The sequence below is a fragment of the Asterias rubens genome, chromosome 7, assembly GCF_902459465.1.
Source record: "Asterias rubens chromosome 7, eAstRub1.3, whole genome shotgun sequence".
NCBI classification, from domain to species: Eukaryota; Metazoa; Echinodermata; class Asteroidea; order Forcipulatida; family Asteriidae; genus Asterias; species Asterias rubens.
This window is the reverse complement of record NC_047068.1, coordinates 2,064,079-2,283,645: the sequence shown is the minus strand read 5'-3', so window position 1 is coordinate 2,283,645 and position 219,567 is coordinate 2,064,079. Positions and strand designations below refer to the sequence as shown.

Sequence of the window (219,567 nt, the reverse complement as noted above, 5' to 3'; positions counted from 1 at the left end):
ATAATAATTTGAATGTTTATTTCTTGGCTTTCACCGTTTTAAATCATAATAAATTTACAGAAGTGTTTTATGTGGATTCACACCTGGTTCAATATACATATAACTAAATGACCATATTTGGTCACAATTTCTCGCAAATCATCTGATTGGTCAGTAGTTTTATCGACCGTGTGTGTACGTGTGTACTTTTACGTGTTCGAAGTATATATATAGTACACGTATGTATGTACGTCGTACGGACGTCGATCGATCACACACGTCTCCCACGGACTTTGGTGTGTGTGGTGGGGTGGTGAACGAACAAAATAACTGTCCATGTCAAAATAATGTGCAACACATTCGTGGATTGAGTTATTAATTATCCCTGCATCCGATCCATGTTGCGGTGGGCTAGGCCTACCCACTGATGCAACCAGGCAATCTAGGGGGTCTAGTTGGTAAGACACTGGTATAGAATGGCAAAGGTCATGGGTTCGAATCTCACCCGAGTAATGTGCACGAGCTGTGAGTGTGGTCCTTTTTTTCACAGAACTTAGGGGAAAGTAGGCTACTTTAAATCGGTGTAGTAAGGGTAACACGTGACACTATTTATCCCTGATGCAAATTTAAAAAAACATATTTTTAAAAGGACTGGAGAGCACCACAACATCACAGGGCCCAAATTCATAGAGCTGCTGAACACAAAAATTTGCTTAGCATGAAATTTTGGTCTCGATAAAAACGGAATTACCAACAAAATTTGTATTTGTTGCATATAAAAATTGCTTGTTTATAATAGTAATCAGCTGTTGTTTGCTTATCCTGAAAAATCACATGGAAATTTGGTTGGTAATCCTGCTGTTAGTGCTATCAAGGAAGAAATTTCATGCTAAGCAAATTTTCGTGCTTAGCAGCTCTATGAAATTGGGCCCTGGTAATTAAAGGGAATATTTTCAAATTATTTTTTTTGAATTTTAGGTCTGTGCATGGACTTGTCTTGTAATGTATTGGCATGCCTTTATTTATAAAAATATAAATGATGTTTTTTGACCGAAAAGGTATTTATGAATGGGAATCAAAGTGTGTTGAATCGGTTTCAATTATAAGTGGTTTAACCCCCCCCCCCCCCCAGGCCTGGTTCCTCGTTGGGATTAAACCACCAGTTGAAAACCTCTTCACCACACATTGATTCCCTTATTTGCTACTCAATTCTGTATGCACAAAAATTGTTCAGTCAAAATATTTTGCTATGCAAAAATGCTGGATGAAATAGTTCCCTGAACGCCCCCCCCCCCTTGCACCCCAAATTTTATTTTAATTTTTTAAATATATAGTAGCCAAGTAGTAATCAATAATAATAACAACAGTAATGATAACAAAAGCAGCAGCTCCTTTCAACAGAATAGTTTTATTGTAAGCGTTTAAACTGAACAGTACACACAATAATACACGCACCAATAGTCAAGTACAACTCATCCCAGTCCTATTTATTGGGTCTGCAAACTGGTATGGCGATTAAAGCTTTCTAATAGTAGTTTTATCAATGTTATTGCATTTTGTTACCATTTTAAATACAAACAAAAATAATCACGTTAAAGCCAGAGTTGCTTAATTTTTGACACATCATTCTTAGTAATATAGCTTTTATATCGTTGATTTCTGTATAATCTAATCTTTCAAATCTAGTCAGTTATATCATAGAGAAAGGACCACAATGGTTATATTCAGAAGAGAAAATTCACTTTTTCCCCCTTGCGTAGCATTTCATGCAACCTGGTCGTGAAAATGTCATTCCATTTTACAACAATGACAGGGATTTTATGTTATTTCATAAATCAGGCTTATTTTGAGTTAGGTTTGGCACCAGTGTTTTATTCAGCATCAGTCAGCTTTCAGAAGGAAACTTATCATTTTTCCTGTTTTCTTCTTCTGAGTTTATCACAAGTTTTTGTCTTTGGTGATGGATTCCTCTCTTTATGCTAATAAGATTGCTTTTGAGAGACGATAACTGGGAACATACTTGCTATGTTTTTGATGATAGTGCTTTGGCAGTGGACACCTTTGGTAATTGTCAAAGACCAGTCTTCTCACTTGGTGCATCTGTGAATATTTGAACTCAATTGGTTGTCCAAGCTGCTAGAGGATAATGAAAAGAAAAACGGCCTTGTTGCACAAGTTGTGTACTTTCAGATGCCTTAAATTCGAGACCTCAGCTGAAGCCTCAACTTCAATTCAAATATAGTAAGAAATTACTTCTTTCTCAAAAACCATGTTCCACTATGTTATACTTTCAACAGCTCTCCATTGCTCAGTACCAAGTAAGTTTTTATGCTAACAATTATTTTGAGTAATTGCCAATAGTGACCAGTGCCTTTAAAGGATCAATATCTCGGTTTGCACAAAGCCTATAGGAGTACTTGTTTGTGACTTCACAAGACTTTTAGGGAGATGGGTTGTGGGTTTGAGAGGTCACTTACTCTAATCTTCAATAGTTTATTAACATTAAATGATACTGAAAAGTCAACATAAAGTTTGTAGTTAATAGCCCCCACAGAAAGCAATCTGCCAGGTTAATATTAAACAATCATAAATACCCACCAGCGTTTATGCAGTCCCATCAAATGGTGGTCACTTGACCATCTTGATCTCTTACTAATTGTCTTATAAAGACATAGCCAGAGCCATTTAGAACCAGTGAGCTAGAGTGCATTCAGCATTTATATATGCATGTTGGGCAACAGGCTTTTGCAGGTGCTACAATGCATTTTTCAATCAATACGTACGATTCAAAATGTAAAATCTATTAATTTGGCTTATACGCACAATCATTGCGCATCTGAGGCAACTTAACCTTGGTGTAGTGCAACCTAACGAAAAGAATTGAAAAATTTAAGAAGAATACACATACAATTACATTTTGTTTATGCTTTTTAACAAAAAAGGGTATTTATAAGAGGGAATAAAATAGTATTGACTCAGTCTTAAATGGCTGCATATAACCTTGCAGGTTCGTATTCATGTGATAAAAGAGTCAATCACATGTCAGTTTTAAAAAGCCATTTAAGACATCGATGCCGTTCTTTTACTCCCTTATCACAACCATTATAGTGAAGTTTTGTAGCCCCTCACACTAAAAAATATATTAGTCAAAACAAAACTATAGTCATATGAGGCATGATTTTGACTAACTTACATCAAAATCATGTCTCATATGACTAATTAGTGTTTTTTTGACTTATATATTTTTAGAGTTATCTAAAGGCACTGGAAAAAGTAAACACTTTTTAAGATAGGTTTTGAAGTTTATAAATTATGAGTCCCACTTTTGAAGCACCTTATAAGAGTTAACAAGGTTCTGTGATGTACTCGCTCTCATTAAGTGGTTGGGCACATCTGGGAAACAAGTGTTGTCTCTTTCAAACAAGGGCTTATATGCATTATGATTCTTCCATGGTTAAGTTGTCAATATCTTCAGAGTGTCTCCAACAGTGTGTTTTGGTTTTGACCTGTAAAATGAAAAAACAAACATTTGATCAAATTAATTTAAGAACGGGCATGAACTTACAGAGTAGCCTTATTCTAGAGAGTGCCTACAGAAGTCCTTTCCGAAGAAGGCCGTGCACATTCTTTAATGCAGACTGAAACTTGAGTTTCAAGCCAAGAAAAGCATTTCAATGCCTCAAATATACTTATGTGTCATACACACAAAAGAAATTATGAACAACAAAAAATTATCAATTATCCATAGTTGACTCAAACTTGTGAGTTAAAATTGCATTATATTTGTGTTTTTTATTCACCTAATTGGAGCTTTTATATAATGCAGAATGACATTTTTCCCATGGTGAATTTCCAAAGAAAACAATATTTGACTTACCTCTTATTATTGCCTTGACAAATGATCTAGTATCCTCCGTTACAATTCTGTGAAAAGCTGGTCTAGCAACGGCCATGTGTAGATCTCCCCAATGAACAAATGGATGCACAGTGGCCACACCCTCAAGTGATACAGACTTAAAGAACTCAAATTGACCCACTCCAGACCATTTGAAGATGTCAATGGATCCAACGCTGCTCACACCCAGTAAGTAAGTAATCTCTGCCAATAAGAGTCAAAACATATAAAGATCGTTTGATGAAAGCATATTGACCCACTGGTATTTCTTAACGGCAGTGGACACTATTGGTAATTACTCAAAATAATTGTTAGCATAAAAACTTACTTGGTAAAGAGCAATGGAGAGTTGTTGACAGTATAAAACATTGCGAGAAACGGCTCCCTCTGAAGTAGCATAGATTTCGAGAACAAAGAATTTTGCACAAAAATATATGAATTTGATTTTGAGATCTCAAAATTTTATTTTGAGGTCTCGAAATCAAGCAACTGAAAGCACATGACTTCATGTGACTAGTCTTTTCCATTATTATCTCGCAACTCTGACAACCAATTAAGTTCAAATTTTCACAGGTTTGTTATCTTGTGCATATGTTGAGATACACCAGGTGAGAAGACTGGTCTTTGACAATTACCTAAGGTGTCCAATGTCTTTAACAAGTTGAAGATCAGAGTTTGCCTATGATTAGGCCCTCTCCTTAAACCAAACTCCTACTACTTAGTTTGTTTCTTTATTGCATTGGCTCCCAGTTAAGTTTCGAACAGTTTACAAAATTCTTCGGTTAACTTTCAAGGCTCAAACATGTCAATCTCCTGCTTATTTATCTGAACTTGTTCATCATTATTCCCCTACTCGGACTTTACGATCATCTCAACAGTCATTGCTTTCTGCTACTAGAGCTTCTTCCATTTTTTATGGCCACAGATCTTTTTCTTACGCAGCACCGCTTCTTTGGAATAGTCTTCCTGTGCATATTCGCCAAGCTAATACTTTACAATGTTTTAGGTCCTTGTTGAAAATTCATTTGTTTAAAGCTTCTTTTTTGTAATTTGCCTATTTGTATCTTGTATCTTTCTCTAATTGTTTATTTTATTGTTTCTTTAATGCGCTTGGAGGCTTTTGCATTAGGCGCTTTACAAATGTCTTATTATTATTATTATTATTATTATTTATCTCTATCACTTTAACTGCATCAAATCCTTCATACATTTCATATTTAAATACTTCATACTATAATGTTGTTAGTTTGTTTGCCATAAACTAACTGGTATCAAACAAGTCTTGTTCATTATCTTTCTAGGCTATCGAACACAAATAAAAAATTAATTCAAAGTGTTTATCCAGCTTCATTTTTTGATACTGCATTCTGTTTTTTCCTGTTTTTGTCCGAGTTTCTGTAAGTGTTCTCCATGACCGGGTTGCCATCTTCTGTTGTCCATGTCTTAGTTGTTGTCATTGCTGTCCAAATGTTGTCATACCCACATATTTTGGTTAAGATTTTTAATTGTCTATTTTTTGTCTGTTTTTAATACACATTTATATTTTTATTATGATGTCAAACTAAAACTCAGTTCAGCCTCCTTAAGGCTGTATTGGTTTTATTTCAGAAATAGAGCAATCAATAATATAACGCTTTAAAGTTATAAATGCCCATTTCTAAAACTTACCATCAATTAGAAATGCTTCCAACTGTATAATTCCAACTGCATCAATGTCTTGTTTTAATGTCCACTCCAATGTAGTGGAGTATTCATACACTGATATTGGTTGGTTTAAGTCTACTGTACCATGTCTGGTTGATACTTTCTCACTAGCAAAGATCATAAGAGGAGCTTCCTTGACTACGATTCCCAAAACATCAGAAGCTGTGTCTGTTAATATAGGTGCTTCCAAGACAAACTACACACACAAAATGTAAAGAAGAAAGAGGTGTGTTCATCAAAAACAAAAAAGGGAAAATAAAAGATATAATTTATACCATTTGAAGGAATGAGGGGTACGATTGTACTGGTGTCGTGAGCCAATTAATTAAACAAGTAGCGATTCCAATTCCGTTTACTGTTTTTTTTTCCAGGCAAAAAGCCATATTCACTATTCCTATTGGTGGAGAGCGCGTCATTTTGGTAATGACCAGCTGAAGCTGTTTATAACCAGTTGTTTTCGGATTGGTTTGTGCGGGTTAGCCCAAACCTCGTTCCCATGGGTGATCGATCTCGCCGTGCCATTTTGGCCCATGAGTACGAGGATGCATACTACTACTACTATTACGTACTTGAATGCATATCCTAAAACTGTCTCAGTCATAAAAATGCAACACACTTACAGAGCTCAAGGATGTCGAAAAACGGATAAATTGTACAGAGTTTGTTACTTTTTTATGCCTTTTAACCAAAAAGGCATTTATGAATGGAAATAAAAGAGTAGTCACTCTTTGCACGTTCATGGCCGTGCGATGAGCACGGCCAGGACCCTGCCGGTTTTAAACGACAGTTTCAGAACTCGTCGCTACCCTTTTATTGGCTTATTATGTACCTGATGAGTAGCAGCATTCCATTTGAGTATCAGTGAAGAGGTTGTTCCATGACTGCATGCAAATCCTAACCAGCTGTTGCCTCCAAGTTCCAGGTAAGTAACAGATGCAGCTCCAATGGTGGAGATCAATTGCAACTCACTAAAATTACCTGTCTCAGGATTGTATTCAAATACAGCTGACGAAATGTCCTTGTTTCCTGCATTTGAAAGTACCATAGAATTGTAAAAAGGGAGGGGAAAATGACCAAATCCAGAATTAGGTGACTTAAGCCCGGTTCATACTTCCTGTGAATGTGAATGCGAAGCGAATGTTGACAACACAAATTCGCAATAAATAATTCGCAACTCTGTTCAACTCACTTGCGAATATCACTGCGAGGGGAGAGTCTCGACATACAATTCACGTCAAATTGGCTTCACAGTCGCATGAAGTATGAACCGGGCCTGTAAAGTAATTTGGATAAATTAATTTGGATTATTAAGTAGTACCTGTCGTTGGATCATACAAGTTGGCTACAGCTACAAAGAAAGTTCCATTGATGACAAACATGGCTGTATCCACAGCATGCTGAGCTGGTAACCGCACTTCATAAGATTCACTGCTCATCTTCAAGATTTGAACTTTATTAGCCGTAGATGAAATGCCGGTACAGAATGTGCTCTGCCAAAATGTTAGAAATGAATTTGTAATTATACAAAGCTTCAAAATCAGTTTAACAAGGTCCACGACAAAAAATTAGCCAGTTTGTTTAAATAAGGGAATCAATGTGTGGTGAAGAGGTTTTCAACTAGTGGTTTAAACCCAACGAGGCCTGGTTTTTGATCTAAGGTTTAAACACCCCAGAATGACGCGCTCACCACCAATAGGATTAGCGAAACTGTCTGAGGTATTTATGAATCAATTTTTACCATATTGCCATTGAAATGATGCAAAAAGAACTTTAAAAAGCACCATTTTTAAATATGAAGATAAAAGAAAAGGGAAGAAATGTATAAAACATTCCAATTTGTTAACTAACTGGTCTAACATCTCCACATAATGGGTTGAATACCAAAGCGATGTTTAACCGACAGTTGAAGTCAATGACTGTATTACGCATACCAGGAACATGCATCATACAATAGCCAACAATTTTGAAAATATAATTGTATCATTAGTTGGTAGTAGAGATGAGATCCTCTGTTGTAACTTAAGTTTTTGTATATGATAAAATCATAATAATGATCAATATACACATTTATCTTCCAGTATGCACTAATCCACCAATCAGATGCTCGAACTGGAGGGTGGTATAAAAACATACTACTTCCAGTGTTTTTATTGCACAGTGCGTATTGTGAGTGTCAATGCGTCACACTCCATATACGGGCAGTGCAAAATTACATTCTAAACTTTGTGCGCGTGCATGATGTTCGTCGCGAAATAACGTTCTGGAATTTTAAACTTTGCGCATTGCAGGTGAGACTGGAAGATAAATTCGTTATAACACACGCTCTCTATGTGTGATAACTGTGATAACTTGTGTGATAACTTATAATAGCTTGGTGAGATTTTCCCTTTGTATATCAGTACTCTTGTTTGATACCCTGTAGTGTCATTTAAACAAGTATCAAGGCTGTATTATAAAGTAAATCACATGTGTATTGTGTAAGGCTTATCATTACCTGGTCGCTAACAGCCAACGCAATAAAGATATCACCGTTGAACTCGAACAGTTCAGCACTTGATGCTGCAGTGAGTGGTTCATCATAAACCGGGTAGCACTTATATTCATCATCTGGACATAAATACAATGTTGTGCCAATACAAAAGTCTACATCTGCCTCACTACTCTCTGTAAATGCTAGCAGTAGACCACCATCTGTGTGAATGCTGTCAAACTTGAAGGTTGCTAGAGAGTTTTTGTTCAGTTGTGTTTCCTCCTCAAAGAAGCTGAGACGCACTGCTTGCCCTGATGCAAATAAGTATGATATCAAAAGAAAAATGAATTAATATTAAAGGTAATAACAGTGTGATGAATGGGTTGGTGGTTGTTGTAAAAAAAAAAGTAAAATCATTTTAAAAATTCTTTTGCCGGTAATTTTAATTAAATGTTCTACTCGACCATTCAACTTTGAGGCAGCTAATACCTCACACATTATAAACTCTTTAGAAACTAGACTGTGAGTTCTGAAAATAACTTATATCAAATGGACATATTTAATAGGTGTCTGTGTTAATGCGCAATACTATGTTGGTTTCATGTGCAAACCAGCTACTTAAATAAGTTTTTTGTCGTGCACTAAAATCCTTGCCAAAATAAAATAAAAGTACGCACAAAGAAAAGGGTTCATTTGATAGTTTCCTGCACAACATGCATAAGTGAAAAAGAACTTCACAAACAATATACTTGTTTGAGGGCCAGTTATTTGCTAGTTCACAGAGATTGTCTTCACAGAGATTTCATTTCATTTCATTTCATTTTATTTGCCAGCCAAAATGAAAAGACACAAACATGTATTAAAAAATTGCAAATCAAAGATTTACAACTAATGTTTAAATGCCACAGCATGAAACCAGTGTTCAACCAATCAGAGTGCATATAAAATCTAAAGGGTATTAATGGCGAGTGAAAATATTGGCTAAATCTTGAACCAATTAAAAATTTGTCTCAGTTCAAGAGATGTCTATGGATACCTCAGCAGACATGATTAACATTGTAGGGAGATGTGGGAGAGTTGAGCCAATTTTACATTTTGCACCATTCTGCAGAGATGAAATGTAGGATCCCCTAACTAAAAGTTTTAAGTAAAACTTATGAGTGTTGACTTACTGAGTATAACATTATAATTGAACCAACTGCTATTTTTTTCCATCGGAGATGCTTGAAAAAAAGGTGCAAAGTGGCTAAACTCTCCCGGACTATGGGTGAGTTGAGCCACCAGTGTGGGTAACATAAAAAAGGATCTTATCTAGAGTTCCAAAATTCACTTTTTAGTGGAATTTTGATGTTCTTGTCACTCCCACTATGAGCACGTATCTCTCACATTCTCTGTTGTAGCCAAAAAGACAGTTTGGTTAGACACTAACAACATAGGGCATTTGGACTCAACCACTCTATGGGATAGTGGTGTTTTGGGGGGGGGGTAGGTCAAATCTCCTTATGGCTCAACTCTCCCGCATCTCCCCTACATGACAACCTTTGGATATGTATTCAACAAAACAACTTTGCAATTATTTGGTTAGAAATGAAATAAAGATGACAATGATGCGAGTGCTTACTCATGACAGCATACTGGAGACTGTTAATAGGTTGGCACATTTCTCGCAAAGTGTCATTAAGGTAAGATATTTGCCAGTACAGCTGGTATGCAATGGTTTGATGGTAATAGTACATCTGTTGAACATCTATGCCATCAACTAATCCTAATACAGTTGTATCATTGAGAACCATCACTTCACTAGAAAATATCTGCATTCAAACAAAGAAACATACATGAGATATGAAATGTAGCAAGGTTTACACAAGTAACAGAGTCTGAATGGAACTTGTGCCTAAACTTTAAGTACTCTAGTGAATTCGGCACATGTTGACAAAATTCCAAGCATTCTTCAACTGTGACACCAGCACCAGATTTTGGGTCCTATAATCTACAGTAATGCAATTAACATTGACAACATCTCATTGGTACATAGTTTTTCCTTGGTTTCTCTATTTATGTCTTATCATTTGTAAAACCAGACCTAAGTTCTGATGTATAAGTCCGCTCAGCGGCGGCCATTGCTTCATGCTCCCAACATCCAGGACCATGCACCAATAAGGTGCTTCAATCACAATTATTGCCCTTGGTTTGTTAGTTTATTACTTGATATTTTAGGTTAAAATGTTGTCAAACAGTAAGTAATTATTAAGTTACCTTAGCGGCAGTAATGGTATAATTCCCAAGCAAATGAACAATGTCCTGTTCAAAGAGAACAAGATTAACATGATTGACAGTTGCTACGAGTAGATCTCCTTCAATGTAGACATCATTAGTAAAGGTCTTGGGACTAGTGATCTCATGCGCTCCAGTCAACGTCACTACAGTTTCATTTATATCGATGCCATTCACAGTTCCTGGTAAGGTTATGTCACCTACATCAAGAAATACAAACACACAATAGTGGAGGCTATTTTCCATTAAATTTATCAAACTGGTCATCATTCTTCTGACACTCACAACAAGCTCTCTGAGACCAGACCCAGGCGCTCGTGGGGAGACCAATCGTTCTGCGTGGGGAGACCAATCGTTCTGCGTGGGGAGACCAATCGTTCTGCGTGGGGAGACCAATCGTTCTGCGTGGGGAGACCAATCGTTCTGCGTGGGGAGACCAATCGTTCTGCGTGGGGAGACCAATCGTTCTGCGTGGGGAGACCAATCGTTCTGCGTGGGGAGACCAATCGTTCTGCGTGGGGAGACCAATCGTTCTGCGTGGGGAGACCAATCGTTCTGCGTGGGGAGACCAATCGTTCTGCGTGGCTACCCCATGAGTTTGTCAGTGCTTCAAGTCCAGTTTAAAGACATATTTGTTCAAACATTCTTTCTAAATCTGTACCTGTAAATTTAAATCTGTATTATAATTCAGTCTTTGGGCTGTGACAAACAGATGCTTTTAATAACAAACCAGTAATAATAATACTAATATATTAGTTTAAAGTTCACTGTTAAATGTTCTATTATCTTTCTCTTTGTGCACCATGGGTGTCTTTTTGACAGATATGTGCGCGGTATAAGTATATATTTACTATTATTATTATAAAAGGGCTTAGAAATATTTTAATTATTTCATATGTTCTTAGATAATGTCAAAACATGCCATAACCATGCTTCTTCATCAGTTTTTCTTTGTGCATTAGTATTTCCTTCTCTCTGCATTTTTGGATATAAACTTCTTGTTATGCGCAGAGTATATTCATATAGGTTTTGTGCAACATGAATGTCTGTGCACCCATTCCTGGTTCAAACACACAAGAAGATAGATCTGATTGCTACTTTCAAAGTTGGAAATATTTTCTCACCATAGACAAGGATGTTGTTTTGGAATTGCCATGCTCCCTCAATGACTTGGTAAACATCAGTGAGAACCACACTTGCTGCCAGAACAGCCACGTTCACAGTGTCAATCAGCCCAGTTGCTGTTAAATTGCCCTCAACATGAAAGCCATTTGTAAATGTGTTCTCAGCAGTCAGGTCTTGATCGCTGTGTTTCAAAACAGCATCAGAAGATAAATCAATTCCATCTGTCGAGCCTAGTAGTAGATAAATAAATACACAGGGTAAATTAAAAGACCCTACCACCGTTCAACAAATTAAAAGAAAATATTTGAAATAGGAAAGTCTTCAATTAAATCAGTACGAAACTCATGTAATGATGACCCTAGCTATTCAATTCTGGTACAGAGCTAAGTCTGTCTGTGAACGAGATAAACATGCTACAAATAGACAAAATCTACATTTACACGTCCATCAAAAAGACGCACAACCACAACACATCTAGCACGTCCGAAGCACAAACTACGAACGACAATTACTAGTAATTCCTTCTTGTCTAAAATAATAATAAGACTTGTAATGCGCACATATCCACCCTGCTGGGTGTTCAAGGCGCAGAAAGTGTCTTAAGTATTGCCACTCCGCCCAATTGCAAAATGGTGCACGGCCACAAACTTCGAGCAGGTTTAAAGTTATGGAGCACCGTCCATGAAGATTGTAAACAGGCCATAAAAAGTTGCCACAACATCCACTCCAATTGCACACAGTCTCAGCCCATTCAACTACATTTTTAAGAACAGAGTGAAAACGAGTTCGGTGTAATGCAGGCTTTAAATCAATTGATTAGAAATTGTTGAGGATAGTTTCTTCAGCCTCTCCACACAATCAGCGTGTGGTAGAAACCTGGATCTTCAGAATGTTGTTATTATAGGTTTTCTCGGTCAATTTCGGAAAATTAGCAGCCAATTTAAACTCCAAGCGATTCTATTTCGCGCGAAATCGAATGCAACTGAAAAGGGTCATTCAATTTCGTTTTATGATTAGTCAAATGTACTGTTGTGTCATTCGACCTAACAAAATAGTCATTCAATTTAACAACTCATCAAAGCAGCATTCAAATTTGCAGATGCTTCTTGAGGTGTGTGTGTGTCGCGAAAAAGAATGACGATACGCTAAATTGAACAGAGTGCTTAAGGAATGTGACTTGACTCAAAACGAAATTGAATGGCCGAATTCTGAATTTGAAATGCAGTAACAACTTGAGAGGCAAAACGGCTTTAATTCGAACACACAAAAATGAAATTGACTGCTAATTTGCCGAATTTGACCGAGAAAACCTATCATAATTGTTTTTTGAGTTCAGATGTGTTACATTCGACAAACATGTTATAATGCCAACTCATCACATAATATTACAAACTTGCCTTCAACGATGACATGTTCCAGAAACACAACATCATCTGTGAAGCTGACATCTGTTACAACGTCTTGATCTGTGGATATCGTCACTGTGTTGACCAGAAGATGAGACAAAGTTTCTGAACCTCGGACAACATCTGATACCAATTCACACTCTACTTCAAGATGCTCAGCACTTTGGACACCAGTCAAATATTTTTCGCCAGAAATAGTCTGCAAATAATACACAAAATTTGGTATTATAATTGAGTTAAACATATATAACATTACTCAACTTCTAACAGAGGCCCAAGATTTATATGGAAAGGAATAAGAAAATAAGGGCAAATAAAGAAAGAGATTATTAAATTGTGCAAGAAAGGCATGGGCCACTTGGCAGGGAAATAAACCACATCTTATTCAATTAGCTAGCAATGTCTGTAGGCGCGAAGTTACTAGAGGCTTGTGCTATGATGACTGTGACATCACAAAGGGCGCCTGACGGGTATGTTAAACAACGAAGAGACCCCCTGACAACCTGAGGGAAGCCCCAACCCCAACGTTACTACACGCTCGCGCTTTGACTGTGACGTCACAAACCCCCAACCCAAGGGTACCCAGAAATTGACCCAGGGACGCATCAATTTGGCAGGGTGCGGGCACCACTTGACGTGAAAACAATTGCGGCGCAAAGAAAGCAATGGCGGCGCCCATGCGATTTGAGAGACATTATATTATAGATATGCATTTTATAACAAACGGTTACAAATGCTTTTCAAAGACCAACTCGACCAATCCAAGGCAACGTGTTCCTTTAATGTATCTTCATAGTGATGAAATCAATAATGAAGTACTGAAAATAGACCGTATTGAATTTGACGTCACCGTTTAAATATCTGCCCTACAACATGGCGTCCGTTGACGTGTGCGTGTCGGTTGTGCGTGCATGTGCCTAAGAAATCAAACCTGGAATGCTGCATGCTTCATTGATGTACGCGTTTAGATGTCCATATACAGTTTGCCCTACAAGATGGCCACTTTCATGCAAAAAAGGGGTTGTTTAAAACATTCTATACTCTTGTTCATCTTTGAGACCAGTTTTGTTGCATTGGTATTTACAATTCATTTTCTTCCACTACTTCATCATAGCAATAATACTTTGAAATGAAACTTTACACAATGAGTTGAGTAGTAACACATAAACACTTTCGTCGAAAAGACAATTTCACAAACAAAGTGTGCCCAGTAGTAACCCTTCTGAATATTGCATGTGAAATCTCTTTGATTATTTGATTAATAATACAGGAAGTCATTTGTAACTAGTGTAATTGAAAATAATGTTGTAGGCACCTTTATACAATGTTTGTCATTATAACACACCACTTGCTTGTTCTGTATTCTGGTTGGCTGAAACACGGTCACGTGGGGTGAACTATATAGTCTAGTGATCGCGCACGCTTGCTTTGTAGAAATTGTGCCCACCGGGCACTAGTCTTTGAAAATAGTGCCTGGTTTTCCAGATTTCTGTTCTTATTTCACATTTAGGAACGAGCTGTGTTATAAAACACATATTGACTGGCATTATTCGGTAACTAGTGTACGTCTATTCCCCCTCGGGCCTGTGAGTGACCAGAAGAGGGGCCTATATATTTCCCTCGGCCTTCGATCTCGGGATAGGTCCCTCTTCTGGTCACTCAAAGTCCTTGGGGGAATAGACTTACACTAGTTACCTCATTGCCAGTCAATATGTGTATAGTAATAAGAAAGCATTTGTGATTTTATCCTTACCTGTGCTGGATTTGATATGACAGCATCATCCAGTATAAACTGTAAGTCAACATCTCCAATAAGTCCAAGACAAACCACGCTACCATCAATCGTAACAGGACCCTTAAAAATAGTAGGGATTTCCACTGTCTGATTATGACCAGACTGCACTAATGTATCTGCCAACTCTGCAAACAAGAAACATAGATATGATATGAAATTTTACTGTAACTCCTACCATACTCTTGACCCTATCTCAGTGGTGCTATTTCCCTAATCAAGAACTTTTACTTGAACCGTCTTTAAAACATCTGTAGACATCAATTAAAACTTACACTTCAATTGTTAACACCAGTATATTCAGCTCATAGGTACTGAACAGTGTTCCTTCCATTGACCCTAGGCACAACTGCTCAATGGACACTAGCACCAGTGCTCAATAGGACCAATCCATACACCAGTGATTGCCCCCAAGGTACCCATGTTCAACAGGCCCTAAGCCTGAAATAAAGCTATTGCATTTTGGCAGATTATATTCTGCACCACCAGCAATGATACCATTGTGAAACTACCCTGACAAAATGCAAGAAGTAAAATCAAAATGAATAAAAGTCTAGTTTTAGCTGAACCAAAAAGAGCTGCCCTACTCTCATAATGCACAGCCCGCACTTAGGAACGGAAAATGCTCAACGGTGTCATTTGCGTTAAAAAAACGAGCTGTCGAAGTACGACCTGTGAAAGATGTGATCAGCCCCTCTGGTATACATTTACCCAAAACAAAGGATTGGATAATGGTGACCAAATGATTGATACTTAAAGGCAACTGAGGGTGTCAAAAGGCAGAGCCTACATCAACTAATCCATACTCTAAAATCTCAAATGCCATTCAAATACAATGCAAACCAAAAATTGTAAGTATCGGGGTGCATAAATAGGGAAAATGTATACTCATAGTAAGTTTTTGTGACAAGCGTCAAGCCCGATTCATACTTCATCTGAAACCGAATGTGACGCTAATTGAGTGATACAAGCAATCAGGTACGAGTTGTTTTCCAAATTATTTCTAAAAAGTATGGGCTTCATCCTTCACTTACCAGATATATCCACTCCATTGACTTCCATATATTCCTGCATTGTAATATTACCATCAACATGCATGCCGTTATAAAGTGTCCACTTGCCAGCAATGGTCTGCTCTGGACTTTGAAGCCAGACAACAGAGTTATACAACTAAAATATGAAAAGAAATAGAGTTGGGAAAACTGTTTACATGTTTGATAAAACCAACAAAAATGATCAACTGCTCCTCCATTTGAACATTGCTTTGTTATAATAACTGAGCATGAGTAAACCCAATTGGTCAAATCAAACTGTGCTTATAGCTGGTTGGATCACCACTTTGTATCAAGCTTATACACAGAGTTCACAAACAAGAACACTTACATTTTAAAGGCAGTGGACACTATTGGTAATTACTAAAAATTATTATTAGCATAAAACCTTACTTGGTAGCAAGTAATGGGGAGAGGTTGATAGTATAGAACACTGTGAGAAACGGCTCCCTCTGAAGGGACAGAGTTTTCGAGAAGGAAGTAATTTACCACAAATTTGATTTTGAGACCTCAGATTTAGAATTTGAGGTCTCGAAATCAAGCATCTGAAAGCACACAACTTCATGTGACAAGGTTGTTTTTTCTTTCATTATTATCTCGCAACTTCGATGACCCATTGAGCTCAAATTTTCACAGGTTTGTTATTTTCTGCCTATGTTGAGATACAGCAAGTCTTTGACAATTACCAATAGTGTCCATTGTCTTTAAGTGTATTGCAATATATGTTCAAATCAACTTTCATTACTTCTAAGCCCTTTTGACCACAAAAGGATTCTAAGTATTGTTTGAAGCTTTGCATGGTGTGGAGAAAGACGTGCAGAGTATACTGTTTGAAACGTCAAGACCAATAACTTGCTCTTCTCAGAGAGATTTACACATGGTTGTACCCGCAAGTTTACTACTTATTTTTAGTTTCTTCCTTCATTAGGATTCTATTAAACTGAGACTGTATCATGTGTTTAATGCAAGCCTTCACATAACACTATGATAACAATGACTTTGTGTGTATGTACCTGTAACAAATGGATTTCATTGACAGTTTTGGCAATATTGACGTCGCCTTTTATCTCCAAAGATGATTTGAACCATAACTGACTATCAATAACATCTCCTCCTGAATGAATCAATACCAGATCAGCAGATGGGATTATATCATTCACTTCTGCACCGGCTGCAAGATACACATTATCTGGGGGGGGGGGAAACAGAAACAAAATATCCTAAATATAGAACAGTACAAAACCAAGTTACAGGCACTGCAAACTATTGGTAAGTACTCAAAATAATTGTTAGCATTAAAACTTACTTGGTAACGAGCAAAGAAGAGCCGTTGGTAGTATAATATTATGAGAAACAGCTCCCTCTGAAGTAACAAAGTTTTTGAGAAAGAAGTAATTTCCTCAAAAAAATATGTGAATTAGATTTCAAGACCTCAGAATTAGATTTTGAGGTCCCGAAATCAGGCATCTGAAAGCACATAACTTCGTGTGACAAGGGTCTTCTTCCATTATTATCTCGCAACTTCGACGACCAATTGAGTTCAAAATTTCACAAGTTTGTTATTTTGTGCATATGTTGAGACCCACCAAGTGAGAAGACTGGTCTTTGACATTTACCAAAGGTGTCCAGTGTCTTTAAACTGTTAATTCTGCAAAAATAGTGTGAGGATCACAGACCTACTGTGTGGTTAGGGCTGGGATAGGGCTGGCTGCTTTGTATCCAGTAGAATGAATAATTAAACTTTAAACCAAATAGCCAGGGGGGCATTTTGTTTTTGGACTGGTGTAGAACTTTATGCCCACACTATGCACTTTTATCTTGTTAACCATCTACCACTATATGTTAAATTGTGTGCACATTCACTAATTCAATTCAAAAGAAGCACACAATCACAAATAACATAAAACAAAAATAAACACAAAGAAAATAGTTGATTAACTACAGTACCTGCAACTCAAGGCTTTAGTTTTGGCTGCTCAATTGTTCACCAGTAGCTTTAAGTGGGAGCCCTTCCCCCACCGCCAAAAAATGCCAATCATTAAAATCGTTTACAATCGTGTAATTATGCCAGTATTTATCGCATACAACCCATCTCACATGATTTGGCTTTGAATGACCAAAAGGCAGAAATTCTCAAAAGTCTCTGTGCTTTGGTAATAAGGCAAGCTACACAGTGCTCAATTGTTCTCCAGTAATTTTGAATGAAGCCCCCCCCCCCCAAAAAAAAAGCTATCCATTAAAATCTTTTACAATAATGTAATTAATGACCTTTTCAAACCTACGAACATTTATCTCATGCAAAATCCCTGCTTTTAAACTCAAAATGATTCCACTTTAAAAATGAGATTTATGACTTACCCACAGATATATTGCTTGAGAAAGTTTTCAGTCCGGATAACGTCTGATTCAAAGTGCGAGACAGATAGAGTTGGCTTAAACCTCCAAGATTGACACCATTAATGAACTTATCAACTGGTACATTTCCATCAACTGACATATTCCTGTTCAAAAATATAATAAAACAACAATCACTAAAACATTTCATTAGATCCCTATAACAGCCATTGAAATCAATATTAATAATTAGTGGCCTCTTATATCGCGCTCCAACATTATTATCCCTGGTCACTGGGCCTTAAATCATTCCTTAAACCATCTCAGCTCCCTGGGGAGTATACATACTTGTGTAACAAACATGCGCTTCTAAGCTAAATCAATCACAAGAACCATCTCTGCCCTCACAGGTACCCATTTACCCCTGGGTGGAGAGAAGCAATTATAGTGAAGTGTCTTGCTCAGGTTCGAACCCAAACATCAGAGCTTGAATTTGGTGCTTATCCGCTCGGCCACGACACCCCACAAGAGTGGATATGACAAAGCAACCTTGCAAGAGTTTGACACCAGTGTTAATTTGTTATTTTATATTGTATACCAATAGAAAGAGATCCCTGTTATTTGAGTGCTGGAACGAAACAATGCTCCATAATTTGAACATTTGGGATACTTTGCAGCAACATTCCCTACAAAAGTTTAGTCCCAGCTCGTTTGTCTCATTGAGGCAAATTGTACGTCATGGCAGACAAGGTTAGTGTCTACATAAGTTGTCCACGTTGTTTGGTTTGTTTTAACAGATTAAAGCCCGGTTCATACTTCCTGCGAAATGCAAATGCGAAGCCAATTTTGATGACGCAATAATCAGCACGCACCCCTCGTCCAATTGTGATGCAATGCTATTCGCTTCGCACAAAGCATTTGCAGGAAGTATGGACCGGGCTTGATAGTTTTAAGCTTCAGAGTGCGGGTGGACAGGTTTGGTGTCTATTTTAAATGGCAAAGATCTATGTGTGAACTGTGTAAAACAAATTCTGAACACAGAAGTATCGCGGCCGAGCGGTTAAGAGCACCTTATTCAAACTCTGGTGTTTCTGATCAGCAGAGTGTGGGTTCGAATCCCCAGCCGTGCCACTTGTGTCCTTAAGCAAGACACTTAACCATTGCTTCGTCCTTCCGATGGGACGTAAAGCCGTTGGTCCCATGTGTTGGTATTGCATGTAAAAGAACCCAGTGCACTTATCGAAAAAGAGAAGGGGTTCGCCTTGGTGTTCCTGGCTTTGGCTGTTAAATGCGCCGTAGCACCTTGTAAACCCTTATAAGGTGCTACGTAATTGGGTCTCAGAATTCATCACTGCAATAACCTATCTCTTTGAAAGTTTGTATATACTAAGTGCCTTGAGTACCTTGTTTGGTAGATACGTGGGCTATATAAGACTTTGATATTATTATTGTTTTGACTATTATTATTAAGTTTGTGCATTGTTGCAGAATATTATAACGAGGTGAATTCTGGCTTTTCACTTTCATTCATTCATTCATAATTGGTTTATTATTTTAAAAACAAATTCCCATGGCGACCGGAGGTTGAATTACAGGAAAATATACAGAGATTAAAAAATAAGAAAAAATCACACTATTTCACATTATTTAAGAAATAATTGATTAAGGAGAGACAAATATTTACAATGTACAAAATAAATTGTTCTGAAAGTTGCGGGAAAAAAAACCTGGATAAAAAATATTGCTGGCACAGTCAAAGGGCGCATAAAAAGCTGCATTCTATTGCAATTCAGTTGTTAAAAAGACGTGTGAGGTGAGGGAGAGGGCTCTTTCTATAGCGCTCGGTTCTGCATTTAAACTGACCCAGAAGTCCAGAGTTCCTAAGTTGGTACCCACTATCATACCTCTGTGGCAAGAGGCGCTTTAGGACTGATGAAGGGAGAGTTTTGGAAAAAGATTGGCACAAGTGGTTACGACGGCATACCAGTGTTTCAATATTGCACAATTGTAGAGCGTCTGAGAAGCGCACGTAGTCATTGCCAAGAATAATTCTGCATGCGCGCTTTTGCACCCTTTCCAGATCATTGCACTGCTTACTTGACAAAGCACCTGACCAGGCGGGTGCAGCGTACTCCAAAATTGGCCGCACAAAGGAGGTATATATAGCAACAAGATCAGATATGCTTAGGTAATGATACTTCAATTTACGAAGCATGAAAAGGCGGGAATTTGCACGCTTGATCATTGAGCCTACATGCATGTCCCACCTTAAGTCGGCTTGAATAAAAATACCTAAAAGCTTAATAACTGAACATTGTGTAATAGTTTTGTCATTTAGAGTCAATGCGAGGGGATCTGGTTGGTTCCGCGAGAAACAAATGTCCATGGTGAAACACTTTTTCACGTTGAGTTGCATTTTGTTGTCCGACGACCAAACATCCAGATCAGTTATTGCAGATGGGAGGTTGGATCCAACACTGGCATCACGGGTTTCAATGACAGTCATGTCATCAACATATTTGAAGTGTTTTATACTTGTATTGTTCTCTTTGAAACGGGCGTCATTGATAATTGCCAGGAAGATAATGGCACCAAGCTTAGTGCCTTGTGGGACACCTGCATTAGTATGGGTCCATTCCGAAAAGCAATCGATGGTATCTCACGCACTGTTCACGATTAGAGATGAAATCACCGATCCATGCAGCTAAATGTGGTGGAACTCCCAACTTGAGGAGCTTGGAAACTGCAATTATGTGTTAAATTTGCATCGGGATAAAGAATCCCACCCGAGTAAAATGCCTGTGATTTTTTTCACAGGACTCGGGGAAGTACTGAGTAATACAGTGCTACACACATCGAGGTATATGGGTAAAAACCAAAAATTAATAAAATTTAAAAAATTTAAAATTAATATGCAATTATGTGGTCGATGTGATCAAAAGACTTAGAAAAGTCAGTGAGAAGAATGGACGGTATAGATTTGGGTAGTCAGCATTGGCATGGAGTGTGTGAAGAACATCAATCAAACAGTGCGTAGTGGATACGTTCTTGATGTTTCCGAACTGGGCGGGGTCGAGGTTGGGTTTAATCGACGCCATTGTTTGTTGAGCAATGAAGTGTTCTGTCACTTTGGCAAAGTGATCTGTGAGGGCAATGGGTCGCAAACTGTCTATGTTGGCTGGTGAAGTTTTGGGCACAGGGACGACAATTGCCCTCTTCCATTGTGCTGGGACGATAAGCTGTGCAAACGAGGCGTTGATAATGTGAGTCAATGGCTTAGAAAGTTCATAAGAATACTGTCGTATAAATCTAGCCGAAATATTATCGGGGCCACTCGCCTTTGTGCTGCTTATTCTCTGAAGTTGTTTGAGCACCTCCCAAGGTTGGACAGGAGGGATTGGTTTGGCTGGAAGGTAGGCTGGCAGTAAGGATGTATCCAAGGGGTCAAGGTCGTTACCGACTGCAGCGAACTTTTCACAAATAGCAGACGCTATGTCCTTGTGAGCTGTGGGGTCAATATTCTGCACATGGATGTTGCGATTTGTGCTCGTGCCTGTTGTAATAAGTCGAACTTCACGAAACCATGAACTCGGATTAGATTTCTTGAGTCGCTCGACCTTGGTTGTGTAGTGTGTTTTCTTGGCCAGTTTGATTTCACGATTGATCTTGTTCCTGAAATACCTCCACAGCGATTGTTGGTTGCCATGGAAAGCACACTGACGCTTGACAACGAGTGATTTGATGTAGGGTGTCAGCCATGGTTTGTCAGTGGGGTGTTTTTTGACTGATTTCTTCGGAAAGTAAGTGTCTAGCACACAGTTGAGGGTTTCGTACTCCGTGCATTTTGCAGTGACGTCATGCATGCTGGTTACTTCCAACCAATCATGGTCACTCAACCATGAACCACATTCTCGCACGTCGCTGTCCTTCATGGGCCGTACCACTCGAGTCTTGCTGGTGTTGGTATTGCGGATGGGGCTTTTAGGTCTGACAATGACACAGCGGTGATCACTAAGACCAAGAGGGGAGCTGATTTCTACAGGATTGTAGAATGATGATAGGTTGGTGATGATCTTGTCTAAAATGGCATCTTCACGAGTTGGCTTGTCCACAATTTGAATAAAGTTATTTGACAAAAGAGGGTCCAGTTCTAGCCGGTTAAAATCACCCATGACAATAATGCCGGAATCAGGCTGCCGAGTGAGAATTTGATCAACAGTGGAACTGATGTGATCAAGCAGAGGTTGAGCAATAATGCTTTTGGGAGGGCAGTAAACAGTTCCAATCACAATGTTTGAAATTGAACGTGGTAAGCGTGGAGGCCGACCATTAACCCAGATTGCTTCGATGTCATCAGGAACCTCTATGTTATCAAGTAAGGTAGCATTCAAGCATTCTTTGGTGTAAAGAGCTACACCCCCTCCTCGACAGTCTTTTCTTGGACGCGAAAAAATGTTGTAGCCATGGATACTAATTTGATCCACAGGTTGGTCTGGTGAAAACCACGTCTCCGTGATAGCTCCAATGTCCACTTTGTTATTGTTCAAAATCAGGCTCAGTTCATCAACTTTGTTATTGAGGGAACGAGGATTACATAACAAGATAGTTGGTAGCTGATAATGGTACCTCGGTTGCTCAGTTGTTATGTTAATGAGGTTCCCAATTCCTCTCCTTTGTGTAGATTTCAAAATGGTGGACCTTTGCGACATTACTACTGGAATATGACGAAGTGTTGTAGATCCTCCTCTGCAACCTCGCTTATTAATTTTTGCTATGTTATTAGCTCTCAGAATATCCCACGTTCGTTGCGATAGGTTGGTTTTTTGCAATTTCCTTCCTATGTCAGTTAGACTCTTGGCAGAGTATTTCAGGACTGACGTCATCACTGCTTAGATTATATCACAACTGGTTAACGGTAGAGAGATGCCTGCAGTTCCACAAAATTACGAAAGCAGTTCAAAAATATAGTCACTTACTCGTGGGAGAGTTCATAGTTATTGAGAAGACTCACCAAGTTGTTAGGAAGGTCTATGTTAATCTTGCAGTCAGGATATCAATTATTATGGAGAATGGAGAGATTTGGCAAGAATACAATTTGACAGAGACAAAAAAGCCGTCCAGCTGCCTAGAGGGCGCTACTCGTACTCAAGCATAGACAAGATTTCAGCTTGTGATTATATATTCTGTCATAATGCTCCAAACTTATGTAATATTTCAATATTGAATAATAATACTGGGTCTGTAATGTTCAAAGATTGTTTTTAAAGATAAAAGCATTAGCAAGCATTCAGTTTCTTACCCAGAAAATGTTTTGAGTCCAAATATCAACCCATCTGTGTCTTTAAGAACCACTGATGTAATGAAGAAATCAAAGTCAATTCCAGAAACATTTCCATTCACAGTAAGATTCTGAGAGAACTCCACACCAGTTGAAAACTCCAAAGAACCTTCAAAATACAAACAAAGCAAATCAATGGCAGCTTTGTCAATTCAAAGTATCAAATCGTAATCAATATTACTTATATCTATTTGGTTTGCGATAACACTATGTGTGTGTCTACTTGCCAGGTAGAGTTTGTTCTTAGAGGACTGTCTTGCTTTATTCTACTACCGTGGAGTAGATTTATTGGATGTTCGGGTGACTTCTTTTACTATTTTTTTTTGCTTTTTTACTATTACCCGGGCAGAAGGTATAGAAAATAGGCTGGGACTACTACTTTAGCTAATAGGAGCGTAATTAACTGTACTACCGCGGAGTATAGTTCTAGAATTGGTCTGAACGTTTCGACTAGCTTGCTGAGTCATCGTCGAGAGACTGACGAGATAAGAGAGAATATTTTTGATGAACGTACACAATTAATCTACGCGAGGCTCAAACTCACATTTAACACTACAGAGGGTGTAACATTCGTGAATTACTTCAATCATTATTTAGTTTTAAAATGCCACACATGAATGGAAAGCGACTGTTGTTCGCTCACCATTTTGATTGGCAATGTTTACGTGTAAATGCCGCGTCGTCTAAAGATGCGCATTTCACTGATTAACACACAGTGACATTGCCCACCAGTATGGCGCATCCAAGATTATTCTATATGACTTTAGGTGAATTGGGTCAATTGTTATGATAGAATTGAAAAAACATCTTACCCAAAATGGTTTGGTCTCCGGACAAGGTCACAACATACTTCTCCAAGTGCTGAACATTGACCTGATCAATAAGGTCGCTCACCACAAGCTGGGCGTGCACTGAGAATGAGGAGTGATCATGAGATAAATAAATGTTATAATGTTGAAGTATGTGTGTAATTTCCAAACAAAGTCTACCTCTAAGGGACCTGCAGCCGGTTTAACCATGGAGGAAGGAAGAGAAGGAGCTCCAACGAAGGGACTTCAAAAGTTGAACCCGTGGTACCGCGGTCGTTTAACGACACCTCGTAATTACCCACATACCTTATACAAACAATGGGCGACCTGGCGTATGTGAGTTTGCGCGTGCGCTCTTGGTTCTTCACTCAACCATGGTGTCGTATGTTGTATGGATATAATACAGAAAAAAATACTTTTTTGAGACCTAGCTGATAAAAATTGTGTACACTTGTGCTCACCAAATCGAAAAACACAATTGAATACCAACCACCCTCGTGTGCTAATACCCAAATTTTGAACCAGCCCTAGTGAGCGGAAAGTCACAAAAAATGTAAAAATATGCCATGATGTGAAACACCACAAACGGTAAATGAAAACATGTATATTCACAATTCTTGTCTCCAATGATTCAACTTTACAAGCAGGCAAGAGCGCAGACTGGCGGTACCACACGTTCTGTACAAAGAGATTTAATCCCTCTTGTTAATCGACCGTTATTGCTGCAAGTGACAAATATGCAGAATCAAAATGGAATGTTCAACAAATTTAGAACACAAAATGTACTAACAAAACTTTAATTATACTTGTAACACACTTTGTTTGGAAAAGTCGATGGTTAAAAGCTCATGCAACTTGTGTAAACTATTTACCATTCAAAATAAGTTATGCTGATAATGCGTTTTGTTGATTTACGATTAAATAATGGAATCAATGTGTGGTGAAGAGGTTTTCAACTAGTGGTTTAATCCCAACGAGGCCTGGTTCTTGATAATTTTACCAACTTTACAAGCCTTTAAACAAAAGGGCATTTATAAAATGTGGTAAAAGAGTAGTGACTTGGTCTAAAACGTCCGTTTAAAACCTTGAAAGCACTGAGCCGTCGCATGACCACGACCTTGCAAGGTTTTAAACGGACGTTTAAGACCGAGTCACTACCCTTTTATTCCCTTATTTACCAATCAGCTGATCAAACGTTATAGATGATAGGATGGAGTTCACGCTTCCAACACTCATGACTGCTGAAGAATATAACTCATCAATGTTGACCGAGTTCATTTCATCTGACACATTCAAATTCACTGTTTGGATGTTACTTAATACCGTTAGCGACTCAAACTCTATTTCTGCTAAAAAAACAAAACACAAAGTTCAGTCATGGAACCATTAAGTAGAAGATAAAATTTTAGTGTATCTTAAAATACTTATAAATAAAAATATTTCAGATGATGTAAACTTCGCAACATGGCAGCCATTTGGATCATTATTGAGAGGGATGGGCGAGCCTCAACGTGATTCCGACCTCGTTCGACTAGAGAGAGAGAGAAAGGGTAGCCTTTTTTAGCTTGGCATCAAAAAGGTTTATATATGCATGGAAAAGGGAATCAAACTATAACAAACAAACTTTATTCATACCAATTTCCTGATGTTTTGGTTTGACCTTGATTGGTTACTTTCCGGGTACCTACTAAGAAAAATCCCAACAACTCAGAGAGGATTTTCACTTCACAAGACTCATAAAGTCAAGACTCATAAAGTCTTGTGTGGTCAAAATAAAATAAAAAGACTTTTTCCCTGAAGCAATTGTCTCCTCAATTAATTTTGGATTGAAACCCTTGTTCATGACAGTATTAACTCTAACAGTTCCATTACAATCCCTTTGGATGGGATGTAAAGCCGTTGGTCCCATGTGTTGTGTAACGCATGTAAAAGAACCCAGTGCAGAGAAGGGGTTCGCCCCGGTGTTCCTGGCTGTGGCTGCTGTATGCGCCGTAGCACTTTGTAAACCCTTATAGGGTGCTACAAAGTTGGGTCTCAGAATTCAGAACTTCAATAACCTATCTTTCTGAAAGTTTGTATATACTCAGCGCCTTACGAACCTTGTTAGGTACGTGCACTATATCAGACTCCGTTATTATTGTTATTATTATTATTAATCATATGTTTTCTAATTATTGACTTTCTCAGATAAAATTTTCCAAACATCAAAGAACTAAGGGAGGAAAATAAAAGTCAAATAATTGAGAGAAGCAAATTTCTTAAGGTACCTGTTATATTCTGGTTGCCAGTGAGGGTGACAACATCAACAGATATATCCAAACCATTCAGCAATTTGTCTATGTATAAGTTGTCTTTCATGGTCACATCATCTCTAATTGCGACACTGCCATCAATGGTCTGCACACCAAACAGCTTGATAACCTACATTCATATCACAAACAAAGTAAACATTGGATTTCTGTTGTTGAAATGAAATCATGCCTTTAAAAATTGATACCAAGAATAAATTACAATGCATAGAATTGTTTTAATGCATTCACCCCAACAACATTACTTAGAAGTAACAAGGTTGGTCAATACTTAATTGTGCTCCATTTATAGATGGATTGCAATACGCGTCATCGGCGCGCAATATTTGATGAATTGTGCACGCGTGAAGAGCTACCATTGGCTGAGAGTCACACGCAGCGCGTATATACACGCGTGCACTTTTCTATTGTTTACATCAAAGATGGTGCTCGATGATGCGTATTGCAACCCATCTATTTACAACAGAAATAAAGAACCTTTAAATTCAGGGAATAACACACAAGTTTGTGGGAGGATAAGATGACTTTACACAGGAGAATCAAACAGAGAGTACGTTTGATTAGCTTCCCTGGTCTGCACCCGGGACATTGGAATAGCTTTGACGTCATTCCAGGGGCTCACCCGGGTCGGCCCCAAGTGCCCTGCTTGTGGAATGGGTCACTTGGGGCTGACCCGAGGTGCATGACGTCACCATGAGAGGGCGAGTGTGATATTTCGATTAGCTCTTGTCAGGGGCACACCCTAATGAGCACAGCGGGGTCGATACAGGGAAGCTAATCGAACGCACCCATAGATTCAAACTTACTGTTCGGTTGAGCTCCAGCAAATCTACACCACTTATATTGACATCTACATCTAGCTCCAGATCACCATTGATTAAAACAAACTCCTCAAAGATCTTATTACCTGGTGTGACATTACATGTGCAATTGTTAAGGCAGAAGGCAAAATTCAGCATTTGTGATAATACAAAGAATAGGTGTTCACAGGCTTCAGAAACAATACAGAAATTATGTTTTATGGTTCATGAATTCAAATTTAAGATTCAAGATTAATAAATTCTTGTGTTTTTAAGACTCATTTTAATCTTATTCTGTTTTAAGACCTTTCTGTGATGTAAACATTGAAACAATTGTTTTGCCAAGTATTTTTTTTAATAAAAAATATAATGAACACTTGAAGTTGAAACCATAATCTTTTGATCTCAATTTGTACTTTACTTTGCCCAGTTGTTTGATTTATATATAGAGGTAAAATTGCATATGAACTTTGCTTGACAATAAATTGAGCATGAACCGGAAACAATCTCTACCCTTGAAAGAGAAGCAATTATAGTTAAGTGTCTAAGCTCATGGACACAATTAATTTCTTTACCGAGATTGAACCCACACTCTGATGACGAGTGTCATGCTTGAGACGCTTGGCAACAACATGCCAAGTAAAACATCAAAGTCTCTGTTGAACAAAATCTTTGTCCATTTGAGGTTCAGGAAGTTCATGATATAGAAGGAACTACATAATCAGTAATGGTTTAAATATACACATGTAGAGAGGACACATGATCCTCAACACATACCTTCAATGCTGGAAACATCATCAAGTTTGATCAAATCCTCTGATAACTGGTATCCATCTATGGTGTCATTTACAAGGTTCAAGTTGCCACTGATTACCAGTGTGCCTCTGATTTCTACTGGAAGGTCAATAACCTGAAGCAGTGCTAATGATAGAATCTGCTGCTGTACCTCCGTCAGGTTGACAGAGTTAATAAACTGACCAACAGTAACATCACCCTCCACTGCATAAATACAAGCAAACAAAAAACCAAACCTGCTTAATACATCAGGGCTCAATGTCATAGAGCTGCGAAGCACAACAATTTGCTTTGCATGAAATTTCTTCCTTGTAAAAATAGGATTACCAACCAATTTTACACGTGATTTTCAGGAAGCAAACAACGGCTGAATACCAGTAACAAGCAATTTGCAACAATTGGAAATTTGATTGGTAATCCTGTTTTTGCCAAGGAAGAAATTTCATGCTTTTCAAGCAAATGTTTGTGCTTATGCTCTATGAAATTGGGCCCTGAAGAGAAAGATGTCTGCACATGGCATAAGCCACTATAGGATTGCACTGTTTGGTTTGGGTATATACAGACAGACTTCCCCAAACCCAATAGTGTTATAGTAATGTGTCCAACATATATCAAAATGGCTTATTGCATCAAGAAGTAGTAGCTCTGGCCTACCCCTCTCCCACCCTGGCTTATCCTTACCCAAGACTTGTTCAGAGTTGGCTTTTTATTGTTTGCTTTGCTCTTGCTTTTACATCATTAAATTTGGTTGTATCTTAAAATGTTTTTATTTATGTCTTTTTGTTTTACAAACTGTTTTATGCAGTTTCACTAAATATTGTTTTCATTCTGTATTGGCCTTTTTTGCTGCTGGGGTGGAATTAAAATTATAAATAACAGGCAAAGTCATATAGATCATAGAGTTATATATAAGAACTAGAGGGCGCACTGGCCGAGTTATGCGGCCCGGCATGCATATATGCCGGCATTTTGTAAGTTGACAAAACAGCATCGCTAGCGTGTGTCAACACACACGACGTGTATTTCACATTCAATGCGCCTACGAAGTTCAACTTACACAATGGCAAGCGTGTCTCCTTGCGGCCGACCCGTCGCGTTTGTGCACACAGCACCACCAGTGCACCCTCTTGTTCTTATACATAACTCCATGAGACAGATACACAAAATAAGCCCACAGACTAAAAACTTGTCCCATTGACTGCCAAACATACCGTCCACAGATTGTGTAAACTCCTTGAGTCCAGTCATTATCTGAAGCACTTGAGAAGACGTACTGACAGTCTGTGATGGTAACTCACTGATATCTACTCCAGCTAAAGTAGCATTTTCTATCATGTCTATATCTCCCAGCACATGAATCTCTTGAGTAAAGCTGACACTACCTGTAGAGGGTTACCAGAATCATATATAGGTGAAAATACAAAGGCCTTTCTCAAAGTTTGCTAGGGCTCCAGCTCAGGCTCTGCGTGCTAATATCCGTGCAAAGCGCGCTGCTCGAAGGTTTAAAGGCAAGCTGCCTGCGCAGCGCGCGAAGCCTAAGCCGGAGCCCAAGCCGAGGTTTGAGAAAGGCCCCTGGACTCCTTCATATCCATTTTGGAAATGAACAGTAAGTCCTACAAACCTGTTTGTATAGCAGTGTGTACACACCGTTGAGCAATACGAGCACACAGGCTGAGCGGTGCAGGTAGTGGCAGAAACTTCACGGTCACATTCTCTTCAGGTTTTCTCACCTCACATCCAACTTGTGAAATTCCTTGGTTGCATTAAATGGATCATTACATCCATCGTAGTTATATGAACAAAAATTTAATTTTTTATATGATATACAAAACTTCAATGCTGTTTACACAATCTTCCAAGTTGTGAAGCAACAATAATTTTTTTTAGAATCACAGCAACTATTCTGAACAATATCATTGACTACTACAACCATATTAAGCCATTTGCGTGTTAGATTTTAATATTAACTTTTGCGAAGTTACATAGGAGACGGTGAACACCCATATAATTTTTTGAATGAAGGTGTTTGGAACAATGGTACCAGGGTCTGCTCATCTGGAGCTTGCTATGCATATAGCAACTGTCTCTATATTCTGGTGAGTTCAAATTTAAGTGGTAACTTGTGATCAAGCACGTCATTGTACCAGACAATATTCAAATCTAACACGCAAATGGTTTATTGGCTGGTGGTCACAAAGGGTGATGGTTCCAGTAAAATGATCTACAAATAGTGGGGATCTCAAGCCTTAAAAGATTATCTGAACATTTGTAAAAGCTTGAACACTTCAGCAAAATAAAAACTGAATGGGTTAGTCAGCAAACAAACACAAAATGTTGTTGTTTTGTTTAGGGTAAAACAAAATTGGAATTCCAGTTAATAACAGAGAAATCACATCCCTGCCATATACAAAGAGACTATATTGACTTACCTTTTATAACCTGAGATCCTGCAGTCAAAACAACATCCTGAGATATATTCATTCCATTCAGGAGATTTAGGATGACAATGTCCCCATTCACAAAGAGATGATTAGCAAAATGAATGGAAGTGTTGATGTTCTGACCAGGCTGGTTTATAAGAACAAACTCAGAGACAGGAGCTGAATTGAGACTGCCATTCACAATCAGATCACTCAATGACACAAAGTTACCTTCAAATACTTTCCCACCTAAAAGTCAAATAAGGGTTCAATCAAAGTTACTTGTATTCAAGATTTATGGCCAGCATACAATATTTATAAAGTTATCACACAAGCGCGAGTCGAATACAGAAAAATGTCTGTATTCCATGAGCGCAAGTGTGATAACGAATTTATCTTCCAGCCACATTAAGTCAATATTAGGTTAGGCTATAATTTTGTTTTTTGTTTTGCACGCGCAAAGTTTGGAATGTTACTTTTGCACTGACCGTATGCGGAGCATGAGGCATTGACTCACAATACGCAGAGTGCAATATAAAAACTGCTCCAGTCCGAGCATCTGATTGGAGTTAAGTACGTAGGTGGGTTAATGATCATATGCAGCCAAACTTCATTATGCAAAGATGGCAGGGACTTTTAACCTGTCTATCCCCTTCCCAAATATCTTTTTGATTATCAACATAAATGCATTTAGAGATGGTTTACCATAAATGGTTTGTGTGCTATATCTGAGTACTGCAGCAGCATCCATCTTGGTTACATTGCTTCCATCTACAAGATCAGTCAGCAACTGGCCCTCAATGTTGACCAAACCGTCAAATGTTGTGGCCCCTGTTATACTTCCATCTTGTGTCACATAAATCGCAAGTGATTTAAATGATGAGAGATCAACCTGTGGTATTAATAATGTAATTAATGATTAATTCATTTTTCAACTCAACATTTTATCATTGGTGGTGGTAGTCAATATCTAAATCAGTCTACTACATGAATGTGTCTAGACCGGATTTTCCTCTTTTAGGTCTTCGATCAATAGCTACACCCAGGCCTCATCAAACTGAATTACAACCCTGTTGAAGACACTGGACTCCTTTGGTAATTGTCAAAGACCCGTCATCTCACTTTGGTGTATCTCAACATATGCACAGAATAACAAACCTGTGAAAATTTGAGCTCAAATGGTTGTCGAAGTTGCAAGATAATATTGGAAGAAAAAACACGAAGTTGAAGAAATGTCACACAAAATTGAGTGCTTTCAAATTTTGGGAGCTCAAAATCTAATTCTGAGGTCTCAAAATCAAATTTGTTGAAAATTACTTCTTTCTAAAAAACTACGTTACTTCAGAGAGACAACAGCTACCAACAGCTCTCTCTCCATTGCTTGTTACCAAGTAAGTTAAGTTATGTTTCAAACTTTGAATATTTGTGTTGTATCGTTTCAGTGATATGGTGGGTTTTAAATCAAAACTTTGACACACATCTTTAAGAGAAAGTATTACAAAAACAACAGTATCTTGACAACACCCATTCGACTCAACAGCTTCAAAATAATTACACAGAGTGGCTACTCAATTACATTTACTGTGTCCATAGATCAATGCTCCACTGGGCATATCAAGAGCCTAAACTTATAAAATCAAAACTTACTGTATCTACCATCTTCTCCAGTTCAACAACTGCATCGTTTTTCAGCCTGAAATCTTGACTGATAGTTTTTTGGCCATTGATGCTATGATTGAGATGTGTAGTTACCACATCAGTAGATAGATCTATTCCATTGACCTGACCAGTTACTGTTAGATTCTCAGCAAATGATGTAGAATTGCTAAATGTCAGGGAACCCAATGCAGTTTGGTCCTCACCAAGGGTCATCACGTTTCCTGACATGGACAACAAATTAATATTCCTGACTTAGTTACAGTTCATCAGTGACAAATTGACAATCCAATATATCTTGTTTATATCAGATAGCAAAGACATTTATGTTGAAGCAATGAATTGATTACATACACAAATAATAACAAGCATTTCAATTTTAGCCAAAAGCACATACAGTCCAAACTATTTATCAACTGTAATCAATGAAAACTCTTCATATACCTTGCCACCTGCACTGTATACATCCACACCCGAGCATGGACACAACATATACCTTGCCCACCTGCACTGTATACATCCACACCCGAGCATGGACACAACATATACCTTACCCACCTGCACTGTATACATCCACACCCGAGCATGGACACAACATATACCTTGCCCACCTGGACTGTATACATCCACACCCGAGCATGGACACAACATATACCTTGCCCACCTGGACTGTATACATCCACACCCGAGCATGGACACAACATATACCTTACCCACCTGGACTGTATACATCCACACCCGAGCATGGACACAACATATACCTTGCCCACCTGGACTGTATACATCCACACCCGAGCATGGACACAACATATACCTTGCCCACCTGCACTGTATACATCCACACCCGAGCATGGACACAACATATACCTTACCCACCTGGACTGTATACATCCACACCCGAGCATGGACACAACATATACCTTGCCCACCTGGACTGTATACATCCACACCCGAGCATGGACACAACATATACCTTGCCCACCTGCACTGTATACATCCACACCCGAGCATGGACACAACATATACCTTGCCCACCTGCACTGTATACATCCACACCCGAGCATGGACACAACATATACCTTGCCCACCTGGACTGTATACATCCACACCCGAGCATGGACACAACATATACCTTACCCACCTGGACTGTATACATCCACACCCGAGCATGGACACAACATATACCTTACCCACCTGGACTGTATACATCCACACCCGAGCATGGACACAACATATACCTTGCCCACCTGGACTGTATACATCCACACCCGAGCATGGACACAACATATACCTTACCCACCTGGACTGTATACATCCACACCCGAGCATGGACACAACATATACCTTGCCCACCTGGACTGTATACATCCACACCCGAGCATGGACACAACATATACCTTGCCCACCTGGACTGTATACATCCACACCCGAGCATGGACACAACATATACCTTACCCACCTGGACTGTATACATCCACACCCGAGCATGGACACAACATATACCTTGCCCACCTGCACTGTATACATCCACACCCGAGCATGGACACAACATATACCTTGCCCATCACCTGCACTGAATACATCCACACCCGAGCATGGACACAACATATACCTTACCCACCTGCACTGTATACATCCACACCCGAGCATGGACACAACATATACCTTGCCCACCTGGACTGTATACATCCACACCCGAGCATGGACACAACAACCACAGTCTGTAATAGATGGGATGCGATTCGTGTCATTGACCACGATATATTTGATGTATTTTACACGTGAAAAGTGCACAAGAGTCACGTGCAGCGCATACGCGCAAGCACTTTTCAAATATGGCGGTCAATGACCCATATTGCAGCCCATCTATACACCAGATGATGGACTGTACACTTACGGAAGAAAAAGTGCAATTACTAACCTGGGATGGCTATTTGATTGACATCTCCTTGGACATTAAGGTGTGCATTCATGATACGTACATCATCTGTAAATGTTACATCAGTATCCAGTATCTGATCTCCTCCATTAAGCCAAACTAGTGATGCATTCAGAGTCTGTACATCAATGTCATTGAGTAAGCCATCTTGACTGTATGTAAGGTCTACATTGGTATCCACTGACGTCACAGGGTACTTGAACACCAGTGAGGCTTTTGAAGATAATAAAGAAATAAAATTTTTATTATTTTCAATTTAGTCAATATAAACAAGAGTAACTGCCAGTTTATCATGGTTTACAGAATATTTGATCAAAAAACAAAACAGCATTAATAATTAAAAGATGAGAACAAGAAAAGTGATGAGCTTCAATCTGAAAGCTCACTCATTATAAAGTTCATACCATTACCGATCCTCCAGTATCTGTTATAGTGTCAAAGTTGATACAACAGCATTTGAAAACACTCAAATGTTGAAGTCAAAATAAGTCCCGTATGAATCCTTGAAAATTCCATGTCAGTTATGAAATACGGAATACTTCATTGAATGATTATAAGGTGTGTTAAATAAAAGCTACAGAGAAATAATGATGTACTTTACCTTCACGTGTGCACTTATTTAAAAGCTTAATTAAAAATAATTATTATGTGAAACCACAGAAAATCTTAAAGGGGGATATCTTCCGAAACGTGGTAAATGGTAAGTTTGTGTTCCATTCCAGGCAAAGCCTCTAGTCTAATTACTACTTTAGCTTATAGGCCCGTAATAGACTGCACCACCGCGGAGTGAGTTCTTGAATTGGTTTCAACATTTCGACTAGCTTGCTCTAGTCATCGTCAGGAGACTGTGCGCCCCAAATAGAATAAGTCATAAGCTCTACTCACAATTAATAGCTTCCACTCCGTTGATAGTAACGACGTCATCCTTAAGAGAAAGAATCTCTGCTAATCTGTTGTCAATGCTTATACCTGTAGCAATGATGGCTTCATCTATAGTGAAGGAATACTCATCTTGAACGGTCAGATTTGAAACCTTCAATATCTCTTCTGTCACAACAGTGGCTGCAAGAATCAATCGATATCCATGGTGTTAATAACATGATTATTGATTAATTGAATTAACTGAATGAATGATAATTGATTGGTTGAATGTTTTATTGACTTGATACAAAATGTATGTTTCTTGTTTATATGTGTTTACACTTTAAACTGGCAAAACAACTATACATTATTAAAAGGTCACATTAAAATTTTATACAAATTAAAAAAATTAAAATCAGTGGTTCCGGCATAACTTGATTTTCTATAGTGGCATGGAGTGACCTTGCATGGTTGGATTTCTGGCAACGAAGGTGAATTCATTTTATCAAGTTTATGATAAAACGCTTTATACATGTACTTGGCATACTATAGGCTTATAACATTTCTCTTTTGTCTGTGTGTTTCATGCTTGGAGTGGCGATTGTCATGCATACATGATGGATTAGGCTTATGTGCATGCCTGTCATTGTCTTGGAGGTTAGATGGCTGGTTCATTCCGGCAATGTGTAAGCTATTGATACTGGTTTGGCGGTTCCACAGGAATTTCTGATGTGTTACCAGGATTGGGCTACTCTCTGTTTTTATCATTTATAATTCACAGGTATTTCTGATGTGTTACCAGGATTGGGCTACTCTCTGTTTTTATCATTTATAATTCACAGGAATTTCTGATGTGTTACCAGGATTGGGCTACTCTCTGTTTTTATCATTTATAATTCACAGGAATTTCTGATGTGTTACCAGGATTGGGCTACTCTCTGTTTTTGTCATTTATAATTCATGGTCCAGTTGAGGCCCAGCATTTCTGCCGGGCCATTCTTTTTCCCAAAACGTGTATTTTACATAGTGTTACAATTTGGCATTAAATAAATTCTAATGTCCAGCTGTAAAGTAACCTAGTTTTTGAGAAAGAAGTAATTTTCCACTAACAAATTGTGAATTTGATTTTGAGACCTCAGAATTAGATTTTGTGGTCCCGAATTCACATACAATGGCTAATAAGCTTATTGTATTGTTGTTGTTGTCTGAGTATAATTAGGCTATACCTTGAGAATGACGACTATACTGGCAGCAGAAAATAAGAATATTTCATAAATGAATTTGGCTGCAAGCTTAGGTCACCATTTGATTTCAGAAACTCATGATTTATCAATGTTGTATGTTTCAATTAAGCTACAGTAATAAAAAGAATATCTTTAAAAGTTTGGTAAATTAATGTTTTACATCTTAATCGACACTGGACACTATTGCTAGTCTTCTCACTTGGTGTGTCTCAACATATTCACAAAATAACAAACCTGTGAAAATTTGAACTCAATTGGTCGTTGAAGTTGCGAGATAATAATGAAAGAAAAAAACACCCTTGTGATCACATGAAGTTGCAAGTGCAGTCAGATGCTTGATTTCGGGACCTCAAAATCTAATTCTGAGGTCTCAAAATCAAATTACTTCTTTCTCAAAACTTATGTTATTTCAGAGGGAGCCGTTTCTCACAATGTTTTATACTATCAACAGCTCACCAAGCAAGTTTTTATGCTAACAATTATTTTGAGTAATTACCAATAGTGTCCCCTGCCTTAAAACTTACCAAATTAAGCACTTTGTAAAACATTGAACATTGCTTTTCAATTTGAAACATGTTTTCTGTAAACACTGATTACCTGTAAAGACAATTGGACCAAGAACCTCCTGGTCACCAGTCAGTTTTAGACTGTCATGCAGTTTTATGGTCAGTCCTTCAAGAGAAGCAGTCAATGTGCTGACCGATGATTCAACGTCTTGAATACACTTTGGAATAGCATCCACTGTAACATCTAAATAAAACAGCAAAGTCAAATGTCAGTACTTCTTGACTCAAACCAAACAAGGTACACTTTGCGCAAAACGTTACTTGCAGTCATTTCTGAGATCAGCATATACATAAATTGTACTTCAATGCCAAATTTTGTGTGACTGAAGTCACCAATTTGTTTTCATGTAAATCATGTAAATCAAAATGTGTACAAATATCACCGCTAAGCTGAATGCCACAATTCGTAATGATGATGCAGTTGCTATAATCATGGTGATCTATAGTCGCAGCCACAGTCACCAGATTTTACAGGATGTCATGGCGGATAATAGGACCAAACTCAAGCTTTGGTGCTTCTGTTCAGCAGAGTGCGGGTTCGAGTCCCGATCGTGACACTCATGAGTCCCTGAGCAAGACACTTAGCGCTAATTGCTTCTCTCTACCTAGGAGTAAATGGGTACCTGTGAGGAGAGAGTTGGTTCTTGTGATTGATTTAGCCGAGTAGCGCATATATTGCGCACAGGCTGTATACTCCCCACCAGGGAGCTGAGATGGTTTAAGGAGTGATTTAAGGCCCAGTGACCAGGGGTAATAATGTGACGCGCTCCGGGTGTGAAAAGCGCTATAAAAAAAAAAAAAATTATCATTATTATTATTAGATCAGAAATGGCCAAGGCTTGAACAGTTTCGTCAAAATGGGCTTTGTTTGTACCTTAAACAAAATGAGCATATCGCTATTACAGCAGGCTTTGAGCACATTATTAGGTGGATACATGCGCAAAATAAATTTTCCTTATTATTATTAATTGCGAAAATCTACTCCGCGGTAGTATAATTAAGGAAGACAGTTCTCTAAAAAACAAACTCTACCTGGGAAGTAGATACACACACGTTGTTACCGTAAACCAAATATATTGTGATACATCACAATGCAATGCCTCAAACTCCATATAGACCTTTTCACCCATTGCGCCAGCGGAAACTGTTGAAATGAGGTGCATTCTGGTATAATTATGGATCAAATTTGATCCCTAGCTATCCCAAAGTGCACCCGATTCCATGCCTAATGCGCACACCAGAGTATTTGTGAAGGTCTATGAGGTCATAGCAATACAGATAATAGTCCAAGGGTCAAATAAGGTCATACTTACCAGTCTGATTGACAGAGTTTAAAGATAGTTCAAAGACATTTGTGACTCCATTTTGATAATAGTTGGTTGCCATTTGCTTATCAGTGACAATCAGCAACAATTCATCCTGGGTGTCTACTGTCTGCAAGGTGGCCCCTTGAGTGAATAAGAGTCCTTCATTACCAGAGACACTGGTTAATTGTTCAATAGCAGGCACCCAATCACCATCTTCATTCAGCTCATAAATGATCACATCCTAGTCAAAGAAAAAACAACAATCATTATTAGTTTGTTTTCTACCCATACACCGATGTAATAAGGCCTACTCAGTACTTTACAGAGTAAAATATCACAGGCATATTACTCGGGTGGGATTTAAACCCACAACCCTTGCAATTCTAGAGCAGTGTCTTTCCAACTAGACTACCGAGGTTGCCTGGTAGCTAGAGGCAGTTTGAATCCTATGTTTTAGCAGAGGGTACCTCAACGATATAGTAGATGGAACTCTTTAACTATGGGTCCGTCACAGTTCAGCAGGCTTGCTATTAATATGTTAACAAGTAGGTCTTTTGATACAGATTATGAATGATTTCTTAACATGGACATCTATCCACTGCGCTTCAAATCTGAAAGCATGCTATTACCAGTATTTCCAAAGTTTCATATTGGCCTTTTAGAGACCAATAGCGGCTGCAAACAGCTTGTACCAAAATGCTATTATTGGCTGCAAACAGGCACAAGATTGTATCTACTTCCACTAAGGCAACAGGGTCAAAGCAAAGGTATAGGACCAGATCGATACTTTCAAATGTACAATTCTAAAGCAAAACATTTTATTTTGATTTCTAAATTATTTGTTCTGGTACTTTTTCTGTAATGATTGGGCACATAAATCAACAGGATTAACAGTGCCTGGGCGAATGGTGATGGTTATACAGAAATGAACAGCCCCTAAGGGGTTTAAAGATAAATTAGACACATGGCCTGATTTCATGGCACTGCTTATCTTGACCCCTTGCATACACGTCCCACGTCACACACGGCAACTGTGCCATGCTCACCATTTTGGTGGGCAATAGGTTAACCAGTAAACGCAGCAGTGCCTAAAATTCGCACTTTACTGAATAACACACAGTGACATTGCCCACCAAAGTGGCGCATCAAAGGTTATTCTGATGATATCAGGTGAACTAGGTCAATACCACAGAATCTGCGCTTACAGTGCGCTGTAAAGCATGTTATACATGTATCTATAGGCTGTAGGGGCTGCAGAGTTCTGCAGTGAGCTGTGCCAGCTCAGAATTGATAAATATAAATTGGCTGTTTTGAATTTGATTTGATACCTGTAAGCTGGACAGCACAAGCAGAATGTCCCCATTTGGAAGCTCAATATCTTGCCATTGAGAAGCACCTTGAGTTAGAATACGCTGATACTCAATGTACTGAAGACCTGCAAATATATAATATTAATAACAATAACAATAATAATAACAAGAAGAAGAATAATATACTAGTCCTATAGCGCATGTATCTACCAAACAAGGTACTCAAGGCGCTGAGTGTATACAAACTTTCAGAAAGATAGGTTATTGCAGTGATGGATTCTGAAACCCAATTATTTAGCACCTTATAAGGGTTAACAACAGGATAAAGGACTGGAAACGGGTTAGAAACGGGTTAAACAATAACCGTAGCAAAAGGCATATTACAAGGCATGTTTTTAAATACTTGGTATCCCTCCTTGTATGGATGAAGTGTATAACGGTACACGCTACACAATGGAATGTCCAGGTGCGTATTTCTGTCGGTTACCAGGCTGCCAGCAAACAGTTTAGTGTGCTCCAAAGTTGTTTGAGCCATAATAGCTGTCTACCTTAAGTCAGTCCAAATACATTTTGCGGATATACATGTACATGTCATTCGACATGAAGTTGTTAATAACTCTCAAATAGATCGATCCATTATGCTCCGCCCAATTGAGAATTGACCAATCACAACCCATCGCGCAACCAAAAGTCTGACACTATAAAGTCTGACATGCGTGGGTGTACGCTTGGCACGCACGACAGGATTGTGCAGAATGGCATTGGAGAGGCTCACGTGTTCTTGCCCCCACATGTGCCTTGGGCGGAGCCTAATGGATCGGTAAGCTCCGCCCCATTGCGTATTGACCAATCACAACCCATTGCGCAACCAAAAGTCTGACACTATACAGTCTGACATGCATGTGCCTATGCTTGGCACGCATGACAGGATGGTGCAGAATGGCATTGGAGAGGCTCACGTGTTCTTGCCCACACCTGTGCCGTGGGCGGAGCCTAATGGATTGGTCTACTGGGCAGAGATACAGGGTAGGGATATAGGGAAAATATAATGAGCCATTTTTGCCACTAAATATCAGAGAATGCACAAATACTAAATGTCAATCTGACAGAGCACTTTACCTGTCCACCAGTATATGATTGAGTCTGTGTTGGTATCTAGTACTCCATCTTCTCCTGCTTGTTGGTAGTTTGCTACAGCCAAGTAATGGTTATAATTCAAGTAGAAGCTCAGCAGGTCCTTTGGTGCGCTGCTTTCTAATCTTTGAACTTTGATAAGTGAATCCGTGTCTGTGCATAAAACCAATGTAAACAAAATGTTTGAGTTGCAAAAATTGATGCAAGTAGTCAAATACAGAGCAATTTATATTTATTATTTATGACCAGCTAAGCCCCTAATCTTTACAATTATACCACAGAGATTCAACTGCAGTTCCATCTGCCGTCGGTTTCACCAAACTCTTCCTAACTTAGGATTAATCTTAGGACTTGGGACAGGTTCAGTTCCGTATCCAAATACACAGGACGCATTGAACCCATCCTAAGTTAGAGTTTAAAGAAATTGCCTTTGTTTGTGATGACTGTACAAATATTATTCACTTTGGCCTGTAACGGCGAGCGGTCTAACTCACCGGACCCAAGCTCAGTTGTTGTCAGCAGCTGAGTGTGGGATCGAATCTCGGTCATGGACACCCGTTTTCCCCTAACCAAGTCACTTAAGCCATAATTGCTTTGAAACAGTTGGGAAGTGCATTTTGCTCTACAAGCCAGGTTCCAAGTTTATGATACCCATGGCTACATCCTTACAGACTGTGAAGGGGGTAACCCTGTTTCAGCCCCAGGAGTAGGTGGCTCCTAGTGGATGATACCCATGCCTACATCCCTATGGACTGTGAAGGGGGTAACCCTGTTTCAGCCCCAGGAGTAGGTGGCTCCTGGTGGATGATGCCCATGCCTACATCCCTATGGACCGTGAAGGGGGTAACCCTGTTTCAACCCCAGGAGTAGGTGGCTCCTAGTGGATGATACCTATGCCTACATCCTGACGGACTGTAGAGGGGGTAACTCTGTTTCAGCCCCAGGAGTAGGTGGCTCCTAGTGGATGATACCCATGCCTACATCCCTATGGACTGTGAAGGGGGTAGCCCTGTTTCAGCCCAAGGAGTAGGTGGCTCCTGGTGGATGATGCCCATGCCCACATCCCTATGGACTGTGAAGGGGGTAACCCTGTTTCAACCCCAGGAGTAGGTGGCTCCTAGTGGATGATACCTATGCCTACATCCCTATGGACTGTGAAGGGGGTAGCCCTGTTTCAGCCCTAGGAGTAGGTGGCTCCTGGTGGATGATACCCATGCCTACATCCCTATGGACTGTGAAGGGGGTAGCCCTGTTTCAGCCCAAGGAGTAGGTGGCTCCTAGTGGATGATACCTATGCCTACATCCCTATGGACTGTGAAGGGGGTAACCCTGTTTCAACCCCAGGAGTAGGTGGCTCCTGGTGGATGATACCCATGCCTACATCCCTATGGACTGTGAAGGGGGTAACCCTGTTTCAGCCCTAGGAGTAGGTGGCTCCTAGTGGATGATACCCATGCCTACATCCCTATGGACTAGGAAGGGGGTAACCCTGTTTCAGCACCAGGAGTAGGTGGCTCCTAGTGGATGATACCCATGCCTACATCCCTATGGACTGTGAAGGGGGTAGCCCTGTTTCAGCCCCAGGAGTAGGTGGCTCCTGGTGGATGATACCCATGCCTACATCCCTATCGACTGTGAAGGGGGTAACCCTGTTTCAGCCCCAGGAATAGGTGGCTCCTAGTGGATGAAACCTGTGCCTACATCCCTATGGACTGTGAAGGGGGTAACCCTGTTTCAGCCCTAGGAGTAGGTGGCTCCTAGTGGATGATACCCATGCCTACATCCCTGTGGACTGTGAAGGGGGTAGCCCTGTTTCAGCCCCAGGAGTAGGTGGCTCCTGGTGGATGATGCCCATGCCTACATCCCTATGGACTAGGAAGGGGGTAACCCTGTTTCAGCCCCAGGAGTAGGTGGCTCCTAGTGGATGATACCTGTGCCTACATCCCTATGGACTGTGAAGGGGGTAACCCTGTTTCAGCACCAGGAGTATGTTGCTCCTCATGGATGATACCCATGCCTACATCCCTATGGACTGTGAAGGGAGTAACCCTGTTTCAGCCCAAGGAGTAGGTGGCTCCTAGTGGATGATACCCGTGCCTACATCCCTATGGACTGTGAAGGGGGTAACCCTGTTTCAACCCCAGGAGTAGGTGGCTCCTAGTGGATGATACCCATGCCTACATCCCTATGGACTGTGAAGGGGGTAACCCTGTTTCAACCCCAGGAGTAGGTGGCTCCTAGTGGATGATGCCCATGCCTACATCTCTATGGACTGTGAAGGGGGTAACCCTGTTTCAGCTGCCCCAGGAGTAGGTGGCTCCTAGTGGATAATACCCATGCCTACATCCCTATGGACTGTGAAGGGGGTAACCCTGTTTCAGGCCAAGGAGTAGGTGGCTCCTAGTGGATGATACCCCTGCCTACATCCGTGTGGACAGTGAAGGGGTTAACCCTGTTTTAGCCCCAGGAGTAGGTGGCTCCTGGTGGATGATGCCCTTGCCTACATCCCTATGGACTGTGAAGGGGGTAGCCCTGTTTCAGCCCTAGGAGTAGGTGGCTCCTAGTGGATGATACCCATGCCTACATCCCTATCGACTGTGAAGGGGGTAGCCCTGTTTCAGCACCAGGAGTAGGTGGCTCCTAGTGGATGATACCCATGCCTACATCCCTATGGACTGTGAAGGGGGTAACCCTGTTTCAGCACCAGGAGTAGGTGGCTCCTAGTGGATGATACCCATGCCTACATCCCTGTGGACTGTGAAGGGGGTAACCCTGTTTCATCCCCAGGAGTAGGTGGCTCCTGGTGGATGATACCCATGCCTACATCCTTAGGGACTGTGAAGGGGGTAACCCTGTTTCAGCACCAGGAGTAGGTGGCTCCTAGTGGATGATACCTATGCCTACATCCCTATGGACTGTGAAGGGGGTAGCCCTGTTTCAGCCCTAGGAGTAGGTGGCTCCTAGTGGATGATACCCATGCCTACATCCTTACGGACTGTGAAGGAGGTAGCCCTGTTTCAGCCCCAGGAGTAGGTGGCTCCTAGTGGATGATACCTATGCCTACATCCCTATGGACTGTGAAGGGGGTAGCCCTGTTTCAGCCCTAGGAGTAGGTGGCTCCTAGTGGATGATACCTATGCCTACATCCTTACGGACTGTGGAAGGGGGTAACTCTGTTTCAGCCCTAGGAGTAGGTGGCTCCTAGTGGATGATACCTATGCCTACATCCTTACGGACTGTGGAAGGGGGTAACTCTGTTTCAGCCCCAGGAGTAGGTGGCTCCTAGTGGATGATACCCATGCCTACATCCCTATGGACTGTGAAGGGGGTAGCCCTGTTTCAGCCCTAGGAGTAGGTGGCTCCTGGTGGATGATACCCATGCCTACATCCCTATGGACTGTGAAGGGGGTAACCCTGTTTCAACCCCAGGAGTAGGTGGCTCCTGGTGGATGATACCCATGCCTACATCCCTGTGGACAGTGAAGTGGTTAACCCAGTTTCAACCCCAGAAGTAGGTGGCAACGTGCCCCTGGTGACAGTTATTTGTGACAATAGCTCAAATCGTTAGCCCTCCCCTTGAAGTGGCTTCCCATGGCCTTGTGATGTTAGGGGACCTCTCATAAAATTAAAAAAAATTAAAAACTTTCTTTAAACAAGTTTGCTTACGAGGATCAAAGTTGTAGACGATGGTGCCAATATCAAGGTTGCCTCCATTATCTGTTGACTGAGCCACAATGATGTAGGATTCCCATTCTATCTCTACGACTGCAATGGCTGATGCACCATAAGTCTCCACTGACGTCACTTGGTCAAAATGAGCACCACTAAATGCATAAACACTGGAACCACATTCAAATAAAGATAACTATCAATTCAAGTTTGCATTGACCTTTTTTACTACGAAGATATTTACCATTTACCATTTTACTATAAAACTACGGCTTTGGATAATAATAATAATATAGAAGTCTTATAGCGCATGTATCTACCAGGTACTCAAGTCCCGGATATTATACAAACTTTCAGAAAGATAGGTTATTGCAGTGATGGATTCTGAGACCCAAATATTTAGCACCTTATAAGGGTTTACAAGGTGCTACGGCGCATTAAGCAGCCATAGCCAGTAACTCAGTAGGATCCTTAAGTGAGGACGATAAGCCAAGAATGCTCGGTTGCAGATTGGACACAAAGTGCTATCATATCATTGTCTTAACTTAGTTTAGTTAGTTCTTTATCACAAATAAATTTTCTGCCAGTTCTGAATAATAAATCCCAAGGAATTATTGTGGGAAACCCCGGTGCTAAGTGGTTATCAAAATAAAAAGTTAATAACAACAGCCCAAAAACCTTAAAGGCCCTGTACACTATTGGTAATTGTCAATGACCAGTATTCTCACTTGGTGTATCCCAACATATGCATAAAATAACGAGCCTGTGAAAATTGGGGCTCAACTGGTTATTGAAGTTGCATGAAAATTATGAAGAAAAAAAACACCCTTGTTGTACAAAGTAGTGTGCTTTCAGATAGGAATAAAAGGCTTCTAGCCAGAAGTCTTTTATTGTTTTAGTGAGAAACTACCTCTTTCTCAAAAACTAGTTTACTTCAGAGGGAGTCGTTCCTTTTAATGTTTCATACTATCAACATACTTATCAACAGCTCTCCATTGCTTGTTACCAAGTAAGTTTTTTTGTTGATGTATATTCTGAGTAATTAACAAATGTGTACGGTGCCTTTAACATGTCACATGGCACTAAAAGAGTTTGTTACTAAATGGAAATCACTTACTACATCATTGAGCGGTACTGTGCATAACCATCTGCCTGCATGTTGGCCAACACGAGGTAACCATCTCCTTCAAATTCAAAGAATGTTAAATCAGCGGCTCCGTAAGTTAAAATCTGCTGCACCTCAGATATACTGTCCACTGCTGATGCATCAAACCGGTAAATGTAGGAGATACAATTATATGTACCAGTATCCGATACATGATTGGCTACAGCAATGTACGTGTGACCACCAACCTGAAAAGCTTCAATATCTGATACTCCATCTGTTGGAAATTCAATATCTGCAAATCAACAAATAACAATTTAATTAGAACACTTGTTGTAAATGTGTGTCTCAAAGTAAGATATTAATATCATTACATCCTTAATGTTGAATGCACATGTATACTGCATTACTGCATTGAATATTGTATATGGTTGTAAAATACAGTGGCAAGTTCCAGAGATTAACCGTAATTTCAATCTTTTAAAGAAACAGTTGAAAAGACATTTTAAAATGTTACTATTGGCGTATAACTTGGTTTGCAGTAACTAAATGTGTGTATCTACTTGGGAGGTAGATTATGTTCTTTTGAGAACTTGTCTTACTTTATGTTCTACTACATACTCAAGACCAATTAAAACCTCACTCTGTGATAGTCAAGTTAATAAAGAGAATAATAAAATGCTAACTTTATAATGTTTTTGAAATAGATATATGGCACTAAACAAATGTGGTGAGTCATCATCACCATCATAGATCAAGTCCCATTGATCCACTAAAGCAAAAGTAGTAGTACCAGCCGATGTTCTACCTTCTGCCCAGGTAGAAGCTACAAAGCAGGACAGATCTTTTCTGAACTGAGATTAGTCTGACTAATTCCAAAAATCTCCTCTGCTGTAGTACATTATAAAGCAAGACAAGTTCTCAAAAGAACATAATCTACCTACTGTATCAGGTAGATACATACATGGTGTTACCGCAAACCAAATTTACATTGATACCTCACCATGCAATGCCTCAAAACCCATTCATTTTCGTATAGCTATCAAGATACTAAAAGGGGTTGAAACCTTGAGACATTTTGGGTTGTGACAATATTTTCTGTTCAGTTTCAACTTTGCTTCATGGCAAAAAGTAAAGACTGCTTAAGCATCTCATACAACTTGACCTTTGGCCTTGTTGTGTATGGAGTGCAGATGAAGAGGCACTACCGTTACACTTGTCAGTACAGTCAACCCTCATTATATAGACAAGTCTTATAAAGACCGCATAAATAGTACATTCTGAAGTACCAAATGTTATTTCTACTTTGTGTTGATTTGTTTGCCCGGCCCCCCTATCAACGCTCCTGTTTTAAAGAGGTAATGTGGACAGTCTGGGAGAACTTGTTACGATGAAAGTCAATTGTATTCCACTCATGTTTGTAGAATAACTAATAATATAAACAAGAGCTTCCGACTATTACCAGTTTTATTGAAGATCTTCCTTCCCTGATCAAATAGATATATATTGGCAGTGCTTCGATGAGAGCCATCCGCTGACTGCTGTCTACCAACTATCATGTAGTTATTGTTGTTCACAAAAAAATACTCCAGCACAGTAATGTTGTTTGCAAGCAGTGGTGATATTCCCTCCAGATTTATAGACAAGTCTGGGGGAAAATTAACAATTGTTTTCATTTATTAAAGAGAGAAATAGAGAGTCAAATGCTTTATATAACATAGTTTAATTATAATATTAATAATAATAATAATATCAAAGTTTTATATAGCACACGTATCTACCAAACGAGGTACTCAAGGGGCTGAGTATATATACAAAATTTCATAAAGGAAGTTATTGCAGTAATGAATTCTGAGACCCAACTATTTAGCACCAAACAAGGGTTTACAAGGTGCTACGGCGCATACAGCAGCCACAGCCAGGAACACCAGGGCGAACCCCTTCTCTTTTCGATAAGTGCACTGGGTTCTTTTACATGCGTTACACAAGACATGGGACCAACGGCTTTACGCTCCATCCGAAGGACGAAGCAATGGTTAAGTGTCTTGCTTTTAAAGGACACAAGTGTCACCGCTGGTGATTCGAAGTGTCACGTATCTGTCAAAGTCATATGACCTAGTTGAAGCAACTTAGTAACCCTTCTAGATCCTAACTCAACCACACAAGGTTATTCAACAAACCCAAGACAAGCTTCTTCTTCTCTTTTTGTTTAAAAAATGTTTAATAAACAGTAACTGGCTTCACTTTTCCACAAAAAGCTATGGACAAACCAAACACTAAATACAACAACAGATTCCAGGGAATACCCATATTCCAAAATAGCTTATAATGTTAGTGATATGATTCAACTACATAAATTTACACTAACTGACTAAATATCTAAATTCGCAATTACACTGAGCCAACAAACACTTTTTGGATTGATAAAACCATCTCTGCAACATGTCAATGGATTTAAAGAAAAGCTAGAGATTTAGTGTTTGTAAAAACAAACACTTTGTGTTCGAGTATCATTGGGTCAGCATTTGAATTGATAAACAAATTGTTGTTAAGCTTGTCAAAATTCATAGAAATCAAGATGATGTATATAATTGCTAAAAGTACTTCTTCAGTTATGAATTTATGATTTATCAAACTTTGATTTACTGTATTTCAAAACTGCTGATGGAGTTTTTATTAAGGTCCTAACCTGGTGTAAATTTGAAGTTGATCTGATAAACAGAAGTTAAAGGAACACGTTGCCTTGGATCGGTCGATTTGGTCTTTGAAAAGCGTTCTGTAACCGTTTGTTATAAAATGCATATGGGTAGAAAGATGTTGTAAAAGTAGAATACAATGATCTACACAAATATGCCTCGAAATTGCGTGGTTTTCTTTTCACCTCGTCTACTAACACGGTCGGCTATTTATGGGAGTCAAAATTTTGACTCCCATAAATGGCCGACCGTGGTAGTTCGCGACGTAAAAGGAAAACCGTGCAATTTTGAGTGATACTTGTGTGGATCGTTATATTCTACTTTTAAAACATCTTTCTAACCATATGCATTTCATAACGAACGGTTTCAAACGCTTTTTATAGACCAACTCGTCCGATCCAAGGCAACGTGTTCCTTTAATGTTTTTGCCGGGATTAAAAAACAATATTACACAACGGCAAACTTTGACCTTGCGGTACGACCAGAAGAAAAGGTCATGTGAATTTTAAAATAATGTATGCGTCTTGATCTATCAAATAATGCCCAAATATGAACACTGTAGCTATTAACATGCAGAGACATACAGGCATCGGCATAAGGTCAGTTTTTGAACTTAACAGCCTAATTTGACACCTGATGACGTAATCAGGACATCTCAACTTACTCAGGTTCTGCTACTTATGTTCCAACTGCACACTCAACTCCAGAATTAACTGTATTTTAGTAGACCATTTTAATTTCATCAATCGCCAATGCCATTCACAAAATAGTGTTATTAAGGTATGGTAAAACTATTGTGATGAAATATATTTGTTTTGTTTCACAAAGATTTTGTTATCAAGATCCTGTTAACACAGACAACAGTCTTGTATGTTCATAACTAGTCATTTAGACAGAATCAAGGAAGACTTTTTCTTTTCTGTTTCCCCCTTTTTTGTTGTTATAAATCTGCTGTTGTAAATAAGACTGAGTCCACGATGGTTCGTCACTGAACAAGATTCCATTGCTTACCCGTTTCATCGTCTACTTCCCTGCGATTCCTACGATGTTGTTTCTGGAATGAGCGATGGATGTCCACCCGGAAGCTATCTAACCTTTTATCCAAGTAGCTCTTTAAATAATTCACGTCTTGACTTGCATCCGTGTTGTATGAGGTTGACTGACAGGAGTCGAAGCTTACAAGAATGAAGATCAGTAAAAGCATGGCTGACTCCATCCTGCAGTTACTTGCCATATCTGAGAATCGTTCACAAGAAAGTACAAGGAGTCAATCCAATCCAAGACCTCATCATTTTAACTGAAAATGCATAATTGTTATCAGTCAAAATGTTTGTATAAAGATAAAACAATTGAGCACATTTCTGTGCACAACTTTCCATGTAACAAACATTTACGTCATACAAAATGTGGATAAATTTCCGTATCCTGCCACCACTTTTTCACTAATTTTTATAAAAAGGGATATCTTGAGGTAAATTAGATACTATAATATTTCATATCAAATGAAAAGGCAGTGGCGTGATACAGAAACTTTTACCAAAACGTTTCCAAAAACGTTTCCAAATTGTAGTTTATATGCCTTTTATTATGTTCTCAACCTCAATGCTTCACTGTGTGGTTTTTAAGAGTGATCGACTGTCATGCATTTTGAAGTCCTGCCCTCCAGACTTGACGTCACAAATTTGCAACAAATAACTTACAGCGGTCGAGTTGTGCTCAACTCTCTTGCAAATATCGCAGCGAAAACAGAGTTGTGACATCAAATTCGTGGTGCATTTGCATTTGCAGGATGTATAATTATTAGTCTCGGACCTATGGGTTCTTGATGAATACAAGGTCTCAAAGTGACTTCAAATCACAATCCATCCAAGACGATTATGGACTTAGAATAATTAATCCATTTGCTGCCATTCTATTCTGAGACCCAATATCATAACATTCCAATTCATAAAACCTCTTTCATTTATTTTCCCTCCACAATAAATTTAAAAAAACACAAACAAAAAAACACAAGGCAAACAAAATTGTTTTTAAAAACCAAGCTTGAATACATACAGAGAAATGCACAACAGAAATGCCAGATTTAGGGGACCAAGATGCACTACATGTGTGTATGCATCAGATAGCAACCGCAATATTATTATCATGGGGGAACAAATGAGTACATGAGTGATAGGAGAATGTAAAGTATGAACAGTCAAAATACTGCTATATACTAGTATGTTGGCCATGGACAAGTAAGCTAAATTACTGTTGCCAGACATTTGTTCCTTCTACTAATTTACATGGGATAAAACATGCTATGCACAAACACAAGACTTGAGTTCCATACCTTGATAAGATCCCACGTACCACAGAGCAAGCTGTCAAGTAGACTGATGCTGCAGGATAACTGTGACAGTGTTGTTGCCTTGATGCATACATACAAGCAAACATATACTGCAGCCAGTCCTATTCTACCATCACTAACTATCTGCTATTCCAACCTTGTGTGATAGAATTCCTGCCATTGTGCTCTCATCTGCATCAAAACAAAGACAACTAAACATACAATTGAATGTGAATTGTTGACAAGAAAGAACAAGAATGCCAAAGCAGTTGAAGTCAGCCAAATGACTTGATTTCTCATCCACCATGGTCAATGGGTTTATTCATGAACCATTCTATTTGATTCAGAATCATGGCAAACACAACTTAAAGATTGTATGGGAGGAGCTTGGTAGAACAAGGTGGAGTGACACTCTGGCATGCAACCACAGGTTCACATTCCTCAGGTGGCCAGTATCAAAGACTAGTACCAAGGGTGCAAGATTGGCCTGAAATGTGCACTGGATGCCATTTTAGCAAGCAACTCTTTTGATGCACACAATGACCATTGCCTTACATGTATATGATTGTGACAATGGAGTTTGTAAAATGGAGTTTTGGGTGTTCTCAATTTGAATATAACGTTTTAGAGACCATAGCAGCCACAATCAGCCCATTGAAGATACAAGACTTGACCTAATCCACTCAAGGTCAAACTACATTTCCTGCTCAGAGTTCACCTTTCCCATTCTTACATAACATACTGTACGTTTCTTTAAAAAACTTGGTTCTTGATTCGTATTATTTTTCAGACATTTTCAACAGGAAAATTGAGTCAAAAAACTTAAATGTATGTCTAAAGGGTAAACAAGGAATAATTTATGCAAAACTATTCTACAACCGTTTCATTCATAAAAACATTAAAGTGAAATAGGCTGTGGATTTGTGTACACAACATAATGTAAAACTAAGCACCAAGTAACACTTCACCCCATTGATGACCAAACTTAAAGAGATGGTTGTTAGATTTGAAGGATGTCTGCTATCTGTTACAATTTCTTATTTGGTCACAAGTAGTATATGATTAGTTTAAAGTTCCAAGATTGGTGTTGATATGCCACATGGCAAGAAGCAAGCTCCAGTTAGGACTGGTATACTCCAGTTAGGACTAGTTTACTTGTGAAAGTGACAAAGCAGCACTGGATTAAGTCTGAGGAATTTAAATTGATCATTGGCTTCAGACAGAACAAGGGAGTGTACTAGACATCATTCATATCCAACCAACTGGTTGAGCAACCTTTAACCACAATCCCTTTAACATATTACACAACACAAAAACTTAACAAATGTACATTGATTGGTTGGACAGCTTTTATTAAGCATTCTTTTATCTTCTGTTTCTCACAAATAATCAATTTGTTCAAGTTTCTGTTGGTCTAGATAATAGCCAATAATGTCACATTATATTTTATAAAAAGAAAAATCATTCAAATTTATTTAAATAAACAAAAATGACCAATCCATAAATATATCCTGATTTTTGTTTTCTCACTACTTTGTTTGCAAAGTCAGGAAACTGATATTCTATATTAAAGACTTACATTTAAACAAGTTTCTTTCCACAATGTTTTAAAACATGGCATAATTTTCCTTTCACAAAGAAAATAACGCTTTTAACTGATTATTTAGTTTCTAATAGTATTTATGAAGATGTACCATGTACATTAACATTTGTTTGTGTACAGCAAGTGGTTGCATCATTTATTACGTCTTCACATTATGAAGCCATTTTCAAGGTACAGTTGCATAAGTAACTCTAAAATAAACAACAAAATTCAGGCTAAGGCAATGTCACAGCAAATGACTGTTCATCAACACAGCAAATGACTGTTCATCAACACATCAAATTGGATGTGCTTAGAGATAATTTAGATGTATCTCAGTGAAATGCTAATTCTCAGAAAATAACTTAATTTCTATCAGCAAGAAATTCAGCTCTAGAAGTTTTAAGACATTCATAACAATGTCCTGTTTTTTATTGTTGTTGATGTTTTGTACAAAAATTACAGAGAAAAGATAAAGCAAACTACATGTTGATAAATTAAAAACATCACGGTTTTGCTTTGCAAATGCTCTGTAAGAAAAGAATTACAACAAAAGTAGCACCAACATCAATAATCCAGATGAAAGTTGGACACTTAAAAATCAATTAAAAAATACTGTAATGAGATGGTTACTTCCCATGGCAGTGTAACTTTTACGCTTCTTGAAACACATTTCAAACCACAATGTTAGATTTGGATAACAGTATTAACGAGTGTAATTTTCAGGACAGATATGTCATATGAAAAGCCAAAACAGATTTTTTTAAGAGAACAAATGCCATCTCAAACATGTAACTGACAATTTTTTGATTCTTATAGGGGGATTGAAAAAACCTCTTCAGAAAATGCAATAGCAAAATGACAATAGTTTGTTACCGATTATAAAATCAATAATGAGTGCAAATCATCATTTTGTTTGGACCATCCTAATGTAGAAAAAGTTAAAACACAAGTTATTGAAAAAATCCCTTAACCAATGAGAATTTGAATAAATTAATTTTCTATATACCAGCGACAATTGTTGTTGTTATTGAAGTTGTAAGTATCAGTACACCCACCATGTACTAAGTGACACAAAGTATCGTAGCATCTACCAATACTTTAAGCATCTTGGTATTGCATCAACAAAGACTTCAATTCTTTCTTTTACCAATTGGCATAAATCTAAACAGGATTGTTCATCCACAGACTTATTGCCTCAACATCTTACGCAATGGTTTGCAAGGATGCATTCCATCATGTACAGAGTTCAGCCAACAATTTGGTATCAAGATGGTTAACTAAAAGGTGGATAAATTAAGGCCATTCAATCCCTGGTATTGTTGTGCTGCTTTACTTTAAAAAATAAAAACTATTGAAATCTACGTCCAAGACCAAACTTCTAAATATACATGCTATTAACAAAAGGAGAATCTGCTTTTTAACAGTTGAGAGCTGAATAGAGAGGGAGCTAGTTGACTGTAATACCAGGGAGTGTGTGACTGAAGATGATGTAACCATGGAGACATCTACAACTCATCCTTGACTTGATCCCCATCCTCCTCTTCCTCATCCTCCTCATCAAAATCTTCATCCTATAGGAGGCAAAATCACATATCACATGGTGGTTAATGTGCGCAACAAGTAGTAGCAAAGATTACACAACAGTGGTCAATGTGAACACCAGTAGTAGCAAAGATTACACAACAGTGGTCAATGTGAACACCAGTAGTAGCAGGGGTTACACAACAGTGCTAAGTGTGAACACCAAACACTAGCAAGGATTACACAACAGTGGTAAGTGTGAACAGCAAGTAGTATCAAAGCAAGGATAACAGATAATACGAATGTCGTGGCCGAGCGGTTAAGAGCACCGAATTCAAACTCTGGTGTCTCTGATCAGCAGAGTGTGGGTTCGAATCCCCAGCCGTGACACTTGTGTCCTTAAGCAAGACACATAACCATTGCTTCGTCCTTTGGATGGGACGTAAAGCCGTTGGTCCCATGTGTTGTGTAAACGCATGTAAAAGAACTCAGTGCACTTATTGAAAAGAGAAGGGGTTCGCCCGGGTGTTCCTGGCTGGATTGGCAGCATTTTGCGCCACAGCACCTTGTAAACCATTACATGGTGCTTAAGGATTATGTCTTAAATCTCAAAATTTGCCCCACTCCTTGCAGGTATAATACCTGGCGCTTTGTATCCTTTGGCAAAAGGCGCGTTATAAATACGATTATTATTATTATAACACAACATCAATATGAACAACAACTACTAGTAAGGATTACACAACATCAATATGAACAACAACTACTAGTAAGGATTACACAACATCAATATGAACAACAAATACTATCAAGGATTACACAGTGGTTAAGACAGCAAGTAGTACAAAGGATTATACCACAGTGGTCAATGTAGCAACAAATAGTAGCAAAGCAAGGATAAAACAACATCAATATTTACAACAAATATCAGCAACGATTTAACAAAAGTGGTTAGTGTTAACAGCAAGTAGTGGCAAAGCAAGGATCAACCAACATCAATGTTGAACAACAAATACTAGCAAGGATTATACAATTGTTCTTTACTCTTTGTTTAATACGATGCAATGCTGCAGCATTGTGTCTTGTGTACACTGAATCTCTATTTGTTTGCAAATCAAAACAAAAACTTCAATTCATGTTTGACCTGCAATTCAAGTTAATTTCCAAAGTATTGAAGACAAATTATTGAAGGACAATGAAGATGTATGTCTTACCTCATCTACACCAGCGCCCTCTACTCCTCCAGACTCCAAAAACTTGATTAGATCTTCCAATGTCCTTCCTCCGTTATAATCAACAACCTGTCAAACAAACAGTACAATGGCATCAGGTTTCAAATATTTAAATTAATTTTTGGAAGATGCTGAGCACAACTTGTATTTTAAGAAACGCACATTGAGCCAATTTTGTCCACAATGGGGGGTAATCATCTGCAATATGATGATTACTTTGGTAAATTTAAAATTACTAATTTAAGATTAGTGAAATTGGCAAAGGTTTAAAGTGTCTGACAACAATGTTTGAATAAGTTGGGTTTTTTTAAGGTGGAAAACAAAGAAATCCGAGACGATGTGCACAAAAATGAGGTTTAGGGTCAGCACCATATAATTTTATTTTGTATCTTTATTTTGGAAATAAAAAGATACAGGGTTGGCATGACATTTTAGGGAAGGTCGGGTAACCAAAAACGGTCGGGTAACCAAAAACACAAGTATTCTTTTGTTCGGCCTAAGCAAGTTTTTGTGCCAATACAGGCTTTATGCAATTTGGCCAGGCTCGTTAGGAGGATGTTGGGCCATCATCGCAATCCAACTACATTTGGCAATGCAAACATAGGCCTAGTTTACTAGCGGTATGTTGGGTTTATAAGTCATCTTCGGATCTTTAATGCTTGTTGTACTTGTTCTTAATTTTTCCCACCATATTTTGGGGTAGTTTCTTTTTTGGTTTGGTTTCTTTTACAGAACATCTAAACAAATTTTATCTACGATTCTATATCACTAAATTACAACAACGATTAGCCGGGGATTGTCCTCTTTATATAACATGAAAACTGCATCAAATGACTATAGTTTATTGACCCACTAACCTCATTTGTTTCCTTTCTAATGAGTTTTAACGTGGGAAACCCTCCGATTGATATTCCCTCCACCTCATTAGTAGTGGAATCCATTTTAGCAATAACAAGGTCCTCTCTATCTTCAAAATGCTTTCCCAAATCATCAAATATTGGAGCTAGTTTCTTGCAATGTCCACACCATGGAGCATCTGAAATAAATCAAAGATAAAGTCAGTATATCTTAACCTTTGCAGCAGTACAATGGGAGATAATAATAATTACTAGACATTTTGTGAACAAATGCTCAGCTTTTTCGACAAACATTTTTTCAAAAATATGAAAATCTTTTTGTGTTCCAAGCAGTTTTGTACTAGTCCTAAGTTCTTTGTAAAATCGACCTCAGGGACCATTGTTAAGACTGCATCCACGTCATTTTCATTATATTTCACTGTCAAAATTGTTGCATTGCACGATTATGAAATTATCCCTGAATTACTCATGTTGTTGTCTGAATGCTGTTTTTTTTTACAGAGGACAACAAACATGTAGGTTCATATCCAGCTGTTTTGAGGTAAAATGAAATTCAATATACATAATTGAAGGGTTAGACAAGATACTTAAAGGCAGTGGACAATATATCTCAACATATGCATAAAGTAACAAACCTGTGAAAATTTGAGCTCAATCGGTCATCGAACTTGCGAGATAATAATGAAAGAAAAAAACCACCCTTGTCACACAAAGTTGTGGCAGTTTAGATGGTTGATTTCGAGACCTCAAGTTCTAAGTCTGAGGTCTCACAATGTTTTACACCATCAACCTCTCCCCATTACTCGTAACCAAGAAAGGTTTTATGCTAATAATTAGTTTGATTAATTACCAATAGTGTCCACTGCCTTTAACAAGTTACTGTGACAAAAGGGAACTCAATTCACTTTTGCAGTTCTAAAGTAAACCTTTCTTCGTTTTGGCACGTTCATTTTTGATATTTAACTAGCTCAAGAAAAAACCTAGACAAGCAATTTTATAATTAAAGAGCTTTTTTATTTTAATACTTACAAAATTCTACCAAAACATCCTTGCTTTTATCGTACACGACTTCATCGAAGTTCTTGCCCACAAGAACCTTGACGGCCTCTTTGTCCCAGTCTTCAGGAACTTCTTCTGTCTTAAGATGTGCCTAAAAATAATTTTTTTAAATAAAAAAAATTACTAACTCTTGTCACAAATATCAGCATGGAACTCTCAAATATTCATTTAAAATAAATGTTTCAGGTTACTGATGACAGTTTAGTTAGTTTCGTATTAACAAACTCGTTCCAAAGCATGTTGGAGATTTTTTTTGCAAAACACAGGTCATTATCACAACTGTGTTTAAATGTACTCTAGTGATCTAAATGATGTAAACACATTAAAAATCGGGTGTTTTTACCCTCGTTTACTCTAATTAACCAGAGGGCATTTCATGGAGTCAACAAGTCAATTAAATGGAAGCTTTGTGTTGACAAGAGGCCAACGAAATAGTCAAATTAAAGGAAAATGAACTTCAACTTTGATTGCTTGTCATTGTTGGCCAAAAACCTTACCTTGAGTTTACCATCCTTAAAATCTTGAACAAATTGCTTTATCTTCTCGGCTGTCATTTCATTAGAGTCTGGTTTGTATTTCTTCATGTCATCAGCTAGAACGATGATTCTCATGGTTGGCATTTCATCAGCAGGAATTGCAAAGAATTCAGTGATGCGAGCATTGTTCTCAACTTGTGTGTTGATCAGGACAAATAGCATCTGTGGAGACACAAGTAAACATTTCATCATCTCAATCACTATTTCTTGGCAAAGTTCCAATATAAACTAAAATTTTCCCCTTTGGCCATCGAAAACTGTTCTTCGAACACATTTTCGTATCTCCAAGATCCTGACGGTTTATAAACCATAGCGTTTTGGATAAGTAATGCTAGACGACAAACGTCAATGAATCTCCCCACACATGTGTTGCACACACTTATGCATCCATTGTCTCGAAGTTTCTTTCCAGTCATAGTTCAATGCGGAACAATATCTCCAGCCATACACGTTCAACTTATCAAAGAAATGGCACTTAAGCCTATGAGGGTGCGTACTGACAACTAGTAAAAAAAAGTCTAACAATGCACGCACCAAAACACTGTGCGTTGTTGTCATAAGACATTTCAATGTCTCCACACATGTTCCTTTACGGCAACAGTAAATATGTAATACATATACTGCCAAACCGTTCCACATGAACGAAACGGGGAAAGACTGAAACAAGTCTATACACATCAATTGAACGCGCTGCATGGAAGAAACTAATCACACACCCATGCGCCGGCTGCTGCTGGGCGACAGTTTATTATGAACAGAAATGTATCCCCAACAATTCACCCCCAAATTTTATATCAAATTCACATTGAACTCAAAGACCATAACATTGAAAGGAAAAAAAAAACCAAGGAAATCAGGTTTAGAAACCGGAAGATTGTTGAGCCTGATATATGTGCTGGGTTCGTTGAGGTGCACAGAACCTTTCAAAAAGTAGCGTGAAACCAGCAAGTATCAATTCGCAACAAATGGGATAGCTATTGATACCACAAAACTAAGATCCAACTGGATGCTGACAAATCTTACTGCCAGGCCATTGATTGTCAGCCATTATGTTTCAACACATTGAACAAGCCACGTTAATGAGCTTATAGTACACTATGAACACTATAGTACACTATGCACAAGCACACACAGTGCACTATGCACAAGCACACACAGTGCACTATGCACAAGCACACACAGTGCACTATGCACAAGCACACACAGTGCACTATGCACAAGCACACACAGTGCACTATGCACAAGCACACACAGTGCACTATGCACAAGCACGCACAGTGCACTATGCACAAGCACGCACAGTGCACTATGCACAAGCACACACAGTGCACTATGCACAAGTACACACAGTGCACTATGCACAAGCACACACAGTGCACTATGCACAGTGCACTATGCACAAGCACACACAGTGCACTATGCACAAGCATAAGGTACATTACAGGTTTACAAAATGTTCAATTAGCAAAACAATTGTGCTAAATCGTCTTTGTTATTACCACTTATGATGAAGAACTTCACTTCCTCTGTGGTTATTTATTGCACACATCCACTCCAATCCCCCAAACAACTGATTGTTCCCTTAAAGGCAGTGGACACTATTGGTAATTTCTCAAAATAATTATTAGCATAAAACCTCACTTGGTAACGAGTAACGGACACAGGTTGATAGTATAGAACATTGTGAGAAACGGCTCCCTCTGAAGTGACGTAGTTTTCGAGAAAGAAATAATTTTCCACGAAATTGATTTTGAGACCTCAGATTTAGCATTTGAGGTCACGAAATCGAGCAACTGAAAGCACACAACTTCGTGTGACCAGGGTGTTTTTTCTTTCATTATTATCTCACAACTTCGACGACCAATTGAGCTCATGTTTTCACAGGTTTGTTATTTTATGCATATGTTGAGATACACCAAGTGAGAAGACTGGTCTTTGAGTTTACCAATAGTGTCTACTGTCTTTAACAGAAGCTTCAATAGTCACTTGTAAAGACAAGGTACTTACCTCTCCTTTAAAAGCTTTTGCAGCCTCACTGAAGGCAACATGGACGTTACTGAACTCAGCGTCATCTTTACTGATGAACAGCAGGTTGTGAACTTTCACTGGACCACCAAAGATTTTAGGTGCGGACTGATTGAGACAGAAAGACAACTTTAATTTCATGAAATCTTTATATCATTACAAGGTTTGCAATTAGAGGAAAATAAGGTTAGTTTGTAATCAACAGACCAATGGGGCAAACATCGGTGTATGGGTAAAAACAAAAATTAATCTTCTTTATCCCCGATGCAAATTGAATTATATATCATTGCGGTACCCGCTGCCAAAACATAGGATTAAAACTGCCTCTAGCTACCGGGCAATCTCGGTAGTCTAGTTGGTAAGACACTGCTCTAGAATTGCAAGGGTCGTGGGTTCGAATGCCACTCGAGTAATCAGCCTGTGATATTTTTTCACAGGACTCAGGGAAAGTACTGAGTATACAGTGCTAACACACTTCGGTGTATGGGTAAAAACCAACATTAATATCATGTTAGAGGTTTATAGGAATGAAACCGTGATGTCACTGCATGATCATTTCTACGGGCATTAAATCAGGGGTTTCTGAGAAAACATTCATTGGATGATCAAAAATTAAACAAAGCAAAGTTTCAATAGTCAATGAATTACAAGTGATAAGACATGAGCTACTTACTTCATCGGTGAATTCAATAACAAGTGGTAGACGGTTACTAACAACAAAAGCATTAAGAGCTTCTTCAGTGAATTCTCCCTCAAAATTATCACGCAGGTTGTCAAACTGAAAGCAAACAATAGTAACTGATTTAGTATTTTGTAAGTGTGTAGTCTACACCGTCATTGGCATTATGTATTGTTGCAGATTGTGTAGTTAAAGTGGTGTCAATATTCATGTTTTTATCTAGCAATGGTGATATATTCTCATTTAAACTGTTCTTGGATGCACACAGCATTTGCAACTCCCTAACTTTGAAGAAACTTTGATATTTTGTAGTTGCTCTGAGCAAAAGTATTGGAATATAGTTTTTAATTTTGTTTACACAGAAATTAAAAGTTGTGACAATATTTGACATCAAAACTACTTGGTTCTTGAAAAACTCTCAGTGAAGCCACAATACTATTATCAGTAGTGTTGTCTCCATATTTAGCACTGGGTGGTCTATTTGTACAAGAAGATCCATATCTGACCATGCACACCTGCACACTTAATGGTCCTTGCCTTTAACGTCTACTTCTTAAAAGAAGTAGAACTTCATTAAAAAAACCCTTGTTCTCTTCAGTTTGTAGAACAATGACTTGGTTTTCACTCAATATCCTTAGTAGACTTACCTTTTTGAGTAGGATAACACTGTCGTCGGTAATGTCATACTTTTTGAAGACGGCATCCTCAGTTGTAATGGCAAATGCGAGGTCATCCATTTCCGAGGCAACTGCTAAAAATGCCTTGGCCTTGTCTGAATCTAGACTTTTGAAAAATCCTACTACAGCTACTTCATTTGCTTCTTCCAGGGCATCTGCCTCTTGTGCAGATGTCACAGCTGCTGCTGGAGGACCAGTCTTCTTGGAAAGCCAGCTGACAATGTCTTTTTCGGTTCTTCCTCCTGTAAGAATGTGTTTTCCAGGTTAAATTATTAATGCCAGTGTGCAAGTTAGATGACTAATCATTTAAAGCTGCACGGCTGCTTTCTGGCAGATGATGCTGTTTCAAAAAGAAAAACATACAAAAACCAAGATCTGACGTCACAATTACATAATCACATGTCAAAGAACATTAAATCAAATAAAGTAAAACAAAATTGAAAAACCATATCTTTAAAACTACACCAGACAAATTCACTCTCTTTCCGGCAATATAGGGCTAGATACCTCAGTTGGTAGATCGGGAGCTGTTGGTTAAAATCACGCTCTAGCAAAATCATTAAGGAACTACAGTCATTCGCAATGCAAACTTGTCTGTCCTTGTTTCAAACTCCAGTCATGATATTAGGCACTTATAGAAGGGCTGGCCTACATTAATATCGGCCACATTTTATGGCTCTGCTTACCGCCGAATTCTGTGCTAACGATCACGATTCCCGCTTATGTGCAAGCGCCAAATTTCTGCACTAGCCTTGTAAGCATGGAATGCCTAGTACATAGAGTACGCACGCACAGAAGCCAAAATTCGCCGCTAATCCGTTCTGTACTTACGGTAAGCAGAGCCATTAAATTGGGCCATGGTATAGGCTTTAATAGACTGTTTAAAAAATTCCAGATTTTTGCAAGCAACAGAAAGCAGACCCATCAACGACACTGGACACCATTGGTAATTACTTAAAAAAACTTTCTTGATAACGAGAAATGGAGAGCTGTTGATAGTTTAAAACATTGCGAGAAACAGCTCCCTCAGAGGTGACCTAATTTTTGAGAAAGAGGTAATTTCTCACTTGAATAATATAAAACTTCTGCTGAAGCTATTTATTATACATCTTAAACCACACAAAGTAATGCAACAAGGGGATTTTTCTTTAATTTTTCTTTTGACCAATTTAGTCTAACCTTTCGGAGGTTTCTTATTTTGTTCATATGTTGAGATACACCAAGTGAGAATACTGGTCTTTGACAATTACCAACATGGTTCTCCACAGGGTAAAATTTTGTTCGGGAGCTAAACCAATCCTGCACTATTATCAAATCGCGCAAACCATTCCTGCACTGTTTTCAAATTGTGCAAGTTATTCTGTAATCTATTGGCGGATTCACAGACTTGGAACCAAGTCTAAATACCAACGCTGTTGTCAAATGGTAGTCAGGATGCCCTGCGACACAGAGAAAAATGCACGCGTAATGCTGTTACGAAATAGCCGAGATCTAGGTACCAGTCTTTGCACACTATTATTATATACAAAAAGGTAAGTGATACAGCGCATCGAATGGTGGTTTGAGTTTGTCGTGAAGTGTTTTTCAATTTTTTTTGTCCAGGCGCGACATTTTTTGTCCGGGCGCATTTGGTACTTTCAGATTTTTTGTCCGGGCGCAGCGCCCGGACAAAACCGCATGTGGAGAACCCTGACCAAACGTGTCCAGTCCGTTAAAGAGGATCTGCTTCAGTGTTATCATTAGCCAACTAACTGAATTGGATTGGTCTACTTACCACTGTATTCCATAGCACTTCCCATTTTGAAGAACTTAAGAGTTGGATAACCACGTACTTCATACTTCTTGGCAACCTCTGTATTCTCTGTTGCATCTACCTTGGCCAGCTTGATGTCTGATTTGGAGTCTTTCAGCACCTGTGCTGCCTTTGCATACTCTGGAGCCAATGATTTGCAATGGCCACACCAAGGGGCATCTGTATCAAATCAACACAATTCAGTCAGTTACAATACGTGTTATTGCACAATGGTAAGCATTACATTTATTACATACGAGCTTTGAATGACAAAGTATGTATGAATTTCAAAGCATTTTTCGTGGATATTATTCTTGAAATCAGAGGTGAAATTAAAAATACATTATGGTTTCCAGGGGTTTCCCTTAACTTTTTTTTTAATCGCCCGCCGGGTGAGTCAAACAAAATTCTTGATCGCCTGTAGGTTTTTTCACTAGCCTGCATGTATTTATGCACAAAACTTTCAAAACGAAAAGCCCCCACAAAAAAACACGAAAGTGAAGCCCTTAAAATTGCGTTTTTGGAGGAATTTATATCTTAATTTTTACCTTAAATTATCCCTTTTCAATCAACAACAACTTTAATGACTTCGTGGTAAGGGGGTCGGTTGATTTGAACATGTTTTGAACTCCGTTTGCAACAAAATCTTCATGAATCAACGATCAGTCAACAACGCACGTCGAGAAATGTTTCAATGAACTTTGCCCCGCAACGCCCTCTGTTGGCAAAAGTTGTCCATTAGAATTCCTCCAAGGCTGTACAGTGTGCACAGTTTGCAGGCATTATGCACAACCTGCGACAATTCTTTACTCTGTACTTGTACATGAACGTGTACTGCATTGAAGTCTAGTCAAGAAGATCATGACCATGGAATTATCAACAGCCATTAACCGCCAATCACAGCGTGCGGAGTGATGGTCAGAATGTACTTTGGAGGACTGTGTGTTGGGTATGTGCTGTGCAGACTGCATGGACCAGTGGGCGACCGTGTACTGTGAGGATACTCGGCACAATGTGGTTTGTGCATTGTGTTTTCAATTGATTGTACGTGTTTTCTGACACGAACGACAGCAATTCAGGTCCCGATCACTGCCAAATTAAATCTAGCAAGTATCTTGAGTTGTCAAATTTACTATTTTAAAAGCTAAGTAAAAGTTTTCTGTGGGATTTTGCCACTGAACCCTCATTTATTTGTGAAAAGGAATAATTATTTGACTCGCCCGGCGGGCTAGTGAGAAAGGGTTCTCACTCGCCCGTCGCTATTTTCACTTGCATTTGGCGACCGGGCGACTGCTAATTTCGAACCCTGAATGAGAATGGGTGATGTTGAAAACACTGGAAGTCCTTTGATTACGTAATGGCAAACCGTGCAGAGCACTCAATCATTGGGTCACTGGACAGGTTTATGAATAATTTAAGGGCAAGTTGAAATCCATTGCTGCGAGACGCATCAATGAGTTTATAGCCATAATAAACAAATTGCACAAATTTATATATTCCGACCGTCAATTCAAAATCCATACATCAGAATCGCTTTGCAAAAATAAATATAGTTGCATCCAATATTGATGAACTATTGGCTATCATGCTTGCAGCATACCACAAGCATTCCATGTTGCTTGGCTAAATTTTATTTCATTGTACATGTAGCCTAACCAACAGTCAGCGCTGGATTAAGCATCAATAACTAGTACAAACAGTCAAATTTGAAGTCCAAATCATTTCAGTTTTTCCTGTTTTGCATGAAATTTGTTCTCTCCAGCAGGGGAGCATAGTGTATGTTAATGTGCCTAATGCTGATCCACGATACAACCAATTCATAATACATGTACAGGGATGTGGTCAAGTTTGTTTACCACGCCAAAGGATTCTTATTGATGGTGAGAAATGACAAATCATACATTTTTGCAATTTCTTTTTTGCAGAGTGAATTTTATGGACTTGGCAGTGGCATAGTTACAATCTCACTGAGGATACTAAAAACTAACCCGTTTGTTTATTTTAAAACAAACCAAGGTGAGCGAACGCAACAGTCAAACAATTAAACAAACATGTACATGGTATCTCTTCTTGCACATGAACAATTATCAACATCGGAGGCAGAGTCTCGGAAATATCAATAAAAATAAAGAACAAGACTGATGCTCAAATTCAACCTCATGCTTGAGCTGAAAATCAATATCTTGTTTGAAATCATCTGTAAGTACCAATGTTTAGTAAGCATCTGTAGTTGTGTTTTTGTGAAGAATTATTTGGATTACATACATTTACGAGCATATTCTGAGTATTTTAGACTTATTGTTTCTAATTTCACAAGGAATCTGACTGGGTAAATTTTAAATGAATTGGGTATTGATACAAATAAAATTCCCACGATTTGAAGGTCAGTTTTCTTTGAACACCAGCAGGGTAGAATTATTGATCACATTATTATTATTATTAATATTATTATTATCAATGTAGAGATCTACATTTCATTAAAAAAAAATATTTCTGATGACACGATGATAGGAGGCGCACCCCCAAAATCACTCCACGCCCACTTTCTTCAGAGACTTTGTGAACTAATTTTATCAGACATCATCAAGCGTGCTAGACATTTCTTTCATATTCCTCTGTTGTTCATTGCATTTGGAAGATCTTTGAACCTACATCCAGAATCCTCCATCAATCGGTACGTCAATAAATAGGCCGACTTAGGGCGTCCTGGTGTTTGTCTACCATGAATGGGCCTCCAAAGTAGAACATCTCCAGTAAGTTCCTGTTTGCTAAGCCAGCAATGGCCAGCAAACCGTTTTTTTTTCTTCAAATGGAACAGTTGGTGATTTTCAGAATTTTCACACAAATTTTTTATCGTAGGCTGAAGTCGTTTGTGTGTAAGCTCCATCAATCTTCTTTTCAAGATTTGCTGTTCAGTGTCCCGAATATAGAGCCATATAAAACAATATTCCACTGCAGCGCTAAAGAAGTTTCTTTTAAAATTTTCAGGTAGATTGGAATTCCACATTTTGCCAGCTGGTACTTTATCATATGGTTAAGCCTGAGGTCCCCACCAGGAATTCCCAAGTCTGATGTCGATATCATGTTTGGTACTTGGAATCTTTAACTTTGCAATAATAATTCAACAAATAACACAGCACAGTACTTAGGTCTACTTATTATAACTTCGGATAACTTCCTTGTTATAATTATTAAATATTAATTAGGACTAATAGGTTGCTAAACATTTGTTGCCATCATAATAACCCCCATGGTAACCCATCCTATTCACATGGCTCTGTTTTCTTCGAACAAATTGGCAATTAGAGTTTATTTAAGTTAAAATTACGAAGCTATTGCTTTGAGTGACTGTTAGGAGGGGAGTCATGAACGGATAACCAAATGAACAGTATGTTACTTCACTTGTAATTGTATTGTAATTGTATAAATTGTAAATGTGAGTAGAATAAACATTAGAATAAAAGCCTGTTTGCAAAAGCTGAATTTGTGAATTTTGACAGAAAGACAGGTCACTTGGTTATTCAAACATATTGTACAACTACAAACTGTTTTACTACATCCATGGTAATTGTTTAATTTTATATTTTTATAGCCTCCATAAAAATAGGCCTAGGTGAATGGAGACGGCGGATAATTTTGTATTTAGTTTTTAGGTGAATCAGAATTCCTACTTACAAAACTCCACCAACACATGGTTGTTTTCCTCAACGAACGTGGCTAAGTTGGCATCGGTAAGCACAAAGACACCTTCCTCTTCTTGTACATCTACTGCGAATGCAAAGGCAAATAAAGCAGCAAAAATGGCCAAAGAAGTCTTCATTTTGGTGTTGGTTATTATGGCGACAACCTGCAGAAACCACACAGACGACAGTGCAATCCTGGACGATGCGAAGACTGTGCGTTAAAACGTGGCAAAGAAAGATTAGCCAGTGGAGCATGCGCAGATATACAACTTGAGTTATACCGTGGGGATGTCTGATTGGACGAGAGTAAACTATGACCTATCTAGTTTATTATTAATGAAGTCGACTGCAAAAGTGGTACACGTGTACTCTTGGGGGATCAAGGAGAGGAGTGACTTATTAATTACCATTGTAATGTAATTTATGTGATAATATATGCATAAAGGTACATTGTTTCCAGTCATAATTATACACGTCGCGTTAAATATACTAAGTGGGACGTATTTATTGAAACATGAAATACCAATTAATTATGACAATCGATCCAATGCGCTAGACGTCGCCTTGCATGATGACCAGGGGCCAATTTCTTAAGCAAAAAAATTGATTAAGCACGAAAATAGCTCGCTTATTTTACACAAGTTACTGGCCAAAATTTCATGCCATATACATTGCTTATGACTAGTATTTAGCTGTTGTTTACTTAGCATAACAATTGAGTGGAGTCTTGGCCGGTAATCTGATTTTACTAAGCAATGAATTTGTTGCTTAAGCAAAATGTTGTGCTTAAGCAGCTCTATGAAATTGGGCCCTGAGAGAGAGTGTGGTGAAGTCCTTGAAAAAGCGATCGATTGAAGCATGATTGAATTATCAATCAGGCCCTTCTCTTTTTAGCAAAAAGCAACCCCAAAAGGGATCATTCCTGTGGACGTTGAACGTTATTTAGAAAGATCTAGACACCTCAACCCACAATTTCATTTTGCAGTCAACACGGCCGTGCTATGACACGCACCCAATGAACAGGATGCGTGATTGTTTGGGGAATATCAGTGGAGGGCAGCAATTCAGTATAGTAGACATGCTCTATCACATCATCGTAAAGCAGTTTAATATTATACACGGTTAACTGACAATATTATAGGCCGGTATAGAGATAATACCGGTGTGGATATTTTGCCCCTCACCATTTAGCACAGACAACGGTAATTTTGGCACATTTGATTTGTGACTTTGCCTCATTGTTATTCGTGTAGCCAAGATCCAAGCAACATGTAATCATTGAAAATGTGGTATCATTTTAAAGAGGAATAGTTCAGCTTTGCATTGATATATACCATATACAAAGAGAGTAATAAATAGTAACAAATATACTGGATTAAAAAAAGTGTTCTTACTTTTTGTGAGCAGTTTATTATGCGCACATTTTGCGACATGTGACGTCTCCCCAGTGCCCTTTCAAACATGGGAATTCCTGTCCTAGTTCCAAAAATAATGTATAGCCTCCAATTAATCAGCGGAACAAATAACAATAATTATCAGTGAGCTTCTTTTTATGTTATTTTTTTCTCGAGTTATTTGAGAACTGCCTTCACAAGTCTAAAACCATTTCACTGACAAAAGAAAGTAATGTTTTGGCTAGAAATTAATATTTCGAAGCACAACAACAAATAAGCACAAGCAAATAACCTTATATCGGGACATACCATCACCATCGACTCCCTTCCGGTTCCACCAGGTATGCGGGTAGGTAAATCCTACACCATGATTCTAGTTTATTGCTCCATGGGCACACACGATCACTTATAAACGACACGTGAGAGTGACCATTGACCTATACTAGCAAAGTTACCTTCAAAAAGAAGGAAGTACAAGTATCAGTATATCAAGAACAATTTTAAAGGCAGTGGACACTATTGGTAATTGTCAAAGACTAGCCTTCACAGTTGGTGTATCTCAACATATGCATAAAATAATAAACCTGTGAAAATTAGAGCTCAATCAGTCATCAAAGTTGCGAGATAATAATGAAAGGAGAAAACACCCTTGTCACACAAAGTTGTGTGCGTTAGATGCTTGATTTCGAGACCTCAAGTTCTAAACTTGAGGTCTCGAAATCAAATTCGTGGAAAATTACTTATTTCTCCAAAACTATGGCACTTCAGAGGGAGCTGTCTCTCACCATTTCTTTTCACCAAGAAAAGTTTTATGCTAATAATTACTTTGAGTAATTACCAATGGTGTCCACTGCCTTTAAGTCACTTTTGTCGTATGTATTGGACTTTGTAAAATGTTCTCCTTTTTGTATTTGCTATATTATATTAACTTGTTTGTAATGCGTTTGATGTAATTTTGATATGTGTAGGCCTATACACTTTTGAATTTTTAGTAATAATCTATTAAAAAATCAGGCCCCATCCTCAACGTTTAGTAAAACTAAAAAAACTTCTGCCGTTGACGGCAAGCGTCAAAGTGACAACGCTTGACGTCATGTCTAGTTTGCTTTGTTACCACGCTGCATATCTGCTCCCAACTATGACGTGCCATGAGTGATTGCGTAACGGAGCTTTTCGTGAATCTTTCTGGAAGCGCTGGATAAGGGTGTTGGGTTTTTTACACAACTAAAATCTATTTATAGTTATATGATTCGATTTCCTTATTTATTGAAAACATTTTAAATTAAATTCAGCAAAGTTCACCACTTGACATTTTCGTTCAAGCATGTCTTTAAGATTACCGCCACGCATTGTACTCTATCAACTTCTAGAGTACTCATTTGTTGTAGTTTACTTTATAAATGGCGACAGTTGTTGAATGATAAGTTTGATTTAGACAACTTGTAGCCTAATGACGGCACTGCTCTGATTTGGGAGAGGGTTTTTCAGTGTGGGGGTGGGGGGGGGGGCATGCAGTTAATTTGTATGGGTCTGCATTGGGCCACCATCCTCTTATTGTGTTGTGGCCGTGGCCGTGGCCGTGGCAGAAATCCCGGTCGGATCGTTCCCTAAAATGTATTGGTTTCACAAAATACATGTTGTTTATAGCCCCATGAATTAGTGGTGGCATGCCCCCCCCCCCCCACATTAGTCTGCTTAGTTCAGAACCTAGCTCAGACCAATCTTGAAGAAGCTTGACACACATTGAAATAACAATACATTTTCAAAGTTCTGGATTACATTTATGGCATTATTGTCTTTAATTCGGCATATATTCGACATCAAAGGAAGACTGTATTTAACTAGCACTTGCACTTAACACTTAATGCATTATTATTCATGTCGGGCAAACTCCTAAAATTGTGTTACATTTATAGCACCATGCGTAATTTTAAACTACAAGACATAATGTGTACATCAAACAAACTTTGCTAGTTGGCTTTCATATAGTTAAATCCATTGTTTACATATCAAAATTTAAATTAATTATTTCAAATATTTGTTGACTTTGGAAACACAACACATCTTAATTTTCTGAATAAACATAAATTAATACCGATATCAAAACAAAGTGTAAAAGTACATCTGACACATAATTCAACCTGTTAGACATGGGGTCAGGTCTAAAAAATAACCAAATCTTTTTGGAAAGTGATTTATTCGCAATATAAAAAGAGTAAAAGCATTAATGTTTCTTTCTTTGTGGACAATGGCTTTGGTTAATTGCTTCTTTTGCATATTTGCATAAAATTTCGTTTTCCCCAACCGCCTGTAAACAGAACTCTTTAAAAAAAATAAAAACAATTGGACAGCCTCTGTATAGGCAGCTGGCAAGAAACTTCAGATAAAAGCACCTCAGATAAAAGATAAACATATCTTTCATTTTCCATCAATAAATGACTCACTAAATACACAATGTAGTCTATGATAGACTCTATAATTACTAGTTCAATTGTAAAATTGTCATCCATTGTGTTGGTCGTTTTTAATGACCAGTTTCTGAAATGCACATCATTATAGACAGGAGAATTTGGATTAATAATTAAACCTTTTGTTGTCATAATACACTTGTTGCCATTGCAATATTGTTCAAGGCAAGTGTTTATTATCAACTTTCATGCTGTGTGTGTTTCTGATTGAGATTTAACAGTCATACATGTGTTACCAATGCTGTACTGTATAAACGCAATTATTGCATTAAATGCTTTCATACAATACGGACATTAAAATAGCATCCAAATACAAAACAGATTATAAAGACAGTACAGATGTTAAGCTAATGTTAAATTTTAAAAGGAAGTAACCCACAAAAGCCCCCTCCCCTTCATCCTATAATGACCCTTTTGGTGACATTTAGAAATATCTGTTTCAGAATCAGAGCTTTTGTTAAGATAATGTTTTAGCATGGGAAAATAGCTGTAAAGAGAACAGATTTAACTAGAATGGCTTTTCGGTATAAAAAGATAAACAATTGAGAAATAATGACTTAAAGGGAAGTAAACCTTTGGCAATTACTCCATAAATTAAATACCATAAAAACTTAATTAGTAATAAGTACTGTAGCTGTTATTAATGTATAATATTTTGAGAAACACATTCTTTTCAAAGGAATATAGTTTTAGCGAAAGGAATTCAAAATATTTCAATTTGAGAAACGTTTATGCATGAAATGTTTCTCAGATGGTGTATTCCAATTGCAGATTATTCTACCATCTTTTGAAATAAAATTTTCGCAATCAAGTTTTATTTTATAAGTCTACCATTACATTGTATTGAAGCAATTGAACAGCTATAAAGAACTAAAGAACTAAGGTATACTTTGCCTTTACTGTTATTTCGCTTGTTGACTTAATTGAGTCGTCTCAGTCCAAATTGTTATGTAAAAATTATCCCGATTTTGGAAAAAATTGAGTTTATTTTTGCAATTGGAACTCAAAATGCTATATGACTTGACCCGCGGGAAAATGATCAGAATGATCATTAAAGTCAATGACGGACTAGATCCCTCTCATTCTAAGTTACGACCAGATGGCTCATAACTGAAATATTGAGTAAAGTATAAAGGACATGATACACATCTTATCTCATTATACTGGAGGTTACAATGTATTGATTGACACTCTGTCTTACAACAATAATACTGTGTGGTTATCCAATAACTTGGTTCATCATAATATTTATATAAATGTTAATATACCTGGCAAGATTTTTGCATAATCTATGATATTCAATATAATATAGCACACTGTTATGTAAAATTTTAACAAAGCAAACAGAATAAAGGCAATTAATGGCACTTTAAAAACACAATAAAAGAACTAATAGATTGAACAAAGTAACAAGTACACATGTTAATGTGAACCATTTCAAAAGTCCCAAAGAGACATTACTTGATCATTTGGATTCTCCAAAATGTTCATACAGCCAAATTAAACGTCACATAGTCTTTGAAAACTCAACATGAATGCAATAGCATTCTGCACTTACACGACTAATGCTAACTACTAGTTTGCTGCGTCCATCACGCATGATCATGTAGTGGCTTGTTTGTCTGACAGCCGGGTATTTTAAGCAAAAGTGACACCATTAGTGCTGGATGCCATTGATCAAAGAAACTATATTCAAAACAGAAACACTAACTTTTATAATGCTTTGGGTATGAGGTTTCACTCTATTGTTTAAGTACACTAAAGTTTATTATTCATGCTTATGTTGATTAATTGTTGTTAATTATTACGCAGGCACAACTTGACATTGACATACATTTACAAGTTGTTTGTTATACATGTATGCATATTTGGTTCGTGAATATTTGTTATTTCTAAGGCATCAATGCAATTTTACTCCTTATCAAATGTGTGTAATTTAGGTAGTAATAAATGACCAGCTTTTTATCCATTGTATGCAAACACATGTAATTCAAATACATGTACATGTCATTGAACATTTTGCAACCTATTAATGATCTTAACTGGCCTTTCTACTACATGGCAATTTCATTATTCTTGCTTAATTAATCCTAAGCTTATCAATTTACATTAAAGCGTACTGTTGATTAGTCAAGTATTTCATTTCATCTACTACTCTTCATCTTGTTCATGCTTTTGTCATAACTAGACTTGATTCCTGCAATTCATTTCTGTATGGACTCCCTGACAAAGATCTCGCTAAAATTCAACGAGAATTCTGCTCGCCTCTTTTCTTGCTTGCCTCGTTTTTATCATATCACACCAGTACTAATGCAACATTGGCTCCTAGTTAAGTTGCATACAATTTATAAAATTCTTTTGTAAATTTTCAAGGCTCAAACATGTCAATCTCCTGCTTATTTATCTGAACTTGTTCATCATTTCCCCTACTCGGACTTTGCGTTCATCACAGCAGTCATTGCTTTCTGCTGCTAGAGCTTCTTCCATTTGTTATGGCCACGGATCTTTTTCTTACGCCGCACCGTTTCTTTGGAACAGTCTTCCTGTGCATATTTGCCAAGCTAATTCTTTACAATGTTTTAAGTCCCTGTTGAAAACTCATTTGTTTGAAGCTGCTTATTTGTAATCTGCTTATTTGTAATTGTTTGTTTCACTCATTGTATATTTTATTGTTCTCTTTATGCGCTTAGAGCCTTTTTTTGCATTAGGCGCTTTACAAAAGTCTTTATTATTATCATTATCTTGAAAGATGCTTGGGCTCCATTTCACAAAGGGTTAAGATTCATACAGGATGAGTTGCCAATATTGCCATATGGTATGTACAGTAACATCACTTTGGACACCTTTGGTAATTGTCAAAGACCAGTATCCCAAACATAAAATAACAAATCTGTGAAACTTTTTACTCAATTGGTCATCGAAGTTGCAAGAAAATAATGAAAGTAAAAACAATTCTGTTGCACAAATTTGTGTTCTTTCAAATGCCTCAAAAGCTTCAGGCCTGAAGTCTTTTAATAATTGAGTGAGAAATTACCCCTTTCTCAAAAACTAGGTTATTCAAAGGGAGCCGTTTCTCACAATGTTTTATACTATCAGCAGCTCTCCATTGTTTGTTACCAAGTGAGGTTTTATGCTAACATATATTTTGAGTAACTACCAATAGTGTCCAGTACATTTAAAGGCAGTGGACACTATTGGTAATTACTCAAAATAATTATTAGCATAAAACCTTACTTGGTAACGAGTAATGGGGAGAGGGTGATAGAATAAAACATTGTGAGAAACGGCTCCCTCTGAAGCGACGTAGTTTTCGAGAAAGAAGTAATTTTCCACAAACTTTATTTTGAGACCTCGGATTTAGAATTTGAGGTCTCGAAATCAAGCACCTGAAAGCACACAACTTCTTGTGACAAAGGTGTTCATGGTTATCTCGCAACTTCGACAACCAATTGAGCTGAAACTTTCACAGGTTGGTTATTTTATGCATATGTTGAGATACACCAAGTGAAAAGACTGGTCTTTGACAATTACCAATAGTGTCCAGTGTCTTTAAGATCGACACGCATCTAAATATCAATCTTAGCTCTTTTTAAAAGCCCTGTAATATTAATTGAAAATGCGATGCTTCAAACTAAAGCATTCTTCGTGTTAAACACAGTTCACCCATTGTATTGTAGTTAAAGCATCTTTGTTTTGTACAATGTTCGATTACATAGTTGCAACAAAACCTCACATTTTTTAGATGCAAAGAAAGTAACACCATGTGAGCCTAGCTGGAGCCAGATAATAATAGCCATTGAGATGTTTGTTATGTTGTTAGACCCAAGCCCTTAAGTACACAGGCAGGCATACAGGTGCAATGATGCGATCTTTCTTTAGTCCCAATCAGACTTGATATCGAAGGCCCATTCCCAAGTAAGAAAGACACGATCATCGTCATCCATTAACTTACTCTGAACGGTATAATGGCCACGAACAAGCAACCCTTTAGAAAACTCCTCCACTTGTGTTTTATACTCTCTGATGTCTTTGGAAGGACCATAGCTACCCATCATGTGTACGGCAGAGTCACCTAAACAAACAAGACATTATACAAAATACTAAAGTTCAGCTGAAAATACCCCCTTCTTCTCCCTTACAGCAAACAAGCAAATAAAAACTTTACATACTCTGCACACCATCCACAAATGGAATTTGACTTATTTTCAAAGAAAGAAAAAAGGTAGGAGGAAAAAAAAACTACACTTCAGCGAATCCAAATATTGCACCTATTATGTATTGATGCAACCTCGTTCCCAGGGGTGATCGACTTTGCCATGCCATTTTTACCCAGCATGCCTTGCTCGATCATAACCCCTGGAAATTATTCATTAAAATGTGCTAGAATCTAGTAATCAATCCTTTCTACGTGCGCACGCATCTCTTTTGTCTTAAAGAATCTTTTTGGTTTTCTTTTCTTAAAAACGAGTTTGTGGCAAAAAAAAACGCGGGCGTAATCAACATGCAAATATCTTAAAACAATGCGCGCATGCACTTTACATCTAATGCATGACAAATTTCATGAGCCAATCAGCGTTGTTTCTCAGTACACCCCTGCCCATGGTAGCGAGGCTGGCATTAATGATGTAAGTACTGTCCCACGATGTCGCTTTCACAGCGGGAGGTTCATCAAACCAAAGTATACCAGAAGTACGTCAAGCCAATTGTGCTTTAACAACCTTATCGAAACTCTCTGTTCTTTGAGTTGTTACCAATTTTTCAGAATATATCAAATGAACAAGGACTGGTTGTTTCAAAGTAAAGAACAATGTTTGGTTGATAAGGTTGGTTTCATGAGTGGTTGAAAGCTTTGTCTTCATACAGTACAATCAGGTGGGATCAAAGTGACTAAAGTAGGCATCGTATTTGGTCTATGGAAACAAGTTAGAATATATCATCAAGTAAAAGGGCTGACCTACACGTACACATGGGCTGTATTTGGACATTTCAAGCTATTTAATCACAATTTTTCAGATTTTTCCAAGAGCAAACAAATCAGAAATCAGACTTAAGTAGGAATAATAGCATGCCTGTGCTAAAGTCTGCAGGAATTGGCACGAGTGTCTTTACAGCCCAGCTTATAGTGTATAAGCAGCTTCTACTTCAGCAGCTGCATCAATTTACCATCAACTATTGGAATAATAATAGTAAACATTCATTCATAAATACCTCAGACAGTTTCGCTTTCCTATTGGTGGAGAGCGCGTCACGTGGGTGTTTATAAACCTTTGTTTATGACCGGTAAATAGTGTTAATTCATGGGCGTGACACGCGACCTTGCACCTGTTCTTATAAGACAGTTTCTTCATTCCTATTGGACGAGAGCAACGGCTAAAACAGTTGTGCCACATCACCGAAAAGGTATGACCGAAAAGGTATTTATGAATGGGAATCAAAGTGTGTTGAATCGGTTTTCAACTAGTGGTTTAAACCCGCCGAGGCCTGGTTCATAATAATTTACCTCGACTTCGTCATGGTAAAATTATCAAGAACCAGGCCTCATTGGGATTAAACCACTAGTTGAAAACCTCTTCACCACACATTGATTCCCTTACTTAATTATGTATTTAAATATTATTATTTAGCTGCCGACTCCCAAAAAGTGTCATGGCCGAGTGGATAAGAGAATCAAATTCAAGTTCTGGTGGTTAAGTCACCGAGGTGTGGGTTCAAATCCCGGTCGTGACACTTCTACGTGTCCTTAAACAAGATACTTAACTATAATTGCTTCTCATCGACCAGGGGTATAAATGGGTACCTGCGAGGGTATAGGTTGATATTGTGTGTGAAATAGCCTTCTGAGCGCCCGGCAGCTCAACACTCCCCAGGGAGCTGAGAAAGATTAAAGGGATGTTATTGGCTCAACGACCAGGGCACTAATGTAAAGCGCATTAATACGGTTATTATATATGGGGGGTTGTATTTTTTAAGTTATGACTGTTTATAAAAGTCCAATTTTACGTGTTTTTGGCGGTCGCTAGCGACCGCCTAGTGCACCAAAGGGTTAACTATGCATAGAATGTCATGTTCTTGACTTCAGCTGACTACATTAAAGCAGACTTTGTATTAGTAATACTTATAGCAAACTTGTCAAACTTACACTCTATATGTACAGCAGACCGAGTTGTGTTTTGGAGATACTTCAAGCCAAACACAATGTCATTTTTCACCTGTAAAGAGAGAACAATAAGACAACATTAGTTGACACTGAAAAGCTATACAGGCAAGAGTGGACATGTTGAATGAATTAGCTGAATGTGCACATTGTTCAATGGCAGTTTATATACCTATGTATAAAAATATGACAACATGAATCCCCAAACAAACAAAAACAAAATAAACAAATACTGAATGAATGAGAGCATGTCGAGAACTACCATGCATTCACTCCATGTCACTACCCAGACAAAAATTTATGAATTTTGGTAACCATCTTTTTTTCATTTGACTGCAGCCACTCATGCAAATAAAGATATGATTTTCCCCCCAATTTTTAAAACTTTTATTTTATATAATTATTCAGGTATCCCGTAGGTGACCATACACAACCCGATTGTATGATTGCTATTGAGATGCAACTCTATTTGGATGTACATGGATCCCATTCAATACCAGTATCAAGGTTCACCCGACAGAACAGATCCCTGACAAAAAAATCTGATTCTACCCACTATGCAGGGATTATGGTTTCTGGTCCATTCACACTCCACAATAAATGTGCAAAGCGTCTGATTGTAATAGGTAGATTACGGGCAAGTTGTGGCCACTTAAAACCACATGGCCATGATTCCAACAAGGGAAACATGAATGGGCCATATTTTTGACCGCGTGAGGGCGCTCTCAATCACTTCCGGGGGTATATTCATTCATACCCAAAACAGTTTTTAAAGATTGGAACACATTATAACCACAGACATCTAATCCATCACAGACAATAAGACTTTTAAAGGAGCCGTTATGATCCACCTCTAAAGCAAATTGAAACTACGGCGCAACAAAAGTGACAGAACGCCTATTAATTTGTGCAGGGCGAATCGCGTGTACCCCCGGAAGTGATCAAAATACTGTTTATAGCGCCCTCGCGCGGTCAAAAATAAGGGGCATTAAGCCTGGTTCATATTTCCTCAGATGCCAAGCGAATTTTACGTAGATTTGACGTCACATCTCTGTTTTCACAGCGAATATTTGGCAAAAGTTGAGCACACTTCAACTGCTGCGAATTATTTGTTGCGAATATGTGACGTCAACATTCGTATCGCATTCACCTTCACAGGAAGTATGAACCGGGCTTTAGAGTCACAACCCTTCCACAACCTGCACAATCCTAGCAACGACGACATGCACTAACAAAAAAGTAACCAAGATGACTAGAGCAAGCTAGTCCAAAATTGAGACCAATTTAAGAACTGACTCCGCCGTAGTACAGTTAATTACGATCCTATAAGCTTAAGTAGTAGTCCCAGCCTATTTTATATACCATCCACCCAGGTAATAGTTAAAGGAACACGTTGCCTTGGATCGGTCGAGTTGGTCTTTGAAAAGCATTTGTTATAATATGCATATGGGTAGAAAGATGCTGTAAAAGTAGAATACAATGATCCACACAAACATGCCTTGAAATTGCACGGTTTTCCTTTTACCTCGTCGACTAACACGGTCGGCCATTTATGGGAGTCAAATTTTTGAGTCCCATAAATGGCCGACCGTGTTAGTTCGCACAGTAAAAGGAAAACCACGCAATTTCGAGGCAAACTTGTGTGGAACATTGTATTCTACTTTTAAATTATCTTTCCAACCATATGCATTTTATAACAAACGGTTACAAACGCTTTTTTATAGACCAACTCGTCCGATCCAAGGCAACGTGTTCCTTTAAAAAGCAGGACCGTTCTTTTCAGAACTGTGAAGTCTCCCGAACACCCGAACAATCTACTCCGCGGTAGTAGAATAAAGAAAGACAGTTCTCCAAGAACAAACTCTACCTGGCAAGTAGATACACACATACCGCAAACCAAATGTATATCGATACCTCACCATGCAATGCCTCAATTCCTATACAAGAAAATGTTCAGATCAGTTGTTGCTGCTGTCAAAACAAATCATGACTCTTCATGTAACTTTTACAAATATTGCATAACACTGTTTGTGTGGGAGCTGCTTTGTCAATGTTAAATACGGGGATACAAGGGAACATTTTTGACTTGTGGATCAAAAGTAAACAGTGACTGCAAAAAGAAATTTCAGCACTCGGCAGATAATCTAGTAGCTTGACTTATAACAAAATAGACAGCATGGCTATAATCTATCCTAAACTGGCACATACTTATAATAGATGTTACAATTTGCACCGGAGATAAAGAATACAATTTTTGTTTTTACCCATACACCTGTGTGTGTTAGCACTGTATACTCAGTACTTTCCCCTACGAGTCCTGTGAACAAATATCACAGGCATATTACTCGGGTGGGATTCAAACCCACGAACCTTGCAATTCTAGAGCAGTGTCTTACCAACTAGACGACCAAGACTGCCAGTTAGAATCCAGTTTTTTGGCAGCGGGTACCGCAACGATATAATAGATGTTAAATTTGCATCGGGGATAAAGAATATTAATTTTGGTTTTTACCCATACACCGATGTGTGTTAGCACGGTATACTCAGCACTTTCCCGAGTCCTGTGAACAAATATCACAGGCATGTTACTCGGATTCGAAACCCACGACCCTTGCAATTCTAGAGTAGTGTCTTAGCAACTGGACTTCCGAGATAGTATGGCACATACTTACTGTAAATGTGAGTTTAGCTTGAACCCCAACACCTTCTTTTATTGTGAATGTCTTCTTCTTCAGCTCAGCTAAATCACCTGGAGTATAGGGTGTACAAATACATTATTGGCTGAAATATCATAAAACAAATTTGAGGCAAAGAACTTACCCTTAGCCATCTGGATAAAACTAAACATAGAGTTCAAACTTTAAGTCACTGACTACCATGCAGCAGTTTCTGCACCAACAAGTACGCTCATCATTCATTTATTGGATACCAAGCACTTTGCAAACAATAAAACACTGCTCACCAGTGAAAAACAAAACCTGAAACTGTTTGCTTCTGCAACAGGCCCAGTTTGTTCACTTGCAGCCAGCAGTGAACAGGCATGGTTTGTTCACTTGCAGCCAGCAGTGAACAGGCCGGTTTGTTCACTTGCAGCCAGCAGTGAACAGGCCGGTTTGTTCACTTGCAGCCAGCAGTGAACGGCCCCAGTTTGTTCACTTGCAGCCAGCAGTGAACGGGCCCAGTTTGTTCACTTGCAGCCAGCAGTGAACAGGCATGGTTTGTTCACTTGCAGCCAGCAGTGAACGGGCATGGTTTGTTCACTTGCAGCCAGCAGTGAACAGGCCCAGTTTGTTCACTTGCAGCCAGCAGTGCCAAAGCCTTGGCACCAACAAACAACGCCTTGGCTCCAAAACGTGATTGCTGTTCAAACATGCTTGTAACTTTTGATTACATTGTACACTTATAATTGTACACTTATAATTATTATAACAAAGTCTTATATAGCGCACGTATCTACCAACAAGCTTAGTATATACATTTATACAGAAAGAGAGGTTATTAAAAGTTATGAATTCTGAGACCCAATTATGTAGCACCTTATAGGGGTTTACAAGGTGCTACGGTGCTTTCAGCAGCCACAGCCAGGAACACCTCTTTTCGGTAAGTGCACTGGGTTCTTTTACAACACATGGGACCAACGGCTTTACGTCCCATCCGAAGGACGAAGCAATGGTTAAGTGTCTTGCTTAAGGACACAAGTGTCATGGCTGGGGATTTGAACCCACACTCTGCTGATCAGAAACACCAGAGTTTGAATTTGGTGCTCTTAACCACTCAGCCACGACACTTCCACTTATTGGACGAGGTTGGTAGTCTCATAAAGACACCTGACAATAAAGCAGTACTTTGATTGAAGCACTTTTTGCTTCTTAAAACCCAAGCCCTAGTAGATTCTTCCTATTTATTGTACACTGATTCATAGTCTGAGTCAGATTGGTCATAAAACAGACAAGTCTTACCAGTTAAGTCAAGGATAATATCTTTATGATCATCAGCAATGATGACCAATTTGTCCAGTGTAACCTGCGTGCCTTCACCTGTAACTAAGAGGAAAATAACAAACAGGTAGGTAAAGGAAATGGTAATTCAACAACAAATACTTGATTCATCTTGATTCATACTTGATTCATCAGCTGATACAGCATTAATAAACAGGTCCCAAAGTTTGAGAAAATATTGCCCATCATATTGGATAAAAATCATTGGATCCAAGGTTTCTTGAATGGTAGGACCCAGCAAGTTGCAGTCAATGGCACCTTGTCTGCACCTGCAGATGTTATATCTGGAGTCCCTCAAGGCTCTGTACTTGGTCCAGCCCTTTTCCTTCTTTACATCAATGACATCTATGAAGGTATTATGTCAACAATGAGGCTTTTTGCCGATGACAGTTTAATCTACAGGTGCATCAAGTCCCGTAGAGATCTTGAGACTCTCCAAGCTGATCTCCAGGCAGTCTTTGAATGGGCTCAGAAATGGGACATGAGCTTCAACTTCACAAAATGTTGCCACCTCTGCATCACCCTGAAGAAGTTGGATCATACCTTCACAATCTCTGGTCAGGAAATCCAACACGAGAAAAAATGCAAATATCTTGGAGTAACCATCACTGACAAACTAAGCTGGAACACTCAGGCAGAAGCAGTAAGAGCCAAGGCTTCAAGATCGCTTGGGTTGATCAGACGCACCCTTGGAAAATGAAGCAAGGAAGTCAAGGAGACGGCGTACAACACTCTAGTAAGACCACAACTTGAATTTGCCACAAGTGCATGGAACCCGAACACAAACCGCAACATCAGAATTGTGGAGAGCGTCCAGCGCCAAGCAGCACGTTTTGTCATAATAATAATAACTTTCGATTTATATAGCGCCTAATAACTAACACTTAATTCTCTAAGCGCTTTACATTAGTGCCCTTGTCATAGGGCCAATAACATCCCTTTTTAATGTTTCTCAGCTCCCTTGGGAGTATACAACCTGGGCAACAGTTTATATCGCTCCAAAGGCTTTTTTATTCACAATATCAACCTCTACCCTCGCAGGTACCCATTTATTCCCCTGGGTGAAGAGAAGCAATTATAGCAAAGTATCTTGCTCAAGGAACCCACACTCCGGTGAAAACGCACCAGAACTTGAATTCTATGCTCTTAACCACTCGGCAATGACACTCTACAGGACTACCACCAAGAATCAAGTGTGTCTGACATGCTGACATTGCTGGGATGGGACATCCTGCATGACAGACGTCTCCTTCATCAGGTCGAAATCCTCTGCAAGATACTACATGGCCAAATAAATATAACTATTCCTGCAAACATCATCCTAGAGAACAGACGATCAAGCCAACACAACCAGACAAATCAACATAGCCACACCTACAGGCAACCATTCGCCAGAGTTGACTGCTATCTCTACAGCCCTTTCCCAAGAGCTGTTAGGATTTGGAACAGGCTACCAGTGGCTGCAGTCACTGCAACCAATCTGAACAGGTTCCAAAGAGAAGCACTGCCAGCTATAAGATGGATGGAGCTACCAATCCCTCTTAAGACAAATTGACATTATCACCACCTTATAAGCACTATCTTGAAAGCACAAGCACAGAGCACAAATGGAAATTGCAACCCACCCTCTCCAGGACAGCAGCAATGCTTATGGGAGAGTACAACAATGCAGGATGCAGGATGCAGGAGGTTCAGGCCAAAGTCCCTTATCAAAAAGAGTTTGATGCATTTAGGGCAATTCCACGGTAACGGAAGGACGTTTTGACTCATTAAACAACATTTAAATCGTGGGTATCATTAACAGTTTAATTAGTTTCATCACGCCAATGGTGTCCTTCCGTTACCGACCTTATTAATATTCATATTTTATAAACTAAAAGTTTTTCAGCCAAAAAGAAGACCATTTTGAAGGCAGTCATTATAAAGGAAACTGTGACATTTGCTTGATGAAACTAAATAAACTGTTAATGATATCCACAATTTAAATGTTGTTTAATGAGTCAAAACGTCCTTCCACTACCGTGGAATTGCCCGTTAGCATGTTTTGGTCAGGGCTTGAATTTGGATGAAAATATCACAAGGCCACAGATCATAATTTTGACTGGACCAGAATGTTGTTAACAACACCAGTGATCAAAATGAAAAAAGACCATTCAAAACTGCGTTACGGCTGCAAAGCTGGCAAAATTTGTTTGATTGATTATCAAACACATTCTGAAGTGATGGTATGCTAGGGACAAAAGTAGTTTCAAACTAATCGCACTTAAAAAGGCAGTGGACACTATTGGTAATTATTCAAAATAATTGTTATCAGGAAACATTTCTTGATTTACAAGTAATGGGGAGCTGTTAATAGTATAAAACATTGTGAGAAACGGCTCCCTCTGAAGTGACGTAGTTTCCGAGAAAGAAGTAATTGTCCACGAGTTTGATTTCGAGACCTCAGATTTAGAACTTGAGGTCTCGAAATCAACCATCTGAAAGCACTCAACTTCGTGTGACCATGGTGCAACAAGGGTGTTTTTTTCTTTCATTAATATCTCGCAACTTTTACGACCAATTGAGATCAAATTTTCACAGGTTTGTTATTTTATGCATATGTTGAGACACACCAAGTAAGAAGACTGGTCTTTGACAATGATCAATAGTATCCAGTGTCTTTAAAATACACATTTGATTTTATTCTTAGCACCAGGAGAAGCGGTCCATCAATCAGTAAAGGCCCATTCTCATGAGCACTTCGAACGAGGGTCCCGTGCGATTTCATAACATCGATGTTATGAAATCGCAAATCCACGTCGTGTGAATGCTATGTATGTTACGAAATTACCTGGGTCCCGTGTTGTTCATAACACAGTTCGAGACCTCCTCCAAAAAATCGCATCGATGTTATAATCACGGGGAGCCATCGTCTGAACCGAATGCCTGCGATCGTAACGCGGGACCGCTGCGTTGACACGTGAAGAACTATGGAGGAAGAAATGGGCGAACTATAGCATGCAAATACATGTACATGTATGCTCAACGCTGGACTACGATCCGTTTGGCTGGTGGGTTTTGTGGCCGGATGCTAGACCAGCCCAAACCTTGAAGCAAAAACATCGTTCAATCGCAAGCAGAATACGTCATTTAGCAAAGCTTTTCAATGTTTTAATTCACCATTTGTTGTGTCTCATCAATAATTCCATATCTAAAAAACATTTTCATTCAACAATGTAGCGTTGTTAACGTCCAAAAATCTATTTGAATCGTGGACATTTGTGTTTTTCTTCGACTCGAACATGACTCGACGTTGCTGGATCGCTGCATTTCAAGACAAGCTCAAACCTTGAAGCAAAAACATCGTTCAATCGCAAGCAGAATACGTCATTTGGCTAAGCTTTTCGATGTTTTAATTCACCATTTGTTGTGTCTCATCAATAATTCCATATCTAAAAAACATTTTCATTCAACAATGTAGCGTTGTTAACGTCCCAAAATCTATTTGAATCGTGGAATTTTGTGTTTTTCTTCGAACTCGAACATAACTCGACGTTGCTGGATCGCTGCATTTCAAAACAAGCTCAAACCTTGAAGCAAAAACATCGTTCAATCGCAAGCAGAATTCGTCATTTGGCTAAGCTTTTCGATGTTTTAATTCACCATTTGTTGTGTCTCATCAATAATTCCATATCTATGTGACGGTCATAGAAATTGTACCCCCCACTGTTATTTTTATTGCACTTACTTATTATGTAACATTTAATTATTCAAGAGAAGCGCCCTCTCTTGGACAGCATTCCAATTTCGCGCGCTTCCGCCACCCTCATAATGATTCCAGCGAAGACCTGACAACATGTATTTTGTCTTCGTCTGTTTCAGGAAATAAAATGGTGCACCGAGTGTAAAGAAAACAACTTGCCGTTAGCCTCTATCCTTATACGACTTTCTTAAGTATTAGAGAGGGTCACATCTAAAAAACATTTTCATTCAACAATGTAGCGTTGTTAACGTCCAAAAATCTATTTGAATCGTGGAATTTTGTGTTTTTCTTAGACTCGAACATGACTCGACGTTGCTGGATCGCTGCATTTCAAGACAAGCTCAAACCTTGAAGCAAAAAACATCGTTCAATCGCAAGCAGAATACGTCATTTGGCTAAGCTTTTCGATGTTTTAATCCATTATTTGGTATGTCTCATCAATAGTTTCATATCTGAAAAGCATTTGCATTCACAATGTAGCATTTTTAACGTCCAAAAAGCTATTTGAATCGTGGAATTTTGTGTTTTTCTTTTTTTAGCTTCGAAAACGTAACCCCCTTCCCGCCGGCCGCCGGGATGAGAGTTACGTTATCGCAAATGTTTTTAAAATATACTACATTTTATGTTAATTGATTTCAATGAAATTGAATTATTTTATTCCTTTTAACTGTAAAGTTTTTGTTTTAACTCAAGCCTCTTGCTTGTAGACTTTTGTCCATGCAGTAGGCCTACCCAAACGAGGGACGTATGTTTACACGTGTGTGTGCGCGTGTCGTGTGAATGCTCGCTAAAAAATCGCACGCGGTAAAGGTGACAGACGGCTGGCGCCCTCTTATGAGGGACCCGCGTTTGCAGCGCTCGTGTGAAAGGGGCTTAAGTGAAGCAGGAGTCACTTTCAGAAGGCCGACAGAGTTAGCAGACATAATGTTGACCCATCTGATGGCATCAAGAATTGAAGCAACCACAACTAAGTACTTGGATGCATTCAAGAGATGGAAGACATTTATACATGCAGAGTGGGGGGGGGGGGAAGCCATATACCGACAAAGCCCATACATTGAGCCGTATACATTTCTAGTTTAATTGATCAAGGGTCTTGTAGTTTAATCGGCAGTAGTTCAATCAAACAAGCTCACGTTTTGTGGTCAAGTGACCCAACCGACAAATTGTCGGTCGGCAGAAGAATTATAAAACCAGTTGTAAAGAAAGATGGTTACAGCCAAGCAAATTAATACTTTACATGATAATTGTGGAGAGTCAGATGACATTCTGCTATTATGAGACATAGCCATAATGGTTTGGGGTTGTCTGATTTACCTGCAGTGCTCACCTAGAAAAAATGTTGCACCCCTGAAAATTTACCTTAGTTACGTCGCTGCCCAACACAAAAAGAACTGGCCTCAGGCCTGTAGTCCAGTGTAACAAAACATTGAGCCCTTTTTGTACTTTTGCAAACTGGAGAAGATTTCACAAAGAGTTAAGATTGATCTTAACTACAAATCAATCTTAATTGCTGAGCAAAATATGATTTCACAATACGAATTGCTTTGGTAACTAAAGATGAGTCTCAGTGCTTTTTGAAATCGAGCCCTTTTAAAACTGGTAATACACATTTGTGTTTGATAAACAAACCTGCTGTTAGATCCACATCATCTCCCAACAAGGACCTCTTGTACTTGTTGAGGCTTTCATCATCTTTATCCAAATCTTGTAATTCTTTGAGTGATTTTGGAGGTGGTGGTTTGTAGGACGCGCTGTCTTTTCCATCACTTCCTGCAGAGCTCTTTTCTGTTTCAGCCATCATTCAAAGTCCAATCTTTCACCTGATGTCCTTTCTGTAAAAACAAACAAACAAACACAAAAGGAAAATAGACCTCAATGTGCTGAAGGTTGTACACATTGTTCTCTGAACAGATTTAAGCAGAACTACATTATGATGTACCAACAGTGCACTTGGTGTTGATGATATCAACGAAAGCGGACACATTCCTTCATCACATTTCTTACACAAATATTGTGGGAAAATGGGTTAATTCACAGCGCTTCAATTGCAGTATAACACTTTTACCATGAATCTATATAAACAATTCAATGAAAACCACCCAGAATTGACAAATTTATATGGCTACATCCATTTCAAACAACACGTTGTGTTATCAACTACACTGTCCTTACATTGAGCTGCATCCGCAGGAAGTTTCCCACACTTTACAATGTACATGCTGGTACAGAAATCAGTGAGCTGCATCCGCAGGAAGTTTCCCACACTTTACAATAGGGACTTTTCGTTTTCGACGACGGATGGTTCTGCGACGGGTAAGATGACATTTGGCGTCATCTGCGCATGCGTCGGCTTTGAGGACGGTCGTCCCTCAATTTCTACGACAGTACTTTGGATGAATCCGTCGTCGAAAACGAAAAGTCCCTAATGTACATGCTGGTACAGAAATCAGTGAGCTGCATCCGCAGGAAGTTTCCCACACTTTACAATGTACATGCTGGTACAGAAATCAGTGAGCTGCATCCGCAGGAAGTTTCCCACACTTTACATGCTGGTACAGAAATCACAGATGGTCAGATAAGATAAACCCCATGGAGACTCACTGTTTTAGACTTAGAACTCATTTTATGTTTGGCAAAGCAGGAACAAAAAACAAGCAAGGCAGGAGAGATTTTTAATCACAAATCCCCAGAAGTTAAAAAGGGAATGAAGTGGCCTTACAATTAGTTTACCAGTAGGCCCTACTGAGGAAACTCTACAAGACCACAATCTTCAACGTCAAACCAATACGATGGAATTGTCCTTATTATACTATACATGTTAATCAAGAGTAGCCAAAAATCCCCTCAGATGAGATTACACCACAGAGCATTATGTAGAATCAACAAATATTTCGGGGGCCTTATATGCACTGGACACTATTGGTAATGGGCCATATTTTTGACCGCGTGAGGGCGCTCTCAATCACTTCCGGGGGTATATTCATTCATACCCAAAACAATTTTTAAAGATTGGAACACATTATAACCACAGACATGTAATCCATCACAGACAATAAGACTTTTAAAGGAGCCGTTATAATCCACCTCTAAAGCAAATTGAAACTACGGCGCAACAAAAGTGACAGAACGCCTATTAATTTGTGCAGGGCGAATCGCGTGTACCCCCGGAAGTGATCAAAATACTATTTATAGCGCCCTCGCGCGGTCAAAAATAAGGGGCATTGTCAAAGACCAGTCTTCTCACTTTAGTGTACCTCAACATATGCATAAAATAACAAACCCGTGAAAATTTGAGCTCAATTGGTCATCGAAGTTGCGAGATAATAATGGAAGAAATAACATCCTTGTCACACGAAATTTTGTGCTTTCAGATGCTTGATTTCGGGACCTTAAAATCTAATTCTGAGGTCTCAAAATCAAATTCAAAAATTTTAGTGGAAATTTACTCTCGAAAACTATGTTACTTCAGAGGGAGTCGTTTCTCACAATGTTTTATACTATCAACAACCCTCCAGTGCTTGTTACCAAATAAGTTGTTATGCTAATAATTATTTTGAATAACTACCAATAGTGTCTGACTGCCTTTAAGTAGGAACCTGGACCCGCACCATAAGAGCTTTGCATATCAGGGTACATTTGTTGACAAATCCCTGCATCCAATTGCTTCTGAAAATAGACTGACCATAGCATTGACCAATAACTTCTAGCTCTATGTAAATTCATATGAACTTGTTTGCATTGCTTCTCAGTATACCCCATTAATAGATTAACAAATAATTAAAATGTAGAATACAAGTTGCATTATTGGGATATTTACGATGTCAACTTAGATACTATCCCTCACAGTTTGCACACCCCCCCCCCCCCTCCTCTGAAAAACACCCCTGTTAACAACTGCATAACTATGGTCAAGGTCACAGATCACTTTCGTGAAAAATAATAAAATAAGACATTGATTAAGGAAATCAATGTGTGATGAAGAGGTTTTCAACTAGTGGTTTAAACCCAACGAGGCCTGGTTCTTGATAATTTTACCGAGACGAAGTCAAGGTAAATTATAAAGAACCAGGCCTCGGCGGGTTTAAACCACTAGTTGAAAACCGATTCAACACACTTTGATTCCCATTCATAAATACCTTTTCGGCCCAAAACATCAACATTTTTTGGTAAAAAAGTAAAACACATGCAAAAATTATAATTGTTCAATGATTTCTTTCAACACAACACCCCTCCAGCTATGAAATGGTAAGGCCCTCGGGTAAACAACTCCTTATAATGGAATGCTGTGCGCGTCGCGCGTATCGCGTGATGTGGCACAACTGTTTCAGCCATTGCTCTCGACCAATAGGAATGAAGAAACTGTCTAATAAGCACAGGTGCAAGCTTGCGTGTCATGCCAATATTTCAACACTTTTTACTGGTCATAAACAAAGATTTATGCACACCCACGTGTATATGTATGACTGTACAACCATGTAGGAAGAAACCCATGGTACAATGTGTGACCAAAACCTATCCAGCAAAGGCCATAAAACTTCCTGTACACAGTATGGTACATGTCTGTATGTATTCACTATCTCCACTATATCACTTGAGATCAGGATAGCACTGGCTGACAGTATGGTACATGTCTGTATGTATTCACTATCTCCACTATATCACTTGAGATCAGGATAGCACTGGCTGACAGTATGGTACATGTCTGTATGTATTCACTATCTCCACGATATCACTTGAGATCAGGATAGCACTGAGTATAATGAGCTTAAAAGGTACTCGACAATATTGATAAATCTACTCAAAATAATTGTTGCATAAAAACTTACTTAATAACGAGTAATGATGAGCTGTTGATAGTACATGTTTTGTATAAAACATTGTGAGAAACAGGTCCCTGTGAAGTAATTAAGTTTTGTGGAAAGAGGTAATTTTCTCTTAAAAAATTAAAGACTTCAGCTGAAGCCTTTTCTTAAGCAACTGAAAGCACACAAAATAATGCAACAAGGGTGTTTTTTCTGTCACATTATTCTCTTTCAATGACGATGACCAATAGAGCCAAAATTTTCACTAGGTTTGTTATTAATGCATATGGGATACACCGAGTGAGAATACTGGTCTTTGAACGTGTTGAAATAACATATCTTGGCTGGTGTGGATATATAAATAAACAAAGGTACTCCCCACCATTGGGATAAGCTGGAGGCTATTATTATGCCCATGAGGCTTAAAGACAGTGGACACTGGTAATTGTCAAAGACCAGTCTTCTCACTTGGTGTATCTAAACAAATGCAAAAAAATAACAAACCTGTGAAAATTTGAGCTCAATTGGTCGTCGAAGTTGCGAGAATGAATGAAATAAAAAATACCCTTGTCACACAAGTTGTGTGCTTTCAGATGTTTGATTTCGAGACCTCAAATTCTAAACTTGAGGTTTCGAAATCAAATTCGTGGAAAATTACTTCTTTCTCAAAAACTACATCACTTCAGAGGGAGCCGTTCCTCACAATGTTTTATTCTATCAACCTCTCCCCATTACACGTTACCAAGTGAGGTTTTATGCTGAAAATTGTTTTGAGTAATTACCAATAGTGTCCACTGCCTTTAAAAATGATATCTTCGCTTGTGCTTAAAACACTTTTTTTGACAGCAGTCGTACTGTACACTGTAGTGCGACTAAAGATGTCCGTCAGTGAATTGTTTTAAAGGACCAGTAAGGGCTTTAGTTACTGGGTGTCTTACAGTCTAAAATACATCTCATATGAAATCTTAGACATTTCCTTTCAAACTTTTTTAGAGATGATTGCATTGTGTATCAAATAGTAACCGATCCAAAAAATGCAAGCATTAGGGGGCATAATCTGCTCTTTGCGACATGGCTGGATCATTCATCCAAATTCCCTGCAACACAAAATCTGCTGGAAATTCTTATTTATACCAGCAACCTTATTATTTGGAATGCCCTGCCACAACACGTCAAATGCATAGTAGACAGGGATTCCCTGAAGCCTATTGTTTGTTATCCCTACAGCATGGCAAGTATTGTGTGTTACCACAAATCAAATGAATCACGCCATAAACCTGCTGTATACATACAAAGACCCATAAACCATAGCTACACTTATTTATAAAGAAAAGGCAAAATAGTTTGCTGCTCCTCAAAAAATAAAATATGACTGGGGTGGGTTAGGAATAGCACACAAGTATTTAATACATCTAGAAACTTCATGTATAAAGGCTCCCTGGGAGCCTTAAAAATATTGTAGCGTCATACGTTATCGACCCTAATATGTTTTCGAACCCCAACTTTGATTCCCGTTTACCGCGAGATTGTGCAAGCTGCACCGTTGACAGAAGCTATGCAGTTTACTCACGGTTTGTATTTTCATCAGGCTTAATCATGCTGAGAATAAAGTTTCCTGTTGTTGGTTATGCTCAAACATTTAAAAAATGATTGATTTTTGGTACAAATCACTAGTGCATTATTATGCCAACATTCAAATGAGTCAAAGAATCATCATCCAACCTCAAAAGTTCAAAACAAAATTACTATCTGCTAGATTGAGTTTTACTGCTTTAGTCACTAGATGGATCACGTGAGGTGGTTACTATTTGGGATTCTATGGTGTGCCAATATGGGGAAAAAATTAAAATATTTTAAGTGAAAATGAATTTTTTTTAAATTTAATTATTAACTGCATACTGTAATAAATTCCGATAAGCGTAATAGATATTAAGTCTACATTAAAGAAAAAATACCATAGATTGGTTTCTTATCTCCTGAAACCAAACAGTACTGGTCTGAAATGGGGGAAAACGGATTGTTATGAAGTGTGTGTGCTTCAAGGGGGGTGGGGTGTTTTACTTTCATGCCTTATGATATCTCTGGATTCTAATATAGTAGCCATAGGCCTAATGCCTTAGGACAAAAATTCAATTAAATTTGTTAAGTAGTAATTGAATAATATTTTTGATTATTTTGCACGCCATACTAGCTTCTGAATATTCAATAAAATACCAACCAATGAAAGGTGTGAAAACATATGACTAACTCCAATGTCGTGCATGCATAAGCACTGTTAATTGCGGACTGTCTCTCGCAACGTAAAACCAAAACTTTCAACACACCATGAAGTGTAAGTGTTGTTGTAAAAAAATTGGATAGATGATTTGAAAAAAAAAAACATTTAGTTTTTGATTGTGAACAATTTTCCTGTTATCCTACTGAAAACACATTACACCAGGATATAAGTTACTAGAGTAGAAGTAGAACTAAGTTTTTAAAATCTCCTAACTAAACGTTACTAGGCTAGGACTAGTCCCAAGTGAGGATTGAAGTCCTATGAATTCTTTGTGAAGGCTGAAATCTGCACGAGGATTAATATTAAAGTTTGCATCCAATATTTTAATATGTATAATTATGTAGGATAACTTTCTGTATTGGGGCCACCACTTTTTCACTAATTTTTACAAAAAGGGATATCTCATTGAGGTAAATTAGATACTATATTATTTCATATCGAATGAAAAAGTGGTGGTGCCATTTGGAAACTTTTCTCATAAAAATGTATATTCAATTACAGTTTTACACTTTACAGTTAAATCATCATTCTGTCTCATGCTGAAATTGCCTAATTTTGGTCATTTGACTTTGAGGATTTGAGGTGCTCCATCGCCCTTGAATTGAGCTAATTTAATAATCAGCGATGCAAGACATTACTTCTCATTAGTCATGATGACTCCTGATGATCCATAGGCCTTACATTAAAAAAAAACTAAAACTTGCATAGAAAAATTAGCATACTGACACAGGAAGAATTCCTGCACCATTCATGGTCAGTGCATGGAGGAATGGTTAGTGGTTAGTGTCACTTCATCAGATTCAGAATCCATCAAATCGATGTCAACTTCGCGGACAGGAAATCGATATATTATTTTACCTTCATTAAGGGAGATACAGTGGCAGTCGCATACAAACAATTTGCCAAGATTACCCTACCTTTTTCTCTTGCTCGTAGACACTTATTCTGTCGTTCTCAACCGTAATTTAAAGACAAACTCTTACTCCGCCTTCCAGCAGCAGTACACATTACACAGCAATGCAGAAGCAGCGCGCATGATCAACATGCAGCAGACGTCTAGACTTTAGACGGATAACGTGCCGCGCCTTGTTAATTATAATAGTCAGTTCCCCTGAATTATCTTCCCAAATTTCTATACGAAACCTCGATATTATGTTTCCATCGCCAAACATATCCACCACCGTGTAGACGGTGTGTGCTCTTTTTGTGGTTTTTGGATAAATATATATTTTCAACACAAAGTTTGGGTTTTGAAAGGGATTCTCATTCCAGGATGAGGCTGTTCCATCTTAAAAAATAATTGTTGCGATAACTAAAAAAAGAAAAGCATATTAACCCTCATTGTGTTTATTTATTCTACTTTGCATCCGAAACCTTCCGGTTTTTCATAGAAAAGAAGGACCCAAAATTAGACTTTCCCCTGGAAGTGTCGGAACAAAAATCATGAATGCCATCGCAAAATATTGTGTACACAGCTGGCTGCTGGTTAGATGTACCTGGCTCACCTGATCATAACTTGTTCTTTTATCAAGAACAAACTTTACAATAAATTTTGCAAAAAATCAGTCAAAGTGTCTCTCTAAGATTAGTTAGATGAAATGGATTCAAACTTACTAAATTTTCTCAAGATTAATAAATTAAACTATTAAACTACTGAGATGAATATGCAGATAGTATCACCTTTATTCAACTTTCACAATAAATTCTAACAGAGCCACCAACTCATAAGCTGTGCTGCTTACATATCCACCTTTTCAAGGAGAAAAGGCACATAGATTTTAAGACACATGAGAATTACATAAAGACACTTTGGTTACATGCAAATAAGAACCCAATGTCAAAGTGGATATAAAATCATACATAGAACTATCTTATTATATAGTTCTGAGATGACCCATAGACCAAATAACTTTTCTCTGAGATGTAAAATGCAAACAGTGCAAAATCTATAAAATGCAATCCAACAATTCTTGCTACATTTACACAGTTTTAACAGTACTCTTTTTTATGAACGTTACTGCAGAGCAGTTAATTAACTTCACATTATTTGTAAATGATAAAATGTCCCTCACCATTCAATAACTTGTTGAATCATCCTTTAAGTTTCACTGTTTTCAATGTTTCCTATGAAGGCAAAGTACCAATAAATCAAAAACTATATTAAGATATTGTTTTAGAATACACAGAGGGGGAAAACCCCAACATGAATTCACTGATAGTACAAGAATTGATCTCTTTCACCATTGGTCAGAAAATCTGTTGTCCAATTCTATGGCCAGGAAAAAGATAATTGCATAAGAAAATTAGGCCAGCAAATATGAGTATAAAAAGCATAAACATACACCTACAAAAGACTTCCACACTAAAATGCATTGTACATGATCTGTTTTTACAAAATTGGAATGCTTGTAGTAGTCTATAAACACCTGAATAATACTAATTACAGCAATACATGATTGGTCTTTGGATTGGATCTCCACAAACTTCTGGTGGTATCCATTGGTTTGTTTTATTTATTTGCAACAATGGCCCAGACTCCAATTCAAAATTATTTAGAGGATTTCACTTCAAACAAAAAAAGTAAATCATTTATGATTCAAATCAAAATAGTCATGGAATGGAACACCTAAAGGTTTGAAACCTGGCTGAACATTGTCATAAACATGATGTTATCCTGTAGCCCTACAACCTACAGTAAGTGATGGACCATACATATATAAACAAAGATACCATGTTTTCTAAAGCACTAAAGTTATATCCACTGCATTGCATGCAATATGTATAGAGTCATCTCGCCATTAATATACTAACCTCAATGGTACTCAACCTTCAATTGGCATTTAGAAAGTTTTGTATCTAAGAACTCAACATTCGGTAAGGCTAGACAGCTCAGTTGGTAAAGTACCGGCATATTAATTCAAAGATATACTTTGAAATAAAAGGATTCTGAAGAAGTGTTGAAAATCGAAGAATAATAGAAATGAAAATTTACTCACATTAACATTATTCATTTTAAGTACACAGTCCAAGCACATGAATAAGCAGTATATTTAATGTTGCATAAAAATGTTGCATAACTAATCCAGCAAGGATCAATCATGTTAAGTTGAGCTTTCATCTAATGGCATTCTGTCACTTGAGTAACTTTAGCTATGACTGTTGATTGCAGCAGCAATGTTTAACGACTGAGCATTGACAGTGATTTAGTCATAAAAGATTACAAAGCCGTTCATTCTGATAAATAATCACAATAGACTGAACAATAATGAAGAAGACCTGGTAAACTGATCACCAACATGTTGCTGAAATATTGTTGATAATTGAGATGTGCACATGGTCTTTAAGTTGCATCAGATTATGATCTTGGTTTCACAAATATTTTGTTTCTATAAAAACATATCGGCCTAGTTTTTGGATAACTGCAAAATAAACATCTACTTATAAAATATAAACATTAACAAATTGCATGAAAAATATCAGTAACTGTGACAACTCTTATACACTCACCAGAAAGTAGTTATCATGCAATAGAATGTAAAACACACAGATATTACTGGCAATTTGGGTAGTAAACTGCTACAACTACTTTTCTACTGTTTTGTTATTGCTCTTTCAGTAAACTAAAGGCACAACTGAAAAATAAAAAAAATAAAAAACAGCAGAATATTTTTGTTTGATGCACAATGTTGAGATGTCAGAGTTTGTTACACATTTATAAAACATGTTGTGGATAAATGTTGCTTTAAAAGCCATGTCATGAAACCCACACCTTTATACAATTAAGTCTAATGTTATTGTGTAATTCATACAGATACTACTTAATAGGTACCCATGGTAACATTTGAGGAAATAAGACATTCTGTTGAGGTGGAAGACTTGGCCAACAGAATGATTTATACCAGACTTACTGCAAAAAATAAGGTTACGTATACCAGTTATATTGACTTTCAAAGAAAAGAGAAGCTCGGGTCTCAGTCACCCATTATTTCAAGCATTATTGGGAACATAGAATTATGTCCTCACGATCAAGATAACTTTTTATACACACCAAAGGGACGAATCTCAAACTATGCCCAATCTTTTTTCAATTGAAAACTCCATTCCCACTCCAAAATGGCATTGTTATCATCATCACTAAATTTGCTTTTGACCACGTAGGTACCTCGATGCATTAGGCCAGCTGGGGCTTCTTCGCCTGGTGTTTTGTAGACGTGTGCTTCAGTTTTGGGTCCATAGCTTCCAACCATCAACTTGGCTTTGTCCACTGAAAACAAACAAATAATCAGCATATTGTTTACTTCTAAGCAAATTAACTTTCTATGGCCAAAACAACCCTGGATTTAAAACTCCTTGTTAAATACAGTTGACTCTCATTATTATGAGAGCGACAGGCCCATTTTCCTTGTATATCTGAACAGTTGTGCACTAATAACGATCATGTTGTTATAGTGCATTCTCTACACACGACGAGTGTATGCTTTACAGTTATGCTGGCCTACATATGCCACGGAACAGTCTGTTTCCTAGAACAGATTTTTTGAGCATCTTGTACCCCAAAATATCAATAATACTCTTTTTGCTTAACTTTTTGCTTAAATGATAGCAAACATTTTCTATTGGTATATCATCCTGGTGTGCAAGGAAGTAGCATTTCAATTGTGGGTTTCCAGCGAAATATTTCTGGTGTTCGGATCAGATGTAATTGCACCACCTGTCTGGTCTGGCAACAAACTTGACGGAGGTAAGATTTTGTTACACAACAATATTTCCAGATATCGCTTTAAGTATGAAAAACAATACATTGTATTATCCGTTGCTTGCATCTTCTGTTTAATAGACATACACGCATGGGAAAGTTCAGGACCGGTGAATCTTCTGAGCTTGTATTAACGAGAGTTGATTGTATCCAATAATGGAAAGAATTTTTCAAAATAAAAGAAAGCTAACCAGAGACCCTCCCCCACCCCCCCCCCACCAAAAAAATAAAAATAATAATAATAATTAAATAAATACCATAATTTCCTGCAGACAAGACGCAGTACCCCAAATCACTGAACAAATATTTAACGTCCAATGTACAAGACACCCGGCTGGACAAGACACAACATGTCAACTAACGTAGGCTTGCCGTATCGCAACTGTATTTTTGTAGTAGGATCCCATCACTGCTTGTTCATCAACACATACGGGGGTCACTGTGATTATATAAGAACACTTACCACACTGTGAAGAGATTGTAATATTGTTATCAAAATGACAAATAAAACATCGCTTCTATTTTTTAATTTTTGTTCTAAAGTTGTTTTCTAAAAACATAATTTAATAGTTTTTATTGTCACACAACGAGCACGCAGACACATACGTTTTCCCAACGGACTGTAAGCTGCAAGAGACAGAGAACACTAGTTGTGCCAACTTTGAAGATGGCCTTTTTTTTCAAGATCGTGCGAGCATTTCGGAATTTGATAAAAAGTTTGCGTGGTAAAAAAAATAGCAGCTTGCGCGAATTTAAAAAAGTCCATCTTTTCAAAGATTGTGCAGCAGCATAACAGTGATTTAGTTCTTTGGTCGGTACGTTCGGTTTCATTTGAAGAAAAATTATAACATGTAGAATTACCCTGGACGAATTAAAGGTATTATTTTACAGTATAAATGTTTTCACGCAGTGATCATCAAAATGAACTCAATCGAAATCAGACAAGGCGCATCGGGAGATAGGACGCAGTGATTTTTTTTACCTTTGAAAGTCGGATAAAACATATCTTATCCGCAGGAAATTACGGTAAATAAATAAAGAAAAAGAAAATGAAAAACAAAAACCATGAAGAGTTGTAATCTGACACAAGGGAATGTTACAATATTGGTGTTAACTAATCATTAAAGGTCTTGCTCTTACCTTTTATTCCTTTTCTATAAACAACCTGCATATATCTAAGCCCAGAAACAATCTCACGCTGAACCTATACAAAAAACCATTAAACCAATTAGAATCACAAAAACAACAAACTGCATGCCTCAAATCAATAATCAAATTTATTTTGAACCAAATATTTGTATAATAATCAATTTTTATTATCTGATATTTGTATTATATTCCACATGTGCTATTGGGTTTTTTTGTGTAAAAATATGCAATATTTGCCAATGAGTCATCTACTCAATGCATGTTAGCAAGTTGAGTGAACATTCACTAAAGTGGTTGTTCTAACCCATTGTTTTTAGGTACTATGACTTACAGAGCACTTAAAGGCAGTAGACACTATTGCTAATTACTCAAAATAGTTATTAGCATAAAACCTTACTTGGTAACGAGTAATGGGGAGAGGTTGATGGTGTAAAACATTGTGAGAAACAGCTCCCTCTGAAGTGACATAGTTTTCGAGAAAGAAGTAATTTTCCCTGAAGACCTCAGATTTAGAATTTGAGGTCTCGAAATTAAGTCTGTGGACATTGTGTTTTGTGTTACAAAAAGCACCCATACCCTTTAAAACAAAAAAGGAACCACGACCAGACCTTGCCAAAATCCCCCAAATCAAGTGATATTTTAAATGTTTTTCATTATTCCTTTACATTTATTGTCTTTCTTTGTATTGTGATTTACCCTAGTGGAGTATAGGATCATGGATTGAATGGCTATAGAGGCACAGCTAGGATTAATGGCCTTTACCTTGACATAGTTTCTATTGTTGCCTCAATATAAATTTCATATACTGGATGAATGTTAGCGATATATAAACATTACCAATTCACTTAATTGGTTGCTCTAATCCATCTTTTCAGATGTATAAATATTATTAAAACGGCTTTAATCAACTCACCCTGAATTCGATGTGTATTTTGTACGACGTTCCTTCTTTCAAAACAAAGGGTTTGTTTTTCAGGGTAGCCAAATCACCTGGATGTTAAAGAGAAAGGATCAAATCATTCAATTGTAGCACAAAGAAGGTAGCCACCCTGAATCTGGTGGTATCCCACGGCCAGCGGGGTTCAAAATTAAAAAAACCAAATCATACAAATATTAATTTTTTTGTTTTTACCCATACACGATTAGGGAATAACAGTGCGAGGACCCGGTCTTCACTGCGTGGTAATGACCGGGTTGGTGGCTGGCGCTGATAACGGACCACGCCGTAGGCGAGGTCCAGTAACAGCGCCAGCCACCAACCAAGGTCATTACCACGCAGTGAAGACCGGGTACGAACACTGTTTTTCCCATTAATAAATACCTTTTTTAGCGATTTAAACAGCTAAAATTGTCCAAATTTTGTGACTTTTCTCTCGGCGATACTTCCAGACATGTTCAGGGGCCATATTTGAGCTTTTGATGGTTCCCATCTCTTTCGTGCGTTAATCACATTACTGATCTTTGAGACCAGTGACTCTTTTAAATATTGATCTGTTCAGCGCCTTCACTGGGGTCAAAGGAGGCAGATGATTGGACGATAGCTGTTCTTTGTGCATTAAAACACGCAAATGAGCTCAGCGTCCATGTAGCATGTCGCTGTTATAAATTTATAATTATTATTATTATTATTAAACAAGACCATGGACAAATGAGTTTGTACGCGCACATCTGTTACACGCGCGCACTCAAAATTTATACATTTTCAGCGCGCGTACGCGCAAGTGCGCGAAGTTGCAATGAAACTAACATGGATATAAATCAGCATGCGATACAGTGCACTGCGCAAGGTTTACAATGTTACTAGGGTGGGATTCGAACCCACGACCCTTGCAATTCTAGAGCATTGTCTTAGTATACAGTGCTAACACACATCGGTGTATGGGTACAAACCAGAAAATTAATATTCTTTATCCCCAATGCAAATCATGTAAGTGGCAATGTTGCAGCAATTGTTGAAATGTTCATTGATTTAGTGATTGGCTTGCCAACGTTTAATTAACAACTCTATCGATCGTCTATCAAGTTATAGAAAAAAGGACTTTTAGGTATTTTGTTCGATCGGGATTTCATTATTCTTGCCACAAACAAAAAAGAGTGAACTGCTCAAAACAAGGCTAGAAAATAACCTTGGATCGGATCACATGTGTTCTTGCTACAATCATGCTTGACATGCTTGATCTTCGGTGTTTAAATACACTGAAGCACCGACAGTTGTTTGAGGTGGCATGGGTGGCTTGTGTGTCAAACAAGTAAATCATTTTGTGTATGTAACAGACATTTTATGTCTTCGGGGGATAAATTAAACTTTACAAGCCTTGAGTTTAACACAACGGTTGTTGCTGCCACTGCCAATCATGTGGCTATGATGCCTCTTGCAAGTAAGCAAATAATATTGTAAGTAAGTCTAATGTATTGGATGTAAACATGTAAAAGGAACGTTACAGATTTGGTAAGAAACAAAAATCGTGAAGATCACAGATTTACATAAAACTTACACAGTCTAATGATGATCATAGTAGAAAACATCCCATGAAATATTTCTGTCTAAAATGTCATATTTGATAAGAAATAAATAATCTTATTTCGCGTTTGGAGTTTATCGCTCAGTGAGCATTTTATTCATTTTTGTTTATTTTGTTTTGGCTATGCAAAATTTGTAACCGGTTTTTCACTATTTTCTCGTGACCCAGATGGCCGATCGATCTCAAACTTCTACAAGTTCGCCAGTTTATGTAGGCCTATATGGTGGATTACATAAAGTGCTTACACTGCCAGCAACTGTTTTGTTAGCAAAAATCAATTCTGTAATGTTCCTTTAACAAACATCTATCTATTTTATTCCTTCACATTGCACTTCAGGCTCCAAAACACCATCACTTACCACCAGGATTATCAGCCACTATTCAAAAATAAATTGTTATGGATCAATTAAAACATTTTCCTGCAAAGTTTTACCTGTTAGGTCAAGACATATGGGATCACGTCCATCTGGAGCAAACACCAAAGCCTTTACAATGACATTTTTACCCCCTTCATCTGCAATGTGAGAAAGCAAAACAAAAAATGGTTTAAAATAAAACATTCCAAAATCAACAAGTACAGGTACATTGTTTTTCATGCCGGCAAGCCCTTAATTTATTGTGTAAAACATTCCTTGTTTTTTTTTTTATATCTGACATACCTTATCTTGCGTTATTAAACATCAAACTAGGTTTTTTATCTTGCGTTATGGAGTCTTGCGTTTTTCAATCTCGAATCAGGTAATTTGATACCCTGTTTTTGTCAACATATATATTACGCCATCTGCAAATGCCGTGCTGCCACCACTTTTTGTCATTTATTGCTTTTTTGTAGCTGAGGGAAGTGGGATGGCAGATAGAGCACCTAACTAACTTGAGGACTGCCATATGTTTGGTGTCCTGGCAATTATACATTAGGGGCCATTCAAAATGTTAGACATTTCAACTGTCATATAAAGTGAAGGACAGAGGAAGTATAGGCCTACCTAAAACTTTGTCTGCACCAGCAAGTAAACTTTGCTTATACTTGACCAAGCTCTCATCATCTGCATCCAGTTTGGTGATTTCCTCTAGTGTTTTTTGTTTTGGAGGTTTGTATCCTGGTGTCAATTCATCACCTACTTCCTCCTCCTCTGCCACTGCGACAGGTTGTTCAGGTTCATCTGCCATGGGTACTGACCAAAGGATAACAACAAACTTTACATTCACGTGTAATATGACATTAAAGGATTTGGGTACTTTTTCAAAATGTCAACATATTTACATTAAACTTGTTTGTCTCCAATTTGTCTCCCTAAAGTTAAGTCAAATTATCTATCCATACCTGATGACCATACAAACTCGGCACCGGCGTTTTATTGACTAACAAACTCGGCACCAAGGAATATTACCTCGAAGAGTGAAGTGTTTAAAAAATAAAGTAACGTACGTGTACTAATGTACTTACGCAATAAAAAATGGTTTGGTAGTTAGTAGCTTTGTAAACGCTGTTAATGGCAAAATCACTAGCTATATGGGAGTTGATAAAAATTCCCCCGACTCTCGAGAAAATTTGGGCCCCCATCAGGAAATTGACCGTGGCGCCCGCACCGTGTTCAGTCAACAAGTTTTTAAAATTAGTGTTGTTTTTAGGCTGAAATTGCGTCCATGTCGGTAAAAGTGCGGCGCCATTTTTATGTTTTGGGCTTTGAATAAGTTAAATAAGGGTTTGTTTAGTTTGGTTAATAGTTTTCGAAGGATTTTTTGCATGATTTGCCGAAAGGCACCGGCCGGCCGTGATCGGGGGACTAATTTCTCGACGGTTCTGCGACAGTTCTGTGCGTGGTAGCTCATGGCGTGCATATGGTGACACTCCCTTCAGTGTTATTTTTTCCGTCCCGTGCTATATAACGTCGCTTCTATTTTTTGGTTCGTTACGATAATTATATTCCAATAATATTTGTAATGTTATTACTTCTAACTTTATAACAGGATCAAGCTGTTTATGGAACTATAGTGGGACTGAACTTTTAAATAAAAATAAGGCCTACCGTACCACGCAGTGTCAAAAAATCGAACTTTTTCAACTGGGTGCCGAGTTTGTGTTTGTACATGTGCCGAGTTTGTGGATGCCGAGTGTGCAAGGTGCCGAGGTTGTAGGTGCCGAGTGTGCAAGGTGCCGAGTTTGCAGGTGCCGAGTTTGCAAGGTGCCGAAGTGACCGGTACCCATCTGCTGACTAGCTTGCTTACTTTGGCCAGCAGTATCAAGGGAAGGAGTACAGTGTCACTGTCAGAAGATTTTTTAACAATAACACTTTCACTTCATGGTGTGTTGACATTTTTAAAGTTTTGGTTTTACGTTGCGAGAGACAGTCCGCCATTAACAGTGCTTATGCATGCGCGACATTGGAGCAACGTCATATGTTTTCACACCTTTCATTGGTTGGTATTTTATTGAGTATTCAGAAGCTAGTATGGCGTGCAAAATAAATCAAAAATATTATTCAATTAGTACTTAACAAATTTAATTACATTTTTGTCCTAAGGCATTATGGCTTCTATATTAGAATCCAGAGATATCATAAGGCATGAAAGTAAAAACACCCCCCCCCCCCCTCGATGCACTCACACTTCAAAACAATCCGTTTTCCCCCATTTCAGACCAGTAATGTTTGGTTTCAGGAGATAAGAAACCAATCTATATTTTCTCTTTAATGTAGACTTAATATTTATTACGCTTATCGGAATTTATAACAGTTATGCAGTAAATAAATAAAAAAAAATGTTGTCATTTTCGCTTAAAATATTTTAACATTTTCCCCACATTTGCACACCATAGAATCCCAAATAGTAACCATCTCACGTGATCCATCTACTGACTAAAGCAGAATGAAACTCAATCTAGCAGATAGTAATTTTGTTTTGAACTTTCGAGGTTGGATGATGTTTCTTTGACTCATTTGAATGTTGGCATAATAATGCACTAGTGATTAGTACCAAAAATCAATCAATCATTTTATAAATGTTTGAGCATAACCAACGACAGGAAACTTTATTTTCAGCATGATTAAGCCTGATGAAAATACAGACCGTGAGTAAACTGCATAGCTTCTGTCACCGGTGCAGCTTGCACAAATTTGCGGTAAACGGGAATCAAAGTTGGGGACCGAAAACATATGAGTGAGGGTCGATAACGTATGACGCTACGATACCACAGCGCAAAACTGGATACAAAACGGTGTCCAATAAGATACTGCTCATTTCTTATAAATCTTAGAGTTTTTAGAAGTGCAGTCATTTAATTTTTTAATACACGCAGTAAAATGAGTAAACACTTCACCACCACAATTATTACTTTAATCACCAAAAAGAATAAATAAAACAACAAGTGACTGGTCCTTGGTTGACTTTGTAACCACAATTACCTACCTGTTTTTATACGACTTTTCCGGTTAAATAATGTTTGAGAGAGAAGAAGTTACTCGTCGATAGTAGGGTCGGAAGTAAAGTACTTTTATTTCCTTGTATATTCACCCTGCCCTCTCGCGCGCCCTCATCGGCCGGCTGCTGCCTGCTGGTACTCTTCTCTTAAATCGCATTGTCCATTTCAATGTTGGACACCATCGATGCGCAACAAGTACTACAACTAGACTTAGCACAAGTCGTTTTAGTAGAAACGAGTTTACCTACCTTGCAGTCATAACATTGCCTACAGATATTATGCTGCATTTTATTATTCTCACGTAAAGATCACTACCTCGGGACAACTTGTTGGCCAATTTACACATAAGAAGAATTTAAGGAACAGAAATTAACAGAAAAAACAGAAATTAAGGAGGCCTATAAAATATCTAAATGACTGAGTTGTGAAAAAGCCTCACGACTCTTAATGGTTGACCTATAACATAAGGAATTAGAACAAGTCTCTTTATGACTTATCAATGCCAATTAAGACATATTCATGATATATGAGTAATTATGACTAAATAGGTGCTCCATTATTCCGACACCCCTAATTCCGACACCCCTATATTCCAACACCCCTATGCGCCGACACCCCTATGCTCCGACAACCCAACCACCCATATGTTCCTACAGCCCTATTTTTACGACACCCTATGATCTGACACCCCTATATTCCGACACCCCTATATTCCGACAGACCAACCACCCCTATGTTCCAACACCTCTTTGTTCCATAAGCGCATCATTTTCAAAATTCTACTTGTCACGTACAAATGCATCCACGGCTCGTCACTGTCATACCTTCGCGAAATCACTGAACCGTATCAACCATCATGCACCCTTCGCTCCAGCTCGGCACTGCTACTCAAGGTTCCTGCCATTCGAACCAAGACGTATGGACATCGGTCCTTCACACACTCATCACCTGCTCTCTGGAACTCTCTCCCACAACACATCAAGACTGCTAGAACTGAACTTGAATTCAAAACTGTACTGAAGACCTACCTGTTTAACATTTAACTCTTTGTTATTGTATGTAAAGCGCATCGAGACACTGTGTGATGCGCTATATAAGACCTGTTATATTATTATTATTATGTTCCAACAACCCCATATGATCCGACACCCCTATATTCCGACAGACCAACACCCCTATGTCCAGACAGCCCAACCCCACCCAACCTAGACTACTCTTTGTCCCATTGTTTTGACAAACTCTTTTTTAACCACACAATATTTGTTGCATGCAAAATAAAACTCATTATGTTCTAATTAAAAAAAAAAATCTATGTACATGTATAGTACATGTACAATATACACCCTATTGTCCCCCAGTACACATAAGTTTAAAACACAATTTGGAGAAACAAATTTGTACAATGGAGAAAAATGCTTCTCTCCTTTTAAAAGAAAGAGACAAATTGAAAAAGCCACCAACTGTATCTTCAGTATCTAAATTACAATCATGTGTTTATTTACTGCACACTTTTGACATTGTGGGTAGCATAAAATAACACCTAGTTATACATGTTGAACAAAAACAAAGCTTAAAACCATTACAAGTAAAAAATAACTAAAAACATTATTTTACAATGGGTATTTTATACTAGAAAAAATGGATATGATGGAATTTGCACACACCATGAACAAGAGTGCAACAATTTATTCCGCTTCTCAAACCGATTGATAGGTGTTGGTACCAATCGTCCACCTTCAAGCATATTAACTCAATGTAAATATAAAATATGAAAATGAAAATAACGTTTTATTTGGTTTCTCCATATGTTTCATTTAAAATTCAATAAACTAGAAGCCAACACAAGATGGCTTTTTAAGTCAGCTTGAGCATGGAATTCCCACCTGATAAAAGACCAATATGTAACTTATGTTTAAGTGAAGACACCAATTCTAAGACACAAGTCAAGCATGTGTAAATTCAAAACACTACTTCTGTTCACACGCAATAACAATCTTGTACCTTAGAAATGGACTTTGAAAAAGTATTTTAAAACTTTCAGAATTATTTACATTTACAACAAAACAAGTGACTGTTACAGACAAAAATAACTCTTGCTTTTTCTGGGCAGCCAAGATTTTAAAATGACATTTAACTGAAAAAAAATGTAAAAAAGCTACACCAATCTTTCCAAACAAATATTAACTTACATAATAACTAATAAAGCAATATGACAAAGGAACGAAGAGACATAAATTGAAAGATTTAGTTATAGAAAGGTTTTCGGTAACACGAGTTGGGGTGGTTCTGAAAGGAACCAGTTGTTTCAACTACAGATTATCATTACATGGTATTACCGCAAACCTTTCTATATGGTATTTCAACCATGCAAAGTTTCAAATCCTACATAAGATTTAGTATAACACAATCAACACAAAACGGGCATACGATAAGAACATCAAAATGTACATCAACAAATTGACAGCTCATGAATTACTTCAAGGACTTCAAATGTTTACATTACATTCAATTAAACATCCTCCCAATCATTTCCCAAATCCTTTTTCTGTTTCACTGGTCTTATGAAGATATGGAGATCAGCAATTGCCATTGATCTATTCTTTAAGAAAACATAATCATGCAATCATTATTTTCAACGCTGTGTTTTAATTATTTTAATGGAAGGCCATTTACTACAGTCATTGCTTAATAAGGCAGGGCTTTCCCTTTAATCTGACATGATATGTTAACTTCCTTGAAAAAGAAAAAAAAGGCATGTTTGAGAGAAGTTAGTCATTGCCTAATGGGCACCAACATGTTTCTGTTCAGGTACTTGAACTTTGAGACAAAATCGTTGTATTGGTTTAAACAATTAAATAAAAAGTACACACAAAATAACGCGTCAATTCTTCATCTGAAACAAAATACCCAAAGGTGGTGTCATGTTCAGGGGATCAACCACTGCCAATATAAGATCTATATCATTTTACACTGAAAAAATTTTCTAAAATTTCTACAACTGATCCTTAACAATGGAGTGAAAAAGGGTGAGAACTCAACTCCTTTCAAGATGTCTTAATACATTTTTATTTGCAGTGGATTTTTTGTTGCAGCTCCATAATAACTGTTTTTCAACATTTTTTAAATGAAGTAATTTCCAATTTTGACTCAGTGAAAAGTTCATAGTTTTGTTCCATTGTTAATCATCAAAATCTTCACATGAATTGCTTATATGAACTTAAACTATAGTGTCGTATTCCCCTTTCCAAATTGAAATATTACGATTGAGAAACCTTGTCAATGGATGGGATATATAATGTACAAAACAAGGAGATTAAAGTTTGATGCCTCTGGGAAAATCGAACATTAAATCTAAAAATGGCTGCCACGCTGTGCAGGTGATTTGGCATTTCTTAGTTACTTCCATGAAATATTGTACTTCTGACAACAAAACAACAGTATTTAAGTCTTGTCTGGGTTACAAGTTGTCAGAACTAAGCTCAATGAATATGAAACAAACAGCGCATCTATTGTCAGTACCACTATATCGCATACCATTCAGGTTTGTACACTAACCAAATACATGTATATTAAAGAGACACCTTGCCTTGGATCGGTCGAGTTGGTTCCTGAAAAGCGTTTGAAATCGTTTGGTATCAAATCGATATGGTTAGAAAGATGTTTTAAAAGTAGAATATAACGATCACAAATATGCCTTGAAATTGCAGTGGTTTTCCATTTACTTTGCAAACTAACACGGTCGGCCATTTTATGGAGTCAAAAACTTGCCATGTTAGTATAATCATGCAAGTTCGAGGCATATTTGTATGGAACAATGTATTCTACTTTTAAAACATCTTTCTTACCATATGCATTTTATTACAATCGATTTCAAACGCTTTTAAAAGACCAACTCGCTTGATCCAAGGAACAGTTACCCTTTAAAATTGTTACCCCAAGACCAACTCGCTTGATCCAAGGAACAGTTACCCTTTAAAATTGTTACCCCAAGACCACTCTGAAAGGCCTGCTCAAGTTACTCCAGTTTGACAAAAACATCTTTGAATTCACCCTAACTGATTTATTGTCCATAAAAAGAAAACTTGACTCAGCTCCTCTGTCATACAGCTTGCCCTTGAAGAAAGCGTTCACCTGCCCTGCTCCATTTCCTTTTCTAACTGTCCATCTGGTATGAGAAAAAAGAGAGATGAATAACAGTTAATCTATTAGCTCGCTGTTAGCATCGTAGATCATGAACAAGCTCAAAAGGATTGCCATCTGTTACATCATTATCATTTTCAACACTAACTGCAATTATAACACACCTCTTGCTTGTTCTGTTTTCTGGCTGAAACACGGTCACTTGGGGTGAATATAGTCTAGTGATCGCGCATGCATGTTTTGTGGGAATAGTGCCCGGCAGGCACTAGTCTTTTTAAATCTTGACTGGTAACAGCGCCCTCTCTTGACCTGAACCATGAAATGTAACTCGAAAGTTCCTTTCTTTTCCAAGTTTCTTTACTTATTTCACATTTAAGCCAGACGGCGTGTTATAAAACACCCATTGTCTGGCATAATTTGGTAACTAGTTAAGTCTAGTTACGTCTATTTCTCCTCAGGACTTTAAGTGACCAGAAGAGGGATCTCCCTCTTCTGGTCACTTAAAGTCCCTCGGGGGAAATAGACGTACACTAGTTATCTCAATGCCAGACAATGGGTGTTTACTATTAGCATGGAGGTGCTTGTGGCAATGCTACACACATAATTCATCAACATGCATTTAAATAGCAAGTAATAAACCAGGCCAAAGTTGGTTTAACATTGACCGACTTTTGATGAAATTCAAAACCATACAAAAAATACATCTCACCAAGAGTTGTCTGCTGTAGAAGAAAACAAAATAAATCTTTCTGGTTACCCGACCAAGTTCCAGACATTAAGTTTACACCAAGAATTCGGCAACCCTAAACTTTTTATTTTGAGCCGGTAAAAGAACACTTATTTTTTTGGCATAATTAAATACCAGCTTTCAAACAAATTGATCCACTTTTAAACTACAAGGATACAATTTGGTAGTTGTGAGGTCTCACGTGAGGCAAGTACTCCACTCTTATTTCACTGCTACACTTATATCACTCAGGACAAATTACTTGAGTTTCCCTATTGTCATGCTGCGTTTGTTTGCCATGATTTTCCGTGTCGTACAAGACTTTTCTGAGAATTTTAGGCAGTACTGCAAAAAGAAGTACTGATAAACAACTCATCGTGCAAACTCTTAGAATAAAGATGATTTTTAGCCATAAAATTGTAATTCCGAAAATGTAAGGAATAAAATGGATTTTAAAATGATTTTTCTAGGTGGGAGCAATTTGCAATCAAAGTACCACGCATTTTGCGACCTTTGAAAACTTCGCACTTTAGACATGTATCGAAGGTGGGCTGTAATGGTGACTGTGATGAGACCAATGTTACAAGAGAGCCATGAACAGTTCAACAAGGTGGGCTAGTTCATGAGTATGCGTGGCATTTCTTCCACAATTCAGAGAAACGTTACTCATAATATAACATGATTCTATAATTGTCATTATTGCCGTTACCTGGGCATTGTATGCATCAAGCTGTGCATCTAATTCCTCTGCAGTTGGTGTTGGTCCCTTGCTGCCTCCTCGACCACGCCCGCGTCCACGCCCCCTAGCGCCACCACGCCCTTGGTTTCGCGTTCCTCTACTGGTGTTCTGGGTACGTCTACATGAAAAGTGTCCAAAAGTTGAATATACGATAATTAGAAGAAATGCTTAAGCTTGGAACTTGAGCGTGTAGAAGTGACCTAATTGATCTTACATGTAATCCCCAGCCTCCACAACACCAGAATGAACAAATGCATGTACATAGATTACAAATGCATGTACATAGATTACAAATGCATGTACATAGATTACAAATGTGAAGATAACATGAGAGTTCAATCAAAGGAGTAATCCCAACAGATGTCAGCTTGGATCATACTTCCTGCAAAGTCAATGTGATGCAAATAAAGACGTCACAAATTGGCAACACACAATTCAGAGGAGTGTACTGAACTCCTGCGAAACGTTTGCAGCAAAAAATGGAGAGCTCTGATGTCAAATTCACTTCGCACGAAGCATTCGCAGGAAGTATGAACCAGGCTTCATGTAATGATCTCTTTTCTGGTGTGCATTCTTTGTTGTTGTCTATTCTATTTCTGGTATCCCAAGAGTCAAATTATTGGTTTGGATCAATAGAGTGTTTGAGCAAAACATTGCTATCGTATTGCCATGAGATTAAAAAATGGTGTGTATTTGAGCTAAACATCATTAACTAATTGCCATAAAACTTAACAGGACAGGTTTAATAGATGTTAAATTTGCATTGGGGATAAAGAATATTTATTTTGGCTTTTACCCATACACCAATGTGTGTTAGCACTGTATACTCAGTACTTTCCCGAGTCCTGTGAAAAAATATCACAGGCATGTTACTCGGGTGGGATTCGAACCCACGACCCTTGCAATTCTAGAGCAGTGTCTTACCAACTAGACTACCGAGGTTGCCCGGTAGCTAGAGGCAGTTCAAATCCTATGTTTTGGCAGCGGGTACCGCAACGATATAATAGATGTTAAATTTGCATCGGGGACAGGTTTAATTGTATTTTTCTGGTTTTGTGTTAAAACACAATGGGACTCATTCAAATATTATAAAATTTACATTTGGAATGTATACATGTTGAAGAATAATTTGCATCAACTTTAAAGGGATGAAAACATTTTAAAAGGAGTACCAACTGTCCCACTCTTATAGTTAAGTTTACATATTTCACGTTTGCTGTATGGTATAACATTCAGAGTAGGCATGTTGAGGAACATTGAGATTTGTAGTTTACATTTGTACATGTAAACATGCTAGTGATATAGCATTGATTTTGGTAGAGTGGTTTATTAGTGACCTTACCCGCCTCCTCCTCCTCCACCTCCTCTACCTCCTCGTAATCGCCCTCCTTGGTTACTAACTCTAGCTGGCTGTGGCCTAGGTTGCACTTCATAGTCAGCAGTAGATGATGTCACAAGCTGAATATTCATTGGATTACCTATTAAATATAAAAACAAGACTCAACTTGACTCATTGAAATGTTAGGGGTCTTACCATGCCTCTTAAAGGCACTGGACACTATTGGTAATTACTCAAAATAATTGTCATCATAAAAATTTACTTGGAGAGCTGTCGATAGTAAAAAACATTGTGAGAAACGGCTCCCTCTGAAGTAACATAGTTTTTTAGAAAGATGTAATTTCACACTCAAATATTAAAAGACTTCGGCTAAAGCCTTTTATTATGCTACTTTTTATTATTTTACAAACAAACTTGTGCAACATTCATTATTCTCTTGTTACTTTGCTGACCACTTGAGCACAAATTTTCACATGTTTTTTTTTAATGCATGTTGGGATACAACAAGTGTGAGTATTGGTCTTTGACAACAAGTTACCAAACCTGTCCAGTGTCGCTAAAGTAAAAGAGCATATAACAAAATATGAACACAATTGCAAAATGTGACACATTACTTGAATGTTAACAACTGTTTGAGTCCAGCTTTCTCCAAATTTGCCTCAGTACTACGCACATTATTATTTTTCAGAACACCAATCATAATCATTTATATTTGAACCATGTAGCATTGTTGACATGAAACCCTGACATTACAGTAGAGACAACACAAGGTATATTAATGTACTTAGCAATGGGTTTTCTTTGGAGAAAACTTGCACAGAAGCGCTACTTGTTCAACATGAGTCTTCCTTTAGCCATAAGCCATAGCCAATGATCAGCCAGTGTCATTTTGGAATCTCACATGTACATTTGTTCCGTGAACAACAAAAACAACTATCGTGGCGCCAGCCATTTGACAACTATCGTGGCGGCAGCCATTTGACAACTATCGTGGCGGCAGCCATTTGACAACTATCGTGGTGGCAGCCATTTGACAACTATCGTGGTGGCAGCCATTTGACAACTATCGTGGCGGCAGCCATTTGACAACTATCGTGGTGGCAGCCATTTGACAACTATCGTGGTGGCAGCCATTTGACAACTATCGTGGTGGCAGCCATTTGACAACTATCGTGGTGGCAGCCATTTGATGTAACATTATCGAAGCTTGGGCAGTTCCTTGGTGTTACCGAGCAGTTTACAAGCTGCTTGTGTAAGTTGTGACAAAGAAAGGTCAACCAGCGACAACTTCTGATAAACTCTGACAATCTGTGAATTCCTGTCCACATGTGTGGTTCCAGTGATGTTGTGAGCTGGTTAACAACTACAAGTATCCTGCAATGTACAACTGAGTGTGTGGTTACCAAGATACTGATTGTACACATGGCAAATGTATAAATAAACAAACCATTCCTTTAACTAATCACCACATGTATGGCATTTCTTACTTCTTTATTTTGTTAGCTCCACCTTCTTTGCTTTATTATCTGTAAATCCTAACTACAGACTTACAGGAACAAAAGCAAAAACACTGGTAGTGTATTAGGCCTAGGCGAATTGTTCGAATATCCGGTTAATTGCGAATAGGTTTTCCTATACGTAACCGCGAATGCCTTTTTTTTCTTAACTGGATATCCGCATAGGGCGTGAATACCTATTTATAAACCGGATAGTTCTGTAATTACAACCAAGTAATCGGATATTCTTTTAATATCCGAATATCCGCAGACGTCGGACGACAACTGATAGGAATGTTTTGTCTGAATCCTTATGAAACTTCTATTAAGACAGCATAAAACAGCATAAATTAAGTATTTAACTATGCTCACCTCCGTGAAGAGTTAAAACAATGACATTTCTGACGTAATTTGTTCAAAGATTACGAATGTTTTCCTTCACGTAGAGTCAATCGCGATCAAAAGAAAAAGCAAATCGCCATCTTCAAATTAGATCCGGTTATTTTTATGAATGAACCAAGTGACACTGTCTAAAACTAATATCAATCCGCCCATATGATCTCATTCACAAACGAACAGCGCCCTCTAGCGGCATTCAAAAAATATTTTAAATATTGTTTTATATTTTTTTATAGCGCCCTCTAGCGGCGAAAAAAACTACTCGAATATCCGGTTAATTTCGGATAGTTGGCCAGCGGTATCCGAATATCAAAATTTCACTATTCGCCCAGTACTATAGTATATTGAGGTTTATTTGCATTAGTGAACTTACCATCCAGTGGTACATTGTTATACTGTTTCATGGCCTTGATTGCATCTGCTTTCCTTTGAAACACAACATCAGCTGTGCCTTGACTTCTACCTGTGCGATCATAATGGACTGCTGCATGTACCAGATTACCAAAATCTGCAAATAGCTCCTGTAGTATAGCATTGGGATGAAACATGGCCAGTTTAATATTGAACAGTGTATCACTGTGTGCTTAGTATTTATCATTTATACAAGGAAACAAGCAACGAGTTTAAACAATTGTCAAGAGCATAATTGGAATCAGTGATGAATACAATATAAGTTTTACACATTGATAAAATGTGCATTTCGATATTTGCAGATAGATTTTTAAGATCTAAATTAAACAGTTGATAATTTGTAAATTTTTTAGCATACGTTTAAGGGAAACAGGTCAACTCGTACGCACTCCAACTCATACGCCTGTCAACTCGTACACCAATTGGTCAACTCGTGAGCCCACCAAGTCGTACACAACCAAATTAGAAAAGTTAAATAGTTGTTAAACATTTTATAGAAAGTAACATCTTCAACTTATAATTTCTATACCTTCCATAAAAACAGCGAATAAAAAAATGTCATAACGTAGTGAATTATTACTACAGGGCAATTTGCTCCATGATTATACTCGCGTTTGAGTTGGTGGGTGTACCAAATGGTGTGCGTATGTATTTGTCCAGTACGATTTGGTGTGTTTACCAGTTAGTGCGTACGAGTTTGCATGCGTATTAGTTGACCGGCATTTTCCATGTCTGTACCTGTATATCAGCATCTGAGACACCATAATCCAGATTAGATACAAGTAATTTGCCTTCCACACTTTTACCAGCTGCTGCTCCTGCACCTCCTACTCTATACTGCATCCTGCCAGTAGTAGCTCCACCTTCATACATATCATGCTGCCATTGATCAGGTACCTGTTTAGGCTGCAAACAAAAATCACAACATTTTTACTTGTATATTATGTTGGAAGGAGAAACAGGGGAAGGAGAAACAGGGGAAGAAAAAGGCTCAGTTATACAGATGTAGTTGCCAGGGACATCGGGGTGCTTCCAGCTGATCTTCCCAACTTAATGAGAGATTGACAGGGATGGGCAAAACTTAGCATGATTCCGACCCCGGTCGACTAGAGAGAGAGAGAGATTATGTTGTTCGACTTATTTTATTTTGTTCACAAATAACAACGTCGCACTACTCAAACAGTCATGTTGTCGAGCTATTTACTGTACCTTAAATTTTAGCTATGAAATGGAATTAATCACATCACAAGTCAGAAAAATTACAGACCAGGTGGTGTGTCAGGTTTGGTGCTGTAGCAACCAACACACTGCACAATTTGGACAAATGTTGACAGACTAGTCACTAGATTTGCCCCCAGTTTTACCAATTTCAAAAATTATGACACAAATCCTAAGATTCGTCCTAAGTTGTGTCATGATTTTTGAAAGTGGTAATTAGGGGGCAAATCTGGTGACTAGTCTGTCAACATTAGTTCAATTGCGCTTGTTGGTCGGATGTGGTCAAATTTTGTGAATACTGTCTCGTAACCATCTGGCTCTATCGTAGGGAGGAGGGTTAATAATAATAATTATAATAATAATAAAGACTTATAATGCGCACATATTGGAAGTTCTGCATCGCTTCTTGATTTCTGCATCAGTTCTGGATTTTTTAATTGTTTCTACAGGGTCACTTTTTATTAAATTAGATAATGATAAGTATTCAATATGTGACCCGCTCTAACGAAATGAGGATTGTCTAGTGAATTTCACATTTGCATATTTCATAATATTCCAAACAAGCAAATCTTAATATTTTAAATGAAATAAAAATCAAGATCATACGACCTTCCTGTCTGAACCAATGTGGAATTTTCGACGCCCTTGACGCTTAATTTTACGACCCGTTTTGGAAAACACAAACTCCATAAAAATTAATTTGAAAAAACGCGACGTCTCACACACTCATTAAAATAATATTAATATTTTTGTTTACGATAATGAAAACATCAATTTTTAACCCCCCGTAGTCAGGCAAACAAAATTACCAAAATGAACAAACAACTCAACGAGAAGTTAGATTATAATGTGTAGACAATTTCACCAATAAGTTTGACAATGTTTACCTGAAATTTTAGAGCAATTTTCGTTGATATTTCCAACTTGAAATGCGAGTTTTGTTCCGTCAAGTCAAAACATTGTAAAGACAGCTGTCACTCAGCGCATAGCATCAACCCCCACGGGTATACTCGGCTTGAAGACCCGGGAACATTCGCAATTTCCCCGTGCATGTTTCTCATGATTTTAGCGAAATTTCTTACCCAGCATGAAGTTTAACTGAAAGATTATTCCTTTAACATTCAGAATTATTTTGGTTTGGAACAATTCAACCTTGAAAAACCACAAAACAATGATGGAAATTAGACACTGTTTTCCCAACGTTCGATAAACATTCCACTGTTCCATACGTCGTACGTGTAGCAAAGTTTGTGCATGGTACCCGCGCAGTGTTCGTGTGTACATTGTCGTATTACCAGCGCTGCAACTAGCTATGGCAACAAGACCGGGTCGGGTGATCGGACTCTCACGCTGCATGGATAAACAACGCCTCGGTCTGTGAGCCATACTAAATCTCGCGACGCGGATTTATGAATGGGAGATGTCATCGCTGATAAAACAGGGTTTGCCTTTGGTGACCTTTGAACCCCTTTCAGTGTTGACACATGTTTTTGGTGGCTATATTTAGACACCTCTAATCTTTGGCTTTCCAATGGTACTCTTGGTGGCGCTATGCAAGTTGTGTGAAAAGTTTTGCGACGCTCGCCAAATTTGGTGTTTTCAATGAATGTTCGCTGTCTGTCCCGTGGGATTTGGAACATTTTTGGATAATTACGTCAAGAACATGGCTCAGAAATCGTCTGTTTTTACATCTTTAGTAATCTTTTGACGAAAAGGTAAGACCATAGTAAGTTTAATCAAGATTTAGGCAACCTAAAAGTGTAGTAATAAAAAAATTAAAAAATTCAATAATTTTCATTAATTGTTTGTTATGATTATGTTCGGTGTCAAATTACACGAAATGAAACTTTACTAGACATTCCTCATTCCGTCAGAGCGGGTCACATATGACATACTTGCCAAGAAACGAAAACATTAAAAAAAACGGGATTACAAAATAAAAATGGTACTTCAAAAACATTTGCAAACAATATCGGCGAAGATGGTAACCTTGGCAGTATTAAATTGTTTAAAAAAAAATTAATTAAATTGTTAATAAAAAGGACATACACATAATTTAACAAAATGACAATTCATTGTAAAGTATTATTTTGTATCTCAACGAACATATTAAAACTTATTAATTAAGAAAGTACACTTTAATTTTTAAAATGAAGGTACAAAATGACTTGGTCTTGGCTGACCCTGAGCCTCGTACCTTGCCCACGCCTACGGTACAAAGTGACCAATTCGGTAACGGTCTGAAGTGTCCCGAAGGTACCAAATAAGTGTGCAGGGTACGAAGGGGATAACTTTCCGTATGGCGCCACCACCTTTTTACTCATTTTTACAAAAATGGATATCTCATTGAGGTAAATTAGACACTATATTATTTCATTTCGAGTGAAAAAGTGGTGGCGCCATACGGAAACTTTTCCTACGAAGGTTCCAGCGCCATGCCATCCAAGAAAATTACAAACTCAATAGTCAATTCGATAAAAAAATATTGCTGCTGCTGTGCTGGTGCGGGTGGTACACTACTTGGAAAAGTTTCCGTATGGCGCCACCACTTTTTCATTCGAAATAAAATAATATAGTATCTAATTTACCTGATTGATATATCCATTTTTGTAAAAATGAGTGAAAAAGTGGTGGCGCCATACGGAAAGTTATCCCACTACTTCCCACCACTACTTCCTATACATCTTTTACAAATATTAAATCTTACAAACAAATTACATTGTGACAATATTACCCTTGAGTATGGAGTCGGCCGAGCACCACCCCTACTTTGTCGCCTGGTTGCACCGCCTCCAGCCCCACCACCTCTTGGTGTTCTTCCTCCACCGCCACCACGCGTCTGTTGTTGACCACCGCCGCGACCTCCTCCTCCACGGCCACCGGTTCCGCGGCCTCTACCACCTCGTTTACCTGGTTTTCTCAATTTAATAATGTCCTCTAAACTCATGTCAATTTTTTCCGTCATTTTGATAGATATACTACGACAAAAAATATGTAAAACACGACTGAAACAACTGCAACAGGATTCTCTGGATCAGTTTCGCTGTCTTCGCTTTGGTGGATGTATAATGAAATGGCGGCACAAACCACGCGAAACATACGCTTTTAGGTTCCTGGACGACAGTTTAGCATTCACTGCTATGAGTGAGTGTTGAGAAATCCAATTTCAGAAGGGAACCCGTCTATGGTTGAATGACGCCCTCTTGTGTTGGCTTACGATTACTGTCTTTGTTCTCATCTGCTGGACCGTCAAGAAGATAGAATGGGACGTGGGATGATTGGCAGTGGGGGGGGGGGGGGATGCTTGCAGGATTAATCGAGATAGCAAAGTTTTATCTATATCAAAGACTTAAAAACCGACGTCAGTATTTATGAGAAGCTTGGTGACTTATACCCACAAGTCACGAAAATTTACTTCAATCTGTCTGCGACTTTTTTTAATCAACCCGATTGTCAACAACCCGAGACGAGTTGCCGAAAGGAAAGGAAAATAGAAAACAATGATTTAGGGGGATCGGTACTGCATCAAATATCAGCCTTCTAATTTAGGGAAAGCTTGGTGTTTTCAATACCTCAATGTTAACCGAGCAACATATCCTTGGCTTGTACTTTGTAGAGCGGCGAATGGGATGAGAGACGATGGGGACTCGCTTCTTTGGGACAGCGAAAGGGTAGGTCGAGTTTAGATTGGAGCTATAAAGTAGTATCTGCAACGGACTCCGAAACATTAACAACAAAACGGTGCAGATCAAAAAGATGACCTGCTGTGGGGCGGGGCTGGGGCGGGGGGGGAGACACTCGCCGTGGATGCTGAGCCGCACCCTCTCCCAAAATAAGTGCGTGTTTTATTATGTAACAGTGCAGGGAATCAACCAAGACCAGTTATTTGGGCATACATTGTCAGTAATTTAATCAAGACAACATTATGATGATGATGAAGAAACTCATTCAGAAAATGGGTGTCAGTCGCCTTTATTTCGGTAGACCATAACATCCAGTAGTCTCATAATAACTTGACTGTCCAATTGCATCTCACAGGTTTATCTCACAGCACATTCACTAATTAATTATTTTCCCCCTCTTCCCATTGCTCTTTGTGTTTCCATCTCCTTGTGGTCAAACCAGCCTCCCCCTCTTTTGTCCCCCCCTCTCTTTTGCCTTGCCCCCCCCCCCTTGCTTTTTTTGCATGCTTCACTGCCGATACTTTAATTACCTGTTAATATTTGTCGAGTTGTCATTAATTAGCCTTCGAGAAAGGCTCAGATATGGTCGAAACGTCAGGCCAAAAACTATTTTTCGCGGTTTAACTTTTGATAAAATTAATTACACCATAAATGAAACCAATCACATACGTTTTGTTATTCAAGCAGTTAATAGAGTATAAAATAATAAATAAAGTATCGAGTCAGTAACAAAATTTATTGAATTTTTTTTTGTAAATTTTATAAAATTATATCACAGAAGCCTGTGTTTGGGCATCCTATGTGGGCATTGAGTCGTTAACAAAGGCACTTTGCCTAACACGGGTTTACTGTTATGTGTAAATCATCCATTTGGACTATGATCTTTACAATAAGTTATTGATTTCCAATGGATTTGTGTTCGAAGTGTACATAGAAACAGCCACCCATTATGCTTCATGTACAAGAAAGAGGCGGTAGATATTGCCACGGCAGGGCTTGGACCGCTGCTGTGTGTATGTAAGCCAAACGAGAATAACTTGGACTCAGCACAAACTGATACCCGGACAACCGAGCAAGCATTTTTTTGGTCGATACATCCATGACAGTCTCTTCTAGAGTATGATTTTAGGCTCATTCAAAGCTCGTTATTGAAAGAGTAAGTTATCATCATGGTGTGGCATATAGAAATGTGCTAACTCAGTCCCTCATCGCTGTGTCAATCAATGTGATGTAAACTTGAAGCAGGATGACCGAGAGAGTGATCGACGCAGTCTTATCACTACGATACCAGCAACTGGACGCACTCCTGCGCAAAAATGTCTCGGTCAATACACGGAACAGGCTAGGTCAAACTCCCCTCATGGTGTCATGTTATATCTCAAATGAAGAAAAGAGCTACCGAATGTTCAAACATCTTCTCAGGAAAGGTGCTGATATACTTGAAACAGACGACAAGCGAACTAGTGTGTTCCAACACGCGTGTAAGCAAGGCAGAGAGAAGATTGCTAAGTGTATCATTCGGAAGATGAGTGTAGTGGCCGTAGACCTAGGCGGTAAGAACCTAGAAGGCCGAACTCCGTTGTTTGATGCTGTGACTAGTGGTAATGAGAGTCTTGTTAGATTCATTGTGAGACTGATGAGGAAACGATCTCTCACAGTGGATACACCAGACCATTCTGGTGTGACTCCACTTATACATGCCTACAAAATGGGACTCGTTGTAATTGCTCAAGTGTTAGAGAAAGATGGGAAAGCCAATCCAAGAATTTGTGACACAGAACGACACATGAACTCCCACGAATGGGCCGAAGAGGCCGCCCAAAAGCGGCTCCGTGCTCTGGCACTTCACAAGGAACGCACGAAGGAGCAACGAATGATTTATCCCCATTTTGATCACCGTAAACCACCATTTTCATCGCATAAGAGTTCGTCACTTCCAGAGATAAAACCTCAATGGGAATGGGCCTCGATTAATACAAAACCCGATATTATTGGTGGATGCACCTGGAACGATGACTCCCAACGAATAGCAGATCGCAATTACAATAGCTCTATCGTCGAAGAGTCTTTGCAAATGAGCTCCGGTAATAAAGATCCTAACTCTTTAAGCAAGTCTCTAGACTCGGCTATGACGCTGCTTGAGCTTACGTCAAAGACAAGCAATAAAATACACTTTGCAAAGAACTTTGTATCAAGCCATTTTGACAAATCAAAGATAGGTGAGTATGGCAATTTAACGGATGTCAACTCATTGCTCACAATTTACTCAAGTCAGTGCGGCAGCGCCTTCAGACAACCCGCCAAGCCACCACCGGAACCGAAACCCGTCTTAGAAAAACCCACTCTCTACGAGAAAAAGGCATCAACACTTGCCTACATCATGGGGCATGGTCCGCGAAGAGTTAAAGATCGAAGACACTACAAAAGAAGTCGCAAGAGGTCCGTTAAAAGCACGGGGCTACATCAGAAAAACAGAAAAGGCAGTGCAAGCTCGTCATCAGATTCGGTTACTGGGAAGTTGAGTGTCTCCCGTGTGAGTAACTTAAAAGTCAACGATGGAACTCACAACAAACGTTCACAAAATGGTAAAGTGATAACAAAAGTGGACCAGGATCGAGCAAATCTCGGTAAACTCAAACGACAATCAAAGTCGGTTAACGATTCGCAGAAACTGAGCGTACCTGAAAATGAGCATAGATATCACAAGTCAGTAGCACCGAGTCTGAAACGAGATTTGTTACCAAACATAAGAGTTACTGCACCATCGGCATAATGCCTGCATCAAGTGTCGATCACTGCTTTGGCGGGGTGCACTTTTGGTAATAACTCAACGAGTCATAATGATCATAAAAACTTACTTGGTAAAGGGCACTGGAGAGCAAGATATTACAAAACAGTGTTAGAATTGACCCCTTTGAATTAATCGAGTTTAAAGGATTTGGGTACTTTTTCGAAATGTCCACAGATTTACATAACACTTACAGGGTTTGAAGATAATTATAGTGGAAAGCTTCCCTTCAAATATTACTTACTGGGGTGCTGTAGTTTTTGAGAAATGAGTAAAACAATGTCATGAAAATACGTTTTTACATGCTCATATAATTTTCGTCTCATGAGACGAAAATTATTTCCTTGACATTGTTTTACTCATTTCCCCAAAACTACAGCACCTCAGCACGTAATATTTTCAGGGAAGCTTTCTACTATCATTATCTTCAAACTGTTTAAGTTTGGTGTAAATCTGTGTATGGCCATTGTGTTTTTGCCCTACAAAAAGTACATAGACCCTTTAAAGAAAAGGGTGATTTTTCACTGGGCCCAGATATTTATAGGTTTGTTATTTTATGCATATTGGGATACCACCAAGTGAGGATGAGGTGGATTATAAAAAGAGTAAAGACTAGTCTTATCTCGCGTTAGGGCGAGTTACTCGTCCTAACTTAGGACTATAAACATATGTTTTGTATAACTCTTAGGACTATTCCTAACTCTTTGTGAAATCGAACCCTGGTCTTTGACCGAAAAGTACCAAAAATATACCCGGCTCAGGAAGGCCATCGTTATAAACTTAAAGGTATAGACAGTGGACACCTTTGGTAATTGTCAAAGACCAGTATTCTCGCTTAGTATATCCCAACATAATTATGCATCAAATAAAACAATCTGTAAAACAATATTTGTCATCAAAGTTGCAAGAGAAGTTGCACCATTTGCATGCTTTTATGCATGAAAAGGGGCTCTTGAGTGGGAGATTAACTCTTTCTCAAAAACTATACGTTACTTCAGAGGGAACCGTTTCTTACAATGTTTTGTACATCAACAATCTCCATATTTTGTTACCAAGTAAGTTGTTATGCTATAATTGTTTTGAGTTTTTACCAATAGTTTGCAGTGCATTTAATACTTATAATGATACAAAATGTCGTTGACAAAAATGCGTTTCAATCTGGAAAAAAATTCAACAAATAAATGTTTTACTTTGTCTATTAACGTTTCACTTGCCTAAGAATGCTGTATGTATTCTGTAAATAATTAATATTATGTGTCATTCCTTTAGTTTAATTTTTGGGGCGCGTATTACGGTCGCATAATTTTTGGGCGATGCATTTAGGGGCGTGGCGTTTTTGTTTTGTATTGTGGTTTTTTAGTTGATGTAATTTTATTGTTAACCACATGCCATTAGTCTGTGACTTTTTATTTGGTCTTGTATTTTTATAGGAAAATAAACCAATTTTGAATTTGAATTGAATTGAATGTTGTTTGTTTGTTTGTTGGGGTATTTGTTTGTTTGTATATATTTACTTGTTTGTTTTTGTTGCGTAATTTTTAAATTATGAAATATGTTCAATGGCTACAATTAATACGGTTACAAAATGTCACACATACAATTCTGATGGTTGGTTGTGGAACATGTTGTTCATTAATGAGCTTAGACTGGTTGTGTAATCACTAATCCATTATTATAGCATGTTTTACGAGTCTAATATTGCAGACCATTTCCCAACCACATGAAATCGGTCATATTTTCATTAGTTTGAAGCAAGCTATGTTTTTTCTTCAATACTGTCCCTTCGACATGGCATCAATATTGTTTTGTTCATTGCTTTGTTTTTGCTAATACAATATTTATTGGACAGACCATATGTGCACCCGCCAGTATATGCGGATTATGGTTATGAAACTATTTGTGGTGAAGCTGGTTTATTATATAAATCATTACGTCAATATTGTATTTTGGTAGGCTTTCGAGAGGGAGAGAGAGAGAGAGAGGGGGGGGACACACAAAAAGTGATGCCAGTAATCAAAACAATGTTTTAAAATAAAACTAATTAATAAAGTTGGCACATAGAATCCATAACAGACAAGGTGTATAGATCAAACGACTATCCATCGTGCTTTATTTATGGGTTATCCATTATCATTATAGTAGTTGTGTGTACAGTTTTCCCACACAGGTAACTTCGCCTCAAAATTTATTGTTCAAAAGTAAAGAATCAATGTGTGTTTCGTTTCTAAAATTGAAATCTGAATCTTAAGAGCTGTGCTGGCCGGGCAGGACGGTCATTCTGATTAGGGTTGGGCCATGGGGTCGTCATCATAGAATTTATCTCGGAAAGCCGTCTTGCCAGTTCACGAGGCCTATGGCTATAGGTTAAAACGGAATAGTTTGATAAGTAGACAGTCACCAGCGGGAATTTATGATTTATGTGCCTCGGTTTTAAGAATGAATGATCCCGGTTAGAAAAGTTTTTTCCCAGACTGGCTGTATATATCGTGTCGTATACGATAGGCCTATATGCCATGTGGCTTTTTCCGCAATGGATGGCATTGCCGACTACAATCTTACCGTACTGCATACAACATTCAATCGTTTGACATTGCTCCATGCACAAACATACCCTGCCATAAAGGTAAACAAATGAACAATTATTAATTTTTACGACAATAAAGTTAAACATAATACATAAAGAGATGCTAATATTTTGTATAGTGTTAGCTCTATGGGTGTGTTAATATTAATGAGCTATTTATTGACACATCGTGCCCCATAGGATTTCGTTACTCTTCATAATCTTACAGATCTTTACATGAACAACCGTTTTGAATTCATTGTCATCCATCATGGATTCTCGGCCGCTTTATTTTTGTCCCGTTAAAACAAAAACTAGCGATGACTGTGAGCAATTGGGCTGTATTTTATTAATCGGCATCTTTACATCTGGCAGTTGATCAGTGCTGAGAGCAGACCATCTGCTTCCACTGCACTCACAACTATGACATTACTCGAGTGGTCCACCATTTTACATTAAACACACACTGTGGTATATGAATGTTGTGTAGACCTAAATATTATGACGATTGAAGTGGCCGGGTAACATTTTAAAAACAAGTGTCATTGATGGAAATAACTTGGAAATAGCCACTTATAGTTTTACGGGAGTACGGGGTCTTTGTTTGGTTAGCATTGTTGCTAGGAGACAGACGTATTACCAACAAGGAAACTGTGCAAACGTGAGAAATGACAACATGTGAATGTCAAACGGAGTTGTGTTTACTCTTTGTATTAAATCAACAAATTGCAGACAATTCACCCTTTATGGCATTTTTCGTTGAGTAAGCCATTGCCGTTACTGCCTGTGTGTGCAGATTGTCCATTAAGAATGTTTTGTAAACCAAAAATATCGAGATGAAGAAACTTGAACCCAAACCAAACCAAAACGGTTAACCCACGCTACTCGGATCTGCTGGGATTCATCAAACATGCGAAATAAATAATTAGGACGTTGTAATACAAATTTTTTTCAAGACCAGAAGAGGGGCAAATTTACCGAGGTACTAACTCGTCGGTTTTCACATGTGGAAAAATGTTTTAAGTGAAAAATGATAATGCGACGCGTCAATCTTGTTTATCTTTTTATATAAGTGACTCCTTGAACTTATGGTTAAAACTATGACTCCCGAGGTGATCCCCAGAGCGTTCTATTTTCCCGAGGCGACTTATTACCCCACGAGGTAGATAATTCCCATCTGATATTGTCCTACTTTCCAAAGTTGAATGTTATTTGAAGCCTTAATATGGGCAAAAGTATGGGCAAAATTATACAATTTATGTACATACTCCTGGGCAATTCTATCCAGCCGGACAGTTTTATGCACTGGTGTAACTAAGGTATATAAATGTATTCCTGGGGGAGGGGGGCACACACATTTTTCACGGGGAGCACATGAGCAAGGGCGGGTCGTGACACTACTGCTAATAATTGTCAAAGACTAGCCTTCACAGTTGGTGTATCTCAACATATGCATAAAATAACAAACCTGTGAAAATTTGAGCTCAATCGATCATCGAACTTGCGAGATAATAATGAAAGAAAAAACACCCTTGTCACACGAAGATGTGTGCGTTTAGATAGTTGATTTCGAGACCTCAAGTTCTAAAAATGAGGTCTCGAAATCAAATTCGTGGAAAATTACTATGGCACTTCAGAGGGAGCCATTTCTCAGAATGTTTTATACCATCAACCTCTCCCCATTACTCGTCACCAAGAAAGGTTTTACGCTAATAATTATTTTGAGTAATTACCAATAGTGTCCACTGCCTTTAAAGGGCCGGGGAAAATGCTCTGCGTTGCAATCTAAATGCCGTTAAGAGGCATTATTGTTGATGAAGGAAACATAACAAAAGCCTTCAGAAATTGAGCTGTGCAGTATCTCAAATGAAGCAGGTATTTTAAACCAAACTCACGCTCTCACAGCTCCATAGTGCACAGCTCCACTATACAACAGCAGACTGTGGCAGAAGGTGATCGCGGGCGATGAGTCATTTACCGTACTGAAGACGTCTGGTGAAACAAATAATAACTGTCCATTGCAAAGGGTATGGCATTGCAAAGGGTATGGCTTGAAATAGTAAGTTATATGCTACCAGTGTTCCAAAAAAATCGATACAATTTAATATTATTCTTGTAATCGTTACAGTACTAAATTTTCAAATGGGAGGGGGTGCACGTGCCCCCGTTTTACGCTACTGGTTTTATGGTGGGGCGGGTGCAGAATACCTCACGAGAACCCCCAAGAATAACGTTTTGTGGATGAATTGATTAATCCAGAAACGGGACCCACATTTTTTCTGAACTTTAGCTGTATAAACTTAAGCAGATCATTTTGACACCAGCTAAATATCTACCCCGCATTATTTTTCTCAACAAGTTTATGCTCATCTCAATAGCGCAGTTCTAAAAAATACCAATACGATGGGGTGTATACTTCAATCACATCGCCAACAGAGGGCGCAATCACTCTCTGTCGATAGCACATTTGTTTCATCACTCCCTTGTCCAAAAAATTCCCGGCCGGTTGAACAGGGATTCCATTGTGTAAAAGATAGGCTTGGGGTACGTCAAATAATATCATATTCATAATCAATAAAGTACTCAGAAGTCTCATTAAAGGGAAAATTACTCATCAACTCTTCTGAATTTGATATGGGGAGTCCCATCCGAGTTTCTCTTCCTCCAAATACAGACAAAACTACAAGGGAGCATTAACCTTTAGAAGTCCCCACACCCCGCCGACAAAAAAGGACATTATTTTCTTCCAGGGCCCAAATTATCTAAAAAACTGGTAAGTCAATAAACATATACATGTACATTGTACATGTACAATGCATACGTTTTTGTTTGCAAAGTAAAAAGTTGGTAGCTTATCGAATGTTTAATAATGTTAGAAATTTGTTTCTCCCGGTTTTACTTATATAAATGTATCAAAATAGGGCTCAACGAGCTCCAAGGCACGTGACACCTTTGGTAATTGTCAAAGACCAATCATCTCACTTTGTGCATCTCCAAATTATGCATAGACTAACAACCCTGTTAAAAATTGAACTCAATTGGTCATCAAAGTTGCGAGAGAATAATGGAAGAAAAAAACATCCTTGGCACATAAGTTGTGCTTTCAGATGCTTGATTTTGAGACATCAGCCAGGGTCACAAAATCAATTACTTTTTAAGTGAGGAATTACTTCTTTCTCAAAAATTACGTTACTTCAGAGGGAGCTGTTTCTCACAATGTTTTATACTATCAAAAGCTCTCCATTGCTAAGTTTTTATGCCAACAATTAATTTCAGTAATAGCCAATGGTGTCCAGTGCTAACAGCATCTTGGTAGAAAAAGGGGGCCCAGCTATTTCAATGAGTACGACTCTTTAAGCAAAGGCTAAGAAAATACACCATTACGCAATTTTATGATCAGATTGTTTATCTTTATTATTCTCCTTCCGATTGAGGCATCTCTGATGTTACATGTTTTTATCATATCATTGAACAAACACTGCAGTCTTTTTTCATTGAGATGAGAAAGTGGACATGGAAAAGCAATCGTTTCAGAAAGAAAACCTTGACTTCTGCTAGGCATCAACCCTTACTGACTGTTTCAGACAAATTGTGTTCTTAATGGAAGATTGCTTTTTGTCAAATATGAAATGTAATTTTGATCAAACTGGGTAAAACAAGTTATATCAATACTGTTAGATTAGAACAAAATGGAATTAACCATTCTTTTGAATAAACTTGTTGAATGTTGTGCTAGCTTAAATTTAAACACCTTCAAAAGAGGGTGATTTTTCCACTTTATTATGTAATATGCGGCTATACAATAAACAGCAACTAATTTCTTGTCGATCTGAAATAAGAATAAAGTGAGAACCTTTGGAAGTATTTAACTGAGTGATGATCAATAAGAATGATATCTTTAAGTGGAGGCTTGCTCTGCCTTGATACGGTCCTTCTTCAGAGGGCCCTGCAATTAGACAAACACATAGAAAGAATAAATATTAAACATGTAAACACTCCACTCAACGTTGCATTATAATCTGGCATGACTTCCTCTCATTACAGTAATCCGATGAGAATGAAATATTCCATTCACCCGACGATGAACGACACTGTTTGAAATGTCTCTACTTAACCCAACCCTGGTTCTTCTCAGAACCAGCATTTCTCCTGCAAGGATTACTACTTCCAACACAATACAAAAATACATAGCTTCAAATCCTACTTGTTTAGTTGTTGATTCATGTATATATAGGTGCCTACATCCCTTTTCTGCTGGATTGTACAGTTATGCAAAACCTCACCAAATTCGTAATAAGACCCAACCTTTTCTCTAGTAATAAACATTTCCTTGGTTTAATGCAAAGGTTATTATATGTTGGAAGGTGTTTTTCCAGGCTTAACATAACCTTTTGTGACTTGGGTATAAATATCTTTGCACGAGGCCAAATAAATACAACGTTGTCATCACTTACCATGAAAGCCTTCTTCTCCTCATGAGTTTGGAAGCGTCCGTGACCAAACTTGGAGGTTGTGTCAATGAACTTCAGAGTGATCTTCTCAAGAGCCTTGCGCTTGGTATGGACCAACATAGACTGAAATGGAAACACAATAATACTCAGTAAACTCAACTTCATGTCAAATAAGATGCTCTTAGATTTAATGATTTAGTGTGATTAAAAAAGATATGACATCAGAAGGAAGGCAGCATGGATTTTCACCAGTATATGGTCTGAGTGCCAGCGCAAACTGACACAATCCATGATTTTCTCATCATTTACATACTCACACATCAGTTTCTATCTACAACAAACTTACTGAAAAAAAGTTGCATTGACTTGGTCTGTTAGCAAGGTTCCTTGCTGTTATCAGCACAGATAAGGCAAAATGTCTTAAGCCAGGTTCATACTTCCTGCGAGTGCTAAGCAAGTTTTGGTGACGCAATTATCAGTACGCGCCCCCCTTCCAATTGTCACGTAAAAATGTTTTGCTACGCACGAAGCATTCGCTGGAGTTATGAATGAACCAGGTTTTACTCATCAAATTAGACAAGGATCACTACTTACTTTACGCAGGGTGACGACGCGCTTCTTGGGGCCCATAATACATCCCTTCAGCATCAAGAAGTCATTCTTCACCTCACCATAATGGGGAAAGCCACCCTATAGCAATACAAGCAAATAAACATCATTATAGTCTTTCTCAATAGTTCCATTAAATAACTCATTGACTAGTACCTTTTTAAAAGTAAACAAGCAAATGGATAAAGAAACAAGACAAACTAAATACAAATTGGATGCGTTTGACCGACGTGAAAACCATGAGTCTATCCATAGACTAATTAATTGATGTACATACCATTGGGTTGATGCTCTTATCAGTGATATCATAATCAGTTGAAGCGTTGTTCTTGATCAGCTTGCCATCCTTCATGTGGTAACCTTCTCCAATGCGGTAGATCTTCTTGTTAACCTCAGTGCGGTGATGGTAGCCTTTCTGACCAGCACGGGCAACACCATAACCAACACGAGCAGGATGCCAGGCACCAATACAAGCTACCTTACGTAGACCTTTGTGGGTCTTACGGGGAAGCTTCTTGGTACCCCATCGAGAGGTCACACCTAGTAGCAGAGAATACAAATACACATGAGAAATTCATCCCATACATAATACAAATATCTCTTCTCATCCTGAGCAGTAGCCAACACACAGTATGGTTACAGTAGGCTTTGATACATCAGAAGGAAGGCAGCATGGATTTTCACCAGTATATGGTCTGAGTGCCAGCGCAAACTGACACAATCCATGATTTTCTCATCATTATCAAGCAAATGACTTTCAAATTGTCATGATGAATGGAAAGCAATTTACCCTTGAATCCCTTTCCTTTGGTGACTCCAACGACATCGAGCATCTCATCCTGTGCAAAGACCTCAGTGACTCTAGTCTGCTTCTCCAGGTGTTCCTTGGCCCATTCCACCTTGTCAGCGATGGAACCACCATTCAGTTGAACCTCCATGATATGAGCCTTCTTCTGACGCTGGTTCATCAGTTTCATCTAGTGCAAATATTGTCATAATAATACATTGTAAATGTTTCATCTACATCGTCACATATCACAAATTTTCCAATCTAGTTGTTTGTGATGATAGGTTCCTGCTGTCACTACATACCAAAATCTGGGAAAAATCACAGTTTGTAACAATTTGCTTCTATTTGCCAAGTCTTTGTATGAATTAAAAGTAAAAATAACTATACCATCTCGATAAAACAATTACAACAAAGTTAACTGGGCTGAGCATCTCACATTGTCTACAAGACTACTTTATGTCACTAAATGAGAATCAAATACTTGAAAAGATCAAGAAATTTCAGAAAGTGCCCATGGTTACATTATAGAGAACAATATGCTCTGTGCAAGACCGCCATCTCAGCGTGTACTTATTTTGTGTATACATGTGTAGATCCAGGCTACATTAACCCAAAGACTTTGTTGAACAGTGCAAACGCATTGAGTAATGCAAGTGCTATTTATAAATACCTGAGTGTGGACAATGACACGGATGACTTTGCAGTATTTCTTCATGGTCTTCAAGTCCTTCTCAATCTCAGCTTTACCGGCATCATCGGCCCACTTCTTGGAAGCCTTTGTGAAAGCCTTCTTCTTGGAGCGATACCTGAATTATGCACATAATAGGGAAACAAACAAACACGGGGGGACTACTAAAGGGAAAATAGACTGCTAGGCTCTCATCACGAGTGTCAGACACACATGAGCGGAGAAACCATCATGGTTCATCATAGCCGTTAAGCTAAGAGCGGAACCAAAGGGTTGGAATGAATGAAGGGATATACTGGGGTACAGCTCATCAGCAAGGTATACCGAGAGGAACTGTCAATGTTGATTTACTCTCATCAACCAAGGCTGAGAGGAGAGTGCTCAATTGTTAGGCATTGCAATTACTGTAAGTGATTAATCAAATATATCGTACTACTCAGGTTGTATTTCAAAATTCCAATCAGGGGTTGCTCCTCACTTTTTTTTCCAACTGGCCAGCAGGACCATTTGGCTTGATTTTTTACTGGTCCACCAAGTTTGTTTTACTGGTCTTTCAATTAAAAAAATAATTTAAAACTGTTGTATACCAATTGATAAATATCTTGATTTCTGATCGTCGCTATTTCAATATGAATTGCAATGTCAAGTCAACTTCAAGTTCAGCTGGTCCGCCGTGGTTTCCACTGGCATTTGGCCAGTGTTAAGGTCGTTTGCTTCATTACATGGTTTGTAAATAATTTAATCAGATGAAACTATTTGTTGATATTTTGTATGGAATGAGTGAACATACCAGTTCTTGTAGAAGCGTCGCTTGCATTCATCACTGAGATGCTCAGCCCAAACCACCTTAAGTGATCGCATCCCTCGTGGAGTCTCAATGTATCCAACTACACCAACAACCACAATAGGAGGTGTCTCCACAATGGTCACTCCCTCAACAACTTCCTTCTTGTTCATTTCTACCAACAAAACGTATTGAAGACCATTAATATCTATCCACTTTCAAACCAATACTACACCATTGGCATCAGATGAATGAAATTTACACAAGTCAGGCACCTTTTAACAGTGAAACCGTTCCCCCCCCCCAAAACAATAAATGTTTGCATTGATCATTTAAGCAATAAAGGGACCAAACTAAAACACCACCACCAGGAATAATTTCAAATGTCTACTGCCAACCAACGAAGTCAGATCTCTAGATCTTGGCTATCCTCTCTACGTTGCCAGCCCCCACCCACTTATCATCTTAACTCTCAAAACATTTACAAATCAAATACAAAAGCATAAACTATACATGTTTGTCTTGATTTGAGGAGAATGGTTTGAAAATGGGCAAGTCCTACTCACTTGATCCTGGCCGATCTACCTGGCGCACAATGTGAGACATACCAGCCTTGTAACCCATAAAGGCAGTCAGATGAACTGGTTTAGATGGGTCATCCTTAGGGAAAGCCTTCACTTTACCACGATGGCGTCTACTGCGCTTCCTTGGCAGAAAGCTCAGTGACCCGTGGCGGGGAGCAGAGAACTTGCGGTGAGACTGTCAAGATTAAACAACGAAATATAGTTATTACCACCAAAGATTGCAAACAGGCTAAACTGTGCATAATCTGTAGATAGGACAAAATTGTACACAAGATACAGATATTATAATTTCAATTCCCGTAGCAGTTTTGGTGAATGATGATAGGCCTTGCCCACCTGCTAGCTGAGACATCTGTACTGTAGCCATTGTGCTCGCACAGGGTACCAGTATTTTGTGGTTCCCAGACGCGTGGACATGTGTTTTGTTAGTTGCGCTAACGTAACCCTCAGTGCGTGCTGTCCGTTTGCATTGCACGCCATTCACTCATAATGGGGCACACACACTGCAACATTGTAACACCCCTTTTACAGAGTGGTTTAGCCCAAAAACAAAAAAATGCGTTTGCAAAGCGATGCGACAGGTTCAAAATATGAACCTGGGAATTCGCTGCGGGATATGGCAACAACCAATCAGCGTGACCCAACCAAACACACACAACGTCAGGGTGTGTTTGGCCATGTGGGGGTATGGAGCAGCACACGGTACTTACGAGCTGTATAGTTTGTGCACGCACGATGTTCATACAGTACATGCCTGCATGCTGCGCACTCGGTGCGGGGGATCGGTGCTTACACACACAGGCGGTGAGTTTGCAAGCTGGAATGGCCGATACGCATACGACAGCCATGGCTCGTCCAGATGCGTGTTTGGTTGGGTCACGCTGATTGGTTGTTGCCAAGCAAGTGCGACGTTCAAAATCACTAGTTGGCCCCGCTATGGATTATGGATATATTTGGTCAGTCTTTTGGTAAGTTTTTGTCGTTTTTTCTGCCAAATATTTTCATGATGTTGTTTTAAGGGTTCCAGATGACGTTGTCATACAATAAAGATCAACTCCATGTGTTTAGAATGTCTGTCATGATTTTGGAAGGTGGAAAAAAAGGACGAATCTGATCACGAGTCTGGCAAAAACTGGTCAAAACTGCTAGTTACACCGATAATATCAGTCTTGTGTCGTAAACCTCCGGTCTCCGACCGTCGGGAGGATGGAGGGTTACGATTATCGCAACTAGCGCTGACCCCAAGCGCTGAACACAACCGCAGGTACCAGCCAATTGAATTGACTACCTGCCGACCGAGGGGTTACGTTATCGCAACTATCATTAATGACATCATAATCTTATAAAATACACGCCAAAATGGCGTCAGTAGGCATGGTAAGCAGGTAAGTAAACGTCATCGACTTTTGATAGAAGTAATTCAGACGAAATAGAAACCTTTTTTTATTAAGCATCCAAATCACCCAGGTCAAAAGTTAGCACTTTTATTTGATTAAACCGCCGACCCGTCCTTGGTGAGTACACCTTCAATCATGCTTCAATCAACCAACGCAAACGGTTCGGTAAATGTCGGCATGGTCGGCTAAATCATGGAGGTCCAGCCAAGGATTCAGAGATGGCCACAAAAGTGGGGGAAAGTTTCCGCATACTACCCTGTGCCTGTCATCACTTTTTCATTCGTTGTGAAAAAAAGTGGAGGCAGTGGTGAGGGGATACGGAAATCTAAAAAAAACAAAAAACACTATGATGTATCGATACACGTGAAGTGAAATGATCATAATTAATGGTTCACGCATGTCGTTTTAATTTACAGAATAACACATTTCAAAATCCTTAACATTAACAAATATTTTACTGTAAGCATAGATTTCTCAACAACGTTTCCGTTGAATCAATTGTGAAAATCAGATGGGCCTGAAATATATAACATTAAACAGATTGAACATTTTCCACAGATCAGTTTTCATCATTACCATTTCGGGGCCGAAGGACTTTCAAAGAGACCGAATAGTTGGATACGCCAGCATTTTATAGCGAAATTTAACGTTAAATTACTTAGGATACCAGACTAGTCTGTCGATGACGACACGTGTATATCCTCATTCGCATAATTGCAGTGGACACTAACAAAAACAAACACTATCTTTAAAAGAATTAAACAAAACAATTGATAATAAAAACAAAAGTGTACGTAGTTGATTTTTAAAAGTTAACTTTTAAATGTTTATATTTAAATAATACAATTTATTTTAACAACAACTATAAGAGCTGTGATTGAATTTTACAAAAAAATGCTCGACCGATCTTCATCATGACCTTTGGCCTTTGGACTCGAGTTTTTGCTTTACACGAAAACTTAATTTTGTACTGTTTTGAGCTCTGTGACTTTTGCTCAAGAATTTTGAAAAAGATGGGTGTTCTGGATGAGTTCATAGGAAAAGCTTTTTATTACACTGTGGACGGACCAGTTACATTCATTAGAGGTAGGGCTGTGTGGTCTGTGTTTTATAAAAATGTTAATAATTAAAATTAAATTTATAAAAAAAAATTAAATTGTTAAGTTAGGTTAGAGGGGCTATTTATTTATTAAAATGAATGGGTTCAATGAATCCTCCTTTGTTTTGGGTACTCCTGAGTCCTATAAGTTGAACTATGTTTTATGAGGTTCGTTCCGCTATTGTCTCCACTAATGACGATAGCGGAACGAACCTCATATCATAGTCATACTCATACTCATCATAGTTCTAAGTACTAAAAGTAGGAGTAGCACAGGGGGGCAGGGCCAAATTTCATAGCTAAATGTGCTTATTTTGTGCTTTCTTTTGTTTTTATCAAAAAATTATACTTTAATTTATATAGAGATAATAGACTAGTAGTAGTAGTAGCCTACTTCTACTTTTTTTTCTACGTCTAGGTGATACTCGGTAATGTCCGTAAGTCAGGAAATAACGCCAAGGAAAAAACTAAATGTGCATGCGCAGCGCGTGTGGGCACTTCTCCATAGCATACGGATAACTTTCCGTAAGGCGGCACCATTTTTTCACTCATTTTTACAAAAAGGGATATATTGAGGTAAATTATGCTAGTTAGTAACTAGCTAGGCCTATATTATTTCATATCGGATGAAAAAGTGGTGGTGCCATACAGAAACTTTTCCCATTCTGTATCTGTATAGTTGAGCCGGCAAAAAAATGTCTTATTATATTTTCTAGAAGTAGTGGCCGGAAAAAACTGCTGCCATAGCTTTTAGTTGTGTGACGAATTTGATGGAATTGAAGATTGTGTGTTCTGGAGGAGGGTCGAGTGGAATGTTGTGCAAAGTCTTGAAGAGGGTTTTCATCTAAATTATTGACAAGTTTGTAGAACATGGCTAGCCTTCTAGATTTCCCTCTAATTTTTAGTGGTTTCCAGCTAAGTACTTTTCAGGGGTTTGTCAAAACATCTCGTTCCTGTTCCTGACCAGTTTTGAAGAAGCCAGTTTCAACCCGAGTGCTGTACTTACACTTTCTGCTGAACAGTTTGCTTATTAGTATTCGGGGGGCCCACTATTAATCCACTACTAGCCACCTCGCGCCTGCACCATTGAAATCCCAATAGTGGAGTCTGTGTGCAGTACCAAACAGATACAGAGATTTATGGCTCTATTAAAAGTACTAAAGTTGACTGCAACACTTTTGTTTTGGTGCCTTAAAGCTGAAACGCTTGCATGCCCTGAAAACACTGCTTTTAGTTGTCTCCATTCAACTGATCATTGTCCACCCAATCAACACGACACATAGTTGCAATAACGTAACCCTCCTCCCGACGGCCGAGGGTTATGGAAGGAGGGTTACCGCAACTACACAACACAATGACTTATTCCTGGTAACAATTGTTGCTACTGAAAACACTTACTGTTCAACATGCCAGTCTTCCCATATACTGTATGTCTACAGACATCCTCTACCACTACTGACTGGGAGTGGTAACTATAACAATCACAATCTAATGAATGGTACAAATGTACAACTCCTTCCACACCTACATGTAGTCCAATAGATAACTGCATGCATCATGTGCCTATGGAATTTTTATTTTACATTTTTTTTTTTATTACCTTCATTGCACAAATACATAAAAATTTACATTGGTGCAAAAGGGAAACCCCGAACAGGCACACAGGCCCACTAAAAGGGGACCCTTGTTCACACATCAAAAACCAAAAGACAAGGTAAAAGCACAACTACAGGCAAACAACCGAAGAAAGCAAAGAAATACTATAAAAAGTAAACAAAATCACAAAGAAGATGGAAACACTACAATTTAAAAATGGCAAAAAATTATGCTCAGTCCATTCGTAACAAAACTGTTAATTTGTGTAAAATGATCATTGAACATGACACTGATGTCATGTTTCTTACTGAGACCTGGCTGAAAGATGATGATCAAGTAGTGTTGGAGACATTTGCCCCCATGTTTTTTTCTGTATGAAGTGTACCCCGTCGGTCTGGAAACCGTGGTGGTGGTATCGGCATTGTTTCCAGAAATCACTTGGATCTACAGCTTCAAGGATAAATGGGTGATGATGAGTTGTTACTCAAAACCTTTAACCTAGCCTCGTGACATCATTTAACCAGGACATCATTTTACCTTGATCCTTTGATCCTTTGAGCTGGATTCATACCAGAGACCTATTGATCTACCAACAACAATCCATCAACCTAAGCAGTTCAAAGATTACGTTGTAGGCTCTCCAAGCAGTAGACACTCCTCTTCATCAAGTAATCCATCCATTCTACTCAATCCGTTTTATCCAATTTGAATGAATCTCAGTCAGCTTAACTTGATGCCATCAAAAAGAGTTCAGAGTTGGATGATCAACTTTAGGCCAACTTGCTCACGATGAGGTTGCAGATGAACATGAAGACAAACTGCTTAGGGTGTCGAAACTTCCTGGAAGCTAAACACTGGATGTCAAAATTGTTAATTTACAATGTATGTAATTGACAGATAAAACAGGATGTCTAAATTTAAAACAGGGTGTCAAAAGGACACACACATAGACGCCCCTCTGGTTAACACTATGTTGATGGCCGAGTCTGCACATACATAAATACATACAACTAAATATTTGTAAAGCACCTTTACATCAAGATCAAAGCGCTGAAAAGAACAAAACCAATGGAACTATAACTACAACATATTACATCCGATACAAATGGGTTTTGAGAGATTTTTTGAACAATGTCAAAGAGTTACAATTTCTGATGCGTACTGGGAGGTTTTTCCATATTCGGGGAGCAACAAAGGAGAAAGTCCGATTGTGAGCAGATGAGAATGTTCTGATGGTTGGATGTTCAGTTAGGCGTGTGATGTCAGAACCTGATCGCAAGCTTGAGCATGGCGGTTGGTAGAGAGCAAGGCAAGATGATAAGTAGCCTGGTGCTATTCCTATATGTAGAAGGTTTTAAACACAGTAACTAAAACTTTTAAAGTTACTCTCTCTTTGACCATAAGCCAGCTTGACTTTTAAAAAGAAGATTTGTAATGTAAAGACTTGGCAGAACTTGAGGCATTTGCATCTAAGCAAAGATAGAGACGAGGCAGGCAGGAATGGTACCGTCAATGCTTACTGATGAAGCAACTACAACCATGACTGCACCATTCCCTCAAGCACCATTAATGTTCATCACTACAATTTGACTGGTCCATTGATTCGTTGAAAAGAGAACACCCCTTGCTTGACTTTATTGAATGAAGAACATGAAATAAAAGAGGAAAATCAATTAGGATTCAAGGCCTATCTGTACACAAATGTATGGCTATCAGAGAAGGGTATAGCAATATCATAGAGTTATATATAAGACCTTGAGGGCGCACTGGCCTATATATGCGGCCCGACATGCGCGCATGCGGCCATTTTGTAAGTTGACAAAACAGCACTGCGCAGTGTGTGCTTACGCGGCCCGGTGTGCGGCCATTTTTGTAAGTTTATCGCATGCGTTATAAAACACAGACTCCAACGTGTACTTCATATTTGACGCGCGTACAAAAAGGCGCGCGTGTCTCCTTGCGGTCCCGTTGCATTTGTGCAAGCAGCATCACCAGTGCGCCCTCTAGTTCTTATATACTCTATGGGCAACATACATAACCCTGCTTTCATACTGAACACCTGGTCGAGACTGGTACCGGATTGCAGTACTATTTCCCCCCATTAGTTTCCTGTATTTCTAGCTGTAAAAGGTTTGAATTACGGAAGTCAACAAATACAGGTGTCACTATATAGGGAAAACTCAACCGGGAAGTGTTTGATTCATGTTTTCTGCTTTGAGAAGAAATTACAAATTTACTGTGAAAAAGTGTCAGCTACATTCAGCACAGTCACATCCTTTCTATTGTTCACACACACTGTTTCACTGATCTTGCACCAAAAGAGTATTACTCTATTGGTGCAATTTTTAATATTTGGGTTGAACAGAGAACAAATTAGTGGGATTTGAACCTGCCACCTTTGGATTAACGTGCCGACGCTCAACAAACTGAGCTATCCAGCTCTAATCTTGGCAGTCTCCTTATTAATAAGGTCAATATCTTTGGTGCCCATCAGAAGCCATTCAAACTGTTAGTGCTGTATAGCCAGGGATCAAACACAAGGTTACGATACGAACTGGGAAGCGGCAGCTTTGTTGAGATTTTTTATTTCAAAAATCAAGTAATAAACCACTAGGGAAACTGACTGGGAATTTGTAAATAATGTTGATTTGAACAAAGATTTTGACAAGACAGGATGACTACCAACATCAGGCCTAGATAGACCAGCTTAGCAATGTGCAGCATGTTGACCCAAAGGTCGCAGGTTCAAATCCTGTTCTAGTCGATTTGTCTTTGTTCATTCCTAAATTGTTGAAAAAATAACCCAGTCAGTTTCCCCATTTGTTTTTTACCTTTATTATTAAATGTGACTTTAAAGACTTTATTTTAAAGCTAGCAATAACTGCAAACCAATCCTGTTTTATATAGTCAAGTACTTTCTGGTTTCAATTTGAACAGATTTTGTAGAGAAGCAGCAGAATCGGCATCCTTCTTACTATTACCACAGGCAGTTCCGTCGTGTTGCACCAGTAGAAGATTGCAATGTGGATGACTATGTGTGCTTGTTTGAGGCTGAGATGCAGTATAAGAGAGATAGGTAAACCTTTCTTCGGAATTATTCTGTTTTTGAGTTATGCCTATTCTTTCTTTTGACACAAATCCCCCCCCCCATTTCACAATGACTAGAATAAATAATGTTGTCTAGTTACTGACTCATAATTTTTTTGTTTATGTAATTCAAAATCATAGATGTTAAACCAATGTTTGTATGAGAGAGATTGGCTGTTGCCAGCTTGGTGTTAATATCCCTTTGTGGGAGTTTGCTGAGTTCCCTTGATGGGCAGATCATTCAAACATACATGTACAAACAAACAACCGGGATACTCTTGGTTGACATTAGTTGGCAGCGTATAAATGTGCATAAAGCGGATGACACATTAAACATTTTTTCTTGTTTTTGCTGAATCTCATGAATGTTTTACATGTTGGTTATAAGTTTGATGTTTTTAGTTTTTTTTTTACTCTTCTGTAGACCAAAGTTTGAATAGGATCTCTTTAAACTTTGTAAGGCTGTGATGTTTACCCCCATGCAGAAGCTAGCGTAATGGGCTAATACACGCATATTGCGTGTCGATTTGTGCAAATTGTGTATAGTTTCACACACAAAATGAAGAGAAAAACATATAGAATGCTACAGATTGCACGGTGGGGCTTTTAAAACCAAGTTAAAGACCAAACATTCTGAAGACCTTGCGATTCAGCATACATCGGCCAAACATAAAAAATTGGGGTTCAAAATACTCCACACAGTTTTGAATAATTCTGGAAAGAAACCTGATAGCACTGCACACTTACAGAGTTCACCCTTGATCAGCCACTTTTTGTTATCTTGTTCATGTGGGGTGTGTCGTGGCTGAGCCAATAAGAGAAATGAACTCAAGCTCTGGTGTTTCTGTTCAGCAGAGTGTGGGTTCGAATCCCGGTCGTGATACTTTAGCAAGACACTTAACTGTAATTGCTTCTCTCCACCAAGGGGTAAATGGGTACCTGTGAGGGCACAAATGGTTCTTGTGGTTGGCTTAGCTTAGTGTGCTACAAATTTGGCGGCACAGGCTGTATACTCCCAAGGGGGAGCTGAGATGGTTTAAGGAATGATTTAAGGCCCAGTGACCAGGGGTAATAATGTTGGAAGCGCTTTGAGACATGGTCTATAAAGCGCTATATAAAAACCAAATATTATTATGATGGCGCATTATAAATGCATTATTATTATTATTATTATAATTATTATGATTATTATGTGTTGTTTCTTTAATTTCAGGTTGGTAGAACAAGAGATAATCATTATTCTTCAGGAACGTCTTGGAGAATGCTCAACGAGAGAAGGTCCAAATGCCAAGTTTGCTTGCAAGCCTCTCTTAGAAGAGTATGAGATTGCTGCTGATAACTTTGAAACAAAATGTAAGTAAAACATCTTACATTGACTCAGGCGCGCGAGTAGCAAGATGTTTAAAAGTGGGTGGCCACTACCGTGTGTCTAAAAAAAAAACCCATCTTTCAACGAAATGCAAAACATGCAAAAGATGTTTATGATCCAAAAACCAATGATTTTGATCGGAGAATGAATCTATAAATTAGTAGAGTGTACATGATTGTAATCTAGCATTGACTATGAGGGTGTGTTGTACTCTTAGTGTAACATGTAGTGTGGTCTAGCATCTACTAGTCAAAAAGGATGGGATGAAAATGCAAGGGTTAGGACGTAGGCAATCATGTAATGGTTTGAATAATGAGTACCAAGGACTAACAATCCTCAAATCAAATGAAAAGAATCTATACCCGGTGCAAATGCAATCCTGGAATACACGGAGGCCATGGCATTCTTTGCCCCTGGTTTTGGCCTTGGTGCCCCTTCAAAATTGTCCATTGACTATAAGATTTTCCAATGGAAGTGCCCTTTGCAAAATGAAATAGCCTTGCCCTTTCAAAATGAAATTCCAGGCCTGAAATGTGGACTAAGTAATGTGAAGTATTCGGTTACAATTGCAAATATTGAAGTGATCAATTTGAATAAATACATATACACATGCATATCTGAAAAATGACAACATTTCAAGCAAAATATTTTGGTAGATGGTACAAAGGTGCTGGTACAAAGGTGAACAGAATGTCATAAGAATAGTTGCCATCATCTACTGTACATGTGGTTAGAGACAACTATCGTTTCCTTTAGTTTGGGAGAAATTGAATGCTGTCTGCTTTGCCTTTAAATTATATACACAAAGTATAGTTGCAGCCTTAAAATCACTGAACACTATTGGTAATTACTCATACGAGTAATGGGGAGTTGTTGATTGTATAAAACTTTGTAAGAAACAGCTCCCTCTGAAGTAATGTATTTTTTGAGAAAAAAGTAAATTCTCAATAAAATATTTGAATTTGATTTCGAGACCTCAGAATTTGAATTTGAGGTCTCGAAATCAAGCATCTGAAAGCACACAAATTGTGCAACAAGGGTGTTTTTTCTTTCAATATTCTCTTGCAACTTGGACGACTTATTGAGCTAAATTATAGTGTCCAGCCGTCGATTTCACAAAGAGTTAGGACTCGTCTTATCTCGAGTTAGGACGAGTAACTCTTCCTAACTTAGGATTAATCTTAAGGTCTGCATGCTACTGTGCAGGGTTGGGACTCGTCCTAAGTCCTAAGATTAGTCTTAAGTTAGGAAGAGTTTTGTGAAATCGACGGCAGTGTCTTTAAAACAAAGAAAATTAAACAAAATTGTCCTTTTCTTCCTACAGATGGAGATCTTGGTGCTGGAAGTAGCGCTATTCGATGCATGATGAAACAGAAGAACCGCTTATTGAATGAGAGAAGAAGAAGCAAAGAAACTGCACAATAAATTAAGTGATCTAGTTTGAGAATCTTTAACAGTTTTTATTTTATTGACTATAAAGCTTTGGAAAATCTACATTGGAAGAAATGGTTTGGTTCGTATAACCTGAGGTTTGAACTTGCAGCTGTGTAACTTCATGGAAGTAACAGAGGCAATAACCCATGCTAGTCCCAATGACAAGAAATGATCGGTGCACAAAGGATTCTTGGTGAACAATTTTAGCAACCAAATGACGTGCTGGTTTTGTAGCAGTGTAGTGCCCCTAGAAATTGTACAGCACAACATTTTTGCCCTTAGACAATGTAAATCTGGCTTACTCTACTGTTATCACCAAGTTTCTTCCTGTTGCGTGTAATTGTTTTTAAACTAAATGACTGGAAAACCATATGGTTATTTAAAATTTGTGTTGAGAAGGGGAGTTTGTTTGCTAATTGGGGAAGTTTACACTGTCATTGGTTAGAAACATGCTTATGAACAGAGTACATGTTGATATTGCTTATAAAAAGGTTTCCCATTTTAGTAAGCTTACCTTGCAAGATGATTCTCATCCAAAACGTAACGATCCATAGAGAGTACAGGGAAACTGATAGACAGAAAATTATATATCATAAAACAGTACCATTCATATGTTTGTTGAGTGTGCAAATTACAATGAGGTCTCTTTCCATTTATTGTGATCCTCTTTGGCCAAATAAAGCAGACCTGCTCAACACAGAAAATTAAGCCATTTAATTATTGGAGACTAATAATTAAACAATGCACATTCTGTACGATTCACAAATTGGGCTCAGCCAGGAATTTTGTGTTTTAGCTGCTCCATGAAAGTTTTCTCTGAATATTCATCTCAACTATTCTTTGAATTTCCTGATCCCTCTGATAGGCCTATCCATTGGATGTTGTCATCCAGTACAGGTGTGTGGAGTGGTTTTACCTGATGTGATGATGTAGTTGTTAAAGCAATGGTAAACAAACCCATGTAATGAATTGATTTCTTAAACGTTAAGCAGCGACTGAAACACAAAGAGATCACTGCTGTATTGGATTCGATCAATTTTGCTGTATCAGACTTTCTGTTATCCTCCAACAAATTTACATTTATTAGAAACATGCCAATTTGTTAAGGATTTCCTCATTTCCAAACTGATGTAACAATACAGTGTTTTGGTTTTTATCCTATCACTATATGGGGCTTTGTACATGTATGTTCTCTTTCACCACAAATGGAAGTGAGGAACCCGAAATGAAGTATAACCAGAAGGTCTGGCGTGTCATGGCCAAGTGGTTAAGAGCACAGGATTCAAGATCTGGTGTTTGATCAACAGAGTGTGGGTTCGAATCCCGTTCGTGACACTTGCTACGTAAAATTGGGGAGGTAGTGCTTTCTGCTCTACCGGCCAGGCTTCAGACTGATGATACCCAAGCCTACATCCGTATGGACTGTAAAAGGGGTAACCCTGTTTCAGCCCTAGGAGTAGGTGGCAACGGCCTCTGAAACAAAATTATTGTAGCCCATACCTTGAAGTGGCCTTCTATAGTTACCCTGACTTCAAGTCAACTTCCAATGAAAAGAAGAATAGAGTTTTCTGGACGAGTCAGGAAAGTCAACTTTCTGCAGCAAATTTCAAATTTCTAACACCTGGTAAAAAGTATTGTTTGCCTTGTCTGTCCAATTTGTTTTCTTCATGCTGTGCAAGAAATGTCCCCACTGTTTTGCACAAATTTGTGAGGGCAGTTGTTTTTCCCCCTTGGGTCAAACCCCTATGGGCATAATAAAGCAAAGCATTGTCTTATTCAATGCATGTATGTACATGAATATAAATGAAGTAATTTACTAAAAAATAAAAGAAGAATCTCGGGCATTTATACCATGGAATACGTTCCTCCAATGTCCGACAATGAAAGGCTCATTGCCAGTTGTGATGCCAGAAGTTTGATGTGTGTTAAAACTATGAATAAAATGTTGGTTAACAAGATAATGTTTCTGTTTTGAACATTTGTTTAGACGTTTAAGTTTATTATAGTAGAAAACTTTATGTTTAATGTAAGCATGTTTTATATGTTAGCATATTTCAGCCAATATTCTCTTAAACAGTCAGCACAGAGCATGTATCCCCTGAGGGAACATGTCATGCGACATCCGGTCTGACCTTGCGCATTAGTGTCTTTGTGTAAACAACGCACGATTTCTAGAACATTGCAAGAAACTGGGCACCGGGGCGCAGTCAAAAAAGCAAATGCGTTTGCGGGCCCCAAATTTTGAAAAGAGATCCAATGCCAACTATGTATACTGTGAGGCACATGTACATGTACATCTAGTCTTGAGATTACACTGTAATCAATTATTTTCAAATGATTTTATTTTAAATAAAATAACCATGGTTAGCTTTCCGACCATCTGTGTGTGCATATACACTAGTGATCTATAACTTACTTATATTGTGACATGAATTTGTTACTCAAGAAAGAGCTGTGAAGTCAAGTTATGGATATTATTATAGAGATGCAGTTTTCTGATTTAAGTGTACAGTATTTGTCTGAAGTACCGCCATTGTTGAGAATGGCTGTACATGTACATACATGTGAAACATTTCACCCACATTTTGTGTGTGTGTGAGTACGAGGTTCAGTTTGAATTTTATTTCCTTGTAAAGAGTAGATCAAAAACTTTGACATAGTACTAGGCTTTCTTTAAAAAGAATACCAGTCTGCAACTGGTTTCTGTTCACCCGGCCCTCTCAGAGAACATGCCATTGCTAGACTTGGTTTCAAGTCTGTGATGTGGATTTTTGCCTACTTGTAGTCAATACAGTATTGCCTGAAATACAGCCTGTTTTTCTTTGCTAACATTTCGATCACAGACTTGGGAATTCTGTTCGTTGCTCGAGTTAAGGGCCAGTCACACTGCAGGGATAACGATCACAACGCAAAGAGAACACATTCTACTGGTTGAACTGCTCCAAACACACGCACGCTTATTCAACCAATCAAGGGTGTGTCTTGTTAACGTGATCGTTATCGCAGCAGTGTGACTGGCCCGTAAAAAAACATTGATGCTGGTTTGAAAATTGGATGTGAATTACTTAATGATTCCATTGAAACCAATGGTAACACATTTTTCTTCTTGTATGGGCATGTGATAGCCACTCTATGGGAGGCAAATTGAGTTTTGCATGGCTGATGCTGACAAACAAACCGCGATCTTAGACTTGAACTCAAGTGTACACTGCCGCTTAAATAGATGCTTTTCAAGAGTGCATTTTGGTGACCCCAACCAAAAACATTGGATAGGCGTTTCCATGTGTTTGGTGAACCACAGTGACGCAGCTGCTACTACCAAAAGGTAATCGAGTTATTGGCTTGGTTAGGCTTGGTTTTAAGATGGCAGACTCGGAATCATGCCCCAGGATACAATGTTTGGTATTTAAAGGGAAGGTACACGTTTGGTAATTACTCAAAACAAATATTAACTTAAAAACTGACTTAGTTACGAGGATTGGAGAGCTGTTGGTAGTATAAAACATTGTGAGAAATGGCTCCCTCTGAAGTATCATAGATTTTGAGAAAGAGGTAATTTCTCATTAAAATAATAAAAGACTTCTAGCCAGAAGTCTTTTATTCCTATCTATAAGCACACACATTCGTCCAACAAGGGTGTTATTTCTCTCATAATTTTCTCGCAACTTTGATGACCAATTTAGCTCAAATTTTCACAGGCTTGTTATTTTATGTTGTTGTTGGGATACACCAAGTGAGAAGACTGGTCTATGACAATTACCAATAGTGTACCTTCCCTTCAAAAGGCAGAATATTTAGTGTGCATGTATTTCACTTTCTTTGAAAAGATGAAAATCACCAAGCTGACATCACTTCCAGTACATGTTTTAAACACATTTAAAGGACAATGCAATTTGAATACACTATACATGTGTACATATACATGTCTATGTATTCCAATGGGACATGACAATTCATACACTGCAAAACAGAGTTTCTTCAAACATCATTTATTGATTCTTCAAACTCTATAAAGTAAAACAATTATGCATTGCAATATTAAAGATGAATTGGAGACAACTCAAACAAAATTAAATTAAATGTAAGATTGGGAAACTTGAATGCATACATACTTGGTGGAGTGGGTGCATTTAAGTAGGTCCTCCAGATTGAACACAGAAAATGATCATTGGTCTAAAGCTGGGCTTCAGATTTTGTGACTTTTTACTCATGAACTAGAGATACGCTGGGTATGAAAAATAAACTTTGCTCATGGCAATTATCTCTACACTGCGATGTGTTCCGCTACACAAGCAGCACAACAATGAAATGCATGCATTAGCAAATATTAAAGGTATGTACAACTTGAAGATTTTTGGGTGCATGCATTTTCAAACTTGGAATTTAAAATTGTAACAAGTACAACCTTGTACAGTGCATCTTACTTTATTAAAAACAGACAAATTCTAGTAATTCTACCAAATGATGTGTCAAATTTTACATACAATTTTTTCATTCATGTTCAAAATTTACAGATTTTCATCCTTTATTACTTTTTATTAATGTAACCTGTACATGCTCACTGTGCAAAACTCATTTTTTAAAGTTTATTGATATTTACAAGTTGGACGGATATCATAAAGGGAAAAAATGGTTAATGTGTACGCAATTTGTAATTTGAACAACATGATTTATCCGTAGGGTTAATTTTCATGTTCATGTACATAGTACAAGTACAGGTACTGTTTTTTTTATAGTCAAAACTGTAGAAATGTTGCAATGTTAGCTCTTATTTCCTTTACAAACGACCTCTGCACAAATTCTTTAAGAAAAGGAGCACTTGAAAAAAGTATACATCTGCATCTGTTAGTAACTGTACAAATGCCTTGTGTGTACACTCCTTCTTCAAACTCTTTCTTTAATAAAGTTTCTCAAAACACGGATTAGCTTCTTATTAAGCATTATAATTAGATTAATAATCCACAATATGTTTAATCCCCCTCTCTTTCAATCAACATCTTAGATAGATATATTCTAACCCTGTCCCAAGCATCTCTACTGGTATCCTACCAACCGGGAAGTAGATGGGTATCGGGTGCGGAATTTAAGACACTTGTCTCGGTCGATGAAGATGCTGTTTTTCTTGAGGGCAATCTGTTGCTCTAGGGTCATGCGAGTTCCCATCAGGTCTTTCAGGGATGCCTTGGAGTCTGCAAGCTTCTGCTCAAGACTGTCAATAGAGTTCTGGATATCACCAACTTCATGGACAAGGCTGTGGATTCAACACAGAAAAGCAAAACAAAAATAGTTATAAATGTGCAGGTATAGAATTAGAAGAAAGAGCTAAGATACACTAAACCAAAACAATAAATTAACAACAACACTACATTTATACAAACAAATTATTTCAGCATTCAAAGAACATGTGTACAACTCATTTCAGTTAGTTTATTCTAGTTGTGAAACCAAGGACTCTCAGAAAAGTGATTCACCAGTGATCATTGATTAGCCAGAACCCAATGGAGAGAAGACAAGGAAGGAAGTTACAGTGACAATACCTGCCACTAGGATCTTTGGGCTTCTTTGTATTTGTTAGTTTTTGTAGCCTACTGTGTTGACAAATAGCCTCTACTTATTGTCGTGTGCTTTATTTGTCATTTGACTCTTCAAAGGAATTAGTTAATGAATGAGTGCAACAGTCTACAGAGAAGTAGTCCTCTGTTGGCAAATTTAAAACCAAGAAACATCTTATCTCCCAGTATATAGCATAGTTTACATGTATTTTGTCTGTTTGTTTTTTCTACATTCATACTGTTCACTTTAACTGTGCTTTATTGTGCTTGCATTACCTCTTTTATAAACTGTGTCGTTGTATCACTAGTATTGCTTTGTATGTTTGTCTGATGTCTACTACAGTTTATGTCCATTTTGTCTGTTTTGTCTTTTGTATTTTGTCTTCCTTGTTCATTATTGTTATTTAAACGTATTTGTTGTTGTGTTTAAGGCATTCCGTTTATATAAAGCATCTGCTTCCTGTGTAATGCCTCCACGTATTCGTTTTATTGTATCAATTGTTTTGTTTTTTCTAAAGTTATTATCTTTGGTGGAAATAAATGTTGATGAATTGAATTGATAGAGGTAAGATTAATGTCCATACTATACCTGAATTGTGCAGGATCTCTGCAGAGCTCTACATTTGGACGATGTGTGCGGTGATCCAGGCGGGTTTGAGCAACCTTCATTGGTGCCTCTTTGTTCTTAATCTCCTGCTCTAAGAACTCAACGTTCTTCTCCATTTCTGCAATCTTCTCCACCGTCTAAATTCGATTCAAAAAAATATAGAGAATGATTATAAAAGTCTGTAGTTGATTCCTACTAAACATGCCTGTTAAATTAGTATTTGTTATGGCTCGTACTTGAATGGATGCTACGCGTTGACCTCAACTCATCACCATTTTACAGGTAAAATGATGAATAAACAATAGAACAACTCACATATGTCTGCACAGTGCACAGAATGGGCCAATGAGCAACATTCTTTTGATCTCTAACTGAGGGTGCTCTATTAGAATTTCAAACAGCCTTCTGTTGTTTGGAGACTTAACTTGATAAGGCTTTGTTTAATTGAAAAAATGTGTCGTTATCTGGGTAGGGAGAAGCAATTATAGTTAAGTGTCTTGCTCAGGGACACAAGTGTCACGACCGGGATTCAAACCCACGCTCTGCTGACCAGAAACATCAGAGCTTGAGTTCGGTGCTCTAATCCACTCGGCCACGACACCCAAAAGCAACACAAGCTACATTAAAGCAACACAGGTGAAGGCCAGCTCCTGTAACCGTTCAATTCATTTGACTCTTTGTTGAAACTCGTTGTTGATTCTTCCTAATGTAACAAAGTATAATATATACCTTTTGAAGATGATTCTCATGAGCAGTCTTAGCATCATTCATCTCCTGGATGCGATTAGTAAACTCAGCATTCACAGTATTACACTGTTCTCTCATATCATTAGATGTATCAGTCAGAATCTGATCAATCAGGTTTCTCAAGGCTTGAGACCCAAGACGCTCATGTTCTGCACGTACAATGTTGTCATGGGAGAACTGGGCCCAGGATTCAGGAGTAGATTGTCTGAATGTGATAGAATAAAAGATCATGGAGTCATACATCAACTACTCAAGATACAGTATACTAACTACAGGTACTATAAGTAAAAGTCACACCATTCAGAGAATCGCCACAATTTGCATTTAGGAAGCAATTTTGTGTCAAAAAACACAGGTTGCTGAATACAAGGTGCCAGACTAGTCTGCCAAGTGAGTTGTGCTGCTTGGATTGAGTGCCTGCAACCACGCAACAGAAGAAAACTGTACCCTCTTTATTGCAACTTTCTCATTACAAAGCCCTGCTGTAAATGTGTGAAACCACGATTAAATTAATACAGCTGCCATAATCGTCAAAAAACAACTTACGATGCGTCAAATTTAGCTGAGCCTTCTTTGTACTGGATCTCAGTGGAGTTATTATTGAGGTTGGCACACTTCTCATCAATATTATAATCTCGTAGTTTGTCTGACCAATCCATGGTGAGCTTGTGCTTGGCTCCACGATTCATTCTGTAAATAAATAAGTATGTAAAGGTTACATATCATTTTTTTAAACTTTTTTTGTATACTATTATTATTATTATAAATTCCATAACTTTTCAATAAACAAACTACCTATTGACCCCTTGCATGCACATCACACGCTGCGACTGTGCCACGCTCACCATTTTGGCGGTCAATAGGTTTATGTGTAAACGCCGCATCGCCTAACTCTTCACTGAATAACGCACAGTGACATTAACCACCGAAATGGCGCAAAGATTATTCTGATGATGACGTCAGGTGAATTGGATCAATACAATACAACCAATCTGAAGGTTTTTTATATGATGTACAATTTCATAAAGCTGTGTGATCTTCAAGTAAAAAAGACAGAAAATCAGTTGATTTTGTTGTCAAGGCTTTTGTGCTTGTTAAATGTAAGTGTTGGTTTTGACTATGGCAATCAAAGCAAGCTATGATAATTTTCAGGGTAATTTTTTTCTCAACTTTGACAGTCTTTCAGACAGACTTGTTTATCTGGAGGACGGTAATACAATTGTGAATCAGTTAACTTTATAGCTATAAGAGTTGCATACCTTCTTGTCTTGAAAAGTGTAAACTTTTACCAATGATCATGCATTGTTCATTGTTTTGTTTTTTACTCACTTGATCTGTCTGTCAGACTGCTCCAGGGTTCTCTTCAAGAGGTCCTGTACTTTACTGACAATTTCTACCTCCTGCAAAAAAAAATAAACAAACAAACATATTTTAGTTTTGGGCCTTGTGTGAGCTTCTCGTCTATATTAAAGCAGTTATGTGCAGAACTAACTGGTGTCATAGGCCCTTTTCGAAACCATGGCTTCGGCTTTGAGCTCGGCCCTCTGGTTGTTTTTACGATTGCACGTGATTTGCGTATACGCGCTTAGGGCTTCAGACGAGAGAACGGAGCCTGAAGCCGAATCCAAAGCCGTAGCCTTGGTTTTGAAAAGGGCCATAATGAAAAACAATCATGGTACCAGTATTAAGAGGTCACTGATGTTAAAGATATCACATATGGATAAATACAATTAATGCATCATCTCTTTTGTGCGATCCACTTTTAGTGACCCTTTGAACTTTTTACAAACTTTTCCAATTAGACTTACATCATGCACAAATATGTTTTATCCCAATATAATGCAAAAGTCAATCAACCAGAACCATGCAACTTCAGTAACCATGGGATGATTTCACATAGACCTAAGGTTGAACGTAACTGCCAATCAATTGTAGTTGCTAAAGTAAAGTGTGATGTCACAATACAAATCACTATCGTGTTTCTGAAAATTTGTCTTACGCTGAATTTGATTGCTTTGTAGAATCGGCCCCACGACAGATATTTACCTTATTGAGAGCCAACTCAACCCTGTCTCCAACCAGGTCTATTTCTCTGCGTCTACCTCTGCAGTCTAAGTTGTCTCTGGCTATCATCATAGGTAGCTCAGTTGCATCCAGAGCATTAGCCAGTCGCTTCTTCTGGGCACATAGTAAATCTGTCTCCTCAATCATCTCTTCAATTTCACGATTCAACTCAAACTTCCAGAAGTTGATATCATGCATCCTCTCTGCCAGTTTCTTGGTCACATCGGTCTGTACACGCTGAGTCAGAGCTTGGGTTTCATTGGCGAGCTGTTTGGATTCATGACAAAGTCTCTCCGCATTGTCTCTGTCTGAAAAGCTCTGGTAATACTTGGAATAGTTTGCCTCGTGCCATTCTTTAGGTGTATGCTTGCCTGACCTGAAGCCCAGTGACACTGGAGCACCCATAGCAGAACCACGAACCCCACTCTCTGAAAGATTGCTCATAGCGGCCAAGCTCTGTGCTAATTCTGCATCAGTTCTTGTTCCAACTGTGCCTTTGTAGGGAGACATTGGCATTGTTGGTGTACGAGATTTAGATAGCAAAGTTGACCCTGCCATCGCCATGATGCTGCAAGTTCTCAAGTTTCACACTTATCTGAAAAAAAAATTGAAAAACAATTGAAATCACATAAGTGTTACAAAGATCACATTGCCCCCACCCCCAGTTACTGGGCTGGGTGTATCATTCATAACATTTATAAGGAAGCAGCCAGGCCTATTTGTTTTTAAACAGCGATGCAGATTTTTAATGAATGACAGTCAGAATTCATGAATTTTCTTTATTTCTTGAACAATCACAAGCGCTTACCGAGATTTAGAATACTGACTAAGATTAAGAATTAAGAACACATCCAGCCTAATTTTGTCAATATCGGTAAAGTTTCAGGTGTGTTGAACACCTGGTCCTGGATGGCATAAAGAATCAAATTGGATTTAAAACATTGAACATTACATTTACAAAAGAATAATTACAGAAGTAGTAGAATTTTTTTTCTTCGAATTTGTGTCATGATTTTTGAAAGCGGTGCAAAGCTGGTGAATAGTCTGGCAATAATTGTTTGAAACTGCACATACGGATACGGTCGCACCTTGCGCGCATTGTCTTGTCCAGTCTCCAATCGGGAGGATGGTTACGATAATCGCAACTGAAAAACTACCCTCCGATTCCCAAATGAAAATCTAACCAAGCAAAGCTAAAAAGGCCAAGGGTCTCTTCTTTTTTATGTCCTTAATATTTAATAAAATTAATTCATAGGGGCCTACATAAAGCATACACACCATTATGGTGACAGTGATGATACCGATGTTAAAAGTTAAGGGGAGCCATTAACAGCTCAACAAGGTGGGCTAAGAGTAACGTGTAGTAACAGTCACTCACAAGTCACTGAATCCACTGAGTCATTGCTCAGCTGGGGCTCAGTGAGTAACAAATAATAATTATGCTAAAATCAGAACACCTAACAAAACATTGAATGCACGCTATATGATATGGATCAAATGAATTATTATTTTTAATTTAGGATTTTAGGGAGAACAAGCAGTGAAAGTGAAGAGGCATTTAAATTTAGAATACATTATATTTAATTTACAAAGAACAAGACCCACAACACAAGATTCAAGAACGAAACTTGTTCGATTAATAAAAAGCTAAATGGAACTGGAAGTGGAAGAAGAAAAGTAGTCAAGCAAATCCTTACCAACCAAGTAACAAAATAGATCGGCCACCGAGTGTGCGTTGATCTGATGAAATGAAGAATGATCAAAACTTAGCAACGAACTATAGCCCAACATCCAAAGAGCCACACAGTAAAGTAGTGAACGATCGTCGGGATCGTGCAAGCATGCAGTCATTTACACACAAAACACACTAGATCCTGGGTGTGTACACAAAAACACAACAAGAAATGCTGTCAAGCACCTTTGTTACCGGTTACTATGGAGAGGCAATTCGTCTATGACAAAAGGGCTCTGATTGGATAAAGAGAACGAGCATAGTCTCGCGGTATCTCGCGATATCTTGAGCGCGCGTGGAACCTTACTTTTTTGCCACAACAAACAGTTAAAAGTTTGTCTCGAAAGAATACATCAGTACTGGAATACATGCATATTTATAATAAAATAATTGGATAAAAGACAGCCACACAGCGTTTTATTTTTTGCAGAGAACTGATTTATAGTGCAAGTTGATATGAAGACTAAAGCCTGGTTTATTCTTCGAATTCACAAAATTAATTAATTAATGAAAACTTATTCACACACAACGAATCCAGTGTGAGAATCACTCGCAAAAACGGGGGCAAAATAATTATATGTTTTGTTAAAAAGTGACAGGTTTGCGTGAAATAATGCTTTTGTGCATTGCATCGTTGCAGATGATTATAATCACCCGGCGAAGTCTGACTTTTTCCTGTTTCTGCGACACTTTCACAAATTCAACAGCATCCAATAGGATGAACCCGCGGGGTTCAATTTAATATTCTGCAGAGGAAAAGAAAACGTTAAAATACCCAACTTTTTTGCGTGACTTAATTATTCTGTTTATTAACAAACATTTACAAACATGTCTGTCTAACCAGACAAAAATGTATGTTGCTGATTTATGTTGCCTTGACATAAGTATAACTTTTGTGACATTGCCCCCTTGTAAGATGACACTGTATTGTGGGTTACACAATTAATTTGTAGCCCGAAGTCCTTGCAAACATTCCTTCATTATATCAAACTTCCGGACAACCAAATAAAAAAATGCCTGTCACCCGTGTGCCACATTGGTGTTGTCCCCGGTCATTGTGTCACCTGGTGGGCCGGCTAGGCCCTTCCTCCATGGACCCATTAGAGCTCTCTTACTAGGCCCTATTAAGGGAATCAATGTGTGGCGTAGAGGTTTTCAACAAGTGGTTTAATCCCAAAACGAGGCCTGGTTCTTGATAATTTTACCGAGACGCAGGCGAGGTAAACTATCAAGAACCAGGCCTCGGCGGGTTTAAACCACTAGTTGAAAACCGATTCAACTAACTTTGATTCCCATTCATAAATACCTTTTCGGTCAAAAACATCAACACTTTTTGGTAAAAAAGTAAAACAAATGCCAGAATTATTATTGTTAAATGATTTCTTTCAACACAACGCCCCTCCAGCTATGAAATGGTAAGGCCCTCCGCCGCCCTCGGGTAAAAAACTCCTTATAAGGGAATGCTGTGCGCGTCGCGCGTATCGCGTTATGTACTAGCACAACTGTTTCAGCAGTTGCTCTCGACCAATAGGAGTGAATAAACTGTCTTATAAGAACAGGTGCAGGCTCGCGTGTCACGCCCATGTTTCAACACTTTTTACCGGTCATAAACAAAGGTTTATACACACCTACGTGACGCGCTCTCCTCCAATAGGAATAGCGACTGTCTGAGGTATTTATGAATACACCATTAAACAATGTGGCAATTTAAAAACATCAATTAATAAGTGTGTCGAAGATTATATTTAGCTTCATTTTAATTGTTAATTGGATGTTTCTAAATCGGAATGTCTCACTTTCCCCATCTGTTTGACAACTGGAAACTATTCGTGTTGGGATGATATCACTTCTTTTATATCACTACAACACCATCTTGTCCCGTTGGCTCCAAGTAGTAAGTTGGTGATGAAGTTTGCAGTTATCATAATGACATCTCTTGTTGTCATACCAACATTGATGAACCCCAAGTGCAAAGTGTATGTATGCAGGGGAAAGTATTAACAATATTTATAAAACATATTATACTGATAAAATAGGCTCCCAGCCTATTTTACTAAGTAAAATACCGCCAAAACCCATTTTCTCACAGTCCAGAAGGGTGTAGGTAAAAGCATCATCCTGCGCCTGACTGATTAGGCAGAATGCATCACCTTCCCAACCTTTTACGAAGCAATATTGGGTGTGTACATTGCATGGCACATCCCCCACAAAGGCACAAGACGTTTGTCATGACTGGGATTCGAACCCTCTCTGCTGCATGCTGACAACAGCGCTGTTCTCAGCTCAGAGTCTGAGCCATCGGTGAACTAGACCGTTCGGCGATTCCATAAAAATGTCAAAATTATAGCTAGAAACAATCCATTTGAGTTTAAAAAAAAATTCCAAACTTTAAAATGGAATTGTTGTAAAACGGGCAAGGGCGTCGGGCGGCGGCGGCACGGCGACTGGCCGACTGGCCGACTGGCCGACTGGCGGCGCAATTTGTGAAGAGTCACGTGACATGACGTCATTCGGTCGGCGGTGGTGATCCAACACTTCCTGTTGAGTGTTTTGGCTGCAGCTGTTTCGCTATGCGTTGTGTGTGATGTGACCAGTGACTTGTGATGATGTGAAGAGATCGCGATTTCCACCTTTCCACGACAACAAAGAATATTAAAGATATGACTCCCATGTGTGGTACCCATCATCAGTAAAAGCTGATTTACACTGGTAGGTAAACTTGTTCTAAACAATAACTTACCGAACAAATTAATGAATTTCTGGAATGTATTACCTGGTCCTGATTGTTCACGTTACTTTGTTTGGTTGGAAATAAATGAACTGAGGAGAGTATAAAATTACATACAAATATTAAATGTCTGCAATGTCAGGGCATGGAGGAAGGAAATGGTCAGAGTGTATGAACTTTAAACTGCACATTCTGCATTGGTGAAAGAATATAAGAAACTTGAGGTTGGTGTGGTTTGAACCATTGCGATGCTGATGGAGGAGCGATAAACTAGTTTAAAATTCTCCATTCATTTTCAATAACACTAACACTGTAACAGTGAGTAACACATCAGTAGTAAACTATTCAGACATCACCATTTATTGACTGACAGTGCAATTTCCAATGGGATGGTCTACACTGTTTATCAAGACAATACTTTCTTCTGTTTGCTGACTGACCATGGTCACATGACTGGCTGCAGGGAGACTTTTGTTTTTAGGTCTATAGTCTATAGACCTAAAAACAAAAGTCTCCACGCAGCCAGTCATGTGACCATGGTCAGGAATTGACGTCATCCAGCCGCCATCTTTGAGGTCAAACGGTGACGAAACAATCGAAAAGCACATAGATTAGCCAATGAACAACCTCCTTTTGACCTCAAAGCGAGGGCGCCGTACTGAAATGACGTCATGTGCATTTAAGGCCTATTAAAAATAGATTTCTCACATGGTGTTATACTTTTACCAACCGCAAACCTCGCCTTAATATTAATAGTTCTCCTCCACATAAGGTTAATTGTGAATAGAAAAATATCAAGAAAGAGCGTTGTTTTGCCGTGTAATGAAAGGGAGCATCGCATGAAGTACATGTCGTGCGCAGCTCGCATATAGCGCAACCATCAAATGCCCCCACTGCCTCTGCATTCGGTTCTGAATCGAGATAAACCCTAGTACGCACTGCAAAGTTTCAAATAATACAGGTATGCTTTTTTAAAATTCAGACATCCGAACTTCTTCTTAAAAGGTGTAAATTATGTGACTGCTAAGTTTCAGAAAGAAATTGTGGAAAAGTTTCTGTATGGGCGGCACCACTTTTTCATTCGATATGAAATAATTTAGTATCTAATTTACCTCAATGAGATATCCCTTTTTGTAAAAATGTGTGAAAAGGTGGTGGCGCCATACGGAAAGTTATCCGAAATTGTTTTAATTATTTTTGTATTGAAAGTGAAACAGCCTACCGTCTCCAAATATGAACATAACATTATTAATCATGAACAAAATCTCATTCCCGTTTCTGCAACAGAAGGTACAGATCTAGACTGATCTTGTTATTCAGAAATTTTTGCCCTTTGAATAGAGCACAATTAGTTATTTTTGTATTTAAGTGAATAAAAGAGTAGGCGACGAGGTCTTTAACTACCAGGGTTGTGGTGGTGAATAAATAAACGCCATCGATAAGCTTGGGCGATATCGATTTATTTTATTCATGATATATCACTGACAATATATCGCGATATTCGATATAATCGCGATTAATTAAATTTGACATCATCAGTCTTCAAACTCCAAGTGAAAGTTGTAGAAGAGACAGTCATAGCATAAGAGAGGTGTTCTAATGACCTATTCTTCTGGTTTTACTCCAAACCTATGGAGTGCAAGATGTCTCAGCTAGCAAATACATCACGATATTTAATCGATATCGCAATATATCATATCGCGATATATCGATATTTCGATTAAAACCAAATCCATCCGATATCGAAATCGTTTCCAAATTAATATCGCGATATTCGATAATAACGTGATATCGCCCAAGCTTAGCCATCGAAAGGTCCCACATCAAGGGTACATGTATGTTTAAACACTTCTTACTGTGTTTAAATCATCCGTTTAAACACCCTCACGCGATGCCCTCTCAACCAGTCAGAATAGATTTAAACTGTTCTGGCTAATTATCACAGTTCACGCCCAATCTAGTCTCATTTCTTTGTGTGCTTTTGTTCTCACATGTAAAAGGTCACGGTGGGTTTAGAAAATTCACTCTGCAACAATCAATAAATTCTCAACGCGAAGAGAATCCTAAATTAGCACCGCTTTCGTTATATTTAAACACATGAACCATTGGTTAGTGTGGACCAGTTTTCCGCTTAGCAAACATTCTCCAGTATGCAAGCCTGTAGACCATATTGATTAACCCCTTTGTTGCAATGAAAGTGGCCATATTGTTGGGCAGGCCAATGGTACAAAACATGTATGCGTTTACGGTTCATGTTTTTAACGAAGCAACCCCCATTCCATATAATGTTTGCCTGCAAAATATCCACTTCTTCTAATCATAAAGATCTGGTACAAAAAGTTCAATGTACTTACTAGCGCTTTGAAACAGTGTTTTTTGTTCGTCGTAACTATTTTTTGAACTTTTTTGCCAGGGCGCTACATTTTTGAATGGTTGCACTTGGTATTTTGAGAATTTTGGATGGGCACAGTGCCCAGACAAAACCGCAATGTGGAGAACCCTGTATTTTCAATAAATGATGTACTAATAAACACACACAAATACATTGTATGTACATGTACATTATACAAATGTTGCGCGCTGTGACGTGGTCCATGGCGTTTTGTAACAGTACACCCAATGGGGCAAATGGCACCCGAGGTGAACCCCCGAGGGTGTACAAAACCCATGGACCCCAATCACAGCGTGCAACAATTGTTTTGTTATACCTTGAGACAATAAAATTAGCTGTTGCAAACAACTTACCAACCAAATGGACCATTGGTATAAATGCAAAAAATAGTTAATGGCCTGATGTTTCGACCCTAGCAGAGTCTTTCTCGAAGGCTAAATGACAACACAACAAACATGAATAATAATAATAATAAGACTTGTAATGCGCACATATCCACCCTGCTGGGTGTTCAAGGCGCAGTAAAACCAAAAACAAAACAAAAACAAAACACAACACAAAGAAAAACAGACACAACAAAATTAGTGATTGAAAACCTGTGACATAAGATAAGTTTTGAGAAGAGACTTGAATTTTGCGGTACAAACACAAGGTCGAAGATTAAGTGGTAGAGAGTTCCAGATGCGTGGCGCGGCTGAAGAAAAAGACCTGTCACCCCATGAGTGTCGAGACTTGGGTTCAATGAGGAGAAGCATGGAACTTGATCGAAGATTCCTTGATGGAGTGTAAACTTGAAGCAGTTCAAAAATATAGTGGGGAGCCTTCCCATTTAGAGCTTTGTGGACAACGAGCATCAGCTTGAAGATGATTCGTTGAGAGATAGGGAGCCAGTGTAGTTGTTTCAGAATGGGGGTGATAGAACAGGATTTTCTAGACAGTATCACGATGCGGGCAGCAGTATTTTGGAGCCGTTGAAGTTGGGAAATCCGGTTGTTAGGAAGACTGTAGAGAAGAGCATTGCCGTTGTCAAGACGAGAAGTAACAAATGCGTGAATGACCTTTTCAGTGGCACTTTTGTCCAAGTACTTGCGAATCTTACCTATATTCCTGATGTGATATGATGATAAACGAACAATATTGTTGATGTGTGGCTGAAGTGTCATCGTTGAATCAAAAATAACCCCCAAGTTCCGAGCTTTCAGCTAGGGAGCTATCCGAGCATCACCGATGGAGATGTATGACACTGAAACCTTAGTTAACTGTTGAAGTGACCCAAATAAAAGGATCTCTGTCTTATCATCATTTAACTTCAGGAAGTTTTGTTGTGTCCAACGTCGAATCTCTTGGATGCATTTCTCAAGTCTTGCAATAGATGCATTGGCGTTTTCTTGAGAAGATTTTAACGTGATGTATAGCTGAGTGTCGTCTGCGTACACATGGTAATTCAGATTAAATTTGAGGATGATGTCACGAATCGGTAAAGTGTACAGCGTAAACCACTGCGGGCCGAGTACCGACCCCTGTGGCACAGAGTAGTTCAAAACAACAGGGTCGGATATTGCAGTGCCAATACATACATGCTGAGTTCTATTGTGGAGATACGATTTGCACCATGCTAGGGCTGTGTCCTCTATGCCAAGGTGATTCTGGAGCAGAGAGAGAAGGATGTTATGATCAACAGTGTCAAAAGCAGCACTCAAGTCTAGCAGGACTAGTGCTGTAAGGTTACCATTGTCCATAGAAGAGAGAATATCGTTGCTCACACGGACTAGTGCAGCCTCGGTCCCATGGAAAGGCTTGTATGCTGACTGGAACACGTCGGACAGGTTGAAAGTATGAATGTGATCAGAAATACGTGATGACACTACTCGTTCGATGACTTTTCCAAGATATTTTAAGTTTGCAACCGGTCTGTAGTTTTTGAATATCTCCTTGTCCAGGTTTGGTAACTACATGTAACTGAAACATAAGCAGTGAAGTGGTTATACCTTTGTAACATTAATATTCCTCTTCTCGAAGTTCTGTCGTTATCTTCAACCATTATTACGACAGCGTATTCATTTTTTTAAAGCAGATGAACAAGAAACAATTCCTGACTATTCCCTCGAACACGCGGGTGTTTCGCACACCGGTGTACATCACTTTTCATGTTACCCGCATAGCGGGCATCCTTATCAATACGCGTAATTTTTGCACGGCACGTGATTAGTTCTCGACCAATCAAACTTCACAATTTGTTACCGAGGTACTGCGTGATTGTATGTATGCAATCTACTCCAGGCTGTTGGTAAGTCCAGTATGATTAACACCTGGACACTCTGCTGCACAGTATGTATGCGTTGTGCATTTGCATAAAAATGATGGGTTGGATCCTTTTTATAGCTCAAAGAGAAAGGACCCATTAAGGTGGGATAAAGCCGTATGGTATGACTTCTGTCTAGACGGGTAGTAATCAAGAAAATCTTAATAAATGCTAACATGTGGTACATGCACATGTAGTCTACTGCATGCATAGCATTCCTTGTTTACTTCGTTTATGTGGCTAAATAAACTGTAGGCTAGCAGACATTCAATAGAAACCATGGAAACAATAGCTAGGAGCTTCAATGTAGTATGTGTAGTGTAACTCATTTTAATTGGCTAATTTCACATTATTGTGTAGGCCTATTAACTGTACACTAGGGAAATGATGAACAGTGTACAGGACACAACAGTGCTTGATAAGGTTAATGTATTGGTTTTGATGTACAAGTAATGGTGTACATTTATGCAGATGAAAAAGGAAACAACCTGTTGTCAATCGAGAGAGTTGAAGATGAAACTCAACTACACATTTCACTACAATTAACATAAATTATACAATTTATTGTTGAGGGAAGAGCAAGTAAGTTTAAATCCTCTAGTTTTTATACTAAACATAAGATTTTGACGAAATAAAACAACTTCTATAGGAAAAGTACTTTTTTTAGTGTTAAATAAATCTACATGTACTTTTTGAAGCGATTGTTTCTATCAAGTTTAAAGGAACACGTTGCCTTGGATCGGACGAGTTGGTCTTTGAAAAGCATCCTGTGACCGTTTGTTATAAAATTGATATGGTTAAAAAGATGTTGTAAAAGTAGAATACAATGATCTACACAAATATGCCTCGAAATTGCGTGGTTTTCGTTTTACCTCGTCGACAAACATGGTCGGCCATTTATGGGAGTCAAAACTTTGACTCCCATAAATGGCCGACCGTCACAGCTGGGGATTCGAACCCACACTCTGCTGATCAGAAACACCAGAGTTTGAGTTCAGGGCTCTTAACCGCTCGGACACGATACTTCCACAAGATCAAATATAGTTCATATTTGTTTGTATCCATTAGAGTCAGTACAGTACATGCCAGTCTTTTTAACCATGACCCTTCGATCGTTTTACTTATTTGACAAATATTCACACAAGACTATATCATCCAATGTATTTGCAGCAATTTATGTATGTTTATTATTAATTTACAAAAATGAATGTATTTTTTTAATTTTAAATGTATTTTTCACATAAACATGATAAGACTGCTTTCACATGAAACGTCGGTCAGTGAATACCAAATCTTTTCACACGAAAGGGTGTACAAGGTTCCCAGTGAAAAATTCTGCTTGCTTAATATTTTGTAGTTGGTTGTCAACATTTCTTAATGTTTTCAAAACTTTGCAAGAAATGTAGTGACATGTTCACAAATATTTCCCACTTTGAGAAAATATAGGCCCTTTTAGAAATGACGGCTTCGGCTTTGGATTCGGCTTGAGGCTAGCTTTGCCCCGCAGTTGTTTCGACAATTGCGCATGCTGTGCGTATAGTTGCTCAGGGCTTCAGACGAGAGGGCGGATCCGACACCGAATCCAAAAAGCCGAAGCTATGGTTTTGAAAAGGGCCATACATGTAAGTACCATTACCGTAGAATTATGGTAAACATTTACATGGAAGCATGGTGCTTTTGCCTCAGACAAGATTATTCTGAAAGCACATTTGCACATCGGGTCATGTCGATATGCGGAATGTATTTGATGAGACTTTAGCCGTTAATCACGACGCAGTATCAAACCGTGACATGATTTGATTCTGCAATGCAGACCTTACAGTATGCATTGTTTGGCTAGGCTGGTGCAATGTGTAGTGATTATCATGCACATGGCTAACTTGTAATAGATCGTTAACAATTTGATAAAGAGTCTAGACAATCTAATAAATAGAGACTGAATCCTGGAATGATGTATAATCATTTGTATAATTGCATTCCTACATGGAATGACCTCAATCCTCTAGTACAAAATACATTCTGCACTCTTCATAAAAATACTAGTCAGAATTAGTTTTTTAAAGGTTAAATGTGATTTCAAATACAATATGTTTCAAGTTTTGTGTTGCAAATCATTCGTAACGGAAAATGTGATGGCCCAGTGATTCCTGCAGGTATTACTTGAATGTATTACGGCCAGGCATGGAGTCAAATTTGGAAGATGTGATTGTCAAAGACCAGTATTCTCACTTGGTGTATCCCAACATATGATAACAATCTGTGAAAATTTGGACTCAATTGGTCATCGAAGTTGCGAGAGAATAATGAAATAAAAAACACCCTTGTTGCACTGTATACACTGTGTGCTTTCAGATGCATATTAAAAGGCTTTAGCCCTGAAGTCTTTTAATATTTGAGTGAGAAATTACCTCTTTCTCATAAACTAGGTACATACGATACAGAATGTACGTTACTTCCGAGGGAGTCGTTTCTCACAATGTTTTATACTATCAACAGCCCTCCAGTGCTTGTCACCAGTAAGTTTTTTATGCTTACTTACAATTATTTTGAGTAAATACCAAAAGTGTGCATTTAAAGAACATTCATAAATACCTAAGACAGTTTATCCATTCTGATTGGTCGAGAGGCCATCACGAGGTGTTGTTTGAACGGATGATGTAACACCAGTAAAAAGTGTTATAACATGGGCGTGACACGCGCGCTTGCACCTGTGCGTATAAGACAGTTTCGTCATTCCTATTGGTCGAGAGCAACGGCTGAAACAGTTGTGCCACATCACGCGATACGCGCGTCGCGCACAGCATTCCCTTATAAGGAGTTGTTTACCCGAGGGTGGCGGAAGGCTTTACCATTTCATAGCTGGAGGGGTGTTGTGATGGAAGAAAACATTGAATAATTATAACTTTTGCATTTATTTTACCTTTTGACCCAAAAGTGTTGATGTTTTTTGACTGAAAAGGTGTTTATGAATGGGAATCAAAGTGTGTTGAATCGGTTTTCAACTAGTGGTTTAAACCCGCTGAGGCCTGGTTCTTGATCATTTACCTCGACTGCGTCTTGATAAATGATCAAGTCCAGGCCTCGGCGCGGGTTTAAACCACTAATTGAAAACCTCTGCACCACACATTGATTCCCTTATTAACATTTGATGGGAAGAACACCCACAATCACTTGTACATTTATGTAAACCCTCCTAGTTCACTGCCTGTTTCTTACATGTCGTCAAGGTCCTTTTTAAACGAAATGAAATGAAGTTTAATATCAATATAACCTCACTGGCCAGTACATCTTGTTTTCCTCTGTTGATGATGGTTCTGTCGACCTCCAAGTTCACAAGCAAAGTCAATGACCTCGGTGTAAACAAAACCAGTTATAGTACTACACTACTAGCCTGTCAGTAGTGACTGCGTTCCCACTGGATCCACAATTACAAGATCCTGACCCCGCAAAAGGATGTGAATCGCAGTCGCGTTCCCACTTGAGTATGATTGCGCGCTGATCCACCTTTTGTGAACGGATGCTTGCCCTCAATTTGCGGGGTCTGATTGCCCTTTGCAATCCCACTAGATGTTGATCGCCCTTTCGAGATCAGATCCCGCTTTGATCCTACTCCACAGGTGGATCAAATTGCGGGGTCTGATCCTGTCTGATCCTGATCGCCCTCGCGTTCCCACTTACGCTTGATCGCCCTTTGATCGCCCTTTGATTGTCCTTTTCGAGAAATTGCAGGGTCTGTTCGCCTTTTCTCGAATTGTGGGATCTATGCGTGATCAATGTGGGGTCCAGTGGGAACTGGGTCAGGGATGCAGTTAGGCCATGTAGACAAACCTGTTTGTCACTTTATTGATTCAGGGTCTCCAGCCAGAAAACTTAGTACCAAGGTTGCTGATCTTATTGAGGAATAGACATTGTTTTCATGCTCCTCTCAGTAGCGAGGAGTATTTTGAATTGGTTTCCAGAGAATGACTTTGTGTGCCTCCAACTCCGGGTGCCTGTAACAGTGGCCTGCTAACTGCATCCGACGGGCTGCGATTTTGTCTCCGACGGAGCTTGCCATATAGGTCTTCATTGGTTACGTGGTCCTCCCAGGATACATTGAGCGGCACTTGGAGCATGCATGTGTAGCATCCATTGAACGACTTCTCCATTGTAGGAGAAATCATGCATTAAGTAATTCATGAATGCCAAAATTATCGCTTTAAGTGATGTTGGATAAAAAACGTAACAAAAGTCTTTTTGCTGTTGGCATAATTAAAATCCGAAATCATTCTGGTTGACACAAAGACGGAAAAATTGGCTTACTGCTGGTGCCCATAAAACGAAAAACCCCTTTGAAAACACTGTTGTGTTGATTAAAACTGACACATGTATCCACTGTTAAGTTGCCTAGTGAAATGTAACCCAACCTAACTTATTATAGATGTTGAAGCTTATATTTAAATTAGGTCAACAAAGTTAAGTTATTGGGTTTACTGCGCAACTGTTCAAGATATGTATTGTAAAATAGTACTTTTAAATTATGTACTGGTTATGACGTTACACAGGGAGATGTGTGCATAATTGAGTAGGTAATTGACTTTGTTTTGATTGTGTTTCAGGTAGCCATCCTAATAGGATTCATTGAAGATTGAGATCAGAGGGACACTGTGTTGTTTGTTAATTGATGACGGCTCACCGTAAGACATCTCGATGTTTGACTGAGATTGCACAAGGATGAGAATGTGAACATCGGAGCTAGTGAATACCATTGCTGTACAGACTGTCCCAATGGGAAAGTGCTTCTCTAGTTGCAGTGAGAATGATGGGTCAGACAGTCATGGCAGATCCAAAGCTGGGTTGCCTTTTCCAGACAAAAGCGCCACCCTGACAGCGCAGAGTACGTTGACTGATACCGAGAGTGCCCCACCCCTTGTGCCCAAACGTGAACCGATTATAGCCTCAGCACCAACAACTCAACAACTTACCATGGAACGGATACAATCTAATGGCTCTCATATGCACTATCAAGATAAAGCTAAAGCATCATCAACTCGCAACGGAGTAGACAGTACACACAGACAGTCCAAGTCAGATTTCTCAGAGAGTAAAGTCAATAGGCTATTTGAGAAGTACAAAGATAGCTATGAAGATGCAATCCTAGATGATGGAATGGAAAGGTTTTGTCAGGATTTACAGGTTAATGCTGAGGAGTTTATCGTGCTTGTCTTAGCCTGGAAATTTCAAGCCTCTGCAATGTGTCGCTTTACAAGAACAGAGTTTGTGAACGGGTGTCGCGCACTGAGAGCAGACTCCATCAAAGCTATTATGAGTAAGTTCCAGGAACTCATGAACGAAGTCAAAAATGAAGTGACTTTTAAAGATTTATATCGCTTCACGTTTAACTTTGGACTGGATGTGGAAGGTGGGCAACGCTCCCTCCCTTGTGATATGGCAATACCACTTTGGAAGCTTGTGTTCTCACAGAGATATGTCAAGATACTAGAGAGATGGTGTGAGTTCTTACTAGCTCATCAAGTACGTGGTATATCAAGGGATACTTGGCAAATGTTTCTCAATTTCACTGAAGTCATTGGAGATGATTTGACAAACTATGATGACAACGAAGCATGGCCAAGTTTATTTGATGACTTTGTGGAATATGAAAATGAACTATTGGCCAAGAAGCAAGAGGAAGACCAAAGGACAGCAAATATTGATGATGGTTATGATGATGAAGAAGGTGTGATGGTGTAACCAGACACAGCAAGATTAATACTTTCACATCATTTGTATCTGAAGAAGATTTAGTCAACATACCTAACAAACATGTACATAATGTAGAATAGATGGCGCAAGGATGCATTGTTGTTGCTATCAACTCTCTAATACTCAACAAAAAAGTCATATCAAACTTTATCTTCAAGTACGCGCTAATCCTTTGATCAGATTTCCAGAATGGAGTGGTGATAAATACCTATATTGCATGGCTAATATCACTACCTGCGTCTTGTGTGTTCTATGTCACGCGCCAAGTTTACTTGAAGATAAATACCTCATCACACGCGCACTCGTGGAAATACGGAAAATATAGCGGCCTGGTTGGATATGGGACGCAGAAGCGCTATATTTTTCCGTATTCCGCTCATGCTTGTGTGATAACTTATATTAGTTCAACAATGTCATTCAGTACCATAATGGTGTAAGCCAAAAATGTAGGAACATAGTGTGCCAATAGTTGTATAGGCCTATCGCATGGATATAAAGTAAATATTGTACATGGCCCAATTAATGGATTGTTAGGCAAATAAACTTTGTTGAAGTCATTGGAAACGGATGCATAGGTGTAACTACAAATCCAATTATAAATGATTGAGTCGTTTTCAATGCTTGTATCATAGGGATTCATTAACAACTGATGAAAGACAGCGTAATCAAAACCTATGTCATTCTGACGTCATGATGTACATAATGTAATGGACAGAATGTGTACAGTCCTGAAACAGTTGAGTTCGTCCAAGAAGTATGATTTTGTAATGATTGTTCTTACTACATTGAACTTAAATTAAATATTTTGGATATTATACCTGGCCTTTGTCAATAATAAAAACCTTGTAGATAACTGGGCTCGGATTGGGGGTAAAAATGCACAAGACCACAGGGCTTGTTAATAAAAATGTTTACTGGACCGAAATTGTTTTTACAATCCAGAAATCTGAAACAAAATGACAAATTTAAAATGTCATGACAAAGCTTAACATACATTTAACTGTTTTTATTTAAACAAGTACTAAGACATAAAAGCAGATTTGATCTCATTTGTCTTCATGTGTAGGTAGATAATACCTCATTACTAAATAGAATTGAAAGGAATTCTATCAGACTCGAAGTCAACATTTGACATGTTTGAACAGAATGTTGCACAGCGTTTATAGGTATTCTTCTTCAGTTGAAGAAGCACTAAGATTGCCAGACTTCTCCAGTCATTAGTTTACTAGTCTTGGTGCAAGACGTTTCTCTTTTTCCGTTCACGCACAGAGCGGCTAACTCACCAACAGCGCCCGCAACGACTCACCTGACATAGTCCACTCACCGCCCCGGGAGACAGTGAGTGGACTAAGTCCGGTGTCGGTGCGTGAATGGAAAACGAGAAACGTCTTGCACCAAGACTATTAGTTTACTGGCTTGTGATACAAAACCTATTTGCCTCAGGCCTGTGGTCCAGTGTTCAATTTGACTTTGAGCACTGATACTATCCTCGCTATTTAGCAACTACTTTATTTGGGGCCAAGGTGTGGTTAATAGACTCAGATTATGGATTGATTGGTTCTTTGAAAGGACAAAGCAATTTTAAGGGGAGTTTCCAGTGGGTCATTTTTAATGGGAACCTTTTCTAGGGCAGCAAGGCCAAGATTAGGGTCTAATCATCGGCCTGCGAATAACTGTAGATTGATTTATAATTGGATTGTACATTAAAGGCGATTGGTTGGGACTATCTTGGAGTACATTGTATGTGTTGTACACACGTGTATGGTGTGCCTTTGCCTACAAAACTTTATGGATTTGACATCAGAGGAAGCAACATTGGGTCAAAGTGACAAATTATACACGGATTTGTTTGTGAAGTGAGTTATACACACTTTCCAATGTACTGTTCATTCAGTGTATTTGCCATGTAACACAGTGATGGTAGGTTAATCTTGTGAAACATGACATTTTGTTTACATGGACAAAAGAGCCACTGAGCCTGGACTTTTTGTTTTTGCAGGCACAGTGCTTTATTTTACTGAGCTGTAACTCAATGGAAGAAATCAAATTCTTACATTCTAGATTTCGTATCAACTTTTGATACGAAGAAAGGGGGCACACATATCAAATCTTACATGTAGACCTATCCTTACCAACAGTCCCATGCAAAAATGCATGATGTTCCCTCATTTCGCACACGCATGATGTGGGGTTTACACATTTCATGGGAAAGGCTGATTACAATGCAAAACATAAACTAGCACTCCGCACTATTAATGTCACTTCTGCTGAAAATACCTGGTGGTTAGATTAACATTCCACCATCACACGGTGACCACATCATTGGAGCGCTAAACTGCTTTTGTATTACACGCAAGTAAACATAAACCTTGGTTATGTATGCACGCAAATTTGAGTGAGATTTGACGCGTTTGTTTGAGAGCCATTAGCTTGTAACCACTAATGTTATAAATCCTTATTGCCGAGTGCTTTAGTCCATATGACCAGTGTAGAACCTTGCCTGCCAAAAAATGTCCTGGAATGGACACAGTCACTCTTTTTGTAAAAAAGTTGATGTCACTTTTACACTAAGTCCAAGCTTGATTGAGTGTTGAACTGGTAGCACAGTCAACCATTGTTCATTTACATTTTTGTTTACTTATTGTGATTTTGTTATTACTATGAACATTGTAGTAAGCTCATAAAAATGCACTTGCACAGTAATTACACAATAGATAAAGCTACACATGATTTCAAAAATGTTTTGAAAATTGGGTTGTTTATCAAGAACTAAATACATGTAGATTATCTTTTTAACAATGTAATTATCTGGCAAACAATACCTGTTAAATGCAATCTAATAGCAAAAATTCAATATTTTTCATATATGAAATGTTTTCAACGATCAATGGTTGTATCTTGTCCAAAAAGCTGATTTTAGTTGCTTGGTTTTATTTAAAAACAAAATGCAAATCAGTTTTGGTTCTGAGACCACATCACCCCTACACACATGCACACAGTGGGCATGTCTACTATTGATAACCCAGGACTTTAACTAAAGGGACAGGAAAAAGTTACACCGGGGACAGTCCTCGGTAGATTTTGTGTACAAAACCAACAGGGATGTCTGAAAAATAAACTTTGTCCAAACAATGGGAGAACAAAGAGAAGTCCTCGGTCTGCATCATAAACATGCGTGTGTGTACATGCACATGGTACATACATGGTACGTACATTCACATAATGCACAATACAAGGTTTGTTGCTGAATCATGAATTGTACATTGGAGAGACTTGATCTTATTCTATATGGGGTATTCCAATCAAGAATTGTATCAGTTCAATGATGAGTGTGGTACATGATGTACTACAGCATAGGACATGTTGTCTGGTTTCCTTGTTTAGCAAGGTCAATTGTTTGTCCATAGGTTCATATATCTGCCCTGATTACCTATGAAAGGCTATCTAAGGTTCAAGTCATAGTACATTGTACCTGTCAAGGCACTGCACACTATTGGTTATTACTAACAAATAATTGTTAGCATAAAAATGTACTTGGTAACGAGCAATAGAGAGCTGTTGATAGTATAAAACATTGTGAGAAACGGCTCCCTCTGAAGTATTGTAGTATTTGAGAAAAATAATTTCTCACTAAAATATTTGAATTGAATTCGAGAACTCAGCTGAAGTTTCGAATACAAGCATCTAAAAGCACACAACTTGTGTGTTTTTTCTTCCATTATTCTCTCACAACTTCGACGACCAATTGAGTTCACATGTTTGTTGTTTTATGCATTTGAGATACACCAAGTGAGAAGATTGGTCTTGACAATGACCATAGGTGTCCAGGGCCTTGGATGGAATTCTCTACAGCTCTTGAACACACTCATGGCAGCCAAGAATGCGCTCACAAAAGCTTGACATTAATGATACTTTAAAGTTGCAAAATGTAAACAAGCTGCTGCCTATTTAATTAGGATAGTTTTCTTTCCTATTTCGTTCCCTGAATTGAAGACCAAGGGGTGGGGAGGGGGGGGGGGGGGGGGTTTCACACATGCTCGTCCATGTTTTTCCTGTTTATCATGTAAAGGATTGGTCTTTGGAAGGAATCATTTTGCTGTGTACATGTTATGATACTGGTATGGTCTATAGTCCATCATTTCATCTGCATGCACTGTTTGACAACAAGAGCATTATGCATTAATACATCACATCATATTGAATGTTCCTCCATGCTTCACTGATTTGGTAAGGGCGTGGCACTATGGTATTATCAGCCAGCATTTTCTATGGATGAGTAGGTAAATAGAACAATGGACATGCAATGGCAGTGCCATGTACCCATGGGGCAAAGGTTGGGCAAATGAGCAACTCTTCCTTCCACACTAGGGCCAAATGCCATTTGTTGCATATTGCTTGTATTTAGCTGTTGTTTGCTTATCCTGAAAGTCACATTGAAATTATGTTGGTAATCCTGTTTTCATCAAGGAAGAAATTTCATGCTAAGCAAATTTTTGTGCTCAGCAGCTCTATGAAATTGGGCCCTGATTATTAAGATAGTGTCTTAGATAGATGGCATCATATGAACACAATTTCTATCATGTCAATAACACCCATTGAATGTGCTTTTTGTTGTGCAGTGATGGAGATAGCATTAATACCTACCAGCATTCTGTTACTATAATAGCCATATTCTATGCATTCAGAACTCAGTACAACAAAAACACTTTAAATATATGTTTTATTGGCAGTACATAATCAATGCCAATGCTTCAAAAGGGGTACCCTTTTCTTTCATTTCATTTCACTTTTATTTTATTTTCTAATAAATAAAAAAAAAACAGTATAGGTGACAAGCACCATAATACACGGTGTAGACTTGAGGACAAGTCGTTAAATGTTTGTCGCAGTAATGGCTCTCACATGACTATTTACTGCCCTCGTAAGACTGCTGGCACCGGACTACTTGCGCGAGAGCAGAGGTGGCACATGACCAGCAGTCTCGTGTGAGTCAAGTCCCTTGAGAGCCGTTATTCTATTACTGTAACAAACATTCAATGACTTGTCAACAAGTTACTATAGAGCAGACCCTGTTAGTGTGTTTATGTCCAGCAGATTTAGTCATTTTTGTAAGCTTGCATGTGTGTGTTGTCCAGAGGTCATACTGTAACTATTGGGTCTACTATCAAATTACGTTTCCACATTGTATACAGCTAATCAAACTTGAAATAAATACAAATAAGATGGGATGTTGCCATCTTGAAAATGTAATGTCTTACAACTTGGACATGTATTAAGGACAAAAAGGTTATACATGAACAATGTAATAATTTTTCGATAGGAGATACAATAGAGGGAACACATCTCATGATGTATGTCTCCAAAGATAGGAATTGTCTGTGTGTGGATGCTGCATTCCTTGGAAGTTGGGACTGTACTAAGCAATGAGATTATTGTGCATAACAAGAAATATTGACATCATGCATGGCCAAGTTTCTAAGAGCCGATTAAGCACAAATAGTAGCTTAGCACAACAAAACTATGCTTACCAGTAGATTATCTGCCAAACTATCATATTATATTTACAATTTGTAAATCTGGTATCCCGCTAATTTCTACTTGGTGTCTACTTAAGCGACTCTGTGAGAGCTGCTTAAGCACAAAATGTTGCTTAGCCAAAAAAATCCTTGCCTAGTAAAATCAGATTACCGGCCAAGACTCCACTCAATTGTTATGCTAAGTAAACAGCAGCTAAATACCAGTCACAAGCAATGTATACGGCATGAACTTTTGGCCAGTAACAAGTGTAAAATAAGCCAGCTTTTTTCGTACTTAACCATTTATTTTCCTTAAACGACTCTATGGAATTGGGCCCTGATTAGGTTGATGAGAAACCATTAGAGTTAAGATAGAGCCGCTATGACAAGCAGCTTTGGCAGGGGAGCCAATTGTCCTTGTTATGACTAGAATTAGAAGACTTACAATCACCAAGCCACAAAACCTTCAATTACTGTCAACTATGGTCTGCAGCCTTTGGATCACATCTCTCTTTCTTGTAACCAATTTATAAGGATGTTTGTCTGAAGCATCCTCCCCAGGAATTATAATTGGTTGTTGGAAAATAAATGAGCATGGTGACCCCCCCCTCCTTTTTAAAGGGGGATTCTGTATATAAAACAATATACCCTTGAACTTATGTATAGATAAATGATCTAGACAGTAAAGAGTCAATAGCAAAATGGTAGAATATTAATTCACCAGGGGTGGATTTCACAAAGAGTTAAGACTAGTCTTGTCTTGAGTTAGGACGAGTTACCCGAGTGAGTCCTAAGTTAGGACGAGTCTTAACTCTTTGTTGAATCGACCCCTGGACCTATGTTGTTATGCTCCAAATGCTTTTCTTGAGTCAGCATAAACTCGCTGTACAGAGTGTAAGAAAATACCTACTGCCATTGTTTTGTTAAAACAAAATTTAAGATGACCAACAAAATATTGTATCCATTTCAATGCAAACAGTAATGGGAGTATTTGAAAAAACTAATAAGGAAATGCACCGTGTAACTTTGACGGAGTTTGAATCATAATGGACATCCACAATGGCATTGAATAATATAATATGTGCAGGTTTGGAATTGGTTATGAACTGATGTGTAATTATAATGGCAGAAATTCCCCTGAAAACAAAACCTGAAACCAACAAATTACAAAAGAAAAGCTATGTATGCATCAAAGTTGGAATTGCATCTGTATACCTTATATTTATTGTTTTGTTTTGTACTTGTATTGGTAGTTTTGTTTAACTTATAACAACTCTCTTAATATATATTTTGAATTATGTTTTATTTAAATTGGATTCTCTTTGTAAATAAAAAACCCTTGTTTCAGCAGGCAGCATTTGGGATATTTGGTTACGTGCACTGGTTCCAAGTCATTACTATACTATGCTTTCTTGGGCATTTTGAAATCACTTCATTTCTGATAATATTAATGAGGGCATTTATAAAAATTAAAGTGTGAGCATTTGTTGTCTTTAACTGTTAGGCTAGGGCTGTAGACAAAACCCCCAAAATAAGTCCTTTTTAATCCAACAGATATCCAAAGTACATTAGTAAACAGCTGTTATATGGAAGTCAATGGTTTTCATGCAGTTTTAAACAATATAATTTGGGTCCCATTATTGTTTTCAAGCAAGATTGACAGGAGCCTTTAAACAGACTACAACTGCACATCTTCATTTCAAATGCATAAAGATCAATATCGATAGTAAGATGTGTGTTGTGTTAATGTTAAATAATAGTAACATTTTAAGGTTGTTGATTTACAGCGCTTCTTTATTCAATATTGTGCAATTATGAATGCAAAGGTAACACTCGGTGCATACCTGCTCTGTATCTTATGTTCTTAGTTGTATTGTTAATTAATGCCAATGCCTTTAGTAGATGCTTATATGTCAACATTCTCATTAATTGATGTTTTACTGCAACAGGGTGATGTGTTTTTCATTTCAAGTATTAAGAATTCCCATAAAGGCATCTTGAGATTATTTTTGATACACACTTTTGGAGGTGCTTGTCACTTGTTGTGACATGTGGATTGATGGCTTGCATTTATAGTGGTTTCAAGTGAGAAGAAATATATCTGGCTTGATGTCAACCTTTGGTAATTGCTACTGTTTTGTATGGTAATATAACGCACACTAATAAATAATGCAGAAGACCCTGTATGAAGGACTGAGGAGTGGTTTCATTATTGGAATGTTTTAGCCTTTAGAGTAGAGAAATGGTTGGCTTCAGTTTCTCAGCAGGCACTAACAATTGCTTCTAACCTATCCATTGTGAACAACAAGGAAAGCTGTGGGGTTTTTGTTGCAAATTGTTCAAGAAATGTGCTTAGATTTGCATTTGTGACTCAATATCAGTCAAAATAGCTTTGTTTAATGTCAATTTAAGGGGGGTCAATTTCACAAAGAGTTGGGGCTAGCCCTAACTTAGGACTAGTCCTTTCCTTAGGAGATATTAAAAATGTATGGCTAGTTAGGATGAGTAACTCGTAACTCGTCTTAACTCGAGGTAAGACTAGTCTTGACTCTTTGTGAAATCCAGCCCAGAGCATCTAAAAGTATCCTGAATATTTGTTGATACCTTGGGCCACATATATTAGAAAGATCATACCACACTCTTAACTAGCATATAATTTTGTATTACTAGTTTCAGGATTGACAAAGAAACTTGAATCAACATTGAATTTATAATTCAACGTCTGCGTTGGCTCTTGAGATTATGCAATGAAATATTTCAATTGGTCTGGTGCCCTTGTATGTTTGGATGTGTACCCGTTTATTGCAATATAATCATATGGCCACATTTTGACCAACTGAGATGCGCATCGTGCTGAAACTAAACTGCTCACAAAAAGTAAGGAAACTTTTTTCAATCCAGTATATTTGTTATTGTTTAATACTCTCTTTGTATATGGTATCAATGCAAAGCTGAACTGTTCCTCTTCAAAATGATACCATAGTTGCAATGATTACATGTTGCTGGACTTGACCACGTTAATGAGAATGAGACAAAGTCACAAATCAAATGTGCCAAAATTAGCAATTTTGTGTTACTGTGTGAACAATCAAATTGACACTGTAATTCAAACAAGCAAAGACAAGAAGTTTGGTATAGAGCAAGACAACTTACTGATCTTAATACACTTTATTGATACAAAAAGTTCAGTAACAAGTGAATGATCCGAAGGCGTTGATGACAGCCTGGCACCTTCTTCTCATGCTGCACAAAAGTCTTGCGCTGATGATGAGGGATGGCGTTCCATTCTTCATTAAGGAACCTGGTTAGGTCAGCCACAGTTGATGTGTTGGTGGTTCTGGCGCGGACAGCGAGGCCAAGCTGGTCCCACAGATGTTCCATGGGATTCAGGTCTGGACTGTTAGTAGGCCAATCCATCCACTGCATGCACCCCAACAGTTTTCAGGTAGTCAGTCACCAGTCGGGCTCGATGGGGGCGAGTGTTGTCATCTTGAAAGATGGCATTTGGTCCAAGAGTCTGCAAGTATGGGACAGCATTCGGCTGTAGAATATTGTCTTGCAAATACCCATCAAACAAGGTGTTTTTCATGAGATGAGGGTTAATTGTGTCCGATTAGCTCACTGGTGCAAATCATTGTGTAAACCATTAATGGTTCTGAAAAGCTTGATCGGTTCGATTATTGAGCATTACCTATTGACCATTCACAGACAACAGTAATTTTGGCACATTTGATTTGTGACTTTGCCTCATTGTTATTCGTGTAGCCAAGTTCAGCAACATGTAATCATTGCAAATGTGGTATCATTTTAAAGAGGAACAGTTCAGCTTTCCATTGATATATACCATATACAAAGAGAGTATTAAATAGTAACAAATATACTGTATTGAAAAAAGTTTCCTTACTTTTTGTGAGCAGTTTACTTGCTAATTCTAGATAAGGGCAGGGTGTTGGGTCGGTGAAGAGGAGACCCCCCTATTTATCTGCTTAGCTTCAGAGTGTTGGTCTTCATTTCACACAATTTATGGTGATTGATTTAAGCCACCGCTGTGCCGTTGTCACATTGAACCAGGATTGCACTGCCCACAATCAGGCTCTTAAAATACTGCAGTTCTTGGAAACTGCCAACAGCTTGAGCACATTTGCTCGAGCAGTGCTTGGGACCCCATACACTCACCACCTGCCGCATGAGTAGGGTGGCCCCTAGCTGTTCAAAGATGCAAATCATTTTGAAATAGGTACAGGTTTAATCTTCAGTAAACCAATACCACGTAGCGCACAACACAATAAACGGTGTGCAAGTTAAGGTCACAGCAATACGCACTGGTGCAAAACACCTTATGAACACCATATGTTAGGACTAGTCCTAACTTAGGACTAACTTAGGATAACTCGTCCTAACTCGAGATAAGACTAGTCTTAACTCTTTGTGAAATCCACCCCAGGAAAGTACTTGTCGCAGTACCAATCCGTGAAGAACTCCAGTGCATAACTGACTGTATTCACACAAGACGATGAAAAGCTGTGGTTGACAAATCTGCTGGCACTGCCGAGTCGTTCTCACAACCCGATACTAGATACTCAATGAGGAGAAGCAGGAAGGAGGTTGACAACATGCCCTTGTGGGAGGCCAAGTCAACTTTCTTAAGAACGTCCTAAAGTTTTTCGCCAGCAAAGGGCTTCTTAGAAGTCATTAGCTTGTCTTTAGCCAAGTCGGAGAGCATGGTGAACAAATTATCCAAATCCGCTTGGGGAAAACGATAATATGCATTTTCTCACTTAGAGACTAGCTGCATTGTCACTACATTGTAGTATTCATGCTGGGTCACATACGTATATTGCAGCTTTTCACATGTAATGTTGTAAACATGCACCAAAGACCAGAGTTGTCAAAATGACTCCCCATTTCTATCTTTATCTATGCATACATACCTGGATGCTTATTGATTGAGGAAGCACAATGACGACATAGTCAGACATTGGGGGCCTGGTTCGGTTGTTGTCAGAGCTGGTGGTGTGTGCTCCGTGTGTGTGCGACGGGGTGGGAGGGGATGTTAGGGTTACTTAAATACAATTACCAACGAATAATACACGTGAATGAAGGACTACAACTCATATTGAGTCAGGATGGGACTTTTTTAAACGTTTTTGAAGTTGGTGGGGGACTGGCATAGAGCTATAATAGCTCTATGGGGACTGGCCATTAGCGTGATTTTGTTGAGATGGGGCACTAGCATGGGGAGGGGAACTGAAAAACCGGGGAGATGGGATATGCTGCTGAGGTAGATATGAAGCTTTATGAACCCACTTGATGGGAGCAACATGTGTGCTGATTTTAAAGATGATGATTCATGTATGATGTATAACCGAACGATCACACTCGCCCTCTCGTGGTGACAGCATGCACCTCAGGTCACCCCCAAGTGACCCACTCCACAAGCAGGGCACTGGGGGCTGACCCGGGTGAGCCCCATCAAAGCTATTCGAACGTACCGGGGCAGACCGGGTCGACCCAGGGAAGCTAAACGAACGCACCCATAGAAACAAGACAATGAAAAGCGCAAATTCACAAACTAGGAGTATGGGTACATACACAGCAAGTCATTTATTAGATTGATGTCATTACAAGTAGGAAATGTGATGATACAATAACAACTTTATCCAGTTTAACAAAACTGCCTTACTCAGCAAAATGACTTCTAAAGCTCTGTGTTCTGGCAAATGTGGAATTATTGGCTGCTTAACTTACTACAGTGTTATACATAAAATACATGACTAGCAAGGTGGCAAGGTGTTTTAATGAAACCCAAGTAGAGTGTTCTAGGAGTTATCAATCACTCCAATTGTTCATTTCTTTCAAGATCTTAAGAAAATTGGAATAGATACATAATCCTTTATTCCCTAACAACAGGTCATCCATAAAGGTTTCACATAAATACACACATCAGGAAATTCAAAGTTTCATTGAAGTTACAGATATGGTGCTAAACAAAGTTGATTCCTGAAGTGAGTTTTAAGAAACATGAGATAAAAGGCGGTGGGTGAGGATGGAATGCTCGCTATTTTGCAAATGACACAGGACAAAAGCTAGGAATATATTTGCAGATGACGCAAATGGATATTTGTGCCTAAGATGAAACCTTGCTTGATCATCTATGATGTCATCAGAACATTAAGCATTAATTATTACAGACATCTTTATTAACCTTAACATGACATTCTTATTATCTAAATGAGTAGAAATATGTTAAATGCCCAAAGACCCACAAAATTTACAATGATTTATTAGCATCTACTGAACTGCAACTATTACTGCTGTTCATTGGATGGCAAACATATGTGTGAATGTTTTTGTGGATGGGGGGCATGAACGAGGGAACAATAGAGAGGTTTTGCAAGCATGTGATATCATGGAGCTATGTGATATGAATAAAGATACAGATACAGATAACTGCACCTATATTCTCATACGATGCGCATCAGAGTAATGCATTCAGATTATTTTACTTATTAACCTGGCTTTACCCCCCAAGCATGGATGTCATCATTTGTCATCTTAGACTAGAGGTATAAAGTCATGATGGTTGCTATGTCTGCACAACGCAACCCATTAGTAAGAGGTACCCTTGTCTACTAACTTCAGATGCTTAAGGTCTATACATTCACCATGTTATCAGTTTACCAATGCTGTCCTAATAAATCGACAAATATTTGTGTATTCGCCAAAGATTTGTTTAAAAAAAAAAAATATATTAGTTGGAATAGGTAATGTATAAAAGTAAAGTATGGAAAATATTGCATTATGATTGAAGTACAGATGTTTAGCCAACTTGTAAATGACCACGTACCTTAACAGTATTACTAGAGTGTGATGCAATATATTCCACACATATGGATTGATTAAATCAATGGTTAAGACATTTGCATAATAATAACTTCTACATGTATCTGGATTTGTCCATTTTATTTCATATATTAGAAGCCAAGTTTAAAAACAATGACAATAATTTAACATTGATGTAATTATAACTTGTCTCTGCATGACTGACAAACACTTTGACAACTCTTATTTACATCACAATTAGTTTGGTATATAAGGACAACTCTTATTGAAATACTCAACACAATATTATCCTTACTTTGAAATCTTAAAGAAAGTGGCCTTGTGTTTTGTTTTTGTTAGAAAAATAAAAAATTCCCTGTGAAGAGGTATTGGGCAATTGATGTTTTCCGACTTGGATGTTAACTGTGAGTTTTCTCTAGCTCCCATCAAACCCATGTTGAGATGTATGTGAACGAATTTAGACAGTTAGTTATAATCAAAGATTTATAGAGTACCAAGGGTGCAAGATGGGCAACACATGCTAAAATGTGCTCTGGACGCCATTTTAGCAAGCAAATCTTCTGATGCAATATTAGATCAGTTGCAGAGAAAGATCAAAGCTATCTATGATATAACAAAACATTTTGATTCTGTAATAAGAACCAATAAAGCTCAAGTTCCCCTTCATGTGCCTTTAGCACTCTACAATCTTTGATAACAATACATACACAAATGCTGTAAATAGCACATCATATGCAGTGTGTGGAAAAGTGCAGTTTTAGTTTGAAAAGTGTGCGGAACTCCTTATTTCAGTTTGTTCACATATAAGGCTTGCTAGAGGTGCACCTTATAGCAGCTTCAGTTTACATTGAGCATACTGTGCAGCGTTATAAAGTTCAACATTGAAATTGAAATAATTTGGGAGGCTAATCATCCTTACTCGCAGCTAAGAGCTGAATTGCGAAGGACGCGGCTACAACGTGTTCGAGAAGCAGGCATGCAAGGGCGCTTCTGGCTGCCAGCCACATCAACTCAGTATGACCACGGAGCCATCCAGAGATCGAAAGTGTTTGATTTATTCTGAGAGAGAAAAACCGGATGGTCTGTAAAACCCTTGTGGCACAGCAGAGAACCATCGCACAACTCAACTCAGATACGAACCAGGGTCACCTTGGTGAGAGGCGAGTGCTTTAAGCACAAGCCAACCAAGCCACCCTTGAATTGAGTGATGATACATCTGAAACTAACCTCAAGACCCATTCTTAGCAGCTTGTAACTTGGCTGTGAATAACAGCAGCTTGAAGATTGGAAACTAGATAGCTAAGATAACCACATATTGCTGTTCAGAGTAGGTGTCTTTCATTTCAAACTGCTTCATTTTAGTTAGACTATTTGTAGATGTGAATTAAGCTATGTCAATTTGTCATATCTTGTTTAAACTACATCCAACTTAGAAAATACGTAACAAACAATTGCCTTGCCTATAAATATTTAAAGACAAACTATATATGTATAACAAAACTTTTATTCTATTTTATAAATAATAACACAATGCAACTTTTGCAAAATAGACCCAAATGTAGCAAAACAATATACATTTCTAAATTCTTCGCCAATAAGAGTATTTTTGAAATCTTTACAATTTTTCTTTTCAACATTTCTGTACAATACAAACAATTTATAATTCAAAGTAGTAAATAAACATTAGAAAATAAATGCACCCATGAAATTGCCACCATACCAAAACCGCAGGGTATTTTTCATATTTACTCAAGTCACAAAATGGTGAACAAAATCTCTCCATCACAGACCTCAATAAGGGATTCCGTGGGCTTTCATCTTAGCTCAATTTATACATTGCTGAGAAAAAAATATGCACCTTTTCAAGTGCTTTATAAAAAGAGGAATCATATGGTTAATTTGTTGTTATTTTTCCCTATATACATCTATATACATGTAGACTATTTAAGACCAACGGTGCCAGTCACTGTGCTAAATACTTGATATTTGAGATGCACAATCAAATCATGCTTTGATGCAAGCTGCATAGTTGTGTAACCACAGTGGCGCCATTCATAAAATTGCTCAACAAAAAGAAGCTTTTATAATACACTATACACAGACTGCAGCTGCATGGAACTCCATCCAACTGCAGTTTTCAGCAACAATGAAGACTCTTGTTGGAATTAATTCAGTTGTGACAATAAGTAACTGTCCAGACACTGGATGAATGACAGTCAAATTCAGACATAATGGCTTGAATTGAAACGCTCATTCTGACAGTGTGTGTCCATCATATGTAATGTTGCTTGACAACAGATTGGCAGGAAAGTGGCGTCATGTTCCACTGTCACAATTCATTGTACACAATGAATGTTATACCACTCATCATGTGAGCAAATTAAGTTCAAATGATGGACTTCAAAAAATATTGTATGCAAGTCGCCAGACACATAAGGCCTGAAGGCCACTTCAAGGTGTGGGCTACAATTTATTTGTTGGTTACCCCATTTACAGTCCATACGGATGTAGGCTTGGATATCATCCATCAGAAGCCTGGCTGTAGGGCCGAAACGCTCCAACTTGTAAGCAACATCAGCCAAGTAAGTGTGGTATTGAGCTCATTCCTGGTACTGAGACAAACTTAATCTCAAGTTTGCAAAATTCATGTCAAACAAAATGGCAACTCACAAATTGGCAAATTTGGAAGGTGACAACTACCGTTTGATGTCTTCAAGGAGTTGTATCTAAACACAGTAGATCTTCAACACCAAGCAATACAAGAGGCATTGGGATTGGGTTATTACAATAAATCAATAAGTTAACTATTGACATGTAACATGAGAATCTGTTTGAGTTCATCTAGGAATGTCTGGATTGGAGAAGGTTGACAGATAATCACATCACATTGTATCTATGACTCATCCCAGTTGATGAAGAGTTGATGCAGAGTTGATGAGATTAGCGAGGTTTAGCTGCACATTACGCGAGCAAATACATGAACGTGAACAATTTGTAATGTTTCTGGCTGACGTCAGGCTTATTGCACCTGACGTGACAAATGGTAACTTCACATATGCTAAAAACGTGAGATTTTAACGACACAGTTTTCTGACATTCACGTTCTCGCGGAACGTGCAGTTGCACCTCCCTATTGACTCATTCAGTGACAGGGATATTATCCCATACATCATCCTCTAGATGATGAAGATCAGTAGGTGTACTAATATCATTCAAATCCAACAGGTTAAGAGGGAATGGATCCTTGCCTAATGTAGCTCCAAATGCTCCATCCATGCTGAATGTTGGTGGAGCAGTATTAACTGCTGGTAATCCAGTACTAGAACCGGGTATAACCAGATCTAACCAGTTGAGATCGGATTCAGTATTGGCTGATGCTAAACAGTCACTATTAAGTGCCATGGTTGTATCTGCATCACAGTTATCCATGGTTGTCATTGGGATATCAAAAGGCATTGACTGAGTGCGACTATGACTCTCATGACCAAGGTGTGCCGTATCTCCAAGGTCTAGAGCTGAAATATTTAAGTCAGTAGGATCTACTTCCATGGGTAGATCTGTAGCTGGGTAGGCATGATGAGATACAGGAGGAGGAGATGGTCCAGGTACTGGTAGCTTCAGATCAATAGAGCCTCCTCGGCCGTGCACAATAGATTGTGTTACAGTTGTCAGGCCTGCCGATGAGTTCATTAATGTGCGTGGTACATCGCGGAACTTTGGTGTAATAGGAATTTGGTCTAGAGTAGAAAGAAAAACACGTCATAAATAAGTAATAATTTAAACCTGATTATGTATGGATGCATTAATGTGTGATATAAAGAATGGCTTCATGGTGACGTCATGCACCTGAGGCCAGCCCCCAAGTGACCCATCCACAAGCAGGGCACTTGGGGCTGACCCGGGTGAGCCCCTGGAATGACGTCAAACCTATTCGAGCAAACTGGGGGCAGACTGGGGTTGACCCGGGGAAGCTAATCGAACGCACCCATTATACATGGTGTAAGAAAAGCTGAGAGTAAAGGAATGCAAGTACCACTATTTGAGCTACTTACATCCATGATCCACCAGGACTTCTAATAGGTCATCTAGATCTTGGCATTTGGTACTTCTCTTGTCATCACTGCCTTTTGGTGGTGATCCTACTGGAGACCCTGAACAAGGACTGTTGCCTTGACTCTGAAGAAATAACAAGGTAAAACAAATCAATCAAAGAACATCAATCAAAAACAATCTAGAATGGGTCAGAATGAGAGTTTCATTCATTCAAGGATTGCAGACTTCTGTCAAAAAAGATATGACACTTACTTAATTGGGCACAATTGTTGCTTTTGTGCACGCTTTGAAAAGGAGTTCCTGAAAGACTTTCTTTTGTCGACCTTTGAATTAATTTCTAAATACTGACAGTTTGACAACTTTTCAGGACTGACTGTTCACTTTTACTGCCACGATTCAGACATCAAAACTTTATGCATTGTGGTGAAACAACATGATCGAGTGTAGAAAGAATTTCACTGAAACACAACAAATGTCAGAATTCAGCTGGAGAATTTGGTCTTAAAACTATGACGGCAGTTTTTATCAGACATATTGCATATGGAGCAAACATCACAGGGTTTGTTGCAGAAAACGTCATTTATAACACAAGCAATATTTTCTGATTGAATTACTAAATCAGTGATAAAATGAAATACAGAAAAAGACATGGATGGATTGTTGATCTCAAAGCTTGATTATCTAGTACCAATGACCGTTGTATTGATTGCAAGAAATTCAGTTATCCTAGCATAGACTGTGCAAGTCCCGTAGGTATTCAAACATCGGGACCCGTTATAGTGCAATAGTTTTGTTTCCTTCATGTGTTCAAGGTACAAAAACTTATTTTTTGCGCTTTACAAATGTCTTATTATTATTATTATTATTAGTATAAAACATTGTCAGAAACAGCTCCCTTATAAGTAACATAGTTTTCGAGAAAGAAGTAATTTTCCACTAAAATATTTGAATTTGATTTTGAGACCTCAGAATTTGATTTTGAGATCTCGAAATCGAGCATCTGAAAGCACACAACTTTGTGTGACAAGGGTGTTTTTTCTTTCATTATTATCTCGCAACTTCGACGACCAATTGAGTTCAAATTTTCACAGGTTTGTTATTTTATGCATATGTTGAGATACACCAAGTGAGAAGACTGGTCTTTGACAATTAAAAGGTGTCCAGTGTCTTTAAAGCAACGTACGTGGGAACGTACATGGGTATGTTAGAACACATGTTACATACCTTCCTTTCCTTTGTCTGTCTGACCGCTTCCTCATAGTTAGGAGGTGGAATGGCAAATGTTGGTTGAGTGACAGATCTTGTCATGCCAGTACCAATACCCAGAGCATTACGTTCAGTAGGACTATTCGGTAAGGAGGTCGCCTTGGGTGCAATGATGCCATTAGGTAGAGGAATAGTTTGGCCATCATTAGTAGGTTGTTTACTGAATAGAAACGGCTGCCCATTGGGTGGTGGTGTGGCAAATGAAAACACCTTTGGTTGTTGGTTGAGTGTATGTGCAAAGTCTTTGCTGTGAAACATGAAGCCAGGTTTGCCATCTTGTTGGAGTTGTTGAGGAGATTCATTGAGCTTACCACCAGGGGATTGCTGTGGCATAGATAAAGGTGTTAATGCTGACGATGGAGGTTGCTGCTGCATCTGTAGTTGAAGCTGCATTTGGGAGAGATGAAGCATTCGTTCCAACTCCTGTATTTTAAGTTGCTGTTGGAGTAAGATATCCGAGCTGATTTGACTGCCAGAATTCATATCATTAGATACATCCATCATGTCCTGGTTACTGTTTTCATTATTGATGTCCATGGGTAAGATGCTTGAGCTGACTGGAAGAGAAGGTTGTGATAGAGGAGAATCTAATGCCAGCTGTGTTTGGTCAAATGGGCTGCCTTCACGCCCAGATGCGCTCTGAGCCCCGACGGTATCAGGACTACACACAGGTGTGGTCAACACTCCTTGGAATGTGGGTGGCGACATTGGATCAAAGGCGCTCCCTGGAGACATTGGCTCTGAAGTAACAGACAACAAGGAACGATACTCAGGAGATATAGGTGGAGTACTCAAAGAACCCCCAGCACTAGCTGATTCACTGAATGCTAAATCTAGATCCGTTGAACTAGACACTCTAGTACTTGATGTTACTGACGGGATATTGGCTTCAGTTGGGGATGTCACAGCTGTAGATATTGGGTTTAATTCAGCGTATGGTTTTAAACGCTCAACCAACTGAGGCTTTGTGCCTGATACATGAAGTCCACGGTTTTTCAACTCTAGTTTGAGTTCTGACACTTTCATGTCTTCAAGATTGGAGAGTATTCGAGGTTTGCCGGTAGTGGAGATGTTTGGCTTAATATCAATCTGCTGTTTGACAGGAGAGGGAGCCGGTGCTACAGCTGTTGTTGTAGTAGTGTTGGAAGTGGTATGAGTAGAGGTGACTGATGTAGAGGATGACGAGGCACAAGTGGTAGCTTTATTCTGGTTTGCAGTGTTAGGCAAAATCAGCTGCTGTTGTTGTAATAATTGCAGTTGTAGATACAGCTGTTGCTGCATGAGCAGTAAGTTATATGGATTACTGACGGTGCTAGCTTGTGTGATCTTATTAGATTGCTCATTAGGAGGTTTATACTCATGAAACTTAATCTCCTTTGGTTTGGGTCGCTTGGTTTGCTTCTTACGTGGCTGTCTTGGAGAAGGAGTTACCTTCCCTGATGATAACTGGATATTAGAGACGGCTGTTATTGGAGTGAATGTGTTACTAGTAATAGGAGGAGGACTAATCAAACCAGGCTCCTGCTTGATGGCAATAAATGTCTGTCCAGCTCTCGGTGACAACACCTGGGATGGACTTTTAACCGATGATCGCTGCTGCTGCTGCTGCTGCTGATGCTGCTGCAGCTGATGTTGCTGCAGTTGTTGTTGCTGTTGATGCAGTTGTGCAATCTTAGAGTTATCTCCATAAGATGTAATAGTGTGTGTAGATGGCAAGCTGCCAGTGCTGAGTTGTGACTCAGCCTGGCTGACTTCGGACTGTGAGGGCGACAAAGCTTCATCACTGAATCCTTCTTGGCTGTCCTCATCAAATTCAAAAGGAACATCGGAATCAAGACTGTTTGTCTTAAAGAATTTCACCTTGCCATCTGTAAGAAAAAACAAAATTATTAAAAATGATTTAATTTGATTAACAGAGAAAAACAATTACAAGTAACAAGAATTCACAACAGAAGTTTGATTTCACTATGAATTGAAGAGTTTTCTATTCATCGTCACACTCCTCTGTCATATTTGGAAAACAGATTCTCCAGCAAACAGTGTTTATTGATATTTTTGTATCAACCACAGTATATGTCTTATAGCGCCCTCTAGTGTTTGAAGTTACACCAACATACCTTTGACAGCTTGTTCAACCAGAGTTTCAGCCTTGAGTATGTTGCCCTCTATCAGCTCTAGAGGGCCAGGTCTATTCTTGATCTTGCTGTCAAGATCTTGTTCAAGACGAGCTCTCTTTAACCTCTGCTGAGTAGCATTCACTAAAGGATCCACGTGGGTATCTGATATAAGGAAACACAAGACAAAGAATACTTTGTTAACAAATATTAAAAATTGTTATTCCTGTGATGAGCCCGATAGACCTTTATCATGGTGCAGCCATCTTGAATTTCTCCCATTGATATCAATGTAACCAAACCGAGGCTGGAAGAACAAAATAGTCTGGTTCCTATTTTCCAAATGATTATTAGCATTCATTATTGTTATTTGATACGAGGTACATGACCACGATGGAGGCAGTATGATAAAGGTCTGTAGCTGTGACCCTACATGTAATTTGTAGTAATTCCTCATGCTGTATTAACAAGCCTAACATACCATCATGATTAAGTCATACGAACCATGGGTTTAATTAAACCATGTATAACAGGACCTTCAAACATGCAATCTCAAACATTGTCTGAATTCAAAGACACCTAAATCCTCATTAACAAGTTCTTTGTATCAAGTAATAAACAACAACTTCATTGATAAGAATAATGAGCTAGATACTTGGCATTAGTAGAGGCCTTCATCCAAGCATGGCCACTATACATGAAGCATTAGTATCTATCCTGTATGTAGCGGGCATCAAACATCAGTCAATCAAGAATGAGTGACAGTAGACCATGCAGGACAATTGCATCGTTCAGTCTTTAGTGTCCGGGATATCTGTTGATGAAAGCTTTCACGTCTCTGGACACTCACAATCTCACATTAACCCTAACTTCCCTTAACCTTCAACTTTGCAGTGACTAACTAATCTCTTTTCCATATCCCTTTTCTACTGTAGCAACGATAAAGAGAACTTCAGTCCCATGGACAGGCATGCATCCAAGCATTAATAACCAGAGAAGGTATTTCCTTCCTCCATGAGTTAACAACTCCGTCTTTATTAGTGAAGGTCTCACAACTAACATATCTCCATATTGAACCAATACACCTGACGTCATCAAAAGAATTTTGGAACCGCCATACTGGTGGGCAATGTCACTGTGCGGTTGTTCAGTGAAGTGCGCATTTTAGGCGACGCGGCGTTTACACGCAAACCTAATGCTTACCAAAATGGTGAGCGTGGCACAGTCGCCGCGTGTGACATGCGTGTAAGGGGTCAATAGCACTCCTATAGATGTGAGCTTACCTGCTAATATGTGCTGATTTACAAGGTGTGATTTCTCAGGCCGAAGGCGGATCTTTCTCTGTAAACTGTCTCCAACCTGTAACAACAAAAATAAAAATGGGAAAACTACATGAGAATATATCTGCCTTGAAAACACATTTAAGGATAATTTCCCCCTAATTCCATAGAGATTTGTCAAACATTTGTTCTTGCATGTGCACCATTGGAAGACATAAAGGAACTTTATTTTTTGAGCAAGTGTCGACAGCACTTTTGTGGATACCAGCACAGTAGAAGACGTCATTATTATTATTATTATTATTATTTAAATCCGTTTACTGCTTATTCATAGCATGCAACCCTTCCTCAATACAAAATCCACAAATCTCGACACAAGTTTTTTCTCCATGAGAAATCTGTGGATGTACATCCTTATGATAAGAGAACCAAGATATTAAAAAACTACCAACTATTGTTATCTTATTCTCTAATACATATCTTTGATCTTCATTCCATGACATTTGAAGTGATAAAAAGCCAATATGAGAAGATGAGAATTGATTGAAATAACTTGTAAGAGTTTGTGGTTATGTTGCAAGGTCAATATCGCTAGACAATCTGTACATAGTGACCTGCAGCTGTCTGCCTGGCATTCCCATACACACACACACACACTAGCAGCTGTTAAGGTCTGAGGGATACTGGCTTTAATCATAGCAATCACATTGGAAGCTGGATTTAAGGTTCTACAAAGCTTCTAGCTTTGGTTTGACTTGCTTAGTTCCATCAAGCAGTTGATACAATATAATACCAGGTGTTTATAGAGAATGACTAAGTATAAGTTCAGTACATTATCCAGGTTGAGAATAGATGAACCAATACAAGGCTTTACTAAGAAGACTTCATATTATGAGTATATCTCAACACATTATCCATGGCTCCATCAGTATTGTTACTTAAACAAAAAATAATAGTAATTGTTACAAATCAATGATTTTGGATGCTTCGTATCATACTGGCTTTGAACAAATGGTATTTGGTTGTTTCCTGCACACTGTAGAGTATGAAACTGGTACCATGGCAGACACTAGGGGCAAATTTCGTGTCTCTGCTTACCGCCGATTCTGCGCTTACAATCACCATTCTCCGCTTACCTGCAAGCGCCGAATTTCTGCGCTAGCTGTGTAAGCATAGAATGCCTAGTAACGTGGCGTACGCACGCGCCAAAATTCGCCGCTAACCGGTGAAATACGTTTGACGTAAAGCAGAGATTCTTTGCTTACAGTAAGCAGAGCCATGAAGTTGGGCCCTGTAAGGCTACATGTAGAAGCCTGCCCTATATCAGTCAGTATGTCATACTATGCCTCTATTGCCCTTGGTACATCATGTCTGATGGCGACCTAGTAGTTATTCAGACAATTAGATTTGGAAACAATCTAGTGATATAGGCATGTTGCGCCTGAGGCTGCGGCTACAGTCTTCTCCATCAGCCTTCTCTGTCGATGGTCAGACACTGACTGATATCTTTCATGATTGCAAATATTTTGGTTGGTGAACAGTGATTTTAGATGACAGGTAGCATGTTGACATTTGGAGTACCTGGATGTTGTTACAATCCTGTGGGTGTCGGCCATTGGTAGGTGTATGGTAGAACTATCTAAGCAGACATACTAGCTAGCATTCTATACATACATACCCTTTACATAGCTACCCACGACCTCCAGCTTGTAATGTTCAATATTCAACTACATAATACTGATAGTAATCACCAATGGGTAACTAGTCTCCGCCCACTCCAAATTCAGCTGATTCTCAAAATGCTAAATAAACCACAAAGTGTCAACGATTGCATGATATACATATACTGTACTCACACAAAGCTTGTCTATAATCAATAGACCTGTATCACGATGTGGTCATCTGGATTTTACTCCATTCCAACTCATTGTAACCAAACTGTAGCTGGATGAAATAATAGTCTGGTGCCATGTTTGCGCAATGAATGTGAGCATTCATTACTGTAATCTTGAAAGATTATCACATCAACCTTAGACATTGCTACACTATACAAACTGAACTACTTTATGACGTATCTGGAAATCATTGCCAGAGCTTCTGAATTAACCTTGAATGGCTAACCTAGATAGCTCTCAACTGTATGTCAAGAATCTGGGTTTCTGAGTCTCAATTATCATCAGTCCAGAAATAGTAGCTTTGAAGATATATTTAACCATTTCCTAAATCTAGAATCAAAACATTGTGGGGAATTAGGACAACTTAAACTCAACGTTTCCCTGGTTGTATGTTTGTTTGCCGCTTAGTTAGGGTACAATAGCTTACACCTAAATGTTTTCATTAATTATTTGCTGATTACTATAGAGAAAGTGATCATGAAGGACGCACCAACTATTAGTATTGTGAAGAATAACACTTCAAGCTATGGATATGCGTAACATCATCACGGGGGCTCACTCGTGTAAATCAGTGCTGCTCGTCAGTCACTGTACATCCCGATATGTGGAGACTGTGCAGTAATTCACCAGAACCAGAATGGCTGGAGTGAAATGGGCCAGAGAGGGCGCTATACCTAGAGTCAATGTAGAGGTGAATATGCCAATGGCATTTACCAGTAATTCGATTGTAACTAGGATCCTAACCTTGCCAGCTCATGTGCTCCCAGCTAATTTGGGTAAATACCACGACCTTTTCCTATCCATTGGTCATGTCATCTATGCAACCATCATATGCAATACCTCAAACCTTAGGGAATTCAAGAATTCTATATTCTTAAGTGCTATTTTGTTATTAGAATGTAATGAACTGACATTGGTGGTGAGGATGGAAGCAGAAACACAAAACACACCAGGGTAGGTATCAAGAAAGAGACTGAGGCCCAAACCCTAAACTCAATCCAACAACAGCAAGTCCAATATCCAGCCTGTGTTATGTCAAAGCTCAAGCTGTCCTCATTCAGCTAAAGAGGGTATAACCCTGTTGCACATATCAGCACAATAACAACAAAGCCATGTATGTGTATGCCCCAAAGAAGGCCTTTTCTACAAGTCATTACATCCATGTTGAATGACATGAACGAGTTCAAATGGATAAATTGTTCCATCCACATGGGATTTAGTTGCCCTACACATCAGGGTTTGAAAATCCACTAAGACCACAGGGCTTTTAGCTCAACACATTGACTGGACCAGAATTTATTTCAGAGGACCAACATCAAACAAGGAACAATTTTAAACAGTTTAAAACATCCAGGCTTATCAACTTTTGTTGATTTTAACTAGATTTATCTCATTCATTTCATACTTCAACGCTCAACAGATTTGAAACATATTTATGAAATTTGAAGTCAACATTTGAACATAATTGTTTGTTGTTAAAAATATTACACAGTGAGGTATTATTATTATGAATTGAAAAACACAAAACCATCAGACTTGTTCAGTCACAAGTTTACTGGCCTAACACTAACATCACTGGACTTAGGCCTTCGGTCCAGTATTCATTACGAAACTCTGCACATCATACCCTAGCAGTGTACAAGTTTGGAAAACACTTCTAATGGGTTGTGGCTTCTACATGCTACTCCGCATTAGGGAGTAACGACAAAGTAGCTACGTTTTGGTGAAGTGAGTAAAGGTATTTGAGGGCACTGACTTCATATTACAATGTAAGGATAATATTGATGAGGTAAAAAATGTGATCAACACATTGTATTCTTCAATAAACCTTTAACTTCAGCATGAAAACCTGATTGACTACATAAAAGATACCACTGTTTGTAAGTCTTACATAGATATTTTGTAATGGATTCTATGAAGCCAAACGTTGATCCAATTGGTTGAATTTGGAGTCATGGTAAGCCAATGAAGAAAGCGCTTTAAGCCCACCCATGCAGCCAAACAGCCTAGATGGTCAGATTGAAGGCAGGAGATGTGGGTGGTTATCAATGCTTGTTGTCCTCAAGATTGCAAGTTAGCGCTCATACACTAACATTACAACAGCTATGAAAATATTAGAGTAAGGCGTTAGTCTATGCCTCTCGGTGTGCATGGAGTAAGTGGTATATAATTGGGTGCGTCAGACCATCTAATCCACTACAACACCTTAGGATATCTCAATACACTCACCTCAGAATGCCCTCTTCTTAAAGGCAACTGGCCATCGCACAATATTATTAAACAGATATATCAAATACACCTCCTTTGGTGGTATCTTGCTCATTTTCATTTCAAGCATTCTTTGGAGATTAAGTACAGTACTGTTTTCCAAAGAACCTTTGGCCAAACACCATGTTCCTAGCTCATTCCTAAGTTAATAAATGATCTCAATCTCTTTAAGAAACAGTTATGTCTTAATCAGGACCTGATTATCCACCAATTTTCCCAATCTAGTCTGTGGCAGTACATGAAGAGAAGGAAAAGTTTTTATGAGAACAATTTATCCGGCAAAGTAATAATTATCATAGTGTCAGTCCAGCATGCAGTATATTGACCTCTGTATTCTTGTTATTCTTAATTGTAATGTACTTAAATTGACTTGGATTAAATTTAGTCCCAAACAAAGTTCTCTTTCCCACATCATGTAGTCCTTTTGCATTATTTATAGTTGCTTAAAGGCAGTGGACACTATTGGTAATTACTCAAAATAGTTATTATCATAAAACCTTACTTGGTAACGAGTAATGGGGAGAGGTTGATGGTATAAAACATTGTGAGAAACAGCTCCCTCTGAAGTGCCATAGTTTTTGAGAAAGAAGTAATTTTCCACGAATTTGATTTCGAGACCTCAGGTTTAGAACTTGAGGTCTCGAAATCAAGCATCTAAACGCACACAACTTCGTGTGACAAGGGTGTTTTCTTCTTTCATTTTTATCTCGCAACTTTGATGACCGATTGAGCTCAAATTTTTACAGGTTAGTTATTTTATGCATTTGTTGAGATACACCAACTGTGAAGGCTAGTCTTTGACAATTACCAATAGTGTCCACTGCCTTTAAATTCACAGGCCTAAGTGCTCTTTCCTACATGTAGTCCTTTTGCATGATTTATAGTTGCTTAAATTCACAGGCCTACATGTACTGAATGAAACATACTAACAGTTAGTTTAATAGCTGTCCAGAAGTAGAGAAACGATAGAGGTTAAAACAAAAAAAATCATATTTATGGAAACTTAAATTTACCAAAATGAAAAAAAACCTAAACGATATCTTCAAAACAAAGAAATGTTAAAATTTCTAAACCACACAAGGCTGTTTAGAAGTGATTCGTGTTTTGTGATGTGTTTTTGACTCACTCTATAAGATTGCAATAACCACAGCCATGTTATTCTGTATTTTTAAAGACAATACTGGACGTGGATTTTATTTTGGTTAGGAAGTTTGGATGCCCTCCTAGAAGAGGATGTTATGGGACTATACCAGCCCTAGGCATTGATCCAATCTCGTATAATCAAGTCTAATCTCAGCTAATCCAATCATTAATTCTCAATCATATAAAGAAACTTAACAAGGACATATAAACACTGAAGCCTGTCAAAGAATGCTGTGGGAGGATGTCCTTAGGCCTAGGAAGTTGTGGGCTAAGACTGTTTTTGCCTTGAACAACAGTAACATAACACAACTGGAACTAAATAGTGATAAACATCGTCAAAATCACTATGAAAGACAGCATGGTTAGAAATGCTTTATTGCTGTAGTGTAAGGTAAACGGTTTAGATTATTCAGACCAATCACCTATATTATTAAGTTATACACTGCACACTAATTAATGATTTATACAGTAAAGCAACTAATTGCCACTCAAATTGTATGGTATTTTTCCAACAATGAACTTCAACAATTTCATAATTTTGTTTATATCGTAACATTCTCTCTCTCCAAAAATTCAAAAGCAACGTATTAATGAGACAAGTTGAAAATGAAAACTATTTAAGAATATGAATTTCCTAGGTCAGGGGGTTATACTAACAAAATAGACCTACTCTAATTCTTTGACATAAAACACGGCTTGTAAGAACCCAGCAGGGTTACCAGGCTTTGAGACAGGACTGGTACTTGGCTGTATGGTTGGTTGGGCTGGATTCTTTCTACAGGTTTGGCCAGAAGTGTCTAATTTGTTGGTGAATTCCATCGAGCTGGTGATGGCAGTGGTGACATTTATCAGTCAGTGTCTACACATGTCAAGACTCGGCTACGGTTTCCAATGTGTAATATAATACACTTCTAAAGCCCAGTTGCAGGAATCACTGGTACCCATTTCAAGACACCGTTGCTTTGTATAACCAAAGTATATAACAAACTCATATCACATCATAACAAGAGCGGGTGCCCACAATATAGATTAACCAGGTTTTGGTTCAAATATCTTCAGTCTTTTTGTTGAAATAAGTTTATCCCGAGACACCAGAAATATCTGATTTGATACCTAGCTTGGTTTCTTTTTAGGTTGGGTGTCCATGGTTGAGTTGAGTGATCCCTGACTAGCCCAGCAATCATCAACATGTAGCTAGGGTCTCTAGTGTAATCATATGCCTCATTGCATCTCAAATGGTTCTTGTGTGAAATAAATACTCATTGATGTACAGCATAGCCCTGCTGGAGTACCCCATGGTGGTATAGACATGTATTGACAACGTCCAGCAAGCAATAGTACATGAGGATAGTTAGTCTTAGTGTATGACCTTCAAACTGGAATTGAGATGGACTTGAGCAGTTCTTAATAAGCCAATAATGACATGTTGAATCATTCACATCATATCAGCCTTGACATGAGACTAACAAACCCACACCGCACAGGTCAGCATTGGAAACTCTACAATCCCAATTATAATCCAGCTCAAATTACACCACAAAGGGATAAATGAAGTCGAACACCAGTGTGCTGTACAAAGACAATAACAGTTTACAATTGCAATCGTAACGTAAGATTGATGGCATCCAAACTAGCGATTAATAAATGAACTGTCATGATGTTTGGGTTTCTACTACTGTCACATACAGTTCTGGATCTAAACATGTATGAATGGCAAGATAAACAACTCCAACCCAGAGCCTTGCACATCATTCTAATGGTAGATAGACTAGCAAGGAACACATTGCAGTACAGAGACTAGTTCAGTTCAGTATAGTTCCAGTCAAATTCACTATAACATATTTACCACATGATAGACTCCCCAGTAGTAGTAGTCTTTGTATTCTGTTGTGTTTTTCTCAGAAGCGCTTAGGGACATGTTTGATTTCTATGTGTTATGCGCTATATAAGAATGGTTAATTATTATTTATTATTGTTTAAGTTGCATTAGATTATGTACAAAGTTTGCTAAATCAGAGCGGCTTTAGGCTACATACGATATTATTGGGGAAGAAGATTGATGTATTATCTATTGTCTTACTTGGAAGAAAGTGAGCAATGGTAGCACTGCTGTACTAATTCCTGTACTTAACACATCTCATTTATCCTTAACAATTAAAAACCTCAAACGATGGCTGTCTTTATAAAGGTTGCTTGGTGGCTGGTCCTTTCCAACAGTCCACACAAAAGAAAAGAGCCCTTTTGCTATTTTCTCTCAGAAACAGCAAGGAAAAAAGCCTGTTTTGAGTTTCTCTGTATTATGAGTGTCTAGATGTAGATGTCTACAAAGGCATTCAACTCACAGAGACAGCCAGGGAAAAAACCTCAGTAAGTATTGCTAGACATGTGGTAGATGACCACAACGTTGGGATTCAGTGGTATGGCAACAAGAATCAATCTTTACCTTGGAGATTTAAGAATGTTAGAAAAAGACATTAATGTCAGTCATCAATGTTCAGTCCATTTAACATCAAGCGAGCATGACATACCAAGGCAAGTTCTCATGAATTAACAAGGGAAATGTTGCCATTTACTCTTCAATAACACAACCAGGTTCACTTCCACTCAGGAAACAGGAATGCAGCCTCATGTAGTCAGACACACATATCAATTTCAACTGGTATGCTACAGTTGCTGCTAAATTAATACAAATTGAACAAATTTGGCTGGAAAATTGACCAGAATATCTGATAACTGGTTATTTCAAAGACGGCTGTTTTGTAAAAAAAGATGTACTGACATTTAAAGCATGTGTTATTGACATGGCAGAGACTTTACACACAAATCAATGAGGAAGTAAAGTACCATTACAAAGTACTTTAATAAAGTAGATTTCCAGCACATGTACCTGCGCTGTGCAGACTGTCTGGATTCATGTACATGTACAAATAACTTTTTTAGTCACACTAATTCTGAACACCATTTTGAAGACAAAGATCATCTTCCAAATCATTCAAACAAAATCCAAATGCTGTGTCTTTTTGGCTGAACTAAATTTTACAGAAGACAAATAAAGGAAATTAGGGCATTTCCAAAACATAGAATTTATCTGTGTTTTTAGTTTGTACCGTGTGCATGTATGATTTGGGGTTTTACAAAATTGACTTGTGTGGAATTGGAAAAAACCGCCTCCAAATTAATGAGCCGGAGCTCTACAAACTGAGCTATCTAGCCCTGATGTACGTTGGCAGTCTCCCTATAAAGATGTACATAACATTATATGTGGAGATTGTTATGAAGTGACTGGTATTAGGTCAATATGATGGGTGAATGCATACCGGATATATATACATTACAACATGCTGCTTGTATGTCAATGCTATATTCAGCATCTCACTATGTCATCACACTGCTTCAGGACAACATATCGTTACACGACTGGAATTGGATATATTGGCGTCAACTTCATCTCTTTTTGTTACCGTGCTGCTGTATAACAATTGTATTAGCATGAGTACATGTCCAGTATGGAGAGTTTGAGCACGGCTAGCTATAGCTACCACAGTTCAATTTCATAAAGTCTGTAAGCACAAAAACTTGCTAAGCACAGAAATATCTGGCTTACCAGAAACAAGTTACCAGCCAACATTCCACAAAGTTCACATTGTTTCATTCGGTGGTCAACACACATCGCAGCGCTTAGCAAAGAAATATAAACAGCTTTATGAAATTGTGCCCAGGAATAAATAGAACAAGAACTTGAACAACCCTAGTACTGGCATTGTCACATTATAACCCATGCAATGTTACCTTTGCTCTCTCTAGTCTTTGTCGCTGCTCATGGAATCCTGGTGAAGCTTTTAAAGCTGAAAACAAGAACAATAACCACTCTCATTATTTCATACAGTTGGAACACAGACATTCATTGGTTACTTGTATTATGTGATTATACATTTTGGTCAGGTACCCAAACACAAGAGTATAATAATGCTATCCATGAATGCATTAATAATACAAGGTGGAGACCGGGTTCCAGGTCACAATGTTGTAGATCAAAAAAGCTTGACTTGGGATAAAAGTTTGAGTTTGAGATTTGGGATAAAAGTTTGAGTGAAAAGGGACTTTCATAGATGTTGATGATACTTGGTGCAAGTGGGGCATTGCAAAAGTCAGAACAAAACTCCCGAAGAAGATCATCAGAGCATACTGATCAAAACGTTGATTCGTTTACCGAGATTTTTACTCATGGTGTTACCCTAAACCTCTCTACGTTTTATTACCAAACACTTACACGATTCAGCAAGTTGCATGTGAAGTGATATAGTGATATCCATTATGCATTGATCAGACTACATCAATCTATCATACTCTATCAATGAAAAACTATCAGGTCCAATGGCATGAAAAGTCATACTTCCACATTTACAATGTACATACTTACAACCATATACCACTACTACATGACTATTTGTCTACATCCAAATAGGATAGTGGGGGCCCGTGTAAACTTGTGAGAGACTACATCATGAGGAATCTTATATTCAGGTTTCTGGTATTTCAAGAACTTTCTGGTGACAACTGTTTGTCTTAATCTTTGGTGGTTGTAAAAGAGCAAGAGGATTCTTTGAGGTTATTAAATAACGCTGTCAACAGTAGCTATGCATTAGCAAATGGTTATAAATAAACTATGACATCACTGATAGAGTGTTTGATTGGCTGGGTTGGTTGTGATGCGCTGAGGTTCATCTCTAGTGGAAATATGCTGTTGTTATCTGTCTAATGACGTCAAGTTTGAGACTATCAATACTTTACAATGCTATCCTATTTCTTGTCCCATCATGAGAAGAGTAAAATGGATGATAGCCTGGAGGTAGTATCAGCATCTCATGCTAGAGCCCTGGACTATGGAATGCTTGGTATGCGCTACGTCAGATGTGGTTATGTTGCTACAACAGACTTGCCAGTAATAAACCCTAACTTCATAACTACACATAATACACGCTAGATTTTTGTTATCCCATATGGCTGAAGTTATTTTTATCTCTTCAACTGATAATAATGAGCAAGAGCAACAATTATGAATGGCATCATTTTGGTGTCTGACCTTGACGCTGTAGTAGAACCTATATCTTTAGATCAGTAGTAATAACATACATGTAACTTGAAGACTGCATGAATAGGGTCAGGTTTAAAACCAGTTTTAGAGTCCGTATCAGGATAAAGATCAGGGTAAGATTTTTAGGCACGCTTGACGTGAAAAAAGGGGCCTGTCAAAGGTGAATCTTCTATCTCAAAGTCAAACTAACTTTAAAGGTTTGGAGCGTTTAAACAAAGTAAAGCAAAATAGAACAGCTTTGTGTTTTACCCATCTCATAAACATTCTGGATTGAATATAAAATTGCAAATGTGATATTCGCATTACTAATAAGCCAGCGGTCAGTTTCACAAAGCGTTAGGACTAGTATTAGTAAGACTAGTCCTAGGAGATATTCAAAACTTAAGGCTAATCCTAAGTTAGGAAGAGTAACTCGTCCTAACTCGAGATAAGACTAGTCTTAACTCTTTGTGAAATCCACCCCAGTCATCCAACCAAGTTAATACATCTTAATTGTCGACATTTGTCAACTCAAAGATTGATTGGGTGAGACTGTCAAGAGAAAACATCCAGGATTGATTTGTGGATGGATTTAAAGCTTATTGCTTAGTAAGAAGCTGAGTTTACTTACGAGGCATAATCCCTTGACTGACTAGTTCCTCTCTTGGCCGTCGAAGCTTGAGTCGCAGAGCTAGTACTGTAGACAAAGATAAATAAAACAGAAAATACAATTAGCTGTTTGTTGCAAAAATGCTTACCAACCAAAAGGACCTATGGTATAAATGCAAAAATTAGTTAATGTCCTGACGTTTCGACCCTAGCCGAGTCTTTCTTTAGCTTTCGAGAAGCTAGGATCAAAACATTAGGCCCATAAACAAATGTTGGCAAGACAAATAACATTGTTAAAAGTATTGTAAGATGATACAAGTATATGCATACTTGCAAGCTTTAATTTATGCGCACTTACCTGTATGGATATTAACCATAACATAAGCATTAATCTATGCTCACCAATACCCAAATACAGGGTATGTTAGCTTGTTAGAATAGAAGCACACACTATCACTATGCACTATCCCCTACACTAACAAAGAAACTTGGCAGACGATTGTTCTACTCTGTGGCCTACGACAGCTCTGCTATAATAACTCCAAGTACACAATGCCACAGCCAAGAACTTGACATTTGAGCAAGAAAGGTGAATTTCAGGTATCATGCTGGGAGTATTACAACACCAAAGTGGAAAAATTGATATCTGTGTGAAATTGATGTATTTTTTCTGAAGCATATAAGGTAAAGCGTGGGAAGACCTCATTAGAAGTTTCACAGTGGGAACTTTAAACCAATAATGAGAAGACAGGGATATTTATAAGGCAGGAATGCATTTTGGTTAGTTCTCCGAGTAGAAGTTTAGTGTAAAAGCTTAGGTTTGTGTGTTGTCTGGCTCCTGGACTCCATGGGGTTCATAACAAACAATAATTGCATACAGTAGGATTCCACAGTTATTTCAAAACATCACCCAAATACTTCTTTTCATGCATACAATAGTTTTGCTCTTTTTGTTTAAAACAAAGCCGACGCTTTTGTCGAGGGCCATTTGTTCACAGTAGAGAAGGCCAATTATAAAACTGAGGGGAAAAAGGTAAGTCTGACAGGTCTCTATTTTGTAAATGTAATGAGTTGAAGGCATTGGGTATGGATGTCCCTGGTACTATGCACAGGTCAGCTCACTACAGGAGGTCATTATAAACTGACCCTTAGTTTCACAACAATCAAAATCATTACAACTCAACTTGAGCCTTCAGTTTCCAACTGATAACCGTGACAACAATTCAGCCATGATTGGATGGTGGTATGGGGGATGCCATTTTGAAATTAATTACCACACAACTGTGACCAGACCATTGATGATTTTCGACTAACCTAAAATCATTGTTCTATGTAGTATTAGTGTTGGTAGAATGCCTTTTTCCTATTACACAGACATTGATACCAGTCCACTATAGTCACTTTGTGCCACTATGATTAAAAAATTTCTTCAATGCCCCAAGCAGTTACCTCTAAATCACAAATTGTTCTTTTTTTTTTCAAGTCTTTTGGTACACCTGAACTACTCATACACATCAAGTTCTTCCTCCAAGTCGTATTTATGCACAGCGCACTAACACATGCCTATCCTGTCAGCCATTTTGGGAGGCAAAATGTACGCAAAGAAATTGACTCCCCAAATGGCGGGAATGGTAGGGGAATTGCGATTCGCATTGCGCAAGGGATCAATAGATTCATGTACATGTACCTTGAATCCCCGTGCTAGCTTGACCTATATCATACAACCTTTACTAGCAGGAATAGCTCTCCGTTTCATGGAGTTTATCTTACTACAGGTTGCTTTGCTATCTACTGATAGGAATGGCATGATCAACGTTTTGTCAGTTTGCAACCATTGACTGTAAATGAATGCTGTTTTAAGCACTAGATGAAACAGATTACATCATGATGAATTTAACCGGATCCTTCATATTCATTCCAGGCAAGGAATCTGAAATTTGTCGCACAATTAATCTTCCTAGTAGAGTATTTAACACTAGACAGTGTGGCATGCATCACTATCACCAAGCCTCTACAACTACACAGTCACAAACAACAAATTGTCAAGTGTAAAAATATTACCATGAACACAGTTTGTTACAGTGCTTTGATACCTCTCCTGTGTACAACCAAGAGTAGTACAATGTATTCCAAGCTCTATAATCCATCCCACTTGTGTCAAACTTAACTCTTTATTAACTGAAATTATTCTGACGCGCCATACAAAAAGGAAACACATTGCATTTTCACTATCGCTCACCCAACACCCCCCATAAATTTGTTCTGCAAAGGGGGCACTTTGAATTATTAATAATCCATGTTCCAAATTTGATACCTTCCAAGTGTGATCTATGAAACAATACACCCCAACCCAAGCAGGCCATGGATTTGATGCTGCATAGCGGACCATGCCTCTGTGAGTATGACATACAGAGATGCAAGGCTGCTCAATTGGATCTAATTTAAGCAAATGAAAAGCTTGAGTTGTATTGCTGTGTGTGTAATGGGAGGTGAGATCAAGTAACGGGAGCAAGCAGAGGACCTCCTGATGGGGTGAAGCTAGGCGAGTTGCACCCTAGAGGGCTACCCCTAGAGGGCCAGCACAGGGCTTCATTCTGATACCACAAATGTTTGCCTTCAATACAATGGTCAGGCTTACAGGTCAACTGTCTTAAAGGCACTGGACACTATTGGTAATTGTCAAAGACCAGTCTTCTCACTTGGTGTATCTCATTATGTGCATAAAATAACAAACCTGTGAAAATTTGAGCTCAATTGGTCAGCGAAGTTGCAAGATAATAATGAAAGAAAAAACACCCTTGTCACACGAAGTTAAGTGCTTTCAGATGCTTGATTTCGGGACCTAAAAATCTAATTCTGAGGTCTCGAAATCAAATTCATGGAAAATTACTTCTTTCTAAAAAACTACGTTACTTCAGGCTCACAATGTTTAACAACAGCTCTCCATTGCTTTTTACCAAATAAGTTTTTATGCTAACAATTCTTTTGAGTGATTACCAATAGTGCCCAGTGCCTTTAAGTTTTATTGTGAGAGTTCACATTAAAGCATTGAAAGCTAAGTTTACATCTTCTGCATGTGTATTGGGTAAATACTGCACTTAAACAGGTGAAGTCAAGATTAAAAATAGGTACATGAATATCAAGCAAGAAATAGCTTGCACAATAGTTTGTCAGGATACAGTTATGCTGTCGTAAATCTCTACTGGTACCTCTTCTCAACATTCAATGAATAACAAGATTGAGTGGAAAGTTGGTACAAATGATCAGATGTTAGAGCCATCTAGAACCGCTCTCTTGGGCTTTGTCTTTTGTACAGTGTTAATTTGCTTGGATAATGAAATAACTGCTTCAATTATTGAAGATTTGTAGTTAATGGAATAATGTCAGAGTTGGTTAAGGAGAAATGCCATAAGCTCAGTGCTTAAGGTATAGCACATGCTTCACTAAAAACTCGTATTTAAGACCAAAAAACTTGATTTTGGTGAATTGTGGTTTAAGAACATGGTAAAACAAACATCTGTATTGGTTGAATTTATTGGCTTTGCTGTACATACTTGTATTTCACGTGTTCCAACCCTCAACGATTCAACCTTTGCTCTACATGTATGGTTCAACAGAATACAGAAACTGCCCATAGCACCTATGTAGTCCAACCTTCAACGATTCAACCTTTGCTCTACATGTATGGTTCAACAGAATACAGAAACTGCCCATAGCACCTATTCCTCAGGACCACATATCGGATTTTATTAGATTTTTTTTGCCCCAAATAAGATTAGATTGACCCTTGTATTTGGCATGAGGTCTATAATTGAAATAAGCCAGTTGATTGGATGTAACATGACAGGTAGCATGCAGTATTACCGCTCCTAATGTTTGAAGTGTGCCAAGCCACAAGACCAGCATCATGCTGTATCAGCAGTTGCCATCATATGCAAATGTAACACTGGCTTGACCAATCAGAGGCAAATACTACACTGGTTTGACCAATCAGAGACTAGAATCAGTCAGCAGTGACATGCATATTGAAAAAAACTACCCATCAACAGGTCTAGTACGGACCAATCAGGTTTAGGGGACTAGACAAGCTTGTACCTTAGAGTGATTTGTGGATGTGGTCTTATGGAATGCAAGGCGGTGCAAGGGGCCAGCAATTATTGCTATCCCATAATAGTCAAAGGGCGATAACAAGCGGCACGCTGCCTTCAGTTGTTGCAGCTGTCTGAGCAACAAGCCCTAATGAAATTGGATACCAGTTATGATGATGATGATGACCATGATGTGGCTTTGGGCTACTGGACTCGGGCAGCCTTCAGGTAGGCAGATCCACAGGGTTGTCTGCTCACCCTCACTCTGATTGGATGTTGCCAACATCAATTGACATTGGTGTAACAGTCAGGTAGCAAGTGCTATAAAGACTCAGGCTATGGGTGTCCAGGTCACAGAAAATAGCCAGTGACATACAACACAAACTACAAACTGCCAAGTGCATCTTGATCTATTATCATCATTTCATTTTATTAGAACTATGGGATGGTGTTTTCAATTAATCTATTTGTTTGAATCAACCGGTACACTTCAGCTTCTAGTGTGGATAAAGGGGGAAAATACACAAATAAATACACAAATAAATACATAAATGAAATACCCTATTGATAATAAGGTATATTATCAAAATATGGAATATCATATTCCATAGTATGGGTATACAAAATGCACTTGGGTTATTTTTGCTGACAAAGGAAAATTTCAGATGACTCGGAGCAGAAATTGCCTTACAATAGTTGCGGTCCAATCCCTACACTGTTGTTCACAAAGTTGACATGTAACTTGTTTAACCGAACTGCACCATTGAGGTCCCTATCTTAGTTTGAATTGGTTCAGAATAATGGATGTTCAAGTATCACTTCAGACATAAACCATCGACTAAACTATGCCAATTATGGTCAAGCAGTTTTGAATATGGATTAGGTGTAGCTGTACTTTATCAAATGTGCCTGATATCGTTGGCTATGTTGTTCCTTCCTGCGTCAGGCAAGCTGAGTGGGGTTTGCCTCGTCTAACACGCTTCTTGTACTGCTAAATCTCTTCACCATATCCCATCATATACATCAAGCTACACATTGTTATAGCCAGGGTTCATACACTTTCCCTCAAACTATTTTCCAGGACAAGAAATGACATTTTTTCCAGAAGTGTTTTGACGAACGTACTGCAATCTCGTTCTTTTCTCCTAAATTAAAATACCATAACAACAAGGCACCATGCATGGGTAATTTGTCTACGGGAGTTTGCCAAGACTAGTAAACAATTATAGCGTGATTTCCGAGTAAATATGTATTTTCTTCTTCCGGTTTAGATATGTAACCTTGTATTAGCGATTGAACCAGTTGGAGTCTCTTGATCTGAAATGATTTGGGAGGATTGGTTTACCAATTGACACAATTCAACTTTCCTATACTGTGGATAATTTTTTTATGTATCAAAAGCTATGTTTTTCATCATTGTATGGATGTGTACCTCTATAGTTTATAGAATTTAATATTGAAATGTATATTTCAACGAGGAACATACAACTCAAGAACTGTGTGTAGAACCCGCATCAGTTCTTTGTAATGTCTCCATTATTGAAACCAATTACTTATTGATAACACTTTAACCTTTTGAATAATTATCATCAGTTAGATGGCTTCTTAAAATAACTTAGAAGATAACTTTGTTATTGAAGCAAGATATATAAAAGATTTTCTCACTTTCAAGACCAAAAGTTTGTTTACACTTCCCCTCAAAATATCCCTCAGACCAACTAGCAGGCAATTGCTGCTGTTACTTCCTATGGCTGTCTTGTTGAGCAATGGTAAATTCTAAAGTCTGACAATTTCTGCAGAATAAAAAACCAAGACAAACAAACAGGACTGTATGCTAATAAACCAATCTTCAAAGACCTGTCAAGTGACTGGACTAAATACAGAGCCAAACTCACTCCACACACTGTGTTTATTTGTATAGGAATAAACAATATTCACAAATCAGGGGGTGCTTGATAATTTACCACACAAGAACCAAAGTGTGGGGGAGAGGGGCTGGATTTTTTTAGTGAGAAATCTGTGTAAACAAAACTCACAAATCAGAAGTGTGATAATTTACCCTAATAAAGACAGCTTGATTATGTGGCAAGTAAAGAAAAACAGTTTTAGGCTCTTATTATGTAACCTGTTTTTCCAAACCCTTCACAACACTGCAGATGCCTCCTCTATGCTCCTACCTACAATCCCGGTCAAAATGCTTGGGCCACGTGACAATAAACATACCCTCCCCTTTCAATGGTGTTAACCCCAGCTGGAGCGCAGAGCATGCACTGAGAGCCAACATTGAACGAGAACCGGGGGGGGGGGGGGGGGGGGGGGGGGGGGGGGGGGGGGGGGGGGGGGGGGGGGGGACAATTGCAATATGGCCAGAGTTGTCGCCCATACATTTTCATAATGGTCTACTAAAGATAGACTAACAATGTGATACTTTGAATACAACAAATATAATTTAGAACTTGGAAGTGGAAGACCAGTAATTGAAAAAAAAAAATTGAATTTGTTAAATGATTACAGATAGATCAAGGTATAGAGAAGAATGATGGGCAACAAACTGATATCACATTGGATGCACCAAAGATGAAGAGAAACAGCATGCATTGTGGAGGTATTTAATTATGATCATGTACAACACATTTATGAACAACTTTACACCCTACCTCGATTGTCCACTACTGATTAAAAACCTGAAGGCTAGTGTCTGAACAACAAGATTGTGGTGTGTTGTCTATAATTAGACATGGCAGTGATTTGCCGATCAGTGACCCTGCTTGTGTAATAAAACGTGTGTCCTCACTCGATCTCTTGCTGTGCGCTTCAATTGCTCAAGTAGCAATGGATAGTACACATTGATAATGTTGCTTCTTTCATATAGTAACAGTCTACAGAGCAATGTCTTACACTTTCCTTTTCTGCAGTGGTGAGATACAACACAATTGTCAACTAAACATCTGTCGAGTGTTGATCATACATTACTAGTCCTAAACATTACTCTTCTGCATAATCTATGTGGACTTTACAATACAAGAGATCTTACTATGGTAGGCTGGTATCCCACTCTGAGACAGATAAACAATTGTATATGTACAAGCTTGTGAATGTAGCTTTACATTCAATTTAATTCTGCTATCTCAATTTATGTTGTCTCTGAACTTTCCTGTTTAAAGGCCCGGTCCCACTGCAGCGATAACGAGAATGATAACGATAACGACGCAAAGAGAACGCATTCGATTGGTTGAATGAGCGTGTGCGTATTCTGCGTGGAGCACTTCAGCCAATAAGATGCGATCTCTTTGCGTCATGATCGTTTTCGTTATCGCTGCAGTGTGACTCGGCCTTAAGGCAAAGAATTGGTTCACATACATGTAGATAGCTGTTTGGTCCAGACTCTACATTTGACACATGTAGAAATAGGATGAACTATGAAATAATGCTTTTCCTATTATTTAAACAATGAAATACTTTAAAACAAATAAATATATTTTTGAATAATAAAAAAATAAAAAAATAAAAAATTGAAACAATAAGCATTGCATTAAATTGATGTGTCAAAAATAGTTACTACTGTTTTGTTGATGTTAGGTTATTAGATAAAGAATCAGCGTAGATGAGTAATGTGACATACCGAACAGGTTGATTCAAACTCAAAGTGCACTGAGCTCCAAACGCTCGCAAATTACACACCCAGGAGGTGATCTCAGGACAAAAACGAATTCTAACTCAAGCAACAAAGCACGTTTCTCTTCAAAACAATCACTCCAAAGCACTTAACAATTGAGGGAATCCCTGCAGTGCAGACAGCAATATCCTAATGACTGTACATGCCTTTAGTCTTCTCTCTAGTCTTTACTAAGAGCAGACTCAACTAGATACCACAGGGTACTTGAGAACTGTTGATCACTACCCAGCCATTGTAGTGGGCCTGTGGAGTTACCAATTACATCCAAAGGTTGCCTTCTCTATCATAAGTTGGTACCCTGATGTTAAAGACACTGGACACTATTGGCAAACTCAAAATAATTGTTAGCATAAAAACTTCTTTGGTAACGAGCAATTGGAGAGCTGTTGATGGTATAAAACATTGTGAGAAACAGCTCCCTCTGAAGTAACGCAGTTTTCATGATCCAGAATAAGGTTTTGAGGTCCTGAAATCAAGCATCTGAAAGCACACAACTTCGCGTGACAAGGGTGTTTTTTCTTCCGTTATTATCTCGCAGTTTCGATGACCAATTGAGTTCAAGTTTTCACAGGTTTGTTATTTTATGCAGATACACCAAGTGAGAAGACTTGTCTTTGACAATTTTCAAAGGTGTCCAGTGTCTTTCATGTACACCCATGTTGTTTGTGAGTTGGTAGACCAACCAATTAACCCCATCCACAGTCTGACCTAGCAGGGACATGACAGCATTAACACCAAGCCTTCATGTGTGAGACTGGGAGTAATAAATCATCCAAAGTGTTCATTTATGGAACACCAAGCAATTCACAGGGGAACATTATCCTTCCCTCATGCCCCCCTCCTCCAAGACCTTGTGCGTCTTAGAAAATTGCATCAAAGGTGCCTTTAATAACTGATGATGTGTGATGTTTGATGGCATGCTTACCTGACAAATTGGTTATATCTAGATGTAGTCTGATGCTACAAAGGTGTCTGGTTTATCTTTGTTTCCCCAAATCAAATTGTCATAAAAGTGTGACTTTGGAAGGGTTTATTGTGATTGAGGTAATTGAGTGGGTTCAGGTGATGTAATTTCTTCCAGATGATGGTATGATGGTCTGACCATGGAGCTATAGCTGCATGGTCAGACCATCATACATACACGCTGCCCACAATGAAAGAGAAGGTAGGCAAGTATACTCACATTCCTACAAGAAGTTTCCCCAAGAAAAAAATAACATTAAAGACAGTGGACACTATTGGTAATTGTCAAAGACCAGTCTTCTCGCTTGGTGTATCTCAACATACATGTATGCATAAAATAACAAACCTGTGAAAATTTGAACTCAATTCGTCGTCGAAGTTGCGAGATAATAATGGTAGAAAAAAGTTGTGTGCCTTCAGATGCTTGATTTCGGGACCTCAAAATCTAAATCTGAGCTCTCAAAATCAAATTCATGGAAAATTACTTCTCTCTCGAAAACTACGTTACTTCAGAGGGAGCCGTTTCTCATAATGTTTTATACTATCAACAGCTCCCCCTTACTCATTACCAAGTAAGGTTTTATGCGAATAATTATTTTGAGTAACTACCAATAGTGTCCACCGCCTTTAAATAGTAATAGTAATAAATAATTTTAAAATATAGACAAAAATTTTTCATGCGAATATGTAAACTTTAGTCTAATGAGAAAGCAAACTCTAAATGTAAAGAAGAAAGCAAAGTGAATTATAGTCATTACTGAAACAAGTTTAAGATATGTCTTTAATATGACTGTGAATGCTTTGTTTGCGTTTTTGTCCCCGACAATCACACCATGTTATGTGTTGGTATGTACCTTATCACATTCCAGGCTATAGATCCTAGGGGTCTGCATTATCATCTCATAAGACAGGATTTTAATAATCAGCCAAACGAGAGATTTGACCTTAAATGGCCCATGTATAGAAGGAGAGCGTCTCGAAGGTTAACACACAGCAGGATGCATGTTATTCATCAAGTCAGCATTGATAAACCGGACCACAGCTGCATCAAATACTCCTCCATCTCTCTTAGCTTAATAACTTATAAAAAATCACATACAACAAATCAAAACAACCACAGTATGCACTTTCATTTCATTTCTTCAGCTGTAGGTAAGAATGAGTTGTAATTGTGACAGAAACAAGACTTTTAACTATGCTGGTGTGTATTATATAGCAATCAACAGTTAGCTACCCCCTTTTGTGTGCCAGTATTACTAGACACGTCTTGCCAGCTGACCAGTGCTGACAAACTGACCTCTGATCAAAGACAAACCTAAACTCTCAAATCAGCCACAGAGGCCCAGGGAATTTATCCACACTTACTGGCAGTTTGGGTTCAACACTTATCTCTGGGGGATGATAAATCCTATCCAAATAAATGTACCATTATCAGGCTTTAAGTACAATTCTGAAGGGATTTGGGTCTATTTTAGTTATGAAATGACCATGAGGTAGAGGTAAAGATGCACATCAAATCAACTGCTTGTTTATTCTAATAGAGTCTTGCCTAAGGTACACAAGGCCAATCAAAAAGAAATATTCTGTGTCCGGTTACTCGTTTGACCCTAATTTTACTGTGCAGCCCTAAAAGTTTTAACCCATTTTTCAGTGGCTTAAAAATAAAATAGTAAAATATAACAAAAATAAATACATAAAACAATACACATAAACAAAATGTATACCCTACCTACCAACCCTACTTTAAAATGGCACAAACTCTGCCTAATGAGATAACCATTTGGTCACTTGAGCTAATGTCATTTCATGCATTGACTGCTCCCAATCTAAAATGACATTCAAGTTCTAAATAGTTTCCTTTCCAATGGAGATAATATGGAGATAGGAGTTGGAGATCAGGCAATAGAGTCCTAACAGTAGTAGTTAATCTAGTTACATTATTTGTATAATGTACATATTTATCTGAGTGTTACTCTTAAAAGAAACGGGGAGAAAAAGACGGGACGGGTAGAATTCCACTTTCTACAAAGCACTAAGATTCGTCTTAACTTAGGATGGGTTGTTTGCCACCGTGATTTGTATTGTAACGCTGAGTGTCCCTCAGCTTACACCCCCCCTCCCCCACCCCGTACACCAGGCTGCATTATACGCAATGGATTCAAGGGGGTGCCGCGCGAGGCGCTGTATTCCGCTAGTGTTATACAATGCTAACAAGTATGAACACAAACTTGTAAATGATGGAATGCAGTGCTTTGGATCCATTGAGGACCCATGTACCCCAGAGGGAAGCTTCTGCACAGGTGAGCTGGAGTTGTATCCCAGTACCTTAGTGCTGACATGTCTCCATGCCCTAGGGATACTACACAGTAGAATACACACCTATGCCTACAATGATGATAGAATCAATCCTCTAAGGGTCTCATATAACTATCACACACCCTCAACCTTATACAAGTAATTACTCAACACAACTAGCTTTAATAAGAGCTTATTAACACATTGATACATCCAGATTTCATGTGTGTATTATGAGTAGTGTGCAGTGGACCAGTTGCACTGTGATGATGATGTGTTTAGGAACTGCAACAGAGTGAATGAGGGGGGAAGGGCCCGACTGTCACTAAAAAACGCAAACCCCAAAATCACTTAGGTTGATTTGATCTCTCTGTCCATGCTCAATGATTTGATGAGGACAAAGCTAACTCAATATTTGTCTCTCACTGACTGAAGCTAACTGAATTGAGTAACCGATCATGCATTCTTGAATGAGCCTCATAAACCCATCAACGAGTTTTGATATCAGTTCATTTATGTTTCACTCATACTGTGCAGGTCTTTTCAGTATGAAGAGTTACTACCCAAAGTACATTCTATCAAATAAAATAGATTACAAACCATTTCAATTTGATTCTGTTTTATAGTCAATTTATTTTTTAGGGATAACATATTTGCTAACATTCTTTCAGTGGAAAGAACAAACTTGAAGTGTTCCCTAAAGAACAACAGGAACTACAGGACGCTTTCCTTCCTGCAGACTGCACCTGTGTCCTATATTTAAAAAAGACCACCTTTAAATTTGCTTTTGAATGTCACCAGTATGATTTGTAATAAGCATGCCGCCACGTGGAAATACCCTTATATCATGTAATTTGATTTCCAGCAAGTAATACTGGCAACCACAGGGGACATGGCATAAAAACCATCCAGATTTGGTTTCGAGATTCTAAAATGCCTAATCAAATCTCTACAAATAACCACAGGGTGTGTTGCCTATATACTGATTGGTAAAATCTTATAAAAAACAAATGTTTAGAGAAAACAATAGTGCACGTAGCACACTCATTTTATACATCGTAGTCCTTTTTCAATCATTTCATCACAATTTATGTTTGTTAATGTCAGTTTATAAATTATAGGCCTATTTGTTTCAGCGGACTTGGGATCAACATAGCTCCTAAGGTTTTAAGTTTAACAGCTCTGAATCCACCATGTTTTATAACTGCTTAAAGACACTGGACACTATTGGCAATTGTCAAAGACCAGTCTTCTTACTTAGTGTATCTCAACATATCCAAAAAATAACAAACCTGTGAAAATTTGAGCTCATCAATTGGTCGTCGAAGTTGCGAGATAATAATGGAAGAAAAAACACCCTTGTCACACGAAGTTGTGTGATTTCAGATGCTTAATTTCGGGACCTTAAAATCTAATTATGAGGTCTCAAAATCAAGTTCAAATATTTTATTGGAAAACTACTTCTTTCTCAAAAACTATGTTACTTTAGATGGAGCCGTTTCTCACAATGTTTTATATTATCAACAGCTCTCCATTGCTTGTTACCAATGAGTAATTTTTTATGCTAACAATTATTTTGAGTAATTTCCAATAGTGTCCAATGCCTTTAAAAATGGCACTAGTCCTGATTGACCACACTGCTGGAAACTCCATTACAATTGATAAAGTCATTCTGACAACAAAATGAATCAGAAAGGAAATCTCCTTAATCTCACACTTTTTTGTGGATGAGTTTAAACTCCACCGATTAAAGCCCAAGAAGTCTATTCTGTATCCACATCTGAACAACGCTCATCACTATCACTACAATGTATGTTGTGACAATTGATTCAACACTCGGACCTGTCACAAAATGACAATGATATACCCAAGGGAGTCCGACCAGAGAGGAAGTTGCAGTGGGCAGGAGTCAGAGTCATCAATGACCCAAGACCTACAGGTTTATTATTCTGTCTCTAGCCTTGACTTTGACACAAGAGCTTGTGTTAGTGATAAGTGTGTGGGTGTTGAGGGTATAGGAGTAGTCCCTACAGACTACAACACAGGAAGTCATGTCACTTGGATCACAAGATCATAAGACGGATCTTAACACAAACTTAAAGTATTGTAAGATCACTTTGATTGTTCACTCGTCAAACAAGGTAGGCCTATATGTCTTAATTGGGTTATCATACGACAACATCTAGATCACCATCTTTACAATCAAAGAGTAGGTCTACTCAACAATCTTCAACAAAATCACATCAAGTGTAGTTCTTGTCTTACGGGTTTCAGCAGTCGCCGCACATATTGATATCCATTTATTTTTAGACTACAGTCAAATTACAGAAGTTAGGAAATGCCGATAAATATGACTCAACCAATAAAACATTGATATATTAATGTCAATAAAAATCCTGGATTAATAAAAGAAAGATAAATAGTCAAAAAGCGAAGGTTAAAGTGAAAGCAGTGTGTTAAGTGAAAATATATAAGAAATAGCTGCACGTGCCGAAGAGAAACTCAATCAGTGAGGTCAGACAGGTCTCCTCTCGCCCACTGTGCCACCTCAACTCAACATGACACGTGCCTGACACGCGTTACATGACATCACAAGGGCCATGCCAAGACCTACTGAGGTGCTGCTTAAACTGTACTACAAGGATACAGACAGGGTGACACTGGCTGCAACCAGGTGGGGTGCTTAGTACACTAATTACTGGCTTAGCAAAGGGGGAATCAACAACTACGGCTGCTAGCATGACCTCTTTCTCCAAAAGTTAACATACCCTTTATGTTGGTCTAAGACATATTATAAGTTTGGCAAAAACCATTGCAAACATAGGGGTTTCAGAATTTGATAACAACCAGCTTTTGTAGAGAACATTGAAATCTTGGTACGAAACACGAGGAGAGGTCAGTATGATGAAAGCCTTAGGATACGCAATTGGGAAATTGGGATTGAATTAATAGCAGTACAAAAGCAGGTCTAGGCCTATGACATAGTACATTATAATGACAAGATGATGCTGTTTAGGTGTGACCAGTGTAGTGATATGATTGATACCGACATGCCTAGCTAGACTCAGATTTCAAGCCAATCTTTACACTCATCATATTATGTTAATTACATCCGTGGGCTTTTCATTTGTTTTGATATGATAATGAAATCTTGTATATTTAGCTTGAGGGACTGTTCACCAATGGGAGTTTACATACCAGCATTCTATGCAGTGTATATAGCCTGGCTAGACCATAGAGAAAGGACTAGGGACCGACTAACCCATCATAAGCTGGTTCTTTACAACTAGACACAGACTTATGCAAGTTTATTACTACAAGATTGCAATTACTTGTAATACCGATTTCAGCAAATTTAGAAACTTAATGTGGGTTTTTACCCATACACCGATGTGTGTTAGCACTGTATACTCAGTACTTTCCCCGAGTCCTGTGAAAAAATATCACAGGCATATTACTCGGGTGGGATTCCAATATATAAAATTAGAAACTGCTTCATAAAAACTTACTTTCTTCAATAAATTACATGATGATATTTGCAATGAATGTACAAACATTTAACTTAACACAAGATGGAATCTGATCATAGAAAAAATTCTTCTCAGTCTTGGCAGTGAGTGTTAAATCCAAGCATGCTTCAATCAGTTCTGTCTTACTTCTATAGAGATCTACCAGTACCACGTTCTCAAAATAATGCCTCCCACAGACTCCTACTAGACCTTTAAAGTTGACTTTATTGGGGCCAGATCGCCTTGCTTATCAGCACTTATGAGTCTTTGTGTATAAACTTGTCAGAAATGGAGCAAACAGACCATATAAACCCATAATCCACTACAAACCTTAAGGTGGCATTAGTTTTCAAATACACAAAATGTAACCTTGTAGTTCACTCCACTTCTGGCCTTCCAAGAACCCATTATAATGTAATGCAGCTGAGTTATTATTGTCAAGTCCCTGTACAATAATACTTAGTTTTTGAAATGTTCACTAATAAGCTTCTGTTAAGGCTTATATCCTTATGTTATATTCTGATCAACAAAATAATTTCAGAATGTAAAACTGTGCAGCATTTTAAAAGACAAAAGCAAAACTTAGTTTGTATATTTGCATTTATACAATTATTTTGCCGAAAAACACAATTGGACAAAGGCTTTAAATGTTTGCACTAATTTATATAATTGCTTAAGGATAGTAGAAACAAGTTTTAAAGTTTTTTTTTTGGGGGGGGGGGGTGAGAGTAAAGTTGGAGCAAACGTTTTAGACTAGAAAGCAAGTACGACTGTGAAACAGATAGTTGGTTCTTGCTGAGTTGGCAAAGCTATAGAGAAGTAGATCATTATCAAGCATCATCCCTAGGGATGGATCAAACAGCACATTGGTTCTCATGACTCAACCTCCACCATCATGCCTCAACCATCATGGACTCTACCAAGAAAGAGTGAAACTTAGTCAAGAAATCAGACTAGTTGGTCAAGATGTACACATTGGGGCTACATTGATGCAATGACATGGCTGCTGACAGCTGGCACCAAGGAATGCTAGAGTCCTATTTCTACCAATGTCAAAATATTTGTTTGTTAAATTCTGATTGTAAATTAGTGTTGACATTAATATTTTTCTTTGGAAAACAACAAAGAGAAATGACAGCTAAATGATTGGTGTCATGAGCAAAATGTGGCATTTAATTGAACATAAATAGCGAGAAAGGCTATGTTTTCATTTCCATGAAATAATGGCCAAGTAAACTAACCGAAGAAAAATAATTTCAAGTTGAATATTCCATGTATGTTTACATAAACTGCTCCATTAGTAAGTTCACCAGCAGTCAAGGATGCATACACCATCAAATGGTAACCATCTTCAAGAATATCTACCCGCTGTCTGCAATAAATCTCAGATGAAATGAAAAAGCAGAAGATGCAGTCTCTGAAGGTGAAAGGTCATAAGACAGAGATATAAGGAGAAGGTTGCAAGAGGATGCTGCTTGGGCATCTTGTGTCTTCTCATCTCGGTAAACATTCCATCCTCTGAAGGCCAACAGGTGTGCATAATCACGTACCCAGGATAACACCTACTCAAACTCATCTCTGATTGGCTAATAATATCCTTCGCTAGGTCCGACTTAACTAGCATCTTAAGACTGATGGAAAAGGTCCCAGTCTCTGCTCCTCCTATCTCGGCATAATTACATCTCCATCAATGCAAGATGTTACGATAAGAAAGAATGTTCACAAAGTATTTCCTTATCAAATGTTCAGGATGTTAGTTTTATAGTAAGAGTCATAGAAAACGAAGTAAACAAATACATCTCATGGATGAAATCAAATCATCTAAATCTCAAATAAGAGAAGGCACTTACACAGAGTTTAACTTAAAATCATATGATTGTCTGTCATGCTTAAATAATAGATGCTGCTTCCATCTTGGTCATGTTCCTTGTGTCAAATAACAATAATGAATGCTAATAATCAATTAACAATTACGAACCAGACTTTATGTTCTTCCAGCCTTGGTTTGATAGCGTTGGTATTAATGGGAGAAATTCAAGAAAGGTCTATTCACTTCAATAAATGGATGTGGTTTTTTTTTTCGATTTTGAAAAAAGAACCTAAACTAAAATCTAACTTGAAACTGAAAATAACTGAGAAGTAACATCCAGTGTATCAAAGTTTGATATGTAACAGCAAGCTGTTGTTCCCTTTAACCAGAGTGAAATTGGCAGCAGGATCCTAACTGAATTTGATCTAAGTGGCGTGTGCCTCCACCACAATACACGATAACCTATAACTGCATTGGAATGCCCTTCATGACCACCACATTTTCATGTTGGAAATGAGATTTTCAGTGTTTGGTTTGATCTAAGGAGCGGCATAGCACCCAATGAATGCTCCAGATTGCACTTCAATTCTCAATAGAGTAGAACCTTAAGGCAAAATAGTTATCAAATTTGATCATATCTGAAAATAGACACTCTCTTTGGGGGTGGGCTGTAGTTGCTTCTTCATAATATCTCAAAATGTTTCACAGTCAGCGAGTCTTGTTTTTTAAGTCACACTCCTACATTTCAGACAATTATAGCTTTGTTTACATACAAATTATCCTGCTCTTTTGAGAAAAAGAGCAAACAAAAATCTGGCCTTATTAACTTCATTTTTTCTCATATTTTGCTTCCTTAAAGTGAAAAAGATGATTTTCATAGTTTGAACTGTAAAAAGGATCATAGTTAACTTGACACACAATAAATGTTAAAAAACAAAAATTGAGCCAATACAATGGGAAATACTGGTAGAAGTTGACTTACATTTCTTGTCTTGCTTTTCCAGTTCCTTAGCAACAGCACTCTTCTTACTCTTCTTACTCCTCTTGGTTTTCTGCTTCTTAGTCATGTAAGCTGATGGGCTGCTTACCAATCCAGGAGAAAATGTCAGCGCTACCAAACTCATACAGTCTAGAGGCTCACCCGTTACTCTGCCTCCCAATGCATGGAAATGTAGTTGACAAGATGGCTTCTTGAGGATTTCAAATGGAAAGTAAAAAATCTGCTGGAATGTACGATGAAGGCGTCTTATCCTGGAGGAAGCCGTACTGCGTTAAATGTCCTTATAGACAGGCCAGGTAGATGGTACCACTGGGCGATGGCTACCAGTTACTCCAAAAGTTACCCAAAACATTTAAATCTTGATGAAGTCGCGGAATGACGTGTAGAAGAATTATAAACACCGGCCAGAAATTAAAGGGAAACTTATTATCACTGACATTTGAAACGTGTCTAAGGAATGACACCGAAAAGTTGAAAATAACACAATAAAATTAGACAGAAAGTCTAGAAAATGAGCCCAAAAAGGTGCATCTAGGGGGACAGCTACAACAGAACGAAGACAAGACAGCAGTACACACCACCACTAGGCTACTGCTGATGTTGGTGACCAACAGCTGTCTTACTGGCATATATGTTTATGTAAGTAGGGCCTGTACTCCACTTATTGGCTGCTCTGAGAAAAGTTCACATTCCTCCACATGGAGCCTCCGCCTCTACCAGTGGTGTGTTGCTCTATGGTTGTATTGTCATTAATCAGTTGCTGAGAGAGTGAGGCAGGCAGACTTGCCATGCGACAGGGAGCAAGAGTTGCCTGTGCCTTGGCCAATCCTGTGGGGCCAAAGGAACCCAGTCTCCAAGGATGCAAATTAGATATGACAGATGGAGTGTGGCTGCCTGGTAGGGAGCCTACAGTGGCACACGCCAAGTCACCCAAGCCTTGATGCCAGGCCACACCCCTAGGTACCTCAAGACTGTAGTAAGCTGCTGGGTTTAGGGTACTCATACTCTCAGTGATAACAAGTAGGACCAACCCATGCTCCAATGGATGTGTCACTCACATAAGACTTGCTTCTACATTGTTGGGTTATTCTGAACAGAGGCCAGTGGGTTGCACTTCAAGTTCACAAACTAATACCATAAGTTTTCAAACTCTCATAACTGAAACAGAAAGATTTTGGTTCATTTAAAATTAAACCTTATTCCACCTTCAAACAACAGAATAATAGCACACACTTCAAGTGGTATAAAAGTGGTATTGTATTTTTTTTCTTCATGGTAGTTCCCTTGCACTATTTATCACTTCAAACAATATAAGTGATGATAGTTTCACTGCAAAGTTTGTATGTATAATTTAAGGAGAGAAACATCACTTAAAAGTGAATAAATCTCTCGTCTGAATTCAGTACTTCAAGGAGAAAGAAATTTTTTTTTTTTTTGGGGTGTCTTATTCTGAATGCAAGAGCAATTCAATCCAATATTGTTAAAAGAAATGATCATAATTAACTGCACTACCGCGGAGTCAGTTCTTGGATTGGTCTCAACGTTTCAACTAGCTTGCTCGAGTCGTCGTCAGGACAAAATTACAATTTCATGAAAAACTGTTCAGTTTAGATTATCAAAGTCATGAATTTCTTTTGACTTTCATATTCACAGATTTATTTTTAGTTGGCACTATAAGTAAGATAAATTCATGTTCTGATTTGTTGTGGTTTGTTATATACTTTTTGAGTGAACTTTTATTATACTTTATCTTGTAGTTGGCCAAGATATTATTTGAATGTGGTAATTAAAGTAAAAGTGGAGGGTTAATGAAAGGATTGATTGTTGTCTATGCTAGAGTGTAAGAGTCAGACTGCCTAATTGAGGATTCCTACATCATCAGAGCTGGAATTAGTACAAGTCCTGACGCCTGATCACAAACTACACCTAAATAGAACTTGTTCTGATTATTCCATGGTCCACATCCATGATGTTCAGCCTATACAAAACTACAGACATCATCAAGCAATAACCCAATAACATAACTTCGTGTGGTGTAGAATATGTAATTTATGAGTGGAGTTACGAGAGTCAGTTGTCGATTTCACACGATGCTTGATTATGGTTGTGTTTGGTATAAAGGCAAAACTTTTCCCGGAAGATTTACATAATGGTATTTTACAAAGCTTGCAAAGATTTAGCAGTTTCCTGGGTTTTAGTTTTATCCTGTCCAAACTTGTTGATGACCCTGTATACCTTGAGATCCAAATATTAATTCACTGTACAAAACCAACATACACCAACATGCCTGCTTGCATTTTGTTTACGGAAATAAAACATTGAACATCCACTCGCGCACTTTGCAAGTTAACTTTTAACTCCCAAACGTATCTAAAAAAGACAGCCATCTTGGCTGAAACACTTTTAGATTTAACTTTATAATGACATTTGATTAAACAAATAAACAAATTTTGACATCAAACCCTGTGGTTTAGACAAGCAGCTAACACATTTGTTGCTATGGTGCAAAGTTATTAACTGCAATAACAAGAAAATATGTACGCTCACGCTACACAAAAATACAAATTTTCAGCAGTTTAGCTATGTAAACAATTTGCACAAAGTTGATCCCTGCAGACACATCCTTCTTTTGGGTTCTTCTGGCCACCAAGCATTGATTTAATTGTTTGGCCTGTAGGTACATCCGGTGGTGATCATTGCTTGGTAGGGACACCCATGTCTTTACTATTATTAGGCTCTCCTCTGCCATTTGCCAAGACTGCTTACTATTATTAGGCTCTCCTCTGCCATTGGCCAAGACTGCTTGTTTTGAACTGCCCCATGCTTTGTACATCAATATAACTTATCTATCTACTTGTCAACTTAGAAGCAATGTACCACTGCATTGAATGAATGAATAAATAAATAAAAAACCGTTGGGCCACACACATTTCTGGCCAACAAAAAGAGTTGGCCAGCTTGGTCCTTGCTCTATGCTTGGTCTATATGGCCATGACTGACTACACAGGTCCCCATCCACACCTTGTAACTCATGACCGTTCACAAACACTACAGTACGGGCGCTAAACAGTCACATCTCTGATGTCATACACCAAGAAATGCTCTTGCCACGTGCAGCTGTCATTATGCAAATGAGGATGTGAAAAAAGGCCATGAGTTGAGGTCAAGCTTGGTATTTCAAGACCAATTGGGTATCTTGATCTGATAGAATCTCAGCCTCCTAGGATTCCACATACCATCACATCATCTTCTTACACATTACAAAACTTCTCTCTTCAAACAAAGGATATGATGCAATGCTTTATCAAAACCTATTTGTCTACAAAAGTCAAAATTATTGGTTCTTTCTAAGTAGAAATAAAGAATTCCTATCAGCATTGTCAACATAACATGAATCCAATATGTTCTACTTTTAAGTTTAAATCAGCCACATGAGTGATACTAGTTACATGCTTACCTGCGAAGCAGATTGCAAAACTCCTCTATGATAGGTACAACTTCAAGGAATTTCCTTGTAACAATTCAGATGAAACTTTCAACAAATGGAATTGATCCTGTTAAATAGTAGTTTTTGAAGTTCGGATCCTTAGTGTGATTTTCGCAGTGACACAGTGTATCATACCAACCTAACTAACAACATAATGATCAAGAACTTTGGCTGCTATCAAAATCCATACACAGTTTCTTTCCCATCCCTTCACTGAAGAGAATAACTGGACATTCATACTAATTTCCTTATTGAAACATAACATAACATGTACATAGAATAACATACTGTATGTATTGCTTTGTTGTGTGCATACCTACACTGGGAGACTCAACCAGGCTAGGGTTGCATATATCCTCAACAAACCTACCCTAAACCCAAGTCTACTACCAGTGCCACGTCACTTCTCTCCATGGCAATCAAACTTCTATACATTGATGTGGCACTGATACTGTGCACTGATTGGCTGTTGCTAGGTGAGCACCCTGTGGATACCATACTGTGATTGGCTCCTTGGGAGTTCCCAAGGCAAGCTAGAAATAGCATGTTTTCTCCATGGGGGGGTTCACAATATAGGACCCTACATCGTGACCAATGAAAAACAAATTAACAGATAGAAAGAATATTACGGTCACAGAAACATGGTTAACTTCTTTTACTGCCAGCTTCCTCCAGTCAGATTATTTTCTTTTGTACAATACTTTATAAACCACAATTTTTTGTTAAGTACAATAATACCTGAAAGGTAGTTTTGTCCTATTTTATGCATAATCACATAGCAGTTCCTTTTAAAGACACTGGACACTATCGGTAACTGTCAAAGACCAGTCTTCTCACTTGGTTTATCTCAACATATGTATAAAATAATAAACCTGTCAAAATTTGAGCTCGATTGGTCTTCGTAGTTGCGAGATAACTATGAAGAAAAAAAACACCCTTGTCACACGAAGTTGTGTGCTTTCAGATGCCTCAAATTCTAAATCTGAGGTCTCAAAATCAAATTCATGGAAAGTAACTTCTTTCTCAAAAACTACTTCACTTCAGAGGGAGCTGTTTCTCACAATGTTTTGTACTATCAATCTCTCCCCATTACTCGTAATCAAGAAAGGTATTATGATGATAATTATTTTGAGTAATTACCAATTGTGTCCACTGCCTTTAACCATGGTGCACATTCGAACTTGCTCCAAGCTGCTGTTGCTATGGGTTCAGTACTCTGGTTGCTATGGGTATAGTACCATGTACAACGTTTGTGCGCACTTCATATCATGTGACACATTCCAAACCAATCACAAGGCAGAATATTTAGAGTGGTCTAAATGAAATGTCGCTATATAAACACCCATTGTGTTGTATTGGTCAGGTTGGCATAGTGGTATCTTTCCTGGGCTTCCACCTCCGGGACCTTTGTTCGAATCACGCTTGGGGCACTACGTGGATAGGGTTTTTAGTCCCTACCTAAACGCCTGGGTTTTCCCCTGAAAAATTTCTGTGTGGTTTTCCTCCCACATCTAAAACATTTCCTTTATTGTGTTCTCTCCATTGGGTTCTTGGCTAATAAATTTACTAACTTTTTTTATATATTTCTTTTTTGGAGTCCTTTTGGCTTCACAACCAGACTAAATGAAATAAAATGAGACGAATGAGACGAACCAGTGGATAGCTTGGATGCCCAAAGTGAGACCATCAAGGTTTGGTGAGACAAATGAGTCTAGATTATCAACCTGTCAATACAAATTAGTCATTGGGTGTAGATAAGATCTGGCACAAGCCAGTTAATTGAGCATTAATGGTTGGCCTCAGGCAGACAACACAAGCCATTACTGCAGGCAATCATCACCTAACTAGTAGCTTTAACTTATTACCAACCAAAACAAGCACAAGTTAGCTACATGTACAAACACATAACTGTGGGCTGGGCTGTCAGCCAAGCCCCTCTAGCCTGACAACAGTGGTCACCCATGTTGGTCTTTATGTTAATATTCTAAGGTAATACTTCAGAAAAGTACAGATTACTGAAACAGGATGAGGTAATGTTGTAAAACAAAACAACTGAAGTTACTGAAAGGCACTGGACACTATTGGTAGTTACTAAATTTAGGTGAAAGAATATTATATTAGGACTATTTGTTTTTAGCCTTAAAGGTAAGACATCTGCTTTAGCAAGACGAAAGTCATAGGTTTGAATCCCACCCGAGTGCTATACCTGTTGGTTTTTTTCACAGGGCTTGGGAAAGTACAGAGTATACAGTGCTCAATAAATGGGTGTGACCAAAAACAATTTGACTGCAAATGAGTGAAAAGATACTAAGATCTCTTCTGAATAGGTAACATAAGTTTGTGGTTTCGCTAAAGCCATTGGACCCTTTCGGTACAGGAAAAAGAAGAAAAAAAATTCACACATTTACAAATAACTTACAGGGTTTACAGAAGGTAGTGGTGAAAGACTTCTCTTGAAATATTATTCCATGAAATGCTTTACTTTTTGAGAAAACAGTAAAACAATATAAATTCTCGTTAGCGAGAATTACGGATTGATTTTAAATACATGTCATGACACGGCGAAACGCGCGGAAACAAGAGTGGGTTTTCCCGTTATTTTCTCCCGACTCCGATGACCGATTGAGCCTAAATTTTCACAGGTTTGTTATTTTATATATCAGTTGTGATACACAAAGTGTGGGACTTGGACAATACTGTTTACCGAAAGTGTAAAATGGCTTTAACCACCGGTTCTTTTCAGAACCAACACTACTCAAAAGACTGCACC

At 38.4% G+C, this 219,567-nt stretch overlaps 11 protein-coding genes across 14 annotated transcripts; 3 read left to right on the top strand and 8 right to left on the bottom strand.

The window, feature by feature from the left end:
• Positions 1-2,286: 2,286 nt before the first annotated feature.
• On the bottom strand, positions 2,287-51,546 carry LOC117292331. The gene is made up of 35 exons (XM_033774356.1): positions 50,322-51,546; positions 49,001-49,225; positions 46,756-46,941; positions 45,306-45,588; positions 44,186-44,358; positions 40,505-40,672; positions 39,404-39,510; positions 38,082-38,316; positions 36,800-36,952; positions 34,983-35,159; positions 34,080-34,310; positions 32,150-32,382; positions 31,208-31,394; positions 30,512-30,751; positions 29,294-29,464; positions 28,065-28,286; positions 27,294-27,394; positions 26,446-26,599; positions 25,357-25,527; positions 24,182-24,280; positions 23,331-23,478; positions 18,056-18,198; positions 16,711-16,886; positions 15,680-15,815; positions 14,607-14,773; positions 12,845-13,052; positions 11,447-11,677; positions 10,305-10,522; positions 9,670-9,859; positions 8,073-8,359; positions 6,897-7,068; positions 6,408-6,604; positions 5,543-5,774; positions 3,857-4,078; positions 2,287-3,485 (listed from the first exon to the last, which is right to left on the bottom strand). The coding sequence occupies exons 2-35, from the start codon at positions 49,221-49,223 to the stop codon at positions 3,451-3,453; spliced, it is 6,276 nt and encodes a 2,091-aa protein (XP_033630247.1). The 5' UTR covers positions 49,224-49,225; positions 50,322-51,546; the 3' UTR covers positions 2,287-3,450.
• Positions 51,547-51,653: 107 nt separating this feature from the next.
• Positions 51,654-66,192, bottom strand: LOC117293087 (protein disulfide-isomerase-like). Its single transcript, XM_033775302.1, has 10 exons — positions 65,957-66,192; positions 62,264-62,461; positions 60,460-60,731; positions 59,807-59,911; positions 59,116-59,241; positions 57,070-57,270; positions 56,543-56,663; positions 55,514-55,692; positions 54,639-54,725; positions 51,654-53,474 (listed from the first exon to the last, which is right to left on the bottom strand). Exons 1-10 carry the CDS (start codon positions 66,099-66,101, stop codon positions 53,409-53,411), a joined length of 1,500 nt encoding a protein of 499 aa, XP_033631193.1. The 5' UTR covers positions 66,102-66,192; the 3' UTR covers positions 51,654-53,408.
• A 7,147-nt stretch (positions 66,193-73,339) lies between these two features.
• LOC117292119 (rho GDP-dissociation inhibitor 2-like) lies at positions 73,340-91,822 on the bottom strand. 3 transcript variants are annotated; one of them, XM_033774043.1, is made up of 6 exons: positions 91,721-91,822; positions 85,353-85,555; positions 79,940-80,023; positions 78,653-78,729; positions 75,966-76,035; positions 73,340-73,898 (listed from the first exon to the last, which is right to left on the bottom strand). In XM_033774043.1, exons 2-6 carry the CDS (start codon positions 85,522-85,524, stop codon positions 73,702-73,704), a joined length of 600 nt encoding a protein of 199 aa, XP_033629934.1. In that variant the 5' UTR covers positions 85,525-85,555; positions 91,721-91,822; the 3' UTR covers positions 73,340-73,701. The 3 variants fall into 3 exon arrangements, with proteins under 3 accessions (XP_033629934.1, XP_033629935.1, XP_033629937.1); XM_033774044.1 differs by lacking the exon at positions 91,721-91,822 and adding an exon at positions 85,896-86,044; XM_033774046.1 differs by lacking the exon at positions 91,721-91,822 and adding an exon at positions 85,789-85,875.
• Positions 91,823-92,462: 640 nt separating this feature from the next.
• Positions 92,463-102,733, bottom strand: LOC117292664 (rho GDP-dissociation inhibitor 1-like). Its single transcript, XM_033774800.1, has 6 exons — positions 102,636-102,733; positions 100,214-100,402; positions 99,664-99,744; positions 97,622-97,698; positions 96,700-96,763; positions 92,463-95,067 (listed from the first exon to the last, which is right to left on the bottom strand). The coding sequence occupies exons 2-6, from the start codon at positions 100,395-100,397 to the stop codon at positions 94,871-94,873; spliced, it is 603 nt and encodes a 200-aa protein (XP_033630691.1). The 5' UTR covers positions 100,398-100,402; positions 102,636-102,733; the 3' UTR covers positions 92,463-94,870.
• Positions 102,734-106,339: 3,606 nt separating this feature from the next.
• On the bottom strand, positions 106,340-116,199 carry LOC117292569 (THO complex subunit 4-like). The gene is made up of 6 exons (XM_033774674.1): positions 115,852-116,199; positions 112,638-112,805; positions 111,862-112,009; positions 109,597-109,732; positions 108,225-108,372; positions 106,340-106,813 (listed from the first exon to the last, which is right to left on the bottom strand). The coding sequence occupies exons 1-6, from the start codon at positions 116,080-116,082 to the stop codon at positions 106,802-106,804; spliced, it is 843 nt and encodes a 280-aa protein (XP_033630565.1). The 5' UTR covers positions 116,083-116,199; the 3' UTR covers positions 106,340-106,801.
• A 1,847-nt stretch (positions 116,200-118,046) lies between these two features.
• Positions 118,047-119,573, top strand: LOC117292329. Its single transcript, XM_033774353.1, has one exon. The coding sequence runs from the start codon at positions 118,047-118,049 to the stop codon at positions 119,571-119,573; it is 1,527 nt and encodes a 508-aa protein (XP_033630244.1).
• A 5,966-nt stretch (positions 119,574-125,539) lies between these two features.
• On the bottom strand, positions 125,540-132,118 carry LOC117292743 (60S ribosomal protein L3-like). Its single transcript, XM_033774893.1, has 9 exons — positions 132,031-132,118; positions 130,040-130,232; positions 129,480-129,648; positions 128,672-128,807; positions 128,002-128,188; positions 127,489-127,751; positions 127,197-127,292; positions 126,606-126,725; positions 125,540-126,097 (listed from the first exon to the last, which is right to left on the bottom strand). Exons 1-9 carry the CDS (start codon positions 132,031-132,033, stop codon positions 126,050-126,052), a joined length of 1,215 nt encoding a protein of 404 aa, XP_033630784.1. The 5' UTR covers positions 132,034-132,118; the 3' UTR covers positions 125,540-126,049.
• Positions 132,119-132,386: 268 nt separating this feature from the next.
• On the top strand, positions 132,387-141,040 carry LOC117292909 (NADH dehydrogenase [ubiquinone] 1 beta subcomplex subunit 10-like). The gene is made up of 4 exons (XM_033775085.1): positions 132,387-132,540; positions 137,087-137,225; positions 138,450-138,589; positions 139,930-141,040. The coding sequence occupies exons 1-4, from the start codon at positions 132,468-132,470 to the stop codon at positions 140,028-140,030; spliced, it is 453 nt and encodes a 150-aa protein (XP_033630976.1). The 5' UTR covers positions 132,387-132,467; the 3' UTR covers positions 140,031-141,040.
• A 3,829-nt stretch (positions 141,041-144,869) lies between these two features.
• On the bottom strand, positions 144,870-150,882 carry LOC117293037 (tektin-4-like). Its single transcript, XM_033775246.1, has 7 exons — positions 150,707-150,882; positions 148,992-149,604; positions 148,275-148,345; positions 147,492-147,635; positions 146,928-147,150; positions 146,181-146,335; positions 144,870-145,290 (listed from the first exon to the last, which is right to left on the bottom strand). The coding sequence occupies exons 2-7, from the start codon at positions 149,571-149,573 to the stop codon at positions 145,074-145,076; spliced, it is 1,392 nt and encodes a 463-aa protein (XP_033631137.1). The 5' UTR covers positions 149,574-149,604; positions 150,707-150,882; the 3' UTR covers positions 144,870-145,073.
• A 2,394-nt stretch (positions 150,883-153,276) lies between these two features.
• LOC117292085 (DCN1-like protein 3) lies at positions 153,277-164,129 on the top strand. The gene is made up of 2 exons (XM_033773999.1): positions 153,277-153,450; positions 162,762-164,129. The coding sequence occupies exon 2, from the start codon at positions 162,931-162,933 to the stop codon at positions 163,894-163,896; it is 966 nt and encodes a 321-aa protein (XP_033629890.1). The 5' UTR covers positions 153,277-153,450; positions 162,762-162,930; the 3' UTR covers positions 163,897-164,129.
• Positions 164,130-175,003: 10,874 nt separating this feature from the next.
• Positions 175,004-217,003, bottom strand: LOC117292306 (myocardin-related transcription factor A-like). 2 transcript variants are annotated; one of them, XM_033774325.1, is made up of 8 exons: positions 216,768-217,003; positions 195,992-196,057; positions 194,076-194,131; positions 184,984-185,059; positions 183,704-183,865; positions 181,545-183,454; positions 180,320-180,443; positions 175,004-180,004 (listed from the first exon to the last, which is right to left on the bottom strand). In XM_033774325.1, exons 2-8 carry the CDS (start codon positions 195,996-195,998, stop codon positions 179,406-179,408), a joined length of 2,934 nt encoding a protein of 977 aa, XP_033630216.1. In that variant the 5' UTR covers positions 195,999-196,057; positions 216,768-217,003; the 3' UTR covers positions 175,004-179,405. The 2 variants fall into 2 exon arrangements, with proteins under 2 accessions (XP_033630216.1, XP_033630215.1); XM_033774324.1 differs by lacking the exon at positions 216,768-217,003 and adding an exon at positions 213,293-213,591.
• Positions 217,004-219,567: the final 2,564 nt, after the last annotated feature.

Excerpts from the sequence above, each read along its gene's own strand:
- LOC117292569 (XM_033774674.1), bottom strand. The coding sequence starts at position 116,082 with ATGACGGAAAAAATTGACATGAGTTTAGAGGACATTATTAAATTGAGA. Across the intron at positions 112,010-112,637 it reads TCTCAGATGCTGATATACAG|GAGCTATTTGCAGATTTTGG; the intron begins GTACAGACATGG and ends GCTATACTACAG. Across the intron at positions 108,373-109,596 it reads GGTGGAGGAGGAGGAGGCGG|ACGTACCCAGAACACCAGTA; the intron begins GTAAGGTCACTA and ends CTTTTCATGTAG.
- LOC117292743 (XM_033774893.1), bottom strand. Across the intron at positions 127,293-127,488 it reads ATAAGAGCATCAACCCAATG|GGTGGCTTTCCCCATTATGG; the intron begins GTATGTACATCA and ends GTATTGCTATAG. Across the intron at positions 126,098-126,605 it reads AGGAGAAGAAGGCTTTCATG|GGCCCTCTGAAGAAGGACCG; the intron begins GTAAGTGATGAC and ends GTCTAATTGCAG.
- LOC117292329 (XM_033774353.1), top strand. The coding sequence starts at position 118,047 with ATGACCGAGAGAGTGATCGACGCAGTCTTATCACTACGATACCAGCAA.
- LOC117292306 (XM_033774324.1), bottom strand. The coding sequence starts at position 213,434 with ATGAGTTTGGTAGCGCTGACATTTTCTCCTGGATTGGTAAGCAGCCCA. Across the intron at positions 196,058-213,292 it reads GGAAAAGCAAGACAAGAAAT|TACTAGCTCTGCGACTCAAG; the intron begins GTAAGTCAACTT and ends CTTTGTCTACAG. Across the intron at positions 180,444-181,544 it reads GACAGACAAAGGAAAGGAAG|AGTCAAGGCAACAGTCCTTG; the intron begins GTATGTAACATG and ends TTATTTCTTCAG.
- LOC117292119 (XM_033774043.1), bottom strand. The coding sequence starts at position 85,524 with ATGATGGCTGAAACAGAAAAGAGCTCTGCAGGAAGTGATGGAAAAGAC. Across the intron at positions 80,024-85,352 it reads TGATGTGGATCTAACAGCAG|TTACAGGTGAAGGCACGCAG; the intron begins GTTTGTTTATCA and ends TTTTCCTCTTAG. Across the intron at positions 76,036-78,652 it reads AAGCTAAACTCACATTTACA|GTGAAAAATGACATTGTGTT; the intron begins GTAAGTATGTGC and ends CTCTCTTTACAG.
- LOC117293037 (XM_033775246.1), bottom strand. The coding sequence starts at position 149,573 with ATGGCGATGGCAGGGTCAACTTTGCTATCTAAATCTCGTACACCAACA. Across the intron at positions 147,636-148,274 it reads CAGTCTGACAGACAGATCAA|AATGAATCGTGGAGCCAAGC; the intron begins GTGAGTAAAAAA and ends ATTTATTTACAG. Across the intron at positions 146,336-146,927 it reads ATGAGAATCATCTTCAAAAG|ACGGTGGAGAAGATTGCAGA; the intron begins GTATATATTATA and ends AATCGAATTTAG.
- LOC117292909 (XM_033775085.1), top strand. The coding sequence starts at position 132,468 with ATGGGTGTTCTGGATGAGTTCATAGGAAAAGCTTTTTATTACACTGTG. Across the intron at positions 132,541-137,086 it reads ACCAGTTACATTCATTAGAG|ATTTTGTAGAGAAGCAGCAG; the intron begins GTAGGGCTGTGT and ends CAATTTGAACAG. Across the intron at positions 137,226-138,449 it reads ATGCAGTATAAGAGAGATAG|GTTGGTAGAACAAGAGATAA; the intron begins GTAAACCTTTCT and ends CTTTAATTTCAG.
- LOC117292331 (XM_033774356.1), bottom strand. The coding sequence starts at position 49,223 with ATGGCAAGTAACTGCAGGATGGAGTCAGCCATGCTTTTACTGATCTTC. Across the intron at positions 44,359-45,305 it reads CAGTACCGCTCAATGATGTA|TGTTTATGCATTTAGTGGTG; the intron begins GTAAGTGATTTC and ends ATGTGGTTCCAG. Across the intron at positions 30,752-31,207 it reads TAGCACACAAACCATTTATG|GTGGGAAAGTATTTGAAGGT; the intron begins GTAAACCATCTC and ends TTTGACTTTTAG.
- LOC117293087 (XM_033775302.1), bottom strand. The coding sequence starts at position 66,101 with ATGAAGACTTCTTTGGCCATTTTTGCTGCTTTATTTGCCTTTGCATTC. Across the intron at positions 56,664-57,069 it reads TTAAGGATGGTAAACTCAAG|GCACATCTTAAGACAGAAGA; the intron begins GTAAGGTTTTTG and ends AATTATTTTTAG. Across the intron at positions 53,475-54,638 it reads AGGGCGCTGGTGTAGATGAG|GATGAAGATTTTGATGAGGA; the intron begins GTAAGACATACA and ends TGCCTCCTATAG.
- LOC117292085 (XM_033773999.1), top strand. The coding sequence starts at position 162,931 with ATGGGAAAGTGCTTCTCTAGTTGCAGTGAGAATGATGGGTCAGACAGT.
- LOC117292664 (XM_033774800.1), bottom strand. The coding sequence starts at position 100,397 with ATGGCAGATGAACCTGAACAACCTGTCGCAGTGGCAGAGGAGGAGGAA. Across the intron at positions 97,699-99,663 it reads CATATGTCTTGACCTAACAG|GTGATTTGGCTACCCTGAAA; the intron begins GTAAAACTTTGC and ends TTTAACATCCAG. Across the intron at positions 96,764-97,621 it reads AAATACACATCGAATTCAGG|GTTCAGCGTGAGATTGTTTC; the intron begins GTGAGTTGATTA and ends TTTTTTGTATAG.